Source organism: Catharus ustulatus, chromosome 4, assembly GCF_009819885.2.
Source record: "Catharus ustulatus isolate bCatUst1 chromosome 4, bCatUst1.pri.v2, whole genome shotgun sequence".
Lineage (NCBI taxonomy): Eukaryota > Metazoa > Chordata > Aves > Passeriformes > Turdidae > Catharus > Catharus ustulatus.
Window position 1 is genome coordinate 76066906 of NC_046224.1, and position 283316 is coordinate 76350221.

At 45.5% G+C, this 283316-nt stretch overlaps 12 protein-coding genes and 1 long non-coding RNA gene across 18 annotated transcripts in view; 8 read left to right on the top strand and 5 right to left on the bottom strand.

Annotated features, from left to right (window-relative positions):
- The window catches only part of PEX26 (peroxisomal biogenesis factor 26), a 4482-nt gene extending 2083 nt beyond the window's left edge, over positions 1-2399 (top strand). The window contains exons 4-5 of the mRNA XM_033058994.2: positions 57-203; positions 568-2399. Of these exons, the coding sequence (XP_032914885.1) occupies positions 57-203; positions 568-671 (251 nt within the window). The 3' untranslated portion in view covers positions 672-2399. The remainder of the gene's footprint in view (positions 1-56; positions 204-567) is intronic.
- A 5889-nt stretch (positions 2400-8288) lies between these two features.
- TUBA8 (tubulin alpha 8) lies at positions 8289-11802 on the top strand. Its single transcript, XM_033059176.1, has 4 exons — positions 8289-8529; positions 9171-9319; positions 9868-10548; positions 11232-11802. The coding sequence occupies exons 1-4, from the start codon at positions 8502-8504 to the stop codon at positions 11523-11525; spliced, it is 1152 nt and encodes a 383-aa protein (XP_032915067.1). The 5' UTR covers positions 8289-8501; the 3' UTR covers positions 11526-11802.
- A 2406-nt stretch (positions 11803-14208) lies between these two features.
- On the top strand, positions 14209-26485 carry USP18 (ubiquitin specific peptidase 18). Its single transcript, XM_033056811.2, has 11 exons — positions 14209-14540; positions 17333-17528; positions 18182-18278; positions 19886-20031; positions 21189-21268; positions 22060-22206; positions 22616-22711; positions 23197-23367; positions 24082-24213; positions 24304-24353; positions 24719-26485. Exons 2-11 carry the CDS (start codon positions 17360-17362, stop codon positions 24795-24797), a joined length of 1167 nt encoding a protein of 388 aa, XP_032912702.1. The 5' UTR covers positions 14209-14540; positions 17333-17359; the 3' UTR covers positions 24798-26485.
- Positions 26486-28191: 1706 nt separating this feature from the next.
- On the top strand, positions 28192-43177 carry LOC116995969 (aldo-keto reductase family 1 member B1-like). Of its 2 annotated transcripts, none has more exons than XM_033059111.2 (10): positions 28192-28263; positions 30379-30546; positions 31211-31327; positions 32146-32223; positions 33510-33632; positions 33850-33956; positions 34738-34819; positions 35241-35324; positions 35725-35807; positions 36563-43177. In XM_033059111.2, exons 1-10 carry the CDS (start codon positions 28192-28194, stop codon positions 36600-36602), a joined length of 954 nt encoding a protein of 317 aa, XP_032915002.1. In that variant the 3' UTR covers positions 36603-43177. The 2 variants fall into 2 exon arrangements, with proteins under 2 accessions (XP_032915002.1, XP_032915003.1); XM_033059112.2 differs by lacking the exon at positions 28192-28263 and adding an exon at positions 28289-28358.
- LOC116995970 (aldo-keto reductase family 1 member B1-like) lies at positions 42829-51411 on the bottom strand. The gene is made up of 10 exons (XM_033059113.2): positions 51280-51411; positions 50884-51051; positions 50315-50431; positions 48922-48999; positions 48429-48551; positions 45875-45981; positions 45649-45730; positions 45041-45124; positions 44146-44228; positions 42829-43419 (listed from the first exon to the last, which is right to left on the bottom strand). The coding sequence occupies exons 1-10, from the start codon at positions 51343-51345 to the stop codon at positions 43377-43379; spliced, it is 951 nt and encodes a 316-aa protein (XP_032915004.1). The 5' UTR covers positions 51346-51411; the 3' UTR covers positions 42829-43376.
- An 11-nt stretch (positions 51412-51422) lies between these two features.
- On the top strand, positions 51423-54949 carry LOC116995972. The gene is made up of 2 exons (XR_004417843.1): positions 51423-51515; positions 52205-54949. It is a non-coding gene; the product is annotated as an uncharacterized LOC116995972 (long non-coding RNA).
- Positions 54711-64433, bottom strand: LOC116995971 (aldo-keto reductase family 1 member B1-like). Its single transcript, XM_033059114.2, has 10 exons — positions 63115-64433; positions 61739-61906; positions 61302-61418; positions 59970-60047; positions 59307-59429; positions 58086-58192; positions 57880-57961; positions 57339-57422; positions 56301-56383; positions 54711-56035 (listed from the first exon to the last, which is right to left on the bottom strand). Exons 1-10 carry the CDS (start codon positions 63178-63180, stop codon positions 55993-55995), a joined length of 951 nt encoding a protein of 316 aa, XP_032915005.1. The 5' UTR covers positions 63181-64433; the 3' UTR covers positions 54711-55992.
- A 1071-nt stretch (positions 64434-65504) lies between these two features.
- LOC116995968 (aldo-keto reductase family 1 member B1-like) lies at positions 65505-71121 on the bottom strand. Its single transcript, XM_033059110.1, has 10 exons — positions 71013-71121; positions 70764-70931; positions 70368-70484; positions 69060-69137; positions 68708-68830; positions 68114-68214; positions 67869-67950; positions 67310-67393; positions 66829-66911; positions 65505-66126 (listed from the first exon to the last, which is right to left on the bottom strand). Exons 1-10 carry the CDS (start codon positions 71085-71087, stop codon positions 66084-66086), a joined length of 954 nt encoding a protein of 317 aa, XP_032915001.1. The 5' UTR covers positions 71088-71121; the 3' UTR covers positions 65505-66083.
- Positions 71122-75557: 4436 nt separating this feature from the next.
- Positions 75558-107210, bottom strand: BCL2L13 (BCL2 like 13). Of its 3 annotated transcripts, XM_033057993.1 has the most exons (8): positions 107113-107196; positions 103462-103549; positions 101990-102155; positions 95370-95480; positions 94320-94476; positions 92794-92863; positions 88411-88554; positions 75558-78283 (listed from the first exon to the last, which is right to left on the bottom strand). In XM_033057993.1, exons 3-8 carry the CDS (start codon positions 102111-102113, stop codon positions 77474-77476), a joined length of 1416 nt encoding a protein of 471 aa, XP_032913884.1. In that variant the 5' UTR covers positions 102114-102155; positions 103462-103549; positions 107113-107196; the 3' UTR covers positions 75558-77473. The 3 variants fall into 3 exon arrangements, with proteins under 3 accessions (XP_032913884.1, XP_032913883.1, XP_032913885.1); XM_033057992.1 differs by lacking the exon at positions 103462-103549 and having other exon boundaries at positions 107113-107210; XM_033057994.2 differs by lacking the exons at positions 101990-102155; positions 103462-103549; positions 107113-107196 and adding an exon at positions 99386-99482.
- A 925-nt stretch (positions 107211-108135) lies between these two features.
- On the top strand, positions 108136-118684 carry ATP6V1E1 (ATPase H+ transporting V1 subunit E1). Its single transcript, XM_033058588.1, has 9 exons — positions 108136-108300; positions 111303-111368; positions 112242-112351; positions 112822-112888; positions 114697-114786; positions 116056-116124; positions 116515-116609; positions 117414-117501; positions 118080-118684. Exons 1-9 carry the CDS (start codon positions 108268-108270, stop codon positions 118140-118142), a joined length of 681 nt encoding a protein of 226 aa, XP_032914479.1. The 5' UTR covers positions 108136-108267; the 3' UTR covers positions 118143-118684.
- A 9482-nt stretch (positions 118685-128166) lies between these two features.
- On the bottom strand, positions 128167-225193 carry LOC116995486 (cat eye syndrome critical region protein 2). Of its 3 annotated transcripts, XM_033058258.2 has the most exons (19): positions 225014-225193; positions 177607-177701; positions 157281-157464; positions 156478-156617; positions 155905-156009; positions 155256-155305; positions 152838-153007; positions 152020-152097; positions 147090-147246; positions 143236-143365; positions 142920-142957; positions 142743-142834; positions 142343-142469; positions 140877-141310; positions 139682-139810; positions 138784-139603; positions 136134-137529; positions 135168-135273; positions 128167-134947 (listed from the first exon to the last, which is right to left on the bottom strand). In XM_033058258.2, the coding sequence occupies exons 4-19, from the start codon at positions 156531-156533 to the stop codon at positions 134942-134944; spliced, it is 3894 nt and encodes a 1297-aa protein (XP_032914149.1). In that variant the 5' UTR covers positions 156534-156617; positions 157281-157464; positions 177607-177701; positions 225014-225193; the 3' UTR covers positions 128167-134941. The 3 variants fall into 3 exon arrangements, with proteins under 3 accessions (XP_032914149.1, XP_042635146.1, XP_042635147.1); XM_042779212.1 differs by lacking the exons at positions 157281-157464; positions 177607-177701; positions 225014-225193 and having other exon boundaries at positions 138784-139810; XM_042779213.1 differs by lacking the exons at positions 152020-152097; positions 157281-157464; positions 177607-177701; positions 225014-225193 and having other exon boundaries at positions 138784-139810.
- A 24916-nt stretch (positions 225194-250109) lies between these two features.
- On the top strand, positions 250110-269164 carry LOC116995477 (adenosine deaminase 2-like). Its single transcript, XM_033058228.1, is given in 11 exon segments — positions 250110-250247; positions 251291-251529; positions 253787-254009; positions 260425-260635; positions 264504-264631; positions 265645-265735; positions 266036-266144; positions 267098-267255; positions 267896-268098; positions 268753-268799; positions 268802-269164. Coding segments are annotated over 10 exon segments (1440 nt in total). The 5' UTR covers positions 250110-250247; positions 251291-251318; the 3' UTR covers positions 268861-269164.
- Positions 269165-274833: 5669 nt separating this feature from the next.
- HDHD5 (haloacid dehalogenase like hydrolase domain containing 5) lies at positions 274834-282448 on the top strand. The gene is made up of 8 exons (XM_033058497.1): positions 274834-274914; positions 274996-275196; positions 275352-275464; positions 276037-276130; positions 276598-276631; positions 276991-277165; positions 277456-277644; positions 278198-282448. Exons 1-8 carry the CDS (start codon positions 274834-274836, stop codon positions 278553-278555), a joined length of 1245 nt encoding a protein of 414 aa, XP_032914388.1. The 3' UTR covers positions 278556-282448.
- Positions 282449-283316: the final 868 nt, after the last annotated feature.

Sequence of the window (283316 nt, forward strand, 5' to 3'; positions counted from 1 at the left end):
TGATGGCTTTTTAAACCTTACTTTTCCCTAACAACCTTTTTATTCTTGTTTTCCAGGAGTGCTGTCCCAAAAGCTGCTGACCATGTTGACTTTGCTACGTAGAGCACTGAGGTCCATGTCAAACCACTTCTGTTTACTTCCTTACAAGAAGATGCTCTTGGCTACTTTTTTGCTGTACCTGGTGGTGGTGAGATTAGACCCAGGTATAGGATTAAGATATCCAATTTTTCAAATTCCATTATGGGTATGGAGAAATGAGTTTCTTGTAATAAATTTGGTGTCTGTGTAAATCTCAGGGACACACAACATCAGGGTGACTAGGAATTTAGTGTGTATAATGTTTCCAGTTGCAGTCCATGGTTTTTTGCAAACTCATTGCAGCAGACAAGGAACAGACTCTGAGAGGCAGGCAGAACTGTCCTAGTCTCAGCCTTTTCCTGGCTGAGGGAGAACTAGGTTTTCATTAACTCTGGTTGGGCGTAGTTCTTTCTTACTATATTTAGTGTATGTTAGTTTTACCTTGTTAGTTTTACCTGGTAAATTTTACCTTTTTGTTCTGCTTTGCAGCTTCTCCCACAGCACTGCCATTCATTTACAAACTGGTCCAGCTCTTCAGACAGGCTTGGGCAGCTGTGCTTTCTCCAATCCACAGGCCTCCAGTTCGAGACTAAGTATCTTCCTCCACTGAAAGTGTCACCTTGTTTTGGGAATGTTGAAATCTGCCATGATCACCTGTGGACTCCTGGAATTTCTTCAGACAGGGAATGGTGGTATTTTGAATATGAATTTTGAAGCCATATTCCTGACATTTTGCTTGGTCCTGTCCAACACTAGGGTAAAGCCACTCCTTCCATATCTGCAACTGAAAAAGAATCCTCCTTTTCAAACACTTTGCTTTGGATGTGTCTCTTGAGTGAGGGTTGTGTAGCCAGTTATGAACTGTGGAAGAAGTTCTCATCCTTGCAAATGCTGAGTAGTTCTCTGAACAATGCAACAGTGTTCCTGGAGCCATGACTGTAAGAGGCAACGGAGTACCAGTGGTTAGAGGAATATTCTGTTTTGCCTGAAGACATCTGAAAAGACCAGTTCCTGCATGATGGGATTTAGGACAAGCACGTAGAAGAAAAGCACTGGAGAAAGTAAAGCCTATTGCATTTTGAAAGCCATGGTTTCTCTTGTGACTGATGCCTCTTTGGACAGGCACACTGGATTTTAATCATATTTAAGCCAGAAAGATGCGGTGGTGGGGCACAAAGACTCTTGTGCTGTATCTGCTCTTCTTAAATGCACTTTACACTAAGTGCTTGCCTGATGCATAGTCATTCTTAGATGCACTTGGTAGGGGTGGTGGTGGTAAGGAAATAGACTTATTTTTAAAATTATATTCTATGTTACTGTCTTCAGTCGAGTAACTGAAATTGTCGCTTTGTTTTACTCTTTCCCTACCTCTTGCTTTATTTATGGAGATATCAAAAAGTCTCTCTGTATATCTAGAACTGCTCCCCAAGTCCCCAGTATCCAAAGTCCTGGGTTAGATGGGAGTCGTTTAGCAATGCTCTGTCGTTCAGAACAGAAGATTATTTTTTATAGAAAGAGATACTTCTCTGTCATCACAAGACCTCCCTCAGATCAGTGGCAAGAAAATTGTTCATCTGCAGATCTGTCACCAGACCAACTCCAATTCTGACCATTTGGGACAGAAATTGGAGATTTGGGGTAGAATATTAATTTCTCCTGCATCCATTCATCCATCTGTCATCAGTTGACAAAGGGTAAATTCCAAGGAGGGAGCACTGACCTAACAAAACAATTGCTTTCAAACTGCTGTGTGCTGGAGGGGACAAATTAATGGTGAGAGGGACAAACTGGCCTCTTGTCATGCCAGCACCTGTGCCAAAAGGGTGTAACTCACTGATGTCAGACGAAACTATAAAATGTTGTCAGAACAGCCTTTTTGGTGGGACCACACTAAAAGAGAGAAGTAGCTGGTGTAGATCCCAGTGGTGAATTTATATTGTTCTTAATTCATCATGAGGGAGGAAGAAGGCAGAAATAAGTTATCAAGGTTTTTTGCAATTAATACTAAAACTGCAGTATCTAATTTTTATAATAAAGTAACTACTGATTTACCTCTTTGTAGAGTTGCTTGTTTGTGCTGTGATTGATATATTACAAAAAAGGTGTTTATTGTATCGATACACTTATTACAAAGTGTATCAATGTTTTCCAGAATTGTTTGACATGTTTCATAGTTTCAGCATATTTAATAAGTAGAGCATGTCTTCTGTATGACTCTGATGAGATCTAATCTACTGATGATGTTGGTAGGCTGTAAGTCTGCATTTTGGGATGGTCAAGACCAATACTACCAAGAATAAAGTACCTGGTATTCGTCATTATTAGATGAATGTATTTTTAAATTAGAACTAACTACAGTTTTGACCTTATTAAGAATATTGGGGGGGAAACCTCTACAAATAAAAAGTAAAAATATGTAACACAGTTCTCAGGGATAATGCCCGAAAACCAGCAGTTCATCAATGTAGCCGTGTTATAAGGTACAGTAATTTCACGAATACAAGCCGCACCGTTTTGACCAAAATTTTGCTCCCATACTGGGAATGCGGCTAATATTCAGGTGCGGCCAATATGTGAGTAATTTTCTGACATTTTCAACCCTGGGAGTGCAAACCAAGTCAGTGCAAACTGCAAAGTCAAGCTCCTGCCAGTAAAACCCTGCATTTACACGGTTGTTACAAATTGGTTACTCTGTTGCGTGGCGGGTGGAGCTGCTCTGTGCAGGCAGCACAGGGGGTGGGGAAGGCAGGGCAGCTCCCTCCTGCTGGCCCCGCGGCTCGGGGGAAGGCGGGCAGCTCTCTCCTGCTGGCCACGCGGCTCGGGGAAAGCAGGGGCAGCTCCCTCCTGCTGGCCCCACGACTCGGGGGAAGGTGGGCAGCTCTCTCCTGCTGGCCCCACGGCTCGGAGGAGGCAGGGGCTCTCTCCTGCTGGCCCCACAGCTTGGGGGAAGGCGGGCAGCTCTCTCCTGTTGACCCCGTGGCTCGGGAGAAGGCAGGCAGCTCTCTCCTACTGGCCCCACAGCTTGGGGGAAGGCGGGCAGCTCTCTCCGCTTGGCCCCGCGGCTCGGGGGGCTCCCATCCCCACGTGCCGCTGCCGCAGGAGCAGGCAGGCTACATCCCCAGCTCCCATGGCCGCCACAGGTGCTGGCGGGCTCTGTGCCCCCCCCTGCCGCCGTGGGGCAGCACCGGGCCAGGGTGACCCAGCCCAGCAGTGGTGGCAGCCGGCCTCGAGCGGCCCCACTGAGTGGCAGCGCCGAGCTGGGCCACCCAGCCCTGTCGGCAGCCCCGAGCCCTCATGGCCCGAGCCGAGCCAGTAAACCCCGCCCTGCCGCGGTTCTGTTACTATTTGGCAACTTTGTTGCACGCAGGTCCTCGCTGCGAACACAGAGCTGCTTATACTCGGGTGCGGCTTATTTATGGACAAAAAACGAAATGTTTGCCAACATCCAGTGATGCGGCTTATACTCAGTGTGGCTTGTATTCATGAATTTACTGTACTTGGTTACGTACTTGGGAAGTTCAGAAATCCTGAAATGAGATGCTGCTCCAGCAGGTGGCAATAGACTAATAAGAAAAAGTTATACAGAGAACACAAGCAAAGTGTTTTTAAATCCTCATTCTCTGTCTGAGGAAAGTATTATAATGTGTGGGAAATGAAAAGGCTTACACTTCCCAAATTAAAAGAAAATTAGGATTTTGTGTGATCACCTCAGAACTTACTGAGAGTGCGCTGCTTTGTAAAATGGCACAACAATGTCCTAAAACAAGCCATGATTCTGACGCTGCTGGTGAGTCATTTAAGTAACCAACCTGTTCACTTACCTCCCATCAGGGAGCGAGTGATGTACATCCAGGAGTACAAAGCTGCTGCTTTCCAGGGGTGAACTAGTGCAGAAGGAGCAAAGTGGAGGTGGCTGCATTGATGGTGGGTGTACTGCAGGTGACGTCAAATCCTGAGGTGTGAGAAAGCACAATGTTACACCACCATGTTCCAAATTAACGAGTGCAGCCAAGCCTGGCTGCGCTGAGATGGAAGCCTGAGGTGTCTCTGAGTGGGTGGATTTGCACGGGAGGGTGTTGGAGCAGCAGGGTGACCTCTTCCCCCAGTGCTGTGACACTGAAGCACAGCAGCAGGTGCCACAGGGTGCCTGTAGCCCAGCACAGGCTCCAGCACAGACCAGGGATCCCAAAGCAGGGAAACACCTCTGGAGACACCATGGTAAGGGGGATTGGGAGGGCCAGGGGAGAGGGGAGGCAGCAGGGTCTGCTGTTGTTATCAGTAGGTTTTGCCATGGAACCCTGATCTCACACACCACTTACCATGCATGAAGCAGTGCAGAAAATCTCACTGAAGCATTGCAGCATTGTTCTCTTCTGAGTCCCTAATAAGTGGAATTATAAGATAAGTTAGATGTGGAGTCTTAGCTGTTTGGTACTTTCTGTTGTGACCACATTTTCTCAACACTAGTTCATTTTCATACGAGATAATGTTTTTTTAGAAATGAACAAAAAAAAAGTTATTAACCTTTGTGTCTGTTTTAAATTAATTTAGCCCCAATGGCTATACTGTCCATAGCTATACAGGGTATGGACATGTGTTTCTGGAGTCCATGAATCCTTTTATATATGTATGCATTTAATTAAGTGACAAAATGCCCTTTGTTTGTAAGCGTTGGGGGTTTATTATAAATTTGTAAAAATCTCTCAAAACCTCTAAGAATGTAAAAAAATCCATTTTGCCCCAGTATATCTCTAGCACTGAGTCTAATTTTGGTGCAGAGGAAGAACTTCCTGCCAGCCCACGTCACAGGCAAAATAATTCCACAGGCTTCCCAGACCTAGGGAAATGAGCTTGTTTGTGGAACAGCTGGAAGACTAAAGTCTGTCTTTTCCAGTTAATCCTAGAGCCAGGAATTAGTTCATTTTTTTAAGAGTCAAAGCTGTCCCAGGTTTAGTTTCACAAAGGATCTGGTCCTTTCTACTCTTTCTTTGTAAGACCAGTCCTGGTACATTAGGGGTGGGATGTGAAACATGAGTTTGGAAGAGACTCCAAAATAAAATATCACATAAAGATCAGTTTACTCTGACACTGAAGAAGGGCCACTCTCTTCCCTGCTAAAAGTCTGGCATCTATTTTAATGGTCAGAAACCTCTTTTTCACTGTTCTCTCTCTTTGGCAGAATATTTCCAAATTACTGCTGGGGTAGGAGAAGATCAAGTGGCTCAAAAAGCAGAATTTCAAACTAGAACAGCTGAAAACTCAGTCTGGAAAGTCTTCAACTACAGTCCTATATGAAGTTTTACAATATTAACTTCCTAAGGCAGCATTCACTTGTTCTACCTGTGAAAAAACAGACCCAATTCCTCTACAGAAAAAATGAGCAAAGCAGCTCTTTAGCTTTAAAATGTTTCTTGACTTGTAGTTCTGCTTTAAAAGTGTCCTGGATTGGAGGACAGGTGTCTGCTAAGAAAGGCAGGAGCTTCTCTTTGAAATGGAGAATGTAAACTCCCTCCCTCCAAATTATTATAATTTTGAAATTAAGGGGCTCTCCGGCAAAGATATGGGAATTAAGAATAATAGTTCTTTAGTAGGAAAATTAAAATAGAAATGCAGTACTACAAAGAAACAAACCCCAAGCCATGACAAAGTCAGAGTACAACCTGACACCCTGTCAGGCAGGGTGTTGGTAGCAGTCCCATTAAATGGTGGCTGCATCCTCCTGCAGTGACAGATGTGATTCAGTTGGAGCAGTGCTCCTGTACAAGGTGCAGTTTCCCTCCAAAGGTCCAGTGATGATGCAGAAGGGTCTGGTTCTCCTCTGAAATCGAGTGGGAAAAGAGCTACTTTGGTGTTTCAAATCTCAGATTTTATCTAGGTAGGAAATGTTTGGCTCTTCCCCCTGGCTGGAGCATCTCCCAATGGGATGATGTAATTCTATCAGTCATACAGTGGGACTCAATGGCCCATTAACAGCCAATATCTTCCTGGAGGAAGGATGGGTTATGGAAAAGATAAAGAGCTCTGCCCCAGCTGGTGTTAACAGCTGGCCCATTAGCAGAGAAAATCTTCCACACAGATGAGGATCACTGCCCCACCTGGTCTCAACAGATGGTGACAGAATACATACTTCTGGTCACATCCTGCATTGCAACCCAAGACAAAAAGATACTCTTTTTAAAAGCCAGCTGGCCTCATTGTTGTGTTGGAAAAGAAACCCTTATTTTTCTTGCTGCCTCACAGATTCACTCCGGGATCTGAAAGAAAAGGCAGGAGCTTGCCCTGTGGAAAGTCAGCATTAATTGAATTCTCTAAGCCCAAATATGCTTTCAGTGTCTCCTGAGTAATCCTCCAGATTGCAACACACTGACTTACGAAGCCCCATTGTCACTCAAATAACTCAGAGACTTTTGCACAACTCAGTTGAGAAAAACTGGGTTGTGCAAGCACACATGAGAGCACATGCATTTGCAACCAGCAGCTTAGTAATGAGTACTGATTAGAAATAATTTATTTCATTGCAAGAAAGATTTAAATAGAGCTTTCATGTTCATTTCAACTTCTGGGGATGAGTAGCTGGGGCAGTGATGACTTTTGAAATTCTAGTTGCTTCCAAAAAAAAAGTCTTCAGTTATATTTCTGAAACACAAATATATGTCAATTTGTGAAGAAAACACTGCTCCAGAGATGTTGCTGGTCACACATTGTGACTAAAAATTCAGTTTGTGGGGAGGATACATTTCATTCTCAGGTCACAGAATGATTTTGCTGGGTAAGCAGTTACAGAATGTAATTTTAAAAAAATTAACTGGTCAAATCTGATAGTGCCTTTGGTTATCTCTAAATGCAGTATTACAAAACAAGAATGAGTGAGGACTCTCCTCTGCCCTTAAAGCCAGGCCTCCTTCAGAGCAGGGTATCTCAGTTCTCCTTTCCTCTCCAAAGCCTGGCAGTGCTCAGTGAGCTGCTCACTGGAAACCATTCTTGGCTGGCTTTGGTGCCCAAGCATTGTCTGGAAAAGTATTAACTGGCCTGAGCCAAAACTGTGCCAGTTTTTTTGAATAATCAATCATGACAGGAGATCACAATCAAGTGTTCAGTACTATGACCTGACTTTTTTTTACTCCCTAGTATGGACAGGGCCTTGGGGATCACAAAACCAGAACTCAGGCAGCTTTAAATGCTCCAAAGAAGAAGCTAAATCTGAAAATATCCACAATATTTATTTTCAAAAAAATGCCTTTCACTACACCCAGTGTTGCAATTGTTGGGACTAACCCAGAAGTATTTACTTTATAATTCTGTTTGTGGACTTAGAAAATTCACCATTTCATGCTCCTGTACAGGGTTTTGTAGCAATTGACACCTGCCTATTTGAGCCTGGTGTTACACAGTTTTCCCTTCCTGGCTGCCACAGAAACAATGCTGGAAATCATGCAAATGCACTATACTGCAATGGCCCTGCCTGACAAGCAATGGACCTGTGATGTAAAATTAATGTCTGCTCAAGAGCTGGAAGGAACATTTGTTTTTACCAAGAAAATCTTAAATAATTTCCTTAGGTGAAAGCAGCTCTTCCAAATTTCCATGTGTGCTGATTTTGTATTAATTGGTACTTAAAAGAGGGCATTCACAGAATGTAGGAGTGGAAAGGAGGGGTGGTCTAAAAGCTTTATTCTAAATTAATTATTCTTCTATGTTGTTAATAAAAGTTTTCTTTACACCCTTTAAGTTTTAAACCTACCTTACTTTTACTCCTATCTCACAAAAAAAAAAAGTGTATTAAAATTAACGAATCTAAACCATTACACCACGCTAGGCTGCTATCAGAGGGTAGAAGGATCAAAAGACATCACCTGCCTTGGGTTACATAAGGGTGAAGGGTGCCACATGGCTGTGTCAGGTTCCAGCCAGGAGTAAAAATAAACTAAACTGGGATGTGCTCCCCAGCAGGGCCAATCCAGGAAGAAAGGTGGGGTCTGTGCAATTGAAATATTTTTCCTGACTGTTTTATAGTAGAGCACAGAGATCTCAATTTTTAAAAGAACTGTCTCAGTGTCTGGCATCTGCAGTCTCACTGTGGCGGTGGGGCTGAACAACCAAATGAACAGCTGACAGTGACAACTCACCAATTGTTTGGCAAAGCAATACACTGGGAAAATGCAACCACCAGGAATAAGGAGAGCTAAAGTACACTTTTTCCTGACCCTGCCTTTTCTCTCTCCTCTCAGCGTGAGTGCATCTCCGTGCACGTTGGCCAGGCTGGAGTGCAGATAGGAAATGCATGCTGGGAGCTCTTCTGCCTGGAGCATGGCATTCAGCCTGATGGCACCTTCAAGGACCTGCCAGATAAACTCAGCTCTGATGACTCTTTCACCACATTTTTCAATGAAACAGCCACTGGGAAGCACGTGCCACGGGCTGTCATGGTGGACTTGGAACCAACCGTGGTAGGTCAGTATAGAAATAAACCTGCAAAATGGAGATGGGATTGCTTTTCCTCATATCACCACAGTGTGCCACCAGTCTTCACTGGCACAAAGCAGCCCTTTGTACCTTGGGCTACCACTAGGTAGCATAAAATTAATTTTCCTGTGACACAGGATGCCACAGGTGTTACAAAAATAGGAACAGAAGGATTCCCAGCAGTTTAATAGCTGGTATATGTGGTGTACAACTTCTCTTTGCATCAATATTTAACTTTCAGGTTTGTTTATCATTATATTTTTGCCATTCAAATTCTGCTTTTCTTTGGTATGCATTCCAAGTGGGAGCCTGACCGCTTCCCTCCAATAATAGAAGAGTTCTAAAAACTGGGACACCTGAATTTCTTCACAGTTTTTTTTTTCCTGGGGACTTGCGGATGCAGGCTATACTTGTCATTGGCAAACTAATGAGAAGATAAGTGGCTGGATTGAAGATGGACCACAAATCAATCAAATGCAACAATGAAAAAATGCTCTGGAGACATTTCCCTTCTCCATCAGCAACTGTCTTTTGGCATCATGAGCTCCTGTGACTGAGAGCATGCATTGATGCCAACCAGAACTTGTTGGCACTGGAGCCGATTTGTACAATTTCTCTTTCTTCTTCAGATGAAGTACGGGCTGGCACCTTCAGGGAACTTTTCCATCCAGAACAGCTGATCACTGGGAAGGAAGATGCAGCCAATAACTATGCCCGTGGCCACTACACCATTGGCAAGGAAAGCATTGATATGGTGCTGGATCGTGTCCGTAAGCTGGTAAGTCCCAGTCGTTTTGAAACAGCAGTTTGGACTCTGCAGAAGAAAGAAGGGCAGAACTAACAGCTTGTTAATTGCAAATGCTACCAAAGTTTCAGGAAAGAGATTGCAAGACATACAGATGATATCTTGGACATGGTACAGAAGAGAGAAGCCCAGTAGTTCACTTCCCAGCTGCATGCCTCCAGGCATTTTTATAAAGTGGTTCTGAATATGTAATTTTTCATTATCAGCACAGCCCTACAGCACCAATACTGATACTGAAGGGTAGATTATGCAGTTGTACATTGCTGGTTTCAGCCACAATAACAGTGCAGTGTGAAGTTCAAAGAGAGTGAGGCTTAGACAGGTCCCTATGTTGTAAGCTGAGACAGTGAGGGAAGCAAAGGTTGGAATTATCACCAACCCTTTCCCAGGAAAACTTGACATTAAATCTATGCTGTATACTCCCTATGACTGCTCACTCCTTCAGCTCAGGATAAGCTCACGTAGCAGTCTTTCCCACCTTTTTCAGCCCCTGCTGTTTCACTTTTTCTTCTGCTTTCCAGACTGATGCCTGCTCTGGGCTGCAAGGATTCCTGATCTTCCACAGCTTTGGTGGCGGTACCGGCTCTGGATTTACCTCCTTGCTGATGGAACGCCTCTCTGTGGATTATGGAAAGAAGTCCAAACTGGAGTTTGCCATCTACCCAGCTCCTCAGGTCTCCACGGCTGTGGTGGAGCCTTACAATTCCATCCTGACCACGCACACCACACTGGAGCACTCGGACTGTGCCTTCATGGTGGACAACGAGGCCATCTACGACATCTGCCGCCGCAGCCTGGCCATCGAGCGCCCCAGCTACACCAACCTGAACCGCCTCATCAGCCAGATCGTGTCCTCCATCACGGCCTCACTGCGCTTTGACGGAGCCCTGAACGTGGATCTGACGGAGTTCCAGACCAACCTGGTGCCCTACCCGCGCATCCACTTCCCGCTGGTCACCTACGCCCCCATCATCTCCTCCGACAGAGCCCACCACGAGCAGCTCTCCGTGGCCGAGATCACCAACGCCTGCTTTGAGCCCAACAACCAGATGGTGAAGTGTGACCCAAGGCATGGCAAGTACATGGCCTGCTGCATGCTCTACCGCGGTGATGTTGTCCCCAAGGATGTCAACGTGGCCATTGCTGCCATCAAGACCAAGAGAAGCGTCCAGTTTGTGGACTGGTGTCCAACAGGCTTCAAGGTGAGAAAACTTGTAGAAAACTTGTTTATAAGAATAAGAATCATAAGAATTATGCATTTAAATAAAATGTGCCTTTTCTCCTCTGGACATCCCACTGACACAGGCTCTTACATATTTAAATAAGTGGGAATTCAAAGTGTGTGTGAGTTAAAATGTAAAGAAGTTTTAATTTCAGATCTGACCTTTGGAACAGCCACTGTGAGCATTACCACAATCTAAAATTCAGGAAATATCTAAACAGATAAAACTAATAAAGGAAATGCTGATATTAGGGAATCTCATAGTTAACCTAGAAATATTATACAGCCTTTATCCACTGGGTACACAGCAGTGCTGGAATACATATTTCCAACAATAACACAGACATTAACAGTGGAACAATATTTGTCATACAAACAGCTCCTTCAACAACGAAAACCTTCAACTGGGAACCAACTTTTTATTTTACTTTCTACAGAGCATCTTGATGAAACTATATTCAGTATTGAGTAGCTGTTAAGAAAGCTGCAAACTCATCAGTATGTATTAAACAGTAGAACAGTATAGACATTAAAGTGAGTGTGAGTGCTCTTGGACATTTGTAATGGGGTTTGCCATCTGGCATCACTCCACCCCAGCATCTGTAACTTCACTCACATTTCCTCATCTCTTTGCCTCCTTCTCCTGCTATTCCCTGCCTCCAGGTTGGGATCAACTACCAGCCTCCCACGGTGGTTCCTGGTGGAGACCTAGCCCAGGTGCAGCGGGCAGTCTGCATGCTGAGCAACACCACGGCCATTGCCGAGGCTTGGGCCAGGCTGGACCACAAGTTTGACCTGATGTACGCCAAGAGAGCTTTTGTGCACTGGTATGTGGGTGAAGGCATGGAGGAGGGAGAGTTTGCAGAGGCCCGAGAGGATCTGGCTGCCCTGGAAAAGGACTATGAAGAAGTGGGAACTGACTCATTTGAAGAAGAGAATGATGGGGAGGAATTTTAAAATACATTTTGCTCCTGGTGAGCACAGAATTGTCTCTGTATCACTGTATTGCATGTGTCAACAATTAGGTCAGCTTTTCTGTACACTGTACACATAAATTTAGGAGTGACATTTTTTAGTCTATAAATGACAGGCAAACTATCCTGTAAGATATCATCAGCTATAGTAACGCCCCACCACTCCCAGTAATGTAAAAAAGACTTACTCTCCCTTGCATACTTAATGTGAGCCTTTTAAAGCTCTAATGCACATGATAATGTACATGATAAAAGTTGCAGAATCCTGCTCCTGTAAGGGTTTCTCTCTCTTTTTCGGTCCCTGGTGGGTTTCAACGGGACCGGAGAGTGCTAACATGTAGCTATCTCTCAGAAACCCATATTTCATCAGCTGAGAAAGACCGGAGGCCACGCTTGATGATTTCCACACGAGTTTATTTCATGCGAAAGGGGGTCAGGCAGGATTCTCTCAGAACAAAGGGCAGACACCTATATTTATAGGTTCAAGAAGGATCCAACTACAACCAATAGAAGTTTATACAAAGAACAGAAACTGACCAATTGAACATCCTAATTTCTAACCAATTATCTTCCGAAGTGTTAGGAGAGTGACCAAATTCCTAAGGCATCTGGCTCAGCCTTGGTATCTAGGATATCTTATCTATTACAGCAAATTCCAAGGGCCAGAGGAAGATGGCTTTGGAGAAATTGTATCTTCCACACTCCTGCCAACAGGAACACCACAGACACCTGCCAAAGCTGGGATTCTATGGAATCCCCAGTCAGCTCTCCAGGATATTTGAAGTCATGGCCATCAGCTGAAGTCCCAGGGGACTGGAAAAAGGGAAATATTGTCTCCATTGTTAAAAAGGGTAGAAAGGAGGGTCCTGGTGGCTGACAACCTGTTGGTCTCACTTCTGTGCCTGGGAAGATCATGGAAGTGCTCCTAGAAGCTCTGCTAAGGCATAAGGAAGACAGATTTAATGGGATGCTCATGGATAAATTAACTGGGCACTTATGCATGAAATACCTAGGTACAGAACAGGTACAGAACAGTTACAGAAACCCCCCTGAAATCAGCCCTTAGCAGGGCCTGCCTCTCCACATCCTCACTGACCACCCCTGGAGTATCCTTTATCCTCCTCATCCTCACTGACCACACCTGGGTCTGTGATTTCCTAATTTCCCAAATGCCTCAGATCTCATCCTGAATATCAACGTTACGATTTATTTTATTTGCAAGGATACTCAGTAACCAGGAGCCCTGTTCTTGAAGCCGTCAATGCACTTTTTGGAGCTGTTTGGACATTAGAAGTGTCATGGCAATTAGCAGCAGCCAGCAGCTTTTGTCCAAGGGAGACAACACTGTGGTGCTCAGCAGGCAGTGTGTTTGGAGACCCAAACTCTGCACTTTTCAGTTTGAGCCACCCCTTCATCTGAGCCCATTTTCTGAGTTGATTTCTGCCTGCGACCTGCTTTGAAATTGAAAATTGAATTTGAAAATTGAATTTGAAAGTGACGTGTCATGACCAAGTTCCACAAGCAAAGTTTAAACTATTCTGAGGATGCAATACTCCTCCTAACTGAGCGCCCAGGCTCTCACAGGGGTCATTTCCAAAAGCTGTTTCAGCCTCACACTGCTCCACCTGGCATATCTAGTTCCTGTTTCACCTCCGGTGTCCTTTTGCACTTTGCTCAGGCGGTTTCATTCTCTCTAGGCAGTTTTATGACTTAGAGGTTCTTCTCTCTCCTGCTCTTCTATCAGGCAGTTGCCATACAAGCCAGTAACAGGAAGGGAATGTCAGGAAAATTAAGCCCCAAACTCCAGAGGTTTATGTCCAAAAATGGAGACAGAGGAGTCCTTTTTACTGTATTCAAATAAAGGGAGAGGCCATGGGGTCTCCAATTTTTGGAGGATGCAGCCTCCCTTTTTATCCCAATTTCCCTGTCACATTTCCCTCTCTCTTTCCCCATGGGCTGAGGTACTTGAGAGGTACAGACTTCCCAGAACACCCGATACCTGAGATTCCCCTCTAATGTATAACCCTCACTTTTAATTCTCATGGAATTCCTCATTTTCCCCCATTGTTTCTTTCATCTTTCAATATCCAATTTCATTCATCAGCAAACCTACTGTTTGCTTATAAAGGCAAATTCCTATTATTTTTCCATTCATCAATCAATGGAATCCATCCCATTATTTCTTTTACCTCTTGGTGCTAGTCTTATCTACCAGCAGACCCACAGCTTGTTAATAAAGACAAATCCATCATTCTTCTCAGGAACATCCCTAAATTTAACCTATAGCTGACATAGCCAAGAGGCTGAGTCATTTGTGCCCTTCTCTCAGAAGTCCCTACAGACACCCTCACCCCCACCGTGACGATTTAGGACAGTTTTCCCTGTCCCTTCTGCCTGGGCTGAAGACCTCGGACTGCTCAGAACTGAGCCAGGCAGTGTGAGAAGGTTCCCCATCCGAGGCTTTACAACTGGGATCTCTCCACAAGAAGTTGCAAACTGGGATCTCTTTCAGAGTTTCAGAGGGGGTGCCTGGAGCTCTGATGGGCTCTGAAAGCCTCCCGTGTGCTGTGTCCTTTCCAGGGCTCAACAAAGCTGTGTGGGAGCTGTACCTGCCCCAGGGATGCTGCTGTCCCCACCTGTGCGGACACTTCAGCATCATCCCGCTGTCCCCAGAAGGCACAAAGAGCCGGCAGTAAAACCCTCCCTGCTCTTTGTCCCAGCCCCCTCCGAGCCGCGATGAGGCGGCGCAAAGGCGGCTCCGAGTTTCACTTTCTGTCTCCGCTTTCTGCAGAGCGAGAAATGAAACCGGGGCGCTCCGCCTCGCTCTGCCCGCTCCGCCCGCCGCTCTCCCGGCTCCTGCCGCTCTCCTGCTGCCCTCGATGTGCTGCTCTCCCGCCTCTCCTGCCCTGCATCAGCTGCAGCTCCGGCCATCCGTGCTGTGCCCTCCCCTGCTCAGCCTGAGATCCAGCTCCAAGCCCCACCGCTCCTGCGGGAAATGGTGAGAAGGGATTCTGCTGGTTTGGGAGATTATCGGGTGCTGGAGGGTGTCAGGAAGGAAGGAAATAGGTGTTATAAGTGCATGTTGTTGTAAGTGCGTAACATATTGTTGGCTTTTTGTAACTATTGAGATAAATGCGATATGTATAATGTTAAAATAGCTTTTCTGTATTAATATAGGGGTTTTTTTCTAGTAGCAAAAGTTAAACATAAGTTTTTTAAAAATAGTGTGCTTAAACTACCTGCTTAGTTAAAATAACAGCCCGTAAAAGTGTAATAAAAACCCTGCAGCTAACACAACAGTTATCAACTCTCACCAAATGCAAAAAGCCAAAATCACCACCCAAATTAAAAAAATAATAAAAAAAATTAAAACCACAAGCCAAAAAACCACGCATATTCTAAAAAAGCGAAGCCAAAAAGTACCCATGCTAAGTAGTTCTCAAAAAAAGTTAAACTATGCATAAAAAACTATAAATATGTAACAAGTTAATGCATTGTAAAATATATTTTAAAAAGCGTTCCCGAAACAGCTGTGTGCTCTTAGCAGCTCACCAAGCACCCGGCCGTTTTAACCCTTTATGTGTATCTCCTATTGTCTTTTTATTAAACATTTTAAATGTTACCAAAACCGAAAAACGTGTTTTTCACATAGGGAAATGACAGCAGAGAGTGAGTGAGAAGTGCGCTTTCAGTTGCATCCCTGGAAGTGTGGAGGTGAAGCTCTCCCAGGTGCTTCCTTGCCTTCGAGGGTGGTTGTCACATTGAGTCTTCTGGAGCTTTCAAGGAGCACCTCAGGGGGACCCTAAAAGCGGAATAGTTAGGGTTGGAAGGCAGCTTGAAGATCATCTAGTTCCAACCTCCGTGGTGAGGACAGGGACACCTTCCACTGGAATTGCTCAGAGCCCCATCCAACCTGGCCTGCCCATCTGCAGCCCACGACCTGCCTCAGCATCCTCTGCACCTCAGCATTCCCATAAAGGAAAAGCAGCTGTGAGGGTAGATTATTGTGCGGTGGAGGGTGTGAGGAGGACATCACTGGTCCCTGTTCTCTGCCCAGTGCTGATGCAGTTGCTTGGCTTGGTACTTGAGGTACCTGAGGTACCAAGTCCTACCCCTGACCTGCAAAGAAAACCAAGAAGCAATGCTGCTCCTCCAGTGAGAGGGGAGAAATGGGGGGCAGGAGGAGAGCCTGTTGCTCAGTTACCTTCTATTTAGCTGGGTTTTGGTGGGTTTGGCTGGCTGATTCTACATTGGGCTCCCACTCCAGCTCAGCTTTCAGAAACCTGAATGTGTTGTTAAATCATCTCCAGGAGAACAGGTAGTCTGTGTGCAGGCTCTCTTCTCCAAGGGAGAAATGCAATGGAATTTATATTTTCCTGCATAGCTGTTCTAATCACCAGGTTTGGGTATAAAAGGTAATGTTCTCAAATCTATCTTTCAGAGTTTTATTTTTTCCCCAAAAAAACTTCTCAGCAAATTCAACAATATTTGGTGAATCTTAGCGTGTGACACTTAGAGATCAACAGCAATCTTAAAAGCAATCAAAAGTACAGTTGGAAATAAGTCTACTTAAGCTTAAAGGTAATAATCAGTGAAAAAATCCATTTATTTCTAGCTTCTCTGCCTGAATTCAGTAATTTTGATATTTGACACTATTTGGCATAGTTAATAGAAAAACATGCTTTTAAAGCAAATATCTTCTTTTTTCTTTTTTCTTTTATTTTTTTTAATTATTTGTTTAATAAAAGGCAAAACCAGGATTTTGCTTATTTCTCTTTCTTAGTAGCTTTTTTTCCATTCTTTCGGTGCTTGGCCTTAGGTTGATTTTATGCGCTGTTTAATATTTGTAGAATAATAATTTCTGAGCTTTTTTGGGGGGTCTCCTCCCTGCCTTTGCTGTGACTATCCCTTTTTTTTCTGATTCTGTCTCCATGCTGGCTTTTAGAAACTTTCCTTTTTGTGTAGTTACATTTGAACTTTTATCAGATTGTTTTGTTTGTGTACTTTTATTTTTCTGTAGTAGCTGAATCACAGGAGACTGACAGAGTAATGGTCTGTTGAGAAAGGTCTCTTATAATGGTCTCTTAAAAATCTAGGCATTATAATGGTTCTCTTTGCCTGTGATCTCTTGAAGGAACAGAAAAAGAAACTGTTGGTGCTTACATGTCTTTCAAAATTACAGTACAAAGTGCCACAGTAGTGCTGTGACTCAAGTGCTAAAAACCAATGCAGGGAGGCCAGTACTGAAACCAAACGTGCTTATCTGGTCAGGAGAAAAGGTGCAATTTGACCTTTTCAATTCTTGGGAGACTCTTTTTGATAAAAGATTGCTTTTTCTAAACAGAGGAATTTTGCAACACCTGCTTTTGGGCAATTTTAATCATCTTGCTTACCAGATCTTTCTGAACAGGAGTGTGGAGTTCCTTGGCTAGATGGAGCTGTTTCTGTGGAACTGAAGGCTCATTCTTTTTATTTAGCCACAAGAGGAGAATAGGATGAGAATTGCCATCAGACTCCACCTCTATTCTCTTAGCAATAGCCTGCACACCTGAACACCCATGTTAATTCAAATATCCCACATGCTGTAGCACTAATCTTACTGATTTTATTGATATTTCCAGGCTGGGCTGGATGGGGCCCTGAGCAACCTGATCCAGTGGGTGACATCCCTGCCTGTGGCAGGGGTTTGAACCTAGATAATCTTTAAGGTTCCTTTCCAACCCAAACTATTCAATGATTTTTTTTTTTTTTTTTAATTTCACCTTTTTCATAATGAAAACATCTCTGCAGTCCTTCCGTCCTTGAACAATATTCTTGATGGGACAAGTAAGTGGACGTCAAGAAAGAAGCAAGAAACCAGAGGTGGCACTAAGTGAGACCATGGAGGCAGAAATTGAAGTACAAAATAATAAAAAGGAAATCGAAGAGGTGAAGGCAAAAAACCCGAAGCTGACATCAGTCTTTGGTGTGGCAGACTTAAAAAATGGTAATAACATTTTGCCTATTCTTCACGGTCATATTTTCTGTTTCTCATGTCTGCTGTTCTGTTCTCTGTCTATAGGCTTAATTTTCTCCTATTCCTTACCTCTTCACTGAGGAATATACAGATGATTCTCATTTTGCCTTGCCAAGTAACCATTTCAAGTTTTTTTTAGAATGGAATTCATTAAGATCTCAGAGCTTTTCCGTGTTTAAGTCCTCAAATTGGCCATTGCAGCCAAAAATCCCAGTTGCTGGCTCTATCTCTTTCCAAACACAGCCAGCACTGCTGGATTTGCTAAACCATGGACTAGGCTCTGCTCATACTGGCAGTCTTTGCCTCCTCTTGTTCTATTTTATGTTCAGGTGTGTTATGAGAGGACTGAAAACAGAGGAACTGGGAGAAATCTGAGCATCATTAGCCAGGTTTTTTTCAGTCAGTTGCCAAACAAAACCCAATGTTATCTGCTTAAGCAACAGAAGAATAGATGGAACACTTTTTCAGTGACCAAGATGCTGATCACTGAATGACTGAATGACAAGAGGCTGATCAGTGAATGACTAAACCCATTCAAGAAGAGCTTGCTGCTTTCAGATAATTTTCACTTTCTTTTCCTGCACCTATCCCCACGCCTCATTTCCTCTTTTTCTCCCCTGCAGAAGCTGTTGGGCTGTACAACCTTGGACAGACCTGCTGTCTGAATTCCCTGCTCCAAGTGTTCTTCATGAATATCCGCTTCACAGGGATACTCCGAAGGTACCTGCTGGAATTTCCACTGTTGCCCTATTGTCTCCACTCCATTTTGGATATGGGCTGTGTATTTGGAGGCTTGGATCACCAAGGGGCTATTGGGATGCTTTTTGGTCCCTCAGCAAGGTGTCTGCCTTGCTGTGTCTGTCATACACTGACAGCTTCTGCAAAGGCAGAAGTTGCAGTGTTCAGACTTGTTAATCACCTCTGATTCATTTCCTGAACTGAGTCTTTATGGCTTGTACCTCTCTTTTCTCTAACAGGATATAATTTTATTCCAGGTTTACTCACAGGCCATTATAATAAAGGATGTGTCACTTGTATCCATACTACCTATTAATTTTGTCACTTGAAGTGTGTAAATATAAATATACCCTAATCCCTGACTGCCATGGCTAGCCCCTGATTGAGAAGAGTGTTGTTCAGCTCATAAATACATAGCATTACTTTATTTGGCTTGGCTGCTGTCCCTGTGTGAGGAGGATTTGGGCTTCTGTTTCCCTACTGACCACACAATCACTTAGTTTGATTTGTTTTCAGTTTACTCACTTCACTGCAGATTTAATCATCTAAGTGGATTGTTGCAGTCAGGTAGACAAATTATAAAAAGAAAGGCTTTGTAAAATCACACCTTACTCTCTACTAAATTAATAGCTAGCTTGTCACTTCTATGTGCAGCTAAGTAACTTGCAAATTCCCATGTGGAAACAAACTCAAGCATGAAAACAATTAACACAAGCTTTTCTGGTAAGAGAACCCTTTGCACCTTCACTAAACAAGAAATCTGTCTCATGAGAATCAGTGAACAAAATATGTAAATTAACCAAGAACAGAGAAATTTGATAGACAAGTAAAATACCTTTTACTAGCCAAAGGAGTAATTGGCAAGAAAACTATTAACCGGAGTTGCACACGAGGTCTGTAAAAACTGTATAAAACAAGTTGTGTGAATAAAGAATTGGCTTTTCCCACATGAAGAAAATGGAGTCTCAGCTAATTTTTTACAACAGTGGATCATTCCTATTCAGTCAGTCCTTTATTACGTTCTCACTGCTGAGCAGAGAAGAAAGACAAATTACAGGCATGCAGAAATGATAAGTGTCATAAATGGGAAAGACTAAATAATGTAGACTTAAATAATGTAGGTTACCATGCTTATTTGAAGAAAGAAAAACCTGTGGGCTACAGTAAATTTCAGGAGAATTAAGAGTTTTTGTTGGCATACAGCTGAAATACAAGCATTATGATATATGTGCCCATGAAATTTTGAGGGCATGTTGAGAGTGAGGACATGAATGGGTGAGAGGCAATAAAGATCTGAAATTTGCCATAACTAATGTTGTTTCTAGAGGCCAGAAAGCACTTGAGGTCCTGCTTGGCTTATCTCTTATTCAGGAACAAGCCAACTTAAAATACTGGCCTTTTACTTGAGAGCTGTCAGGCTGCATTGTGCGATGAGCTCTAGTGAAAGTGACTGCTTTGTCTCATTCCTTCTTTTGCTGAAAATGTACCCTTGCTGGATCCTCTTGAGCTGCTGTCTCTGCTACTGACCTGTGCTCCTTTCAGGTGTGATGTCTGATACTGCTCCATTGTAGCTCTGAATTGCCTTTCAGGATCACAGTGCCATCATCTGCTGCACAGAAGAGGAGCAATGTCCCCTACCAAATGCTCCTGCTGCTGGAGAAAATGCAGTGTGGCAAGTGCAAAGCTGTTTGTCCCAGAGACCTGGCTTACTGCCTTTCAGAGCACAGAGTGAAATGTAAGCAGCCCTACCTTGTGCCCACCTCTGTCTGCATTATCCAGCATTTACAAGCAGCACAGGTTCCAACACCTCCTTCAGGAATTCAGGAATGCCAGGAGTTAGGTGCACCAACACCTCCTTCAGGAATTCAGGAATGCCAGGAGTTAGGTGCACAATGACACAGTGCTCTTTGTAGCTGAGTGCAATGCTGTGTCTTATTTGTGAAGAGAGAAAGAAAAAACCCTGCTGGATATATTTGCTGATATCCAGAGCGTGGGAAGACTATCAGACTGCTAGAAGATTCAGCTGTGGATACTGGCCAGGAGAAAGGGCTGTGCAGGGCACAGAGGATAGCTCATTGTTTGATTTGTCTTGCTGCACTGGCATCATGATAGTGAAATAGCTGCTGTTACTTATTAGAAGAAAGGGATAGTGTGGAAAAGAGAATGAGTTCACACAGATCCCCCTCCTGCTCCTTCTTATAAGGGCAGGGAGAAGAATTTGCAGGCTGAATCTCCCAACTGGTCAAAGTTCTAAAAGAGAGAGGTTTTTAATGCATGAGTGACCAGTGACAATGGCATGCCAAGAGTCTGTGTATGTGTACAAACACACAGGGTATAACTAAATGCCCTTATCTTTGTCATATAAAAGCCCAAACAGGAGACCACTGAAAGGGGAGGAGCCCTGCCCTTTACGAAAGAGGAGCACAAGATAAACTCAGTATCCCTGTTTGCATAATTTTTCTCCTGACTCTGAGGGGCTTTGCAGTCAGCCATCTCTCTTGCAGTTTAAGAGAGATAGGAATCAAGGGGTTTATACTGTCTGGTGTGTGAGACATATGGATGGGCCCTCCTGTCATTTTAATCTCAGCTCTCAAGAGCATTTTCACCTTCATGGGGAATGAGAGGATGGGGAAACAGGTCTGTGGAGTAACAAAGGTGAAAAGGAGAACAGAATCTTCCCTGCATTGTTTCTAAGGAGGATTCAAAGGGGACTGCTCAGGCCACATGGAGAAATTGCAGCTGGTGTGAAGCCTAAGCTCTGTCTCTGCAGGGAGGACCAAAAAAACAGTCTGGTTCTAAGCAGAGACAGTAAATCTCCCTTTGCCATTTGCGGGAAATCTGTGCTCAGTGCTGTTCATGATGCTGACTGAGGTTGTGTTTCTGTTTGTGCAGTGTTTGTGCAGTATGATGCTGCTCAGCTCTTTCTGACTCTCTGGAACTTGTTGAAGAAGCAGATTAGAAAGCCAGAGCTGGTAAGGATGGTGACTGGAATGAACCTTTGCTCCTTATCATGTGTGGTTTCCTCTGCTCCTTGAAGGATCCCATTCACTGGCAATTGTCCTAAGTTAAATTTTTTAAATTATGTCCTCTTTCATTGCATCCTTCAGATGAGACAGAGAATCTTTGTTCCATAAGCTTTGACATTTGGAATCACAGTTAAGTTTTGCTCATCCTGCTTTCAGGGTATGCCAGTCTCCATTCTAATGGGAGAGCTGATTAACAACTAAAAGATTGGTTTTTTGCAACATTGTATTTAGTTATATTTAATGTATTTTTCCCTAAAAAAAATTCTGTAAGCTTTTATTTGTGTACTTTGACACAGCCTTTCCAATCATTGAAGTCAGCCACATGCATCTCATTATAATTAGTCACTGGTAGTACATGATGTATATAACAGTTCCTCCCATGGGACTGAGAAAAGTGACTCTTCCCTGACTGACTGTCACAGTTTTATTAATACAGGAGACAGGCTCCTGTTGCAGTTTCAAGCAAAACAGAAAAATTCTGCATCAAAGCAGATATTTAACTCTCTGATCTTTTAGGCTGTATCTTTCCCCTCTGTTAGGGAATGAAGGGAAGGAGTTGTTCTTTAAATTGTGAGAAATACCCTGTCCACATAAGGTATTGTCACATCTTGGTTTCAATCTTAAAGCAATAACCTTGCTTGAAATGTGTGGCCACACAGGCTCTCCCACCCACAGGGAAGCAGCTCAGCTGCCTTCTTCATAAACCTTGTTTTGGGCTCTTTTTTTCACCCCTCCAGGTGGAAGAGCTGAGCGATTTGTACACGATCTGCATACAGGAGCATCTTGCCTGTCAGAAATGCTCTTTTGAAATAAAGAGCAACAGCACCATGCTGACCCTTCCACTCCCAGTGCTGGATGCCAATTCTCACAGGCTGAGTACTCTGGTAAGTTTAGCAGCAGCACTGTTTCCTTAGCAGATGATTCCCCTCTGTTCACAGTGCATTTTACAACTGCCAGTGGACCACTGGACCTTGTTGAATCTCTGACCACTTTATACTATTTCAGCATAAAGGAACTGCTTTGAAAACCTCTATGGCTTTGAAGTAGGTATAAAAGATATTTATACATCAATTTCTTTTTGAAATATGTGTAGTCTTTTTTTTCCCCCAACTATTGCAATCACAGCAGCAGCTGGGAGAAATGAGGTGCCTTTTATTTCAGACTGCTAGGCAGTCTTTTGTGTTTTGAATAAAACATGTCTTCTGTAACTTTGCTGTTTGCTTGGACCCTCTGAAATAATGTAGAAATAAAAAAATTTAAAAATTGAGTTGAAAGAAGTTTCTGTCTTCTTAGGAGGACTGTCTGCAATACTTCTTCCTTCCAGAGGAGCTGACTGGGCAAAACATGTGTTTCTGTCAGCAGTGTGGGAAGAAAACAACTTTTCTGCAGGTAATTAGAGAATTATTTTGCCATGTCTCATACCCAGAACTCCCTTGAGGGCTGGAAAGGGTGGGGAAGGGACTCAACCATGTCAGTTTAAGAGGAGATCAGGACAGCAAGACACAAACCACAGGCATCGTTCCTCCTGTTGGGAAGGACATCCCTTGTCACAAGGAAGTTGATTTGCCCCTCCTCACCTTCCTATTGCTACCAACCAAGGGCTGGGAAAGCACATGAGAAGTGAAGCAGCTCTTGAGACACCCAAATCTGGGTGCTGGTGGCATTAAAGCTGAGAAACTTGGCTATGACAGCTCTGTTGTGTGGATGTGCCTTGTGTGCAGATGGGCTACAAAGGTTTGGCATCTGCTTGGCCTGTGGAATTGGCAAATACTCATTGGAGCACTGGCTGTTCGCTGGGTGACAATGGCTGTTTCCACCCTGCATCCCCAGGGTTTGCTCCCCAGTTTTTAATTGCATTATTTTTTGCTTTACAGAGCATGAGGCTCGTCCATCTGCCACAGACTCTGACCTTGCACCTAAAGCGCTTCTGCTTCGAAAGATCCTCTCGCACACACAAGCTGGGTCACTTCCTGCAGTTCCCACAAGAACTTAATTTCAGGGAAGTCTTGACAGAAGATCAGTGCCAAGCAGATGATAGTGAAAAGGTGAGATACTCCTGTTCAAAACCGGCAGATTTTCTTCTCTGTGCTCCATTCTCATAAAAATTTAAGAGGTCACACCAATACTTGTCTCAGTTAAAAGTGCCTGTCTTAAAAATATGTGTCTGAAACTTTACCTTTGCCTGGTGTTGTCTCACATCCCATAGTTTAACTGCTTCAGTCATTATTCAACATTCTGTGCTCAGATTAAATCACCAAAGGCACCATAACTGGAGCTTTCTGCCTTCAGGACAAAAGCCAGGCTTTGCAGATCTCACCTGTCCAACTCTATTCCTGGTATTTCCCACGCAGCATTATTGGTATTGTTTGCCACAGAATTTGGTACTGTTGGCCACAACAGCTTTGCCAGGTAGCTGAGGTGGATCTGCCCCACTGTGGACCTGTTTCTCTTTCTGGGAAATAACAAGGGGAAATGTGGCAACAGCAAAATCACCACTGCATTGTTGTCTGTGATGAAGCTCTTTGCTGCTCCTTTGTTGTCCTGCTGCCTATTTCACAATCCTCTGGGCTCCAGGGAGGCTGCCAGCCCATAGCTGACAGGCAAAACTCTAATGGTAAGACCTAAAAAAGCAGGACACTGAAGGCCACCCTTATCTTTCTTTCCTTACAAATTGCACATCCTTGCTGCCCTGGCTGCTGCCTCTCTGCAGTCTGTGGCAGATGAGAATTGCTGCACTGGAAATTTGTGTGTCTTTGCAGGCTACCTGGCAATATGAGCTTTTTGCTGTGGTTGCTCATTCAGGATCAACTGGCTTTGGTCATTACTGTGCCTACATCCGGAGCCTCACAGAGTGCAAATGGTATTGCTTCAATGATTCTGAGGTTTGCCAGGTGAGCACATCAAGCCATGTTTCTTTTGTGCCTTCCTGGGCACTCCTCCAGGTGTCATCCAGTCTTCTCTTGTGTGTTTTTCTTCTCCAGGTGTCCTGGGATGATGTTAAATGCACCTATGGACGTTCCAGCCTCAACTGGTATGCAAATGTATCCCTGGTTTCTCCTGATGCTGCTCTGGACTTTGGAATGAGGGGTAGCAAAGAGAGGGAAGATAAATGGTTTGGGCTGCATGTTGCCTGGGGTATAGTGGGCATGCAGGAGATTTGTCAGTCAGGATTTCTCCACGCTTTTTGTTTTGATGCATTGTAAGAAACTGAGCTCAGAGGAGGGAGAGAATCTCTCCTACAAACTATAGCACTGCCAGAGAATCTTGGGAACAGTGGAGAGGATGAGCTTAGTTGACCCAAAGCTCAGAAAGCTGAGCAGGAGCAATTCTGGGGTGTTACCTGCAACCTAGACCTTCAAACATACCTTGTGATCTGCTTTCTCTTTGCCTCCACAGGAGAGAAACAGCCTATCTCCTGTTTTACATGAAAAAGCACCCTCAGCAGCCCTGTCCAGGAGTATCAGAATGTCTCTGAAAGCTGTGCATTGTCCATGGGGCTCAGCACCTCTGTGCCAGTGTGGACATGTGCATATGTTTCACAAGGAAGACATTCTGCACTCACCAACCTCGGTCTTCACATTTATTTATGGAAAAAAAGTGCAGCAGACACTCAGCTAGAGAAAGGATCTAGGAACAGTTGCAACTAGAGACCATTTATTTAGTGGGGTTTTTTATATTCATGTGACTCTACATGTTCATTTCCTCTTTAAAAGATGGAAGTTAGTCCTTGTCTCTGCTGCCTTACCATTTTCCTTAATGCTGCTGCCTGGATTCCAGCCCAGGGGAAGTGTTTGGCTGAAAGCCTGTGTGATGTTCCAGGCAGGTGTGTGGTATTACTGGAGAGCTATGGGAGCCATACAGAGCCACAAAGAGCTTGAGATTTACTTTGTCCTTTTAGCACTGTGTTAGATGATGGCAGGCTGGGGAGGAGACCCCAAAAATCACCCTAGAAACCACGGGAGGAAGGATCTGAACCCTTATGACATCACACACTCCTTAAAACCTCCCTGAAAATTAATCACTGCAGGGGCTGAAATGTGTCAAGAGGTGCTTTAAATCAGGAGCTATTGGAGCAGTTCTGATTTACAAGATGAATTTGTATAAATTTGTGCAGGTGATTATTATTTCAGCAGGGCTATCAGGCTATTAGATGCATTTTCTTTCCTGTAGAAGGAAGTACTCAGAGCAGCAGAAATTCTGAGGCTGGTTAGTGATTTTGCACAATCCAGACCGTAAATGATGGTAAGGGAATGAATCCTTGATGTGCTTGAACTTTTGGGATTTTTGGATGTGGGGCTTTTAAAGCACTCATGGTGTTAACTCTTGCTGATCCTCTTGGATTGAGGATCCCAGCAGTTTGAGATCTGGAAGTACCTTCAACCTAACATACCCTATGACTCTATCTCTACAAAGGTGCTGTTTTTGTGGATAAAACAATTATTAAATTATATTAAGCCATTATTAAATTATATTAAAATTATATAAATTATATAAAACTATAGAACTAATGTAGATATACTGCCATCTGTGTATAACCTAATTTGTGTAACCTAATATGCATAACCTAATATGTATAACCTAATGATGATGAAGTTCACAAATCATGTCTATTTTCTGAAGGAAAACTGAGAAATCTTAGAGCACAGCTGTGAACTTACTCTTTCACTGTGTGGCAGATACTTTTCACTGTATTAGCAAGGTCCATTATTCTGTTCAGCTCTGTATTTGTGTTATTTATTCTGTGGTAAAAAAAATCCCAGCGTATTATTTGTCAGGATGAGAAATTTTCAGGCTGTTCGCCTTTAGGAAAGCATTGCACTATTTCTAAAGCATCTTGCAATGGGTGAAAACCAAGTTTCTGTTTGCTTTTCCAACACTGCCTCTGTGAAGGAGCTGAAAAAAGCTGCACTTTCAGGAACTGAGAAGTTCATGGGATAAGAGACTGACATTTCTAATTACCCGTAACTTGAAATTTAAAAACTTCTGCACATGAAAAATGCCTTAAATGTGTCATAACTTTCCAGGGATGATACCCATCAAGGAAACAATTGCAAAGATGTATTTAAGAATCTTTTCAGTGCAAAAAGCAACATTTAATTCCAATGAAAATTAATAAGTGGGTTTTTAAATAAAATGTTAAGGGATCCATTCCTTAGAAAATCATTCTTGTGGTTTATTCTTGATCTATTCTTCCTGAACACTGTGAATGCAGGTGAAGTGTGCAGGGTAGAGCTGCTGCTAATGTTTATCTCCAGGAGTCAAGGAAAAGCAGCTAAACCTGGACACTTCCCTCATGTGCTGGAGGCACAATGAGTTTGTTTCCAGGTTTGCTGTCATGTGAAAACTGAAATTGATTCCACAGACAGCTGGGAGAATGGGAGAGGGAGCAAACTGCACAGCGGTGCAAAAAAATCAGTGTTTGACCTTGGTGGTTTCATGTTGTTTTTGTGTGTACAGTAATTTCACGAATACAAGCCACACCATTTTGACTAAAATTTTGCTCCTACACCGGAAACGCGGCTTATACTCAGGAGCGGCTAATATGTGAATACTTTTCTGACATTTACAACCTCAGAAGTGCCAGCCAGGGTGCCGAGCCGAGCACCTGCCAGTAAAAGCCGGCATTTCGTGATTGTTACAAATTGTTACTCTGTTGCACCGCGGGTGGAGCCTGGCTCCCTGCAGGCAGCACGGGGGGCGGGGAGAGAGGCAGGAGAGCTCTCTCCTTCCCTCCTCTGCCGCAGCCCGGGGGAGAGAAGGGGGGCCCCGCGCCGCCATTGCCACGGCTCGGGGAGGAGGCGGGGGCTCCGTCCCCACCTGCCTCCGCTGCCGCGGGAGCGGCGGGGGGGCTCCGTCCCTGCCTGCCACCACGGGGCAGCGCCGGGCCAGGGCGAGCGAGCCTAGAGGCGGCGGCCAGCCCCGAGAGGCCCCGCCGAGTGGCAGCGCCAGGCTGGGCCACCCGGCTCCGTCGGCAGCCCCGAGCGGGCCGAGCCTGCACAACCCGAGCCAAGCCAGTAAACCCCGCCCTGCCACGGCTCTGTTACTATTTGGCAACTTTGTTGCACGCGGGTCCTCGCTGCGAACGACAGAGCGGCTTATACTCCGGTGCGGCTTATTTATGGACAAAAAACGAAATGTTTGCCAACACCCAGAGATGCAGCTTATAGTCCGTGCGGCTTGTATTCGTGAAATTACTGTATTATTTATTTTGTTTTTTTAGATTTAGGAGAGAGAATAAAGTGTTTGTAAGTTTTATTTTAGGTAGTGAAAGAGTTAATATTTTGTTTGGGTTTGGCTTCTGAATGGAGTGACCACTCATCATAGAGTGGCTGAGAGCAAAAGCTATGGGGAGCCTTGAGATCAAATATGTACATAATAATAGAAGAGAAATAAAGATAAAAACATAGGTGCCTGTGCTGTGGGGATGAAGCCATATTGGGAATTTTTAAAAAAATTATTCCTGCTGTGAAGAAGTTAATGCTTCTGCAGCTATCTAGCATTTCTGGTGCTGTGTTCAGGACAGGTGAGATGAGAAATGGTTTTGGGGCATGTGCCAACTCCCCAAATGCCACTTTTCTTGCAGAAAAGCGGAGACCATGAGGTATACAAAAATCTGTAGCTTCAACCAATGCAAAATCACCAAAATTGCCATGATGAGCTCGCTCGATAAATTAATGAGGAGCCTGCAATCAGTTTTTAAGTTCTTTAAAGGGTGAGATAAACCAAAATCCCTGCCTCCTCTTATTATAGCACTTCTGCCCATATTTTCCTTGTCTGCAGCCAGTCAGCAGGCAGGAGGGAGGGGCAAAACTGATTTTAAAGGTTTTGCAAGAGACCACAGCCTCTGCTTGCCTGGGGTGCTGGGAGAGATGGACATGGCCACGTATCTGGAGCTGCCCACTGGTGGGAGGATGCCTATCCTGGGCCTGGGGACCTGGCAGGTACCTGCAGCAGCTGGGGACTTCTGGTCAGGCAGGTGACACCAGCGGGTTGCTGAAAATCACAGTAGATTTTTTTTTCAGCAGAAATATCTCAGGTAATGCAGGCATTTATTTGTGTTTATTTATATTACCGGCCTTCAGGAAACCTTTGAAAGTAGTCAAGTAGGTACAAGATTTTTCTTAGTATGGGAAAAAAAAAATATACATTGCAAAGATGCTGTAAAAACTTCTGCCCAGCTAGGTGGTTTTTTTTTGTTTTTTTTTTTTTTTTGGTGTGTTCATTTATTTGTTTGTTTTTTCTTTTGGCACTGGGTATTAATATCCCAGCATATCATGTAGGTGTCATCTCTGAGTAGATACAGGAACTTATGGGACAATATGTCGATTTGGAAATGGGAATTCACAATAATTCCTTAGAGGCTGAGGATAACTTGTTTTTATTGGCAGCAGATGAGTATGCAGCATTTTGCCGGGATGTAGTTTGGGTGGTTCTTTACCTGCAAATGTTACCTAATAGACTTTCGGTAAGAGAGAGTCAACTTATGAATATACTGAATTATAAATGTAAAAGGAAACTGGAGACAAGCTGAAAATTTTAAGAAACTTATCTTAAGAAAGATAAAAAAGATTTTAAAAAGTAGATTTTCCCCTGGATCTCAAACTGGAAACAAAATATATCAAATCACAACTTCTCAGCTCCGTCAAGCACTTTTCCAGTCACCATAAAAATATCTTAAATTCTTGCCGTATTTTTGGGTCAGTCGATGTTAATCATAATTTAACTTTATGTGCACAAAGGGGGGGAGTGAGTTTGTTTAACCCTTCCAGTCTTTATTTTTCTGATGACAAAGGACCACTAAGAAGCCTAAAGTAGGCTTTAAAAACCAAAATGTGCCTTTTGGGGGGGTCTCTTCAGTCACAATGCTGTGATGGGGGAGCTCTCTGAATGAACTTAAATTGCTCATACTGGTTAGGACTAAGTAGAAGGAAAATTTTGGGCATACAATCCCTGCCACCACAAAATAATGTCATCTGTTGTGTAACCAAGACACGGCCCGAGCCCACGGTGATTATTTCACTAAAGTTATTTGATTTCAAGGTTCCCACAGCAGCCTCAGAGTTTTGGTGCAGTGATGGGGCCTCCCCTTCACCCAGCTGCTTTGACTCAAAGCCTTGTAAAATTAAACAATTGATTATTTTCTCTGGAAAACATCTCATGTGGCAGAATTTTGCGTAATCTCTTGTTGCCTTTTGCTCTCCACTGACTCCTCCCTGCTGCATGGCAGCTTTCCCACGCTGCAGCAGCACCCAGGGATGAGGGGCTCCAAAATGCCACTTTTGGCCACTGTTAGCCTGCTTCCACATGCCTGCTTCCCTGTGCTGCCCCAGGAGGCTCACATGTAGGAAGGGATGGGATGGGGAAAGGGACTGCAAAAAAGAAAGCCTGTAAAACCTTAAAAAAAAAGATATTGCAGCATTTGGTGTTAATTTAGGTGAACCAGGTAAACACCCTTTGACTGGAAAAACCCAGAGAAGTGATATAATTACAAAGCAAACAAACAAAACCAGGAGGTGGTCATGGTTTCAAATCACGTTTCCGTTTGGAGTGCCATTCTCTGGATTCAGTCATCAAACAGCTCTGTAGTCTCTCCAAGCCAAGAATCTGAAGTGATTTGTTTTTCTGCTAAGTACAAAGTGTGAATTTTACCCAGGAGGTGGCACTGTCTGTAGTGTTTTGAGTCCCCTCACCTCCCTATCCTGTGTCAACAAGAGCTGGATTGTTTTTGTGCAGGACCAGAGCTGGACTGTTTTTGAGAGATTGCTTTCCTCATGTCACCAGTATGTCACACTCAAGCTGCTTTTAATTTCTGGGGAAATTACAACTTATTTCAAGATAGCTTCATCTCTCAAAGTGAACTTCCAACCCTTAGCAAAGGGCAGATCAGCTCAGGCGATCACCAGTGACACCCTTTGCCATTTGATTTCACAAAGCTGATGAAAACCAGATCCAGCCTGGAACTCCTTATTCTGGGGGCTTAAAAACGCTGGCTTTGCAGAGCAGCAAACCTCTTAATCTGCTGTTTAGCAAATCAGGGGCTTCTATTGTGGTTCCAGTCTCTGCAGGGAGCAGCAAGGGACTCAGTGAGGTTTGCCATCGATGTTGGGTACCGCCACCTGGACTGTGCCTACATGTACCAGAACGAGAGCGACATTGGGGATGCCCTGCGGCAAAAAATCCAGGAAGGCGTCGTCAGGAGAGAAGAGCTCTTCATTGTCAGCAAGGTGTGCCCTTGGATAATATTTATCACATGGGGCCAAGCTCTAGGGAGGAAAGATAGAGCCCCAGCATGGAAAGTGCCATGGGATGAAGCTGGGAATTAACTCCTCTCTGTCAGAGCAAAGCAATTTGTGGATGGGGAGGGGTGAAGAAATAAGACAACCCTTGAGAAACAAAAGGCTTGGTTTGAGAGGGACTTTTTTGTAGTCCACACCCATTGTCAGCCATGGAGACAGGAACTGAGGCCGTGCTCTCTGGGATAGGAAGCAGGACTATTGTTTTCATGGTCACTCCTGCTGTGCCACCGGCCTCAGCCTGTCAACTCCTCTATGTTGTGCTTTGTTTTGTTTTTTCCCCCAACAATGGTAGGAAAAATACAGTAACTTCTATCTGCTGGAAGCTGGTGGGGTGATTTTCCCCAGGTTCACTTATTTTCTTTAATAGTTGCAATAATTGATGGAATTTCAGAGTATCCCATTGTCATTTTACTTACCTTACAATCAGCACAAATTAATTAAGGTGCCTCAAGCGGCCTTTCCTCAAGATGAGGAGATGTGCCACATCCTGAGCTGCCTCTGTGTTTGTGCCATGTGTTTCCCTGCCAGGGATGCTCTGCCTCAGGATTGTGAGGGCAGGAGAGCAGCTCCCAGGCTTTGTGTTCCCCCACAGCTGTGGTCCACCTTCCACGAGAGATCCCTGGTGAAGCAGGCGTGCCAGAAAACACTTGCTGCCCTCCAGCTGGATTATTTGGATCTCTACCTGATGCACTGTCCCATGGGATTCAAGGTATTGCAATTTTACGTCCTGGGATCCATCTGTCAACGTTTTGCCCCTTTTGCCTTTAGGACCAGACACGTCTTTAGTCCTCTCCAAAGAGGAGTGCTGGTAAACTTCAGTAGGACATGATGGTAAACCCCTGCAGGGGGAGTCCAGGAGGAAAGGTAAGGTCATGGCTGCTTAAACTAGGTCTTGTAGTACAAAAACCACTTTATTTTTCTCTGCTCAGCATTTTCAAGTCATGGGTCAAATTACCATCTGTGAAAGCACACACTTCTATTTAACTACACACCCATGATTCTAACTCCATCACTCAAATTTGGAAGCCTTCTCCAAAGCTTCAGGTCAAAAGCAGTGTTCTCCAGGGGGTCAGTGCCAGAAAGCACAGACAGCTCAAAAAACCCAGCTTTTGGGGATCCAACATCCATCCAGATTACATTCCTCTTAGAGTGTGGAGTTTGGCTGCCATTTCCTTATCAACAATCAAACATGTGAACTATTTAGTTATGTTTTTTCTCTTCTCTCTCTAAACCAGGTTAAATAAATCCAGATTTCCCCATTATGCCACCTCCCAACCTGAGGCACACAGAAGTGCCTGGTCTTCCTCTGCCTGCTGACAGTCTCTCAAGAGACAGATTTTCTTGAAGATTCCTCTGTTGGTACAAGCTACTTGTTTCAGCCATGTCTCACCACCCCATCACAAACATAAATTAGGATATCCAGCTTAGTGTCTCCAGCTCCACTCGCTTGCCCAAATTTCTAACTGGTTTCTTTAAGTACTTATAATTCAGCTGACTCTAATGTTGCTTTTTTCTTTGTGCTGAGAGGCAGGAGAGGAGTTATTTCCTGCAGATGGAAACGGCATGATCATTCCCAGCGATACAGATTTTCTGGATACGTGGGAGGTACATTCATTTACATGCCAAAAATATCTTGCCAGATTGAAATAACAGCCTGAAAACTCTAAGCTTTCCACTGTGGGAATTGTCCTGAGAGAATTTCTAACACAAAGTATCTGAGATTGTTGATTTGTCTGTGTCCTAGGGCTCCTTTTGTGTCACTGTGCCAAAATTTAGGTATTTTTATATCTACTGCTTACTAAACTGGCTGGGTTGGCATAACAAAAGGAAATCTTTGACTGTGTGTGCCCTGCAGTGGCTTCAGCTAACAAGTGCTGTCACTCTTGTTCCTACCCCACTCTCTGGGCCATTTTTGGTGGCTTTAGTTGTAGTCATGCTTGTCTCTAGTTGCACCTGAGCTGTCCAGACCCCAGGAAAGCCTGTGTCAAGGTACCAGAGCACCCAAATTTCTGTCTCTAGAAGGTAGTGGAAGTTGGCCAAAGTCCTTTGCTAAGCTCTGTGCTGCGTGGGAGGCCAGGCTTGGGCTTGGCCCTTAGTTTGGGCTTCCTGCCTCTTCCACCATGTGCTCAGTACAGCCAGGCCAGCAACAGGTAAGAAGCTCACTGGAGTCAGAAGAATTCACTGATGCTTTTTGCCTTCTGTTAGGTGAAGAGTAAGGCACATTTTTGTTGCTAATTTGAAGGGAAAAAGTGGACATTTCAGGCTGTTGCTTATGACAGCAACATCAAATGAAAATTATTTCTGCTTTGGAGCAAGGGTATCTTTGGCTCTAAAGGCTGGTAGTAGATTATTTTCCCCTGTTTCTTTGCTGCTGGATGTGACACTCTAATTATGGCTGTCTAGCTGTCTCATTTGCATGAAAGAAAATAGGCGATGGAGGGGAAACACAGTGCTGCTTATCCTATAATCCAACTGCTAAATGGTTTATCGCTCTTAGGAAATTAATCACTTTTGATCCCCAGTATCCATCCTGTTCGAGCTTGTAACAGCTCCTTGGTGAACTGCTCTGTTCCAAAGGTACTTTTTAGTAGGGGATGATTATTTGGTTAGCTGAATAATTACCCTAAAAGAATCTCTTTCATCTACGGGAAGGTCTGCCTGGGGATAATATTCCAAAGTTTCATATTTTACTGAAATAATAGTTTAAGAGTTGTGAATATTGCTGTTATTTTTCTGTATGGTGACACACAATGTGAGATTGATCAGAGCCCCACTGTTCTCACAGCACAGCACAAGAGGAAGATTTTTACCACTGAAGTTTTTGTGGGGGTGTTTTTTCCATACATAAGTGAAAGAACTGAATAGCAAGTGTGATTCTGTGGTGTTTCTAGGCTATGGAAGAGCTCGTGGATGTGGGAATGGTGAAGGCCATTGGAGTCTCCAACTTCAACTGCAAACAGATCCATCGGCTCCTGAGCAAACCAGGCTTGAGACACAAACCTGTAAATAATCAGGTAAACTGTCCTCCAGCTCCTCAATACTGACATCCCACCTGTGTGGGGTGTTGCACTGGTTGGAACAGCTCTTATAAGACCCTTAAAAACCCCACACCTTCAAAAAGAACCACCTTTTCAAAGCTGATGTGGCACTTGGGAGGTCACCACAGTGATGCTAAACCTGGAAATACCTTCTGCTTCAGAGAAGTAAAAGCTAATTTTTTTTTTTTTTAAGATTGAGAGCCATCCCTATCTTCCTCAGGAAGAGCTGATTAAATTTTGCCAATCCAAAGGGATCTCTGTCACTGCATATTGTCCCCTTGGAGCACCCAACTGGCCAAGGTAAGAATGTTTTATGAGATCTCTTTCTTACACGTAGATTGAAGTCGGTGCAGTGAAGCGGTTTTAGGAAGTGGATGAAACCTCAGAGTAAAACTGTAATTAGAAAAAGATCTATTAATTCATTAAAAATCACACCCATAGAAACCTCACACTTATTGTGATATTCTGTCCATTACAGTTTATATTTTGAAGAAAAAGGATCAATTGATGAAAGCAGAGAATTCTGAACTGAGCTTTGGTGAGCTTATTAAACATGTAGGAGAATTTCTGAACTGAAAAAAAAAACCCCACCCACAACAAACCAAACAAAAAACCAAAGTAGCAGATGCGTATGAAAACAATAACTCTGCAGTCCTGCTGGGACAAAGGGATCCAGTTTTTAAATGGCTAAGTTGCAGAAATGTTTTTTACTCCCATCTGCATGGCTTTCTCTGACCCAGGTCAAGGCATTTGCCAGAGCAGCTGTGCTTATAAAGGACAAGATGAAATTCTTGGGACCTGGATCAAAGAAATTCCCAGCCTGATTTCAGGCTGGACATAAGTGTGTTATAACGACCTGTTTTTACTAGAAACTACAGACATCTTCTCATGTGCTCATGAGAAAGAATGCTCCATTCATGGAAAGAATGAAGGCAGGAATTGAAGTAACAAGATGTTAAAGTGTGCAAGATTACGCTTTTTTCATAATTTAAATAATATTCTTATGGTACAAGGCTTGAGGGAGAAGACAATGAGTCATTTAACTACTGAAGCCTGTATTTTAATTTTTTTTTTTCCACAGGTCCAAGCCTGACCATATTTCCCTCTTTGATGATCCTCAAATTAAAGAAATTGCACTCAAGCACAACAAAACCCCAGCTCAGGTTAATACTGGTCCTTATTTTTATAAGGGAACTATTGACAGAGGTATTATGGAATAATAATATGGAGTTTTACATAGTTTAATGCTTTAGGAAAATATTCCCTCCACCTTAGTGATGGACAGAAGATGACCAGTGGCTTGGGCTTTAACTGGCACACAGGCTGCCTCTCCACAGAGCATCCCTACCAATCCCGAACTCTTGCTCAATGCACTCCCTAGTTGTCATCTCTGCCTCAGAGATAGAGAATCATTTAATAAGCTCATGTGATAATTAGGAAGGGTTTAGGTAGTGCTTCTCCTCTGTGAACTCTCTCTGATTACCACTAGAGCTGCTCTGTGTAACCATGCAGGCACCTTGGGTTTTCAGCTTTCTGCAGAAAGGCAGGGAATTTGCAGATGAGAAGTGCTATGTGCTCCTGCAGGTGCTGATCCGGCTCCAAATTCAAAGAAATGTGAGTGTAATTCCCAAATCTGTCACTCAACAGCGCATTGAAGAAAATTTTAAGGTAAGATGGTACCTTACAACCTCATTAATGCTGTTAAACTACATAGGGAAAAAAATCCCACTCTGCCAATGTGACAAATCACCCCCCTCAAAACCAGCAAAGCCTTTGTCAGATACCACATAGCTTATTACTTCTTCGTGAATGCACAAGGTCGCATTGAAAGTAAGGAGCTATGTCTTCATCAGAACACGCCAGGTAAGAGCCAAACCCTTCTACCTTGTGGCACAATTCTGAGGCAGGCAGATCCCACCAGCACTGTAACCTTTATTCACATATATTCATCACTCTCCCTGCTGCACACCTCCCAGTGCTTCAGCCTGCTTTTGGTATTCTTTCTGCAAATAAATGTCCTAGTCTCCCACAAACTGAAGTAACCCAGCTGTCTGGGGCATTCCTGCAGGTGTTTGACTTTGAACTGGCTCAGGAGGAGATGGAGACCCTCCTTGGTTTCAAGAAGCGCTATCGCATCTGCGCATTAAGCGAGTGAGTACCTCCTCCTCCTGGCTTCTGCAGGACTGGCTTACCTCTGCAGATCCTCGTAACAGACATTCTTTCATAACCACACTTAAAAGTAAAAAGAGGGAACCTTAGCTAGCATCTGCTGGAATCTCACACTTGGGTTTATTAGAGCATTGCCCATCCTGTGCAGGTTGGGAGCACTGGCACAACATTCTTAAGATATCCTGTACTGGGTGCATACCAAACTACTGTCTGAAAATCAAAATCAGCTGGACATTCCAAAATAAACAAACAGCTATTCCCCCCACCGTTCTCTTTGTCTCCTTTACATAAGGAACAGTCAGAGTAAATAAACTCCATTTTAAGAATGAGAGTTTTAAGTATTTTTGAAGGGAAGAGCTGTGCCTATGTACTCCTGCCAACATTATTGAGGCAGTGCCTAGATAACAGAATGGTTACAAACTCAAGATTTGCATTTTATTCAGTTTTCCCAGGTTACCCACTTGTCTAACAGCATCACAGGGGATTTGGGAGTTCCCAAGAGAGATTTTCCTCAGGGAACTTTGGCAATTTCAACAGAGCATAAGATCCATTATCTTTTGAGAAGGAGGTCACTGAGACCTGCAAAGCTCACAGAGAATTTGCTTCCCCTGTCCTGGGTACACTAAGCAGAGAAACATTTTTTAATGTATTTTAGTTTTAGTTCTTTTACTAGGGGAAAAAAGCTTTTCCTTTAAACTGTATCATTAAAATGTTTTAATCATGCTCTCTTTTTCTAGATGCAAAAATCACAAGGACTATCCTTTCACTGAAGACTGACATAGGCATCAGACTCACATCCTCCAGGGATCCAGACGATTTGTTGTTATTTCAAGCAACTTACAATACTTGGTGTATTAATTCATGATAGAAGGGAAATATGTATTAAAAAATGGGAGAAGGTAACTCACAGGAATTCTGAAGATTCATCTTTGAACATAGACACATTTGCTTCAGTTTTAATCAACCAGTTCTATCAATCCTTTCTCTGCTCCTGCAACATAATTTTCAGTCAAAGCAAAACATATATTCTCTATTAATTTTAGTAATGACAATGAAGTTCAATAAGCCCATATATTTGGATTAGGAAAAAGCTGTCAGAATTTATAGTTATGACAAAGACTAAGTTTACAGAAAATTGAAATTCTGTCTAGTTATGCTTTTGGACAAAAGGGTAATATATACTCTTTTAATTATCAGTACAAGAAAATCTATTTAACATCAGAAGAGCCTAATGACAGGAGACGCTAAGTTCAGTAATTTCAGTATAATAGACTGAAAGCTCTTTAGAGGACACTGCTGAACTATGATTCATGAGATCTTTTCTTAATAAGCTTTGCTATTTATGAACTGCTAAAAACTAATAAACTACTAGGAGACTTGTATGTTTGGTTTATTGTATCTGCACAAGTATATAAATACTGCCTTTATCAGTAGAATGGCTGCAGTTGAGACTGTGAATCTCTCCTAGAAAATCCACAGTCTGATAAAAGAATTATTTTGTTTGGCAACTGCCATATTCAGCAAGCAGAAAAGCTGGGCAGCTTCACAGAAGCCAACAGTAAATTTTCACTCTCCTGTACTGTTCCTAAGGTACTGTTTGCTTGTTTTGTGACTCAAAGGACATCTCTGGTTTAAAAAAAAAAAAAAAAGTCAGTGCTGCTGCAGCCCATGAGAGAAGGAGAATTGTGTAATTAAGTTTCAGGACTAGGACACACATTTTATCGATATCCTTTTCCAATTCATTTTTTTTGTAGCTGATAAAGGAAATGATGACATATCTCTGAACTGCATCAGACTTTTCCAAGATGTCCGAATAACAGATGCTCTAGAAACAACAGAGCAAATCCCCATCAAACTGGATTTCCTACAGCAACTCTTCCAAAGAAAGATCAGAAAAATGTATCAAGAATTGGCACTGAAGAGTTATAATGCAGTGATATGGACAGGAAGGTACCTGAAATGGGCAGTCTCTTTTTTCCTCCTCCTGAACATGCTACATGTAAAGGCCAGTGGCAGGATATCATCCTAGATGCAATTAGAAGGTGAACTCTGTGGAAGGTGCTATGCTCCCAGGTATTCAGCCTGTGGTCACTTGTCAATCTACAGCAGTAGCAGCAATACCCACTTAAGGCTGTAGCATACAGTCATCTTGAAATATTCTCTACTTCATAGGAATTTTCTAAACACAATTTAATCACAGCTATCAGACTTGAAGCTATTTACAGGATGTTTATAGACTGTGGTAGGCAGGAAGTCAGACTAGATGATCACAGTAGCCATATAATAGTAAAAAATTCAAAACAAGTTAGAAGCCAGAGATTGTGTGTTTGTTTCAGAGACAATAGATCTTTTTCAGCTGCAGAGACTCTAGCTAAGGTAAAAGGAGAAGAATTTGGGTGGTGTCAGTTACTGGGAAATAAAGCCCCCCTGTTCTGAGCAGAGCCACAGCCCTATTTACAGTGTGCCTTTCTAGAAAAGAGTTGCTGCCTCACAGCAAGCACAGCCCTGAGTCTGCTGCTAGGAGCTGCATGGAAAGGTTTTTAGTACCCCAAATTAATTTTCAGTTGCCATCAGCTGTGCAGCACTGCTCTCACACCAAAGCCACACATACATGGTTCCTAGTCAGCAGCAACATTATCTGTGCCAATAAGCCCAGTAAAATGAAAACACCTTAGCTGAGCATTTTGTCTTTGTATCACAGTGTGTTGTCCCATGACTTCAGCTTTTTATTGCTGAGTTCATCCATTCTGGTATAGTCAAGCCTCATGAAAAATTCCAAAGGGGCTGGGTGAAAAAAGTAAAGTGTTATGTCCATGTTTTGGAGGGAAAACTGGGTAACACAGGTAATGAACAACAGGCAAAAATCCAAAACTCTTTGCTGATCGTGGCTGCTCATGTTTTCCATCTACTATAATTTCAAGCTCTCTCATATAGAGGTCAAAATCATTCAAAAGCCAACTGAATGAGAAGCCAAAGACAGTCAGGTACAAACCTATTTCATTAACTTTTTGCAAGCAATCCTGCAGCAGAAGTACTGACCCTTGCTTCCTCTGAATCTTGAAAAAATACTTGAAGACTGATTAGGATAATCAATGGCCTAGGAATCATTTATACAAATGGCAACTGAGCAGACTAAAACTTTTCTTGACCTGACACCAGTACAAGGAGTTGTGCCAGATATTTATCAAATCTGGAGCAGCTTCCCAAAGTGTGACTGGAAATAGCCCATTTGTTATTCCCTCCACTGTAAAAACCCGTAGAACCCAATTAATTTATCAGCAAATCAGCCCAAAACAAACAGGAGGTGGAAATTCTTCACAAACTGTGTGTGGAGCATCATTCCCTTGGAACAGAACAGATTCACAAGATAGCTGAGCAAAGAGTGAACTGATGGCTGTTGAACTGAAAAACATCGTCAGAATATTTAAATAAAACTTTGCTGCAATGATGAACTTAGCTTCAGCAACTTAATTAACACAGCTGGAGATAAGATGCTGCAATATGCAAATACTTGCCCTGATTCTGTTCAGCTGCTCTTATGAGCTGACTTGTAAGCAGGCCTGTTTCAGTTTTAGAAAAGCTTGATTTTGCATTCAGCTTATTTTTTTTCCTTAAGAACTTGGAAAAAATACAGGGTTTTGCAGATGTTTGTACTAGTGGTCCTGTACCATGCACTTCAACAAGTTAAAATGCAAGGCCAGTGGGGCCTATTTAATAGTTTAAAGAGCTGTCTCACAGGTAAAATAAACAAGGTCCTGCCAGAATAAGACAGGGCTCTGTATTTTAAATACAGAAACCAAGGATAAGGCAGAGGAAGGGATGACAAATATTGACAGTTAGTACTCCCCTAGTGTGTCATCTACAAAGTGACTGAAATGAAAATAATTTGTTCCAACTTAACTCTTCTGTGCCCCAGTTAAGCAAAATACTCCAGATTTCTAATTGTATCTTCAACACTGAGTACACATGAAAATCCAAAGACAGAATTTTCTTTTCTCATTTTTAATACTGTAGTTTCCTGTGCCCCAGTTTTCTCACCTCTGAAACAAGTGCATTCCATAGCATTTGTGCAGCCTTGTGAGCTCAGCAAGAGAAGTCCTTGCTCCTTTTTCTCTGAGGGAAGCCAACACCAAGTTACAGAGCATCATATGAGAAGTGATTCCAGCCAGACAGGCCTGTGTATTTGTGCTCCAGTACCAGAAGTAAAGCTGTTTTCTCACAAAGAAACATCAAATGTGGCCTGAAACAACCACACTGTGCCTGCCAGACTTTGCTGTTCTACCTTCAACCAGCAAGATGCCAGTTACAAATACTTCCTGTATCCTCTACTACACTAAAGAAAACTTGCAAAAACACTATCTTGCCTTCTCTAATGAGATAATCGCTGTTTTCCCTGATAAATCAATTCACCATCATTCTTTGCTACCACAAATTGATCCATCCTGAGAGCCATTTTCTTTTAAACAAGAAATAAAGGCCTGCTAATCTGGTATCACTTGGACCAGTGAACACAGCTGGTAGTACAACAAATTTTGTGCAAGTACTGATTTTACCAGTTCCAAGGACAGTTTTTCTGTTAGCTGCTCTTGATCTTTTCCTGTAGGCTGGAAATCCTCTTCCCAGAGTGTTCTACAGTAGCACACTAGCTCAGCTGCTGCAGCATAGTCCCCAGAATGTCTAGGAAGAGGCTGACAAGGTGGAGCTGAAGTACAAGTTCTTAAATTAAGAACACAAAACAAAACAGAACCAGCTTTTCACTGGAAGAGCTACAAGACTGTATTTGTCCTTAAAAATGTCTTTGATCAGAAACCCAGAGATCTGTCAAATCACAACACAAAAAACAAATGCTGTGAACAGTTTCAGCAGGAAGAGCTCAGTTAGCAGGAATGCTGAGCTCCGGATATTGAGCTCTTTGATCTTTCCACTTTACCTTTTACGAGATGAAAGAAAATCTCTGCTCTTGTAGGCAGAGTATGGCACAAGCATGGGGGTACAATAGACTGTATTTTACTGTAACAATTCCTAGCCTGAAGGAAGACTGCCTCTTCCTCCATCTCAGCTTTAATTGTATCTACCCTTGGAGAAGCAATCCAAAACCATTAAGGGTGACAGGATTCTCTGTCACTCCCTTCCCATGCTTTCTGTTGAAGCTTGTGCATCATTACCCCTGTACTCAGGTGCTTTTCTGTTTACCCTCCATTCTCACTCTGATACATCACCAAGATCCAAGCCCTCTGCCGGCTGAGTGCTGCACTGTGTCCCAAAATGACCCTTTCCAAATTCCTTCCCACTAAGTCATCCAGGGAAATACAGAGAGAGCCTGTTACAATGCCACTCCACCCCAAGTGCTCGCTGCTCTCCCTTGTGCCCTGCAGCAGTCTGTCTTCCAAGCTGTCTCCAGTAAAATTCCTACTTCCAGAATGGAAAATTTCAGGCACAAACTTCCATAAAGTTAGAGTGAAATGAAAACAGAGGAAGCTAACAGAACTTGATGTACTATTTTGGAAACCCTGACCCTCGATGTAACTTCTTGCCAGAACACACTTGTCACAAAAATGCTTTTTGCAAGCAAGTCAACATTGCCCCAAACAGTTTTCTGTCACAGCTCAGACTAAGCAAACAACATCACCTCATCTCACTTTCTCAAATGCCTTAGGGCTTTTGTTTATCACATTAAAGACTCCAAAGAACTTACAGAGCTGAAGCTTTCCATTAGCACTTTTAAGGCCAGAATTTAGAGTGATTTATAATCAATTTATATGAGAAGAATCAGTATTAGAGGAGCATATTGCTTCAAGTCAAGACACTGATACTCACCTCCTCATATTTTAAGTTCACTCCACCTTGTCTGTTCAGCCTATTGTAAACTACTGTGACCAAGAAAGTGTTGCATGCTAATTCTGGTCTGAGCAATACTGGAAAAATTTTAAAAAATAATTTTAAGGTTTTCTGATAAATACTAACTACTACATTGAGAAAGCACATTTTTTTGGGAATTTCCAGTAGTATGACTCCTTAGATTCCTTATAACCAGAAACAGGAAAAAAAAATCACATATTTCACAAATACTTTGATATCAACTTGCCTTCATGTTAAATTTTAACCTGGCCAAATTCACTTTAAGGTTTGCTATGTAATTACGGAATCACAATCCTACATTTACCATTTAGATGGGTTTTGCCCTGGTGTCTCCCTTTTTCCATGTGTTCAGAGAGAAACCTGTTTCTCCCAGGCCTGCATAACCCCCTCAGAGGGACCACTCACATCCCAGAGCTACTCAGACATCCAAAAAAATATCTAACAGGAATATGCAAGAAAGCCACCCAACATCAGCCACTGTTTTTAATAGCACCCAAAGGCATTTTGGGAACAGTCTTGAGCAGCTCTCAGGAGCAACAGCTTGAAAACCACTACATGCAAGTATTGTGAAAACCACAAAGGGACAAACACTTGACAAAACAGTTCAGTATCAGCCTACTTACCTGTGCTCCCTGAACTAAGAATTAAGCTTCTGATCTGCTAGCTCAATGACAGACTTTTCTTGGAAACATATTTTTGGGTTTTGGTTTCTGTACAAGCAGAGAATTCCTTCCTGCATCATGTGATCCCTGCTGGAGAGGGCAAATTTTCTACTCCTTATTAAGGCAATTCCACAGGATGCTGTGTAGGCTTCAAGTCTTCAGTGGAATAAATTTTCTACTAGCAAAAGTACACTACCACCTCAGCAAAATAAAAACTGAATTAAAAATTACTGTATTGGTTGTCAGAACCAAAACAGTTCTATTTAAAGAGAGACACAAACAGAGTCATTAGCCCAAAGTTCAACCATTAGAACAGCAGGCAGCTCCCAGGACACACATAAGTCAACATCAACAGATTATTTTGTGGGGGATGGTAATTTTCCTTGCTTTTATATCATCTCTAAAGACAGCTGATAATATACAGCTGCTCCAGTATTACTACCATTAGAGCACTGCTGAAATAACCATCTCATTACACACACTAATCAAACTGTATTTTATTATAAGCAAAACAGCTTTTAAATCACAAAGAAACCAGGATCTATACCCTTTCCAAAGAGCTATCTGTGTAGAAAACACTTAGAGATCAACTTATACTTCCAATTAGAGGGAAAAAGGCATGGAGTGTTACAAAGAAACAGAACCAACCGCAAAAGTAACCAGAAAAAAAAAAACCCAGACCTCATTATATGGCATCTGCCAATATCACAGTATTCCAAAATCAAAGTGACTGCTTGATTCAACTTGCTCAATGCTTTCTGCTTACCACCAATTCCAGACTTGCTGTTTGGCAAAGAAAATCTACTAGGGCACACAATGTGCTCTTCAAAACCATTTCAGCATTTCCTTCTTCCAAAAAAGAAAACAGCATGGTCACAGAGTACATTTACTGCATCCTCGTGGGAGAAAAAAAAAAGGCAAAAAAATGGGGGAGTGGAGGGGTGTCTGATGCAGTGAAAAAGCTACACAGAACTCATAGGCAACAGCAGAAGCTTATCTGGGAAGCCTGGAGAAAGGCAGGAAACCATCTTCAGTATTCTGCATTGAAAGGGTAGCCCTTGTGAGTTTTGCACCTAAAGAAAACCAAAAAGCAAAGATGATCTCACCTCCCAAAGACATTATATACAGCTATAACCACTTAAAAGAACCACCAAGGGAAGATGTAAACTGTATAGAGGCAAAGTCTGTTCATCATTTCCTTGGTGACATGCATTTCCAAACAACAAGATTTTGAGTGCCTTCTGTTGTCTGGGTGATGGGACCTAGAGGTGCTTTGTAGACAACAAAGTCACAATTCTGCTGCTCTAAAAAAGGAAGACCTTTCTTGCAGCCTTCCAAAAAAACATTCCCTATCTGGATCTATGCCTCTAAGTTGCAAATCCTCACATTGTATTCTGAATGGTAATCAACAGCTCCTGAAGAACTCAGATTTTGTAGGTACTTAAGAGTGACGAAGAACAAAAGACAAAACACCACAAGCAAAGCTAATCAAGACTTTAGGTCTGCATCATGCTCATTCCTCCAATATGAACAAAAAAAAATAATTAATAAGAAGCCTCCTGTTGCAACTCCAGCAATCCTTGGTGACTCAACTGAAAATGAAGTTTCCTCAATGCTCATCATGTTTTGGTTCATAAAGTGAACATTTAAAAAACCTTACTCTGGAAAGTTATTTTGAAGATGACCCCTTTGAAAAGGGAATTCGCATATCCTAAACTTCAGTCAAGACTACTATCTGTAACTTCATTTACTCAACTATGTGATAATTTAATAGCATAAAAAAAGGAAGGGCCACTTACATGGTCATTTCACAGGCTCTCCAGTTTCTATTAAAGCTGAGAATAGTTGCTATCTCCTCTTTAGTCAATTCAAAGTCAAACACCTAACAGGAGAAAAAGATAGAAGTCACCCCTTTGAACAAATCAGTGCTTGTAAGAAAAAAAAAAATCAAAACCAAAAAAACCACACAAAAAAAGAACAAGTAGGGTGCTTGCTGGAAGTGACTGCTTCATGAAAGGAAAGGAAAAAGATGACTCTCTGGATTTCTGAGCCTCCTCTAGCTGGAGTGGGAGGTGAGCAGGGAGAGGCAGGAATAACACAATCTCAAGTGGCAGTTACACATGCCAGTTATATTAAGAAGTTTGGAGAGCACTGTGTGGCATAATGCCTCCATATTCCATTTGTGAAGGATGCATCTTTCTGTGCTATGCCCCAGTAGAGGTTGCAAGACCTCCATACTCCACCTAAAGTCACTGAGTGTTTGGAAGCAAAATCCTAATACTGGGTCCAGTCCAGGACCACTGAATCAAGAGCAGCAACACAGTTTATGGACATAAAGGACTATTTCCTTAAAAGTGCTTGCTCTACAGAAGTTTTTGGAGTGTGCTACTGCACTCAAGCCCCAAATAAGCTGTCAAATGACTCATTCACATGACACAGAACAGGAAGAATCACAATGTGACTGCTCATATCATCAGGATACAGTGCTTCCCAAAGCTTTGGTCACTCCTGCCCTCCCACTGTCATCTTAAACTCAGCACTCAGGAGACTGCAGGTAAACACATGGAGAAAAAGACCAGTCCTCTTGTCAGGAGAGCACATGGGAAGGGAGAGAAAGGATCACTGCTTGCTGTACAGGGAGAAGTCAAGCCATCCCTGGACATGCCACGCACCCAGCTCACTCCTGTGACTCACCCTGAAATTCTCCACAATGCGCTGTGGCGTGATGGATTTGGGAATCACAATCACATTTCTCTGAATGTGGAACCGAATGAGAACCTGAAAGAGGATCATCACTGCATCAGAGAGGGGACAGCTCTTGCTCCATGGCAAGCAGAGTCATGGTTTAGTAGTAACTTACTGTAAAAGGTACAATTCAGTAGAATTAACTCTTGGGAGCTGCTTTTCAAATTATAGCTAAATTCTACACAGCACTTCCTGAAGTGCATGTAGAAGAGTGGTGGAATGCCACAAGGCTTCCTTTCCTCTCTTCCCCTGCAATTTAGCGACACCCAATTCCTTTCCTTCTCACCCAGATTTTGAGTAGGCTATTCAAATGCTCCCTTCTTTTGGAATAGCACTTGAGATGGGAAGACAAACATGGTAGCATCCAAAGATGGGCCAAGAAAATATTTCTTGTGATGATCAGAGTACACTTGCAATGCCACACAAGGAACAAACCTGCATTGCTACCTAACACCACAGGTGACAGGGAATGAAGAGCCAGCCTGTCCTCCACATTGTCATTAGCTGGCCTTCATGTCTTGCTACAGGAAGGGGAACTTGGGCACCTATCCACCTACCTGTGCTGGGGTTTTGTTGTGCTTGGCTGCAATCTCCTTGATCTTGGGGTCATCCAGAAGGGAAGGATCCTCAGGCTTAGCCCTACACAGAAGAAAGATCAGTGGCAAGAAACCTCCAGAGGTCCAACCCAGCAAAGATCTGTATCTGATGAAAAATTAATGCTACACATGTAGTCTCAGTGCTTTCAGAATAATCCACACCAGCTCACTGGCAAAGTAATCTTACCATGGTCTGTCAGGAGAGCCAAGGGGGCTGTATGCTGTCACAGAAATCCCTTTGGATTGACAGTACTTGATCAGCTTCTCCTGGGTAAGGTATGGATGACACTCCACCTGCCAACATACAAGTATATAGACTGACAGTGACTTAACTGCATTAGTATTTTCCAGGAATTAGTTTTTAATCTGAAATTGATTTTTCAGTCATCTCTAAGCAATATTATTCAGTCCTTATTTTCACTAGGCTCCACCCCCTTTCTACTATTTCTAGTAGCTCTCCTTGCAGTGAAGGGTCCAAGGACTGGGACCAAACTCCTTAAACTTGGCTGATCCAGATCATGTCCAGTATATGGGTCACAAACTACACAATTGCCTCAATGGGACAGTAAAATGCACACCCAGTAAAGCTGTAAAATTGCAGCAACAGGATTGCAGATCAGCCAAGCAGAAAGTTCTGGTTTCACCCCTAATTAAACATGCCATAATCTTTTCTTGCAGCTACCATATTAACCCCAAGGTCAGTATTGTTTCATTAATCTTCATTTGTTTTGTGTCAATAGTCCACTCAACACCTCTTATCTGAAAATGTTGAGAATGGTTGCCTGCTACAGATGTTAGACCTTCAACCCGTTGCCCATTACAGACCTTTTACCAACACGTGCACTCAGCATGAACTTCCATAAAGATAGCTGTATAATGGAACACAGACTCCTTTACAGTGGATCTGCGTTCTGGCAGGGAAATGTACAGATAAGGAACAGGGAGCAGCAACTGTTCACGTGTCAGGAGGCAGTGAACGAGCATGAATATTTGATACTTTGCAAAGAGGGACTTGCAGGATAGCTGCACACCAGGAAGCACTACTTCTCTTTCAGCAGGCAACAGCAAGAACCATTTGAATTATGCTGTCATTTGAGCCTCCTGCAGCTGCACTCTGAGGGAAGGCCCTGGAAACTTGTGTGGCTGGCAGGTGGAGCAAAGGAGAGCAAAACATGGAATCAGTTTACAGCCTTGAGCGCTTTATTTGTGGTTCTAGCTGCCTGCTGTTATCAGAGGCCTGCATGCCTGTTTCCCCTCTGAGACATGGCGGAATATTAAACAGAACAGAGAGCTCCATTTTTAGGACATATTATAAATATTTATTTCTCTTCAGTAGTTGCAGAAAGTCAGCTATTTAAGAGTAATAGAGCATCTAGTTTTCTCAGCTATTCAACAGGTAGAACCTTGAAGGTGATGTGAAACCAGGGAACAACCAACCAACACACTCAAGGGCAGGACTGCCACTTCAGAGGGACCCACTCGGGCAGAAGCAACAGACAAAAACCTGAAGGAATTCAACAAGGCTGCACACAAAGCCATGCACCTGAGAAAGAAAAGCCTCTGGCAATAGCACAGGCTGGAACCTGACTACCTGTAAAGCAGCTGTGCTAGAAAGGGCTTGGGGGATCATAACAGACTGAGCTGGACATGACCCAGCAGTGAGCCTTGGCAGCAGGAACACACAGTAAATTGTGAGAAGTGATCATTTGCCTCCACTCATCCTTGCTAGACCACCTTCATAGTGCTGTGCTCAGTTTTCCTTTTCCCAACTCCCCTCAGTAGCAGAAATATTGACAGACTGCCATCAATTCAGCAGATAAACTCCAGGATGGGGAGGGGTTGGAGAACCTGCTGTACTGGCAAAGGCTGAGGGAGCTGGGCTTGCTGTGCCTGGGGAAGGGAAGGCTTCAGGCCTCCTAGGAGCAGTTTCCCAGGACCTAAAAGGAGTTTATTCAAAAGACAAGCTAAGCTCTTTAGTGGTGTTTGGAGGAAGGCAACAGATGCAAGCTGAAAACAAGTGCAGCTGAGACTGGATGTAGGAGAACTCAGTCTCCCTGCCCCCACTCAGGGGGGCAGGGAGCACTGATTTGGGTGCTGCCTGGGAAGGCTGTGCAGTCTCCATCCATTTTCAAGATGGATAAAGCCCTGGACAACTTGGTCTGATCTCAGGGCCGATGTTCCTCTGAGAAGATTGTCTCCCAAGGTCTCCTGCCACCTGAATTTTCCTAAGCTTTCATTCAAGTGCTGTCTATACAACTTGTACTCTACTGCCTACCCTGCAACCCCATTTCTTCCTAACCCTCATTAGGTCTTGAGTCCATAAGGCATGTTCCTGATCAATTGCCTCAGTCATCACCAACAGGAACTGGCTTCTCCACAGAAGTACTATGAAAAGCTGATCCAATTCTCTACATATACATACACCAAGTCCTACTCCACTCCAAGGAAGTTTTTAGAGCTCATCTGAGTTTCCCCTCCTTTCCTGCTACAAGAAAGGATTCTTGAGCTGCTCCTTGCCAGATTTCCAAGCAGTAGCACAGAGTTGATAAAAATCCAGCACCATGGTAGCCAGAGGGTGGCTGGAGGGTGAGACTAAAGAATATGTAGTGTATACTCCAGTCTCTTTCTATAACCTTACTTCAAAGTAAGATCTTTGTCACTTTCTTATAAAAGACCAACAACAAATGACCACACAAAAAAGAATAGCACCAAACATGCCCCTCTGCCACTTGGCAGCTTACCTGATTATTTGCAGGCTTGTACTTCAGTCCTGGCTTGTTCAAGATTCTTTCAATCTGCTCACGGTTGAAGTTGGAGATTCCAATGGCTTTCACCAGGCCAGCATCCACCAGCTCTTCCATGGCCTGGCAGAGAGAAGAACAAAGTCAGCATCTAAAATACAAAAGCAGGACCTGAAGAATACATGCTTCCTTCATAAGAAACCTAAAGTAAGTGTTTAGATTTTCAGAGTTCAAATTTCAGCAAAAAAAAAAAACAACTCACACTGGTGTATATGTATCATACCTCCCATGCTCAAAGGACTCATTCTTTGGGACTATGGAAATTTACAGCAAGTCAGAAGCAGAAAATGATGAATTGATACACAACAATTTGCTATTGTACCAATGAGTCCTTCCAAATAACTAACTACATGAGATTATCTTCTGTTCTTAGTCTGTGATGCTCTCATTACCTTCATCAGCCTCAACTTTCCCCTGCTGTGGCTGAACTCACCTCCCATGTTTCTAGAAGATCTGTGTTGCTGGGGATAGCCACGCCTTTCTCATCTACAGGGAACAGCTCCTCTCCTGCCTGTTAGTGAGAAAGAAATGGCTTGAAACACATGTTTTTGGGAGGTTGGGTTAACACCAGCTGAAGACCATGATTCTATAAACTCTAATTACAGGACGACCTAGTCCATGTTGTTGTACTAATTAGCTACACATGTATTAGACACTAACACTATCTATAGTCTTCAGCCTTTTCTTTTGTTTTCACATGGTATTATGACTTTTTTTTTTTTGGGGGCTACAGTAAGGACAGATACTTCTGATGGACACTGTCCTCTTGCTCATCCAAGCCCATATGGTGAAACTTAAAGTCTCCCCTTGGAACACAAAGCAGAACTATAGCCAGTTTACAAAAACACACAGTTGTTACCTGCTCATAATGAAGTGCTTTAGTGAAATGCATAATAAGGACCCACTTAGGACTTGGAATGTGTTTACCTTATACTGGACCAGATTTCCTGACAGGTCTTTCATGGGGAGTCACATTGTTTAAGTTGCTGACATAGGGAAGGTTAGAACACTCTGTGTCACAGTTAGGACTACCTGCCAGGTATTAACTTCCTTCAAAACCAATTCTTTTCTACTTATTCATTATTTACACCACAACACATTTGCACTTTTATACTTCTGTCCACGTGAAAGTATTTTTAAAAAGACAGATACCATAAAGAACAGTTCATCTTGGTAGCAAGAGGTAGAGAGAAAACTTTGATCAAGCTCTCGCTGAATGCCTAAGATTGGACGTATTCAAACTGAGACATCAGCTTCTTTGTATCCAGTCAGTAGAAGAGTTAGGAACTAAAAAATTTAACCCTAGAGCCTGTGGAATGCTAAAGCTCCTCTAGCTAAGGTCAGTTCAGGCTGGATTGTATGTAAGGATTCAGTGATTAAAGACAGAAATGAAAGACAAGAAATGTCTTATTTTATGGTTCTGTACCACGCAAAGGAAAGAACTTCTGTCAGACAGCAAAGTATAGCCCACTTCCCACAAAGGAACCACACTAAACATAACTGTGGACTTACAGAAGGCACCACAAGCAATAATCACAAGGAAAGAAATAAAACACCTGCTTCCAGCAGGATAATCCATCCCCATGGTTCAAGTTCTGTCACTTCATGACCAGAGGGCAGTAGATGCCATACAAGCAGGCATGTCAGAGGTAAAAAGCAGCAGCCTAGCTCACATGGCCACAGTACAGCTAAGTACCAGAGTAGCGCTGTTACACAATATGCAGAGGATGATTTGTGCAACTGAGGCAATCAGCATGCTATAAAGCCATACAGCTCTTCATAATTGCCCCTCACAGGCAAAGCCAAGGCTACTGCTGCTACTGTACCTTGAAACCAAGAGGCCAGTGGATGAGGTACAGATCCAGGTAATCCAGTTTCAGGGCAGCAAGAGTCTTCTGGCAGGCTCCCTTCACCAGAGGCTTGTCATGAAACGTGCACCACAGCTGGAGACAAAAAAGCCAAAGCACACTGTGACCTCTTGGGTTAAAGCTCTTGGAACTCCTCTGTACTGTTCAGCAGAGTGCCTGTCCCCTTGGGAAAGTGATGTGAAACCAGGTCATTCTACAGCTCTTCAAGTGGGGCTTGTTCTGTGAGCAGGACTAGCCTGTAACACTACGCAGTGTGTGCAGTGGCAGCACACATGACTGCACGGTGTCTTGGCAGACAGCAGAAATAGTCTAGTTTCACTTACTAAGACTTGAGCTGAAAGCATCACCCAAATTTGAGATATGGGCCCTGCATAACTCTCAATACAGGATGAAGTAAAGTAGGAATCTCAGAAATGGCTTAAGTGATGTTTTGAACTGCTCCACGCTGCACAACAGAGTAGAAATGGGGGGGTTACTTGGAAATAAAAACATATCCCCTGGTATATCCTCTGTCACCAGACCCATACCTTACTGACGACGAAGAGGTCTTCTCGTTTCACAACGCCTTCCTTAATTTTCTGCTGGATCCCTTCCCCAACTTCGTTCTCGTTCTGGTACACATAGGCACAGTCGAAGTGGCGGTACCCGGCATCGATGGCAGCCATCACCGCCGCTGTCACTTTCCCTGGCTCAGACTGAAATAAACCATGGCAAAAAAAGCTCCCATCAACACAGCATTGAAGACCTTTCTCATAAGCAAGATAAAGCTAAAAAAGCCACCACAACAAAAGCAAACCTCAATTAAATAAAACGAGGTGCCAGCAGCGGCCGGGCCGGGTGTGGGCAGTGCCGAGGCCGCGCTCCTTCCTTCCCCCGTCCCCACCGCCCTCCTGCTGCCAGCCCAAGGCAGCGCGTCCCTGTACCTTCCACGTGCCCAGCCCCAGGATGGGCATCTTAGCGCCGGTGTTAAGCTGCACGTAGTTCGCCATGGCTGCGCACCGTGGCGGCGGCTGAACCCCGCGGCTTTAATAGCGAGCGGGGCTGGGCCCGCCCCGCCCGGCGCGGGGCTGAGGGGGCGGGCCGAGCCCGGGCCGAGCCTGCGGAGCAGGCCTCGGGTCTGGCTTCGTGTGGGGGAATCGGATCGGCCCGCAGCCTTCAGGTCCGGCTCCGTGGGGGGGGATCGGGTCGGTCCGCAGCCCCCGCGTCCGGTTCCGTGTGGGGGATCGGATCGGCCGCAGCCCCCGGGTCCGGCTCCGTGTGGGGGATCGGATCGGCCCGCAGCCCCTGGGACCCTTCTGCAGCGCCTCGGTCCCCTGCAGCCTCATGCAGGGATGGGAGTGACAGAGGGGACAGTAGACAGCGCTGTCTCCCTGTACCCCAAGAGCTGTTGTTGCCTTGTGTGCCCCATGCACGGAAGCGCTGAGCCCGTGTCAGGGGTGCTGGCCCCGGCTCCCCTTGCCGGAGTTTTGTGGCCCTGTGTGCTGATAGAGCGACAGGACAGCAGAAACCTCGGCGTGCCTGTCCTCTGAGAGCCAGGAAAAGCTGTCCCCGCGCCAAGTGGGACAAACGCAGCTTCCACTGCGAGCTGTGGCTTAGGAGTAATTTAGGACAGAGTGAATCTAAAAACACCCCCAGCTTTATTTTGAATCGTAGAAGAGGTTTTTTGAAAGTGTCTTGGAAGTCTCAAAAGGGGAGCAGTGACGTTTTAATGAGTGACATAACGGTCATGTTGTCCCTGTGTCTTTAGGGAAGTGCTGAGGACACGGCAGAATAAAATGCACGATTGTAATCGTACGGGGTAGTGGCCAGCAGTCTCACAACTAGAATCTGCCTTTGATGCTTTTGCAGACAAGCATTCGCTGTTCTGCTGAAGACGTCACAGCGCAATGGAAAAACCCAGACTTGCCTGGGAGGCTTTGCTGCTGATTCATGTGTGGAGAGTTTCTTCAGGTGTGAGCTTTTGCTCTGAGTGCTTCTCTGCAGCTTCGCATTTGTTGCTCCATTTAGCTAAGGGTGGCGAGGTAATTGGTTTTCCTCTTTAATGTTCCTCCTGTTTTATGTCAGCACCAGCAGGCATCCCTGGCAGGATGTGATGTGCTTTCACTTGGATCACAAAACCTTTACATGACCTGGTGCTTCTCTCTTATCACTTGGGTTGAATTTTCCCTCATGGTTTCAAGTCAGAGAGATGCCTCCATCCTGTCGCAAGAGGCTTTAGGCAGAAGTTCTGTATTTTGTTTGTGCTGTTAGCTCTTTCCCCTCAGATCTGTAAGGCCAGTCAGCTTTCCACTGTCTGCCTCTCCCGAAGGTCTGGTTTGGGCCTTGGGGGAGGAGGAAGTACTGTACTGCACGCGTTCACCCTGTGACAGCAGCCTGCTAAATCTTGTGCCCTGTGTCCTTGATAGCATGGCCATGTCTTTACTGAGAGTGCTGATAATGAGGAACTGTAAGGGGGTAGAGGTTCATGCTTTCTTTTTTCCCCCTTGATCCACATGCACTGAAACAGGGCGTAATATCATGAGTTTTCAGTTTGTTTTGCTGACTTTGCATTTAGTAACTGTAATTTCACTACAGGTTGTGACTTTGGTGACCAGCAGTGATTGGAAGCTGAAAACAGGGCCCAAAATAATGGAAGTGGGTATATCCTTAACGACAGTGTTTACCAGAGACATCCAAAACATGAAGGGGAAGTAGGGAGGTGACAATGCTGCAAGGTGTGATCATCTCTACAACTAAAGGGAAGATCTGCAGGGATTCAGAGCTGCACAGACACAGGCATAGCTTAAGCCAGGGTTTGTAGGTGAGAGCGTGCAGGTTTCAAGCTTGAATGGCTGGGAAGCACTGCAGGAATTTCTGCTTCACTTGGAGGTAGATTTATCTTGCTCAGTGGGGGGTTTGAGTTCACCCCCTGGATGCCAGGAGGCAGATCTGAAGGGCTTGGCCTGCCCTGACTGTAGGAGACCTTGGCCTCTTCGTCACTCTGAGCTCATACCAGCCCAGGAGCATATCTTGGTGGATCTCCCATACTCTCAGAGCTGTTGATGTTTTTTATCCTCATGCTTTTGTCCTTTAATCACATCTGCTGAAATAACAAGCTCTGGGCACAGCCTGGAGGCTGGGGAAGGGGGAGAAAAGCATTTACTCATTTGTTCTTCTGTGTTCTTTTTTCTCTCCTCAGTTACCCGAGGCAAAGCCAAGTGGAGCAGCGAGAAGAACTCTGGAAGGAGCAATGATCCTGGCCTTGGGAATACACAGTAGTGGAAGTGGAGCAGCCAGTGCACATCCAGGAGGGAATACACACCAGTGTGCAATTGCCTGAAGAGAGGAGGCATCTGGGCAGACCAGTGTTGTGTAGGAAGATAATTCGGAATAGAGAAACAGATGCTTTCTGAAAGCTGATGGCAAAGTGAAAATAAAGCCTCTTTAGGCAGCCTGAGTTGCAAGGTTAGGTAGGCCTGTGGAGGTGGGGGTACTGCTCCCTAGAATGTGAGTGCTGTCTTGGCAGTCCTTTGCTCAGAATGAAATTGCAGAAACATTGAACCTTGCAGCAAATGTTCCTGCAGTGGCTGTGTCAGTAGCGGGAAACTGAAGCAAGTGGGATACAGATTTCTGCCTTGTAAGAGCAGAGTTCTAGGAAGTTTGGGCCCTCTGCTACTAGCAGGCACTGCCTTTCTCAAGGGAGGAAGGCTTTAGGACCCTCCACTGAAGGGCTGTGAAGAGAAATCAGCTGATCCTGCTGATCCCACAGATAAGACTCCCACACAGTTGTTTGGACCACTGGATTGTGTTTACAGGCAAGGGGGAAGAGACTGTGAAAACGCGGTGATCACTGACGCCGTGGCCTGTGGCCTGAAAGCTCCAAGGTCTGAGCACAGTTAGTGCTGGTATCATTTGATAAGCTGTTGGGACATCAAGGAGTAACTTACACGTGCTGTACTGTTTGGTGCACGCCAAAAGATGGGCAGATTAGTGGCACAAGCAAGGACAGCACTGGGAATTCAGCTTGGAAAACATTTTAGAAGTGGTTGGAAAATATGTTGACTGTTGCAGTGTTTGATCCTGATAATTTTGTCTGTGGGAGAAAGGGTGGGTTCGAGATGTGTCATATGTTCACACTGGTCTGCAAGGGCAAGGGGTGGGGTTTATAATGAATATGCAGTAAGATGATGATTGTTTTAAAGATGGAGTTTGAATAAGGGAGAGATAATTCTTAATATATATCTTTCAATGAAGTGCAGGGTGGAAGGTAAAGAAGATAAATTGCAGATGGTATCAAGGGATGGCAGTGGTGACCTGTGTGGAGACCACTGAAACAGATATAAACACCCTGTCCTATGCCAGAATTTAAGCTCACACTTCTGTGACTCAGGATTACTTCTGGAGACCAAGGAGATCCATCCTGAAAGAACTTTATGCCAAGGGGACTGCAGCTGGTGGATGAGTTTTGCTTGAACAATGAGACCTCTGAAGGCTGTATGGTGACTGGGTAACCTGTGCTGGAGAAAGTATTCACTAATAAGACAGTGCTCCAAACTTGTGCATCATAGTAACATTGTACCTTTGTTGTTCAATAAATCTGTGTGTTCGATCTCAGCAGAGCTAAGTCTCACCTCAGCCTGGGGATTACAGAAGGTTTTATGGTTGCTGCCTTTGGGAAGATGCAAAGCAAACATTCTTGGATTACATTTTCATGAATTGACAGTGGAAATTTTGGAAGTAAGTCCATAAGGTGCTCATTTTCTTGGAGAAAGGTTTTGTTCTTTTGCCTTGAAACACACTGTGCAACTTAATAATTGTTTTTGGTCACCTGCCCAGGCGCTGGGAGCGGAAAGGTGACACAGCCCCAAAAGCAAACAGCTGCTGATCTCCCCTGGGCTGTGGGGCCAAGGGCAGTGGGATGGGTGGCTGAGCTGAACAGGGAGGTGGATGGAGCTAGAGGGGCTGGAGAATTTGGCCCTGAGGCTGACAGGGCCAGAGGGGATGCCTGCACTTTGGGGGCTGAGCTCCCCGAGCCAGCAGTGTGACATCAGGGGGCTGTGTGACATCAGGGATGTCCCTGCATTGCCGGGTGGCTGAGGGATGGCCGCCCTCTGCTGCCCACAGGGAAATGAGGAATGGGCTGGCCCAGGGAAAATCCACACGTTCAGGAGCAAACCTGGCTGGAAATACTGCCGACCTGTGTGTTATCTGCTTATGGAGTTGGTTTGTTTTTTGGTTTTTTGCCCTAAGGCAAAGCTTTCTTTAAGTAAGAAAAACTCCTTTCTCAGTTACTTCTGGAATCATAAAACAGCTGGCCTGTAGCTCACATTTCTCAGATTTTTCTCCCATAACTGCCAGCTATCCTCCTGAGCCTGTTGCATTGACCAAGATAAATTAAAAATGTGACTGCATAGTTCAAAGTCTCTCCCTCACTAAATGTGGATTACTCAATCCACATTTTGACAGAAAATTATTACAGCCCCCATTTTATTCTTTTGGAACAATTTTACTGTATCTTTCAGAAAGAATAAACAAAAGATGAATACATATGCTGTGACTTCACTGGCTGCAAGAGGAGAAATGCAGTAAGAAAGTCAGTTAAATTGATAGGAAGAATATCAGACCAGGCTCTGAAGTGGGGCAGGATATGAACATCTTCAGTACTCTGCATCGAATGGGTAGTCCTTGTGAGTTTTGCCCCTGCAGTGAATAGAAGACTTTGTTTTAGTCATAATTTTCCTTAGTTTTGCTTAAAGAAACCACTAAAGTGGGATCTGAACTCTAATTGAAGGATGGACTCATTGCAGATTTGTTTTCCTCTATAGTATGTGTTTTTTGTACACTTTGAACATCCCAATTACTTCATCATTCGGGCTGTTGGCATTCTAGGTAGCATTTAGATGTAAAACTTCTGTATATATAGTATTTATGGGTTTGGAGAAAAATACTGAATGCTACCACTTACATCTTCATTGTATAGACTCTCCAGTTTCTGTTAAAGCTGAAAATAGTTGCCATCTCCTCTTTAGTCAATTTGAAGTCAAACACCTAAAAAGAGAAACAGCTGGTAACCACCCCTTTGAATAAACCAGAGGCTGTAAGCAAAATCCACAAAATTAAAGAACAAGTTTGCAAGGGAGGGTAGCTGGTTAGAAGACATGACTGAAAAAGGCACGTCTCTGTATCACCTAGAATGAACTGACAGAGGGAATAGAAAAATTCATCCAAAGTTGCAATTACACATGCCAGCTGTTGCAGGACACTTGGCAGGCTCCTGCATCTGCCACTTGTGAGAGATTAATCTTTCTGTCCTATTCCAAAGGCACATTTCCATAGATTTCCATAGATTTCCAAGATTTCCATATTTCACTTAATCTGTCTAGGCTTTTTGAAATCCCAATAACCAGTTGCAGTCAAAGATTACTGAATTAACGACAGAGCAGAATGATTTGTGAACACCACAATTGTTTTCTTAACACTGCTTGCTCTACATAAGCCTTTTGTGGTGTGCTGCTGCATTCAAGTGGCAGTGAAAAACCATGTGGCAATTCATCTCGGGTCTGCAGAATACCAGACACCATGTAAAGTGACTGCTAGAATTATCAGCATACTAAAAAAAGGACTTGGTTCCTTCCTGCTCTTCAACTGTAACATTAAGTTTAACCTTAAAAAGTTGGAAGTTAGAAAGTTACAAGAGCCTTTGTGTACAAATTATGAAAAGATGCCAAGCCTGAACTGTGTTTAGCAGCTGTTTGCTGCTGTCACCATGAGACAGTTTCATTTCTGTGGCTCTGTTAATATAAAGTTAAAATAAAGCATTAAAAAAAAGATGAGCATCTCAAAGAGTGTGAGCATCTCTAAGAGTGTGTGAACAGGCAAAAAGCTTGGTGTTCTTGCCAGAGCAGGAGCTGGGAAGAATGATAAAGGATCTTCTCCCTTGCTGTACAGGGAGAAGCCAAACCATCCCTGAGGGGCAGAGACCAGCTCACTCCTGATCCCTCACCTTGAAGTTCTCCACAATGCGCTGTGGGGAGGCAGATTTAGGAATCACAATCACATTTCTCTCAATCTGGAAGCGGAGGAGAACCTGCAAGAACAGACATTTGAATCATTCCTCTTGCTCTGGAAGAAGCAGAGCCTGTTCCAACAGCTGTTATCCCTCTTTCCAATCATCCTGGTTCTTGCAGCCCTGGTTGCCCTGCCTGAAGAGCAAAGAGGAACGTGGTGGAGTGAAGGCCTCCTTTCCCATCCAGTTTTGGGCCAGTTGAGTCTTCCAGCTCCCCCAGACCTCTCTCAAGATTTCATTCTCTGCAGGAGGACTTGAGATGAAGACTGAAACATTCCAGCATTTGAAGACAGATAAAAAAAATGTTTCATGATGACAGTCAGAGCACACTTGAGAGTGTGCATTGCAGGCCACACAGAAAAGAGAGCCTGCTGCCTCTCATCAGAGGTGACTGGGAACAGAGCCAGCCTGTTCTCTATGTTGTCATTAGCTGTTGTGTGTTATAGGAAGGGGTGCATACAGTCTGGCATCCATGTACCTGGGCGGTGGATTTGTTGTACTTGGCTGCAATCTCTTTGAGCTTGGGGTCATCCAGAAGGGAAGGATCCTCTGGCTTAGCCCTACACAGAGGAGAGATAATACCAGAAATCTGTTTTGAGATCAATGTCTAATAGTGCACTTACTGTCTCAGTGCTCCAAGCGTTATCCATGCCAGCTCCCTCACAAATTGCACAGCAGTCTTACCATGACCTGTCAGGGGAGCCAAGGGGGCTGTATGCTGTCACAGCAATCCCTTTGGACTGGCAGTAGTTCACCAACTTCTCCTGGGTAAGGTACGGATTGCATTCGATCTGCCAGCAGAAGAGTTGATAAGATACAGCTTGATAAGATACAGAGCTTGATAAGATACAGCTGGGACTTACTGCAGGGATTATCTCCCAATGCACTTAAAGGCTGCTATTTGGCCTCAGGTGCAAAGTATTATTCAGCTGTATTTTTCTACTTGCTTCCACAGTGAGATTTTTTTGTATTTCTGTGTCTGCTCTGGGGAAAGAGCATTTAATAAAGCTCACCTCTGGGTTCTTGGGCATGTTCTCAGGTCCTTGCCAGATTTCTAAGCAGTAGCTTAGCAAATACTGAAAACCCCAATGCCTTGTATATTCAGCAATAATATAGAGTGGGATGAAAAGGACGTGCTGCATCTGGTCTGTCCTCCCCCACTCTCTGTTCCAGATATAAAAGCTCCTTTTCTCATGAATTGGAGCCCCTTTCTCATGTGCTATAGTTTTGGACAAAGATGCATGTTTTTTGCCTTTCAGTGTGCTCTTTTTTTTGTAACTACACGCAGAGGAAGGACTGGCAGACTCTGGAGACTTGGTGCTCTTAGTGAGTATGCAAGGAGTACTGAATTCAGAAGTGTAAGACATGTCTGAGTCTGTCCAAGACCCCTTGAAGGGATAAACTGTAGCTCCTTGAAACAGAAGGGCAGTGGCTGCTGTATGCAGACAAAGACTAGGTGATTCTTTTATATACATATGTGTGTATAAAAACACTTTATTTTTTCTTTTTACATAAATCAGGGTAGATACCAGGAAGTCACTAGTGTATAAGTAAATGCTCTGCTTCTGTATAGAAATTAAAACTGACCTCCCTTTCCCAGTGGGTGACTGAATTGTGGATTCCTGCATGAGAAAAAACACATGTTGTGTGAACACTTATCTGTTATTAATAAGAAATTGATGCAATTGATAACAGAACAAGTATTTTAAGAAGTTCTTGTTGCAATTTGTGTACCACAACTTCATTCCCTATCAGGACACAGATGTACAACGTCTTTATGTGTACTCAAAAATAATCACAGCGTGTAATTGTGCTGTGTCTGTTTTGTTCTTCCTTTCTGCATCTCCTCATTCAACTGTAGTTGGATCTTTATAATCCCACAAAACCAGTCACTTTGCAGCGTACCTGATTATTTGCAGGTTTGTACTTCAGTCCTGGCTTGTTCAAGATTCTTTCAATCTGCTCATGGTTGAAGTTGGAGACACCAATGGCTTTTACCAGTCCACAGTCCACCAGCTCTTCCATGGCCTGGCAGAGAGAGGAGCACAGTCAGCACCAGTATAAAAGACAGGTCCTGAAGGAATTATTCCTTGTTGGCTTCATTTCCCTTCATGGGCAAGGAAAGACAACTGTTTGGAGCTGCAAAGATTGTCCCTTGGGGGAAAGTGCACACTGTGCATGTCTTCCATCTCACTCAAACACAAGGGCTCCTTTCTTGAGCTGGCAGAAATTCCGTCTCAGTTATTTTCACATGGGAAATAAGGATAATTAATGTTCTTGAGCCAGCACCAGAGAGTTGTAGTGCAGGCTATGGGTATGATCACAACCTAATTTATTTCAGCAGTTTAAGAACAGAGGTGAGGACAGTTCTGTTTTTGTTAAGGTCAAACAGTCTGGCTTGTAGCTTCACTACAGATTATCAGCTTGACTGAGAACATATGGTTTGAAAAGCCAAATAGTATATGGTGTAATAAATACATAAGAACTTTGGGGCTGCTGAAGGTAATGCAAGGATGGAAAAGATTTCCAGTAATAGCTAACATGATTTCCCACCATGGATGAACTCACCTCCCATGTATCTAGAAAATCTGTGTTGCTGGGTATAGCCATGCCTTTGTCATCTGCAGGAAACAGCTCCTCTCCTGCCTGTCAGTGAAAAAAAAAAAAAAAAAGATTGAAACTCTTTCTATTGGCAAGTTAATACTAAGACAACTGAAGACCATGTACAGAAAATACTAATATTTGTCTGCATTGTTCCTGGCAATTTTGCCAGGAACTATTCTTAGTAGGAATGATCAGGAATCATTCCTACTAGGAATGTCAGGTATCTCCTAGACCAAGTAAAGTGGTGACTCACTAAAACACATACAGATAAACAAGTCACACCACTTGTGGAACAGACAAGCCTCCTGTCCTCCTCTATTATTCCTTTAAGAGAGAACTGTGTTTGTTTGTTTGTTTTGTTTGTTTCGGTCTTTTTTTAAGGACCTTTTAAGTCAGAATTACGCTAAGCCACATCTGCTGAACAAGATACTATGTAAACACACAGGTGTCCTGTGAGGGGAGCCTCAGTTTAAGTTGGTGGCAAATCAGAACACCCCAGATGTACAAACTCAGAAACAGAACCCTGCATCCCCACGTTGCTCCACATCCAGTGTGCAGATGTCAAAGTATTATGCCATGACACTTTTACTCAAGCTCTTTGTTCACATAAAACTAACCATGACAGCTTTGCAAGTGTGACAAACAGCTACAAGCTCAAAAGCAACAGATAGGATAGAGGTCTTAACCTGTCCACAGCAGAAAGAAAAAGCCAAGATTAGACATAGACTGAGCCATCAGCTCCTTTGGAGTACACGAAGAATGAGATGTATTTCATGTACTTCTGACATGGATGTCAGAAAGTCTCACCTTTTGAAATCCAAGGTCTGTGGAACAACTTTAAGGCTCCTACAGCAAAGCTCAGCTCAATCTGTACTGTATTAAGGACTCAGTGATTACAGAAAGAAATGGAAGACAGAAACATTTTCTTGTTCTGTGATTCTGTAACACGCAGAGGAAAGAATTTCTGTCTAGGCAGCAGAGTACCACCTGCCTTCCCTCGAAGCAGGAAAGGATCATTCAGCCCAAAGTTAAGCAGCACAAGTCAATCTTGCAGCCAGAGGCCTGACCTTGGTGCTGGGTCTGGCTCCCCACTATCAAGAGGGCAGAGTTCGCTGTGCAGGCAGCAGTGTCGGGGCAGAGATCAGGGGAGGAGCAAGGTGGGATGGGCAGCTCCAGAGCAGTGCTGGCACAGCAGGCATGGGCTCTTCCTGGAGCAGCAGTGGTGCTGCAAATGCTCCTGGCACTTCTGAGGAGCCCTCCCAGGAGAGAAAAACAAGGGCACTGCTATTGCTGTACCTTGAACCCCATAGGCCAGTGCATGAGGTAGAGATCCAGGTAATCCAATTTCAGGTTGGCAAGAGTCTTCTTGCAGGCTCCCTTCACCAGAGACTTCTCGTGAAATGTGGACCACAGCTAGAGAAAAAACCAAGGCAGATGGTGAGCTCCTGGGTTAAAGCTCTTTCCTCAGGAAGGAAAAAAAAGTTAGCACACTCTCTGGGACCATTTCCACTTAACATGTATTTTGAACAGTCCCATGAAAATGGAGAATGTACAACACACCTTAAATAATGCTCTACAAAATACAAGGACAAAAAGAAGTCTCTACCAGTATGGTCTGAACTATTCTCCTAATTACTCCACACTATAGCACACAGTCTTTCCCCATGGCTCTCAAACTTCCCTCTATGCATATGTTGGCACACAGCTTTCCCCTGGACCTTAGGTCACCTTACCTTGCTTACAATGAAGAGGTCTTCTCTTTTCACAGCACCTTCCTTGATTTTCTGCTGGATGCCTTCCCCAATCTCATTCTCATTGTGATATGCATAGGCACAGTCAATGTGGCGGTACCCGGCATCGATGGCAGCCATCACCGCAGCTTTTGCCTGCCCAGCTTCAGACTGGAAAAAGAAGATTGAGATCCCAAATCAAAGCATACAGGCCATTTTCTAGTTATCCAGCAACTAAAGAAACACATACAATGGTGTTTTGAGTAGAGTTTTTCCATGCCATTTTCTTAAAGCTCTCTTCATCTTACAAGTGCAGGCTGCTGGGCTTGAAGCCAGCCTCCAGCCATTTATCTACAAGTCCCGGTCCCAAGCAGGCTCAGCCAACAGCCAGGTAGAGCAAAGCCCCCAGCAATGCCAGAGATGGACCAGGGGGAGCCGAGTTTTGTGCCAGGGAGCTCTGCAGTGCCTCTTGCTCAACACTCCTCACTTCCCAGTGCTGTGTCTAAGAGAAACAGTCCAATGGCCCAGCTGGGGGAGTTCTAGCTCCATGGGGAGGGCAGTGGTGTACACCTTTGGAGTGTTCTACTGTGATCTAAGCAAGCTTGTCCTGGAGCTGTAATTTGAACTTTATGTCAACTGCTTCCTTCAGAGACAGAGGAGGCATACAATCCTGTGTGTTCCTATACCCTGAAAGGGCTCTAAGAGCTGTGCTCAAAGAGATGTTGGAATATCTTGTTCACAAAAATCCAGCAGTTTTATAGACCACTGGTTTTGTAGTCATCGTAACAACAGGGCAAACCTCTTTGTCAGAACTTGCTCGAAACGCATGGATGGTTTTCTAAAGCCACACCTTGTTAGCAGATGATTCTCGCCTGGATTAGTGACTCAGCACGGAAGCAGCAGGGAAATGCTCAGTGCAGTGCAGTGGCACGGGAAAGGGCAGGGAAAGGGGACCGGGGAGCCTGGCGGATGGAGGGGAAGGAGGGGATGGAGGATGGATGGATCCGCGCATCCCTGGCGGCTACGGGAGGGACGGAGCCGCCCCTCTCACAGGCTGAGGACACCCACGGGTCACCTCTGCCCGGCCACAGGAGGGGCACGGCAGGGACGGAGGGCACAGCAGGGAACGCGGCTTCAAAAGCAGCGCTGGAGCTCCGCCTGCGGAGACCACCGCGGGGACAGAGCATCCTCGGCGGCATCCCGGGCGGGGATGGCGGGGGGGACGTGACACCCATGGCAGGGACGGCACGGGCAGGACGTGTCACCCAGCCCAGCCGTCCCTATTCCCTGCCCACCGCCGAGCGCTCCGGAGCCCTCCTGACGCGGACCCAGCCGCTCCGAGAGCGAGCGAGCGCTGTCCCCGTTCCCTCCCCCGTTACCTTCCATGTGCCCAGCCCCATGACGGGCATGCCTGCCCCGGTGTAGAGCTGCACGCAGGTGGCCATGGCTGCACCAGCAGTGTTGCCTGCTAGCACCGCCCGCACAGCCCTTTAAGGACGGCAGAGCCGTGCCCGCCCCGTCCCGGGACAGCCACAGCCCCGCCGGGAGCAGCGAGGGATTTGGCTTTGCTAACAAGCTGCTGGTAGGTAAAACCAGCACAGAGAGATAAGCAATGGGATGGATTCCACTGATTGGTGGATGGACAAAAGGATGTTTGCCTTTACAAATAAACTGTAGGTTTGCTGAGAAATGAAACTGGATATTGAAAGAAGAAATAAACAATGGGGAAAAACTATGCATTCTATAGGAATTAAAAATTGAAAGTGAGGGTTAAATATTAGAGGGGGATCTCAGGTATCAGGCGTGCCTGGAAGTCTGTACCTCTCAAGCCCATGGGGAAAGAGAGAGGGAAATGGGGCTGGGAAATTGGGATTAAAAGGAGGCTGCGTCCTCCAAAGTTTTGGGAGAGCCCAGAGGAATGCCCCATGGCCTCTCCCTTCATTTGAATAAAGCAAAAAGGACTCTCTGTCTCCTTTTTGGACATAAACCTCTGGTGTTTGTGGATTAATTTTCCTGACACTGGGGACACCAGGCTGGGCCGGGCTAGTGATGCTTCTCCCCGAGCCCCCGCAGCTGCAGCATGGGGTGTCTGGGCTCCCTCTGAAGGTGGGATGATGCTCGCGATAACACGAGAGGAAAACTGACTTCCTTTGTAGGGGTAAATCAGAAAGCAGTTATTTTAAAGGACAATGTTATTTTTAGTTTTGGAAGAGGGTTCTTTTAATGTTTTTTGAAAGCTGATGAAGAATAATAGATGTTATGCTGAAACTTTATTCAGGTGTGAGCACCAGCTGCCAATATAATAGTGCATTTTTATCTGTGTGCCTTTCCCACAGCAGATGCCCAGCTGCTTTGCCCTGAGGGCAGACAACAGTTTGCCTCTGTAAGCCTCCTGTTTTTGTCAGCACCATCAGCCATCCTCAGCAGGATGTGATGTTTTAGTTAACATCACAAAATAGTTATGTAACAGTGTTTGCCTTTTACTCTTTTTTTCCCCCTGGATTCCTTATCTGTAAATCTGCTCTGAGCATGCTCAGACTCCTGGGGTTTGGCTTGAGGGACAGTGAAATCAATGGAAAGATTGTGATATAAGGAGTACAGTATTAAAGCCAAACTGTTTGCATGACAGGCCTGCTGCCAACCTAATCTGGGGGTTTTTCCCTAACAGTTTCTTGACTGAGAGAAAGGATTTTGGGCAGGTTTGCATTTGCTGTAATGTATCGGAGGTCCATTGTCCTGTCTCTCATAACCTAAACACTCAAACCAAAAGCACAAGTTTTCTTCACACCTCATTTGAGAACAAAAGCTTGCTTTCTTTTTAATCACATACAAAGGTCAAGTTCTTTTTGCATCTGTCATGGGGTAAGGACACACCAGAAAACGTGATGTGCACTGAAGGAGTCTTGGTACACATGAGCTACACATGATAAAATGACAAGAGAATGATACCTGGAAATATTCACAATGTGTAACAGTGTGTGCCCTTCCAGTGAGTCAGTGTGGCCTCAGCTGGGGGACTCTGACCTGTGTCAGGCTCTGGGCAGTGGCTCAGGACTAACACATGCTCTTACACCTCATGTCCTCATAATTTTGGGTATCTGCATGGGTGTAGTAATTTTTCCCCCATTATCTGTTTTATTGTTTTATTTTATTGTAAAGCTAGATGGATGTCAGCACAGCCTGGCAGTCAGAGCAGTCCACACTTCCACCACAGAGCTTTCCAGCACTTCCAGTTACTGTTCTCCTGGCACTTTCACATCATATGCACCAAGACTCCTCCCACAATTCTTGTCTGCACAATTGGTCAGTCATGGTTCATTATATCCAGTTATTTTAACCCCTAATCATGGCAAGTTCCTGATGCTCCTGTGACATGCAGTCTCTCAGCCTTTCTGTCATCTGTCAAGCACCTTTCATCCACACACTCACACCTACAACCCAATGATGCACAATGCAAGCTTGTCTAAATGTATACACCCCCTGCATGGTGAGCATCAGCACTGAGTCAGTCAGCATTGGGCCCTAATACCCAATTAACCTTCACACTGTGGACCCATAGTCCATACTAAGGCTTGCTCAACTGTTCTTCCCAGCATTGCTATGTCAACGCTTGTTACACCAAATTATTCAAGTTTTGATCAAGACAAGATCTCAATGTTCTTGTGATATAATTTAAAATTGAATAGGGGTGATTATTTTCAATTACATTGTTAATGCAAGCTTCTTGGTTTGTTAATTTTGACATTAGAACAGAAACTTGCAAACCAGCAGCAATCCAAGTATTTTTATTTTGGTCAAGAATGAAATTAAACATCAATCTCTGTCCAGTTTCAGCCTGCAAAAAAAAGTGACTAAAATAAGGCCCAATATGAGTTGGCATTCATGTGTAGGTCTGGACAATTCTCCCATTTATGTTTCTTTCCCAGAAAGCTTTGGACTGTACTCTAGAAGTTAATTTTGTCTTTTACCTTCAGGCAGTGATTATTCAGAATGGGTTTTCCTCCTGCACTTACATATTCTTAACCCTTCAGCCTAAGTAGTGCTGATGCAAGACAGTAGATAAAATCAGTTGCTAGTTCCCTCTTCCCTCTCTTTTCTCCTTTGCTATTTCAGCCATGCAGAGACACTCATGGGATGAAAATCACAACAGCCCACATTTTGTTCTTCAGAACAACAGTACAGTTTCCTTCCACCAAAGAAGAAAACCCAAAGTCACTGAACACATGTCCTGTGCCTTGGCTGGCAAGAGGGACACAGTGTGTAAGCTACACAGCGCACAATTTGAGGCAATGGTAGAAACTCATTAGACCCCGGAGGTCTGAGAGAGGGCAGAAAAAAAAAAACATCTTCAGTATTCTGCATTGAAAGGGTACTCCCTGTGATTTTTGCACCTGGAGGAAATCAAAGAGGAAAGATTACTCAAGGCTTAAATAACTGCTATATATAACAACAGTGGGTGTACAGAGCAACCTTCAAAGGAGGTTCTGAACTGAGTAACTGCAGAGTGGACATAAAAGACTTGATAGCATAGAAACAGCCTACAGGACCAACAAGTTCTAGCCTTTTTCTATGATTCAGGCACTGAACAGTGGTGGTAACAAGTTACTTTCTAGATACAAGGTTAAAATTCACCCTGCTTACAGAGACAGCAGCAATTTGTGGCTTTGCAGCCAAGACTTGCAAGGTGCGTATCTTCAAGCAGCTGTGCTTTTTTACTGCACAACAGATAGTCATTCCCCACCCCAACCACCTGAAATCAATTTATAATACCTCACAGAAAAAAAAACTATCCTAAGTTTAAAACTGCCTAATGCTCATTTCTCCCATATAGACATAGCCAAAGTTATCAACTGAAACTCCTCTTTTGGAATTCCAGGCATACTAAGATTCCTAGAGAATGGATTTACAATGAATACACAGCAGGACTTATGCTCGCCATTCAATAAGTTAAAATGTAACAACAGATGCTTCATCCCCAAAATGATTTCCTATTTCAAAATATACCCAGTTTGAACAGCTATAACAGTTCCTGTAAGATCAGAATAAAGATCACAGAAAATGTAAGAGTTTGAAGGACACAAACTGTCACTTACGTGATCATTTCACAGATCCTCCAGTTTCTGTTTAAGCTAAGAAGGGTTGCCATCTCCTCTTTAGTCAGTTCAAAGTCAAACACCTAGCAAGAGAAAACCAGCTGGATTCAACTTCTTTGAACACATCAAATCAGAAGCAAGATTCACAAGATGAAAGAACAAGCTCATATGAGAAAGGATGCTGGTTACAAGTGATGGATTCATGAATCATGGAAAGGAAAAGAAATATCTTTGGATTTTCCGGACTCTACTGGCAGAGGGAAGAAACAGAAGAACATGAGACACCAAGTAAAGTGCCTGATAAGGTTATAACATACTGTTTCCAAGAGCTCTGTCTATTCTTCACTGCAGTTCTCACTGTAGCCCTGACTTTCAGACAGAGCCCAGTGCTCTTGCTGCAGGAGGTCATGGCAAGGGTGATAAAGGATCACTGCCAAGCCATCCCTGAGGGTCAGCAACCAGCTCACTCCTCATCCCTCACCTGGAAGTTCTCCACAATGCGCTGTGGGGTGACAGATTTGGGAATCGCAATCACATTTCTCTGGATCTGGAACCGAAGGAGAACCTGCAAGAACAGACAACTCAATCCTTCCTCCTGTTCCAACAGCTGTTTTCCTTATCTATACCCACTTCTGCAGAGCTGCATTTCAAATCAGCCCACTCCCTGCAGTCCAGGTTGCACTGCCTGGAAAGCAAAGAGGGAAGTGTTGGAAGCCCCCATGGAATCTTTCCATTCTGGTTTTGGGCCAGTCAATTCCTTTTCTTAGCACTCAGAAAGTTTGCACTATATACAAGGCTTTCATTTCTGCAAGAAGATTTGAGAAGGGAAGTGACAACTGAAGATGAGTCAGGAATATTTTCTTGACTGATGGCCAGTCAGTAATAGCACATCTTGCAGGCGACAGAATGGACAACCTGCATTGCTTGTTAACATGACAAAAAAGCATCACTCTTCACAGGTAACACCACAGAGGCTGCTCCCTCTCCTCAGACATAATTTCCTAAATTGCTGTGTTATCCATTGCCTGGCACCTACTCACCTGTGCTGGGGTTTTGTTGTGCTTGGCTGCAATCTCCTTGATCTTGGGGTCATCCAGAAGGGAAGGTGCCTCTGGCTTAGAACTAGACAAAGTGGGGGGAGAAAAGGGTGAAACAACAAAGAATCACTTCAGAAATATTCTATCTAATCCCATTAATAAAAAAACATATATATAAAAAAAATCCTGCACCATTACTCAGTCTGAATGCTTCAGACTTAAATCACACAAACCCACTTGGAAATTACCCATCAGGACGTCCAAGGGGACAGTATGCTGTCACAGTGATCCCTTTGGAATGGCAGTAGTCAATCAGCTTCTCCTGGGAAAGGTATGGGTGACACTCAATCTGCCAACACAGAAGCAGAGAGTGAGAGCTGTGAAACTACTGTAGTTTTCCCTTGCTCCAGAGGTTTTTTTGAATCCTAATTTCCTAATTACAGGTTGCCTTCAGCCATCCCTGCAGGTGGCCTATGCGACAATACAAGACTAATTTTAAAGGGCACCAACTTTTACATTGAGTCTTCAGCTGCTTTTTGGAATTTTTTTCTAAGAGGCTTTATAAGAGTCAATCATTATGTCAGAATGATTGCTCATATCTGGATTCTTAATGCCTCCAGAGAGAATGGTTCCTAGGAAAATACTCCAAAGTTAGTGGTTCAACAAGATGAGACAAAAAGGAAATACTGTGTTTCTGTTTGTACGAAGAAATATCCAGAGAGAGAGATTTAAAGTACATGCTGTGTCTACTTTGTTCTCTGTTTTTCCACCTCCTCATTTAACTGCAATCAGCACTTTAAAATCCTTGAGAAGTATTTCCCTGCAGTCACTTTGCAGTGTACCTGATTATTTGCAGGCTTGTGCTTCAGTCCTGGCTTGTTCAAGATTCTTTCAATCTGCTCACGGTTGAAGTTGGAGATTCCAATGGCTTTCACCAGGCCAGCATCCACCAGCTCTTCCATGGCCTGGCAGAGAGAGGAGCACAGTCAGCATGCAGTGGGGAAGACATGACTGAGCACATTCTTCCTGACATGCTCTGTTTTTCCTCATGGGCAGCACATTTTTAAAAGCTGCTGTGTACTTCTGTGAATGCTTTCCACCTAATTCTGCATACATGGATGAACATTCTACAACTGCTGAAGCCAACACCACTACTGAGGACAGATTTGACTCTTCCACTCGGGATGAACTCACCTCCCATGTCTGTAGAATATCTGTGTTGCTGGGGATAGCCATGCCTTTGTCATCTACAGGGAACAGCTCCTCTCCTGCCTGTCAGTGAGAAAGAAAACGCTTGAAAATCTCTTGACAAGTCAACTTGAGTGCTCACAACCACAGTATCTTAAACTTCTAGTGCAAGAGTGCTTATTCTTATCTACTTTCAGTCATTCCTTCGCAAAGTGGAAGGAATTTGAGGCATGTTTGCCAGTGACCATTCTCTGTAAGAACAGGTTTTACTGCTGGACCCCTGGCAGTGATGGCTCACCCAAAGAGCTACAGGGAACCAAACCAGTCAGAGCTACAGCCCCCAGTCTCACATGTGCTCCCTTCAGGTGCTGTTCTTTAGTTCTCACTTAGCAAGAACTGTTTTATTCTTTTTACAGGGGGTATCAACACTTGGCCTACACAACACCAGATCTACTGAAAAGAGGCATTGTGTGCACTGACAGTTCTTCCATGACAACACTCAGTGTAAAGCCACCAACATTAGGAAAGCTAGAAGAACATTTGTGTGTACAAATTATGAAAAGATGCCAAGACTGAACTGTGTTTAGCAGCTGTTTACTGCTGTCATCATGAGACAGTTTCATTTCCATGGCTCTGTTAATATAAAGTCAAAATAAAGCATGAAAAAAAGATGAGCATCTCAAAGGCAACAGGTGGAAAGGGGAAGGATCAGGCTGCAGGAAGATAGAAATGGTGCGACCAGAAATATTCAAACTGAGACATCAACTCCTTCACTGATCTTGGGGGGGCCCTAAACTCTCTCACAGTAGTTTCACCTTTTACATTCTTGTCTCAGTGGAACAACACTAAAGTTCCTACAAGCAAGGCCAGTTCAGTCAGTACTGCATTAAGGATTTGGTGATTAAAGAGAGAATCGGAAAACAGAAATGCTTTCTTTCGCTCTCTGATTCTGTAGCACACAAAGGAAAATTGCAGACAAGCAGCAAAAAACAACTCTCCTTCCCACAAGGGGGGATTTTGAGATGAACACACATTGGATTTGCAAGAGAAAAGGAAAGCAGCCTGCCTCATGCTTGGAGCTGGGAGAGCTGCCTCTAGTTTCTCTAGTTTTCAGGCCATCATTCCCAGGATCAGAGGGAAAGCAATTGCCTCTGGGGCAGAGACCAAGAGCCCGAGTCACATGGCCAGGGTCAAGCTGAGCACCAGAACAATGCTGGCACAGATAACAGTGTAATTATCTTGTCAGCCAGAGCAATTGTTGGGCTGTTAAGCCAGCCACAAGAAACAAAGTTATGGGCATGGCTGCTACTGTACCTTGAAGCCAAAAGGCCAGTGCATAAGATAGAGATCCAGGTAATCCAGCTTCAGGTCAGCAAGAGTCTTCTGGCAGGCTCCCTTCACCAGAGGCTTGTCATGGAAGGTGCACCACAGCTGGAAATAAAAGCAGGGTAGACTGTGAGCTCCTGGTTAAAGCTCAGGTCTTCTGCACAGCACAGGAATGCTCCCTACTCTTTGGAATGAGATGTGGAATGAGGTCGCAATGAGCTCTGGGCTGTGTGGCAGCAGAGGGAACGAGAAAATAGTATCAGGAATGAACTCATTTACATTACAGACTTTTCCAGTGCTCTAGTTAAATGTTAGATGGTCTTACTGTAAAATCACCACAGGTAAAACCAGTATGTCCATAATCCGTGACCACCCGATCCATACCTTGCTGACCACAAAGAGGTCCTCTCGCTTCACAGCACCTTCTTTGATTTTCTGCTGGATCCCTTCCCCGACTTCCTTCTCGTTCTGGTACACATAGGCACAGTCGAAGTGGCGGTACCCGGCATCGATGGCAGCCATCACCGCCGCTGTCACCTTTCCTGGGGGGGACTAAAGGGGAAAAGGGCAGGACAGGTGTGGCTGAGAGATTCTGAGGTGCTCCCCCGTCCCGCAGCTCGGTGTTCGCCTCACCTTCCATGTGCCCAGACCCATGAGGGGCGCGCTGGCGCCGGCCCCGAGCCGCACGTACGCAGCAACGGCCGCCATGTCTGCCCAGCACCCGCGGCCACTCAGCACCGCCCACCGCGCCAACCAATCAGCGGCCCCTACTCCACGCGAGCCCGCCGCGCCAACTAATCAGCGCCGCGGCCCCGCCTCGCCAACCAATCAGTGGCACCCCCTCCGCGCGAGCCCGCCACGCCAACCAATCAGCGCCGCGGCCCCGCGCGAGCCCGCCGCACCAACCAATTAGCGGCCCCCACTCTGCGCGAGCCCGCCCCGCCGACCAATCAGCTGCGGGGGCGGCAGCCAATGGAGCGCGGCGGACGGCCATGGCGGATGCAGCAGGGGCAGCTGCTGAGGGAGTGGGTCCGCGCGCGCTCCGAACGCTCCCGCAGAGAAGGGCCAAGTTCCCTAGCGAAAGGGCAGAGCGCCGCTGGAATCCCGGCAGGGATCGGCTCCTGCAACCCCTGTGCCACGGGCTGTCCGTGCATTTCTGCCTTACGTCTTGTCCCCGGGTGTTCTGACACCCCCTGGGTTCCCTGAGACACACACAAACGTAGGACAAGTAGTTTCACCTTGGGGTGAATTCGCGAGTGATTTCGGATATGATCAATCCAAACCACTTCATTCTAAATGCTGAGTGAAAGCGTGTTTTAGTGTGTTTTCAAGACTACTGAAGAACACTGCGTTTTCAGCGAATATCACAATGACGTTGTCCCTTTGCCTTCAGAAGGAAACAAGTGTATTTCAGAAGGAAACACCCAAGTGTAGACATAAATGGGTTAAGTTTACATTATAAACTGACTTTGCAACTTTGGAGAGGCAAAATATGCAGTACGGATGAGGTGTTGAAAGTGAAATGACAAATAGATTAATTTATTCCTTCAAGTGCTCCACAATACAGCCTGTTAGGGCTGCTTGGGATCCTTTGCTGTTTGTACCTGAAGAATTTATTCAATAGGTACAAACATAAAACTGAAATATGTACAGTGGTGTGTTTTTACCCAGGCATGCCATGAGGGACACCTTGGCCTTTGAAGAGAGGATTTTAGGCAGAAGGTATCGTGTTTTGCTTTGTGCCAATCAGTGGGTGGCTTTGCCCAGAACCGTGCCAACCCCCAGGAGGTGTCTCTTGGTTCTGGCCTGAAGGTGTGGCTGGGTTTGTCAGATGATGAGAAAAATAAGTGTATGGTGGAACAGAATGTTGATGTTGCTAAGTGGTGTGCATTGCTGCAAGTTCCAGATGCTTGTTAAGGCAGGAATAAAACAGGGGGTAGAGATTTAATCTGATTTTAAGACATTGGCCTCCTTCTTGCACTGAGTTCAGATCAAGCCGGAGCATCCTCTGAGGTCCCACCCATCTGTGTTTTCTCAAGTTTTTTTTTTTTTTGAAACTTTAACTTGTGATAATTCTTGTATTTGTCTATTAAAAACAAGGCTGTGAGGAGGGGACAATGTGGGTGCTGAGGGATGGCAGAGGAAAATCCTGAGTGTCCCAGGTAGGATCTGTGTCCCCACAGTGCAACCCGCCCCTTTGTGCACTTCTGGGTGGGAGTTTTGGGTTTTTCCTACAATAGACAGAAAACTTTCTGCCATTGAGATTTTTGCACTTTAAAGTTAATTTTATTTAAAATGCGTGACACCTCTGATGAAATTGTGGATCTGCTTCCTGCAGACTTTTCCCTTATCAAAAGATAAGGGTTGAGGTCAGGTTGTAAAAGAAAGTAACATAGGCTAATAAAGTGTCTTTGTACTAACTACCTGCTTAATTAAATAACACCCAGTAAAAACACCTACTACTAACATGCCAATTACCAACACCGAGCATCTATAAAAATTAAAAGCCACAGCCCAAATTAAAACTAAAAAAAAAAAAAAAAAAAACCTAAAAAAAAAAAAAAGCCACAGCCAAAACTGAAACATACTCTAAAAAAGCAAACTCAGAAAGTAGCCATGTAAAACAGTTCCTGAAATAGAAAAAATAATTTATAAAAAAGTTCAAAAATGTGCAATACATCTATGACTATACAATGGACTAATAAATTAAAAAAGTGTCTCCTAGCTGTTATAACCTTTTACTTTATTATCTTTTGTTAAACCTTTTAAAACCTACCAAAAAAATAAACCTTGTTATTCACACTTTTCACCCTCCCCAAAGGTGTTGGTATCCACTGAGGCACAAGGTAGAACAGGGAAGTTCACACAGTGCACGTGTGCCAAACATGAGAAGTCAAATTAACTCCCAGTTTTTCCCCAGTCTTAACAGAATCATCCCTCAAGTAAAACTGCAGAACTGCTTTTTTTTTGTTGTTTTTTCCCCACTTCTCCTTGTTTTATTATTGTGGGCAGCAGGCATATCTCTATGGCTTGTTTTTCAGCAGCCAGTGCAGTCATAAAGGACTTTCATAATGCAAAGACATGTGAGTGTGGAAGAGAAATGGTGTCCTGTAGCTTCATGGTCATTGTGGATGCCATAAATAATGCAAACAAAACCAGAGCAGCATGCAGGCTGGATGGATGTGTTTTTATGTTTGCACACACGGGGGCAGAGTTTCACTTGTGTGTGGCCACTGCTTTTGCATTTCTTCAGTTTTAACTCAGCAGACTGATTTGGATATTGTATTCCTTAGATTTTGTACTAATGAGAAGCTGGAAATCTCTCTGCCTCTTTTCCTAAAAAAGGATAAGAAGAAAAAAAAAATAAAGGTGGCTTACATTTGTGATGAATAGACTTGAAAATTTTCTGGTAGGGACCCAAAAGATACAAGCCTGGGTTTAAAGAGGAAATTAGCCAGTTATCACTAATATACCCATTTTCTGAATTGTCTGATCCTTAAATTAAAGACACAAAAAATATTTTTGGTTCTGGTAAAAACCCAGCCAATTGTGTTCTGAAGCTGGAGTAACTATTACTGTTACAAATAGAGGAGAGGTGAAAATCTGGAGAACATCAAGTTGAAACTACCCTGAAGAGAAGCATTTTAACTTAGCAGAACTGCAGGAAGCCACAGTTTTTGAGAACTACATCAAATGGGGTGGTGGTTTCATGATAAAGAGAAGTGTAACTTGCCAACAAGTAGGTACCTGAGGATAAACAGGACAAGAAGAAATAGTTAATAAACCTGTCAGGCAGTGGGGAGCAGACCCCTGCAGGCAGTGGAGGAGGTGTTGACAGCAGACAAGGGCAAAACAAGGCATGTTCATGATATTCCCTAAGAATAATATAGTCACATTTTCTTCTGAGTCTTGTCTACATGAAAATCTTGCACTGTTTCATTATGCTGATGCAAATGCCTTTTTTTGACACATATCAGTTGAAGTATGTTGTGTATTGATTTAGCTTAAATCCCTTCCTTACCACTTCAGTTGAAAGAGGAGAAACCACTCCAGCAAAACTTGTCCTGTGTAAGAGCACTCGGAACTGCAGCTTCCACCTGGCCCTTGAGCTGCAGCTGCCTGAGAGTGAAAAATGAAGCCCTCAGAAACAGCAAGGATGTCCTGTAGTACTGACCTGCCCCACAGCCTGGATCTCCTGAAGAAGCTCAAGGGGCTCAGGAGGCAGGAGCCCACCAGGCTCCACCCAGCAAACAAGAGCTGCAGCATGGGCTGGGACCTGGCTCTGCATCTCCACTTTGGGCTTTTGGGCAACAGAGGAATTCTGTCTGTGCTCTCAGCCTGTTGTTCCTGCAGTGCCAGCTGAACAAAGTCCTTACTCAGCTCCCAGCCACAATGCCCAACTAAGCATTGCTTAGAATTAAGCATAGCTGAATTTAAGTTGCATCTTACCTTGAAAGCCTTTCCCTTGACAGTTCCTTATTGAGCATAATGCCCACTGCACTTCCTTAAGTATTTCTCACTTTTTTTACAGATCCAGTCCTCTGCTGCTTTAGCATCTCAGCTTTAGGGTATGCTAAGGAGAAAGTGAAGACAGAGTGGGTCTAAGGTAGATATTTTGTTAAAGTACAGGCCACTTGAGGAAAGATATTGAGGCACTTCTGGGAAGGGGATGAGCAACACAAGTGAAAGTAGTTCTGTATATGCCCTTTTGCAAGTCTATAGCTCCTGCCTTCCCTCTGCCAGCTACAAGAGATCCATAAAGAGGTTGCATCACACCTTTCAGGGTAATCGGACCTTGCAGTTTAAGATTACTGTAATATACTAGAAGACAGGGGAAAGAAAACTTCCATTTTCTAATTCACACCTGTTAACAGAGCAGCCTCTGAGGTCTGTAGGAACACTGCCATCTGAGCTTATCCTCCCTTTGGTGATCCTAGCTCTGACCACAGGACTCCAAACTCTGCAAACTCAACCCACAGCTGACCTTTTTAACTACTGGAGTGTTCCCAGAGGAAAGAGACTCATACAGGAAATTTTCTGAACATGTGAAATTCAAGGCAGACACCAGAGTCTGTGGCATGAGGAGGTCCCAGTGACCCCTTCTGGGGACACAGCACAGCAACGAGTACCAGCAGGGAACCAGAAAATGGCGAAAAATAATAAAAAAAAGTCAATTCCATTTTGCAATGTGATAAAAAGATCTGGGTTTTTTTTTTTTTCTGATAAGGCCAACCTGCTATGTTTTGTACATGGAAGAAGAGCAATCAATGATCAACAGTACAGTTCAGAGCTCCCAAGTTCAGTCCACAGCAGCAGTATATACACAACCCTTCCTCTTAATATTCAACTTCACACACACACAGTTCAAAATCCAGTAAGTTTTCTAGAAAATCCATTTCACAAAAGCTTACACAAAAATAATTCCTCAGAATCTGACACATTCTGACTAACTTTCCAGCATCCTGGGATAGGAAAATGCAGCAAGAATATCCTAAAATAGAGAATATGCTAAGATCTCTTCATTCTGAGACCCCTTAAGAAACAGGCTCATCAGGAGATGTACTCTTGATATGGTTATTTAGAAATAAAAGTACCTTGTCTTTGTGCTTTACGAAGACTCCCATAAGCTCATGTTTCCTTTTCTACATCATCACGAGTTCCCTTTCACCTTCCTCTATCTGGTCTAAGCCACAGTGCCAGCACCAACCCTCAGAGATGCATCCACAGTTGTGCCTGGGAATCCCAAGGTGCTGCCTACAGAGTTGCAGTATGGGCAAGGACAGACACACAAATATGTGCTGAAAGAGGAACACTTGCAGCTGGATTCCACTAAGGACAGGGCAATACTTGAAAGGCTTCTCTCTACGCACACCTCCAGTGTTGTGACTGCAGGAAGGGGGATTTCCTTTTTTTGCCCAAGTAAATTTCTCATCATGTGTGAACCTGTCAGTTCAGCTAATTACAGATTCACAGTCACAAAAGAAATTGCACTGAACACCACTCTGGGCCAGGTCAGGAACAAGCAGATAGAGATGTTTAATGCTCTTTTGCTCAGTTACTAGAATCCATTGCTTTATATATCTGGGATTCTGTCACAGGCAAGACCAAGTTAGGACTAAATACACTCTGTGCTTAACTTGGGAAAGACAATGCAGACTGCAGCGTGACACAGGACAGCAGAGCGTTTAATGTCTCAATTGCACTTGAGGCACTGGCCTTGCTTCCACATGGTTTTGCTGTATTTTTGCTGAATGCACACCAGATATCAGAGCACTGATCCCAACGGCACCGTGTCCAGCATGAATTTCGTACCTCTGGTAACTGAAGGGTTTGCAGTAAAGTGGGCTGGGCAGGAGCAGAGCAAATGGATTCTCAAACCGGCAAAAAGCAGTGTCCCTCCGATCCTCCTGAGCAGCACCTCTGCCTCAGGAACACCAGGATGCTCAGAGATAATACAGCTAGAGAGAGGCAGCATCTTCACAGGATGGGGCTCCAGTAAACGTTAGGGGCCAAAACCACTGTGAGCCAAGAGGTAAGAATAAGCACTGTCCCATTGGGGCTTAGGAGGAACCTGTAAGGTTATGAGGAGCAGTGCTGTACCTGAGAGGAAGCTGAGATAAAAGGGACACCAGCCTCTCGCTACAGGACTCAGGTTGGCTAATGTTTGCTAGGAGGGGCTCAGGGGAACAACGGGAAGTGACAAGACAGCACAGCTGCAATAGCGGTCAATCTGAGAAGCCAGAATCTCCAGGGGTTGGCAGCAGCTGGCTCTCCCCTTCCCCTGGGGATTCTCTGTTCCAGTTCCTAGAATATGAGCACCCCTTTCTTCAGCACCTGCACTTTAAGTTCTTAAATTTGCAGATTTTTTTTTTTAAAAATACCCCCACACTTTAATCACCAAAAACCAATCCCCGCCCCAATTCTACTAAAAACATGATTGTCCGTAGCTGGAGGCTTATTGAACAACCTCACCTCATCAGCACTGAGTTACTCAAATGTCCAATTAAACAGCAGGCAGCTCAACCTTTAGGTAACACAACTACAAAAATTGGATGTGCTCTCTTCTCTCCCCCCTCCTCCTCAAGAGAGCTCTGTTACTTTTTCCTAAGCGCCAGCGCTACTCCGACTGCCACAGCCAATATAGCGACTGCAGCAGCCCCACCATACAGCAGTATAGATTTCCCTTCTGGCAATAGGATAGGCTTCTCCTCTGCAGCTGAGGATTTCTCTTCTATTTCTTCCAAATGGCCCTCTTTCCCCACTTTTTTTTCCCCTGGAAGCAGTATTTTCTCGACTTCTGGTGCAGCCTTTTCTTCCGATGGGGCTAGCTTTGGGACAGGTTTACTTAACACAGGGATTTCAGGTTCAACAAGCTCTTCAGCTGCTTTTCCCTTTTCCTCCTGTTTTGTACGCAGAAGTGTGGAGGGATGTGCTTTTTCAGCAGCAGCAATTTCAGGAGGTTTTATTTCTTGTAAAGAAGCAGAGGTTTCTGGAAATGCTGCCTGCGTGGTCTCTGCAGTGCCGGCCGGCACCACTGCTTCCTCAATCCCCTCGGGTATCTCTTCCTTCTCCACGTGAACAATGTCGGAGTTGGAAGAGTTGTTCTCACTCCTCTCTTCACCACCTCCGTTGCTGTCCAGGCTTTTGACCTCTTCAGGATCCATAGCCACCTGCTGCCAGGACTCAGGTCCCAGGGAGACTGGCAGGCTCTCCGTGTGCCAGCTCTGACTCGCTGACAGCGAGACGGGCAGGCTCTCCGATTGCCACGATGTGGTCACGGTGGGGGACTCTGGGGGGCTCACCTGCCCTGAGTTGTCACTGGTCAGGATGTAGATGTCATTGCTGTCCTCTGCTATGAGCCCAGGATACTCTTCCTCTTCGGATTCCAAAGTGAACACTGTTCCCTGTGGACAAAACCATAATACAATATGTGAGTGATGCCTTCAGCAGTCTCTCCCCTGCACAGGACAGAACAGAACACCTGGAAACTTGGTGAGCTGGAAGAAAGATGAGAGGGCCTCTGCGGGAGCAGTAGCTGCCTGACCTACATTTCAGTAGAGATTACAGAACCCAGCTGGTATGTCCAAAGAATGGAAACCCTTACATGAGCTTTGCTGGGAGCTCCTCCTTTCCTTGATGTTTTGATATCACCAAAACACATGATAAAAAAACCTACTAAACTACTAAAAAAACCCTTTAGTATCTTGTCAGGTTAAAAATGACCACATCATTATTAACCTGACAAGATACTAAAGTCTGAAACCAAACTGCAACAGAACAAAGAAAAAGAAAGCAAACACAAATACATGAGTCCAGCTGAATACTACTCCTTTCTGTGCAAGTGCTCTCTATGGCTTGTCCATTTTCATCTAACAGTGTTCGTTTTACATTAATTTGATCCCATTTCCACTGCATTTCTACTTTGTACCAACAAGCTGGAATCTACAGCAATTCTAGTATTTTACTGCAATTTTAGCAAATTCACTTATAAGGACTGTAATCATAACTTTGGCTACACAACTGAAGTTGAAACAAAAAACTAAGCACAGATACCCAGAGATGGTGAGAAGGTTTCCTTGCTTTTATTTAGCTAGGAAAATTCTGTAGACATCCTAAAAATCTGACAGTGGGTTTCAGCTGGAGAAACTGCAAGTGTAAAATACTGATTCCCTGTGATCAGCCCCAGTTCATGTACTGGGCTTGATGTTTCATGGTCTGGAATATATCTTTGATCAGTTTGGGTAAGCTGCCCTGGCCATGCTCCCTCCCAAGCCTCTTGTGCCTCTCCTCCCTGGCAGAGCATGAGACACTGATAAGTCCTTGATTTAGGGGTAGCACTGCTTAGGAACAACTAGAACATCAGTCTGTTATCAGTGTTACTCTCATTCTAAATCCAAAACACAGCTCTGTATCAGCCAGGAAGAAAACTAACCCTATTCCAGCTGAAACAATGACAAAGAGATGGGGGCAGAGAGGAACTCCAAAGTTTCCTACATCATAAAACAAAGTCTGTGAAATAATTAACAAAGATTCAGTAACTTTCCTGTTTGTAATAAGAATGATTTGAACATTCTATCAAGTACTGCAGTGCTGGGAGCCCCTTCTGTGCAAATTCCAAACTTTCCTCTGCAGTCCATCACAACAAAAAATTCCATTTATCCTCTTCCTCCCTGCTCTGTTCCACACACAACAGCTATCCCAAAGCACTCTGAGCAGTTGTCCCTTTTTTAAACTGTTCCCAACAGCTGTGAATTTGGGGTTTGATTCCTACCTAGTTTCCCATTCCAAGATAGCTCCTTGACTGTTTCACAACTTTTTATGGATCCACACAGTGACCTGTGTCAGGAACTCATCCCAGTTAAAAACAAATGCACATTTTATTTTGCGGAGATGTTTTTAACCCTTGGCCCATGGAATTTTCGAAGATATTTTGACATGGGCAAAGGAATATTACAGAAAACTTGGAAAGAAACTTTTCTTCATAAATGCCTTTAATTTGCTTGGATGCAGGAAACATCATCCAGCTTGGTAAGATGCTCAGGAACTAAAGTGAAATGGTGCAGAGAGTTCCTCAGGGAAAGGGTTAAAAGCAATTAAGCTCTTCACTATTTGAGGCTCACCACAAAGTCTTAATTCAGAATAAAAATGAGTAAGACTCTCACAGGAATATAAGCCACTAACAGACACCTACGATCAAAGTCAATTTTTTATTTCCACAGGTGACACAGACTCAGAAAAAAATGGCAATTAAACAACAAAATAACTAGGGGTAAAACCTGCAGTGTCACAAACCTTTGTACTATCCTCCTCTCTGTTCAGCTCTCCACTTCCACAGATCAGGATGAATTTATTTCCTGTCACATACTATTACAATACACTACACCTGTGGTGTGACATTAGAAGAAAGAACAAGGACACACACCATGGATAACAGCTCTGCTCTTAACGTTCCAATGGAAGTGCACACATGCTGATGTGACTCACTCAAAAAAAATATTCCAAAACCACACTATGCTGCTGAGGATTTGTAAGCTCTGGTGATTGTAGCAAAAAAAAAAATCACCAACAAGGGCTACACTGAGACAGCCTGAATTCCCCTGAAGTCACACACTGTGCACTGGTGAAAGCCAAGAGGCTTGAGCTGTGACTCAGCAGCCCACAGAGGGGAGGATGGAGCCACCTGTAGTCAGTGGGGAGACTGCCCTGAAATTAAAACCACCCTGTTAATTCTAAATACATACTTTCACTGGAGATGTGCTTCTCACAAAATACAGGTGAGGTCTGGGCACATCCAGAGAGTAACCTGCAGGATAAACTGCTTTGGAAAGGGTAAGGAAATGAAGGGATGGTTATACAAGGAACATGGGCCATCCTCATAATTTCAAATACCTCATTAATACCAACAGTGCACATGCAGCCTGCCTTCAGCAGGGGGGAGGAGGGCCAGAGGGGCTCGAGAGTTTTATTGTTCCTTTTCTCACGCCAACTGCACTGACCTCAAAAGCGCTATCAGCTGCTGGCTCCCTATAAATCAGAGCCTTGTGCAGCCTGGCTGATTCCTTTCTGTCTTTACAGACAATTTCTCTTCCGTGTCACTTCTCAGGGACTCAACTCCCCAGGCTTGGAGAGACAGATCATCCATGGCTGGGAAGGTGGGGCAGAGCTGACAAACTGGCACTGGGTAATTCTAGCACTTTTTCATTTAAAAGCTTATGAAGCTTTAACTGAAAATCTAGACAGTAATGGGCATTATTTAGGATACATCATTAATATTTCTTGAGCTGAATTAAGATTTAATACATAAAGTCAAGTGGATAAAGCTGGGATTTTGTGCTGGTTCAGTTGAGGTTTGCACTTTGCTGGGGTTTTTTTAGTTTTAAAGCAGCTGCGATAAAAACTGAATGACATTTAGGACAATGCCCTTGATTCATCTACAGATGTGACCCAGAAGCAAAGCTCCAACAGGCAGATTATTTCAGGACAGGATGGGACATGTGGAAGGATTTTTAATAACCTGAGGAGGCCTTATATAAGCCCTACATTTCAGATTTACTAGTAAGTAAGGAATGTATGTAAGCACTTCTTTATCTTTATCTGCTTTGTTTGTTGTAAACAGACAGTATACTGCTTCAAACCAGAAACATCAGAGTTGCTCCTTTTCATATTTGAAGTTGTAAACTTGCAAATTTGGGAATGCTTTTCCTCATCCAGCCTACCTAGAGAACCATGTGAGGTGTGGTAGAGAAGCTGGAGTCTCTTCCTGCCACTCCTGATCCCAACCCACTGCCACCTGAAGGAAGAGCTGGCACAACTTATGAGGAGACAAAGAACTGCACATTTCCCTGCTTGGCTAGAGCACTGCAAGAATGGCCACATCCCATGAGGCAGTCCTGGGGAAAAGATCCGCTACTGAAATCAATCACTGTCCTCAGTCTACAGAGTTTGACCCAGGGATGTTACACTATGCTTCTACAAGTGACAGGAAGCACTGCTAACAAATGTGGCACACTTGCCCTCTGGAGAGGCTACAGCCGGTATGTTACAATGGACAACAGCAAGATGGTAACAAAATGAAAAGAAAGTCTGAAAGCAATAAGATAGTACAGAACTATTACTTTAAAACACCTGTTAACTTTCAATTACAATTTAAAGACAGTAGACATAATAAAACCTCTCCTCTCACAGAAACGGACTCTTAAGTGGTCCATATTATGTCTACTATGTTTTCTATATCTTTCATAATTTTCCAATATGTCTATTATTAAGTGTATACAAACAAACAAACAGACTCATTACCTACAGTATATATTTGCTAAACAGCAAAATCCTTAACTACACATAAGGGAAAAAACATCTTTGTTTAACACAATAATAATTTCAGCATGATTTATGCAAAGCTGCTTCTGGTGCCAAGAGACATTCAAATCAAAATTCTGAATGTCTCAAAGATAAAAGCAACTCTTTTTCTCTACAAAAAACCAGTAGGAGTAGTAGCACACATTGCATCTATAATGGATGAGATTAGATTAGAACAGAAGAGATCCCCATTAAGGTGTTCAATACAGCATTTGCTGCATCTTAGAGCAGACTTTGAATGTTCTGCCCTGTAAACTCCAAAGACCAGGAAAATGCATTACTGCTGTGTCTAACTGCTGTTGAAGCTTCTTCCAGGGCTTGGTTTTAAGTGTTCTTAAAACCTCAACTGGTCTCTCTGATTGAGTTCTAAAAGTAGAAACAAGGAATATGTGGATAGGCAACTCGCACAAAACTCATTTTTGAAGGTACAAAAAAGCCCACCTGAAAAGTACACAGCCCAGCAAGCCACCTGTACACCCCAGATCCTGATTTTGTCTGATACAGGCAAAAATTCTGTACAGCACCAGGGGAAAAAAATCTTCATATTCCCTGAGCTTCAACCCCTCAGCACAGAACTACACAGAGTCACATAAAATCTCTGAGAAAAAGAGTACCCTGAGGTTCAAGAGGAAATGCTGGAAGAACACATTGTCCCAGGAGAGCAATCTTGGCCATAATAAAAATTTCCAACAATCAACTCAGCTAAAACGTTTCTTAGGTAAGGGCATTGACTATCTTGTAACATAGCCTATCCCAGAGAGAAATTAATTTCAAGAGGTGTTTTTGGACAATGCTCTCAGACACATGGTGTGGCTCAAGGCTTGGACCCAGGGATCCTTGTAGGTCCCTTCCAACTCAGGATATTCTATGCTTCTATGGCCACCTTCCCCACACCAACACTGTCACAGCAACAAGCACTAGGAACCTATCAAATGCATTTGTGCTTAAAATCCAGTGTCTGAAAAGCAAGAGGCAAGGAGTGACAAACTGCCAGGGATCCTAAGACATCTCCCACGGGGAAATAAGCAAATTTCCCACAACAACAAACTTCCCTAGAGCTGGGAATGTGCTGTTTGCATGATCTGTAGCTGTGGCAGAGGAGCAGCACACGGTGCCTGTGCCCAGGAATGGCTTCACTCCCACCGGAGCGTGCCCAGGCTGCAGCTCTGTGCCCAGCTCTGTTATACCAAACCTTTACAGACCCTTGTGGAAGTCAGACCAGACAGCATCATCCAGCTAACCCTTCAGAGAAACAGATTATAAACACTGCTGACAACACTCAGATCCAGAACAAAACATTTAAAATATAAAGAAGTCTGAACAAGCCCCCAGGCACTTACTGTATCTCTCTGTTCATCCCTTGAAACTGTCAAGATAGGTGGAGCCAAAAAAAAGAGAGCAGAATTCTTACAAATAGAACTGCACTCTTTATTAAGGAAAAAAAGGTCAAGTGAACCACATAAAAACACTCTGATATTGCAGCCACTGCTCTCATTCCCTTCAAGGAATACTTTGGCTGGAAGAGAAATGATCCTCTACTATCCCTGCTTCCAACATAACCTCAACAACCTGCAGAAGGTCAGCACCAAAGCAACACCCTTTAGGTTTCAGTCTTATGGGTTTAAAATGAGGCACATTCAGTTATTTCTAGACCACTTCTTCAGACTTGAAGTTGTTGGAAGGGAAAAGAGAAAGGAGATCTATTTACTCCTTCACTATTTAATGTTCTTCTTCAGCCACAGTGCCTAAAAATGAAGAAAATCTATTACTCTACCAAAGAAGTTCCATGTAAATAAAAGTGGACACTTCACTGCAGTATTCCACGATACAAGCATAAAGCACAATTATTTTGAGAGGAAAACTCCTTTCTAGGACTCCTCTAACTAGACTGCCCTTTCTTGCATCTCTGCCACATTAAACTTACTTCTCTCTCCTCCAGCAGAGCATGTCTCTCTATTTCTGCATTGTCATTCCCAGGGCAGGCAGACACCTGGACTGCTGCAGAAGGAGATTTCCACCTCTGGAAGTGCAAACTGACTAACTCACTTCCCTAGGATGACAATTGCCTCTCTACTCTCTTCTCCTCCAGGTTGTTAACACTCTCTAATATGTGTATTTTTCAACCACCAGCAGCAAAGAAAACAACTAAAGCAGCTGCAAAGCCCAAGACAAAACACTGGAGACACAGAGAAAACAGCTCCTCTAAGGCTGAGATAGGAAACTGTAAACACTATGTAGATTTCAAGCAAATTTACTTTTATTCCCTTCAACATGGGCAGTTAACTAGTTAAATGCAAACACAGGTCTGAACTCAATAAGACAAAACCCCTGGGAAAGCAGTGACAATTTCTGCTATGGGTCAAAATATAACTCCCAGGCTTGTGCTCAGAAGAAAGGTTATTAACTGCACTCTGATAAACAGGTTAAATCAAGGGGAAAGCAGATAGTCTGGTAACAGGAATGGGAACCTGAAAGAAATAAAAGGCAGCTAGCTTCCAATAAAACTTACGCTCTTTTCTCCCAATAGACATTCCCAGATATTTCTACAAAATTAAATCCAACCATGGAAAACAGGATCAGCAGAGCATGAGAAGAAATAAATTATTTGGGAAGGGGTGGGAAAGGATGAGGGAAAAAATCCTTACCAACTGACTGCTCTTACTGTGCACTTTTCCAGGAGACAAAGAATTGCTTCTGATGCAGCAGCATTCAGCCCTGGAGAAGTCAGAGAAAGCGAAAAGGCAGGGAAGGTAGGAGGAGAAACGGGAGGGGAGAGGAGGAGAAGGGGTGGGGAGAAGAGGAAAGGGGTGGGGAGAAGAGGAAAGGGGTGGGGAGAAGAGGAAAGGGGTGGGGAGAAGAGGAAAGGGGTGGGGAGAGCCTGTACACACTGCGTGTCTGCTTTCTGAGCCCCTAACGTTGGTTTTGGAAAGGAAAGAACAAAGTTGCTCGTAAATCCTGCTGGGTATTGTTTTGCCATGGCTGAAGATGATAAAGGAAGAAGGTCTTAGTAGGATCAGTGGACCCACTAGTCAGGAGGAAGAAATGTGTGCTGTCACATGTCTGTTTAGAGAACCTGGAATGCCCAGCATGCTTTTTGCTCCAAAAGAGAGGCCATACTAAAACTTAAACAGTCAAACAGGTAAATGCAAGAGTTGCGCCAAAGCTGTCAGAGCAATTGGTGAAAGAGGGAACATACAAATATGCCAGCCATTCCCTCGCCAACCAACCAACCCACCAGTACATCTCAGTCCCATAGTGCCATCAAAAGTTAGCTGAATTACAACTGTAGTGCCTGAAGGGAGAATGGGAGGGGAACACTCATTGTTTCAACACACCATCTCAGCACCAGATCTCTGTGGGACTGGCATGGAAAATCAAAAAGCAACTTCTCATCCTCCATCATATCAAATTTCTCATTTCCCACAAGCCATGCCAATTACAGTAACTTCAAGCCGCACCATTTTGACCAAAATTTTGCTCCCACTCCGGAAATGCGGCTTACACTCAGGAGCGGCTAATATGTGAATAATTTTCTGACATTTCCAACCCCCGAAGGGCAAACCGAGGTGCCGAGTTGAGCACCTGCCAGTAAACCCGGCATTTACACGATTGTTACAAATTGGTTACTGTGTTGCGCGGGGGGTGGAGCTGGCTCAGTGCCGGCAGCACAGAGCTGGAAATTTTGCTTCGCGTCAGCTGTCTACCAACCTCAGTCAGATGCTTTCCTGGACCCACAGGCCTCCTGAGCTCACAAGAGAAGCTCAAGTGCTGCACAGATGCAGAACTCTGGGAGCTCTCCCAGCCGCATCGTGGCTGCACAGGATGATGCAGCAAATGGATAGTCTGTGCAATTCTGACTCCACAGATCCACAGTGAGGCACAGCAGGGGCTCAGTTGACCCCTCACCTTTCACTGGCTACTCCCCTCCTGGCAAAGGTTGACTTCAATCCAAAAATTGAGGAAGATCCCAAATTACATGGTGCCAAGGGATGAGACAGCACCAGAGACACCACAGAGCTTTTCAGGTCTGCCCCTGAAAAACTGACTCCTGTGAAGCTCTCCTCTGCTCCAGATCCACAGAAAACCAGACAGGATATTCTTGCATGTCACTTTGAAGCAAGCTCTTAGCAGCTGCAGGAAAGACCTAACTTCATACATCTGAAGCTCTTACTGTCATAGCAACATGAGTCACTGGAGACTCCCAGGTTTACACACAACCCTCATGGCTCGAGCAAATTATTACTGACAATTTGATCCGGCACACAGAGCCCCTGTGGCAGATGCTTATCTTAAAAAAATGCAAACACTCCAACACTTCTCTGTGGCTACCAGCCTGCCAGGCTCTTCCTGGCCCTGCTGAGAAGACAACCTCTCCCATCCTGGCCCCATGCCCTGCTCCCAGCACTGCCATCCCATAGACTCGGAACAAACCCAGAAACAATCCATAGGGCAAAAATGAAGCTTTTCCTCACAGGGAGGAAAAAATACAGTATAACCATATATTCCTCTTCCTCCACAAAAAGTCCAGTGACTTCCCAAGCCCATCCCCAGAGCAACTCACAAAGGTTAGTGCAGCTACATTAATTCATCTGGAAAGGATTTTCATCACCTTGTCTCTTTCCTTGCCACTTGTGCTGTTTCAAAAATAGCTCTGGCTTGTTTGCTGCACTGCCTGTGTCAGTCTGATTTTCTGCCTGGCTGGATGTGCACAGACACACTGGGAGCCTGCTGGACACCAGCACCCAGATCTGTACATTCATGCACAGCCACCCAAACACAAAGCACAACCCCCTCCCTGGCAGGCTGTGCTTGTTTTCAGAAGCTTTGCACTCTATTAAGTGTGTTTACAGTAAGCCTCGAAAAGGGGCTGAAGAACACAGCACAGCCCTTCTGGAGGTCAAAAGACAAGGCAGAAAAGCAAAAAAGTACTCATATTGATCTGTCTAAAAGCTACAAGTAAGGGCCTGCCGTAGGATGAAAATACCTTGAGATATGAGTGCATTTATCAAATGACCTGAGGTCATTTGGCTGCATATTTTTAGTGCTTCTGTCCATTAAAGACAAACAACTCCTCCCAAAGGCCTTGAGAACTGCACTCCACAACTGCTGGGAAGGAAACAGGTACAGAAGGTGCAGATATCCAGAAATTCTGGAACATGCTATGCTTCAAAAAAACCCCTCAGGTAAATACAAGAAGCTTCTGAATGAGATTTTTTCCTACTAGTACTTTTTTACCACTGGCTTTTCCTGAACAGATTTTCTTTTTAGAATAAATCAGTTTGCTGGAGCCATTTCACAAATCCCAGATTAATTCCATTCAAATCTGACATTCTTCCCAGTAATTTTAGGCCCAGCCTTCAAGACCCATCTCATCAGCTGTGTGCTGCCTTTCTGAAGTATTTCTAAATGAAACTCTCTCAGCACGTCATGACTCAGGAACACTGGCTACCATGAATTAAAGATTTCTACAAGGAAAAATGCAGCACAAAGAAATCCTGATTGCTGATTCTATGTATGTTCCTATACAGCTACAAACTCTAATATGCATTAGCTATCTTACCACTTAAAATAAAAATAAATTAGTACCTACTGACATTTTTGTATGAAGTGCTCCCCAATTACTTATCTGCTAAGAAACTCTCTGAAATTTAACTGGAGGAAAAATCCCAAATACCTTTTCCAGCAGTCACCAGAGGATGAAGACACCATCAAAAAGGGAAGCCAAGAGGTATCACCACTTGTTATGGGTGTCTGCTTCCAATTGCAGTGCTCCATGTATATTGACAGGGAAGCACAAAGCTCACCATACTGCAATAAATTACCATCTTAACACACACTATATGAAAATTAATTGTTACGTGACAGCTAAGGACCTCTTGAATTTCAACAGCAATCCAACAAACCAGAGTGCAAAGAACTAAAACAGACTGCCTGGGGAAACTGTGGAGTCCAATCACATAGGTCTTGAATATCAACATCACAAATGAATGGGTGGAAGTCAGTTCTGCCTTGGGGCAGAGAAGAGAAATAGATGACTGCCCAAGATCCCTGTCTGATCCTGATTTTTTTTAAATTTCTTTATCTGAGTCATTCCTTCTTGCATCTGCTTACTTCCAGTAACCCCTCTTAGCTTTCACTCTTACTAGGATCACACTTAGAAATGAGGTCTTCTTACCCATCCTCCTTGTTGAATGATAAAATCTGCAGAATAATCTTCTAGATACGTCACCCCGAAGTTCACCAGGGCACTCAGGGGCTCCTGGCCCCGTCTGGTCAGCTCCATCAGAAACTGTTGTAACAGAACCAGGGGCACCAAGACCTTCAAAAAAAACCAAGAGTTGTGAATAAATACAGAAAGCATTATCAATACTACTGTGCAGCTAGAAGAGAATTCATGTGTCCACAGAAAAGGTCTGAATCTTCAAGTTCAAACATACCAGGGACTATATACTTCATTTCTGAGAAGACACAAGGCAAACACACAATAAAATCCACTAAAAAAGAAGTACTTAATCTGCTAAGCAAAACCCCACAGTCTAACTTGAGAAAACCATTGCAGTGAATTCTTAAGCCCCACCTTTTTCCCAACACAGGGTTCAGGTAGAGAAGCAGAACAGGTCCAGAACTTGCTACCCCAAGATGTAACATCATAAATAACTTGAGGGGATATACATCCAAATGCAAACAGCAAACTCATACACATTCTTGAATAGGAACACTGCACTAGACAGTCTCTTTAGAAGTTCACACTTGGCTTTGGGGCAGGACAGAAACAAACACCTCTACCCAGCAGCATAACATTACAAACATGTTTAAAATGACAAGCACAAAGCCCTTTCCATGTCAAACTCTCCCTCTGATGGCAAATTTAACAGAGACAGATCTTCCTCCCTTATTTCCTACTCCCATTTCTCTTTAGAAACCTTTGAACTGAATGCTCAGCCTTAACCTAAATTGCTCTGGAAAATGCAAGACTCTGTGAAACTTACCTCCTTCACATTATATGATGGTTCTAGAAACTTGTTTCTGAAATTTTGTTTTTGTTTACCTAAACAACATGTACTTTAAAACTCTAAATTTCATCTCCTAGCGCACACAAGTGGCCCCCTGGGCAATGTTTATATGCAGCAGCTCGCCAAGGTTAGAAAACTGGTATGGACTGAAGTCATTAGCACCTGAAAAAGCATTATGATGAGAAAAATATTTGTTTTACTGCATTTTAATTGAGGCACCTGCACTGCACATCTATTGTGCAGACTGGAATGCTGTTTCCCAGCTGCACAAGGGAGATGAAGGCTCATACTAAACTCCTTATGCCTCCTTCCTTTTCCAGTCTCTTCCCCCATCAGCCTGGTTTTCTTCTCTGTAAATATCCTGCATTACTATTACTAGAAATCACACCATAGGGTGCAAAGCTGGAAGAAGATGAATAGGCAAAGTAAGCTGAAACTGAGATTTGTATTAAATTCATGGTAGCATCACACTGAGATTGACTACTAAAACCAGACAGGTTTTAGTAAAAAATGTCATAATCGGATAAATTTAAGATGCTCCAGCTGATTAACAAAGGATTCCAAGACTGTGGCAGACAGGTTATAGGACTGTGGTTCTACGATGAACAGTTAATACTGATGACTGTTTGCACTCCACTAGGGATGTCATGGTGCCAGAAGTTTTTAAAAGTGTTTGAGTTTCTTGAAATCAGTCTCCACTCAGAGGCAGAAGAGGTGCAAGATCACAGTGCACAGATAAAAGGAGCAGGTCAACATGAGGTGTCAAGAGGAAGCTCTTTTGGATAAAAAACCCCAGCCTGTCAAGGCCAGGCATCTTTCAGAGGCTTTGGGCACACCCACATAACTCTACAGCAGTATGAACACTGAGATCTCAAAATATTTGACATTTACTGGAAGCTGAAGGCAAGAGAAACAAAGGCAAGGGAAGGTTGCTTGGGAAATGAAGGGAGCTCAAACACTGGCACAGTGAACATGATTGTTGCCTTCTTCCTTTGCCAACTTGTTGCCTAATCCACCCATTCCCCCCAAATTCAGGCCTCAGACTGAGGGACCAAACTCAAACACACAGCACCCAGCCTTCCCTTCCGGCTGAAATTACTGACACTCCTGCCTCTGAGACCAGTAGGAATAGGAGCAGGTTTGCATGACTGTCCCTGAATTCGTGAAAGAAATTACCTCACAGTACTTCCATCAAAATCAATAACACTTGTCTGAAGCAGCTGTGTGAATGGTGGTGAAATTTAACTAGAACAAAGTAAAAATACAGCCTTTGCAATTCAAAGCAACTGCAACTCCCTCCACCAGAATGCCTGGGAAGGAATGCTAGGGGCTATTTATGTTTTCACTGAAGAAAAACACACGAAGAAAATAGTTGGCAGGAGAAAATTTCTAGGGAATCATTATAAAACCAACTTTACTATCAGAAGACAGCTGATTGTAAAAATGAAACACCTTGTGTCCACTACACTATTGCAATCCCATTATACAGTATTACAAATTTAAATGTACACAAAAAAACTCTCAGAGGCTTTGAGGAAGCCATATCCAAAATTACTGCAGTTCTGTGTACCTTTTGACTATTCCAACTTAATCTAATTCTGTGAAGAATTTCTTATATTTCTGTTTCACTATTCTTTGCCCCCATTAATGAGTAAGAATGAGATTTAAGGTGACAGCTACCCTACTCACCAGTTCAACTGGCTCTCAATAACTTTTATCCTTTCATCCTTCCTGATGATGCACAACAGTGGGATTATGCATTTTATATATGTATATAATATTTAGTTTTAAGCAAAATCCGTCAAAACTCAGCAGCATTGGAATATTTCAAAATTTTTTATTATGTTCATTTTATTATAGAAATTTAATTTGCCTTGTCTGAGGTGGTTTGTAATTTGTTTTTTTTTTTAAATGAGAGCCTTATTTCAAATAAAAGATGAAGATCCTTTTCCTTTATAGAATTCAACATCAACATGTTTTTCTAACAGCTTCTTTAGAGTAAAAATTAAGCTGAGCTGAGATGGCAGCAAAGGTATCTAGATGTCTTCTAAAACACAATTTTGATCAAGATGATAAAGGAAATTAAAAGGAAATGAAACCACCACAAATGTATTCCACTTCCTCAAAACAAGGATTATTGAAGGAACTGCTGGGCATTCCTGGAGCTCCAAGCTACCAGAAAATCAACACAAACAGATTCTGTGTTGGGGTACAAAATTTCCACTCTGGTTTGCTTTTGGACTATATATTTTGTAGCAACAAATGTTATGAGCAAGCAGAGCTGATGACAAGGGTGTTCTGGATGATGCTCTCCACCACAAACTGATGGGGACCAAAATCCACGAGCCCCAGGAATGCAGCAGCAATGAAGGGTGGATCATAAACCCCCAAATTCATCCACCCAGGGCTGCATCCTGAGGAGGTGGGGAGTCAAAGCACATTGACCTGAGAAGCCCCATGCACCTCCTCCCTTGCCAGCTGAGCCACAATGACTTGGTTTTAGCTTTCACCAGCTGAAAAGTAAAATGTGCTAGCTTAAGCCACCTTCTTGATAATGAGATTTCATGGTTGTTTAAACCAAAATGCTGTGAATCACAAGATGACAAATTGAAAGAGCACACACATAAAGCAATGGTAATTGCTGGAGCCATGGGCAGTAACTTGTCATGCAATGTCTATTAAACTGCTTTACAAGTGCCCACACCCTTTGTAAGATGAACAGTTTCTGAAGTAAGCAGGGAAATCTAGTCAAGGAAAACTCTTCCTGAAAAAAAAATGTAATAGAACAAGAAATATTTTTTCCCTTCTTTTTTAATTTAAGTCTACATTTTAACACGCAAATTGTGATTGAATTTGCAAATAATTATTTCATTCTTTCTTTTTTTGATGTCCACTGAACCCATCAGAGAATGATTAAGGTGATGAATTTGAATGATTAATGAAAGATGAACCTGGGAAGAGTAATCCACTCATTCTACATTAAAAGTATTTAAAGATAATTCATTTACAGATTCGCATATTGTTTAAAAAAGAAGATTCCTATCATTTGAGGCAACTACTCTTGAAACTAGGTAGGAACACCATCTCCACATTTTATGAACAATTCAAATATCATGAAGATAATGTCAACTTTTATTTTCACCATGTTCTCTTTTTTACGTATATTTTAAACCTGACACCGGAGCAGGGGAAAGAGTAGAGAAGTATTATGAAGAAAACATCTCTGGTTTCATTCCAAAACTGCTGCAGGAATTAACCTCTCTAGGGAATTAAAAAAAATAAGTCAAGCAACGTGTCTCTCTTTTCATTTTACCAAACTAAAACAAGGCTGACCTAACACTTCCATTCAGTAACTTCTAGCTAAATTATTTATAAAACTACCCACTATGTCCACATCTACCATTCTGAGAGAGCAATTTATTTCATACTAAAACCAAGTTCTTTCTGTTTTTGGCCCCCTGTGAAGCACAGTAGTACCTAGTACAAACAATACAGACATGAAGGAGACATGAGATATATCCAAGTGCAAGTCCCTGATCTGGTACCTTGTTCCATCCACTGGCATGAGCAGCTGCCTCCTGCGTGCGCTCCCGATATTCCTGATATGTCACCGGCCTAAGGAAGTTAACCCAATATTCAAAGTTAGAAAAGAAAACCAAAGAACTGAATAAAAGAAAGTTCTCAGTTTCCAGAGAACGCAATCTTTTGCATGTATTACAGCAAATAATTTTCAAGAGCTAGCAAGTCTTGTGTTTCAGGTCACAAAACACCAGCACCAGACATGTGATGCCTTCCTGACCCTTTCTCCCACTTACACACTTTGATGTAACTGGTTAAGTGAATTTCCTAATAATTTGGTATTCTACAACTTAAAAGACATTAGAAAGATTAGGTTCTCTGATATGCTACAAAATTCTAAGCTCTTGCATGTCCTTTTTTTATAATCTAAGTCTTTAAAGCCAGAACATTGTAGTAAGAAATTAATACCTGAGCCAGAGGCCAATGGAGAGTAAAATTTTGTAAACAAAACAGATTATGGACTAACACACACTGTTTGAATGCATTAACATTATGTTAGAGTAACCTCTATTTGCAAGAAACAGCACTTTTGATCACAAAACCCATTCATACTTCAGTAGAAACCTCTATTCCAGATTTATCACATCCCTAGTTCTCCGGATTGGGTGATGAAATTCCTCTCTTCTAAGATCATTTGGCATCTCAGAGTCAGTAACAGCAAAGGCTTTCTGCCAAGTGACAGCAGAAGATGCACTACTTCAAAAGCAGCTGTCCTCAGCCAGAGCATTACAAAAGGCAAGTTCAGACTTCAGTTTAACAGAAACAGTGATAACTGGCATTGGACAGAAAACTGCTCATTGAACTCCAGAACCTGCCGTGATCTGACAGCCAACTGTACTGTAACGCTTGTTCATATGCATGTCAGAGGGCAGGAAAATATAAGTCAAATTAATAAGTATTGCATCTAATAGCACTAGTCTAGCAACAGGGCAAAAGAACAGAGTTAAAACACAATGAGGAAAACATAGTTTGGGTTTGTCATTTTCAGGGCACTCTCTTTACTTCCTTGGCACATTAATTCTCTGAAACCAAATCTAAATCAATCAGTGGGATGAGAAGAGCAGGAACAGCTGCAGGAAGGATATTATCAGGAGATTAAACAGTAACTCTAGTTTGCCTTAGAAAAAGGCAACACCGTTTCCACAGGCATTTCAAACTTCATGTACGAACACACATAAACAAAAAAAATTACTTGGAATGCAAATATTTTGCTATAAAAAACAAAGGAAGCCTGGAACATCAGGGTATCAACAAGCTAGAACCACTTAAATGCGTGGCTGCATTCCTGAAACTCTTCCTAAAGCAGCACCCTTCAGCTCCAGCTCTCTACCAACACATTTTGGAGGTCACTCAGAAAAGCCTAAGTAGTTCATGTGAATCCATTAAATTTCAGGCTGGTAATTGGAATAGAAGATGCAGTCCCAACTTCAGCACTTCAGCAATAGTCACGGTGCAAAAGGAAACACCTTTGAAAAAGCAAATGGAAACTCACTTGCTAAGCAAGCTCTGCAGTGCTTTGTGCAGATGTTCCTTCAGCTCCTGGGACAGTTTCTCCCCCAGATGAGCCAGGCAGTCTTCTATTGAGCTCTCTGGATTGGCAGGGCTGAACACTGGGGAAGTGTGGCAGTCAAACCCTGTAGTGGTAAATGCTGAGAGAAGAAGGTACACAAAATAAAACAGATTTACAGAAGAACATCAACAGTCTCAGATTTCTTATCCCAGCAGTTTACACAGTTTACATCAAGGATGAAAAAAACCACAGCTCTGTAGTCAAAGCAAGCAATGGACAAATCACAGTTAAAAAAGAAGTCAAAATACATCCACCAGTTCTTGTTTCACAATTGCATTATAACCAGCAAGTTTGCTGAATGTGCAGCCATTCTCCCATTTTAAGCTGATGCCAACCCAGCAGCAGAAGAGCCTCTTTTCATAGTACACTTGCCCACACATGGACATCTCTGCAGCAGTACTACAGTATTGGTATTTTCAATGTTATTTTATTCATATAACCTGTTCCTTCTCAGTCTAAAACTTCTAAGAAAGCTCCGTATGAATGAACTTAAACAGCTCAAGAGTACGTCTTTTTCCGATTTCTGATTTGCAACACACATGCACAGCAAAGATGGGTTTGAAATCATTCCTTGCTGAGTCCTATAAAAGCCACATCGACAGGTCAAAGCAAAAATCACAAAAATAAACATGGTGGAAGGGAGAAATCTGACAGCTTAAGTCCTCACTTATTGAAATATTAGCTCCTGAGGACTTCTGCCATCAAGTGCAGCTTAAAGGCTGCTTACTTTTCATTATTTACAGCAACCTATTAAATGTCATCCAGTTGTTTGCTTTGGTCAGGCTCCACCACTCCAAATGGTAACCTTTAACTATTTTACTCCATGTGACAATGTGTACAAATCTTGGGGGGGAGGAAGATAAAGAGATTCAACATATTCAAAAATCTCTTTAGCTAGAGTACCTGTTACAAATTAACCACCATTACAGTGCATAGAGACTATGGATTGAAACTGGAAAACCTGAAGAGCACCTTCCAAGATTTCTTCATCGAGACGTTTTAGCTCCTCCTCGATTTCTATTTTAATCTTCTCCAAAGCCTCTTTCTCCAGAGCAGGCTGTGCCATAAGCTGTTGTTGAGTCCCTGAAAGAAACAAGAGAAATAATTCAAATGTTTTAATTTCATGCTTTGAACAAGGTAGATAATGGAATGTGGTACTGAAATATTAGGTATAAGGGAATTTGAGATGAAAGTTTGATTTCAGACAGCAACAAGTATGATCTCTCCAGAGGTCTTATTACAAAGTTTTTTACATGAACCCAGAAACAAATAAATTTCCAGGCCTATTCAAGATAGAACGGTGTTTTAAATATTTTTTAAAACAAACAAACAAACAAAAAACCAAAAAAAACCACCCCAAAACAAAAGGCTACAAACAGAATACATATAAAAGCAACATCTTCAATTTAAGACCAAAATCAAACCAAGGGACATAAACAATCAGCCATTATACCTAATACACTTATTATCAAACTACACCAAAACAAAGCAGACTGGCATAAGCTTGATTGTTAGTAGCAAAATATAAAATTTATATCAACAAAAAAAGGATGTGATGTTGGTATCATCTGACTCAATTTCCTCCTCATCACTTTCATTTCACATCCAGATCTTCAGGTAAATCCTGTAACAGCAAGTGGAGCTTTCTGGCACGTCTTTTTTCACTCCTGTATTGAAGGTGCTAAATCATAATTTGATGCCTGTTTTCTTTGTTTTGTTTTTCTGCTGGAACTCACTTAAAGTGTTGTCTTGCCTTCCCTATTCTTCCACAACAGACACATATAATCACCAAATTTCATAAAAGTGTGTGTGAAAACCGTAAGATAACTTAACACACACAGATGTGCATTTTCTGTATTTAAAAAAACCACTAGACAATAAGCTTTCCAGATCTCCTACAATCGAAAAATACGTTAAAAATCCACAGTATTGACCCACTGAATGTGTGTTAATGCTTAAAAACTCAGCACAAGAATCCCTCTAAATCAATGTATGCTTAACATAACAGTATAAATTGTTCATGTATTTCTGTGACCAGTCTAAAAGAACAATGATAGTCAGTTAGATTCCATTTGACTTAACCACACATGTTCAGAATAACTTAGCTTCTTAAATCCCTTTCCAGGTAGCATCTCCTTGCCATTCTGATTAATAAATTCCAGAGAGGAGCAAACTGTTCCTCCTTTTGGTTAATGCCCTGTCAGTCCCTGTCAGCTGCTTCTTTGAAGAACTGAACCACTGCTCTGGAGTCAAGCGCAACAAGTGTGTGCAAGTGCCAATCCCTGTGTGAACCTGTGCTTTCTTTGTGTAGGGAAGGGACAGAGGAACAGACTCATTCTCACAGGACTAATGTGACGATGATCACCCGTGACAAGCTGTCATACTTGATAAGAAGTCACCCAGAAAATGGAAGGAAGAGAAATTCCACTGCTGCTGGTTAGTTATCTAAACAAAAGAGCTGTTTAGATAATCAGCACTGCAGTCAATGGTTTTCATCTCGTAACACCCACAACTTTGCAGCAGCTGCTGATTCTGAGAGCACCTGACTGTTCAGTCATGCCAAAACATCAAAACCCTGCCCCTCCCAGAGCAGTGACTTTGCACTGTTTATTCCCCTAATAAAGAATGGATTTCAGCTTTCTGCATCTCCTGGATGCTCACTGCTACCAACACTGCACACAGCACTGGAGGACATCAGCAGCAAAGGTCCTAAGTGAGGGGTATCTTTTTCTCAATTAGCCAGCTTCCAAGTCACAAACAGGTAAAATAAAGCTAGCTTATTTTAGATGAGAATATATTTTCATTATCAAAGATGCAAATGGTGACACCAGAAGTGGTGTTTCTAAGAGCCACAACTATTGAATGCTTTCCTGTGCTCAAGAAATGGGTCTGCCTCTTCTGGGCTTTTGATAAACCAACTCTGCACAGCCTCTTCCCAACCCAGAGGCACAATAAACCTCTGTTACAGGTTCTTGCAAAACCAAGTTAGTGCATTCCACTCTCTATTCATGGAATAAATGTTCACTTTGGCACAATTATGTTCCTGTTAAGATTTTGGGTTTCAGGTATTTGGAAGTAACCTAAAAAGCAGAGGAAAATGTGTTCTGAAAATCCATCAAGTACCACGTCATTGAGCATCAGACTACTAAATAAATGTAATACTTCAGCAAAACTCCAGAAGCTCAGCAACAATGTAAGACTAACCCGTTTGCCAGGTTTGATCCCAGGAGGAGGGATGGGAATTCATTCATCATAGCTACAGAGCCTGCACATCTCATTCTACAGTGCTTTAGCCAAAACTTCAGCTAACAAGGGACAACAGCAACTCCAAGGAGAGACTGAAAAGATGTTATGCCTTTTTAGTTCAAGGGAATGAAGGATGATTAGAAAAGAAATCTCCTGATGTCACAGATTGCTCCTGATTTATTTTCTCTCATGCCAGTAATTTTAATTTAGTAGTATCTTTGTTTTTGAGTTCTCCTAGGTCTCTATATTAACTTCTGCACAGTTGACTTAAATATTTACTCTCAGCATGAATGTAATATTTCTTTAACATCACAGACTTCTTAAAACATTAAGTAATACTAAAATTATTGTGAGCACTGAGAAGTGACAAAGATATACAGAATCTCTTTACAAAAGTATTTATCTGTTTCCTTTAATGAAAAGCACATCCATTACACCAGCTAACTCCAGACCAGGGACTGTCACACATAGATGGAGCTCTCAATTTCAGAAATGTTTACAAGAAGCTCTTTATAAAACATAAGAAGGCTCAGCTTAAAAGAAACTGAAAAAGTCTAAAATATTAAAAAGAGACAAGATACCGCCAACTAACTTTTTTTTTTTTTTTTGTGGGCCGAGAGAAGGCTTAATCAAGGGGGAATTCACACCCCAAAAAGCTCCTTTTCCTTGCCTCAGTTCAGGGAATAGCTCCCTTATTACCATGAACTGGACTGCTCTGACCTACCATGTGAATCTTTACAGCCTAAACAGGTATGTTTCCGCTAAGAGGAAGGTCTCTAACAAAGAAGTTCATCATCTAAAGTAAAACAACCTAAAAAACTCCATTTCCTACAAGCCAACAGTAGGTACCGTGTGTGGGAAACCAGTAAAGTGGCTCCATCACTAACCACATACAGCACTTCATATGGTAATTCCAAAAAGATAATAAACAGTCAAAAGGACACTGCACATGATAATTGAATAAAAGTACTGGACACCATGCACCTCGGGTATACTGTAAAACTGTCAAAACCTTGCACACCTCTTGACTAATCTATGTCACCATGCAGTATTAGCAGTAACTATAAATCTTTCAGATGCTCTGTAAATAAGGGATTATTTAACATTTTTCACTCTTCACCTCAAGGAAAACACAGAAAAACCACTTTTCTTCACAGTTTTTGTCATAGCCACAAGTTCATGGGATGATGTCAAGCAATGGGGGAGTAGATTTAAAAAGAGAAATACATTAAAAGTCACTCCTTGATAAAATACAAAGAAACATAATAGAAATACATTGAATCATAAAACCAAAGTACTTTCAAAAGTTAGTAATACTAACAACTGCAGCAAAGTAAAAGCTTCTGTAAAGAGAATGACTTCAGAAGAAAAGTGTAAAGATGTTTTCCAATACTTAATAATTATTTTCTGTGTCTGAACCAGTACTTATAGGTTGACAAGAGTTCTGAAAAAACACAAAGCATCACTCCACAATCTAATGAACAGACAACTGAGAGCTTCCACACATTTAAAATATAGGTACTCATCCACACGGACTTATATGGGTGATGCTACTCTATGTGTTTTAGCAATTTATCTGCTTTATTCACCTACCTGAAAACCTACCAAAACGCATCAGAATTTACTGCTAATGGATTTTGCATTAAATAAACTGCAGTGGCTGTTATGCAGAATCACTATCCTGGCAAAACTAATAGGAAAAATCTCTCAAAGCACTGGCCAGTTAAATTTGGTGAATTTACCTCTGGAGACACTCAAATCCATTACAGAACACTACAGAGCTATAATGTTAGAAGATTGGCATGTCCAGTAAAACTGTCTTTTCTTCAAGAGTCTGGAATACTGTAGATAGCTCTCTCTTCAGTCCCTGTGCTGAAAAGAAGATAGCAAAATAAAAATTTCCAAATGCTAATCAGGTGTTGATTCAGATCAACCTTATTTGCTTGAAGCCAGAAGTGATTTCAGTGCTTATAATTGAAGCCATTCTTCTTGCACCAAAACCAAGACCAACCAAGAGACCCAAAAGGAAACACAGCAATGAAATTTTCTACATAACTTGACTTGTATCTACATAATTATATCTACATAATCTGAATTTTCTATTCACTGAATAAAAACCCTCCAAAATCCATCAGTCTTGCAAAGCACATTAGGCCTGCAAAAATTGAGAAGTTCTAACTGGAAACCTGTCAACTTACCTTAAAGTTCTTTTCTTATCTCAGTTTTTGAAACTCAAAGATGCACACCAGAAAAAAGAATAGTACAAAATGCAGGAAAACAAAGGCAGATGATGGTAGGAGGGAAGGGCAGGGAACAAACAAAAGCATTCAATCTCTCCTACCAGTTCTGGTGGATAGAGATAAAATAATACCACTCCTGTTGGGAAGGATCCCTTTTTTTGGTTGGATGTTTTTGACCCACCAGATACCCTTTCTAGTTTAACGGGAGTGATGAAACTTCACTGAAATCTTGGAGACTGCTGTAGAAAGAGACTCAAGGGAAGAACAGAAATCCTAACAACACCCAGTGTACCTTTTTTCCTCACCTGCCATGTTCTGTACACGTGCAATGGGAATGCAGATGATCCTCCAGCAGGTGACACAAGGTGGCTGCAATTGGGATCCTGCACTGAACTGCCCTCTAGAGGAGTCCCTCACTCCCCCACTCAGACAAGAAAGTTAATTTAACTCCACCAGGTCAAGCTACAACTGGTCTTCCTGGATATTCCCATTATACTGAGTATGATTCAGAAAATAGACCAGGAGTACAGTCTTATTTGGATCTGAGAAAAATAAATAAAGGGAAAGCACTGCAAACCAGAGTCAAGGCCTCGTATGAATGAAACACAAAATACAGGGGTGTTCTGCAACTGGAAACAGGCAACAGGCAAAACTGCTGCTTCATTGCTTTCCATGGAAGGTGTCTGCACAATAAAAGCAAAATAAGATTAAGGACAGGTGTTTTTTATTGGAATCCTCTCAAATCACAAATCCATGGTATTCAGCCATAGAGTAGAAAGACTCCTGACCAGCATTTTGACGTGCCACAGACATCCACAATGGAAGGAATGTGGGATCACTCCAAGTGTTGTATCAACAGGTGATGGTGCTTGGAAAACACACTGCCAAGCAGGAAGCAATGCTGCGCTGCTGTTACCCCTGCTGTGTCTGTCACCAAACCCACAAGTCTCCCCTTCATTTCCATTTCCCAGCTTTCCTGTCTCTCTTGCCCTAAGGTTTCTCAGCTCAAGCACAGGACTGTAACACCCAGCTAAACCTCCCAGCAGTGCAGGAAATATCCATTATGGGCTGTGCCTCTCATCTCATGAGCCACAAAAGCAGTCCAAGTGGAAGCAGCAAACATACCTTAAATATACTAAGGTTAATTTTATCAATTAAATATACCAACATTAATTTAATGAATTATATATAATATAACCAGTACGTGCTATGTGCTTTAGTGCCACATTGAAAAGCAGTTCTGTCATAACTTTGATCTAATCTTTTCTTTTCAGGAATTTCTCACTTCATGACAGCTAAAACTGTCTCTGTTTGGTTTGGGACTTTTTTATCCTCCTTTCATCAGAATATGCTCCCAATCGCAGTAATGACTAAAACATCATTAAGAAGTGACAAGTCACCCAGGCAATCCTGACAAACAACATTGCTTAAGTGCTTGCCACCATAAAACACAGAACAGTTTTACTCCCTAGGTTTATGTGAACCACAATCTACCAAACTTCTTTTATTCTGCCTTCTATTTATTTATTTAACCTCTATTATCCATAAACCTGTCCTGGAAGAAACATCTGACTCCGTGCAGTCCTTGGCTTCTCATAAAGAAATAAATAAACAAACAAAAGTATCATAAGCCACATCTCTGTACCAGCACTGACTGACAACAACAGGAGCCTCAATGTAATAGGGCAAAACTATTCAGCACAGGAGATTGCCCAAGACAACACTCAGTTTATGCCAGTAAACACCACCTCACCCCTGCTTACTTCCACTTGTGCCCCAAAAAAACAGCAAGCATGGGCTGAAACTATCATGATGGCTCAACAAGTGTAATACATAACCATCCCCCTAGCCTCAAGACAGCAACTAAAACCACTGACTTGCTTCCTGAGCACCAGTCAGCCCTGGTACAGCTCAAATTAAAACAGTAATCTACATACAAACAGCTTTGTTTCCATCAGCATCTCTCATCTTTCAATTGAAATGGATCCATTTTTCACTGAATAAACCAAGAGATTTGTCTCACACTCTGCATCCCTACAGAAACACCAGAAGAACTAACTGCAAATACAGCTGCACATGCAAATGGCTAGAATATGCAAATATTACCTTGAGTTGGAGGAGGAGGAGGATGCTCCTGTGGCTTCTCCTGTGCTAAAAGGCCCACGTAGCTGAGCACTACGTATTTGGTTTCATAGTGAAATCCTACAGGCACGGCAGTAGTGGACGCCATTGGGTTGGCTGTGCTGGCGTGGGGCACGTCGCTCTGGCAAGGCTGTCAGGGAAAAGTCAAGTGTTTTGTTTGTTGGTTTATCAGGTCATGAACCCACAAGGAATTATGTAACAATCCTGAAGCAATATCCAGGTTTTTGCCCTGATATTCTATGCATTCTTATTTTAACAAGAACCACGCGGAGTAAACGCGACTGCGCCCCAGTGCAGCTCCCTGGCATTTCTCACTCCTGCCTGGCATGCTCACACTCCCATGGAAGCAAAACAAGCAATCCCTCACCACATGCCCTCTTCCCAACACCTCCCATCTCAACCACACAAAAAAACACACGTGCTCACGTTCTGACAGATTCTGAACATTCCCTTAACCACAGCTTGTGGTAAAAAGAGAAATTCCAAGGAGTCTCTCTTTCCCAAAGCCTCCCATGAATATTTTCTCTGCTTTCTCAGATTTGCTATTCAAAAACTATAACGCAGACAAAGTGACCACAACAGCCTCGAATTAATTTTACTGATCAGAAATAGAAAACATCTGGTCAACAGAGTCAATTCTACATTCATTGTAGGGATTGGAAGAACAGATGGTTGTTTGTCCTGGTTTCTCACCCAGACATTATTAAGTATAAACCAGAAATCCACACCTAACAGCAACATCTGGCTAAAGAACTCCTCCCTGTTTCACTCTAATTGTTTTGTTGCTTTTTTCAAATATCCAAATAAGACCTGCAGGAAAAACTAAGGTAGACAGAAACTAAAAACATGGTAAAAATTAAAATCTTAAACAGCAACATGGAAGTGGGGAAAGAGCCATGCAACAGATCAAATGAATGTTTGATATTAATCAACATGTTTTAGCTCTTCTTGTTGGGCAAAGTCTGGATAACTATTTCCAAAATGCTGTCAACTTGAGGGATAAATAATACTATCCAGGGGTTTCTAACAAACTCTTCAAGTTCCCTGGGACTTCAAAGAGTCATTCCCAAATAAGCAGTAGCTCATTCTCAGGCACCAGAATGGATGTCTAATGAAAGGCACACAAGAGAGTTTGTGCTGCAGAACAGCGACTGAACAGGCACTGGAAAAGCCAGATAATTTAGAGACTGCAGTTACATTAAGAATAAAAAATTTTATCAAGGTTAAAGTTTAAAGTAGTTAGAATGAGCAAAATGCTATATACAGGGAAGAGAAACTGGACCATGTCAAAGATGCCATGCCATGGATTGCAATGGAAATGCCTTGGGACTAAAAGAAAGAATCTCAGGTTCCAAAACCAAAGAACAATCTGCAAATGAAGCCTCAAGATTAAAAATATTAATCATAAACTGAGAAAGCAAAAGAAAAGTACTTGCCTGTGTAGCTATTCAAGATGTCTGGGCTAACTTCTAATCCCTCCTCCCAGAGAAGGAATTCAGATTAACAGCAGTTGTCCACTGGTTACTGTGGATAAACAGAACTTAACTGTGCTGTGGCATGGTTGCTGTGGGAGTAGGTAGCTTGGCAAAGAAAAATTTACCACCAACTAATAGCTGCAAAAGGAAAAGAACTGGTGTAAAACTGGCTGACTATTCTCTTTACAAACTCTAGTTTCTGAAACTCATTCAGTACTGAAAACAGAAAAGAGGCTCTCTCATGAAGACCATACTATGGCAGCCCTCCTGCCACTTGCTCCATGTATTTGAAAATGCCTAAAAGCCTTTACCATAAAGGTTCAGTTGTATCTTTGCTACAGCTTGAACCAAAGTAGTGATTATATACAAAGGAAACAATAAACTTGGGAGTCAACACTTCAGCTCTGCTGCCTCTTCCATTCCAAAGTGCTCAGAAACCTAAAAAATCACAGCAGAGAAGCACAGCTTTAGCACAATACATTTACCCTTAAGCCTCTTCCATAACTGAGGATCTGGAAAAAAATAACTGCTCTGAAGACTTTAGGATCCTTTAACAATAGATCTGCTCTTCAGGCAATCACCACGTTGCATGTTCACATCACCAGGTGTGAAAGGTACCATTCACCAAAGAGCAAAAGCTCCCCCAGCATGTTTCAGTTCTGGTTTGTTCAGTAGAGATCCACAGCCCGGAAATCAAAATGCTTCTCGCAATGCCGACACAGTGAATGGGAGCCCTTCCAGACAACCTGAACTGATCTCTCCCGAAAAAAATCAGCCTGACAGATGGTCCAGAGACATCCAGAAACTGTGATGTGGACCAAAGAACAAGTCTGGATATATAACACAGATTGTTCTTCAAAACATAATTCCAAATCAATGCAGAAAATGAAATAAAGTTGATCAAAACAAGCATGATATGCAAAGCACCACACTGCAACAGGGAGGCCTAATTCACAAAAATTAAAATGTGCTTGGCTCAGCACTTCTGAGGGGAGGAGGGGAAAAAAAAACAGAAGAGAGAATCAGACCACTACTTATTTAAATAGTGGCTAATGTTTCCCTGGAGAAAGAATGATTGAAAAAAAATTACCTTGTGGATATATTTTGAGAGGTAGTTTTATACTGAAATAGGAGAGAGACTTAAAAACTTGAATGGAAAAGATCTTCAAATTCACATAAAAGAATATCATGAGTGAAGTGCACTTCAGAAGCACTGGTCTTCCTTTGAGAGAAACTCACAGCACTGAACTGAACACAGTAACTGAATGCCTCGTTTTGGATTGCGAATGACTGGTTTTGTTTACAAAAAGAAACACAGAAATATTGACTCATATACTGTAAATATCTCAGAAAAGGCCATTTTTCAGGAATGAGTGGGATTGAAAAAGGACACACAGCTTGAGAGATCAGACCAGAGGAAAGAGAGCTCTCTGCTAAAAGAGCAAAATGGAAGACAGTCCAGAAAGTGTTTTTTTAAACAAGCTTGTACAGGAGATACAATGGAGAAGAAGAAATAAGGTGTTGCACAGACTCCCTAAGCCTCAAAGCCAGGACAAGAGGGCTGCTTCTGGTTTAACAGGTTCTCTGCAGGAACACTGTCCTTAAAAAGCTACAGAGATCAACCAATTACTCGCTACAAAAAAAAAAAAAAAAAAAAAAAAAAAAAAAAAAAAAAAAAAATCACCTTTCCCACCCTTGGGGGATAGAAGGCTATACCTGTTGAAGCTTACTGAGCTTGTCACTCCTCCGGCCCTGCTGTCACTTGTTTCATGTGGGCTGAGCTGCTCAAGCGACCTGAGAGCAGGAGTTGCAGCAGACTGACATTTCCCCATCTGTTACGTCCTAATCCATGGCAGAGTTATAAATTGGATAATGGGCAGCACAAGCCTGCCAATGAATACAGCGAATATAATCCCTGGGCTGTGTTTCAGCCCCTATCTGTAAAACCCTACTGTGCGTCAAGATGCATTCACAGTGCACCATCCAAATCCCAAAATGCAACATCACTGCTCCACTGCCCACAGCAGTCCAGCTGGTTTTTATAAATCAAACAGCAGCCAATGGCACCAATGGATTTCAGAAACACCAGATTTCCAAACAGCAGCACCTCAGCTCTCAGCTTCCACTCCAAAAAAGTCACTCCAGAGCTGGATGCGTTCCCCACCTAGAGCTGGAGTCACCAGGCCTCACTCAGCAGCCACAAACCCAATCGCCCCGCAAAGGTGGTGGCTCAGTTTTAAGCACAGAGGCAACATGACAGCAGCACTGCAGCTCAAATCATTTTTAGGGCCACCTAACACCGATATGCCCACGGTTTGGGTCGTCTTCCTGACATCAATCTCTGCAACAGGCAGCTGCTCTTAGCTCAGCTGCATCTACAGCTGCGGGTTTACACGGTGCTCTGGACCAAACCTACCGAATTTCAAGGAGTTGCAGGTCGACAAAACCACACCCTACATCAAGATGGAAAATATTCAGGCACTCTGCAGCCTTAGCAGAAGGTTTGTGTGTGGATTTCGGGTGAGACTTGCATGTGTGGACTAGTTTAACCTTGCAGCAGTTTGTGTCTGAAAACACTTCTCGTAAGAGGCAGGGCTATCCAAAACACCCAGTTGTGATCAGCTTGGGAGATAAATTATCCGGAGTACTTTTCCAACTGTGTATGAGGTTATGACTAAGAGTTTGTTTATAATAAACTGAGAACTGCTCAGCTCAAACATGTCAGGTTCTACTGGAAATGAATCAATACTGCAGCCACTACTGATCCTCTGGTGGTACTTAAGGGATAGAAATATTGGAAAACATAATTGTTCTTTATGTGGACAGCAGCTGTAGTTAACTTGGACAGAAATGCATTTAAGTGAGCATTCTAGGCAAACGGTGTGATATCTCTTCTAGGAAGAAAAACAAAAGCTGCATGCGTTATCCACTACAAATGTCCTCAGCCCTTCGCAGCTTCAAACCATCCTACCGCAACATTAAATTATGACAAAACACAGATTTGATTAACGAGCTCCCATTCACTTTCTGTCTCTACGTGCCTATTTGGGTTGGAGTACCCGAAAAAAGCCGTTCCAAGCTCCGGCAGCGCCAGAGCCGCCGGCGGGAGCGCAGCGTGAGCCCCTCAGTCACTTGGGCGATGAATGAGATATTTATACCCGGGCGGGCGGGCACAGCGCCGGGATGAGTCACCGGCGGGGCCGTCGGGGACTCGCAGCCTGTGCGCTGCCGCGGGCCCTGCAGCGGGGGAGCCGCCGCTTCTCCGCTGCCAACGGGGGCCTGGCACGGCCCCTTCGCCAGCGCGGCCCGCGGGGTGTCCCAGGGGTCACCGAGCGGAGCGGGGTCTGCACGGCCCAAGGGGCGGGAGCGGCTCCGGCCGCCAGGGGGCGCGCCTGCCCCCCGCCGCGACGCGCGTGCCCGATTCGCGCCCCCCCCTCCCGCCCGTCACGGACGGGGGTGCGCGCGCGGAGGGGGACGGGAGCGCGCGCGGGGCCGCCGCCGGTACCCTGTCCCCCGCCACCCTTAAATTCATAAGTAATAAATGCAGACAGTCAGGTTGGTAAAGAAATAAATAAGCAGCCAGCCCGCCCCGCTCCCACGTCCGTAGCTCACCTGCGGGCACCGCGGGGAGGAGCTGGAGGTGGAGGAGCGGCCGCAGCTCCCGGGTCGCTCCCACCGGGGGCGGTGTGGGGAGGGAGGAGGGGTGGGGGGGCAGGCGGGCGCGCGCGCGCGCTCGCGCGCTCGGCCGGTGCGCGGGCTCTGCCCTAGTTCGCCGCCGCCGCCATGATGGAGGGGGCGGGGCCAGGAGCGCGGGCGCGCGGCGCGTGCCTCGCGTCACGGCTCGCGCCGGGGGAAGGGGCGGGGTCCGACGGGGGCTCCGCCTGCGTGACGTCACTGACCCGGAGGGGCTCCCGGTGGTCGCAGGGACCCGGTGACCGGGATAAACCGGGCATGGGCTCCTGGCAGCCTGTCCCGTTTTCCTCATGGATTCGGAGGAAAATTGTAGTGAACTCTTGGCAGTTCAGTCTCCACGGCACATGGAAAAGAAACAGTCTGGATATAATTCTAACTCTATTTGCTATTTTACTCAGTAATATTTATTTTATTCTAGTAGACATCATGATAATTTACTATTATATATTATTTCTTGTTTATTAAAATTTGGTTTTAATACTATGCCTGAAGTAATAGTAAAGCATTTTCCAGACCCAACGTACACGCTGATTTCCAGCATTCTAACAATATTATGAAAACACAGCAAAGTTGCACACATGGTTTTATAATAAGCTTTTTCACACAGAAAAAAAAATGACAGAGAAAAAATTAAGGGAATGGAAATGAGGAAGAAGCACGGATGTGCTTCTTGGTTTTGTCCACCAAATATTCCTGCAGAATGGAAATGGAAGCTGCCAATTAGAACAAACCAACATTATTATAGATCCCGAAGCTGTGCCGTAAAGAATGGCGGCAGTAACAGAACTCTGTGAAGTAACTCAGTTTTGACAGCGACAATGACAGTGACGGCGACCGTGACAATGACGTAGCACCCACACCGCCATACATGGAGGAGTGACATCACACAATACGGGCGTTCCTATTGGTCCGGAGGCGTGGTGGGCGTGGCCCGCGCTGTCCCCGCCGGCCGTGACCCGAACCGGATCTGATTCCGCTCGCGGCCACCGACGGCACCGGGCGCGTCTCCTTGGGCCTGCCGCCGCCACCGCCGCTGTCCCCGCTGCTGCCACCGTCTGTGTTACCGCCACCGCCATGGCGCTCAGCGATGCGGACGTGCAGAAGCAGGTAGGGCCGAGCGGAGCCCGTGAGCAACGGGGCTGACAGCGCCGTGCGGCTCCGCTGCTCCGCCGGGGCCCTCCTCTGCTCAAGGAAGATCGGTAGAGGGGAAGGATCCTGGCTTGGAAAGAGGAATATTCGGACAAAGCGATTTTTTTGCCCTGGCAGGGTGGATGGGCCCCGCTGGGGGACTTCCATGAGGCGTTTTGGTGACATGTTACGGGAGATCGTAAGGAGAGGGTTCATGAGTAGGCTGTGTGTGCTGTGTGCAGTGTTTAGTTGCACCCCAAGGCAGGTAAGTGCACAGCCTTGGGCGAGCAATGTGTTTTTGCATGTAGCTGTGTAGAAGTGACACAGAAGTCTCTTCTTCCATAGCCAGAAAAAGTGGCCTTTAACTGAGACAGGGGAGATTTTGATCAGGTAAGAGACAAAAAGAATTCACTGTTAGGGTGGTCAGGCGTTGGAATAGGGTTCCCAGGGAGGTGGTGGAGTTACCATCCCTGGAGGTGATAGAAGGTGTCAGGATCTGAAGTGGTTTAGGGCTTTAAAAGTTACAGTGATGATTGGACTGGGTGATCCCGAAGGTCTCTTCCTGCCTTCGTGATTCTATGGTTCCCTAAGGATTTCCCATCTCTTTTTTTCTTGTAGCTGTGTTGCCTGCAGTTAGCTGTACCTCAGCATATGGGTGGGCTTCTCAGCGTTCCTGAATGCTCTTTTCAGGTCTACATCCTAAGCAGTGTGCTGCAGCCTGGGCTTGGCTCACAATGGAAACTTCCAGCCCTGAAGTCTTGCTGTGGACACTCCTCCAGAGGAGTCCCTGTTGACTGTAAACACTGCCCTCAGCTAAAAAAGCTGCTTTCAGCTGGGTTGGAGATGAGGTGTGGTGTTAAAGGCTGTGGGAATCCAGTCAGCACTGGTCTGGGTGGTTTCTTGCAGGAATTGAGCAGATAAGGCAAGTTCCCTTTGTCCTCTGCATCACAAGTACTTGTGTCTCACTTTCTCATTCAGTAAACATAGTCTCTTGGCAAGGAAGCATCACAATAAAAGTAAAATTAGTAGGTTGCCCTTCTCCAGAAGGAGAATTGGAATGTTGTGTTGTATTGTATTCCTTTCAAAGCTCGGGGTTTTTTTCCTGACACTTCCATAAAGATAATAAAAATAAAGCTGACATTAGGGTGGTCTTACTCAGCCAGAATGGAGCTGAACTTCAAAGGTTAGTTCAGGCTCTGGTGATGTATTAAACAGGTAATACTAACAACATTTCACATCTGCAGCATTCCTGTCAGTGCTTTACACTCCTGAGCCCAGGATTATCCTGCTAACTGCAGAGGAGAGTGCTAATGGCTGACAGTCCTGCATGTGGATGAATCTGGCATGAATTTGCCAGCTCATCCTCTTAACTCCTTGCCACCACACTTTCAGTGATTGTCACTTTGAAAATCATCTCTGATTGACACTTTTCCCCACTGACAGACTTGCTTGTTATTCTGTCAAGGTCTTTAATATATTGTTCCATCTGGTCAATTCTAAAGCCCATCTAACATTTAAGGACTTCCCTTGGAAAGGATAGTCACACCGCTCCTGATGGGAAAAACTTTTCTTCCTTTCTACAGGAAAAATTGCTTTAAAATTAGTCTGTCATTTCCAGATGCATTTTTCTCAGTGTTATTAAAACTAATCCTATTTATAGATATTAAAATCTGTCTTCATTTCTATAAAAAGCAAAAGGGGATTTCAATACAGCAACTTTTGAAGGAAGTAACACTGTTCAGTTTTACCAGTCTAGGAGAAGTGAATTCCATATTAGCTTGCTTCCATCTGATTCCTTTTCTTTACACAGAGGATGTTTCCTGAACACCCAGAACTGTTAAAAGTGCTTTTCCGAAATTCAGAAACCAGACTACACTGGAGGCAGTGACTCAGTAACATAAAGGTTGCTGCTGCTTGGTTCTCAGTCTTCTTCAACAATAGGCTATTCAGCAAAATAATATCCTTGTTTTAAATGCCTCTCTTGTCCTTTCTGAAATGCGGGGTAGAAAGCTGATGCTGTAGGTAGACAAGCACTTGAGAGTCTTTGCAGACATGAATTAAAATCTGCTGATTGGAATTTGAGGATGTAGATGTTATTGTTCACTTCTTCCACTGTGTTAACACATGTTTAAAATCTTCCATTTGTCTCTTCACTTCTGTTTTTTCATCTCTACAGCTTAGTGCTGTTCTGCACATTGGCTCAGTTTTCACCTTGGCACCATTGTAACCTCTTTAAAACTTTTAATTTTAACATGAGATTCTATGAATAGGGTCTTTTGTGCGAATTTATTCAGTCTGGATTTTCTACAAAACGTGTCTTATCACTAAGTGCAAGCAAAAAGTCAGTAGGTTCTTATGGTTTGCTCCATCTGGCCATGGAAATGTCTGTACCTCATCCCAGTTGCAGTTTGATTGGGAATGAGTCCTTCCAGTCTGCCCCAAATGGGAACCTGATCTGAGGTATGGTCACAGAAAGGCATGTGATGGATGAACAGAATTTGATCTGATTGCTTTCCTGGTCAGTAAGTTGCTGGACGTGGGCTCTGTAGTGCTTTGAGGTGGCTTCAGAAATGTTTTTCAAGTAGAACTTACTGGTTCATGTGGGGCTCTGAAGCAGCATGTGACATTCTTGGCATGGTCTGGGTCACAGCCTCACATTTATACAAGTTTACTTTTGAGTTGGTTGCTTTGTTTGGGTTTTTTTTATAGTTGCATACCTGAAGTGCATTCTTCTAATGGCAGTTAGTGAAAGAGCATTATATGGAGTTATTGGGGAAAATAGTTTTCTTGTAATATATGTCAAGATGAACCGACTCTTTGGTGTGTAGGCTCAATTAAATTTCCTTGCAAAACAACATTATTTGAGTTAGTAAATGGATACAGAGGATCTACAAATGATGATATATATATATGTATACCTACATCCTCTGGTCAGTGTCCTTTCCTACAGAAAATATTTTCTTTCCTCTCTCTTGTTACAGATCAAGCACATGATGGCTTTCATCGAGCAGGAAGCCAATGAAAAGGCTGAAGAAATAGATGCAAAGGTAAAAATGGAATTTCACTGTCAGTAACTACATCCCACATGCTACTTGGAAAGTTGCAGTCAGAGAGCACTAGAACACCTTTGTAAGCTACAGCTGATTTCTGTTTAGTTATTACACAGCAAAAAATATTATACCAAATGAAGTTAGCATTTCTTAGCTTTTGACAAGTGAAAATTACTCAGAGCTGGTTTTGGTCAATGTTTTGGTGGCTCTTGAATATAAATATATTCCTGTCAAAGTTCACCCCTTTTTTTACAGAATCAGGAGAGCTGAGTAGTAACGTGACTCAATTAGATTAAGAACACCTTCCCCCACTAAATTAGTATTTAAGGCATGAGTTGAATTGCTTGCAGAATGCTTCACTTAGGTTAAGCCAAAAGAGACTGGGTTTAATATTAACCTGGTGATAAGGGTATAGATGTTTTCTGAAGAAGGATTAATGGTGCCTTTCAGCCCCAACAATCTGCATTATATCACTACTGAAATAACTTGTTGGTGTTGGACTCAGCATATGTGTTGCTGATAATATTTAATCTTCCTTAAACATTTAGATTTACACAAGTATTTAATCAGTACCAAAGCAAGTATTCCTGAAGATCTACAAACAGAAGTTGAGATTGAATTCTGAGGTATAAGTAGGAGAATTATCCATATGTTTTTATATTCTGTCTGGTGAGGCTTTACAAAAAAAAGTAACAGCTGTGCTGTCACCGTCCTTGTGTAGGAATTACTTAAAGAGGTGAACGGTTTTTATGTAGAACCAGAACTTGTATCATCCTATCCTGTCTGTGAATGTGCTCTGTTACATTTTGGTTCTGTTTTTTTCAGCCCAAGGAATCAATTTCCACTTCAGTTATTTAATTTTTACTGTAGGCAGAAGAGGAATTCAACATTGAGAAGGGTCGCCTTGTTCAGACACAGAGGCTGAAAATCATGGAGTATTATGAAAAGAAGGAGAAGCAAATTGAACAGCAAAAGAAAATGTAAGTTGCTTGGGTTAGACAGCTGACTTCAGAGCCTGAGCTCACATTTTGTTGTTAATTTTATATAAAATTCTTCTTCCCTTGGAAACAGGCAAATTGTAGACAACATATTTAGTTCTAATTGCGAGTTTCTGTTTTTTTTTCTGGGGAGAAATTATCAAAGCTGAGCTACAATGTTAGAACTTAGTATGATGAAAGAATCCTTCACATTTCTTTATGTAGTTAATGTCTAGAGCTCTGCCCTGGGACAAATAATCATGTTGGGTTTAGTTTGGCTGGGTCTTCACCAAGAAAAGGATTCTGCAGTTTACTCTTTTGTGCAAGTCCAGAAACAGGTTCAAATAGGTGAACAGACTTTGTTTTTAAGTGCTGTAGAACTATTATCTTTAAATGCAAAGCGTGCAGTTAAATGTTACAGTTCTTCTGTCAAAGGCTGATGGATTGATTCAACTTTATCATGCAACTTGCAGTCAGATGTCCAACCTGATGAATCAAGCAAGGCTGAAGGTCCTCAAGGCAAGGGATGACCTTATTGCAGTGAGTATCTCTGAAGTAAACACACAGTTCCATGTGTTAGGAAATGGAACCGTTCTCTAAGGAAAATACGATTTTCGATTGAGTGACTTTTGCTCCAACATACAAAAATGGCTTTCCAAGCTGCTCTGAAAAGGCCTTGAGGATTAAGTCCAGCTTTGCTAATCTCCTTATTTTCATAGTTGTCATTACCTCCTGTTTTAGGAAGATGCATTGGTCTGCCAGGAACATTGCAGGCAGTGTTATATCTGTCATTTGCACAGTAGCTTGTTTCATTAAAGAGCAGCAACTGTCTCTTGCACAGTTGGTAGAGTTTTGAAATTCTGTTTGCCTAAAGCAATGTTTATGTGAAAAACCCAGGATGGCATAAGCAAGGAGGCTTAAAACACCACTAACTGGGATTCTTTGTGTCCTTCAATGGCCCATAGTACATGAAAAGTTTTGCTTCTTGTTCTGATAGGTGACCAGTGTGTGTTTTGACAGAGAGGGTGAGTAATCATTTATCAGAGCAGACTACATTCAGGCTTGTGTGGGTGTCCTGTGTTTATCTCTCACCCTGGCAGTGTGCCCCCATTCTGCTGACTGAGCAGTGACCAGATGTGCTGTGCTCTCCCACCCCATCTCAGAGATAGTTTGGGTGTTCCATGTTCTGCTAGATGGGGCTGTTGAGCTGTTGGAAAAGCTTGAGGCACCCGTGAAAGTCAAAAATAAAAGATGGGATAAATGTTCAGGTTGATGCTACCATGAAAAAGAGGAGAAGAAAATCACCAGTTTATTGACTCTTTAAAATGAGTTTCAAACTGTAGATTGTATTCCCAGAGAGGAGGAAGGTGGATTGCTCAAGGGCTAACTCTGTTGTGGTAGTCTCTGCTGGGTATCTCTTCCTCATTTATCTGCTGACTCAACCTCATGCTTCTGAGTAATTCTAAAAACTCTTCCTCATTTTAAGGCATTTAAAGTCACATGCTGCTCACTCTTTTTTCCCTTATCAGATCTTTGCTTTCTTTAATGAAGAGAGATGGGCAGTTCCAGAAATGCGGTGTTACTCTAGGGAGAATAGCGTAACTAGGTTTGACCATGACAGTAAATTGTGATAGTGTTATATCCTCATACTGATTATGTTACTGGGCTCTCTTTTTCTAAACACCGTGAGATAAAACAGGAGAGAAAGGTTTATACCAAATCACAGAATTTCTTCATCTGAAGCATTTCTGATGGTTCACTTTTACAAACTCTGAGTTGACTCATATTTCTTTAAAAGTTTCTTAAGAATTCAGTCCCATCCAATACTGATTTACTGAGTAAAGATAACCAAGACACCTACTTCAAATTAAAAATAAGCTTTCTCTTTTAAATTTTGACTTGCATTTCCTTACAATTAAAGAATACCTAACCTGAATATTATTTGCTGGAAAAATAGATTGGATTTCTTTGCTCAACCATAAAGCTGGAAAAAAAAATTATTTGGACAATTGTATTGTTTTATATTAAGCATTTACTACATATTTAGTTTACCTACATTAACGTTCTAAGTATCATCCTCTTTACTCCTGAGCTCTCCCTTTTTCACACAAAAGGAATTATTGTCAGGTTCTAATGAGGTCAGCCCAGGGCAGGAAGCAGGGAAGTGCTGGGCAGGGGTAGTGTGCCATGCACAGAGATGGAGGTCTAGCTTGGATGAACACCAGCTGGAGTGTACATTTACGTGTTGGCAGGGTGTGAGAGCTATAATGAAAGTACAGAAAGTTGGTAGGCATGAAACCAAATGCCAAACAGATGGGCTCTGCTGATCTGATTTCTTCTGAATGTAGGATTTGCTGAATGAGGCCAAGCAGAGACTTGCCAAGGTAGTGAAGGATACTGCCAGGTACCAGACACTGCTGGATGGACTCGTTCTACAGGTAAATATTTAAATTGTGAAAAACGGATCATTGCTGCCCTAGCCCCCTAAGTTTCTTTTGTCAGAAATAACCCTCTGAAAGTTACAGTTGTAATGTAGCCTGGATCAAATGCTGCTGAGTGATCCTTGAGTTTAAACATCACTTTAATATCTTTGAGTCTTGGATTCTGAACAGAAAAGGTTGCAGCTCATTTTGAGGTGTAGAACCTGGTACACCAGCAGCAGTTCCATTGTAAGAGTAATTGCAGATGTGCACACACACATTTTAGGGTGCACACATGAAGCTGCTGTAGTGATCAGCTGGATGAAATGCACCTTTGGCAGAGGCTGGTTCTCTAAACCCACAAGTCAGTGCATGCCTGCTTTGAAACTTTTTTGGCATTTGAGACTTAATAAGCTTTGACAAATTTAGCATGGAGTGTGCCTGTGACAGAGGCAGGCACAGAAACAGAAACCAGAGCTTTGCTTGCCTAGAAGAACATCCTCAAGCCCCAGAAATGAACGGCTGAAAGTCCAGTAAGTGTTGGCCAGGTCAGTCCTGTGAGCTCTGGTTCCTCCTTCTGGCACAGATTGGTCCTGTTACTGTGAACTCCCAGGAGCCACCCACGAGCTCTCCTGTCACACTTGGATGGCAGAGTTTTCTCAGTAGTGTCTCCTACAGCTGTGCCTCCAACTGGGTGTTGTTTCTTTTGTCATGCTCAGGTCTGGTGTTGCTGTACATCAAACAAACCTTTCTTGCTCTTGCAAATTGGCCACCCTTGTCTTGGCTCACTGTGTTAGTTCCAGTAAGGGATCTGTGCTCACAGCTGGACCAGTGATCATTGTAGGTCCCTTCATACTGGAACTAAACTTATTTTATTCTGTTCTAGCCTCAGGTATTACCACAGGAACTGCAAGGCAGGGGTTCTTAGAACAAGCTGAAACTGCTGCATGTCTTCTGGAGCTTGGTTGCATGCTCAGCAGTGATCCTTATGTGTGCATGAACATTAACTGGCCAACACAGTCCTGAGATTCCATATGTTTAGTTGCACTTGAGCTCCAAAAACATCATTCATATTTGGGTTCTTCCCCAAATAATGGTGCTAACCTCTCAATGTCTGCATGAGGTGAACTTGTGAGCAAAGATCTAAATGAATGAGGCTGAAATTGGGGTTTCGGTTTCAAATTGATCAGCTTCTTTCCTTTCTTGGGGTTAAATAGTTCTGACAAATTATTAATTATTGATAATAAAATGTTGACTTCCTGAAACTGAAATGGTTATTCCTTGCAGGGATTCTACCAGCTGCTTGAGCCCAGATTAGTTGTTCGGTGCAGGAAGCAGGATCTCCCCATGGTTAAGGTAAGACACCTGGAATATTTTGACAGTGCCCTACTCACAGAGGCTGACACCTGATTATAGATATTTGTTGCTCAGGGCCCCCTCTCTGTGTGATATGAAAAACTCTGCTGCTAGAACTTCTATTGCGGCTACAACGTGCTTTCAAAGTTGGGGATCGTTCCCTTGCTTGGATACTACCTTGGAGACTTCAGACATGGCTATAGTATTTAGAGTAATAACTGGGTTTGGCTGAACAGCCAAACTAAAATGCATTTGCTTAATTAAAAAAAAAAAATTTAAAAAAAGAGGCCTCAATCCCTTAATTTTATTAGTACAAGTGATTGAGTGATCAAACCTGAGTGCTGAAGTAGCATTTGTCAGTGCTAACTGGAGGTTTATCTTCTGTCCTAGACTGCTGTACAGAAGAGCATTCCCATCTACAAAAATGCCATAAAAAGGGATGTGGATGTTCATATTGACCAAGACAACTTCCTGCCAGAAGATATGTAAGGAAAATGGGATTGTTTTGTACAGGGCACAAACTTAATGCAACTTCTCAAGACACAGCTCACATTAGTGTTAGAAAATTAAGTATGGAATATCCTCAAGTGGCTGTTGCTGTTCTTTTGGAGCTGGCACTACAGACTCTGTAGTTTTATCCAGACAAGCACTGTCTCCATCACAAATGTGAGGAAAGGTTTTGTGCAGTGTCCAGGCTGATTCACGGTACTCGAGTCTGGAATAACTGTACATAGGAACTGAACCACTGTTCTTTTAAGGAGAGACAGTATGGATGTAGCCATGCTTTCTGTCTCAAGATGAAGCAAACTGAGTCTTAAGGTGCTGCAGGAAAGTCACTTGATGGGGTTTGTGTCTGTTGGTTCTGCAAGGTTCTATTTCCATATGGTATCATAGAGATACCATAGGCAAAGCTGTATATTCTGCCAACAAACAAAATTTTCCTCACCTTCCAAAATGTGACAGCTGTCTTAATAAAACAGAATCTGAAGCTGTTTTGAAGGGACAAATTGCATAGCTCCACTCACATTTAAAACATGCTAATGAGGATCCTTGCACATAGCTGTGGTCTCTGATAATTCCAGAGATGCTTTGCACTGCTGCTTCAATGCATCTCTTTGTGCTGATTCCTATTAAGACATGACCAACAAGGTTTTTTTTTAAAAAAGAGAAATCTTAGCCATGTATCTGATATTGCTATAAATGCTGATTTGGCGTTTATGTTTGCCACATTCTGATGCTGACTGTGGATTTCACTGAATTATTTCTTTTTTGTTGTTGTCCAACTTTAGTGCTGGAGGTGTTGAAATCTACAACAGTGATGGTAAAATTAAAGTTTCCAATACCCTGGAAAGTCGTCTGGACCTTGTAGCCCAGCAGGTGAGTTTCTCCAACAGGTAAACAAAACACAATTAACTAGTTTGTTCTTGTAATGAAATCCTTGTGTTTCCCAAGTGTCACAATAGTGCATGGCATCAGAATTCATTGGGAATGACAAGTAAGAAGTTGTTTTTGAATGGAAAGAAGCAAATTACCTGTTGTTTGTGCAGCAAAAAAAATGGCTTTCCCCAGAATGATTCCTTTTGGATTAAGCTTAAGCATAAAACTCTATAAATTATGATACTGAAAGCCTTGGTTCTGACTCCACTGCAGTCAAGATGCTGAAATGCTGAGGCTAATTTGAATTACTGAAGCTAGCTTGAGTACAAACCTTGGCTGAGACCTATTACACCCAAGTGAAAAAACCCTAGCTCTGGCATCTCTTATGCTGCAGTACAGGCAGTGCTTTCAGTCTGTAGAGTAGCAGGCAATGTGTGATCAGAGAAAGACTTCAGAAAGCTCAGATGAACTGACTTGTTAATTTTGAAGCCAACCTAACTATCCCACAGTGCCTGCAGGAAGAACACACAGCAGTTTTATTGCCCATTTCACATAACTGCTGTGCTCTTTCTCTACAGATGATGCCAGAAATCAGAGTGGCTCTCTTTGGTGCTAATGCCAACAGGAAGTTTTTGGACTAAACCTCTATGAGAGAAGGTGGGATCTGTTCCACTGCCATACTGAAGGGGATGCAAAAGCATCTGCTAATTTAAAATCTTGACATTTAACATTACTGTGTCATCCAGTATCTGTTCTTCAATAGAATAATTTTGCATACCTGCTGTGCTTAGCCTCTGTGGTTAGAATGCCTTGCTCAAAGGATGTGAAGACATACATATTCATCCAGGAGTGACACTAGAAAATGGAGGCACTTGGGCTCTTGGCTTTCCTTGCACTGTTGTGACTCTTATAAAGACAAGTGGTCCATTTAGGGTCACTCTCTTTGCTTTGGCCACGTCTCTCTCTCTCACTTGTCTGATCTGTGAAGTAAATTACCTTGCTGCTGATGGCAAATCCCCTTTCAGTTATGGTCTTCAGTGTTACAGAGGGCATGTATTCCTTCCCAGGTTCAATTCATGTTACTTGGTCAGGCATTTCCTGTTCTGTATATGTGATTAAAAAAAAAAAAAAAGCCTGAGCCTGTAAAACTCTATTTATTAAAATAAAAATGCGTGTGTATGGAGTTCCTTGTCACTTCTCTCTGGGGCATTGGCAGCAACCATTGAAATGTGATTGAAATAGGATTGTTTGTCTAAGGACTTCCTACCTGAGCTCTGTGTATGAGCTGTTCTGTGAAGATGGAATTCAAGTGTCAAGCTATTTGCAGGAATAACAAACATTGGATTGTAGGCAAGGCTTCTGAATAAGAGTCCAGGATTCTGGAGCATCATTCTCCCTGAAAATTGGGTCAATAGTTTTGCTCCCTCTGTCTTCTGTCACAGGAGAGAACTCCAGTAGCACAACTGTGCTACTTAAATAAAACAAACACGATCCATTTCCTATCACAAGTTTGTTGCTTCTGTGCAGGAGATCCAAACTGTACCCTGAATCTTCTTGATGCTCAATTCTGAGATTTCTTATGTGGAAAATAGAAGCTGATGAATTACTACTTAAATGTGTTTTGAAATCATCTTCTCTAAGTATTGCAGTGAATCAGGAGTGATAGGAATTTTACACTGTGCCATGGGGAGCATTTGCCAAGCTGCAGAAACACTGGCTTTATGCAGTGTTTTTAACCTGAGGCCCTAATGTGTGTGCCCTCATGTAAAGTAGAGTCTAAATGCTAGATAAGCCTTTTACTGCCTCATTCCTCTCAAATGGAGATTGACTGCTAGGAAGATCTGGATTCAAGCTTATTTCATCTGTGTCTGGAAGAAATGCTTAAGATTTGCTCTTAGGAAATAAGGTTATTTAGCAAGGTTGGATTTTTAGTACCCCCTATAGCTCCCCTCAAGCTGAGGCATTATTTGGAACATCCTGGTCCTTTATTCCAGGTAATAGTAACTGTTACCAAGTTGGGTTTTTTTTACCTTAGAGAAGCAGAAGAAAATGGAATATCCCATCCATGTGTACCTAGTGTAGTTATCAACTACACTAACTAAATAAATAACTGCAGCTTCTTCATCCTTCATCCTCGTCTTCTGCAACGTCTTCATCCAAACTTCCTTCAGTGTTTGTGCACAGATTTTTGCAAGTCAAATGTGAAACAAAAGCAGCATTTCAGGACAATTTCAGAGTTCTTCCTGGAGCATTGTTGCAGCACAGTTTTGTAAGTTGAACAGTACTGCTGAAAGTATCCTGATGACCTAGGACAGATCAATGAGAATATTGATCTTTTTTCATCTTTGTGTAAGCATGCATAATATTCCAGTTGGGAACAGTAAACAAGCCCTAAGCCAGATCATCACATTAAGAAACTGGACAAATACAGGGAACAAAAAAGGCAATAAATCAGGAAAAAATTCTCTGTGAAGTTGTGATGGGAGAGGCAAGCACTGCAGATTAACAGTGAGATGGTTCAATGTAATGGAAAAGGAGTCAGGGAAATAGATAATATTGCACTTACTCTGCAGAGCTGGCAGCGGAAAATTTAAGAGGGGGCTTGACACTAAGTGCTCACCAGAGGACTTGAAATGTTCCTGCACATCTGAATCACAACCCTGTTTTAGAAGGCAGTTTTCACACCTAGGGATATTAACATTAATCAGGGAGATCAGGCTGTATGAATGATCCCTGGAAGTGCATGCACATGTCAAGAAGAGAGAAAGCCTGGAAGAAAACACCCAGAAGCTGGCAGAGGGAGGGTACATTGCTTGTTGCATGCCCCTGTCGACCTGTTGATGTTAGCAAGCAGAATATGCATCTCCTGGAAAACAGAAAAGTGTAAGCTCATACCTTACACAGCCAAATAGCTCACACAGAACAGCTAGGCTGGGGCCACCTCTGTGGACACTGCCTGTGCCTGAAAGAGCTGGGGAGCTTAAAAAAAAATTACCCATTTATTCACTTGCAAAGAAAGTACAGCAAAATAAAAGTGAACCACCCCAGGAAAAAAACCAAAGTAAAAAATTTTCTTTGGTTAAGTGGACTCTGAGCTGTTACTCTGAGGAGCAAAAGCTTGATACTGCACTGAAGCAACTTGGCAAAAGGTGTTTAGCCTTAAGCAAGAGCCCTGACAGACTTGAGCGTGGTTTGGCTGGGTGTGCTGTTTGATACAGGCAGCTCAGAGAGGCAGGTGGGAGCCCCATCCTGCCTCCCAAACATGTTTGCAGGGAACAGGCCGTGACAAGAAGGCCCTTCCAGGGCTGGGAAGTTTCTGCTGCTCTCAGCCAAAGTAGAGCTGGCTGGGAAACCCCAAATCTGTCTTCCTAGGCATCTCATTCAGAGCATCCCATACTGTTTTTTTGGCTTTGCTTTTTAGAGAAAGCAAGAAAAACATCTGTACAGGAGCATTCTTGGGTTAAAGTCATACTGACAGTGTGCCAAAAATGTCATTTCCCAGCCCTTGTTACGTGCTGGAAACCAAAAGCTATGGAAATCAAGGCTACCACCTTATTTTAGGTAGTTCAAGGCTGATCTGTGGGGAGAGGCTGTAAAGAAACTATCAAGGATGATTCCCCCCAGCATTTCTAGAGGCTGTTTTTCCTTCCTGTTTCCCAGAGGGTTTACAGGAGATCAGCCCCTTTTCCCAGTCAGCCCCTGGCTCAGATAATGTCGTACCTGAACACCAAGTGACTGCACAGATTCTGTCCCAGTGCAAACCTTGGGGCTGTTCTGCACTCTGTGCCTGCAGAGTGCCAAATACAGAGACAGCACCTTGGCACGTGGCTAGGAGTGGACAGGAGAAGGGAACAGCTGGCTTAGCTGGAGACAAGAGCACAAATAAGTGAGGGAGGGACACATTGAATTATTCCTGGGATTGAGAGGGGCGGTTATATTTGCAAAGCTTCTTGCATCCACACGCGCACAGTTTACTTTGCTCCCCTAGGACCATTGCCTGCAGTGCCACTGTAACTCCTTTCTCCCAGCAAAGGCCATGTTCACTCATGTGGTCATAGACAAAACCTTTTTGGAACATCTGGAGAAAGTCTGGTGCTCCTCCTCAGAGGGCTGCACGAGAGAGGAGGCTCACTACCAGCAGCAATATGCCAGAAGTTAATCCCAAAGCAGCATAAGAAAATTAATAATGTCAAAAAAATTAAATTATGATTGTTTTTCCATCCCACCTCTGTGTGCCCAGAAGTGCTGCTGTGCTGTGGGGGGGAACCACTCTTGATGAAGAGCAATGAGCAGTTCATCACTCATGCTCTAAAATCCTGGCATTTGAAGTGTTCATGCCAGCATAACAGTGGCCACAGTTGCAATGCAGGCTGAAGGTGATAGCCTATTAAAAACCTTTAGAAGTGTTACTTCTGCAGCCCTGTCAATGCCATTCTGCAGACCATTCCTTGGTCTCCTCCACGTTATGTTGGCAGGCACGAGCTGTTTGCTTTCATCCAAGCTGAAGCATGTGCCTTTCAGTTTCACCAAGTGACCTCTTGTGAAGTCATCTGGAGTTGTAAAGTGAATTGGATCAACCATCTGGCTTTTTTTTTCCTGTTTCCCATTTAATATATTGCTACCATATCTCCCTGCATCTGAATGGTTTTATTGCTCTGTGCTGACCATTCCTTTTTCATCCTGTGTTTCCCTTTTTCGTGGAGCACCACTACATGTAGTGACTGGAATCTGGCTGTGTTGTGCTAGGGAGAAAAAGAGGAGAGAGGCGAACCCTTGGAGCTCACCAAAACTTGGCTGCTTTATCTCCATAAAGAGGTGTCTATGCTGTTGAGTGTGTTTCTGGCACACAGGCATCACCCTTTGCTTTGATTTCAGGCTTTTGGCTTGTAATTTAGGCTGGCCCTTTTGGTTGTGCACTCATATTGGTAAAAGTAAAAAACGTGCATTTGGGGCCATATGCCTCAAATAAATATGTTGATTTGTACATTATATGCAGGTACTTCTGTACTAATTGCATTACAAAGCACAACAAAACTATAAATTCAAAAAGGATTATATAAATATGAAATAAACATTATTCTTCTCCTACACCCCAAGAGCATTTTCTTCAGCATGCACCTCACTTTGGAGACCTCTGACCAAAAAGGCTTTCCATGCTACTCACCTCTGTGCTAGAGGTGTTGTATCACACCCAGTGCATCCACAGGGGTTTCAGGACTTCAGCAGAGGCTGAGAAACCCTCCCAGCACTACAGAGGGGAGAAGGGGGCTGCAGGAATTTGCAGCGGGCAAAGGCAGACATCCCCAGGGAGTTGCCTGGTCACTGGGGGAAGCTGTGACACCCCTCAAAGCACCCCCTGGGTGACAGGTCCCTGTGCCTCCCACCCAAGAAGCACCAAGTGCCAGAGACAGGGAAGCAGGGCAGAAAACCCACGAGGCATTCCCGGTTCATCCCCTGGCTCTGGATGTGGGAGCAAAGGGTGCCTTTCCCTGCGGGGAGTGCCAAAGAAGAAATGGGGATTTGGAAAGCAAACAAAGGAAGGGAAGGAGAATATCTTGGAGTGAAGATAGAGAGCATTACAAGTCTCGGAGAGAAGATAGAGAGCACGATGAGTCTCTTGGGAGGTGCAGGGGGGCGTGTGCACACAGAGGATGCAGGAGCAGCCACTTTGATCTCCCAGAACATCTGGTCCGTGGGCATCTGCCTATGGGGCAGCCCCACAGCCATGCGTGCCTGGGAGAGGGGGATGCACACACAAAGCCTGATGCTGTTTCCCATGCTCCACAGCCCCTCTCCTTTAAAGCAGGCAGGTAGCATCAGCCCTGCAGAAAAGGCTTGTGGCTCCAGCCCTGGTTCCTTGCTGTTCCCACGCCAGCAAAGCAAGTGCTTTGGTGTCTGGTTTAGCCCTCAAACCTCTCTGAGCTCTCATGGAGCTGTGGCCATGCCATGGAGGGGTGTCTGGGCTGCAGGGAGAGCAGCTAAAGGAGGGCCTGGGGGAAGGAAAGGAGAGTGGCCTTTCGGGTTTTAATTTCAGTGGGGCCTGGGAATGAGTGCTCTGTGCCCAGACAGCGTGACATGCCCCCTGAGATGGGCAGGGACACAGGATGACAAGGATTGTGCCTAAATGCCAACCAAGCATGCTGTACAAAGTCTCTGCACAACTGATCAAGGTGTGGGAGGATGTCAATGACATCAAACCCCAGTGCTACTGACTCGAGTGCACATAAACAAAGAGAGGTTTGGGTTTGGTGTGAGTGAGGCAGACAAAATAGAGATGATGCAGAAAGAAGTGGTATGGGCATTCAGGCACACAGGCTGTCAAGCACAGCACCAATTGACATGGGAGCAGAGGATCATTCCTGCAGAGAAGTCTGGTTTCCCTTCTCCAGACTTTCTGGGAGACTCATGTGCCTCCCAGCCCAAGGAGCTACCTCACACAGCCTAAGCTTTTCAGTCTCAGGGGTAAAAGGTCTTTCCCTTCTGCTCCCTGAGCTCAACACATCCTCATCAAACAAGGAAATAAGCAGCACATTTCTCCATATCATGCTCTGCTGTGCCTCAAAGTGAGCACACATCTGCTTCCTAGGAAAAAAAATACCCTGGTTGTCATCCAAGTGATTGGGCTGGCAAGGAAGGTCTGAGTGTTCCAGGGTGTTACAAATGGACAGGTGAAACATTGCAACCCTTCCTGCTGACCCCTAGGTGCTCTCCAAGGGGGATAACTGACAGAGGAACTTCCCAAGGGAATCTGTGTTTAACAGCCGGGAAGTCGGGTAGGATGCATTTCCCTAGGGAAGGGAGATCAGAGGGAGGGGCTGCAGGGGCAGGCAGCCAAGGGAAGCAGAGCAGACTGGTATGCACAGGCTGCATTTCCTCAGGGGAGATCTGTTTCATATGCAGGTATGTCTTCAAAGGGGACACCAGGGTGCAGGGGAGCACCAGGGATGCTCCAGGGATTAATTGCCTTCCCTCTGGGAATTTGAGTGGAGAGGCAGGTGTCTGTGGGAGCCAGCCATTTCCCAGGGGGGAGTTCTAGCTTGCCACTGATTTTCCTAACAAAACACAGTCCTATGGGACCTTCCAAAAACTCATACAGCCTGGAAAAGCCAGGGACCAGTAGGGGCTGGGATTTGGGAGGTGGTAAATCTACTGGCATCTCCTGTTTTGCCCAATTCCTGCTGGAATTAGGGTGCTGATGCAGCTGGCTGGTCTGCAGGACACAAGCTGTGCAGGATATCTTTCCCTACTCTACTGATGCAGCAAAGTGTAACCCAGTATCCCTCTAGGGAAAGGAAATGAAAGCAAAACTCAAATCTTCCTTGTGGCCACGCTGAAGTTTCTCTCAATGAATCTCATATTGGGAATTTTGAGTTTCCAGCTGAGCCAACAGCAGGGCACCCCCCCTTGCCTCCTCACCAAACCAAAGCCGTGTCCTTTTCCCCCCCTTGCTCCTCCTAAAGGCTCCCCCTTCTGTGCTCAGCCCTCTCCCCAGGCCAGGCCGGGCTTTGATGGATTGCAATCCTCCTCTGCCATGGTCAAAACAAAGGTCATGGCCCGAGGAAATTGCTAACAACTTTTGCCCACCGGCCCCGGAAGAACGGGAGCACTGGTGACAAGGGGGTGAACTTTTTATGATCCCTCCACCCAGGCAGTCTCTTTGGGAAAGGAATTTCAAAAAGTGGCCAGGGAACATGAGGCTTCCGGGAGCTGACAGAAGAGGAATAGAAAACTATTAGGACCCCAATAGTTGATTTGTGAGTGTATAAATATCCAGGCACCAACACTGCACCTCAGACCAAGCTCATGGATAGGAACAAGGGGTTCAGGTACATTCTTACCAGGCAGGAGAGTGAGCTGCCCTATCAGACCGATGGCTTTGCTTTGCCCTCCTGTGCCTCTGACTTCTCCACCAGGCAAAATCTGCAGCTTTGTGGGCTGGAGGAGATACAGCAGGGTCCCACCCTTCAAGAGATCCCTCTCTGCTTGGAGAAGCTGCATTTTACATCTCAATGTGGGGGGGAAAAAAACAATCAAAATTTTGAACTTACTTATTTTTCCTAATATTTATAAGTGAACATTTCTGCGATTAGAAAGCAATAGTTTTAGCCTAAAACTGAGTCTTCCTGAGCTATCCCAAATGTCCTAGTCCTGCCTTTCTGTGTGAGGTAGCTAGCCTCTCTCACACTAAAAAGTGGTGACTAATGGGAAAATTCAAGGTGGGAACTGTACCTATGTTTTTTTTTTTTAGAGAAATACACAAACCAACCAACCCCCTCCTGCCTTCCAACCCACCAAAACAAAACAAAACAAAAAACCAACAACAACAAACCAAACAAAACCCAAACAAAACCAAACAAAACAAACCACTGATTGTACCAAAGACACTCTGGTTCTTCCTTCACCATAGGTATTTCCAAAATTCTATATTTAGCTCCATTACAGCTGGATAATATGCTAGCTGTAGCAAAGCCTGCCTGGAATCAGAGCTTTCCTCAGGGTCCCGTCATGGGGGTAAGTGGCTGCCATTTATTTCCACACCCAAACTGGGCACTAAATTGTTCCCTGTTGAAATTGGTTGATAAAATCCATCCTCAACTCAAGCCTACATGTACAAGTAAGTTGCTTTGAAATGGCTCTTTTTGGGGAAAAAACTAGGTTTGGGAAGCATCTCCCTGTTCTCAGAGAGAAGGAGCTAGAGAGAGAGGGCTTAAACCTCAGCCTAAGAGCTCAGGAAAGCTTCCTTTGTACAAGGGGGTGGGAGTAGCTTTGCTAGCCCATGGAAAGAGGAGAAGGATCAAGAATTGTGGGTAGTAGAAAAAAAAGTAGAAAAAAATAAGGGGACACGTGGCTTGGTTTGACACTGCCTTTTACACTCGTGATAGCATCTTGTCAAGATCAGGACATGGCATTTCCTATAGCACAGATAAGCTTTGTCTTTGCCTTCAAGGCAGCTCTAAAAGGAGCAGTTCTGCATCCGCCCCTTCCCAGGACTGGTTCCAATTAGTGCCGACTCCACTCTCTGCCGGCTTAGGCCCAGGATTAAAAATCTCCCTGTGCCAAGCCCCTCTGACCCAAACACTTCCTGGGACTGACAGGGCAACCAAATTGCTCCCCTTCCTAAATTGGACAGCTTGCTCTTTTCACCCCAAACTCTGGCCCCTGTGGAGGGGTGAGGGGAAGAAGGGATACGTGACAGAGAGCAGCCCTTCATCCTCCCCAGGAGCAGGGAGCCACGGTCCTCGGGAGCCTCTGCCAGGGCCTGGAGCTGCAGCCATGCTGGGAAAAGCCCTGGCAGGATGTTTGACTTCATCTGCCTGCCCTGGACAGCAGGGGCAGCTCTGGCACTCAGCTGGTGGGTTTGGGGTACTCAAGATATCAGGATGCAGCAGATGACATCTCAGGTTCCTCCAAAACCCCAGGATGGGAAGTTACTTACACGTGCTCCTGTGAGCTTCTCTGGCCAGAAAGGATGCTGGCCCCCGGCATGGCCAGTGAGTAGAGTCCTGCACCATGGACAGATATCTCCTGGGCATCTCTGCAGAGGCAGCTCTGGTACTGAGAGCCAGGAGAGTGTGCTCAGCTTGGGAGCAGCCCCAGCCCCAGTGAGGATCCCACGGGAGGGGCAGATGGAGCCCATGGAGCAAGCAGGCAATGCTGCAGGGCTGTTTTGGCAGGAGATATGAGCATCTGTTACCAGCTCTGGAGGAAACAGAGGGAGATTTCACTGGGTAGAGCTGAGGAGAAGGAGGAAAGGGCTTGCAGCATACACCTGGGAGCCTTTGTGCCCTCAGCCTTCTGCTGTTCATCTCCACATGCCTCTGTTTGTTGGTACCAGCTTTTAAGGAAAATCACCTTAATTTTGTCCTGATGCAAAGCTGCTGAACCTGCAGAACTGAATAAGGTATTTATTGAGGGAGCAATGGCAAGCAATGGCCAAGTGCAAGCTGCTTCCATGCACCTTCCAGCATGAAACAGTATAGCCAGTTCCTGGCTTTGATGTTGAAACCCTGGTGGGAAAGAGCAAAGTTGTCTTTAAAGACCTCCCTGTTGGGAGGGCTGCAACCCCTGCCCCATCTCACGTGGGAGATTGAATAAACAGCAAACAGTAAGTGCCCTTTTGGGCCCAGTATTCCTTTGGACCACCACATATGGCTTTCCATTCCTCTTACAGCCCCTGAGGGCCATCATTAAAACCAGCACAAAGGGGAATCACAGAGGCTCCATCAGCTCCTCCTTCACAGCATCACTCCATGGGCCCCATCCAGGGCAGTCACCACTTTTACAGCAGAGAGGTTTCACATGGGTGTCCTGTGCCCCAAAAGCATGCTGTGTTTTGGGGTGAGAGGCAGGTTTCCCAGCATCCTGGGCTGCAGAAAAACCCACAGACTTTGGGAGTGAAAGCAGTGACACCATCTCATTTCCACAGCTGGGTTGTTCATAGGCAGACAGCTGTGCATCTGAACGGGAAATTATCCCCTTTAGCTTTCCAGGTGCTCTCTTGTAAATGGATTACAGGTGGTACAATGGTGCCTGACTGTAGTCCAGGGCTTTGTGTCTCTGAAAAAAAAGCCCTCTGTGTTATCCTCCCACCCCTATCCGCTTCCCCTTGCAAAGGAAGAGGGACATCATCCAGGAGACAACAAAACACACATACAGCAAGGGTGATTGCTATTTTAAGAATGTACTTTATACAAAATAACCAATTCATATGGAAATAAAATCTACAGACCTCCAAGGATCAAGATTTTAAAAAAGTTCTTTAAAAAAATTACCCAACACACAGTATTAAACTAACTATTGAGGTAACTGTCGCTCTTGGGGAACAAAGGTAATCAGCAGACCAAGACAAAATATACACAATATAAAAATAAATAGCATTCCCCTTTCCAGTATTGACCAGGAAAGTTCACACAACTTTGCAGCAGCAGGAGAGAGGAGGATCCCTGACACTGTGCTCTACAGGATGGGGAGGGAGGCAAGGGGCAGCAGGTGATGGAGAGGTGCAGCCCCTGAGGCCCTGCTGGGGATAGAAGTGCTGGGATGAACAGCTCCAGCATGAACTCCTTCTCGAGCTGATGAACTGCTCCCACCCAGCCTTTCCTAAACAGCATGGACAGCTGTTCAGCCCAGTTTCCAACTGAGCTGAGGTCAAGCAAGCCCAGTCCATATCCCAGCACCCAGCAAAACATGCCAGTGCAGAGCCCCACTGCAGAGGTCAGATTTTCCCACTGAGGGACACAGGCAGAGGTGTTTTCACAGCTTGGTGTAGGAGGTCTCTGCTGCAGCCTCAGCTCACCCTCCTGTCACCCTGGGACAGCTGCAAGCCATTGACAAGGGCCAGGCTTTTGCCTCCATGGCCACTAGACCTCTCCCTGCTCAACAACAAAAAGCACAGCAACATAAGAACAGCCTCACCCAAAAGAGAAAGGCCCCCATTTTCTCCTTGTGCCCCCGACAGACAGATTACATTCTTTACAAACTTACAATAATACAAAAACAACCTCAATGTTACCCAACTTCAGAAAAATTAATGGATGTAGTGGCATAGGCTCCCCCACTCCCTCCCCAGCAATGCCAAGTGAAGCAGCAGTGGGCCACTGTCCTCCCTCAGAGGCATTAAATCAGTGGTCCACCCACCCCTCTTCCATGTGCTCTGCTCTGTGGATGGATGGATGGATGGATGGATGGATGGATGGATGGATGGATGGATGGATAGGACTCAACTTTACCCAAGTGTTCCCTTCCCTCTCTGCCTTCCTAAACACAGAAGCAGCAACCAGCTCTCTCATGGCTACCTAAATCAACCCACCAGTCTCTGGGAAAGCAGGAATGTGACATGGTAAAATGTAGAGCCCCAGAGAGCACCTTGCTTCCCACTGAGACTGTGAAGATGCCCCCAAGTGTGTTCCATAGCCATCTTAGCCCTAAAACAGTACAGGAATGTCAAAGTTGCACTGCTGCACGCTATTATTGCTCAGAAAAAGATCAGGCAATAGTGTTCATTGATCCATTAAGGAGGAGAGACAAGAGTTTTCACAGTATATGCACAACCATTTTAAACCTAAACCCTCCTGGAGGTAGACATGCCAGGATCACATGTGGGAACCCTACACTGGGACCTGGAGCAAATCCTTGTACTGACAGATGGACAGACACCACTGTGCCTGGCTGGCTCTTGCTCTCTCCTGGATGCACTGTTCACTTTGATATCCATGTTTCAAAAAAAGGAAGACTTTTCCCAAAAGAAATCTAGGCCATGGCTGCAAATGAAGGAAGAAGGCCCTCAGTCAATGCAAGACCAGCTGTGTTAGGTCTACAAAATGCTCCATGGTCTCTCAAATCCTGCTTGTGAGCCATGGCGAGACAGTGACCAAAAAGGGAAGGGCACAACACAGTGATTTCAAAGGTACACTTGGATGTTACTATCTAGTTCCCAATTCATTAAACCCTGTCCTGAATTTCGCTGCCTAGGGGTGGATGAGCCTTGCCCTGTTTGTCCTCAGGAACTCTTATGGGGACACAGCTGGAAAGGGGTCCCTCCCCAGCTCTTTTTCAGAGTGGAAGGTGGGCAGAGTGTGCAGGTCATTGTGTGCTGGCTAAAAGAGGTCTCCTCTGCATCGTGCTCACCCCATCTATGTTCAACAGGTACAGATGGGGACAGGCTGTGAGGGCAACCTTTGAGATGCTTTCTCCCTTACAATAAGCACAGGCTCTTAAAGCTCACAGGGGCTGCAGCTGCAGCCCTCCTTGCACAGCCTATCTCCATCCAGGCCTTGCAGGAAGGACCTGGCACTCACACAATTGCTCTGCAACCACCAGCACTGGCCTTAAAGCGAAAGAGGAATTATGCAAGAGCAAACTCCTCCATTCCTCCACTGATGCACCACAATAAGCACTTTTTAAGGGGTTGCTCTGATTAAGTGCAGACCCAGTCGCATGGCTGCTCTGCAACAAGGGGAACCAGGACCAACCACACCATCACAGATTCCACTGTTGGTCTTCTCCAAGCCACCCTTTGGGCTGACACTTCCCTGTCACTCATTTCAGCACCTTCTCTGAAATTCCACAGAGCATACAGCACCACAGTCTTTTGAGAAAAGGAAAGCAGAACAAAGCCATCAAGAACAAAGAAACCACCCTGGTTGAACAGAGAGATGAACAAAAGTCAGACAGAGATCAGTGGAAAAAACAAAGAAAGGTTATTTTCTGATTATACTTTCATTTTAAATGGAGAAGTGTTGGTGTGAGAACCTGCAGGGGAGCTGCCTCAGTCAGCAGAATGAAAGACAGCCTCTGTGACTTGCTTTCAGATAAGACATCATAAAGCTGATAGCTCTCCAAGACCCTGAGAAACCACACTTACAAAAATATACACAGGCGATTTGCTTCAGAAACTCTGCATGGGAAAGGCATTTGGCAGACAACAAGGGATCAGAAGCTTCCAAGAAGTGTCTCCATCTACTTCAAAGTCACAAATCAAACCAGTTGGGCCTTGAAGCTTCAAATTTACTTTCCTCTTTTGTCCTCCTCATTGCAGGCTGGTGCCTTGGATTGCTACTGAGTGGTTTGGTGGGTCACATCATGGAATTTATAGACTGAAAACTTCTGAACACAGCTAAAAGTCATAGTGAAGCCTCAGTGACTGCCCCTTCCAGTTGAATTGCCAGGGCCTATACCACCTAAGATGCCCAAAGATTCAGGGGGGTTTTATACAATGGGCTATGCAAAGGCAACTTGACATCCTGGGAGCTTGGGAACACCATGCACCACTTAGAAAGGGGGAAGTGGTGGGGAGAGCAAGAGGCTAAAAAGATAGTAACATACAAAGCTCTTCTGAGAATATTGGAAATTTTTGTCATGCTTGAGCATGGCAAACTTCATAGTTATTCTGTGTATTATATAATCTCATTTAACATGAAATCCGTAATTATAGCAAAACACGTCCTCCAGACAGGAAAAGTAATAGCTACAGGAAATTTTGCAAAGTCACTAGTTTAGGATGCTTTTTGAAAAAGGACCACTTGGTAATACATTGTACTACAGCAATGGTGGGGGATGCCCTAGAGTTTCTCTGTATTGTGTTAAAAAAATTAGATAATGGCACCAAGTATGGCACTCAAAAGCCATGCTATTTTAAAATGCAGCTGCACTCGTCCTGCACTGCAAGCCAACCCATGGGCAACAAAAACACCACTCTACATAAAGAGCTGCAATGCCTCTCTTCTAAATTCCCCAAACCTCTCTTCAACAACATCTACAAAGCAGCATGGTTTGGAAATCATAAAATGCACATTATCTGCTCCTCCTTACATTTGCACAGGTATTCCAGCCCAGAAATCCTCTCCCAGGGCCATGTCCTCTCAGGTGGGTCAGTTTTCAGTGATTTGCTCAGATTGTACCTGGTGAGATTAAGCTCTGATTTTGAGGGGATCCCTAGATAATGTAAAAGGGAAAGAAAAACCCCCAACCCTCACTTACGAACAAAGCATTTGAAAGTCTGGAAACTCTAAGGCTCCACCAGCATCTCTCCACCTCAGTGTGTCCTGTCCTCACAAAAGCCCAGCCATAGCTCCCTCTATTCTTTATGAGTACTCTTCTAACAGAAACCATCTGTCCTCAAAACAGCAGCTTGTTAGCCACTTTAATAAAAAATTACTGACTACATCAAAAGCCATTTACCTAGAAACCCTCCCTGGAGGAGTCAGCTTCATTACTTTGTTTTGTCTGCCACCTGCAAGTCAAACCCTTCTCCCAGATTTGCCTCATGTCAGGTGAGGGTATCTATCACTGCCTAACACTCCACTACCCTCTCCAGGCAGACCACAAGCAATTCTTGCCCTGTTTAGTTGTCTCCTGTTTTGATTGAGGCTTGGTACTAATCCAGAGGCCATGACCACTAGAACCATGTTTTCAGTGCCAGTTCCAGCTGAAGTGTGCTTCAGCTTGCCTGGAGAGTTTTTATACCTTCTAAAAACCTCCTGTTCTGCAACATTCACAATGGGCTGAATAAAAGGCACTTCAAATATTCAGCTGCCTGTGATACAGAAGACAGGCTGAAGTATGGCAGGGCTTTGCAGAATCTACATTCACATTTCCAGACTCTTCAATGCTTTGCTACAAGTTATATTTTCCAGTTCCTCTGTTTTTTAATCTGCTACTTCCAATTATTTTTATATCTACAGTGAACTACAGACCGCTTTACAAGGAGAAACAACTGGTTTTGTCCCAGGTTTGTTGTCTTAGAGAAGAGTTATACTTGCACCATTTTTCAATAATATCTACTACTGCTTCTGTGGCACTGTTCAGGGAAGGATGTAAGCCTGCCTTTTGGAGCAGCTGGGGCAGCTCTGAAAACCACTGCCAGCTGATGAGCCAGATTTGGGACAAATTTGGAAGTGACATAACATCATGTTCTTGGCTGGGGAAAGCAGTTACCCATTTCTCAGTCAATGGTCAACCTCCAGGATCATCTCTTCCAGTTTCAATCAATCCACCAGTCACAATTGCTCCCTGACAGATGAATACAAGTGAGAAAAATTTTTTAAAAAGCCCCACACCAAAAACCTCACTTTCCCTTTCCTAATGTAACGGAATCTGTACATAGATATTGGAAGTCATTCACATTACATTGACAGATGTAACTGACAGGTAAAGATATGGGTGATGGCACCATCCAAGACAAGAAAGCAGACAGAAAAATTCTCCACAAACTGGAGACAATATCCCTCCTCTAGCTGGTAGCACAGATTAAAGACCATGCTGCTCTGTCCTCCTGCTGCCATCCTCTGCCTGACTCCTTGGCAGATCCTCTTTTTAACCACTGTCCTCTCCCAGTGCAAACAGCAGCCTGCTCACAAGAGCTACACTCACAGAGGCTCTTGCTGCCCAGTCTCATAATTTAACAACTCCCCAATTTTTCCCCAGTTTCCCCAAGAATAATCAACTGCTTGTTAGCTTTAAGATGTGAACAAATGCAGATGAAATTTCTGTGGAACTCATTTGAAGAGCAGTGGCACACAGGGTTTTTCCCAGTGCAGTAATGCCACTGTACTCAGGGAAGCTGCCACTGGCCTTGTAGGACCTGCTGCCTGACAAGAAAATTAAACCAACTCAACTCGAGCGTTGAGCCCTCTTGTCCCTCAGCTTCTGAGCCAATCAACCTCAACATCTAACTCTGAATGAGTGTTTGAGTGCTTTCCAATTCACCTGCAACTTGCAAATGCCAAATCCAACAAATGGCTCACACTGCAGTAATCCTACCATTCCCCCAGGACATCTTCTTGCTCTTCCTCCTCAGCAGGAGTGCAAGGAAGCCTGTGGCACTTTCTGCTTCATTGCTGCTAAAAAGTGAATATAGCCTAGGGTCAGAGAAAGAGGTGGGGACTTGGTTCCTCTTCTCAGGCAGCAGGGCAGTACAAATTTGCACAAAATTTGTTCTACTGGATAGTAGCTGCAGAGTGTAGCTGCAGCTGCACTGGTTTCACCAAAATAAGTTTTAAGCTGACCAGTTATGCCATTTTGTCTTTTCTAGACCACACATTTCTTCTATCAGAAACTATACTAGCAGAAGGGACAATGCCATGGGAGTCCTGCCCTGGTTTCCATTCCTGGTCCTGGTTTCCTTGTTCCCCCACAATGACAGGAGCTGGAAGTGCACTCAGGCCCTGGATCCAGAGGGGTGGAGGTGGGGGTGAGAGGGGAAGGAGGGAGAAGGCAAGAGGAAGAAGAGGACATGTTATGCTCCTGAACAATTCCCACTATGAAGTCAATCAACCATGGGGTTGTGTCTTGGTTGCAGAGGACAGGAAGGAGGACAGCAAGTCATCCATCACACATTTCCTCATCTCTCCCCAGTCCCCCCAAGCCCTCACCCTATCCTGAAAAATTTCAGTGTGATATGATTGTAAACAGTTAACGATTCCTCCAGTGCTAAGCCCACTACAATCTGGGCCCACCCCCTCCCCCATTATGTACAATACATTCACGAACAACAAAAATTTATTTAGAAAGGCAACAGGTTAAATTCTGTAAACTGGATCCAGCTCCAAAACACACACGTTAATACTACAAGTAAAATTCCATCATCGTCCTCTTCCACCCTGAAAAATATACCTGAGTTTAGCAGTCAATGAAAGTTTCCACCCCCACCCCTGCCCTCCCCACCCGAAAAATCCCTCAAACCCTGAATGAGACGCAGTCTGCAGTCACCAAAAGCCACTAGTTTGGTGTGCTCTGTGATGGTGAGCCAGCTGCTTGGCCGGCTGGAGCCCAGCACCGTTGAGGGTTTCCAACACAAAATCTGGCACGGCTCCGTGTTCCACAGACCCAGGAAGCTCCACGCTGCTCGGGTGAGGGGAGGGTGGGAGCAAGGCATGCCCCTCCTCTCTGTTGTCCAAATCATGTGTGGCTTTTGTCTTCATGAAGTCCGTCCTTTCTTGGACTAGCTCTGGAAGAGGAAGAAGAACAAGAGTTGGAGGTTTTAACTGGCAGTTTTAGAAAGGAATCATCTCATGATTGCATGCAACCAGTTTAAAGCCACCACTAGTGATCTGCCCAAGTTCACAGCTCCCTCCAGTTCTTCCCACCCCCATCAAACACCTCAATCCTTTAACCATTGAGAGGAGAAAAACTTGCATTTCAGCTCTGCTCTCTCTAGCAGCCCTTACTTGATCCAGAGGCAATGCTGATGGTTTTTGTGATGTCAGATCTTCCCGGGACATGGTTGCTATAGGCATCTTCGGGAAAGGAACTTGAGCCTGATGCATTTGCATTCTGGAGTCAGGTTGAATGGAGAGAGTTTTAGCACATGAATGTCAAGAGCAAATCCCCACTCTCGGTTAAAACTACTTCACTAAAGGCATACACACAACATCAGCATACAAGCGTTTGTCTTGTGCATTCTGTCTGGTTTCCCTCCAAAACACAGCCCTCAACCCATCCTATTCCCCCCATCTCCAATGGCTTAGCTTTAAGCCAAGTTCTCTGAATAGTAGGAGAAGGAAGGACTTGATGCTGTGATGATGACAAAACAGTAGCAGTTGAGGCACATTCATAAAAACTGAACAGGGGATTGTTGGAGTAGCAGTGTTTTCCACTTGGGAATAAAATATGATATGCAGTCTCAGTGAGAAGTAACTTTCTGTGATGGAAATTTGACACAGAGTGAAGGGGCAAAGCAAGAGGAGGGAAAAAGAGGGCAACATTAAGGATGTTCATAACAAGAGGCAAACTTCCGCTCTAGTCAGCGACTCTGCCCTCTACAAGCAAGATTAAATAAAACATTTGCACAGAAAATGGCAAGAATCCATGTGATTAAGAGATGTTTAACCCTGGATGACACATTAACAAAACACTGTCAGGGAAAACGCAGCACTGGTGTGGGGAATGGATGGGGCAGGCTAACAGGTTCTCCATGACAGCGAGTGCTCCTTGTTTTAAGGAGATACAGTGAGACTTTCTCTCCACCTTAGCACTCTTACTCCAAGAGTCCAAGAGCCACCTCTTAGCCTTTCAACTTGACTTGCCATCTCCTGTGACTTGAATCCATATCCCTTCAAGGGTATCCAACACTGATGTCCACCCAGGCATCACCCCCCTCTCACCTTGCCTTCTTGCAGAAAACATGATCTTACCCCGAGGGTCTATACAAGTCCTGGGGTGGTCCCCCCATGCCACCTCCAGTGCCTCTCTGCTCCATCAGCAAGGCCTGAAAGTGACCCACGTTCTCCTCTCGGCAGCGGTACAGGGGGCCCTCCTGAGAGAAGCCATTGGCCTGGCTGGAGGCTGGATGATGAGACAGGTGAGCATTCATGGGCGATCCATACGTCCTGGGCTGGAAGTGGCTGGCAGGATGCCGGGATCCGTAAGGAGAGCCAGTTTGTAGCATCACCCCATGGGGAGGGAAAGCCGAGGAGCCGAATCCCATCCCTGCACCCAGGTGTGGCGGGGGCGCTCCATAGATGAACTCCCCCGCTGCCACCGAGTTCTGCCTCTTGGTGGCTGCGTTGTGGTTGTCCAAATCAAGAAACTCTTTGGGACTCTCCGGTCTTTCCTGGGACTCCTCAGACTTCTCATCTTCAGGCCCCAGCTCCTGCCCGTCGCTTGGAGAAACCTCTTTGGCACTTGCTACGTCCATGCGGTTGGGAGAGGCCAGGGCAGCACTCAGTGCCTCGCAGCCCTGCAAGCCCCGCTCTGGGAAGGGGGGCCTGGCCAGGGGCGGGTGGGCGCTGGGGTGCCCACTGGGGCTGGCCTGCGAGTGGAGAGGTCTCTGCCAGTCCGAGTAGCCCTGTGGGCAGCCATAGTAGGGCGGTCGCTGGTAGTGGTGGTAGGAGGGCTGGGGCTGCGGCTGGTAAGGATATGGCATTCCCTGGGGAGGCCGATATCGGGGGAACACACTGGGGTGGGCGCCGCTTGGCTGGAAACCCCGTGGGGGAAAATGTTGAGTGTGGGAGGCAGGAGGAGGTGGTTTCCCCCCCATGACGGGGCTGAACCCCTGCAGGCCCGGGTTGATGTGGTACCGCCCAGCTGAATTCGGGTAGTCCAGACTGGACACGTAGAGAGGATGAAATTGGTTGGGGGTGGCCCCCATGGAGGTGGCATCCACAGCGGGGAGGCTGGTGCCCTGCCCCATGCAAGGCACGGTTGCTTCGGGCAGAGCCTTTCCCCCACTGCAGAGGGGCTTCTCCAGCAGGTTGCCAGCCAGCCCCTTGCCCTCTGGGCCAGCTGCTGGCCCCTCGCCCGCTGCCCCATTCTGAGGCAGGGGAGTCCCTCTTTCGGAGGTGGGCACCAAGTCCCTCACGCAGCCTGGGTCGCCGCCGTAGCCGCTCTCTGCCGACCACGCGCCCTTGCCCTGCCCTGCCTTCAGGTCACCCTTCACACCGGGGCCGTCCCCCTCCCCATCCGGGGGCAAGGCACGCCTCGGGCACTCCATGGGCAACGGGGGTTTGGGATGAGGTAGGAGTTTGGCGTAGGCCCCGTCGGGGATGCTGATGCACTGAGCCTTCTCGTCCATGCCTGCCGGTATCTCCACTGAAAGACAGGGAAGAAAGTCAAACTTATCTAATTTTTACAAATTTGGGCCATCTTTAATAGCTGCTTCTTTAAAAAGTGTCTTATCCCTTCTGGTCATAGAATTATAGAATAATTTGGGCTGGAAGGGACCTTAATGATCACATAGTTCCAAGCCTCCTGTCATGGAGAGACACCTTCTACTCAGATTGTTCAAAATCCCCTCCATCCTGATCTTGAACACCTCCTGGGATGGGCATCCACAGCTTCTCTGGGCAACCCGTGTCAGTGCCTCACCACCCTCAAAGTAAAGAATTTCTTCTTAATATCGAATTTAAGCCCACCCTCCCTTTTGCACCCAGCTTGGGCAGAAGCACCACCACACCTTGAGATACTGCAGAGCTCATCACAGCCATATTTTAACCAACTGTGCTTTGGAGATGCAACTGCTCTGTCCTGCAATCACTCAGCTTTCTCCCCTGTCTCTGTTCTATATCCAGCAAGCTAAATTATGATGATAACGTTTAAGCAATGCCACACAAGGAAAGAGTTTCCTCTTAGTGCAAGGCACACAAGGGACTGATAAAGGATACAAGGGTTTTGATCTCTAGTTTACCAGCTAGAATTAATGAAAAAAATCTTTTTGATCTCTGAATTTTTTTGATCTCTACATTAGGTTTTATTTTTAAGGGTTTTTTTTATTATTATCTGTAGTTTACCAGATCGAACAAATAAAATTCAACTAGAAAGAAACCAGTGAGGGCATGCATGACATGCTGCCATCCCACCTGAACTGACACAGTTGCTCAGGGCTTTTGGGCAGTCCTGGTACATGAAGATTTTAAGATGTTGAGAACTCATAAGGCAGATGTGCATTTCAGAGAAGCCGTACTGACACACACTCAAAGGAGTATATTTAAGGCATTTATTCACATAACATCTCCTCTCCTTACCTAATTCTCTGCAGATCCAATTTTTATATTAACTCCAGGTGAGCTCTAGCAGCATCACAGCCTATGCTTTGCATTTGCACCTCGTGGCACACTGATAGTTTGCAGGTAAAGTTGGGACAGACCGAACCTCTGGCAGGCTACAGTGAAACAAAACAGTCCTAGAAAAACCTAAGCAATGCCCTGAGTAGAAAATACATTCCCATTTAGATACTCTGGTCCCCCGCAAATATTTAATCAAGATTTGAATTATTTTCTGAGCGCTGGAGGCGACAGATGCAGGCAGGGAAGGTCAAGTGCTAGCAGTGGGCACTCAGAGCGTTACCTTGGTTGCTGTCCATGTCCATGGTGTGGTCGGCGGGATCCTGGGAGCTGCCATTGCCCATGACGGGTTTTGGGGGCTGGCCGCCGGCGGAGGCGGCATGAGCCAGCTGAGGAAAGGGCCCGGGGAGGTGCGGCGGGGGCGGCTGACGAGGGTGGTAAGGCACACCCGGAGGGCATACGCGGGAGGACAGCTGCTGCATGGCGATCATCTCCGGGCTGTCCAGCATGGAGTCCCCACCCTGGCACCCTCTTTGAACCTGAGGTGGTCCCCCAAACAGAGCAGCCGGTGGTTGCGGCATCCTCTGACCCGCAGCTTTCCCGGGTGGTCGGATGTACCCTGAGGGAGGCACCCCGTGAGGTAGGAAATTTGATTGCTCGCTCCACTGGTTGGGAGGCAGTGGTGGCCTCATGGCCCGGGGGTCCATCATATGACCCAGGACACGAGGCTGGAGCGAGGGCCCCGGCCCCATGGGCGCCTTCTCCTCTGGCCCCATGGCAGCCTGGCTAGCGGGGCCGTGGCTGCCGTTCCACACGGCTGGATGTGCACGGTTCAGGTACTTGTAGGGCCGGTACATGTGTCCTGGGGGGACCTCTGAGCCCTCCGGCGGCTTCACCGGGGGCCCGTTGTGCCGTGGCGGGAGGAAGCCCTGCTGGAACTGGACCGGCGGGTAGATGGCGTCGGGCGGGGGGCCGCCCACACGCCCCAGCTGCAGGGAGCCCAGCCGGGGGCCCAGGCCGGCCACGTGGGCCGGTGCCGTGCACACCTGCTTCTCCGGAGTGCCCAGCCGGTGCCCGCGGTGCTCGCTCAGTCCCACAGCCGGCTGCGGAGAGAGACAGGGGGGTCTCAGTGGGAGCCACGGCGCTGTGGGGCCGGGGGTGCTGCAGCCCTCGGGGCTTACCTGCATGGCAAAGTGCTGGTGCTGCTGGACTGGGTCTCCAGGATGGGGCTCGGGCACTCGCGGAGAGCCATACAGTTTTGTGGGATCGGAGCCACACAAAGGGCCAAACGTCCCGGGCACCGCTGGTCGCTGAGGGATGGGGAGGAAAAATAAAATTGTCAAGTACATAAAAACAGCAGAAATATTGCAAGGTTGGAGTAACCACACGAATAAGCAGCCAGACTGTTTTGGAGGTACAGAGGAAAACCTGTACACTCTATTCCAGGAGGTGACACAGCCTTATATAAACCACTCTGTCACACCTCAGCCACTCAGCCCTGAACTTAAGGCTGCCACCCAAACACTGGGGAGCAAGCAAGAAGACTGGGGGGGCAGTGGTTTGCTTCAAGAGCAATGGACCACATGAGTATGGAAGCAGGAAGACAGCAGCATATGTGTGTTGGATTTCCTTCAAAATACTCAATGCCTCCAGCTCTCCTACTGCCTGCCATTATCTGCAGCACAAGAATCACTCTAAAAATTTTGTTTGATCTCTAGCAAAATGGGCAAGGGATAGCCTGGATCTCAGAGGAATAGCAGATACATCACACCACAAGCCATCACTGGTTAAAATGGAAAAGGCAGTGAAGGATGGGTGAGGAACAGCTCAGAAGGAAGGCAGAACAGGTGGCATTCAGAGAAGAAATGTTGGGCTAAAGATAGGTCACGGCTGCAGTCCAGGGTGGCCTTTGATTTAGTTCACTGCTTTTATAAATACTCAACACACAAAATGCAGTAGTACACAGATGGCACGAAGTTACCAGGCATCTGCAAACAATTGAGACAAAAGAAGACCAGCTTTTTCAGCTTCATAAACTGGGGGGTAAGGGAAGCTATGTTACAGCTTTCCATGCACACTGGAGTTACTCTCCAAGAAGAGAAGAGAACTGGGGGAATCAGTTCATGCAAGCCTACACTGGGACATGCCAATCATGGAAAACATTAGGAGATTGCCCCCACCTAATGTGGCAAAGACTTAAATTGTGCCAGTTGAAATCTAAGGGCTGGAAAGTTTCACGTGAAGTAATCATAGCTCTGACACTTTATCTCTAGGAAAAGGTTCCTGACACACACTAAGGATTTGATGGTGGGCAGCATCATTGCCCTCTACCTCCCTCGTCCTGATGGGCAAAGGGCAGCGGGCACTGCTCCTTACCATCTGTCCAGGATGTGGTACAGGGCTGGGCATGCCACCGTACTGCAGGGAGCGGGGGAAGCCTCGCCCATTGGAAGGGCCCACTTCTCGAGCAGCCTGCGCTGGGTTGCCACTCGGGTCATCTACAGAGGATGAAGAGAAGGAGGAGGAAGAAGAGGAGGAGGAAGAAGCAGGAGCCCTGGAAGTAGCTCGATATGGTGGAGGCTTTCCTCCATTTTCCAGGCGTTGTTGTCTCTTGCCAGGCCCGTCTGGGTCTCGTGATCGAGTCCAGACATTGCCTGCGCCAGAGCGGCCGCTCCGCCGGCTCCTCTTCTCTCGCCTCCCATCCTCTCTGATCCAAAACTCCTCATCCGTGTCTCCATCTTCCCCAGGGAAGTGCTTCATCATTGCTCGGTGAAAACACCTCTCCAAGTTGTAAGCCATCTTTGTATATTCTGCAATCAAAAACCCCCAAGAATGTCAGATCCTCATAGAAAAAAGCAATTAAGCAATTATGCAACATCAGATAAATCATCTCCCCTCTGCCAAGTTTCTCCAAGGAAGACTTCTGTTCCTAACTAGTTGGCTTTGGTTCCTAAACTCTATAAGCAACACAGCATCAGTTCTGTTCAGTCACCCCACCGGAGGACAGGCACACAGGCATGACAAAGTACCACTGGCAGCAGGGCCTGCAGAGTCAGCATTAACTCAGTATTCCAGCCTAGTGCCAAGAATTACATTAGGAGGAGCACCACCTCTGCTCAAAGGGATGTGTGACCTGCATTTAGCCAGTCAGAGTGCTGAGGGAAGAAATGTGAACTTCCAGCAATGCTATTTGATTGCTTTCAGAGGCTTTTCTTGGACTCATTCAGATCTCTGCTGTGGGCCACAAGACAGAGGAAAATCAGCAAACACATTTATCTGTGTAGTTTCTAAAGCACTTGCTGACCCTGACGTGAAAGCTATTGCCAAAACCAGTGTTCCCACTGCATCATTTCCATGGGACAGCTCTGCTGAGATGAGCTCTTTTTGTTGAGTGGATAGGAAGGAAAAGACATGTGAGATGTGTTGGTGACAAGGCCCTGAAGCAAGTTACTTCCAAGTTGTTTCCACTAAACTAACTCTGAAGTTCCTTGAGGAAAAGAGCTCTCCCAGAGGCAGTGCAGGTATGCTTTCACTTGCAGCCAACAGCAACAAGCTGATTTGCTCCTAATGTTCTTCTTCCTCTGTATGTTCTGCCTTCACCATCTACCAATGTGGCAGTCCTTGGTATGCCATGCATGCCCTGATTGAGCATGACCAAACTGTGCTAAAAGCCTCACTAAAACCTAATGCAAGTCTCAGTAACTATTGCCTTTTCATCTGGTCTCCCAAAAATACTCTGAAAGAGAAGAAGCACAAATCAGGCACTGGTGAGGAGGAAGAGGGCACTGCTTGCTTTGGCTGAGCACTGCAAATAGACAAATTTAGAATCTTACTGCTCTTACCACTGCCTTCACCGTTGTACTTAAGACAGTTCCTGAACATGGTCTTCATATCACCCACAAATTCATCCTTGGTACAGTACTGACCTCCATTCAACTTCTTCTCCATGCTAGAGATATCCATGGGGGCCTGGAACAAAACCAAACTTCCCTTCAGTTACAGAAAGAATAGTGGGGCTTACAGAGCTAGAGCTCAGAGAGGGCATGGGTAGCAGAAGCTGCTCTCCGGAGAGGCAACAATCCATCTTTGGTTTTCTTGACTTGTAAGGCTAGAAGGGACTGCCAGAATCAAGGAGATCATCTGTGAGAGTAATACAGCACATAAAACTTCAAAACACTTCCAAAAAATTGCATCCCAGTCAACAAAGTGCATCAGTCAAGATGGTTGGGCCACTTTCCATACCTTAATGATCTGGTAGTAGTTGGGAGCATACGATTCATCAACGGGCTCCAAGAAGGGCCAAGAGTCCTTGTGAGCCTTCACCACATCCAGAACTGCCAGTAGCAAGAGAAAGGTGAATGGTTACACTCACACACACAGAGAAGTATTTCACGTGGAGAAAGCTGGGGTGGGACTAACCTTTGTACATGGCTGTGAACTCATCATCCAGTTCAAAGCTGTAATAAGAAGCAAGACAGTGAATATGCAGACTGAGGATAGGTAAGACATATTCTGTACTTCATCTTGTCTTCCACCCATGCAGTGCCATAATGCTGGCAAATAGGACTCATCACAAACACTCCTCTCATGTGGCCCAAACCCAGATGTTTCTCAGCTTCCCTGTTCTCCAGCCTCACTTCTCCCTCTGCATTCCTGTGGATGATCACACTCCTCTCCTCACCATACTTACTATTTCAGTACACTTGTGTGCTGCAATGCCCCATTGTGTACTCACATATCCTTGGTCCTTCGCTCTTCCCTGGCAGGGGAACTGGGATCCAAGTGGGAAAGCTCAGGGGGGAGCTCCTTCCCCTGTGCCAGCAGCCAGGCCCGCTCCTCACGAAGTTTCCTCCTCCTGGCTCGTTCTGCAGTGGGAAGAGATGAAAAACTATTTAGCAGTCCTTGCCCACATCTTGCAGGGAAACAGAAGGTACTCCTGCAGCTCTCAAGAACTCCAGGGAAATGGTCTTGTTCTTTCAGCAGAAGCAGCAACAGCACAGGAGCAGGTGAGGTGAGAATACAGTACACCATCAACACTCCTCATCATCCTCCCTTGGTTATAATCACCAATTTTGAAGCGCCACTGTGACACAGATGCTGCCTTAGGCAACTTCCAGAAGTACAGTGGCACAAAGAGCGAAGTTCAACACCCCGTCCTAGGCACAGCTCAGCACTATGGAAAGAGCTGGCTTGCTCTTATCATCCTTTAGGAGTTTCACCTCAGGCACAGGAACTTGAGGCAGCTGCCTTTGCACTGAATGGGATCAAGAGCAGTGCTGAGGGAAGTTCCACCAGCTGAGTGGCAATGAGTAACTGGGGTCATTATTATCCTCCATGGCTCGCTTTGGGAAGATTGCTCAGGTAGGTCTTCCTGGCCAGCAGCCAGAGGAGCAAGTTGCCACACACGAGGGCCACTGGGACAGCTTTCGTTTAAAGAAGTGAGCCGCGAGAAGAAGCAATGCTGGTAATATAACTTGTGGTTTGCAACCAGACAGCTGGCTAACAGATTGCTTCATAATAGAAAGTTTATGGTATTTTATAAACCTCATTTCCTTTTTCTTATAGGAAACCTGAATTCATTTGACTTGCAAAACACCTGTGGTTGGATCAACCTTCTGTAGGAGCAGAATTGTGCAAAAGTAAAGTTCAGGGAGAGATGTCACAGGAACAGGCCACATCAGGGAACACCCGGAGTGAAAGAGAGATGAGGGACTCTTGGCTAACACCCTCCAACAGAGGCTCTGCCTTTGGAAAATGCCAGCTATTCAAGAGGTACCAGCTCTGGTGGAAAAATAAGTACTAAAGTCCTACTCTGTCAGCTGAAAATAAATTTGAGATGGGGCTTGAGAGCACAAGAAAATAGGAATAGCTACAAGGTGAGCTTTTGTAGGGACATCGATTGGCAGATATGTCAAAAACTGGTAAAAGAAAGCCCAAATTTCCTGTTGGAAGACTCAGGATAGCACTGAAGTCAGGATTATAGGACTTACATCTGAAGTATCCTACAGAATATAAGAGAACTGCATGACCAAAAGCCCAACATCCAATTTCAGGTAATGGAGAAAATCTGAGTCTGTCCAAACACCGTTCAAAATTCATGCTTCGTCCATAAAATTAGCAATCCTTAAGTGGCATTGCAATGGATGCCTAAGTGCGAAAGCTGAGGAGAATATCAAGTGATTATTTGGGCAGCAAATGGAAAATCTTGTGACAACAGCAGCCAAGAGGTAAAGATCATGTAGATTTTAAAAATCCAGCGACATCTGCTAAGGATCTGACCTGGTAAACTGACAGGACCAAAGAGTACTACTGTGGTACTAGATCTCAGTCAGGATTAATACCAGGAGCCTCTACCACAGCTAGTGATTAGCACAGTGTGTTCAAGACCACTGGCAGAGCTCATCGTCATAATGTTGGCCTGGGCTGAGTCCTACCCAGCAGCTTTCAAAATCTAAATAATTCCCTAAAAAGTACCTCAACCAGCTAGAAAGTCATATATGTGAGAGATTATGTTGAAGCAGCATCTGGGAAGAGAACTGAGAAACTCTAACCTGCTGTTGTGGTAGAAATCTAGAAGGCTGCCTTAACTTAGAAATTCAGGAGAGTGCAGATGGGCCCAGCAGGAAACTTGCTACCTGGAGGTGAGTTGGAGTTGGGGGAAGTGTAAGCTCAGGCTGGAAACAGAAATGTGATATAAAAACAGGAATAGCATCCAAAACTAGAAGAAGGTAAAATTCATCACAGACAAGATAAAATTCATCACAGACAAGATATTTCACATCTCTCCTCTACAGAAGGCTATATAAAATTAATACTATATTCCAAACAGACTGAAAATTAGAAGAAAATCTTTGTTACTCTAAAATTTCTGCTGTTCGATGTCCAGTTTTAACAAGTCAGAACCAAGTAAAACAAATGACACAATTTTCAAATCACTTCCTCTCCATCATAAGAACTGTCATGACAGCAAATGCTAGTGATGGTGTGCTTGGCACTAAGAAAAAAATCATTAAGAAGGCAATTTTACCTGGGTAGCTGCTGGTTCTAGAGATAAAAAATATTGTAGCGATTTAACTGAACAAGTCAACATAACCTTTGCAAACAGTTTTTGCATCAGCTTAAAAAGAGACTTCTCCTGACTAAGCCTAAATGGACTAGGGGAGAGTTTAAACTAACTGAAAGAAACTGCACAAAACAAAATTAAAGCACCTCTGCCAATAAAAGCATGAATGTACACTAACTTGGCTTAAAAGAGGTTACCGCCCAATTTCATGCCAGTTTCTTTGCATGGCTCTGTTGCCTTTGAATCTGATGATGTAATTATTGCATTTACCCAGAAAAGGAAGTGGCTTATAAAAAAGCAAAACTATTTTACAGGAACATTTCTCTTTGCAGCCCTTGTGGAACTTCAAGACTAATTTTGTCTATAGAGATGAAGCATTAAACCACAGAGAATATGCAATTTGCCAAAGGAAACACGTATCTCTGGCAGATATGAAAACTGGATGAGCCTCAGTTTAAAGCACCTGATTAGCTAGGGCTAGCAACCAGGAATACACGAAAGCCAAGGAAGCAATTGGTTTTTCTAAAGGTTAGAAAGGCAAACAGGTAAAAGAAGCTATTCTTAGATAACATCTGGCCTTCTACCAAACATCTGGTAGCAAACTGTTTCATTTTGGAAAGTTTACAAGGTTTGCATAAACTTAATTTTTTCTTTTTCTGATTCTTTATCCACTTTGGGACTCATGATACTGATACTGCCCCACATTGCCAGAGTTTTCTGAGGATGTTCAGCCTTTCTGTAGAACTACAACAGCTCAACCAGTCACTGGCTAAAGCAGCCGCTAAAGAAATCCCCCAAAAGGGAGGCCAACAGAGAGAGGTAGTCAAAAATGAGCTTGCTCTTATACCCACGCCTATATGTACTGGCTGACTGCCTGCTACCTGTGCCTTGAACTGATGAATTAAATACAATATGGCTGCTTGTTCCAGAACAGCTTAACTCAACATTTAATTCATAACCACAGACATTTCAGACCAACACTTGAAATTGCCACTTTTGATGCTCTGTGTAGCCTGGTCCCTTCATCATTAGTTCTCCAATTGATAAGGCCAGTAGTAATATAAAAATACTACTCTTGTTATTCCCATGTTATCTCATTCCCTTTCTCTTCAAAGGGAATTCTTTTTTCATCATGCATTGGGTCAAAAGAACCAAATGCTATCCAGTGAGAGCAAAGCCAGTTAATCCTGCACACAGAAATCATGACAAGGCAAGTGGGGAGATAGAACAGAGAAACAACATGAATACCAAGAGAAAAAAATGGACAGCTGGGGCAAGGAAGAATATTAGCATGATTTGAAGAAGACAACACAGTCTAAAGATGCCTCAGAGAACAGCCATCAATACTGAGAGGACAGACAAAGGAAAAGAAACTACAGTCAGACCAATTTATCAGAGCTAAGTGCAAGAAAAGATTCTCATTAGCAAGTCTGGCAGGGGAGGAATGCAAATGGCAGACTTTAATGCAAGATCTCAGTCTTGATTTTGAAGGCTTCCACTCCTGCTCCACACTGGTCACACGTTACCTTCCACTGCTTTGACCTTCTCCTCCATCTCCCTCTTCCTCTCCTCCTTTAGCAGTTGCTCCTGCTCCCTCTTCTGCACTGCTATAAGGATCTGGCGCTCCTCCTCTTCCTCTCTGCGCCTCTGCTTCTCCATTGAGCTCAGCACATTCGGGGTTACCTGCAACAGAATGATGCACCAAAAGTTGTAATTCACTGGCTTATTGAAAGCCCAGCAGAGGCAGGTTTACTTTGAGGAAGTATTAAAGCACACCTACAATGAATGACTGTGAGGAAAAAAACAAGGAGGAAAAAAGAGGATTTGTATGTATGATTTCCTAGACGAAAAGCAACATGGAAAGGAAAGTTATTTGTCAAGCAATGAAATCCTACTGATACAAGGACAATGGAAGAAGAGTGATGGATTAGACAAGCTTCCATTCTGTCAGGGATGCACAGTGCACATTTCCCTTCTGGGCATAGGATTCAGGCTGTTGACACCCTTACACAACACCTCTACCTCTTCCAGCTAGCAGAGCTCTGACTGCAAGTGCGAGAAGAAAGAAGTACTTTGCCAAACCTGTCTCTGCTGCAAAACACAGAACACTTCAATAGAAAAAGCGTCTGGTACAGCCTTGCATCAAGGTATCATTAGGAATGTTTTCCTTTCCTGTTCAAAATTTCTGTGCGCTAATCTCCCCTGAGTTGGCTCTCGTTTGCTTGTTTGGACAGTTTTCCTGCTGGGTCCCAAAACCAGCTCTCTCATTCAAGGACACCTGGCTCTTTATTGCCCCACTTTCTCACCTCCCCACTGCCAGCAGGCTGCAAGGCTGTGTTTGATCCTACTTAAGACTGCAGGCTTCCCAGACGAGGGACTGCCTGCTCCTATTTCTTCAACAAAGTATGAGGTATATATATGAAGCGTGGAATTATCTTTTTTACCTTAATTTAATTATAAGACAAATGTATCAGTCATCCATCAGCCACTCCTACCCCTGTGACCAAGATACGTGTGTCTTATCAGCATGGAATATCAACCAGGAAAGAACAATGTACACACAGTTTGCTCCAACTTCATTTTCAGGGAATAACCAGCAACCACCACTTAGGCAGAAGGCATTTCCTGAGGATTAGCAATCAGCTGGGGTCCGTTGGCTGCTGCTCAGACCATCAACTTCTCCAGGCCCATTATTAATCCCCAGGGAAACAAAAATATTTTGGCACCACGATTACTATTTTGTCCTTGTTTCATTGCCCAGGAATGGAACTTAGGGGTGTTTTGATGAACATCTAGAAATGTTGTCTGGTTTCACTGTACATTCAATCTCCCTCCAACTCCCCTTCCCCTACACAGCCCTTTGCTGCCCTACAAACTTCCACTCCTGTAGTTTTCTGTAGATGAGGAGGACCATGCATCATCTCCAGCAGAAACAACACATTGAGAGAATTATGCTTCAATCACCATCAGTCACACAGAAGTGTCCAAGAGAAGGTCATGGAACTCTCAACAAAATTAGGACCATATCCTGCATTTAGGGACAGATTGGGCAATAAGAACCACCCATACTGTGCTGATCCCTTAAGGTGAAACCCAGAGCTTCATCTCACCACGAGGGAACCATTCTCTTCCATTTTATATCTGACAAAATGTTATTATTTCACTTTGTCTATCTCTTTCCTAGGGAAATCATTCTGTGAGTTCAGGTGCCTTGAGATTAGCCAGCTTCTCCTCACAATCAGTTTAAATTTTGTTTCTCAACCCTTCATTCCATCCAATTATTCCTAGTTATGCTCTTCTGGGTGAACATAAATTCCCCTTTTCTCCAGTCACATTGCAGCCTTTACCTTATGGGCTTCCTTGGACACTTCCACAACATTCTCACATTTCTACAGTTAGATTAAATGTTTTCTTACAAAGCAATCCTTTCAGTTCCCTGGAATGATTATTCCAGTTGTCTCTCAGACCTTTCCTCCCTGATCAATATCCAAACACCAGGATGCCCAGGATTGTACTATGACAAGGTCAAGTACCTAGAGAACTGGCTTCTACATTTCCACTTTTGATTCTTTTCTATAGCTCTTTCTCAAAAGCTCTGCCATCTGATTTGGTACTCATGTGCTGCAAACAACTTCGTTTCAGACCTGATCCTGACCACTGCCACACAGTTTTCCTCTGACTTTCTTGATAAATCTTTAAATTGCAATAGGAACCAAAAGAGTCAGGTTCTGCACTAAGAGGTGAGCAAGAACCAACCACTAAACTTGATATGCCAAGATAATTGAATGAGGATGTGACCATCAGTCTTTGCATTCTCAAACCAGTAAATGTAAGTCAGCCTGGCATTACAATTTCTTCGATTGTTGGTACACAAGGGAGACCTTCCCTTTCCCTGGATTAATACAACTTCCGCCATCATGTCCTGTGGAAACAGGAACACAACGTCCAAGCTGCAGCGCTCAAGCCAGGACCTCTCCAAGCCTGCAGGACACACTCAGCACTCTATGCTTTAATGGTATGACACAGGATCCACAGCATGCTCCAGACCAACCCACCACAAATATGGCATCAACAAAGCACTTTTAAACAAAGAAGAGGATGTCATCCTATTAGATCTAGAATGCAAAGAAAGGGGAAAAGCAGAAACCACAAACACGGTGTAGTGAGCCCCAAGGACAGCAGTAGACACCCATAATTGCATTTACTCCCTGCAGCACTTGCAGGGCAGCAACAGTTCTGCATGGGCTCATTGAGACACTTCAGACACAGAAACAAGTTGATATTCAGAGGGACTCTCTGCCTGGTGTCCCACCTAAGCCCGCTGGGGATGAGTGTGCTCAACTCAGGGTTAAAAAAAAATACACCAACACAAACTAATATACTCCTACTGGATGGCTGGACGCAGACGCTTATTGGAAAGACAAAAGCAAGAACCAAACATGAATTAAACTTCCTTCCTGACCACAGAGGTGGCAAAAGGACGCTTCTCCAGCTTCCTCCCCACTCAGAGGATAAAAGCCACTGTGACCAAGGCATCACTGCCTCCTTCCCTCCGGCAGAGAGCACTCCAGGACACAACATCACTTCTGTCCCCTGGCCCTGGGATGCTGAAAGAGCCAAACTCCTGCCTTTAGCTTTGCTCTCCAGATAGTGGGTATCAGAATTCAAGGGGCAGAAGGCCAGAAGGCGCAGATGCCCTGAGTGCCCTGGCCCCTCATCTCCCAAACCTTCTGCACTCAGGTTTCCGCAGCGCTCTCCTAATGAGGGTGCTGCTCAGGCAGCTCTTAATGAGGAGCTAATCCGAACCACCTGTTGAGAAATCCCCCTGCAAGATCAGGAGCCCATGGAGCTGTTCCATCTCCAACTCAAGCAGCAGCCAGGAGAAAGGGGTCACCTGCACAGGGCTGAGCTTTCCTCCTCCGGACTCGCCAGCTGCCCACCCTGGCTTGAGGAACAAGCCATCATCCGACGCACCGGCACCTTCTCTGGTTGCCCTATGGCACGATGGCTGTCATATCCTGCTGGGGAGTAGTGTGAGCATCACTGCTGTGGTGCTGGCTGGCTCCCTACGTCCCGGCACAACGGGTGCCAGGAGGGCCCCCTGCTCACTGGAAACGTTTCACTGGCCCACAGGCGGCAATTAACAGCCCTCTGCTACCACAGACCTGGAGCACCTGCGGTACTGATTAGCATCATTCAGGCTCCATGTGTTTCCCACTCCCCTCCTCCTCTGGGATTTCTGCTGCCTGTGAACAAACACGTGTCCCTGTGCTTCCTGCATGGCGGGCTTTGCAGAGACAAGTTCTGGCCCCACACTGACCATCGCTGGGGTCTCATTTTCCTCTTGGCAGGCTTTCATCTGCAACATGATGAGAGGTTCTTCCTTCCTTTTATTTATCTGTTCTAAGTAATTACATTTATTGCAGGGGGAACTGTACTTTCTCCTTTGTTTTGGGGAACCCCTGACTCTGGCTCACACAGCATATTCTCTGCAGCCTAATTTCCCAGGGTATGACAAAACACCAGGTTTGTCATACGTTTCCATTACATCTACAGTGAGACATTATGCCCCAACCTGATAGAATTGAGACAATTTTTCCTCCAGCGCTAATCCTCTGTTGTCTGACCGATTGCTCTGGGTAGCAGTTGCCAATTCAAAGACTCTCCATCTCTACAGCCCACGTCCCTGCCTGTGGTGGCGTGCCTGTTAGGGGCTGTGTGGTGAACTGGATCGGAAAACTGATCTATGTTAAAAATAACCCCGACCAAAGAAAAAGGTTATATTTAACTCCAGTCATTTTCCTGGGTCTGGTTCACTGCACAGACCCTCAAGCAGCAGCAGTGCTGTTGCACTGATGGGGTGGAGAGGAGATGAGGGTGAGGAGGCACGGAAAATGCTGTTTGAGCCCACAAGGCTGCAGTTTGATCAGCATTTCTTTAAGCAGCCTAAATTGTGACTTCCATTTCCAGCTGACCCCCTCCTAGCTCAGCTCCATACTGCATCAGTCATTCTCTCCCTCAGCGCTATCTACACCCTCATGTGTTTGCAGCCTCACGTTTTCCCCTTGGCTGAATTTCTGTCATTTCCCTTTGTAAGCCGGTTCTTCTAGCCCTCTCATCCTTCTTCAACTTTTCTTTGAACTGCCTCGAATGTGCCAGCACTTTCATTGAAGTGGAATTCCCCAGACTGAGTGCAGATTTCCATATGCAGCTGCAGCGGGCTCTGCGGTGAGGCCGGTTACCTCTGCGATCCAGAGGGCAGCACCTCCCTGCTCGCCATAGAAACCCCGGGTGTCAGCCTGCCTTTGACGGGCATTACCACCCATCTCTCTTTCAGCACAGCCACTTTCAAGCGACTCCTTCCCACTGAATAGCGATGCTGCGGTTTATTTTCTCCCCCAGGAGGCATCTGCTCTCACCTCCCTCCTTCGTCCTCCCCCTCACACCCCCCCTCACCTCCTGCTTGATTGGTTTGATGGGCTGATGGTCAGACATCCACCTGGGAGAAAACTCTGTCCGCTGCAGACGCTTCTCCTGAAACAGGGTTGAGAATTGAGGGAAGGAAAAAGAGAGTGGAGGAAATTAGGGCACATCGGTGACACTGGCAGGAGAAACTGAGGGCTAGAAGTGACCATGAAATCCCTATTAGCTTTACAAAGGTAGCAAACAAGCAAACTGAACTCAATCCAAGAACATCACGCTGACTGCAGAGCGCCTATTCTATAAAGCCATCTAGCTGAAGGATCCCTTTCCAGATCTGTCCCACCTGAAAACATTCAGCTGTTCAATCCTTTAGAGTTTTGGGGCTCTGACATACCAGCTCAAAGCAAATTTTGCTAGGACAGCTCAGCAGCCAGTGCCCCTTCAGCAGAGCCAGCAGAGAGACAGCAGTAAAAGTAGAATCACAGGTAGTTTGCATAGAAAAGCCAGGCTGTAAACCACAGCAGTTCAAAAGCACAGAGAACCCCTGCTAGCAGGAACGGCCCACAGAGCATGGCTGAAGACAGTAACCCCTTCAGCCATCCTACCTACACTGCTGTGCAACCACGAACCAGAACCTCAAGCATCAACTCCAGCACTGCCACAGCACAGGGGAAAGTCTTCCCCCCATCCACAAACTCAGCAGCCCCCAAATCCATGGCACTTGCAGGCTGTAGGTGCAGGAAGCAGAACAGGGTGACAGGCTGCTTGGATTTAGCTCTCCTTCACTCAGCAAGCATCCATGCTCTTGGAAGTGGCCAAAGAGAAGTAAACAGGATGTCACGTCTCCCCACCTTCTGTGCAATCATGTTGCAGATCTCCGGCAGGAAGTCTTCACTCAAGAGTTTGTAGAGCTGCCTCTCTCTAAGGGAAGTCCTCTCTCTGAAGCTCTCTGTGACCTGCCTCCACTCCTCTTCCGTCTGGCACAGCAACCACCATGTTCCACGGCCAGGCCCTTGGGACCCTTCAAAAACATGAGAGGATGTTATCTCCACAGCAGTTATGACTAACAGCTCCTCTCCATCCCTTCTCTCCTCAGGGCTCAGGAAAAGCAAAAGACACTGGCAATGGCCACTGGTACAGAAAACATTCCATTTACTATAGACCCAAAGCTCTCCTCATGCACCAGAAGCTCTGCTACCTCAGAGAATGATGTCAAGACAGAGAGGAAGTACACAGCTGAAGAAATAATGGTGGCACACGGCAACACACAGGTATAGTGTGACATCCTTGTAGCAAGCCCACATTCCAGTTATTGCAGAAAAAAGAATTTCATTTGTTTCTTGCAATGGCAGCTGTCAGCCAGAGCAGGACATAGGGAACTGCAAATGCCTGATTTAGTCTGGCAGCAGAATAAAGCCATCAAAAAATAATGCAATTTGAAATAAGCTTTTTTTTTTCTTCTCCTTAAAAACACTGCAAACCATTTCTGCAGTGAAAAAAGTCCTCCTGCTCCCTGCAAATGAAACGTTTTGTTTGCAGGCACTTGAAAGAGTAGAAGAGGAAGCAAAGAACAGGGTTCATCAGGCTGCCAGATGAGGGGGAAGTTCCAAAAGTTCACATCCCATCCCTGCTCAATCCAGAGTGGGATTGAAGCAGATCACCCACTGCTCTGAAGCATGTCCCAACCACCAAGACACTTTGAGAGCTGTTCCACCTTGTGTGAAACAATTGAATATTAATTGTGAAGGAAGGGCTCTCTTGCATTGTGATTGGAACACCCACCTGGAGATGGGGAATGTGGTTCCTGCTCCACAAATGTTTGCACAGAGCAGGGTTGCAACTTGTATGCTTTTGCCCCAGGATGCTCTCTAAGCAGAAAAAGGTTGTGGCCTTTTTTTTTTTTTTTTTTTTTTTTTTTTTGAGTGAGGAAAGTCTTGGATCAAACACCTTCAGGCTGAGCGGTTCTCAGCTCCCTCTAGACTTTTCTATGGCTAACCACTGGCTCCCAGAAAGAAAGCAATGGCCATCAGCATCAGTGGCAGACGTCATGCACCTTCTGACCACATTTTCAAGCAAACTAACAATGAAAAATATAAAGAAGTAAAAATCCTGAACCTAACTCTGGGCCCTTTGTGGATCTGAGCTGTGAGTGGCTTCAATATGCAAGCTGTCAGGTTGTCCTAGGAAGACTGGAAATCTGCAGGCTGTCTCCACCACCTGCCCTCTGTCAGGTGCCTGGGGTGCTGTGGCAGTGGCACAGAGTTTCAGCTCTGAACGCGCTGGGGACTGGTAACTGAGACAGCAAAGGTGCAGCCATGAGCTGGTTCTGCTGCTCTGGCTACACAAAGCCATCCCTTGCCCACCTGCAGCAGGGAGTTTACCTGCATCCTGCCCCCAAAGCCTGCATCCTTGCTTCTCATTCCCTTTGCCAGCTGCCCATGGACAACTCATTTCAATAGCAAACAGGACTAAGGCACTGCTTTGTGCCAGCAGAAGATTACTCTGCAGCTGAAGTGACACAATTTGCTGGAAGACAATGATCTGATAAAACCCCCAGTGCCTCACTCGCATCACTCTGGAGCAGCCGGAGTAGCCCCCAGGAAATCTGAAGACAAAGGGCAAAGGGAAGGAGGCATGGGAAAGACATTGCCACCCTTGCCTTTTATTGTGAGGCAACAGGCAGGCTGAGTCCCTGGGTTTTGTGGAAGCCAGTGGATACACTATATTACAAATGAGTCCCAGCTCCCTTGAACTCACTTTCACATCATGTTGCTAACTCGCTTTTTGCCTCATTAACCCTTAGCTGGGTACCCCCAACACATGGTTTACCACTCTCAGCCACCCAATGGCCATAAGGAAGGAAAAGTGAGAGGATCAAAAAGGTTCTTCCTTCCCTATCTTAGCATCACTGACTTCACTCTCTTCCCCATCTGAAAAAACACACCTGCTAACAGGAGGGGAATGCTTTTACCCCACCCCTGGAAGACTGAGGAAAATTCACAGCCAGCTTTTTTAGGTGAGCCCTTGAATTCTAGTGTATCCCAGTAGGTTAGGTTTCTTCATCCCAAACTCAGCCATGATAGGTACTCAGGCTCCCAGCTGCCAGGCAGTCTAACACAAACCCCTCCTTCCAAACTTGGCCCCAACCACCAGCAAAAAGATTCTCCTGAGAAAAGCTGGCTTGTCTCTTAGGAATCTCTCTGGTTTTCGATAATTGAAGAGCCTTATTAGATGGTGGTATCAACCCTGATACTGCAAAATCTCTTTACCATTTCTTATCTGAGTCTCGTGGATAAGCAAGTTTTCTTCTGCCTTCTCCCTACCAAAAAAGAAAGAGAAGGAGTGATACAATAAGTAGATAACTTCACATGACCAAAATGCAGCTGTTTTGGAGGAGAAGAATAGGGAACACCGCAATTATTCAGTGGAGAGCAAAACCATGACAAGAACACTGCAATATATATTGAAAAAATATATTTATCATAGCTTCGTAAAGTTTTTCTAAGTGAAGGGTGCAGGATGAAGTTTGGTAAGTACAGTATCTCAGTTCTTATGGGAAGCATCCCAAAATCTATATGGACTTAAGTGGCCAGGACTTTTGGCTTCAAGCCACACAATGAAAGTATTCTTTTTCAGGACCAAATTCCCTAGCACCGCATAGTGGAACTGCATTTAAAGTGAGGTGGTTGGAAAAGTGATGCCCACTGTTTCACTGAACTTCCAGCTCAGTCAGAATTTGCTTTGGAGAGCGATCAAAGCATCCACCAAGTCTGAGCTTGCTTCACTTCTGAGTTGCATTGAAATTATGGCTGCCTGGTATATACATAGTTATTGGGGGAACCCCAGAAATACATTACACTTCCCTCTGGGAATGTATGTATTTTACGTCTGTTGCAGCAAGAACCAACCCTTCCATACCTCAGCAAATTTTCCTCCAGTAGTTTTTTCCGCTTTGGAGGTCGCCCTCGTCTCTTGCCTGTTTTCCCTGGAACATTTGGGGTGTTTGTCTGCCCACCACATCCCCTGAAAAATAGCAAAACCACCATGAAATATCCACCGAAATATCCAGGAAACCGAGGCTAGCAGGATGGGGAGAAGGGCAGGGAAATCAGAACAGCTGCTAGGGACCCAACCAAAGGAGGGATTAAATCAGAGCAGCAACAGGACGGGGAGGGGAGAGGAGGGATTCCCACTGGCTGGGAGCCTGATCTGGGAGCCGCCGGCACGGCACGGTGCGGGGTAGACAGGCAGGAATGCGGTGGGGCAGGCAGCATCGCTCCCACAGCAGGCTCTGCCGGTGCCACAAAGGCTGCAGGCTGCCTGCGACACAATGCATGGCGCGGGGCAGCTCCCAGCCTGCTTGGCAACTCCGCTCCCGCCTGTGCTGCCCCTCTCCAGCCCCCACTCCCCCCGGTGCAACAGCAGTCAGGCGGAGCCCCCTCCAGCCAGGCTCCTCCAGACACGGGAGGGGGTGTGAGTGTGGGCTGTTACCTGTCTAGAGCCAGCTCTCCGTTGGTTTTGCCCTGCACCGGGTCCTCCTTGTACATCCTCGTGCCGTAGAAGTACCAGTACAGGGCACCGCTGCTGTCCTCGCCCAGCGGCTCCACGCGGAGGCTGTCGGCGTCCAAGCCCTGTGCCCACCGGGAGCCCCCCGCCAGACGGTGACAAGTTGAAGAGCGGCCACATTGTCACACAAAACATGATGACACCCCCTCTGTAAACACTTCCCTCCCTTCCCTTCCACCACGCCACAGCAGCAGTACAGCTGCTCCTCCCAGCCGAGCTGGGAAAATGTTACTCCAGGGGGAAGGCGACTGTTCACTCTCTGTCCAGGGAGGGATTTAGATTGGCATCTCTAATTTGAATGGCCTCTCTCGTTTTAACATTTCATCTCTGGTGCTCCTGACAGGGAAGGTCTAATTAGTGCTGGCGGCAGTCACGCACAGCCCTGAGAAGCTCCCTCCCCCCTCCCCCAGCTCACCTCATCCCCATCCTTTCATCTCACAGCATCCCTCAGCAAGGCAGCAGTCTCAGCTCTCACAGCCCTGCCATTACCATTAAAGCATCTCCAAACTCACTCTACAGAAAGAATAACCAATGAAGCCAATTTCCTTAGCAACTCCCATGTTATGAATACATCCACACAGGAACAAGTCCTGAGCAAGCCAGTGCAAGGCAGAGGAGGGCAAAAGGAGCTGCTGACCCACTGTGACCCCTTCTCATCCCAGGAAGATGCTGATCTGGCCCAGCTGCTGTGGCCACAGAGTTTCCCTCATGCCTGCCACCCAAAGCACCTTGAGGAGGTCGAAGACATCGTCGGCATCGAGGCGGTAATCGCAGAGGCGGTGCAGGATCTCCACCCGCGTGCGCAAGGGCAGCTCCTGGAAGCTGCACTCCCGCAAAGGGTTGGGCTTTCCTTCCTCCAGCTCCCAGCGGTAGTTGATGATGTCCTCCAGGTAGCTGTGAAACGTCTGCGATCTAACCGAGGAAGAAAAAGTCACACACACTTAATGTAGTTTGCTGTGTCCAGAAGCACTTGGTGCACCAACTGCAACAAACACAATGCAGGGACAGAGTGCAGCTGAAGGAAGGCTGTCAGCCATGGTTGGAGGCAGCTCCAAAATACAGCAATCTCATTGCAACACCATGGGATGTCATGTTATACACCAACAACTCTTAATATACAGACTTATTAGTATACGGTAACAGTATATAGACCATTATTTCTTTGTAAGCAGAATGAGCCAAACATGGTAGCCACTCATCCCCTTTCCATCCCAATGGGCATGCTAGCACCAACAGTCACCCTTTAGTAAATCAGGATGCAACTCAACTTATGAGTCTGCTCCCCTTCCAACTCTTCCCATCTGAGGTGGAGACCATTTTCTTCATAATTCCCTTTGCCCCTCACATCTGTCATTGCCAAGCCCTGCTCCTCTCTACTTCTAAAGAAGTTTTCCATGCCCTGGTTCAGTGGCTCGAGACTTTGCATAGCTGATCACTTCCTCCCCACTTTGCTGCTGTATGCTTCCCATATTCCTGTCATGGTCCCTGGCCTCCTCTCCCTCCACCCTCAAAGGTGCTGCCACTTTCTGCCTGTTCTTCCACTGGTGGCTCTGGCAGGACATCAGCACAGCCCACCTCACACATGAGGCTTGGGTGCTGCCACACAATAAGGGATGCCACTCATCCCCAACAGGAGTGCACCTCCCAAAAAGGAGTCAGTACAGAGGACTCCCTGCCTCAGTACTCTCCCAGATTATCGAGCTGAACATCTGCGCTCTTCATAAATATTACTATTAACATGATCTTTCTCATTTGCTAGCTGGGTCACATCACTACTTTCACTGCCAGCAGTTTCATCACAAAACCCAAGGAAGCAGATATTTCTTACCCTCATCTAGCATTGAGAGTGTATGCCCCCATCTGACAAGTATAAGACCACTGATGGAGCTTAAGGCTAAAAGAACTGTCTTTGTTTCACTGAGACTTAAGCCTATATTTTGAATGCTCAAAATTTCAGAGAAAGGAATGAATAGGGGCCATGTCCCTAAATATAAAACTTTCTGAAGATCTGCCCATATGACTTTCAGTCCTGAGAGTTGCCAGGCTTGCTCAGCCTGCTCGAGCTGTGTACCCTGAGCACAGCAAAATGGGACCCCCCATGCCCCAGCCATTCTTGCACACACGGGAAGTCCATATGCCAGCAAGAACACCACTGGGTACACATTCCCACCAGCTCTCAAAAAGGCAGCTCCACTTGATAGGTTTTTGGCACAAGCAGATTACTCTATATGATTAATGGAATGGCGCCAGCACTACAGAATTGCATTTCCCTGAGAAATTGCTAACTTCTACAAAAGCTATTATATTTTAACAAAGAGGTGGAGGAGTGTGATCCAGCTGAAGAAAGATCATTAAAAGTCAACAAGGAGTTAGCTATTAGACAGGGTTCTTCACACATTTGGTAAAGACTGAACTTCCTTGCAAGGACCATGACTGGACAGTGACTGCAAGAATGAAGGAACAGATGCCTCAAGCCATGTCCACCTGGCAGCTTTTCCCTTCCTCCTTGAGTAGAGAGAACTGCAGATCACTCCTCACCAGCCTGCTTCTTTCTGACGTCAAATGCAAGCTGACCTCCCCGAGACATCTCCTCTCACCCCAGGACTGTTACCAGCCCTCTGGTTGTACTTAACACCTAATGCTCGGGTGTACCTGGACCTAGTGCCCTCTGCAACCTGGAGTTTGCTCCATCTGCATGACACAAGCAAAGCATCAGAGTTCCCAAGTATCACTGTTTCACTAATATCAGCAATCAGACAAATATAACTTGAAACAGCCCCCCACGCTGACAAAGCTCAGTCAGAAAGGGAGGACATTTTATGAAATGCCCCAGAAGTACCTCAAGTAATAATTTTAGGGTGAAAACTACAGCAACCTTCCTTTCTTGAAGCGAGATGTTGAGTACACAGTACACCTAGCTGAAGTAGCTGTCCATTTCTGCATTGTCTTTCTCAAATACTCCAAGATCTAACTTCCAGCAAGGACTTCAATTTGGGAAAGGGGGCAATAATAGATTCCTTTTACAGACTTTTTAAGAGTGGTATTTGATCACATAGCTTAAATGTCAGATATTTATATAAGCCATTAGATTAAAACAAAAAAAAAAAAAAAAAAGAGAGAAAGGCAGCTTTGGTTTTCTTCCAGAACAGAAATAGTGATGAGAACTTCTTTTCTGAAAGCATCACTTGCATTTGGATGCTTAGTCCAGAAGCAGAAGGCAAATGATTGTAAGCTCTCAGAGATCATTCAAGTTTCATCCCCACAAGTTCAACTCTGCCAGAGCTCAAGGAAGAAAATTATTTCATCAAATCTGATAGAGAGATTCTTGCTATTTCCAATAAAATGAACTGAAAAAGCAGTTTCTCTAGGATCCTGAATAAGTAGTGAATGAAAAGGATAGCCGGGAAGAAACCGCAAAAGTAAAAGGGTTTTATCTACTCCTATTTTTTTTCTACCTAAAAAAACAAAGTGGGAAAGCATAGATCAGTCAGATAGTTTTACCACTTGCATGAGTTCACTTATCTTGCTCTATCATTTTGGCTGCTCTCAAAGAAAACTGATCCAGGAAGCCATTTAATTACAGAAGATAATTTGAAATCTTTGCCTATGTAACTCTCCTTCCCCCTAGGGATTGGCTGTGTTGATTTAACCAATTTGGTTTTAGTTTGACTTTCACATAAGTGGCTAACACTAGAAATTTCCGCCATCCACCCAGTGTTCAGTGCATTACAAGCTCTGTTCTTAAGATTACTTTCGAGTTCCTACCCCCATCAATTTTCAAAGACAGCTACTGTGCATTTGTCGCTTTGAATAAGGATAGAAATGAGAACCAGAGATGGGAAACAGATGTCTCAAGGCATTCCCAATCACTCTCAATCTTACCCAATTTATATTTTCCCTCTTAATGGGAACCGACCTCTTTTCTCCAAACAAATGCAGGGTGCTCATCTTCACCCTGTCTGCCACACCTACAGTTAGTTTCACTTATCCCATCTCTTGTATTTCTCTTTGAAAACATTTCTGAAACAGGTCTCTTGGTTTGGAGAAGAAAATCTGCAGGGAGGACAGCAATCTAAGAGTATCCTGCCTCTGGGGTTCTGTGCAAAGCAGAAATGCCCAGGAATAACTGTTTAGAATTACCTGTAAAATTCCAACCCAAGGATCAGAGACACTGGATCCAGGAATAGAATTACCTGGATATAGTCTGTTAAATACCCTTCTTTCAAGCTTAGCAGTAGGAGAGCAATACACCTGAAAGTCCTAGAGTCTCCGCTGCAGCTGAGAACCCCAAAAGTTCTTTTGTAAGTGGGAAGAAGGCAGGAAGGAAATCACTGAGCTGAGGAGACAGATCTATCTCTTCTCCAGAGGTTCTCAGCATCACTGAGACATGCAAAAACACTCAGCAAGTGGAGGCACTGTGAGATCAGTCATGTCCTTTCCTCTACAAACTGGAGCATTCCCAAAGAGGTTGAACTGGTACATGGGCACATTCTGTCTCAGGGCATGTCTTCAGAGGAAAACCATCCCTCTTCCAAAAGTATATTGGGAGTCTTAGAAACAATTTACAAGAAAAGTGTGAGACCACGAGCCACGACTCTCACCACATCTCAACCACTTTCTGATGTATAGCACAGGCAGCTTCCACACAGCTCACTAACCAAGGAAAACTACCACAGAAATCAGCTATAACATCAGAAAAGTTACTTCAAAGAACTCTACAACTCTGAAACTTCTCCCAGGCCAACTTGATTAGCACCATTAATACTTCATAAAACTGAGATAAGCTTTTCCTCACTTGTCAAAACATCCCTTGCTTTGCAGTTGCCCCCCGATGTGCAAAGCAATTTGGATAGCTGTAGTGGAGCAATGGTGGAACAGTACATGCATATCTATGTGGTACACCCCACATGGATGTAGATGATTTTTCAAGAGCCAAGTGCAATTCCTGGTCTTATCCCTGGCTACACTCTGAAATCACAGGGTTGCTGTCAGAGGTCCCTATATTTTTTTTTGCAAAGATTAGAAAGTAGGTCAAAGCTGAATTGCAACTGCGGCTGAAAGTTTTAATCGTATCTTGCATATACAAAGGGAAATCTGGGGCACAGGGAAGGACACGACCTGGCACATCTGTGTGAAAGGGGAGGAACAGCCTCAGACAATCCACAAGAGTACCACTGAGGCTGCAGCTCAAGTTGCCTGTGATCTTTAGTAGCAGCTGCAAAAAAATCAGGGCATAAAGAACACTGAGCAAGTTGAGGGAGGGGCTGCTCTCCATCACGGGTATCAGCGCCCAGAACAGCCAGAGAAATGATCCAGCCCTGACAGCTCAGCGCTGCAGCCTGGCCATCTGCTGCCCGGCTGCCTCCCAAACAGGGAGGTTTTCTGTGCTCCACACCAGAGGGGAGCTGAGGATCCTCCCCCTACCTGCCCATCCCAGTGTTTTCCCCTGCTCAAAGGAGAGGCAGTCTTCCAATCACCCTGGCTTTTAACGAGTGGGAGTCATGCTCTGCTGTCAGAAAAAAAGAAGCTTGGCCACTGTGCTCATCGCTGTGCCTAGCTTCCTAGAGGGCTCCTTTGGAAACCTCAGGAAGAGAGGGTGAGAATTTCACAGAGCTGACAGGATACATGGAAAAATTTGGTTGGAGCTTCTGGTGCGCACACCTGGCAGAGAACAGCTGTACCTAGAGACCCCAGGCCCACAGGGACCCTGGAGGAGCAAACTCCATGTGAAATTCCTTCTGAGCAAATTGGGGCTGGAATTATGTGTGCAGATACACATGCTTGTTTTTTCTATCCTCATGCCCAAAGGAAGCAGAGTCACTTGTGCTTTTAGCTTTAAAGACTCCAAAGTAAATCAAATCTTGGCTGGAAAACTGTAAACAAAATCAAGCCAAACAAACAAAAGCTAAACCAAACACTGATTCAGTAAGAGAGTCCCCGTGTCAATCTGCACTTCCTGCAGGCAGCATGCCATGGCCCAAGTGTGGAATTACTGTCACAGTACATTGCCCTATCTGGTCTACTGCTGCCAATTTTTTTACAAGCCCTCCTCCCACACACATCTCTAAAAAAAACTCCTAAAACCCACTGCTCACAAAATCTCTGGTCCTATGGGAGCAAATACTGGATTAAAGGAAATGTTAGGGTAAGGAGTTGAAACATTGGAGACAAGAATTTACCAACGATGTTTGGACACTGCTGGCACACACAAATAAGCCTTTGGAAAGTTTAGATGCCAAATAATTGCCCGGACCCACTAGCTAAAATTTTTATCACCTTGACAGTGTTTTAAGTCTCTTGTTTCATTTACAGTAATTTCACGAATACAAGCCGCACTGAGTATAAGCCGCATCGCCGGGTGTTGGCAAACATTTTGTTCTTTGTCCATAAATAAGCCGCACCCGAGTATAAGCCGCTCTGTCGTTCACAGTGAGGACCCACGTGCAACAAAGTTGCCAAATAGTAACAGAACCACGGCAGGGCGAGGTTTACTGGCTCAGCTCGGCCGTGCGGGCTCGGGGCTGCCAACAGGGCTGGGTGGCCCAGCTCGGCGCTGCCGCTCGGCGGGCCCGCTCGGGGCCGGCCGCCGCTGCTGCTAGACTCGCTCGCCCAGGCCCGGCGCTGCCCCACGGCAGCAGGGGGGGCACAGAGCCCGCCAGCACCTGCGGCGGCGGTGGGAGGCAGGGATGGAGCCACCCCGCTCCTGCGGCGGCGGCACGTGGGGACGGGAGCCCCCCAAGCCACGGGGCCAGCAGCACGGAGCCCCCTGCCTCCCCCTGGGCCGCGGGGCCAGCACGAGGGAGCTGCCCCGCCTTCCCCACCCCCTGTGCTGCCTGCACAGAGCAGCTCCACCCGCCGTGCAACAGAGTAACCAACTTGTAACAACCGTGTAAATGCAGGGTTTTACTGGCAGGTGCTCGACTTTGCAGTTTGCACTGACTCGGTTTGCACTCCCGGGGTTGAAAATGTCAGAAAATTATTCACATATTGGCCGCTCCTGAGTGTAAGCCGCATTTCTGGTGTGGGAGCAAAATTTTTATCAAAACGGTGCAGCTTGTAATCATGAAATTACTGTAGTTTACAAAATGCAATGGAAGAGTAAATACTGGCATGCTCTTGAGTTAAAACTGCTGGGAAAAAGGCAAGTCTGACCTGCAACTAATCTCAGACAGCATATTGTTCTTGAGATTAACACCAAGAACCCTGACAAAACCAGAGGATGACAGAGAGCAGGAACAACAACAGACCTCTTCAACTCCTGTCCAAGGGCTGTATGAGGGAGGAACATGGAGAACAAGACTAGGAGAGCTCAGCCTTTTTACCAAAGACCATTTAAACATAAATGTAGTTACTCTTGAAGTTCCTATTATAGAATTAGCCAGTAAGGGAAATAATAGAGGTGATACTTCTGTCCAGTAAAGGCTTTAAAAGCTGAAAGAGAACTCGGATACATTCAGTCACCCAGCACAAGTGTTGCTTTCAGGAGGTCCTCAGTACTAAATGAAAAAAGACTTCTTGGGCACCTAATTCACAACACACAAGAGAACTGGTTTTGCCTCTGTGATCTCTCTAGTTAAAAGAAACCACAACAAAAATCTAGGTCTTATCAGAACAGACGTTTTATAATGGAATTAATTTTATGGACTGAAGATATTCTACCTTATGGGCTGGCACCTTTTAAGTTCTGAATTGGCAAAAAGGCACCAGCTTGGTGTTGGGAGTCACTCAGGTGTTAATGAGAGCATTAACTGACAGATGGCATTCAAGATATTTCTCGCCTCTCCAGTGAAGACAGCTTCTTTGCTACAGCAGAGATCAGGAAAGCTTAATTCTTAACAAGCATACAATGCCTTAGCACAAAGGCAAGCCCTCTGGAAGGTAATGGGAAGGATTCAGGGTTTGCTGGGATGACCTCAGTCAAACATCATTAACAGGGTCAGGAGAAGCAAAGCCTATTTCAGAAGAAAAAAAATAATGTAAGGGCCCCCATGATCAATCTATTGTGGCTTGTCAGAAAGAGAAAGCTTAGGCTGACCTTAGAAGCAGTATGAGTTACTACTACCAGCCTGACCTTGAGCTATCATGTAACAATGGAGACCTTTTTTTTACTGTATTAATGAGCTTTCTTATCTGAGGTGGGGGAGGAAGCTTTATGGACCAGCTTGTACTTCACCTTCCATTTACCCTACTGAGAAACTAAGTCAAGTATGATGCAGGGGGAAAGAGACACTAACCCATCCTTCAGGGTGAAGAGGGTTGGAGAGGAATCCTTCCAAGCCCTGTGTGCAGAAGGCTCAGAAGGCGCGCAAACCAACAGGGAGCACATATTGCTCAGACCATGGGCCAGCTTGCCACCAGGGTGACCCAACTGCCCGAGGCCAAAGCACCCTGAAGGGTCTCTCCACACAACACCTCCCTGCAGCAGAGCAAAATGACCAAGAAGCAAAACGACCAGGAATCTTAGGCTTTAACAGCCACATTTAGCAGTGGCACTGATGGGGACAGATTTCAAAAATTCCAGTCAAGGACAGTTTAGAGGAAGCAGTAACTCCACACCACACTTGTGACAGACCTCAGCAAGGTCCAACCCTGACAGAGCTCTTGTGATGAAGGAAACAAACACTCAGACACATCCTGCTTTTCAGTGCCTGTTTTGAATCATGCCTGGAGAAAACCTGCTGGCTTACTAGTGGCTGAAAACAAGAGGAGTACAGCTGACATTAATGTGGACCCTGAATGAGATCACAAAGTAGGGGGGAAAGAAAATTCAAATTACCTTGGCCAGACCTCCAGAGCGAAGTTTCTCCTCCCAGAGTTGTAAAGACAGCAGATAGCTGGAGCAGAAGACCATCACAAGGCATGTACAGGTCTGCCTTTTGTTCTCTATGGCAAACTAGAACTAGTTTTTCCAATGCAGACATTGCCCAAACCCCAGTAATTCTGTGGCTTACCTGTGTGGCCATCAGGAAGAGAAAGACATCTGAAGAGTTAAGCAGGTAGATGGCACTGGGCTCTACACACAAGGACATTTGTCTTCACCATTGCTGAACATGGGAATACCATCTTTCCTCATTAGAACCATTGTTTTGTTTCAAAACAGAAGGACTAAAGATTATCTAGTCAGCAAATGCTAAGTAGCAGCAGCTCTCCCTAAAACAGTCCAGCCAAACTCCTGGATTTGGCAGTCCTAAACATGAGCAATTGGAGGCTTTCACATCCATGAAAGATACACCCCTGTCTCCCACAAAAGGAAAGGACAGCAGAGTAATTACTGCACCCTAGCAATTCCTGTTCCCTGCTCCTCATTTGTCCATCCCACTTCCAGAACTCAAATGTGGCAGAGACCAGAGACTACCTCTGAATATGCTGAAGCGATGTTTAGAGAAGACATCAGGGTTCTGGACCTTTCCTCCAACACAGTAACACTAAGCTAGGACAGGAGGTTCACCAACAGAAGGGTGGTACAATCCTGCTAAAGAAATCTAATTTACATGGTTGGATCTAATTTACGTGGTTGGGTTTATATGGTGGACTTCCCACCTAAACTCCAAAAGTGTTTGTTTTTTAGGAGAGGGGAAAAAAATCATCTATGAAAACCCATGGCTGTCAGCAGCTATAAGAACACTCCGGCTCCTTGTCTTCCTCCATCTCCCCCTGAGTGATCTTCCATGCAATCAAACCTGGGAAAGCTGGAAGGGGAGCTGGAAGGGGAGCTGGCAGACATGCTGCATCCCACAGAGAAGCAGAATAGGAGCAGCTCTGGAGCAAGGCAGTGTCTCTGGGGAGGCAGGGAGAATGGAGAGCTGATGTGGGCTGTCTGCTCTAATAAGGGTCACACCACAGGAGCATGTGCTGGCTTGACAGAAGCAAGTGCAGCCACTTAACCTGGGTATGACAGCTGAAGTGGGAGCGTTGCTTTTCTGCCCCCCAAAAAGGGGGGTATGAAGGAGGAGAGAGGAAGGCACGAGGTCACCACAGCTGCCCACCCTTCAGGAATATTCCAGGTTCTGTTTGTCCAGATTTCTCACCCCTGCCACAGCCTGAGCAACCGTGGAAGTTTCTGATTTGGGCTCCTAAGTATTGCCTAGACCATGCCCAGCAAATCTTAAACTAGATGGAGATGCCCTTTTACCTCTCCTGAGCTGGTATGTGCTGCCTCCCAGCCCTCTTCCCTCACACCAAGGACAGGAGGCAGCAAGTCCACACTGCTGAGGAGGAGCTGAAGCCATCTCACACAACAGTGTGGCAAAAGGGCACACTCTGATCTTCCCCAGCTGCCTGTGCAGCTCCCCATACTTCTCCAGCAATTTTGGCTCTTATCTAGCCACAACTCTACGAACAAGACAGCTCCTGGGGGTGCCTTGTTTGTTATTTTGCTGAGAAAAGGCAGAAAAGCAGCAGAGATATCAGCACAGATACACCACTGTCCTGCATTGGCCTCTTCTGGAAAGGCTCTTTGCTTAGGCTGGCAAATGCCAGGGACAGGCAGGAGTGCTGAGATAACGGTGTATTTGATTTTTTTTTTCCTGTTCACCCTGGATTTTTCACTGCTTTATGTTCACAAAACTCCAAGGCAGCTAATCAGTGCTCTGTGACCCCTCTTAATTGAGGTGTGTGAGAGAAAGGCAGCATTGGCAGGAGAAATCACACATACCTGTTACTTTGAACTGTCCTGACATATTCTGTCTCCCTGCTTGCAGGAGCTCCAAGCACCCTTCTGTGAGCCAGGGCTGCTCTGTTCTCATCACCATCCCCAGGATCAGCAGGAGGGGCCACAAGTGCTGCAGCCCTGCCTCTAACACCTCCAAGCACAGGGAGGTAACAAAGAGGCATATTGTTGTTTCTCCTTCAGTGTGAGAAGGTGAAAGTAATTTTAGGTGGAGAAAACACAACCTGAAGGCACTGATGGCCCTTCTTTCACCTATGCCCAGTTGCTCCTCACTGCCTTTTATGTGCCTTGCTGTTTTCTCCCTCACCCTCCCCACCAAATTACGAGGAAGGAGTGAGCAGATGCCCAGCATCCATCTCCCCATCCCAAGAGACCAGCAGCCTACGTGGCCAAGTGAGCCAGGGAAGAGAAAGTGATTGCTGTGAAAATGTGGAAGATTGGAGGAAAAAGGGGCTGGATTTGCCAAACCTGGTGGATTATGCAGTTCTTGGAGGATGAGGAAGACACTTATTAACTAGATGCATGCTGGGTGCAGGGGCCTGCATGTGTTTTTTTAGGTGGGAGCAAGTGCTGCTTTGTGTTTTTGTTGCTTGATTAGGGAAAGGAAGAAATAGAAATATGAGTAACAACAAAACCAGAGCAGCCAGAAACACCCCAAACAACACTTGAAGGTACATGGTACCACAGGAGGAGAAAATCCTGGGGGTCAAGGGGATGAGCAGGAGGGTACATACACTGCCCAGACAGATTCAGGGAATATTAATGGGACTAAAATAAAATTTATTTGTCTTTCAGTGCTAGATCAACCCCTCCTTCAGCTCAGTGAGTCTCTGCACAATCTCCATCAAGGGATGACTTGTGCTCTCACTACATGCAGGGTTTTGGACAGAGAAGCAGGAACCCCATCCCCCACTACTGATGCTGCAATTTGAGCGAAAACCAATAATGAAAAATCAATGAGTTGGATAACTGGATTAAAACAGGGGGAAAAGAATTCTGCTCAAAGATCCTGAAACATCACTAAGTTGAACAAACTATATTGCTATACATATATGTGAAAACATTAATTAATGTAGCGTTAGATGAACAGAAAGCCTTATTTACCTTGAATGCATAGAAAGAAGAGACAATTTGAGAAAGTTTTAAAAAACCATCTTGTCCCTTAATTACATCTGCATAAATACAATAAATTAAGAGTGATGATGCTATTTTCCATGGGCATTGTTGTTTTTGATTCAGGGTGACCATGTTCATACCAAACCTGTGTTTAAACACACCTGCCCAGCTTTGCTGACACACTAACCCCACAGATACTCTGTACTTCACAGCTCATTCAATTTTATCTTTAGTATACTACCCAAAACCATTACCCAAAGGGTGCAGTAACAAATCAGTTGCATTCAATGTGATATACAGCCCATGAAAGCAGCAAGGGTAGCTTTAAACTCCAAGAGGAAAACAGCTCTGTAATCAGTCACTGACATGCATTTTCAACCATCATGTTGAAACTTGCATTACAGCTCCAGCATGGAGGAAGGCTTGAAAAACAGAGCCCTCAGCTACTTGAGATGTAGCTGAAATTGTAAAATACTGTGCATCTGGAAATACATAGGAACTTCCAGGAAACTCCTGGTGAGAAGGTTGGTCAGCCATTCTGCCTGTCTGAATGGCAAGAAAGCTCCAATGTCTGTCAAGAAGTGAAAAGTTTCTGCTTCTTTAGTGGGGGTTGCACTGAACAATTCAGCAACCCAAGAGGAGACAAGTCGAGTGTCTCCAGAAGGGTCACCTCTTTTCCAGCCTTGAGAAATCTGTTGAGCCAAGAGAGCCCAAGAAAGAGGGAATATCAATAATAAAAGCTTTCCCCAGCAAGGGAAGCACAGCAGGCACTAGAACAGGGTGGTTCCAGTTCTGATGCTACCACATTTTAAGTCTGAGGTGCAAAGGACCAAGGGAAGCAGCTATCTCACACCATCACATCATGATAAATTAACAGTAGAACTGAAAATGCCTATTACACCTAAAAAGCTTTGCTGTCAAGCTGTGATTCTACAAGGACACACAAGGGAGATGTCTAAGTGTGGGCCATCTCCTGCCATGTGATGACATTGATCTTGGCTGGGGAAGACCAGGGAAAATGGATTTCATTAAGCAATTAATTTCCTGGCATGCTAGTGAATAGGTTTGGAGAGCTGAGGAGAGCTGGAGCCCAACACTTCCCTATCCAGATCGACCACTGCAGCTACACTGGGAATAAGAATTTTTCCCTCAGAGCATGTTCAGAACAAGAGACAAGAGTCTCCCAAGACCCTGAGGTACAGAGAAATGTTCTGTCGTGTTCAAGATCAGAAAGTGAGTGACAGAAACCAGTGGCCAAGGCAGAATGGCAGGAGGCAGAAGAGAGGTCCTGAGTCTCAGAGGCAGCACCAGGCTGTGTGCTAAAGGCACAGGACAAACTAAAGGATGGGAAGATAAAGGCGAAGAGGTGTTTTCATGATAGGTTCTGATGTCAATGGCACTGGTGCACAAGACAGAGGTGCAGAGTAAGACTGAAGGAACAATGCTCTGATCTGTGGAGCACAGCTGGTCTCCTGGTAAAGCTTAATATCACTAAGATAAGATTAAGCCATGCTGATGCCAAACTGGAGATTTCACAGGCACATCAGCAGGCTGGATGACACCAACAGACTTTACAGTATCAGTAAATTTTGCCACTTTTTGGATGCAACCCAAAAACAAAGAACTGGGTTCTCCACAGAGCAATACAGTGAATCCAAGACAGCAGTTCCTAGAGTTCAAAAAAATTCCTGGGCCTGAACACAAAACCATCTGACCTGGACATTTCTGCAAACAACTCAGCAAAGCAAAATACCTTTCTTTCTAACAGATAGATTGGAAGCCAGATTTTTGTCAGCCTTGTAAAGAAAGTCAAAGGCAGGAGGGTCCCCTGGGAGCTGAAATGCTGAATCTGAAAGGCTCTGGTCAGCAGGTGAACATCCTGAACACGTGGATGGATACCTCCCAGCACCCCTCAGGAATTCGGAATGCTGCATTCTTTTCTCTTCCCATTTCTTCCCCAAGGCTTATCAGACACTGAGGATGGGAATTGCTCATGGGCATAACGATCACACAGCCAGGACTGCTGCATTGCTCCTGTGTCAAGCACCTTTGGCTTTGAATAACAAAGGGCAATCCCTTGAAGGATCAAAATGGAAAACAAAAAGAACCAGTGTTAGAACCATTAACTAACCCAAGAACTAGTTACAGGTTGTTTGATAGGATAAGATTTAAAAAAAAAAAAAAAGAAAGAGGGAGATTTGAGTGCTCAAAAAGGAATGAACAAGTTCCTTTGGGGAAGGTGATTGGCTGGGATTTGGGTAACAGAGGTGGGGAGTGAGAGGCCTGGCCATAGTAGTTTCTGTCTCAGGAGGGATGAACACATTCCTCTGAATGGTCCAGAATAAATGAATGTACCTACAGCCCAAATTCCACCTTGTGACTGAACAGCAAGGTCTTTGGTTTTTCTGCAACGACAATTTGCTTCTCCCATCAATGACCTTCACCTGCATCTAGCCAGGCTTCAATATGCACTTTCCACTTTTAATCCTCATGCTTTTTTCTTTCTTTCTTTCTTTCTTTCTTTCTTTCTACTGCTGTTATTTGATTCTTTTTGAGGGGACACTCCTTGGGAGCTGGAGCTGATTAACTTACAAAAGACCCAAATACATCTCCTATATTCTGAAGGAGCAAATAGGAATGGGGCTTACAGCTTCACATTCAGACTGGAAGAGGATCATTACTTACTATTCATTCCTGGATCCTTGAAGAACAAGTGAAGCCAGCTTAATGCTGCATTATTCATTCCTAGTGCCCATCAACAGAAAGCATGCTCCCAATTCATTGCCACAAGGAAAGACAACAGTGTTGCTGGGCCATAAGCACTTCTGATTGTTTGGGGGCTGCAGAGAGGACCTTAGGGTATTACAGTGATGATGAGCACTGTGGGGAAGAATCTGGAGTTATTGTCTTGAAGATGATGGGGAAATAGGACACATGCCTGTGTTACAGCACAAATCCATATGAAACAAGCCCTTATGTGCCTTGCTGCTCATAGAAAAATACATTTAATGTCAGAGAAAAGAGTCCCCAGTGAGGCACAAAATACCTAGCGTGGGGTTGCCTTGAAGCAAATACACTCAGCAAATTAATTTCTTAGAACCAGCCCCACACATTATAAGTTTCTAGAGACCATGGATAAACCCAAGTTTTTACAGATAAATAAGTCTTAAAGAAGTCCCTTTTGGGATTTGTTTCAGAACAGGTATTTCATCTTCTTTTCTACTAAGTTTAAACCACTATATTGGTTGAGCCAGAAAGAAACTAAGGAAGGATCAAAAGTAAAATGGGAGAAAAAGTAAAAGCACAGATGACTTAGAACAGAGACCAACATGACACACCACATTATCACAGTGACCTACCAGCTGGCCAGCAGCTATTCCAGCTGTTCATCAAGCCCACTGAGACTAAAAGTCTCCAAAAAAATTATTTCAGATCTTCTCCAATATTCAACCTTGTGCTAAACATTGTTTTCTAAACTTGGATGAGGTGCCGGGAAGGGGTCTGGGAAACCAACTATGCTGGGGTAAAAATCCTGCACCAGGGTTTTGGAGCATCACTGCAAGCCTCAAAAGTGAGGGCAAAGGTTTCACACTGGGTGAACTTCCACACCCCATCTGTCTCCCTCCACAGTTCTTTGCCTTCTTCCTTGAAAGGAGAAGATATTTTGACTTGCCTTCTCAGTTTCTCTTTTCATCATTGCTTTTTTTTCTTCCTCCTCTCCAGAGTACTTGGTTTGCAACATCCAGAAGTTATAAATACAGCTGTCCCTTTCATATTTCATGCACTGACACTGGCACGATGACATCACTGCAGTCTCCAAGACCCTTTGCTGACTGTTCTCAGTTCCTCCTTTGAAGTTTAGCCACCTATTCCTCCCTGTCAATGTTTTGCATAACTCCCTCTCCCCAGCAATCCAATCTGTTTGTCTCTCATCCATCTGCCCTGACAATAACAGCACAGCTTTTCCTCTTTTTCTTCCACTGTTTCCAGTCCTTATTCTCCACCACATCTACGGAATAGCACTTCCAGAACATGCTACCAACTTTTCTTCAAATTCTTCTTTAAAGATTCATTTTATCCATCTGAGAATCAAAGACATTTACTTAGCTTTAGTTATATTTCAACTCTATAATTTTATTCCACTATGCTTCTCATTAATCTCTGAATGACCGTGTTATTTTACTGCTGTAATCTCATCCTTCCTTTGCCAACACCTGCCAGCTGCTTCATTTTAATGTTTTACCCTTTAAAAGGCTCACCTTGCATGGCTTGGCTATTACTATAATAAATATTAAAATTAGATGCAAGATGAGCAATGTAGCCACTTCATCTCCCTTGCTCCCTCACAGTATCTCCTGTGCTGACGATACCAGGCTGATTCCAGAGGCCATCCACCAATATACATGATGTATGCAAGGCAGCCCTCGTTAAAAGTCAGACTGTAAATAATGCTGATCTTGTTGATATTCACTTGGCATTCATTAATATGATTCTGAGTTAGTGAGGTGCCACGGAAGCAGCTCTTGTAACCAAGGTCACCAGCACAACTACAAGAGTTAGCTGTTAAAACTCTTCTCAGAAGTGGTGGGCACCAGGTCTGCTGTGACTGAGCTTAGGCTGGCTGCCCCAGAGGTTATGGCATGGGCTGAAGGGGTGAATTCGTTCAGTCTTAGTACCTTGGCTTAGCTCTTCTCACAGCCTAGCTCACACAGTATCCACAAGACTGAAATCTCAGCACTGGTTTGCCAGCTATTCCTGTGGAACTACCACTCTTATCCCCTAGACCAGACTGACAAACAGCAGCTCTGGAAGGACACAGCTCATGTAGGCATACATACAAGGGTGATTTCAAGTTGTTAAGCATTCTACTGAGATCTCTTTTATCAAAATATAAGAGCTGGGGTAACCCCCCAAAGTACCTGTAAGGACACACAGAATAAAGGACAAGGTTGGACAAAAGTGACAAAGCAGAAGGAAGAAGCAAAATATCCAGAGCTATTAAACACAGTCTTCAGAAAAAGGCATTGTTCCTCAGCAGGTAGAAGATTTCAGATTATCTCTCTCCTTTTGAGGAAAGCTCAAATAAGTGATTACAGAACAAGTGCTAAAAAATACACAGAATAGACACAGCGTTCTTGACTGGCAACTCAGCAAGTAGCAAATACAGCTCTTCAGATGCCATACTGGGAGTGTTTCTCAATGCCACTGCTAAGGATAGGAAAAAAATAATTTAAACAATTGTGGAGAAGATATGTTAAGGAATATCCTATTATCCCTATTAGAATAAACCTGTAGCTTTGCACCTTTGTAGGTGCAAACTACAAGCCAAAAACTCCAAGGATAGTTTAGGGATCCCAAAAGAGCTTAAGGTGGGTGCAAAACCAATGATCCCCTTGGGAAGAAAAAAAATTCCAATGCATTAGGGAAGAAATAACTAGAAAAACACAGTTGAGGTTCCTAAGGAAGCAAATCCCCTCTGGTGGCACAGAAGTCACTAAGAGGGTTTTCAGCTTTAGTGAGGGACCAATCCCCTGAGGTGTAAAAAAAGAAAAGAACCTCATGGGGCACAGGGAAAAAAAAAGAAAAAAAAGCAAGAGATATTGTTTTTCTCCCTCCTCACATTCTGGCTTTTGTGCATGTTAAAAAACCAAACATAAGAAAAAGCAGCAAAGATGTTTTTTTGAGAAAAAGTAGCAGCATACAAAATGCCTCCCAATAAGAAATATGATATAGTCACTGAAACTTTTTATGCCATCACATTAGAACAAACAGCAAAAGTGCAGTAACAGAACATTGAAGAATGAGTTTCACCCAAAGAAAAGCTGAGCAGTGGGAGCTTTTCTGGAATATTTTAGTTGAGTGTACACATCCATGTCACACCATCACTTCTTACTTAGAAACAGCTGCAGAAGGCTCCTGCTGTGGCCACTGCCGTTAGCTGAAGCTCTGATCTTCCTGTCTTCATACAAGTCATCAAGTCACATTTCCTGCTGGAATTAAAGTGGCAGCCCCTAGGGACTATGCAGCTACCCAATTTATATCAGAGAGAATCTGAAGCAAGCAGCAGGATTTTTCAAACTGCTTAGTTTTTATTTAGTTTTTTGCAACCCCCAAATTCTAATAAGAGTTTTTCTGGGCATTTGCCTTTCAAAGTAATTAAAAGGAAACATAGACACTTTAAGACCTGTACAAAAAAAGCTGGGAGCAGGAAAAAACCTGTGGGCAATCTCACTGACATCAAACCAAAGCATGCCTTAGGTACTTATTGCACCCTTAGTAGTTACTCACAGATGGTACAGATGGTATATGGATGCTATGAGGGGTATTTATAAAACAACAAAAGCCGCAGATCATGACACACAAGTATTTTGGCTCAGAGTAAAAATAGGAAAGCAGAGGAGAAACTGTCCTGGCCAAGTGCTCAAACTACCTGGTGCTAGGCAAGGACAGCTACAGGGTCATTGCTGAAGATGCAGAAATGCAGGCAACTGTTTTTTGTTCCAGTACTTCTACAGCACTTAACACAGTAAGAAGAAGGTCAGTGGAGTGTTCCTAACAATGATGATAGGTTATGAATAAGATTTTGGAGAAGATCACATAGCATCCCATTAAGTAGTCTCTGTAGTAAAACACAGATATCCTTAACTCAAAGAAAGTCATACATTCCAGACAATGCTCCTTAGCCACAAAGTAGGGTTAAAAGCAATCCCTCTTATATGACTCTTTTTTCGTTAAAAAAGTCTGTCACAAATAATATCTAAATCAAGGCAAAGTTGTTCTACTTCAAAACCAAGGATCATAGAAGCCTACAAAAGTATTAATATCTTTTTTTTTTCCCCAAAGAATGAGAAGCAAATCAAACTACAGCATGTTAAATTGAGTACTAGAACGGCTCTCAGCCACTTCCAAAATTACTTCAGAGCACATTATAATTAGCAAAGGCATGTGACAGTTTTATACCCCTGTATGATGCATGATTAAAGCCAGGCAGACCATGTCCTGCACACCGTCAAAACAGATGTGACAAGAACAGCAAGCTGCTCCCAGGCAGACTGTGAGAAAGCATAGCAGATAACATTTTGCCCATCAGAGACGTAAGACCCGATACAAAGCTAATGAAAGCTCAGAACCCCTCAGAGAGGTAGGCAAACTGAGGTTTTATGAAGCATCTCGTGCTCGAGCTGCCCCAGCCCAAGAATAAGCAGCAGAACAAGCTCCTGCCTTTCTCTCGGAGGTGCAACAGGGAGCAAAAGTTTACAGCCTTGATATGAACAGCTCACAGCCTCAGCACGAGGATGCAGGACTGGAGACATGCTGCAGTAACACCACCAAAATGATCTGTGGCATGGCTCATTTTTCCTCCCAAGACAGATACCTTTGATCTGTCTGCAGCAGAGAGTGCAGAGTCCTGGGCCACTGTGTAAAGCCAAGTCTAAACTTCACACAGATCCTGCCTCTTACATTTGCATGGCTTTGTCTGCTGGGCACTTAAAAAAAAAAACAGTGTGGCATCTCTTTTATTTATCAACAGATTTTCATATTTAGATTACATCTTAATGCTTCTTCCTTCAAGACATCCCTCTGCATACAGCATCTTTCCCTCTTGTTTCCAGGTAGCCTTCCCCATTGCTTCCTCCACAGTGCTTCAGAGCTCACCTCCCTAACATCCCAGCAGTTTCAGGCAGTTTTCCTGACATATCCCTTCAGCCATTCCCACTGCACTGCTTCTGTTGTGCTCTCTTCCCCATCTCCTCTGCAGAATTTTCTTTTCTCATTATCCATATGCCCACGAGGTAACCCCCTTCTACATGAGGCTGCAGAAATGATGCAGCTGGTTTCTCCTTCAGGCACCTCAGGCTTTCCCCAGCACGACTGTTTGGGTGTGTGTTTTGTTTGTTTGTGTATTAGGGTGACAGACAGACAACTTGCTAGAGTTCAAGGTCTCACCCATGATTCATCCCTGAATTTTCCTAGTCCAAAGAGCTGCAAATGGGGAGACAATTACACAGTGCAATCACTAAGTGGACACTTAGATCTGGAGAGTTTTGGAGAACCTGACAACGTGGAATTCATTAATTTTATCAAAGACAAATCTGCTGCTGCTGCTACAAGGGTAAGCTGTTCAGGTGGGCAAAACACTTTATCCACTACTTTCTGATGGCTTAGGTATGAAGAAATAAACTTGCTGCATGTTTACAAGCAGGTATATATTGTTCTGTGGCTATTTTGATGAAGATACACATGACTGCAGACCCTTCACAGTCAATCTTCTCACACTCAGATAGTAAATGCAGTGCATCTGCCTGGTTCAGGTCCTGATACCCACTCACGCTGAATATCTATGCAGCAATGACAGAAAACTTAATTAAGTGGCATGTGTATATATAAATAAACTGTATAAATTTTGTTGAACATAATCAGATAATAAGAAATAGAGCTTTCAATGCAAGCACCTGTGGTTATGCTTGTGTACCTAAGGCCTAAGCCTCTCCACAACAGGGAGATCTTAGGGAGCAGGATTGCTTCCAAGCAACTGCATGTGTTGCCAAGCTGTCTTTGTCCCCACAATTACACTTTGCTATTAACATGATGCACAAAAGAACAAATAAAACACACTGCAACAAGCCTTTGCTATCACTGGAAGCACATTTTGCTGTGCGGGTGGCAGTCCTCTAAAGAATGATGTTCTGCAGATGTCTCCATTTTGGAGGTTGCTTTAGTGGACACTAGCAAAGTGTCTCTGGATGTCAAAACTTCAAGAGAACATGTCAAATCACTTTCCAACATCCTGCAGCTGAAGTGATTACAATACTCCTTTTATTTCTAAGAAAATAATCATAATTTTCCCTGTGTAAAGCAATGGGATCTTTCATGCAAGTGAGGTGTGTGCAGAGCAGCAAGTCCCATGCTATGCGATACATACAAATGTGGAAAACATATGTGATGACTTAATATCACTAATTTGACCAAACAGAGCGCAGAGCATAACAGCAGATGTGAATGCTCACTGTGTCCTACAGCAGAGCATCAAACACGGTTTTGCACGGCATATGAACAAAGGAGTTTGCTTAACGGGTCTGTACAATTAAAAGCCTACAACTCAACCCAAGAGAACTGGAATTCCCTTCCACTCTGCGAAGCATCTGGCCTGATTGCTGGTGGCTGCTGATCAGGGCCATGTCATCACTCCAAAGCCGTGAAACATCCCTGCCACCGTGTTAATTAGCTCCCCTTGCAAAGTGCTTGAGCCACAGAGCCAGGTTACTCACGTGATGTCTCTGCGCTGGTAACAACCTTGAAGAAGGCAAGCGATCAGGTCGCTGATAAACTCCACATCATCCCCGTGAAGAGCAGCTTCCAGTTCCTAATGAGCAGAAAGGAGAGGGGGAAAAAGAAAATCCAACCATTAAACTAATTCCATAGGATTTCCTGCTAGCTCATCAGGACCAAAAAGACCCCAATAGCCTCACGTACGTGCACAGCAGCAGAACATACATGGGTAAACTGACCTTCCTCATCATTAAAAATACTGCTTATACCACCTCCTCATTGCAACAGTTTATGCGAAGACCTTGAAAGGCTTTTACTGAATGTCACTCCCCAGCCATAAGACTGATGCTTTTGTCTGCATGCAGAAAAAGAGGGTTCAGTGAGGTTGCGATGCACTACAGCCTAATAAGAAAGGCATTATTTCTCCCATGCTCACCTGATGGACAGGAATCAACAGTTTCCTCCTCCTGCTTTACCTCCACTCACTAAGGCTGGTGAGCTCAATTTAAAAGATGTGCTCAGAAAGCAGGGCCCTAAAAGCCACTTACAACTCAGAAGCAACAGTTTCAGATGGATTGCCAGAAATGGCTGAAAGCCAGCAAGAAAATGCCTAAAAGAAAAGCAGGCATTTTGATTATTTAACTTATTTCCCATTGGGTTCCTTTTTTCCCCAATTCCTGTAAGAGAGAAAGGATGGAGGGATGTCAGACTTGGTGACCCAAAATCTCAATCCTCACTGGAGAATATCACAGCTTATTCTAGCACAGTGGAGTTCACAAAGATGCAAGGCAGAAACTGATCCACAAAAAGGATAAGTCCCTGAAATTTAATTATTATAAATTTTGCACATATTGTGAGAAATTTTTTTTCAGCTAGAAGTTTCAAGCTTTGTTTTCCAAATATTACTTGGTTAATTACAGTTTCATTTGTATGCCAGAAAATAATTCACAGTAAGGAAAATCTACTTTCTATAAGACTTATCATCACTGGCATACAGCATTTAACAAGATTTAATATGGATAAACAATATAAGCATAAGAAGCTATTCTTTTTGGGTTTCAGAGTAAATAATGGATTGAATACAAATTCCTACTTGAATGTTACTCAACAGACTGTTACACAAATAGCTAAGCTAATGGCTACAGAATAAAGGTTAATGGCCAGAGAATAAAGGATAAACGTTTTGGCACTTACTCAATAAAGAAGAGAAAGTGCTTTTTTTATTAGACCGCAGTAACTGCAGTAATAAATTATTGATAACAGATTGCAGCTTAAATGCTGCTTGTAGGTTTTTATTGGAAATTTATTAATGGCATATTTTCATTACCAACACTGCTCTTATTTACCTCTTGTGCAACATGCAAAGTGCTTCAGGAGCAGAAGCCTGACACCTGCCCTGTGAAAAATGTACTAAACACATCTATTATATGTGGAAACTGGAGGTAAGGAAAAGGCAGGGTGCAGCCAAAGAGATAGGGAAAGTACCAGGAATCTCTGTTCTCTGCCTCTATATGAGCACCCTGCTTAATGACAACTTAATATAAACACTGCAGTTGCTGCTTGTCAGCCCTTTGGTATTATTGTTGTACAAATAGTAATCACACTATATAAATAGTAATTACTGAGTGAATTTGCTTATAATCATAGGATGTCCTGAGTTGGAAGGGACCCACAAGGACTGAGCCTAGCTCCTGGCCCTACTTACCACTTGGTAAGTGGCCAGTATTTTAGAGGTGTTGACTTACTTTATTTGTAAAATATTTTAGTGGACATATGCCTTCTATAAATATCCCTGGGGAGAAGGGAGCAGAGAGGACCTAAAGCATGTGAAATGTTAAACCATCCCAGGTGTGTTACCACATTACCACAATAAACTTGCAGCTTGTGAAAAATGACATGTTAGAACCCAGGATGATGGAAAGTAAGTCTCCAGGATGCCTCCCTGCATTCAGCCTCTCCCCCATCCACATCCACTTGTTCATTAAAGCTGTCAGTCAGCAGTCTGCCCCTGCTAGGATGTGACAGGCTTTTGTAAGAAGGAATATTTAAACTGCTTCCTGTGAGCCTTTTCAGCCTGCTTGACTAACACTCCTTGAGCAGTGGCCACCATTGCCTCAGACAGCCCCTATCTGCAGCCAACAATCTGCAGCCATTGTTTTCCAGGCCAGGAGAACAACCTTTACATTTTTGGAGTTGGCAGGTCACCCCAGGAGCAGGGGGACATTCCTAGGGCACTCGACAGGGTCTAAAACACCTGGATGGGCTGTCCTCCTTGCCCTTCTCCTGCTGCTTTCTCCCTCCCAGAAGGGTGGTGCTTGTCCTTGCCTCCATGGCAGGTGTAGCAGCAATTGTGGGGACTCAACCCAAACCCAAATGGACCCCACAGCCACTGGATAAAGGGGGCTGTGGGCATGCAGACCAGCGTGGGGCTGGGTTCAGGGGCTCTGGAACAAGCCAAGATGGATCAGCACACACAGAGCATGGGGCCAGTGAAGGTCCATCCCATGGGTGCTTCCTGGAGCCCGTCCTGATCCTCTGCTCCCTGCCAACACTCAGTGCCAGAACATTACGGCCAAGGCACAGTCCACAGATTACTGTGACGATTTGTCTTGGAAAAATGATACTGACATTGTCCTATGTTTTAAATACTGCTGCTTGTGACACAAGGGTAAGAGCAGTGAGAGGAACCTGATGAATGAACACGGGGCTTGAACCCAGGGCTAGGTCCACTTGCCCTGTTTTTCTGAATGTCACAGTTTCCTATCCCACTGGATTCTCCAGCTTCCTGTCCAAAAACACCCAAGAGAGTTGTGGGAACAACAAGACACACTAGGAGGATGTGATGCAAATCTTAACATCTCAGGGACAGGAACAAAGAGTTAGTATCCCTTCAGGTTTTCACCTAATGCTTCAGCCCACATTTTGCAGGAGGATGTTTCCAGCCCTCTCCTCCAACAAGGGATAGCAAAGCAGCACCCTGCTCAAGCAGAACATCTAAACAGAGATAGATGAAGGGATGCATGGGACTCTCAGGAGAAAGAAGCCACTAAAACCTCCCCGGTCCTAAGGGCAAACCCTGCCCAAGGCACCCATCCCCACACTCCTCCAGCCTGGCCAGGACAAGTGGCTCAGCTTCCTCCCCGCCACCATCCTCCCCACGCCTCCAATCCTTTTGTTTTTCCCCTTTTCTCTTTGAGCACTGAGCTGTGAGCACAGAAATCTGAACCTTGCCAAAACGCTTTGGGGACAGCACAGAAAGGAAACAGAAGAGGCAGCAAATCAGCAGAGGAAAAGGGGGGGACACATATCTCCTCCTCCTCTAGCTGAGGAGAGCAACAGACAGGAGAAAAGCAGGATTCTCCCCCTCTCCAGCTGGCGTCACACCTCATTAGGGAAAAGCCTGTTTAACGTCTTTCCCTCCCCCCAGCCCGCTACTAAATCCCCCCTGAGTCAGGCAAGGATTGTTGGGGAAGAGGCAACAGCCAGCGCAAGGCTGGAAGCCAGGGTGGTCACCTCTCCCAGGAGGAGTGCTGACCCAAAGCAGGGCTAGCAGGGCAGGCAAGGGGCACCAACCCATCCCACCCCACACCCTGGCAGGGAGGGCTGGGGCAGAAGGGCTGGCACCCCACTCCTGCTGCCCCACAGCCAGCAGCTGGGCAGGGATGGCTAACCCTACCGGCTGGGGGTCTGAAACAAACGGTGCTCGGGATGCCTTTTTGATATCTGCTCGCATTTTTGAGAGGGAGGACAGCCAGCCTTCCCGATGGAAGTAAACAAATGAGTCCACAACAGTGACGCCACTGTCACAAGCCAGCGTGGGGTGACCACGGGGCCGCTGCACGTGCTGCTTTTTGAGCTGTGGAAAGCAGCCAGCCAGCCTGCAGCTCCTGCTCCAGCAAGCTGGCTGGGCAGAGGGCAGCCTCACAAACCTGCACTTCGATAGACAGGCTCCTCCAGACAGAGCCCCATGTGAGCAGGCTGGGTGCTGAGGTACAAGTTCAAAGGTTTCTTCTGCGCTGGAGCTGAATCACCTATAACTGAATGTGATGGACATAATGAGTTTAAGCACAGCTAAGTCTTGTCCAAGTTAGCCATCAGTTTAAAAACCTCAATCCCTTCAGCTCTATTTCCATACCACTGCTGTTATCAGCTTTCCATTGCAATGCTCCAAAGTGACTCAACAGGCTTTTGCAGTGGCTTTAGGAGATCACCAAAAGCTACCAGCGGGACATGCTGAGCCAGCCCCAACCCACGTTCTGAAATTTCAATGCTGTCACTGAGTCAAGGCAGGATGTTCTTTTCCCCTCACAGATAATTCATGACAACAGGTATCTGGGCAAAAGTTGGGCAAACTCATGCCAATGGGTACTGGGATTGGGCAGGAAAATGCGAAGTCAACTGCAGGCCTGAAATGCTTTCAAGAAGCACCATTTATCCCTACTGGTTTGAAGTCAGTGTGCTCAGCCCCTTGCACCCTCTCAGAATGCCTGAGAGAACCAAGCCCACAATCAGCACACTGCCTATATCCCAGTGCCACCATCTCCCTGCTTGGGACTCCTGCCATCATATGGAAATAGTTTCCAAAATATGAAGCCTACTGAGAGTGCTCTGCATGACAAGCCAGGAGAGCACTGAAGGGCTTTAGGGGAGTTCCTAGGGCCATGGTAACCTACAAGGGCAAACAGCAGTGGATTTAGCTGGGTGCCAAAAATTCAGAAAGAAGTTACGGCTCCTGATCCTGAAGGAGTCTCCCAGACATGCCATCTTAATTTTAAGTGGCTGTTGGAAACACTATGAGCTTTCCAAGCCTGCAGCTGGATGCACCTCTTCCACCTCCCCCACAGTCCTGCAAGAGCCTGCATGCTGCCGTCTCTATGATTTTCCATAGCTTTAAGATTTCCTAAGCTAAAAGGATTCCCAATCTCTTCACTCTGCCTTTCCACAGCAAGGAAAATGGGTGCTAAATGCCCTCCCTGTGCTCCTGGCAGTGGGGATGAAATCAGCAGCTGCCTCACAGAAGCATCATCATCTTCACCTCACCCTCAGGCCCCCAAGCTCAGAGGGAGCCAAGCTGGCCTTCTACAGTAGGTTTGGGGAGTCAGGTGAAGAGATTAATGACACCCATCACCACAGTGGTCCCAGCTCCTCCCTGAGCTTCCCTTCTGGTGTGTGTGAGGTAAAGGGAAGAACCGCAAATACCTAAGGGAGGAAAAAAGCTGTCCTGTCAGGAGGGAACTATCATTTGGGGAGGAGGATAAAGAAAGAGCAGAAAAGGTATTCCCTTTTCCTGTTTCTTCAGGTTCCCCCTTAATGTCTGCCAGTGCATTCTGAAATGTCTACCTTCCTCGACTTTCTGAAAGCACACTTTGAAGGCTATTTGGAACACGTTGTAAAATGGGAGCATAATGTTACTCCAGAGCTAGGTAGAGGTGTGAGATGACAGCTTTGTATGAGGGAGATGGGCTATAAACAGAAAGCCAGGGAGAATTTGTCATTTTGCCTCCACATTATGGCTGTCTGCAAAGAACAAATCCCCCACACTCCCGCCAGTGCCACCAGCACAAGGGGTAACATCAGCCACCCTCTCCTCCAGCTATGAAAGGGGTGCAACAGGCACTGAATTCTGCTCAGCTCAGCCTCAGTAGGTTTGCAAATGCAAACTGTTTGCTGAGCCAGTGGACATTTTGGTCAGGCTGGAATTGTCCAGACTTGGTTTATAGGCAAACTTATATTTTGTCTTCCTTTAACCCCTCTATCAGGAAGCTTCCAACTCTGAGACCAACATGCTCTCTATGTAGCACCCATCCCACTTACCAGAACAGTTGGAGTTCTCCATCCACATTAACCTGCTGCCTGATCCCTCCCTTGGGACAGGGACCCTCCCCTATTTGCACAGCAGATGCTCTTTGCTCTCCAAGTGGAATTTTTCATTGCTGTGTAATACAAACAAGCAGCTCACACTGGGTGGCTAAACTGTACTGAAAAGAGATCTCAGACTGATCAGTCCAGTCTCCCTCATGCCCCATAGCCACGTACCAGTGCTAATAATGCTTTCTTCTCCTCCTAGCTTATCTTGCCTGCAGTGCAAGTGATTTCAGAACTACATTTGTTATGAATGCATGCAGTGTCATCACTTTAAAGATGTAAAACTGCTCCTCCCATTTCTTGCCCCTGGCAAAGAACCCTTTCAGGTGGACAGAGTGCATCTGAAGCTCTGAAGGAACAAGTGATTACTTTCTGTTTAGCAGTTAGGTACTAGTACCTTATGCCTCTAAAGCAGTTGCCATCCCAGTGCACCAAAACATTTCAAGAACATTCAGTAAAGCCTTGTAGCACCTGGCGGGGCACACACCCCCTTGCAGAGCAATTTCACAGACAGCCCAGCTGACACAAGCCCCAGCACCCACACCATAGGTATGCTTCACTCAGTGCTGGGGCTGACACTTGATGCCACTGCCATCATCTTCCTTTTTCTGCAGATTTATGAGCAGCCAAAGCCTTTGGAGATCGTGCTATTTCCCTGCAAAGGATAATTTCTCCCTTTCAGAATAATCCCCTCTTCCTTTAGTGCACATAATCTATGCCATTTACCATAAGCCAGTTATGCTGGCAGAGGGGCAAGCATCACGCTGGGCACTGAGCTGGCTGCACAGCATATTTCAGGCTCAGCAGAACCTCCAGCCTTTGGTTTGCAGACCTCTTGCAGACCCCATGGAAGACTTCCAAGAGGCCTCTGAAGGGCAAATAAGAAAAACAAGCCTATCACCAGTCTGCTTAAATTTCTAATCAGGTTCTATGCCTTTATGGGAAAAGTATTGGCACTGTGGTCTTAAAAAGGAAAAACAAAACAAAACAAAGCACTGCCCTCCTCCCACCCCATCCCAAAGTGACTGACTACTGTTGCCCAAGCCACAAGTTCATCTCCTCCAGCTGAAAATAGCCTCCAAACACAACAATGTGAGAGGAAACACAGTCTGTTTGAATTGCATCCTGTTTGCCTCACCCTCAGACAGAAAAGAAATAATTTATTATCTCCTAGAAAGGCCCTCTCCTAGTAGCTGTATGGAGTATCAGAAGTATTCCGACCATTAAACTACTCACAGACTGCAGTGGTTTAGGATTTTGGTTTTGGTTTCTTTTTTTGTTTTATTTTCTGGGAAGACAGGGTGAGGAAATTGGTGAGCAGACACCTAGAGACTGGAACCATTCTGAAACTAACCCAAAATATTGTACTGATTATATATCACTAAGCTCTTGCAGTCCCATGCCAGCAGTACCTCGCTGGTAAAACCCAACCAAAACAACACCAAACTCTTTCTCTCCACATATGCTGGATTACCATTCCCATTGATGGGCTAAGTACTACCAGAAGTTAAAGACTAAAAATTTTAGCATGTGTTTTACACAGCACTTTGGGTGAGCACAGCCCTGTTGGTGGGAAACAGCATTAGTTCTACCTGTTTTGACATTGTTTCTGGAAACAGCACCACTGGGTTAGCCATGGTCCCTCCCCAGACAATTCAGCTGCACGATAAATAAAGAACAGCTGATCCTGCCATGTCACCATCTCCTGTGGTAAGAGGCTTCCTGGGTACCTAGTGGGAGTTCTGCTAAGCTTTTAAGCCCATTGGAAACGTGGGGAACAGTCTGTAGCTCCAAAGCCAAGAGGCTCGAGGTAATAATCCGATTTCAAAGCTCCTCCTCCTCTCCAGCCAAAGGCAGCAAGGGAGGATGAGATCAGACTGTAGATGCTCTTCATTTTAGGTCTGGCCATTGCACTCATCTGCTCAGCATGAGCACTGGGAAGGGGAAGGATGAGTGCCAAAATCTGGAATGGATTGCTCGGCTGAAGTTTCTGCAAGGAATTCAAAATTTATTGGGAAAACAATTTTTTTTAATGGGAATTTTCACTGTTTTTGATACAGCTGGACTGGTCTATCTAAGCAACACCCACTGTTGTAGTTCATGCGCTACTCTTGGGGGATTTACTCCCTGCTATCAGGCACTCCTGAGGCATCAGGGCATTCAAGCTGTGCAGCTGGTTTGCACCCTCCCCACAAAACCTGTCCTGTACCAGCAACCAGTGCTGCTCCCCTCTCCAGGATGTTATTAGCTGCCAGGTGATATGCAAGCCCTGAAACAACTCATCTCCACGAGGAGACAGAAAGTCCAGATCATCCCTTAAGGAGTCAGGCGATTTTCCTTGCATCCCTTCTGCCCCTCAAACCACAACAACGACCTGGCTTTGGAATGGAGGAAGACAGGTGCTTGCTCACCACTGCCTGGAAAAGCAAGGTGAAACAGTCAAATACATTCAGGTATTAACAGTCTTTACTGTAAAGCCTTGCTTTTCCCCTTTAATCTGATCTCCACAGCCAGCCATTCTTCTTCCTCTCCTTGGATGCTGTGCAGAGTGCAGCCCACAGCACACACACCACAAACAAACCCTGCCTGGGCTCAGTGGGCAGAGTGGCCTGGAAGTGCTGCCAGCACTAAAAACCCTTCCTTGGTCCAGGTGGGACAAAAGGAGAGCCACCAAGGGAGAGGGAGCCAGCAGCCACACACAGGTATCCCACATTTCTGCCACTGCTGAGGTGAAAGGTGGGTGAGTTCCACCACAGTGCAATGGTGAAATCCAAGCTCCAGCACCTTTTTTTCCCTACTAATTTAGCAAAGGATTTGAAAAAGTATGAAATAGCTGCCTACTGCTATCAACCCTGATGGATCAGCCAGGCAGCTACTCGAATGTGTGAGCTGCCTCTTTGCAACAGGCTTAGTCTCAAGCCTAAGATTAAGTTTTAAAAACACACATCTGCTAGAACTAAAGCTAATAGATCTTTTCCATACTCTTACTTCAATGTCTGTTCTCCTCTGGATTCCAAAAGCATAATCTTGCTTATCTACCAGACTTTCTGAACTTATTCCAAGCTTATGCAGTCCAGACATACTTCAATGCAAAAATTAATGGCTTTTATGCAATTTTTAAAAGAATTAATTACAATAAAAACAGATGCTACTACCTTAATGAGATGTATATGTGCTAAGGGATAGGCTTGAAACAGGAAATGATTTTTCAAGCCAGTTGAATATTGTAATGCAAGTCACACATAGCTGGCTTCCTAAGGCACATCACTGCAGGATCCAATGTCAAAATAAACACAAGAAGTTATGTCTCCCAATTTACAATTTGTCTTCAGCCCTGTCCAAAAAGATCTGTATTTCATCAAATATGTGGTAAAGACCACCCTGCCATTGCTTTTAAAGACTGGTTGGGGTTCAGAGCCTCTACCCCAATGACTGCTACCTATTATACCTTCCCCACCTGGTGTCCTGTGCAACACACAGTTCTGCCCTAATCAAAGTCCAAACAGGACCCAACAGAGGTGCCTGGTGACCCAGACAAGACCCAGCTCTTGGGGCTAGGAGCAGCCAGAAGCCTCTGGGAATTCCCTTTCCCTTCCCCAGAGCTGGGGAAAAGCAGAGGGGAGAAGGAGGAGCTCAAAAAACCAAAGCAAAAAGCTGGCACTCCCAGGGTTTTGAGTCAGAGTAAAGAGCAAAAACTCAGGAGCTGCTTCTTGTAAGACACTGCAAGCACCTCAAAGTTCTCCCCATGGAACCACCATCCACTTGCACTCCCATCTGGAAGGAGCTTGGCTCACACGTGTTTTTACCAAGGGAAACAGCACAGAGCCCTTTGCGTGCTGAGGAGACATGCTCTGTGTTTCACTCCACATCTGGCAAGGCTGCTCCATAAAAAAGGTGATGGAGTGCTTGTGGCTCTCCTTTCAGAGCACGGGATAGAAATCTTCTTCAGCTCACATGCCATGGAGGAATTCTTCTCCAGCTTATTTAAAGCTGTCTTTATAGCCAATAAATTTGCAGATTGCTACAAACACTTGGCTATTTACACAATAATAGTTATATCTGCCAGAAACGGCAAATAATTATTATGTTCATAAATGTTAATGCTAACTGCACTCTTAAAACACGTATTATAAAAAGCATCGTAATTTGAGAGAAGGACAGTAAACTATTGCCCAGACACAGAGGAAAGCAGCTCTATGGCTATAATACTTCTACATACATTAGCTGGAATACCTTTTTCTTCTAAATTTTCCTGACATCCAGAATATGAAGGAAAAAAAAAAAAACAACAAACCCAGACTTTTTTCATCATACTTAAAAACAAACAGAAAACCAACTCAAAAGTCTGTTACATCTGATATAGTGTAACAGCCAGTTTTGTTTCTGCAATTCAGTGCAGAACTGATGACACTGGATTACCCAAAGATCTGCACAAAACACTCTGGTTGGATGATATAGCTGATCTGCCTGAAGTGGGGGTGAAAAGGCTCATGATAACAGATAATTATACAACCAGCTTGTAAAAGAGTTATTAGTAGGGCATGGGATCAGGAAAGGTCTGGCTTTTATTCTCACTTCATGCATTCACAGTGATGAGAGCTGAATCTCTGTCCATCTCTCCCTCCTCCCCCACCCAAATGTTGGACAATTTTTAGCCAACCCTGTAAAACGCTTGCAATCTTTGAGTAAAAGCAAGGTTGAGGTTAACGTACTGCTACTTCTCTAACATTTACATGCTGTGCTCCACCTTGATAACAGAAGAGAAAACTGGAAAAAAAAATTCCTCTGCTGTTCAGATACGGTAGCTTGAGGACTCAGGGGTAAACTCCAAAGTTCAACATTTTAGTTTGAAAGGACATTTCCAGTCATTGGCTACTGGAATTCAGATACTGAGATCCTGACTAAGTGATAAAATGCAGTAAAAAAAAAAAAAAAAAAAGACAGCTGTACCAGAAGGTCTCTCTTTTTTTTTTTTTTCCAAGGAAGGAATGGGAACATTAGACATTCTATACACTAAAATATATAGCAGAGCAAAAACCCTTGCATGGACCTTGTTCTCAGTTATCCACAGCTGGATGTCTCTGGAAATCTTTGCTCAGGAGTAAATTTTGCTCCTCCTTTCTCAGGAACAACAGAGCCGAACCCAACCAGGAGAAAAATTAAACTGGTGGCAACAAACCTTGAAGGTCTGACAGTGACCTGCAGCACCAAGGTCTCTGAAACTGCTTTCATTTGCCAGAACATAAATTAGATTCCTCACTAGGTATGGCATCGGGGTTAATGGGAGCTTTATAAAGCCTTCTTTGAACATACAGATTATCCTTTTAAAAAAAAAGTGGTTTAAAGTACAGTAGTGTGAGCCAGGAAACCTATTCCCAGCTCTGCCAGGCTGGGTGATTCAGACAACCCACTTGACTATTCTCTGCTCTTTCTCAATGTGCACAGCAGAGACAAATACCTAAATCTCCCATGAGGCTGAATATTTCTAAGAAAACGAGAATCAGCTTAACTCTTCACAGACCCCTCCAAGCAGATGATGTTTAACCATTCCACATGAGCAGGGCTGCTCAAACTTCTTCAAACAGAAGCTCCCACAGACGCCAGAAAATTATACCACTGGGCACCTCATATGGGCAAGAATCCTGAGTCACCTTTTTTTTCAGTGGTGAAGGAAATGTCTTATCCTATCCAGCATCACTGTCCAAAGGAGGTGCTCAAAAGGAGCAAAACTGAGAAATAAAGACAAAATCAAGTTTAGGAAAAGCCATGCTGCTGCCTAGACAACTCAACAAACAGCTTTCCTCCTCAGGATTTGATTTCACTGCAAGAATGTTAAAAACAACTTCAAAAGACAACAAAATAAATTCAATTAAAAGAATAATGAAGCGTTTCAAAAGTACAATACAAAGAAAATACCAAAAGTGCAAGATGACACAGAACATTCAATGCTGAGAGCAAGGATCACTACTTTCCTTCCTAACAAACTCATGCTAGGCATCTCCACTGTGAAAACCAATACTGGCTTAGAACCTCCTTTCAGAAGATGCCTGCCATCCCTCCCAAACTGTCAGTTACAATACTCTTCATATTTCAGTGTCCCTACAGAAGTCCCCTTCAAACTTTTAAATAAAATGTGCACAAAGCAGTTGAGCATAAAACAATGCTGTGATTTCCAAAGCTCCTTAAAAGAGAGTGTGGAGAGCCTTCCTTGTGCTCTGCACTGCAACATTTCAGACTTGCATCTCCCAAGACTGAGCACAGCTCTTTTCCGTACACCCCTCATCTTAGATCAATGCATTCACATGCTGCTCCTGTTTGAAAAATCTACTTGCCCATGAGTTCAGGTGACTCTGACCTGGTCACTCCCAAGCAACTCAGTCCCACTGTGTTGACGTCTGGCAACATTTCCTCTGACTCAGCTTTGCTAATATAATAAAGCTTCAGTAAGAGGAACTCCAAAGACTGTTTCCCAAGTCATTCCCTTCTAGCATGCAGAAATCTCAGGAAGTCGTTTGAACTCAATAACCTCCACACCATTTCCACATAGTCAAAACAGAACAAGAAATGGAAAAAAAAAATAAAAAATCACATCCTAGTCTGCAGCCTGCAAAATTTACTCATTCCAGGGTTTCCTGCACAGAAGACAGTCAAGCAGCCACAACAAAGAAACATCACTTCCTTTTCCTCCAAAATAAAATTTTAGTGTAGAAAAAGTCCACCTATTCATTTGCTGTGATCAGCTTCAGTCAACACAGGAGCACATCCACAGCCAGCAGTTAAGGAATAGATTCAGGACTAACTTGGTATTGATTTCCAGCTGGTGTCCAAAGTTAGGAATTTCCTTCCCCCCTCTTCCCCAGCTGTCCATTGATCCAAGAAAGAAAGAAAAAAATTCCAAAACTGTTCAGACTTACTTTTGTATAAACTGATATATCTTAATTATTTTTCAAACAAAACCAAATTATATTTTCCTAACAGCACTTGCAAAAGAGCTGGAGCAGTGTGATGCACTGCTATTCATTCCTTTGGACACAGATTCAATCCTTCAGTCACTCTGTGCTTATTGGCTTTCTGGAAGGTAGAGCAGCAAGGAGCACTAGAGGATTAATTCTCACAATAGTGGCAAGCAGGAGTCCTGGCTCTTGGTGGGGGTGAGTGGGGGGAGAAGGGAGAAAGATGAGTGTGTAGGCTGCATCCCTTGGACTTGCTTGCTGTAATTGCATCTTCTGCCTAAAGTTACCTTATAAAAGCGAGCTAGCAGGGAAATAGTGCCCCAGTGACTTAAAATGTAAAAAGCATTGCAGGAATTTTGCTTTAAACCTGCAAAGACCACGAGAAGGGGTTATATGTGAGATAACTCATGGTAGAGCTCAGCAGGGAAGAGAATAGCTAAGGCACAAACAGTTCATACTCTGTTTGTTGTGAGTCACAGAGCAGCTGAACAGATTTATGATTCAGATGTTTTAGTGTTGCTTATCAGCGATTAGCTCCAACTGTTAGAAAAACAGAGAGAAAGAGAAAGATTAAGCTTTTGTCTGCTCCAGCCCTCATCCTTCCTTTGCCTGGCAGCAGGGGTTACTGATTGTTTCTGTCCCTTTTTTAACATCAGAATGGCTCCCAGCCACACTGACTTCAGAAGCAGATCCCACTCCCAATATCGCCATCAACATCAGATTCAGGACTAACCACTGAAGTGTGACATCATTTGTTCAGGCACATATGCAAGTGTATTTGTGAAATTTGGTTATACAGCAACATCCAACTTTTCAAATGCTCAGAGCCCATCACAACTGGAAGAGGATCCACACTCCTAGGGCAGAGAGAGGGAATCAGGGTAATTTAATCCTCTGCAATGTTGATACAGCAACTGTGAGCTCTACTGCTATAAAAACAGAGTTCCCCTGCAATACCTTGGTCGTGGTTAAAGCTCACAGCAACATTAGAACTTGCATCTGATTGCTCTCTTACAGCCAGCACCGCTAATCCAAGACAGCTCTGGACAAATGCTTACGTGCTGACCCAGTGCTCAGCACAAGCAGCAAACATGATGCTCTTGGTGAGTCTCCAAGCTCACACGTGCATGTTCCCTGATCACCGAGTCTGTCTGTGTGCAGTCCAACATCTGGGAGACAAACAGGCAGCACATCTGCACATCAGTGCTATGGCGGGTCCAACACAGAAAACCAGCATCAGGCTCATTAGGCAGAAATACATGGATCATGTGAGTGATTTCGGTCCAAAAGTTCCCAGAGAGGAATAGAGGAGGCCCCAGACTTTCCTGGACTGCTTCTTAAAATCAGAGCTGCTTTCCTTGAGATGCTGTGCACGGTGCATGCAGATTAAGCTCCATTAGCATGAGACACTTTTGAACACCAGAAACTAAAACTAAACTTGGAATTAACTGGACTGGTGTAAAATTATACCTTAATGCCCACAGAAACCAGATTAGAAGACAGATGGTGAAGAGGAAAGAAGAAAAAAGAAGAGTGGATTGGATATACATATGTGGATTTACGTTCTGTGAGCTTGGCACATATCTTAGAGACATTTTTTATTTCCAGCATAATAGAAAGTTGCCCGACAGTGCTGGTAGACTAGATAAGGGGGGAAAAAAAAAGAGCAGATGCTTTTGAATGGCTTTGTAGTATGACTCTTTGACAGAAATTTAGAGATCAAGGTGGGTAGAAGCACTGGAGGAAAAAAAGCCCTTTCAGATACAGTGGGAGCATTAAAAGGCAGAAAAAATAAGAAAAGGAAAATTCAGGTGAAGCAAGAGTAACTGTCAGGGTCCAGATCACAAGGAAAAGTGCAAGAAGCAGAAATGCAGCTTGGGCAGCAGTGTGCAGAACCCTGAAAGTAGAAGCAATACAGTGGAAGCTATCAACAATGAAATAATAATAGTAGGCATATAATGCTGAGGAAAGGCACATAAAACATCAGTACATCTCTGTATGAATGCAGAGTGAATCTATACCAGAAGCACTGCACACAGTTCTGGACCCCAGATTTGGGGGAAAAGAAGACACAGGAGAACTGAAAAGCTGGAGGAGGACAACAGCTGTGATTAAATGTATGAAACAGCTTATGCAGGAAAAACAACTATGCAAAACAATAAAAAGCCAGAAATAGCATGGAGAATGAATGAGTGCTTGTAGCCCTTCCGAAAAAAAGAATGGACAGACAGCAAATTAAATTATCAGAACAGAAACAAGAAAAAGGAGACACTACCCTGCACAAGCAATAATTCTTCTGTCTCTTGGCCATGGAATATTATGGATGCTGTAAGGGTACATGGGCTCACAGAAGAAAGACAAGTTAACAGAAAGGGGTGGGGGGTGGGAAATCTATCAACAGCTGTTAAGTACAAAATGAAGTTTTTGAGCTGCAAATGAGCCAGAAACTGGTAGCACAGTCTGGGGAAGTATCATTGCTTGATTGCCCTGAACTGACACTCTTCCCTGGGTATCTGCTGTACAACAAGAGACAGGATGTTGGGCTAGGGGGACCTTTGATCTCACCCTGTACATCCATTTTTGTGTACAAGGCAGCAAAGGGTTTCTATTCCATGCTGAAGCAGGTTGGGGATACTAAAATCAGCAAAGAACGTGACTTAGATGCTAAATGCAGAAAATATTGGTTGCCTAGAGTTGAATGTCATAGAGGAAGGAAAATGTGAGGGTCCTAAAAAAAAACCCAATAAAATCTTGTTACAGCATTAAAACGGAGGACAGAGATTAAACTTTTGATGGCAAGTATGTGCACGAATACAGAAAACTGCATTTCAGACATAGAAGGGAATAGAGACTTGATTTCACATGACTTGAGATGCAAGAAGAGAAGCAAAAAAGAGGGGATGAAAGAACAGTATTGAAGAAGACTCCCAATGTGTAAAAACTCCACTCTCCTCCAGTGCCTCAAGCTATAAGGAGAGCCGAGAGAAAAGAAATGAAAAATGCAGTTTGACCTGCTGGTTCAACTTCAACAGATGAATTTGAGATGAAGCAGTGGAGATGATCAGGTAATCAAAGTACTGGACAGACACATGGAGATCAGAGTTCATCCCCCAGCTGCACCACAGACTTCCTTCATGATGGTGGGCATTTCACTTTGTTGCTCCACAAAACCGAGAAAATATTTTCTTAATGCATAGGAAAGCTATGAGGCTGAATTTTTTAAACATCCAGGATGCACTGTGGGGCCTGAAGAAGCACAGTTAGGACAGCAAATGTCCAGCACTCCCAGTGTGGGATGAAAACACAGGGACAGGGCAAAGGATTCCATCACAGGAAATCAGCTCAGGGAAATTAAACCCAAGAAGGTGTGAAGGGAACAGGTTTCAAAGCCAAAGTCAAAATATAAGATGCAGGAAGTGTGCTTAAGGAGCTGGCAAGTTCACAATGCCTCTGAAGGACAATGCTGCAAACTCTAGGAAGGAATCGGCCTGACACTAACAGGAGGGGAGATAAATGGGATAATTTGGTACAATATACAAAGTACTGCACTGTCTGTCTACATCCAAGATGCACTCGAGTACTCAGAAATAAAGAAACAATGCTTAGCTCTACAAGGACAGCAGCACAGGCTGTTTGGATCCTCTGCCTTACTCTTAAGTGCTTAAGATACACTAATACCTTTAAAACTTATATAACGGTAAATTTGAAATTACTCTAACCAGTAAGAGCTGAAGCTTTCCCTGACTTTCAATCCATCACTTAGATTATACTTAGAAACTCCCAAACCAAATATTTGCCAAGAGGCGTAAAACAACTCCCAGACTGAACTGGCAGAAAACACACAAGAGCCCAGAATAGACCTTACTGATAGGATAAATTGAGCCTTGACATGTGTGGAGCCCATCTGCGAGTGACGAGGAGTACGTGCTTCATTTCTGTTTATTCCCTTCACTCTGGATGAAATCAGGGATAACTTCACAGCGACACTGCCCAGCTCCTTCACCTGCATGACCCCTGTGCTTGCTCACAGCCCTGGGCACCACTGATGGCCAGGCTACAGGGAGGTTTTAGGGTTTTTAATCCTAAACCTGATTATCCGGCTGAGTTTTCTTTGCCGTGTTATTTTGCAGTGGACCAGCCTTTCTCTGCTCATCTCACAGTGCCCGTGGTGCTGCCAAGCACCTGCCCACAGCCTGATCACAGACCTGAGTGCTCAGGGGAGCGTGAGCTACTGAGATGGGCCATGGAGAGCCTAAAGAACCAGAACCAGAACCGCTGGCTAACTGCAGTAAATCAGGTTTAGGTGCTAAGCATCTTATTTAAGACAATGGAACACTAAACTTCACCATCAGACCAATTTTTTAAAAGTTGCAGTGCATATTTTAACTCAATTTTTTAACCAAAAGCACTTTTATACAGGTCAAGAGAAACAGTTCATTCTGCAAACAGGAAGAAACAATTATGATTTTGTAACTTAAAGCATTAAAACCAATTCAAGCAAATGTACATTAAAGCCATAAATTGCTCAGACATGTACAGAAGAAAATACTGACTTGAGTGTAAAGACTTAATTTGGCTATAAACCTCCAGATCGCAGCAAGATCCAGAAATAAACCAACTTTAACTAACATAAAAGGCAAAACCCACTAAAATCATACTCAAATGATGCTCTACTTGCTTGTTTGAATTAAAAAGTTAAAAACTCTAGTTTTAACAGAGCAGGTTAAGCTTCACACAAGTCTGAGGATAAAGGGGTTGTCAAGATACGTGGGAGAGCTTTTCAAAGAACATCTCCAGAGCAAGAGGTTGGGCTGGCTACACCAATCAGGTTGGTATAGAAGAGGTATAGAAGAGATATAGAAGAGATATAGGAAGGGAATAGAAGGCATGGAGAGCACACCTTGCAGGGGCCCTTGGCGGGTGCCGGTAACGAGCAGTTCAAGAGCAGGCGCTGTAAAAACCCAGGGCAGCCTGCCACTGACGCCTGGAGTCACATAAAATTAATTTAAATTGGAAACAAACTGGCCCAGGTAGCGCTCACCCGAGTTTCAAACGATGTTAAAAGCTGAGCAGCACATTAGGCATTTTGCTGGCAGCTTGGTCATTAAAATTAAATAGGAAGTGGCAAAGCTGCAGGACATGCGATACCATGGATTTGTGTATAAAAAGCAACAGTGAACTTGGGAATTACAGACACTTGTAAACCTTACTTTATTACCTGATAAAATGGCTCAACTGGGTAGTTATGAAAGTTAGATTAATGCCATACAGCAGGCCCAGATTAGCATGGTATTTCCATAAGAAAAATGGGCACATCCGGATTTGCTATATGGAGTGCCAGGACAGTGGTTCAAGAAAAATTGGTAGATACCATTAATTTGAATTTTCAAACAGCCTTTGGTAATATTAATCACCACAGTCTATTAGGGAAACTAGTCATGGGGTGAGAGGTAAACATAGGTCAATAGATTAAAGCTAATTTAGGAAAAACGAACAGGCATGAATAAATAGCCAGTTTTCAAGAAGGTTAATGGGGGAAGTCCCAAGGGTAGATACTATAATCAACATTTAATATATTAAATGATCTGGAAAGGGGCATATACAATGTGATATAGGGGAAAAAATTGTTGATGATGCTGCTCTATAAATTAAATAAAAGAACTAACAGCAAGAACTAATAGTTTGAATCTGAAGCATCCACCCAAGTTACAGCAAATAGATGTTACTGCACACAAGTGCAAGGTTATGCAAATTGGCAAGGAGAGTTTGAACTAATAGTAGACACGGATGGGTTTCACATTAATTGTAACCATTTGGAGAAAGATCTAAGTGGCCTTGTGGACAGCACAAGGAAAACATCTGCTTAGTTTCCAGTCATCGTCAAAACCACAAACCAGATGTGGAGCTTTGTATTAGAGCGAGATAAAGAATAACATGGAAAACAGAGTTTTTCTCTCCAACCTTGCCTTCAACCCATTTGCCTTTGCAACAAAACAAAACCTCAGAAACTCATAAGTCCAGAAGGAAGGAACATAAATTTACCGCCCCAGAAAGATGCTCTAAGAACTCAGTTACAAAACGCACACATTACAAAACTCAAGACTCACTGAACCATTGTTAGCATGACTTTGGATGGCCTACAGTGCATTAAAAAGTCTTCTGAATAGGAACTCTAATGATTTTCAAATTTCTGGGCTACGTTCAAGGGGCGGTAAGTAAGAGGTGAAACAACTCAAGCACATGATAACATAAAACAGGCAGAGAAAGCCATCTGGATGCACTTATTCTCCATTCCCAGCCTCTTTTTCTCCCAATAGGACAGGAGCAAGGAGTCGTTCAACTAAACAAAAGACAATAGATTTGCAAGTGATGAAAGAAAATATTGCTGCACCCACGCTTACAAAAGTAACCCACAGAACTCTTCTCTGTGAGGTATTTATTGAAGCACTAATACTAATAAGATTAAAAACCACAAAACATCAACAGTGTCAGCAATTGGAGTCGAGAATTCCGCAGTTTTCCCACTTGTAGAATTTTGATCTTTCTTCCAAGGTATCTAATGTTAGGCATGACTCAGGACTAGAAATAAGAACAAGCCCCATCCAGAACCTGCTCAGAGGGTTCACTCTGAGGAGGTGAATGGTTTGTACATGAAAGTAGCTCAAAATGAAAGAGGAAGGAAACCAGGAAGACGTGATTAACTTCATTGTGTGAGTAACATTCAAGGAAAAGATGCTTTAAGTCACCACAAGAACAGCAGGGAAAAAATGCTGAGAAACAGAGCTTTTCATCCTTTAAACATTCAGTCTTCTGTGAAAAGTGGTAGGAGCCAATATCAACTCTGTAGTTACTAACACCAACTCTTCCATCCATACCAAAGGAGAGACTTGTTTTGCACATCTTCCCAACACCCTCCTATCCATTCAGATTAGAGTGAGGACTGAAATCAGAATAGTTGCTGCTGAATTGCAGTCTGCACAGACCAAACCTGGAGTGGACGTGGCTGTGATGTTAAAGAGGAGGTCAGGTATCATGGCCCACTTCAGGCAAACAGAAAGGTGAGTGTGAGTTTACCAACCTGATGGCCATCCACTGGTGTAAAAAAAACAGTATTTAATGAGATGCCAACCTTTTCTCCCTGTTGTTGAGGAAAATCCAGTCTCTGAGCACAGCTGGCTGGTTTACGGAGCACTGATGTAGAACCATTGTACATGTACCATCTAATTCCTTCTCAGACTTTCCAATAAATCCCGAGGCACTTGTCCAGTACCTAGCCCAAATCTGCCAAAACAACACACATCTCAAGTGTCCCTATTCTCCTCCTTTTTCAAATAATCCTAGTATTGGCCCATGATACCAACTATCCCCTGCTTTCTAATCCACTTTATTGGGGTTAAAATTCAGAACTGCAAAAGGCATACAAAGTTCTGTTTCTAATCCAAGACTATTTGGAGGGTACTCTCTGCCAGACACAATGTATTTGTCTAGTTTAAGTGTTTCAAGAGCAGAATTTCCTGTTTAGGAACACGTCTTTGTGTTTAGAATTATTTTTGTTCTCCCTTTTCCTATTATTTCAATCATCCAATTGCCTTGTCTCTCTTGGTGTCTCTGTTCCATAGATGCAGGCAAGTACCCAGTATATCCATGCCTTTCACTATTTCTTTCCAATAGGATCATTCCCATGCTATTATTCTGGTTGATACTCTGTGACTTCCCCATCATTTTATAAATCTTTTTTGTACCACGACATCCAGAAACAAAGTTACTCAAAACGGCAGGGGTTACATTTAAGAACAAAAACATCAAACTTGTGCTCTTGTACTTTTGAGTGATACTCCTCCAGCATTTTTTTTACATCAATGAATTAATACACTGCCCACTTCTTTCTCTGAATTGTCAGGGAACTGAAGACAGAAACAACTGCTGGTGCCTGTGGCAATCTGATAAATATCCTCTCACAGCACAGGTTAGTTATAGGCTTGCCAAAGGGAGGGAGGACCTGAGGAGGTTTGATTATTGCTTTTATGCTTCTCACTATAAATTAAGAGGTATGATTGAGATAAATCAGGTGTTTTCTAATAACTAAGTTATAATCGTGTTATCTACGTCGAGTGACACCACTTAATACAACATCATATTAGCAGTCCTTAAATTTCTCAAGCAAAGCAGGAAGCCTAAAATTAAAGAAAAGGCTAAAAGTCAAGTGAACTTCCATCTGAAGAATTACTCCATGTATTTACATGCTGTTAATAAGCATGAGGTCTCATTTTAAGTCCATTTTCAAAGGCCCCGTGTTTTGGGCACACCAGAGGAAGCAGTTGGCTGATGAGGGCAGGTTACTGGAAGACAGGACTCACACAGACAAATTTTCTGGAAGCACATGAAGTGTCTAGAGCTCATCCACAAACACCACACCGTGAGAGCCCTGCAGCCCACGTCATGTGCCAGTAGGACAATGGTGGAGGAGCCTGCTTTCATTTCCTTCCCCACTGCCCCCCTCCCACCAGAATACCTGGTCTTGAATCTGCTTTCTGCTGGCAAAAAAAAAAAAGATACAGGAAAGGGACTCCAAAGGATCACTCACATTGCTACACGCTGTTAGCACTTCCTTAGCAAAACTGGGATGCCTCACATCTTGGCTAAAGCACAACAGATGGATATATCCAAGGTGCATAGAGCCCAATATCCCACCCCAGACAGGGGCTAGCAGCAAATGCTGGCTGGGTGTGCAAGAATGGTGCAAGCATACCATAAGGCTTCACCCCTACCAGCTTCCAGCAAGCTGTGGCTTAATACTTCCTGTGCCAGAGATTGTATCTTTGTGCTTAATTGCCCTCGATGAACTTAGCTTCCATGAATTTGTTTAATTGCTTTTTGAACCTATCTCAACTTCTGGCATCCACAACATCCTGTGGCAATGAATTCCAGTTTAATTATGTCTTGCATGAAAAGATGCTTCCCTTTTGTGAAGGAAATTACTTCCTTAAAAAAAAAAAAAAAAAACCCACCAAAAAACCTCCCCCAAAACCATCAACCAACAACTATCACTATGCAAGACTCCAAGTTCTGGTAGTTTTGTAAGGATTTAGAAGAAACCACTGCATTCAGTTTTCCCACTGGCCTTCTGCAAAGGTTACTGCCCAGAGTATTAGACAAGGGTGCTGGGGGAAAAGGTGGAGCTCTACATCATCATGGTCTAAACGAATTGGCAACTTGGCCCAAGTTGAAAACAACGTCTGCCTACTTTCCTGACTGCTGTATACACTTGCAAAAATCCAGTGTTTCAGGACAGGATTTGTTCCCTGCTAGACTGAGAGAAAAGGTCTTATATTCTAAGAAGTATTCTATGTTACACTTGCATAATTTTAGGTGCTGCAACCCAGTGCAAGTGATCATAAAGAACAATTTTTTCCTTGCTTTTATAATTATTTTCTGTGTGTTCAGTGGCAATTCTCACCATTTCAGGTCCACAAGAAATAAACCAAAGTACAGAAAAAGACTGTAGAGATAACATCCTAAGAAACCTCTCTCTACTCTCCCCTGCTTTCTCAACAATCCAAACAGCACAAAGACTCTTTCTATGCATTGGGTTTTTCTGACACAGGGCAACTTTGGCAAACTGCACGTGCTGCTTTGCAAAAGTGAAGTCCAGAGGGGTTACCAGGGCTCTGTGACAGACCAAAGCACTGCTGGCTTTTGCATTGCCAAGAGGGAAGCAATCCCCAGTTCCTCCTCACTGCCAGGTAAAGCATTAACAGGGCTGACTAATTCCCTATCTCCTCTCCACCTAATCTCTGCAGCTGTGCTTGAACCAGGGCACTCCACATTATAAATAGGGCTGCTTAACTGAGCTGAACAGCATCTCGCTTAACCCAAAATGAATGCCAGTGGCTACTCTGCAGTAACACGCTCCAGGTGCTGGATTCTGGCAGGGGCTGCTAAAACCAGCACTTCCAGGTGTTCCTCTCACAGCTTTCACACCGCAACTGGAGATGTTAAAAAATTCTTTTCTGACAAATCATGGGGTATTTGGTCATTTTCTGGAGACACGAGAGGAGGTCCTAGAGGGTTTAAGATTCAGGCATTTTAGCCTTTAGTGCACAGTCAGAGGGTCAGCAGCCTAAAGGAACACAACACTTCCACTGCAGGGAAGCCACCTTACCCTGTGCCAAGGCACTTGCTAAGCTCTTCAAAGACCTTAGGGCAGGAGCATAGAGGAGAAGGGGAAGGGCAATTCCCGGGGAGATCAAATTCTCCTGTGAAGACAGGAAGCTGACAGCTGGCAAGCACTGCCCTCCACATGTTCCACAACTCTCCTCCTCACGTTCTACCTATTTTTGTTATCATTATTGCTGAGGTGCCCCAAGAGTGAGGCTAGGGGCCAACTTCTCTAGATGGGTGACAGCTACCAAAACGACAAGAGCTCAGCATTCATTTCTCCTGAAGCCAGGCCCTTCCTCTTCATCAGCCCAACATAGAAGTGCACTCAAACCCCATTTCATTTATTTATACACATTGCTGCACTCTCTATTCCTGGCAACTGGTGCTCATGACATAGTGGCCTGGGACACGCTGGAACAGGGCTCTGGGTCACCTTGCAAGTGGTGGCAGCAGCTGCCTCCTGGATCAAGCTTCTATTAACCAGCAGCTTGGGAGGGCTCTAAATTAAGTTCTCTGCTCCATTCCCACAGAGGGGGAGGGAGAAAAATACACCACCACCAAACCCTTATTTTCTTCCAGCAGGACTCCCTGAAGTTCCCCCAGTGCTCCCTCCTGTACACTTGCCAGGATAAGCCATCCAGACCATGCAGGACCTCTCGATATCCCAGCTGCCACAGCTGTCCACAAAATACACAGCCTGGTTTTGGTGCTGTATTTTGGACACACCATTCCTCTGGCAGCATGGATCCAGCCCTTGGACCACCTCTTCCTGCAAGATGCCTGCACAATCCCTACAAACAGTCCCTATAAACCCTGTTGGCAGAGTTTTGGGTGCTCAGATCCAATACCAGTCATTTAAGAGGGGAAGACTGTATAAATAGCTGGTGTACACAAACTGGAGGAGCAGCGGGAAAGGAGAGAGGAAGGGACAGAGGGAGGGGGAATCTGAAGTGTTGGACCCCAGCTGTGAAATCCTCTTGTTTTTGTTTTAGGGTAATTAATGTTCCCTTGAATAGAGCCAGGGCATGGGCTCCTGTTTCTGGAGCTTTCAATGCTATCAGCAGCCTGGGCTGGGCTGGGAGCGGCGGGGGGAGGTTTGGATTTCCTGCCATCCCCAGTAAATGAGGTAATGTGAGCATGGGGGCTGGAGGCAGAGCACAGCCAGGGGGACTCACCCGAGCCCCCCAAACCCCAACAGCCCTTCAGAAACCTCTGCAGAGAGCCACCCACCCTTCCCACTCTGCCACACTTATTAATTTTGCTGCCAAGGCAGGGACCCCCACGCTCCCATCCCAGCGCTCCCCTCCTCTCATGCCTGAATTAGATACATTCCCCCTGCACTCCCAGACGTCTCCATCCCCTCGTCCCCTGACAGAGCAATCATTTATCAAGTTGTTTCACGCGTTGTCGGGGAGGGGGGCCCCGGGGGACGGGGGTTTGTTTCGTCCCTTTGTTGGAGCTCCACAGGACCGTCCAGCTTAGTCTCCAGCCAACTGCTGAGAGTTGCCGGAGTCCAGGAGCAAATGTTAAAGGGGCTGCCTTTCATCTGCAGGCTGATCCTGCTGCCTTTTCATTTTATTCTTCCAGCTTCTGGGATGTTACTTGCTTTCACGCCCCCACACCCACCTCACTATCATTCTGCATGAATATCTTTGAGGGAGCAGGAGCTTATTTTCCATGTGCTTGTCTCCTCTCCTTCCTTCAGCAGCTTCTCCTGTCACCAGTCTAGTCAGCCTCTGGGAATATTTTTTACCACTATTCATCCTAAAATATAAGACACCAAAAACCAAACTTGGTTAGGGGCAAGTCCTGGCTCGTGCAGCTCATCCCTTCCTTGCACATGCTTTGGTGTATGGCAAGCTTTTTATCCCCATGTGCCTGGGAGATGAGTAACTACCTAGAGCACACCACCATCAAAACCGAGCAGTTAAAATCAAAGGAAAAAAGAAGCAACCGCTTGGCAAAAGAACTAAGTAACGCTAAAGGAAAAAAAAAAAAAAGAAACATTTCGAGCACTCTTGTGCTTTAAGCGCTTTTTGTGTTCCCCACATGTAGGGCTGGAAGACAGAGGATCTGGTCTGTGTTGCAGACTGCCCACAGTCATGCAGCAGGCTTGTGGCACGTCACCTCACCCTTCTGCACCACACCTGTGAGACCAGGATCCCGCCTGGCTCCCATGGACCCTGCCTGGCTCCCAAGGATCCTGCCTGGCTCCCATGGACCCTGCCTGGCTCCCATGGACCCTGCCTGGCTCCCAAGGATCCTGCCTGGCTCCCATGGACCCTGCCTGGCTCCCATGGACCCTGCCTGGCTCCCAAGGACCCTGCCTGGCTCCCATGTACCCTGCCTGGCTCCCAAGGACCCTGCCTGGCTCCCAAGGACCCTGCCTGGCTCCCATGTACCCTGCCTGGCTCCCATGGACCCTGCCTGGCTCCCAAGGACCCTGCCTGGCTCCCAAGGACCCTGCCTGGCTCCCAAGGACCCTGCCTGGCTCCCAAGGATCCTACCTGTCACTAACCAGCCAGGGACGTTCTTAGGATTCCTGGGTGGAAGGAAATATGGAAACACAGTGCATTAGAGATGTCTACCTGCACACTAAAGTTCTTAGTTGCCAGTTTGGGAACAGCTGAATAACAGTAGAGCCCAAGGAGATGGTAATCCAAACACACCACTTCCTTAATTTACCCAAGCCCATACAAAGTGCTTGCAAATCTTATGGCTGCATATATAATTATAGTTAGTTACAGTGTGTTTTCTAGCAAGTTGCCAAGACTGTCCTCTGTGCTTATGTGTGACCATTTCCCAGCTTGTTGTAGTCCTTAGTTTAAAGGATGGACAGGGCTTTAGGGTAAAAACAAAGTAAAGAAAAATCCCACTTACTTAGCAGCTAAGTAACCATCGTAAATTCCACACATTTCACAGCACAGAGGGCAGAAGCTGCCCGAGATCTGATCTATTCCTCTCACCACCTTGCCTCCATAACTCTTGCTTGTGCAGGAGAGCTGGATTCATTTGCTTTCCAAGTCAATCAACAGAGTTCATGAGTCAGCCAAGGGAATGCTGAAAAGCAAGAGGGTACGCTCCTGCCCCCAGGAACTGATTACACTGCCTCTTAATTGTTCCCAGATTCCATTTTCCCTGAAGACACAGCAGCAGCACCAGCCAGCTTGTTGACAATATCCACCCCATACAGCCGACCTCATCAGACACACAGAAATTTGCATTTTTGCAATCATGAATCTGTTGAGACTACAATAGTTAGGTTATTAAAAAGAAAAAGTTAGGGTTTACAGATGTATATCAGAAAAATCGTCTGTCTCCTGAGCCAGAGATGCACATCCTACAGTTTTGAGTCTGCTAGTAATCACAGAGTCAGAAAGCCATCTGACACCAGGACACTTCAAACCAACAACCAGTGAGGCACTCTGTGTACTGCTGATCCAGGCAATTCCCTCCATTCTCAGCTCTTCAATTCCAGTAGCCTCTGTACTCATTTTTCCTCCCCTCTTCCCTCCTGTCCTCCCCCAAATGAGGACAAGGAAAGCTTTATTCCACTCTTCACTCACTGTTAAGTGGTGTATTTTGGGTTTTACATTGCTGCACTGCCTCACTTATTACTACTTCTTTCATGTATTCCATGCAGGCTGCTGACTCTCTGCAATGGTTCAGGTGACAGCATGTGAAGGGGGAAATGCTACATTCAGGACTATAAAACCAACCTGAGGTCTGTGCCGTTATCCAAACCCTTTACAATAGTAATAAAATGAGTAATCACATCTCCATTATGCTTCATTCAGTACGTGGGACTGTGAGACTAGGAAGTAAAGACAGCTGTTCAGCATTGATTTTTATCCTTCTTATTCTTTATGTATCCCTCAGCTGTTCAATATTGATTTTTATCCTTCTTATTCTTTTGGTATCCCTATGCCTAATTTGCTACATTGCTTCCGAGCCTGGCCACCAAATAAGCTATTAATCGCTTCACAGGACTTTTTCTGTGGTGGCCTCCACACAGCATCTCAATCCAATAAGCATTAACTCTTCTCAATCTATTTACAAGTTAATGATTTTTAATCTGATTTGACAAATGAGAAATTGTTGGGGAAAAATTGATCAGCACCAGTAAAATTCGTCTATTTAAGAGGTGCACCTCTATTTGAGACTGTCCCCCAAAAAGAATCCCACAAGCATTTTCATGGCAGCATTTAAAGCACAACAGAGACTTAATTATTATTTTTCCCAGGGCTGGGGAAAGGTGTATAGGCAGCAATGCAGCCCAGAGGCAGGGAGAGCAAGGAGGAGTGTGGTGCTTTCTGAGGCCACCCAGAGAACCTGTGACAGAGCCTGGCTCTTCCCTGCAGCACTGCTCCCAGTTCCAACTTCACCAACACTTTCTAAAGCTGAAGTTTGGCAATAAGATGCTTCAGGCTGAACCAGAAATGCCAGACTAGTGCTGACATAAACTGAACTCTGCTGTTTTTAACACATCTCCCTGTTTTGTCTCCCTGTACTGGCCAATGCCCACGGCTGCTCCTCAGCTGGCTAATTCAGCAAAAGAAAAACATGTCCTTGTCTGGATCATCTGGGTGACCAGCTGCTGGGAGTGGAGACACATGGAAGGAGCCAGGGCCCAAGCTGGAGCTCTGGAGCACAAATGGTGGGTGAAGGAGCCTTTGCTCTCTGTGTTTCAGCTGATGCAATAACTTATGCCAGTCTCCCTTGGCTTCACCAAAGCTCTTTCCCAGATCCCACAGTAGTTTGTGAAGCATTTTGTTTGCACAACCGAAGAGAGGCGCATCTCCTGAGCTGCTCTGGGGGAGAGCACCACAACCCCCAGGTGCCCCCGCTTCATTTACCCCCAGCCAGATAAATGAAGATTTCTTGTGAGAAATAAGGCATAAGCAACACATTCAGAGTCATAGCTCCACAAGAAATGAGTGCTGAGACTGAAAACACAACATCAGTACGTTTCAGCTGGAAAACCCATCCTCATTCCTCTATTCCTAATCCACTCATTTTAGGGCTTTATTGTAAGCCAGACAACCAAAGCAATGTCAATTGAAGAAAAGAAACAAACCAAAATCCCTCCAAAATTTAGCTTCTGAAACCTGGATTATTCTCTCTCCTCCCTGCACACCTACCCAACAGAGCAAGCCCATGGAAAAAGCATATGACCCTGTAATTAAAACCCATCATCATCTGCAGGTACAAGTCACTGAATTAAAGGTTGCACTGTTTCCTGTCAAGTAACTGAATTTGTAATAATTTAGCATCGGTTTCAACACAAAAAAAAAAAGCCCCAGTAATGTACAACAAATCCCTCACTATCATGTCACAGTGGTGATTTGAAGGAGGCACATTCTCTGCCATCACCACCACTTGAGATCAAATACAAATTACATTAGCAGGCAATATTGGTCTTGGAAGGCAGCACTGCAGGACAGAAACGCTGGAAAGTGTGAAGGAATACCACCATTTTCTGGGCAGTCTTACCCAAAGGTGAGGCAATGGGCAGTGGTTAAGCGTTTTTGTTTTTCCCCCAGAGCTAATATTTAGCTCTTCAACCACTTATATGGTTAGCAACTGGATTTTCATGGCATCACTATTGCTCACCACTGCCCTATGAGGAAGTTTGGGATTCTGCTTCCAGCTGGTGACATTTTCTGTATTTACAACAGCACTGAAGGTGAAACATTATGAACAATAATCAGGCATATCAATACTTTCATTATTAAAACATAAAAGTCAAAAAGTGAGGTTTGATGTCTTGTCAGAGCTGGTACACTCAGCTCCCCATCATCATCCATGGAGAAAAGAGGGGAACACCTTCAGAGTGATTCATGTCATTCTAAAATAGACTCCTCTCATCTCTCAAAGTTCAATTTCTTTCCACTGGCAGTGATAAATGCCTGCATGATCAGTCTGACATGACAGCCCACTTTGAACATTAAATTATTCTTGCCCCTTTGCTCATCCCCACCGCTTATCCAAACTCCATACCGTGGTATGGCTGGCACAACTATTTGCCAGGCCACTCTATAAGCCAGCTCATTAAACTAATCCAGGCAAAAAATAACTGGAGGGAATGGGAGTTGAGGTGTTTTAGGTTTTTTTTATCCACTGTCCAGATCAGCTGCCTGACCAGTTTCAATGCAGCCCCAGAGAGAGAGCTGCACTGGAACACCTGTGAAGGTGCTGATAGGGATTTAGAGACTTAGATAATCACACAGATTTCAGGCATGTAGGAGAGGATGAAAACAAGCCATGTATTAAAAGACCAGAGGCCAGAACTCTTGGCTATCTGTTCTCAACAATAAAACAAATAAAAATCTTCCTGTCCGGCCTAAGGCATTTCTCTCAAGGCAACAGCTGCTATTTTGTGTGGTGCTTACCCACAGGTCCCATTTGGAGTGCCTGCATAATGACTCCTGAAGTAAGGTATTCCTGCACAAGCAAAACCATCCCTCAAAGGCAGATTATTCCCTACAGAATGAAAAAAAGAACCGGTAGTTTCCAACCGGAATTTAAAAAAAAACCGCTAGCAAAAGGTATATCCCTGCTTCAGAACTAAAAGCTCCCCCTTTGCCCAAGCTGAATTTCAGCAATTTATAGGCCATGCATTGCTAAATAATCTCTTAACTCTTTTCACAGTTTTGCTCTCTTTTGGGGGAATGGGAAAAGGGAAAGGAACAGAGAAAAGCATTCAGAGAACAGAAAAGAACAGAGAAATGATGCACTCTTCAGACCATGGTTAATCTGACCTACTGTTGGTGACAGCCTGAATCCAACAAAGAGGTTGGATAAGAGACTTCCAGAAGTCCACTCTGACCGTACATTTTTGTGATTGTATTGGGGTTTCCTTTCAGTCTTTTCTGAAATCAAGTCTTGACTGACTTTCATAATGGTTCTTTATTGGTCATTTATTACCTTCAAGCTCTCAGCCTCCATCTAGCATCACCTCTCTGCTCAGCTGCCTTCTCTCACTCCATTTCCCATGACACAGAACAAAACCAGGTGCACAGCATGAACATTCAGGAAAAGCAGCAAGCAAAGCCATGGCACCAGGGAGGGACACCAAGATGGCAATACTCCATCCCCATGATCAAAGCAATGTCAGGAGCAGGCACTTGGGGATGGATTCATGCATCTCTATGTGTGCCAAGAGATCCACACAAAGTTATGGTTGAGTAACATTCAGCATTCCTTGGACCTTTGGATGGAAGAGTGAGGCATTAATGTACCCTGTCTGCAAGTTTCTGCAGGTGCTATTCCCCATCCCACTTCTTATTGCACCCGGGAAAAAAGTAGAAAAATAAATCAGGGATAACAGGATAGCTCCTCATTTCCCATCTATAGGAGAAAGTGCAGCTGTGGAGAGGATTTCTCCTCTGGCTGCAGAGGAACCAGCCACTCTTCTGCTCTGGATGTTGTCCCTGCTATAGGGGTAGGAATGGAGATACTCCCTTGTCCTCTCTCTGGGCAGAAATCCTGGACTACAAATAAGAGGTTCTATTTGGCAGCTGGGTGTTGGCCCTACAGGAGGATGCTGCCCTAAATAATATCAAGTGTCTGCCTCAAAAGCAGGAAACATCACAGAAAAAAAATCACCCAAGTAAGTATATTAGCTCCTCTGCTTCTAAGGAGCCCAGAAATATCACCACACCATTCAGCATTCCATCCCCTGCCAAGCCACTGTGGGCTCACAGGCAATGTGATAAGTTCTGTGCAGTACACCCAGCCAGCTCTGCAACATCCAGGCACATCCTCTCCGCTCAAGCGGGTAGAGAAAGCCCTGCTAATTTTTGTGAGTGGCATTGGGGAAATAAGCACTCAAAAAAAAAGGACAAGATGGGGGACTTGCAGAGCCCCTGCCATTTGCTTGGCTCAGACACAACTTCAAGGACTGCTGTAATTGTCTAGAAATCAAACAAGTGGCTGATAGCACCAATTAACACCTTCCAGTATAACAATACCTTCATCTCATCTCTCCCCATTCCCTCAACATCTTAACATAGTGGCACCCTGAACGACTCCTCTCCCAGACAGCAGACAAAGAGCAATGTGCAGAGGAGTGAGGAATGAAGGGGTGTGCACCGGGTCTTAGCACAAGTGAGGCAGCACAAAGTACTGGCAGTTATAAAATACATTAGAACAAAAGAAATCAGAACTTGACTTCAGGCACCTGAGAAGGTGAAACAAATCTAAATTTTTTATTTTTTTTTTTACATAGACTCGGATTTTTGTTAATAGCTACAAACTGAGAAGAAATTTTGTAGAGTCTTCCAACAAAGAATACAGTGCCATCTTTGCACATGGGAGAAAAGCCATATGAACAATTGAATCAAACTGGGGTAATGCTTCCAAAAGATCATCGTGTTTTCTTCAGAGTAAAGAAGCAATAAACACAAACAAGTTCTTATGCTTAAGCTACCTCCTCTTAAAGCTTCTTGTGTGAATGTAAGTTTGCAGGCTCAACCACGTGCAAGAGTCTTGCATTGCAGGAGCACCTAAGCCTGTTCCCATGCACTGAATTCTCAGCATATGGATTGGATGCTGCACGGAGCAGCAGCCAGCTCTGGTGAACCACCACAGAATAGCCCAAAGAGGAAATTTTGATTTTGGAAAAGACACTACCTTCTGCAATTAAAACATGAGTCTGGAGTGCATTGACTTGAACCCACTGCACTTGCCCTATATTTGCACTGGTGTCACTGAGCACAGCATTGTGCCTGACAGGGACAGGAAAGAGGCATAGGCTTCTCTTGTATTCAATACACTGTTCTACTAAAGTAACAGGACTCTGGATTCTGAGATCTACACGATTAAAGCAAAGCCAAGCTTGTGGACAGGCAACACTTATTAGAAAAAGTGAACAGTTTCTGGATTGAGAGTTCTTAGGGGGTTATTTTTTTTATTCCCCCAGAACTTGTGCTACCATTTAAAATAATAAAACAATTATCCTTGCCTGAAAAGGAGGCTAATTACCCTTCCCGGTGACACTGCCCATCTACCTTCAGACAGGCTGGAGGGGTAGCTGCAGCTTGCTGCAGTCCCAGCAGGGAGAAGCCTCGGGCGCAGCTCCTCACCGGAGCTGGGAAGGAAGGATGGATGCTGGGAAAGGAGCAGTAATCCCAAACCGGCTGGACCAGGCTGGTCCCACCACTGCCCAAGGGCTTTGCCTCCAACATTGAAATGCTAATCTGACTTTGTAAATCTATAAACAAAAACAAAGAGGAGAACACAAGAGGTAAAAAGCCTCCCAGAACTCCATCCCCAAACTCAATCTCCAGCATTCAGGCTCTGTCTGATTTTGCCCACAGGACTGAGTCCCACAAGCTCTGATATCAAAATTGCTCGAAGGGAGCATCTTTATGGTCAGATGCATTTAAATGGCCACTTCCACCACACACTGGAATATCCTTTGTTTCAGACATCCCTGAAAACAACTTTCTACTGCAGCAACAGGCCACACACAGATCTGTCAGCCTTACTTACTGCCCCTTTAGAACCATCAAATATTGACAAACAAATACCAACAACACTAAAGCCTAAATAAAACAACACTAAAGCTTCTGCATCTGGGCTCCAGCTCGACCTTGCATGCACTGTACCCACTTTCCCTGGCTCCCCCAAACCCACACTTTGAAGACCTATGCCTGTCCATGGCTCAAGAAATGGAGGCAAGCACCTTGCCAGAGACCCCAGCAGGTGGGAATCACAGACCTGGCTCTGACCCAGGAAGGCAGAGGGGAGCGCAGGAAGGATGGCAAAGGTTGGCTTGTGGGGAGAGCAGACCCAAAGGCTTGGAAGTGGAGATGCCAAGCCTCAGAGATCAGTAGGGACACATCCCAAGGCTCGCTGGCTGCTCTCTCTGCTCTTCCTTCAAACCCTGCCAGCATATCCACATCTGTAGAGAGTCAGCACGGGGGGTCATGTCTCACCATAGTGCTCCCTGCCAGAAGGAGCACTGAAACCATCTAATTACCCTGAAAGTTGCCCTTTTGTTTCCCATCCTCCCTGTTTTCTTCTGCCTCCTGACCTGTTCTCCAAAGCATTTTGGGCTGCCTGTCATGTGGAAGCCAGATTTTAAAGACAAAGCAGTGGCTGAAGATATTTATCCCTCTGCTGGCTCCAAGAACACTGCTGCTACAAACAGTCTTCAGGGAAAAAGAGGACAGAGTCAGCAACACGGACCACAGAGAAAGGGAAAGCTGTTCTGCATGCCACAGCAATTCCTTACTTGGGTAGCTGAAGCCAGCCGTGGTTAACTTAGGCCAGAAGGTCCAAGGGCTCTTCTCTGCCAAGTTTAGCTGTGGATGACAGTGAAATGTGCTTAATTTGACAGTTTCATTTTAACATGTATGGGCAAAGTCTAGAAGGAGACAGTGGCAGCAGCAAGGGAAGAGAGTTGGATTATTATAAGGTAGCTTTTCTGTTGCCTCAACCCAGTGCTTAACACTAAAAATGGATACAAAAAAATTATAGATGCTAAACTAACTCTTCACCCTAGCAATAAAATGATCAAACACAGAGTTGTCTTCAACACGGCAACAATTCTCTCACACATGATAAAAATCAGCCTTTCACTGTAAATTTCAAACTGCTACACCTCTAGCATTACAGAAGCTGAAAGGCTGGGTATAGCACTGGGGCTGGAAAATAAAAGGGAACTTTCTGTTTATTACTCTTTTCATTTTTTCTTTTTTATAAATGCAAAAAAAAAAAAGTTGTGGCACTGACATGACTTCTGCATCCTCCTCAAACTGTTGGAAATACACCTTTATGAGCATGTGCAAAGTGTAATTCCTGGAGTGGACACTGCAGGAGTAGAGACAAATAGGTGGTCATCAAGAAGTTTAATTGGTGGAATCCTGCCAAATGCAAGGAAAGAACCTGGCCTGTGCCTATGTGCCAGTGAGGACAAGGAAGAATAATGCTTCAAAAGCACAGGAGAACATCTTCTGGTCTCTGACTGTTTCTCCTCAACAACAGTCAAGTGCAGGTTTTCCTTCTCTCTGCTTTTTACCAGGTGATCCTAAGCCAAGGGCTGGGTTGCTGCACATGCCTTGGCATCAACTCTATGAGCCCAGGGCATTTATTTGGCTACTTGGAGACAGGATCTGTTGGTAACCCATTACCAGACACACTGATGACACATCAGGTGTGCCAAACTGAAAGGAAAGGGTATAAGAGTGAATAATGTTCCCCTGTCCAGGCTCCTGATAAGACCACTCTGGCAGTCCTGCAGTGGTACTTCATGACCATCACCCCCTTCTGATCCCAGTCCCCACATTGGGGAAGGTGCCCTCTCCATTTCACACAAGTGCATCCCAGGCATGCAGGGCAGTGAAGGGTTAATTTAATTAGTTCTGTGAGTGCTCAAAGAATTACAGGCAACTTCATTTAATTATTAAGTAGCCAATCAGGTAATCTCTGTATCTGATTAGCACGCTAATGAAATAATGTCTTCCAGTTCAAAGCTGTCATTCCAATCAGGAGACAGCCCTTCAGCTAGAAGGAAAAGCTGGCCAGGTTTCCATGGGCTCAAGGTTTTGGATTTTGAAGAGGGAAGCAGGGAGAAGGAACACTCCCCACCTTCCCTCTCCTTGTCTCTGCTCTGCACAGAACAGCAAGGCTCCCTGGTGCTCTGGGCAAGCATCCTGCATCACCACCACCTCACATCCCTTCTCTCCTGCTCCCAGATGCACAGGAAGGCTCCAGTCTACAGAGCATAGAGAGTGCCAGGCTGTTCAAGAATATTGCCAGCTGAGAGATCTGCTAAATATTTGGGGCATGGCTCTGCTATGGTCCGCAGGGGAGAAGAGGCACTCAGCAAAGCCATTATAGCACGAAGAGAAAGCCAGAAACCTTCCTCCCTCCCCCATGCCATGCTCTGCTCTTGTGTCATATGCAGTTATTTCCAGCCTGGGGAAAAGTGCAAGGCGGCAGCTGTCACACGAGGCAAGGACTTGCTCCTTTTAAACAGTGATTTCAGGACTAAATGACCTATTACAACCAACACAGCTGCAAGAACTGGGACACTTCCACACAGCCCAAAAGGGGCTTTGGGAGTGGGGGAGGAAAGCAGGAGGCAAGAGGAGGGTTAGGATCATCCTTCCAAGACCTGGCGTGGAATCTCCCAACCCTCCACCTTTGAAGTATTAGCTCAGCTGTCTTCTTCCAAGTGCCACTGTCCAGCCTAAGCACAGCAGGGTGGGATGTGCAGCCCAGCCCAAGACTCCCTCCTTTAGCCCCTTCCTGGCAAACCGCTCCTGCTCAGACCCAGCTCAAACTCCCTTTGCCCAACAGCAGCACCAGCTCCTCCACCACAGCACGGCTGCTTTTTGCACAGCTGCACACATCCTAACTTGTATTTAGCCAGTCCAGGTTTATCAGATGAGCTGCAGCAGGATGTGGTTCAGCACGACCAAACCATCCCAGCCTCTATCCAAGGAGCCTGGCAGATGTTTCTGCCCAAGCTCCAGCCTGCGCTGATGCCTCTGTACTTGTGCATGTCCCCAATGCCAGTTTAAACGTTAACTCATCTCCAAGTGTCACAGTTGCCAGCGTGTCTTAGCGTTTCTGAGCTCTAGATCATCTTCCTAGTGATGTTTCCTCCCAGGGAAAGGGTGGAGCCTCCAGGATGCTCACACCAAACAACACTAATTTTTAAGCCACCACTCCGAACACAAATGCCGAGAGACTCACAAGAGGAAGCAGGAAAATTGCGAGCAGTCCCCAGCAGCCAGCCAGCCAACTGGCTTTCTCTGAGAATGCTCAAGTGTTGACACTTTTTGTTGACCCTTCTTATCTTGAGTATATCCCATGAACAAAAAACAGCGCTGCTGAGCAGGAGGAGACATCTCCCTCTTCTTCTCTGCTGACTACAGACATTCCAACTGAAGGAAACTGGTTAGATCAAGAAAGTCAGGCTTGAAGAGCACAATGAAGCATCCACTAATAATCAATCCCTTCACAGCAGTCTTCCTGCCAACTGGCTAAGGACTAGGCAATGATTATAAACTGTAGTTGCTACTCCAAGGAAAAACAACACAACATCATATGGCGGCCCTTAAATTCTGAAACCAGTCCTGCTAAAAAATAAAGACGAGTCTTTCTAACTGCCTGTCCCAAAAAAACCTCAGCCCTGAAATCCAAAGCTGGGTTTCACTAGTCACAAAAAAACCCCAACCAACCAAAAGGCCTTAAAGCCTCCATCATTTCAAGTTAAAAGAAAATTCTGAAAGTGCTGGGAGGGTGAGTTTAACACATCCCAAGATACTATTGTCACCCCTCTCTTGCCGGCATTCCACTCACTACCTGGGGAGGTGTGCACAGGAGGACCTGGCAGGGCAGGGCTGCCCCAGCACTCATTAACCAGCACAGATGCAATTCCAGCCCGACTTCAGCACAAGCCACACAAGTGGCCACCTGGGGACCTGCATTCCTTGACAGCTCTGCTGCCCTGCACATTCCAGCCCCCTTGTCCCCCGGCCCTGAAACCGGGTCAGGGAGGCACAGCATGACCTGATCTCCACCTCTGATAGCACCAAGCCCTGTCCCATCCCCTCTTGCCACCTTTGCCAGAGTCAGGCCAGATGTGTTGCCTCTGCAAGGATAAAGATACCCATCCACGCATGTACAGGGACACCCTCTCCATGCCACAGCTACTTGCAGATCAACCATCGTCCAAAACCTCTCAAAATGACAAAGTGTGGGCATTTGGCAGGTCAGATGTTTACTACAGAGAGCAGTTTGTTCCACCGAGGGACTCGCAACACCCTCCCAAATTACACACTGCCCTTTACGGGATGCCACAGCAGCTGGAATCAGCTCACTCCTTCTGTTCCTGAGTAAGCACTTGCACTGGAGAGCAGGGTGGATGCAGGGCATCGGCTGTAGTTAGTCATGACTGAGAGCTGGGCTCCTTTTCCTCATGCTTCCAGTACTATCTGCCTAGATAATCTAAGAATATCCAGCACCACCCACCCCGCTGGGGCAGGGGGAGTCAAGAGCTCCCAGGCATTACAGGTCTCCCTGCTAGAGGAGACTTTCACTCCGCCTCCCCCAAGCAGCAGCCTTCAGTGGGGTCCCTCGATAGCTGGTTGAGATCCTACAGATCACGGAAAGATAATCCATTGCACTACTAATGCACTACTGCAGCTGTCCATGGAGAAAATCCCCCTTTCAACCAAAAAAAAAACCCCCTCAAGCCCTTTGATCCTCTCCAACTCACAATTATCTTAAGGGCAAAATAGTCTTCAGTGCCTCGGCACCTTGTATCAGGCTGAAAGACAGAAATTGAGACTGCTATTCCCTGTTTATTCTACATGGCTGCCCCGTCCGACAAGGCAAGCTGCTCCAGCCTCTTCACCACAGGCAAACAAATCCTGATGGATAGATATCTGCATTGCTGGGTGAGCAGAGCCACAGGGAAACCTTTTTCTTGGGAATTTTTGTTAGTTTGGTTTGTTTTTTTGAAGAAAGCCTGAATTTCTCAAAAACTGTTTTGCAGAAGACTCTCAGCTACCACAAAGTTTAACTGATTTCAGCTGCACATTCAGGACTGACTACGGAATGAACAATTTAAAGGCTCACCATCTACCTCCACACTAAAACTTTCCTAACCAGAATGTTCACTTGAAAAAATAAATGCAGCAAGACTTGATATAGCCCAAAACCCTTCTGGGGAGAGTCCTACTGATAAGGTTTCTTCCTCAGGTGCCCTCAGTGCTGCATGACCTCTTGTTACCTGTGCAGGCTCTCTCCACCTGCTGCCCAGGGCTGCAGTGTGATAAGAGTTTCTTTCAGCAGAAGTGTCAGCTATAAAAAGCCCTTCCCCTCCCTGCTGCCTGTTTCCATTCCTGTGCCACTGCTCCAGTCATGCTGGTACAACACTTTTGTGGGGCTGTGGAGGGAGCTGGGGGAACTGCTTCTGGTGAGGCACAGCTCCTTTTAAAGAAAAAAGTGTTTTTTTTAAAAAAAAAAAAAAAAAGTGTTGTGGTTTTTAATCTGGGTGAGCAGTTTTACTGCTGGCTGTGATGGTGGCAGGAGCTGCTGTGGGAAGGCAGCTTGAGAATTGATGTCCTCAGGTTCAACCAGCCACTGCTCATGAGTCCACACTAGCACCACAGAGAAAAATAGCCACTCGATGGCCAGCTCTCCACTGAAGAGCACAAAAATATGAAAGAAAAAAAAGTCCCTTCTCTAATGCTCTGAAATCTCATTCATTCCAGAGGTACTACGCTTTATATCATGCTTTTTAGAAAATTCACCTAAAATTCCCAACAAAGTACTAGCCCTTGTGCACATTTCTCCATCAATCAACCACTAATAAGTTCTGAATTCTGGAATGACTCAACCTAGAGCAACAGGAGTGCTGGAGCCTTGGACATGCTTTCCTAGAGGGAGTGCTCAGCATACTTGGCCACTCCAATCATCCCAGGCATGTTTACATGCCAATGCACACATGTGCCCTGGGAAATGCATGGGACACGACATCATCTTTGCCAGAGGAGGGTGCAGAATAGAGGAGAAGCAAAGGGAAGCACTGAGAAATGTCATATGCAGGGACATGCAGGGCTGCCATTTTCCAGGCTCAGATTTTGAACCCTTCTGAAACCAGCACTCACTTTTACTTACAAGTGCAACATATTTTGTATTTGAAAACGCATTTTACTTCCACAGAGGGTCATTAAGGTTGGCTATTTAGGGGACATGAAGAGACTTACGTGGTGGGCCAGTAAGTGTTAGGTCTAAGTGAGGTCACAAAATACCACAAGGTAGGGGAAGGGGTCTTTTTCCTCGCTCATTTTTCGGTATTTGAACCTTCCCAGAACACCAGAAGAGGGAGCCTTTGACTCCTCTCCCATGCTTATTATTTGTTTTATATTAGCAACAATGACAAGCTCTATTAAGAGTCAAGCTCTTTAAGTGAACTCTCACCCTTTGCCTCCTAAAACAAACAACAGAAAAAAAAAAAACAAGCAAGGAAAAAACCCTAAAAACCTCCAACCACAACCCTCTTTGCCATGTGTTATGGATCTATAAATATTTTTGCTGCCACACATCTCTCTACACACAGGGCTCACCAGAAAGGAGAATACTAGGTTTGCCTTCCAACTCTTTGACCACAGAGAGCTCAAGCGCCTTTACAGCAGGCTTAGCTGGAGAGAAAGGGCCAGAGAATTAATGGTTTTATCAAAGAGAAGGAAAAAGACCCTGCAGAGCTCCTTTTACATCACCAGCCCCAGCAACCAGAACTAAACTACAGCTAGAGTTTCAAGAGCCACAGTGGATTGACCCCAACCACCAAAAGCAGGAGGTCCTGCTCCCACCACAGAACTACAGCCCCTGCAAAAACCCAGCCAGCAGCTGGGATGGTGGCAGCAAAGGGGCAAACCACACAGCCAGAAGCGTGGCTGGAAGGAGGGCTTGAGAGGGAGTGAAATCTTCTTTCTGGCAGCCAAGATCTTTGTGGCAGCCAGCAGCACCCAAGAGCAGAAGAGCTTCGTGTTTCCCTGCCCCCTGAACATGTGCCCTCCTTCCCACCAGGCTCAATGTGTCTGCTTGACCACAATGGTGTAAAAACCAACAGAGACACCCCCCTCCCCTACTGAACCAACATAAGTTACTACAGGGAAGAGCTGAACCAGTATAAGTGCACTCAAGGGTGGAGAGCCTGCACTGTTTAAATCAGACCAGTCCAAAAACTACACTGAACTGGTGGCCTAACCCAGGGTAAAGGTCCCTGAAGACCATTACACCCCTCATGTTTCAAATAATTTGGTGTTAACTTTACATACTGCCTTCCCCAGCCAGCTCTCAGCAGTCCTACTCTGGATGAGACCAGTAGCCTCGCTTTTCCAGGGGAAAGCTGGTGTTTTAGCTAGGCATTTATAGTATATAACGAGTTTGTCAAGAAGTTGAGCCAGTGCTGAAAGGAGTTGCCACACTGGGCTGCAAGACCACGTCTGAGCAAAGCAAAGACCTTGACTGCCATTAGCACTTAGCACTCAGCCTCGAGTTATTCCCCCATCCCTTGTAAAGGCTGTCTGTTAAAGCCCCTCCAAAAAGCAGAAAAGTGAGTGTTCTGGCAGTAAGCAAACTGCACTCTCACCACTTTCCCCCATCAGCTGTTTTCTGTTCCTCACACAAAAGGCTGCAAACCCCTCCTAATTGCAGGAGCCTTCCACCTAACAGACCCTGCTCTCCAGACCCTCCTCCCCAGGAACTGGGGGAGAACTGGGGCACAATAGGAAGGAGACCGGCTAAAGGGAATAGATCTGTTAAATTAACGCATTTTCTGTCAACCAAATCAGCTGCCCCTAGTGCTATTGTTGGTGAAACAATGGAGACCCCAGGAATGGGCACCCATTAAAAGGAACAAGCCTGCTGAAAGGATACACTCTGAGGCACTGCCTTGTGTGTTTAACAGGATTCTCTACTGTAAGGAAGGAGGAATCACTAGGCTGCATTGTTCCCACCACCGCAGCAGATGCTGTTGCTTCTGGTAACGAGGAGGGGGGAAGTTTTGTTTTTTAAAAAAGAATTCATACATACCTACAATAATGTTTCCATGATAAACTTTTAATTCGGGAGTTTTAACTCCTTGGCTGTTGTAATTTCTACCCATAGCCCTTTTCTTGAGGAGATTTTTGCCTGAAAGAAGTCTATGAAAGCATCCATTGCCATTACAAAAGTTAATTCTTCACCCTTCATGCAGGCACTTAACAGATGCCAGGGGCAGAATGGCACAGCTCTGCCGGCATTATGCGCTGGGAGAGAAAGAACACAGTGAAGCAGGTCTACATACAAAGCTGCAACACTTGAAAGGTGTTACTTTTAACTGGTTTGGTTAGAGCAAATTCCACAAGGAAAAACTTCTGAGGGCCGATTTGGATGCGCTATGCAGAAGTTTAAATCGGGTGATTGAATTGGCACAGGTTGTTTGTAGCACTTGAGTCTTCTTAAACAAAGCAAACTGCAAAGTCATATTTAAGCTCCTACACAAACCATTTTTTTTCTATCGGGGAAGACCTGCACCTGATAATCTTAAATCGGTCTTAAAATAAACTCAGCTTAAACTGTTAAACTTGCGGGTACACAAACAATTCAGCTAACACCAGGCATGATTTTCAGCGTCAGCTGTGCCAACAGAATTCCCTATACTAACGCTACATAAAATCTGTAATATCAGGCTCGATGTGCTCTGAAATTCTTACTGTGCTCCTCCTTCCCTTCTGCCTTCGACTGCTACAGTCATTCCCCAACACCCCTGTCACCTAACTCAGATCCATTCAAAATGTTGCTGTCATAATAACCTTCCATACCCATTGTTCAGATGCCCTTTGGCTTCGTGCAGTCACTACTTGTTTCTTTTCACAGGCTTAAGATAAAGTTTTAACTCAAGTATTAGCCTCCTGAACTACCTATTCCTTTTTTGTTGTTGTTGATTTCTGCTCGTTTGTATTTTTTATCCAATTACACTAGGGTATCATTATATAAAATGTAAACACTTGTGTAGAAGTTTATATCTACAGTTGAGAAAGATGTGACTTGCATTTGAAATGGAAACTGCTTTCCAATTTGCAGACCACTTGAAACAACAGCTCTGAGAAGTATCTCTCTGCCTCCCCCCTCCATTAATCTCAATGAACTCTAGAGCCCAGCACTGACATGTAGTGTTAATGATTCTATTATGGACAGAATAACTCAGAGCAAAAGCAAAGAGCAGCAACAGTAAGAAGCGGTGCTGGAACAGATACGGGGAGAGGGAAGGGGCACTGCAGCAAATGAACCCAACAGCGCATGGGACAGGTAGAAGGAACAATAAAACCAATACTAGCCCTTGATTTTGTTGGGTTTTTGAAACAACAAACACCCAACTCACACCCTCTACTCTGATGAAGCTGATGCTGCCCAGGGGAAGCAGAGCCACCACAGAGTGACCATAGTATATAACCCAAGTTCACACAGTGGTCCATAAATGGGTCTCTCCACAACAGGACCAACACTGTCTTTTCAGTATATTTGAATTCCATAATCCTTTCCAACCCTGTGCTCTCTACAGCACCTGTGTACACCTCTCTGTACAGCACTGCCAGTCACTCTACCTTTCCTCAAACAATGTGTTTTCTCTAAAGCAAGGTGCTTCACATGAGAGGAAAGTTTTTTAGTCAGCAGATCTATTGCTTGCTGTTGCTTCAGTCACTGCCCACTCCCTTCCACTTTACTGTTGCCTACTGGGAACAGGCAAATGGCAAGAGGGATGGACATCCTAATGACTGAACTATTCTACCAAAAAGGCATTTAAACTCACAACTACCCTCGATGAACACAGCTGACCTGCATGAGCTGACAAACATTTTCATCAGCATGCAGTGCCTTCTTGCTGCATAGATCTTGCTTAGATTTTAAATTCTTCTGATCAGAAACTACCTGGCCATCACAGAACAGGATGAGGAACCAGTAGATCTTGTATATGGTACTGTAATACCAATTATAATGCAGCACCAGACCCAAATAGCTACAGAGGGATGAAGGCTGTACCTGGGTACCAAACCCTACTGTCTGTGTAATTAATCCCATACAAGCCATGACAGAACAGGAAGGTTGTGCCATTTTGGTGGCATGGATCACGTGGACACACCCAAATGGCACAGCGAAGGAATCCACAGAGAATTTTCAGCAGGACTTAATATGATACAACAGTGGAGCACATTTAGCCATCCTGTCCTCACTAAGAAAAATTATTTTCAAAGTATTAAAATTCTCACACTCTCTTTAACACATTATATTTTTTTTCTTTTAAAGCTGTATCTGGTTTGCACAGATAGAAGAAACCCTGTTCTCTGCTCTCTCCTTCTCCCTGTCTCCACACTCTTCCTCCTCCTCAGGACCCGGGGGAGCAGTAGCAGCTGCTGATTTCTAACAGCCACATAATATTCCTGACAGAAAGAGCCTGTTCAAGAACCAGCACGGAGATACCACACTAGAGAAAGAAAAAGGAAGGCAAGAGCAGCAGTGTCCTCCCTGCCTGTGGGTGGGAGGAATGCCTGAAGTGCTAGGAAGGGGTAAGAAGCAAGGAAAAGCATCTTAAAGCTGTAGTGAAGTTAACAGCAGAGGCAATTTGCCCAAAGGTGCTTTTAAAAACCACAGGAAAAGATTTATGTTTTCCCTGTGTAATGTGGCTTTTCCCCCTTTTCCAAATAAACTAAGTTAGCAACAATGTTTTGACTATTTTCAAGCACATTCTGCAAAGTCGCCTCCCCTCGACCTACCCAGGCAGAAGTTCCTAAATGTTTGAGTCTATGGCTCCTGAGAGCACATGCCAAAGAGCTGGGTGGCCACGCCACACTGGCTCCTGTCCAGAATTTTCAAGTTCTGCAGAAATATGGTTGAAAACATTAAATATTCTCCCAATATTTTCGATACAAACAGCCCCTACAGCTGCCAGGAGGATATTTCAGTTGCACAGGGGAAGGGCATACAGCCAGCAGATACTTTGACACAAGAGGTGTCCCACATTACAGTCCAGTCTTGAAGAGAGAAATAAATCACTCCCTATCATCACTTGTACTAACTTGACTGTGGAAAACATCCTTTCTGTCCATCAAAGCAATGACAACCAAAAAAAATTACACACCCCACACAGCCACACCTTCTCCTGCTGCAGTGCTGTTAGAATAGGGAAGGACAAACTCACTGATGCAGATTAGTGTGATGCAGGGAGGCTGGATCAGATGACCCAGTGTGGTCCCTTGCAACCTTAGCCGTTCTGTGATTCTGTGATTTTACCAACCACCAAGAAATATGCCACGACAACCAAGCCAACACAATCAAAAAACAGTTTTGAAGTGGCATAAAAGTTTTATACAGCAGATGGCTGACAAGGCAGTCATTTAAAAGGGGAGGAAGGGAAAAAAAAAAAAAAAAAAAAGCCAACCCACCCCAGAAGGCAGAAGTGCTCTCTGCCATCCTCAGATCCATGTAAAAACACGGCATGAAGCTGAACACATCCCGAAGCACCCGCTTCTGTCCCACTGAACTTTTGACCTGCTGGCAGTAGCTGAACCCCTCCTGAGTCCATTGGCGGGTGATGCTGCAGCAGAGATTTCAAAAAGAGGAACCCAGGCGCCTGCATCTGCCAGAGCCAGCATGAGGGCCAGCTGTGCCCACCCTCTTCCCAAACAATGCCCAGAGTCCAGCCTGATGGATGTGCCTCTTTCTTTTTGGACGCCCCTTCCCCTGCAATCTCTGGCAACGCACAGGTCCAGCAAAAAAGAAAATTAAAACATTTGCTTCCCAGGTTTCTGCCATCCAGCTGCTGATGGCAGCCCTGCATCTCGAAGCCTGGAAGCTTCACTTTCTTTTGGGCCAGTAAGTAGAGAGTAAAGGGTTTGCATTTAAAAAGGGAAAAGGAAGGAAAAAAAAAAAGAACTCCATTCTGCCTCTCTAGACTAGTAAAGGCTCCAAACTTCTCAAATACCCTCAGCAAATCTGCTCAGCACAGTAGGGATGGGTCCAGATGGCCTATCATTATAGAGCCTTCCAGCTACTATGGAGAGACCCACCAGAAGAAAAAAAATATCAGGGGAGGAAGGGGCGGGGGGGGGAAGAAAACCAAAAAATACCTAGAGCTTTGTAAAAAGGAACAACAGAACACTACAAATTGGAAGATCAGGTTTTGTCCGGTTTGAGGACTGCAGGGATGGTAGCAGTGAAACCCTAACCTGACCCACTGGCTGAATTTGCAGGGAGGGTGAGAGCAGAGGATATTTGTTTCAAGCAGAATTAAGGCTTGTTTAAAACTTCCGCCTTTTGTAACGATCTTGTAAGAGTTTAGCACCAAACTCCCCCCTGGAGATACACTGGTATCAGAAAAACAGCAAAAAAAGCGCCACCAACCAGAACTTAAGTTCAGAGGAGCTCACACCTCCTAGAAAGAATATCTGAGAAGAGACAGCTGCATCCAGTCCCTTAGAGATACTGAGCAGAGTTAGACAAGTATCAGCTGTGAAGCTCAAAGAGTTTGAGCATGAGCATCCTCCAGCTGAAATCCTCTGAGCCTGAGATCTCAATTTTTCCTTCCACAGATTCACTCAAAGCACCTGTTTTACTCTGCACCCACACAGACCGGGGCAATCACTCCTGATTACTCATGAGGGGCAGTAACTTTTAAGGGAAGTGGCGTACCCCAATCCATTGGTGTTCAGCCACAAGCACACCTCTCCATAATATCCAAAGCCAAAGCAAGAAAACACAATTCATAAAGGAGTACAGGTTCACTTTTTGATGGCTATCTACGGTTTATTTCCCCCAACGTGTGCTTTAAATCCAGCATGTCTACAAACCCCTAGAAGAATAGCCAGCTCCATTTTTTCAGACCCCCCTGAAACTCAAGCATGTCTCAGAGCTGGCAGTGAGACCAGCCAGAAGGGGCACTGGCATTATTAAAACCATGGAAGAAATCTTCTTTATGCAGTTAAATAAAGCACAAATTAAAAAACAAAAAAAAATCTAAAAGACACAGAGCAATACTGTTAAAAAAATCCCACTGCTGACCATTGGTTTCAAACTGTGAAATATTTGAGCAAGCTCTTTGTGCAAAGATCTGTCCCCAGATATCCCCAAAACCAGTGGTGAGACTAAAACAACTACACCAGGCAAGAGGTAACAAGATGGTGAGCTTCAAGGAACAGCAACTTTTGAAACTAGTTGTGCTCACACTCTGCCGGGAAAGGCGATCAACTCCACGTGCCTGAAGGAGCGGAGTTCTGACAGCCGCATCCGTCCTCTCACGGCATCCCGATTTTCACCGACCCTCGGACAAACGCCACGCTCCAAACCCCATTTCTGCCAAGGGCTGCAGGCCGTCCACGCGCACGGGATTTTTTGGCGATGTTTTCGTTGTGCTGCTTCTGCTCTGCAGCACCCGCAGCACCAACGCGCCCGCACTCCTCCTCCTCCCCGGGCATTCCCCCCCAAAAAAGCAAGTTAATTTGTTCCGAGTGATGATGTTAACTCCCCCAGCCTAAGCGTGCTTCGTGAACCAAAGGGGAGCCCACATTTACTTCATTTGTGAAGCAAGCCAGATGCTAATTGCCTCCAAAGGTGAAAGGCTAGTGCCTTGGCCCTTTTATCATTGTAAATTCAGGTTCCTTCAAGACTTTGCGCTGCTGGGCCCGGAGAGCCTCCCCCTTTAATGGTTTGGCATCAATAGGAGGGGGAGGGGAGTTCTCTTTCGCAAGAAGTTGCATCATTGAGAGACCTCATCCCCTTTCAAGATTTCGTACCGCATAAGGGATTCCCCCTCTTCAGAAATTCACATCCTGCTCGAGGAATTTCGCTCTTTAGGGCTTCGCGCATCCCATTGAACTTTTAAACATCTTTGGAATTCGCATTCACGGGGCAATTACTGTCTTTAAAAAACACACGCCACCACGTTATTCACCCGGTTTATTGCCAACGCGCTGGCAAGAATAGCTTTTCACAGCAAGCACAAAAGATTTCCTACCAGGACACACTTTGTTTGTAAAATTTGTAGCCGCCGCACAAAATATTTACGGGACATTAGCGGCGCACATGAAAATACGAACTAAACAAACACAACAAAAACCAAAAAAAACCCCAAACAAAACATACAACAAAGTTACACGGGAAAACGGGTAGGAAGGTACGGAAGCCAAGAGCGCACTCTTGGCGGGGGACAGAGGCGGCGGTGAAGGCACCGCGGGCTCCCCGGCGGAGCCGCACAATGAGCGGTGCCCCGCGGAGCCCCCCGGCCTCGCCGGGATGAGGGAGAAAAGCTCGGCAGGACCCTCCGAGCCCCACACCCCGCAGCGGCGGCGGCACCGGCCAGGTGCGGACCCCCGCCCGCAACAAAAGGAGCCGGCCTGGGCACAGCTGAGCGGGCTTGGAGGAAACCTCCCCAGCAGCAGCCGCTGGTACCCCACGGAAAGGTGTGGGGCTACCGGGCCGGGCTCACCTCTCGCCGCCACCATTTTGGGCACGGGGGACCCACCGCGGGCTCCGTGCCGCGTCCGTCCCCCCGCCACCTTTGTGTGCGGACACCGGCCCGGCGGAACAATGCCGCCCGGCCCCGCTCCGCCCGCGGCCGCCCCCGCCAGCCTCGCAGCCGGGGGACTCCCTCTCCTGCTCCACCGCCGCCCGGCACGGGCGCGCCGAAAGTTTTAGCGAGCGCGCCCGGGAGCGACGGGGAAGTTGCCGGGTCCGCCGCAAGCGGAGCGAACGCCCCGCGCTGCATCACGGCGGAACGGAACGGCTCGCCGGGGCTGAGAGGTGCCCCCAGCACAGCACGGGGCAGCGGGACAGAGAGGCGTGCGGGACCCGCCGGGCAGCGGGGAGCGCACACAGCCCGCGGGCGGCGCGGCGGGACGGGGCGCGCCGTGCGCGGGGTTCTCACCTCGATCTCGAAGTCGGGCAAGCGGAAGGCGGTGCGGAAGAGCGAGCAAAAGTGCGCGATGGCCGGGACTTCCCACCAGGAGCGGAGCTCGTCCAGCGCCACCGCAGCCGCCGCCTCGGGGCCACCGGTGCCGGCTACGCTGCCGCCGCCGCCGCCGCAACCGCCGTCCTCCTCCGGGCACATCTCCCGCGGCCGCCGTCCGCCCGCTCGGTCGCTGCCTCCTTCACTCCGCGGGCGGCTGCGTGTGCCGCCGCCACTCGGCGCTGCGGCCCCGCCCGCCCCCCGGCGCCACGCCGCTCAGCGGCCGCCCCCCGGCGGCCCCGCGCTGCCCCCTCGCTGCCGCCCGCGCACGGGGCGGCTCAGGGCCGGCGGGGGCGCTGCTGCTGCTGCCGCTGCCCTCCCTACCGCGGACGGCCGCCGCTGCGCGGACCCATCCCCATCACCCCGACCGCCCTCATCCTCCGCCTCCCCGCTGCCGCCCGCGCCCCGCGCACGAGCGGCCGCGCCGCCGGGAACAGATGGGCGCGGGGGGAGCCGCGCGGGGCGGGGAGGGGCGGCGCGAGGTCGTGCACGAGGAGGGGGCGGAGCCTGGCACGCATCACAACAACAGGACCCCGGCACCCGCCCGGCCACGCCCATCGGGGGCGGGGATTGAGTGGTGGGCGGGGCCGGCCTCGCACGCGGCGGCTCCGCTGCTCCCGGCGCCGGTGCCGGTCCCTTGGCTGGGTACAGGTAGCCGGGGATGGCTCCCGGTGCAGCGAAGCCCTGGGAATTTCCAGGGTTTCTGCTCCCTTTCGTGCCTCTGAGCGAGAAGCCCAAGTGGCGCGTCTCGTTTTCCGCATGCGGCTGCCACGAGGAGCCAGATGCGCTCCTGTGCCCTGGGACATATCTGGGTGTTACCCGCACTCCCAGATCCTCCCTTGCTCCTGGCTCGGAAATTCCTCCTGGCTGGCCCGTTTTGAATTGTGTTAAGGGGAAACATTCAGCGACGAATAGGTATTAATTACCTGCTTGCGGAACTGCCTTGATGGGACAGAGTTGCAGTGAAACACCAAGCAGCTGTGACTTCGCATGTTCTCACTGCATCGCCTGACAACCTCTCTGTAGCCACCAGAGCTTCGAAACAGTTACAGTGGATCACTGTGCCCAGCTGCCTCCGCTTAGGGTCCCCATCTCCAGTGAAACCACCGTGAAACTGGAGTTCAACCACAGTCACGGCACAGCGGACACGTGCAGAATTATGCTGTGGCTGAGGGCAATTCCTTCAGAACTGGACTAATCTCACATCCTGGTCTTAACTAGCACGGATGGGAGGAAGCAGTGAAATGCCTTAGTTGGAGTGGAAGGGGGACAGCCCCTTTCGGGAGCAGCCTGAAGATCCGAGGGGAAAACATATTGCAGATGCCCTGCTCTGTCTCTGACTTGGGGCCATCAGTCAGCACCCTCGTATTGCTGCTAACACCTGCTGATGTAAAGCAATCTGATTTCAGTCTCAAACTAGCATGCACTTTTCCTCTCCCTTTTCCCCTTCAAAATGAGAATAAAGTGAAGGTATAAGCTCTGTGCTGTGTCTCAGCCCACTGCCTAACAGCCTGACCAGAGAAAACCAGCTGAGGATGGGAACAGTTTATTTAGAGACGAAACAAATCAAGGAGCAGCAGTGTGGCTCAGCAAGAATGAACAAGCTCTAATTTCATTGCCTTTTTCCAATTGCGGGATCAAGGAATACCCAGCGAAATTGGAAGGAAGTGAATTTAAAATGGTGCAAGGAAATATTTGTACCATGTGTAATTAACACATGGCATTTGTTACCACGAGGTTTCATTGAGGGTGGTAGATTAGCAGGATTCAGAAAAGGATTAGACATGTATATGGATACCAAGAACATTCATGATCACATTAGACAGGATATAAATAAATTTTAGAAGGGATATAAACTTCAAGGCACAATATAACCACTAACTGATGGCAAGGGATTAGGGAAAAACTTCCCTTGTGGGTGAGTTATTCTATAATTGTCCACTATGGGCTTTCTTGCACCTTTCTTTGAAGTATCAGAGAGTAGCAACTGTTAAAGTGGGAAGACTGGATTAGGAGGGCAACCAGGCTCATCTGGTGTGGCAACTGCTGAGCTCTTTGGGGATTTGTGAGGGTCACTTGAGAAATAGCTTGGCAAAGAGGATAACACAAGAGGAGTCATCAGACCCCTGATTTTTCTTCAGACTCAGACCTTGCTTTCCTTCACTGTAAATTTCACACAGAAGATGGATTTTCTATGCCTTCCTCACCAAGTTTTTTGCCAAAATGTACTCTATTTTTAAAGTTTCTTAGTTATCTTTCTAAGTTCAGCCTTGGCATCTGTTTTCCCTAAAAACTTACGACTTGGTTCATTTATTGTTTGAAAGAGACCAACATGTTATACTGAAACCCTGACTGTGTTTCAAGGCACAATGACTGCAAGACTTGATCTTGAGCAAGACAGTATCTGATCTCTTGTGTATTGTGTCTGCCTGCACTGGATTGAGCCAGCTCCAGCTCCCTGCAGTAACTGAGAGAGGAGAGGGCAGGCAAACTCAGAGCAGCATGCAGGATCACTATAAAGTACCAACAGCTCTGTGTGAAAAATCTAGAGGTGACAGATCCTCAGGCACAATTTCCCTTGGGCCAGTTACAGAATTATACAGTACTAACTAATGCCCAGTTCTTCCCAAGAGCTAACTTTTGGTCCCCTGACCATGTAAAAGGAGATTATGTTGCAGTTCTGTCTTGCTCTAAGCTGATATTCCTCCCTGAATTCCTGTAATGTCCAGCTGTGGCTTATCTTACTGCTGCATCTTGGCTTGTTCTTGACACTGGGTCAAACAGCTTTGTAGTATCCCCACTCTCTATCCTGCTAAGAACGTAGTGAACTTTAAATGAAGACTCCTAACCTCTCTTTTTGTCGGAAGAGCTACAGTACCAATTTTGCCTAAAGTTTTTTTGAATTAATTTAGCTCCCTCTATCGTCCCTACTATTTATATTGGACTGGGTTTTCTTTTATATTGTTCTTTTTATTCCAGGATGCTAGGGGACGCCCACAATCACTTAAGGTTGTTTTCTTTTTCTAGATTCTTACACTGTTCTTAAAGGACTTGTTTAAATTTCTTATTCAAGCACAAAAAGCTCTGCTCTCCCACTGCTATTCCTCAGAGGGCAGAGACTTCGTGAACACACTGTGGCATTTCCTCTTCTTTGATCCATGTACTCCTCTTCCACACCACCTTTGGTTATGAGTTTGCTGTCCACAACAAAAAAAAAAAAAACCCAGAGCCTGCTCTGGCCAGTGTCCTTACCAAGTATACTATATTATTCCTCTGGATCATATTTTTTTTTCCTAGACTGTTGTTAATACTTCCCCTACCACTGATTTTTAGCACAATATGCAATCCTGGCTGTTCACTACCTTCCAATAATTACACTCCTCCCCTCTCTTCTGTGCTTTTTCTCATCCTTTCTTCACAAAATTGGCTGAAGGTTAAGTCCTTCCACCATGTAGAGCCACACTGAGGCTGATAGACCAAACCAAAGCCTCTTGCTTTTGTTGTTCCAGGTAATCTCTGGATTTGTGAGCTCACTTTCCTGAGGAATAAAACCACTAAATTCAAAGTGCCAAAAGCAAATTTTAAAAAAGGTTGTAGAATTGTAGGAACTGCATGTCCCCATTCCCGTAGGACAAATCATTTCATCTTGAAGCAAAAAGAAGGAAGGAATGTTTTCCACTTTTTTCCAGAAATACCTGTCATGTGTGCCCGATTTAAAGCTTAAATGTAATGTTTGGTTGATGACAAGTAGATCCCTTGTAGCCTGCCTCTGAAAGATAACAGATTACTGACAGGCACAGGTCAGTACCTCATCAGTTGAAGTAATATTATAATTAATAAAGATCTCTTTTAAAAACTCTTAACTTCTTCGTATTTCCACCCACCTGGCTTTAAGCTAAAGCACAGTGGACTGTGTTCTTATAAACTAGGTTCAGGAGGAGCTGCAATCTTCCCTTGTAAGGAGTCAAAGGCACTTCCAGAACGACCAACCAAACCTCAGATTCTGCTCTTGCTGGCACCACATTCTCAGAAGGATTTGGCATTGGGAAGTTCAAGTTTTCCTAATTCAGGGGAAATTATTTAACAATAGATAAAGCCTAACACTTCTGTTTCTTCAAAGCAGAACTTTTGCATTTCTGGCTGTGAAAAGCTTCATCCCCCTTTTCTAGCCTGAATTTTACTGCTTCCTTCTCTGTGCTGGCCTCCCTCAACAACCTAACACCAGTAAATCTCACTGCCTTTGCTTCTTTTTGCTGAGTTATGAAGTTGAAGACAGGTGTGATTTAGCCACCTACTTTCACCCCAAGCTACTTCGACCTTCCAGGATTCTTGATATTTTGATCCATCTTCAAGTTCCTTGTTCCCTTTTCAATGCCTCCTGAGCAAAGAGGTTTTGTGGTTTACATAGCACAGTTGAAAAGCCTTGCTGAACAGAGCAGAGGCTGCAATATTTAGCACCGGGAGGTCTGGCTTTGACTCCTGGATTTGCTTTTCCTACTCAGACAACAAATCAAGGAAATTGAGGCACATAAAGTGAAAACGAAGGCACAGATTCTTCTGGGTAGTGGCAGAGCTGAAGTCAATGGAAAAGCCAGAGGGATTGCAAAAGAGGTGTAGATGAGAAGTAGATGAGAAATTTTGCTTCTTTCAACTAAACCAGGAGAGTCAAGAGGAAAAAAAAAGCCATGTTGCATTTTGATAATTATTTCTTTGGAGTCACTAGTTATGATTTCATAAGAAGCAGAGAAAGCAGTGGCACACAAGGGGCTGACATAGGAGGCATGAAAGCCAACAGGACTGGTTGAAAGAGCAAAACAGATTCGAAATAGAGAACAGCATTATAGTCAAGAGACTGTGTAGGATGAGAGAGGCTCAAGAGAAGCAGGGGATGAGAGAAACTGGTAAACACATCTCCTTCCTAATTAGCAGGGAGTAAGGAAAAGTCTATAGTCACAAACACTCATGGAGTGGAAGAAGCTGGAATGCTGTGAGGAAGAGAGAGTGGGCAATGTCTGAGAGATGGCAAAGTCAGGGAGGGAGAAGCTGAATAAACAAAAAGATGCACAGTGAAGGCAAGGTCTGCTGATGAGTGGGATGCTGCAGGGCTGCATAAGCAGGTGACATAAGGAAAGTAGAAAATGTGCAGCCTCAACAGCCTAACAATGTGAAGTTCAAAATTATCAAGAGAAAAGATGAGGAAGTCAATAAAAAGGAAAGCCAGTTGTCAAGGCAGAGAAGAGAGATGGGTGGGTGCAGACAACAGCTGCAAGATGAAGGCATGGGAGAGAACAGGGACAGTGCTGGAAAGCATAAGACACAGGAATTGGAAACACAAGTAGGACAAGCGAAAACTGCCATTCCCAGTTTTTTTGGCTTTGTGATGCAGTGAACCAGCTTGCACAGGCCTGTTGCTGAAGTCAGATATGTGGCACCAATACAGCTACACTTATAACTCAGCTAACACAAACAGGGCTGCACACTTAGCTGGGACACAAACACTGCTCTCCAGCTTTGAGCCACCACAAAGTCCTCCATGATTCCTGCAGCCTGCACCCTGAGCAGTGTAGGTTTGAGGGTCATCTGTTGAAGAACCTGTTGCTTGACCAAAATGAACTCTGCAACTCTTCAGCTGTTGTGTCACGGACACTGCAATTGTCAAAGAGCTGTGCAGTATTTGTTTTGTATCCTGGATGTACACATTCTATTTGTCCAATGTGAAAGCAGTCACTCTGAGAACCTGACCTAGCATCTGAAAACCTGATGGACGCTCTTGGTAACATCCCAGGTATTTACTCCACATCACTATTTTCAGCTGAATGAACCACTAGAACAGAGAAGTAATTTCACATTACTGAAGAAAGCCACACTTTCCATGAAGCAAAGCAGCAGTTGCACACATCATCATTTATTTAGCCAGAAAATTAGCAACATTGGGCCTCTTTAGCTTGTATTGACTCTCTTCCTTGAAAAGCATCTCCCTACTGGGAATTTGGCTAACAGTGATGTGACAAAGCACCCTCCATCACAGCTCCTCTCCTGTGTGCTTTACTGAGCTACATATCAAACCAACAGATCTAAGCCTTAGGTCTCAACAGATTTTCTGCTCCAGACCCATTGGGGCTGAAAAACCACAGGTTGTAACTTGATGTTTTGTCCCCTAGAGAGCAATCAACAGGCAAATGACAATTTGTGGCAATGGATTTAAAGCCAGGGAATCTGGATCTTTCCAAGTCTTTCCCCAAAGAGCAGCAGGGAGCAGGGGGGTTTGTTTGTGGTCATCCATGCTCACAGCTGCTGCTGGGTACATCTGGCAGAGAGATGACTCAGACACAGGCTGGCTTGGGCAGCCACAAAATAAGATGAGGAGCCAGTGATCTGCCCTGGAAACCTCGCTGGGAAGCAGAGTGGAGACACACAAACCCATCTACTTCCATGCCTCTCCAGCTCTGTTATCTCTGCTGCTGCTGTCCACAGCTATTCCACAGGCAGGTAGCAGTATTTCGGCACAAACAAAGAAATGTTTAATTGTTTCCAGACCAGCAGTGGTGTTGATATGTGTGCTGTGTGCTCCAGGAGTGGTTCCTGGAGACAGAGGCTCACTGGATTCACCCCTGAGCCTGAGCTGGGGGCTCAGGTGCCATGTGCTGGGGAGTAAAACACTCCCAGCCAGAGAGAAGAGCCTCAGACAAAATGCAGGGGATGCTGCACAGCAGGGTAGTGCTCCATGCATAGAGGGTCCTCATCAGTCACTCCAGGAGAGATAGACTAGGTGCCTAGAGGGGAATTAAAACACCATTTTGCTTACAAGCCATGACAATTCAGTTCTCTGTTCAACACCACCTTAGATGGTGATTAGTGGTGTCTGAGCAGAGTGGCTGAAAGTTTCTTTGCTGTAACCAGCATTCTGTAGTCTGGACCTGAAGATGTGATGCGAGGGAAAGCTGTATTTCTCATCTTAAGCTGATCTCACACACTGTGAGAAGTGCTGAGCACCGACTGCACAGAGCAAGATGATTGCTATTCAGTGCTGGGGGCCGTGCTGTGCTCCCCACCGAGGCTCCTGGGCCAGATGCAGTGTTGGTGTAAGCCACTAAGCCCCTACAGATTAAAAATACTCTGGCTGTGTGCACACCAATTCCTGCAGCTGTGGCAGGGTTGGAAAGGCAAAACCTTGGCGGTTTCAGCCAACACAGCCTCTCCAAAGCTTCACTTGACACCCACCTGCCAGTTGCTTTTCCTGCTCTGCTGCTCCCCACTTCTGTGGAGAGTGCAGCTCTCCAGTGCTAACTTGCTGTGACTTCACCAGCTCCTGTTTCCAACATCACCAATACCTCTGTTCCTTGCTGCTGCATTTGGCCAGAGAGGTATTCAAATCGCATTCCTAACACAGCAGCCAGAAGAAATTGAAAGTGATTGATCTCTAAATCCTGCAAAGAATGGGATACCAGGTTGTGCTGATGCATGGATATAGAAACAAGGCAGAGTCTCACAGAGGGCTGAGCAGCCACCAGTCATTAGCAGGATTGAGTCATGGTTCTAGCTCTTTCACTGAATTGCTCTATGACTGTGAGTAAATCAATTCATATTTTTCTCATCTATAAAATGGGAACAGTCATATTAAGATACCTCAGGGAAGTCGCAAGGCTTAATTAGTTAATGCTAGTGCCTTGTCAATTCTCATTACCACAGTATCCCTATGTTTATTGCTCTGAAATTGTAAAATGCTGCTTACATGCTAAACATTATTATTCCAGATGAGGTGGAGCAACTTAATCCAATTCCTCTGTAAATACCAAGGGCAGGGAGTTGACATTCCTAGTATTGGGTTTAGTGTGAGGTCTGCCTTACGTGTAGAAAAACCTTCCTGACATACAACAGAAATTATTTATTTCCAGATTCCTAATGTAGTTGCTCTTGAAACAATTAAGCTGCACTTTTACTGGTTTACTTAAATCAGTTTGTGTAATTAAACTCACCTGGGATAAACATAATTTAAACTGGTTTAGACACAGTGTTGCTTCCAGTGTAAGGGAAGCAGAACAAGGTCCATGAAAAACTTGTAAAACCTGGCAACTCACTTGGAGAAAAGCAACTGTAGGCAGCTTGAAATGGGGGATGGCTGGCAGATTCATGGACTAAAGGAATTTTAGGTGCCCAGCCTAAAAAAAAAAAAAAAAAAAAACCCAAACCAAAAAACAACCCAAAAAAACCCCCAAACAAACAAACAAAAAAAACCCCTAGTGACTAATGCAGTGAGTCATCTCCAGACCTTCCCTAGGGTGTTTTGAGATACTCAGCTTTTTCTCTCATGGGTTAAGAGAGAGCCTAAACTCCCACAGAAGCCCAGCCTTGAGGTTAGGGGCTGCTAGAAAAGACATGAGATGCTCAAAGTGGGATGGGGGGCTGCCTGCCCCACTTCTCATCCTAGCCTCTCCAGCAACTGTGCCAGCTCAGGTGGGGGCCTGGAAAGCCAAGGTTCACTTTGAGCAGCTCTAACCAAACACCTGAGGCTCAGCTCCAGAGGTTCCCATGCTAGCAGGATATCAATACAAGCTGCTAGTGCTCCTTACAGTTAGGCAGGAAGGATGCTTCAGGCTCCTGAACAGAGATCTGATAAACAGATCACAGTCTTGGCCAGAAGAACATCTAGGTTCCTGTTGCCAGCTCCCCAAAGAGCTCTGCCAATGCACTTCTGCTTTCCCCAGAGTTCAAGATGAGCATCCTGCTGCAAACCACCTGCCTGTGGTGCAACGGTTGTGCCTGTGGAAGCACTGACTTGTTTTAAACCTGTGACCCAGTGAAAATACAAGTAAATAGGCAACAGAGAAAGGAGAAATTGGCAAGGAGAAGGGCCAGCTGATTTATTGCCTCTTCTGCACTTAGTAGCTTTCAAGGTCTGGGTTTCCCACACCCAGCCTTCCTGGTTCACCTTGATGTCTAAGGCTCATTTTCCTGCTGGGAAGAGAGGGATGCATGCCAGCAGCTCTGTCTCTATGCCCCAGTCCCTAAGATATTGTCTGCCCTGCTAGATGGTGGCACCAGAAAAATCAAACACTCTGAGTTAATTGCCCAGACCAACAATTTGCCAAACTCGCCAAGTTCCCAGCACCCAACCAGCCTGCCAGTTATCTCAGTGGCCATCTTCCCCTTGCCTGTTCCCAGGGGCCACTCCCAGCAGGGCAGACAAAATGGGGTGACTTTGCTGGCAGCTGGATGATCCCACTTTATCCTCTCGTGAGGCCACAATCTGCCCCCAAGCCCCAAAATGTGGCAGGAAGGCTTTGATTTATACATCCAGACAAAGCCCCATAGGGAATAGCCCAATGGAAATAAAACCAATTATGCCTTACAATTAGAGAGGGGAAAAACCTTAGGGTTAAAATATGAAGTGGCCAAGCTATTAACCTTCTCATTTGGAATGAATGGTCACTAAATTACAGGGCACATCTCCTCCCTCCTCCAAAGGATAGCCTCATGAGGCTGAGGGTGTTCAGCCTGGAGAAAAGGAGACTCAGTGGGGATCTTACCACTCTCTACAGCTACAGAAATGAAGTCATAGCAAGGTGAATGTTGGTCTCTTTTTCCAGGTAACAAATGATATAACAAGAGGAAATGGCCCCAAGTTGCACCTCAAGAGATTTAGATTGGATATTAGGAAAAATTTCTTCACCAAAAGGGTTGTCAAACACTGGAACAGGCTGCCCAGAGGAGCGGCTGTGCCACCAGCACTGAAGATATTTAAGACATGTAGATGCGGCACTAGGGACATGGCTTGGAATGCTGGGAAATGCTTGGGCTTGATAATCATAAAGGTCTTTTCCAAAGAAAATCATACTGGTCTGTTACATGAACAAGCAATAAAGCATCATCAATCCTGCTCTGAAAATATGAACAAATACTAGCAGTGAGCCACAGCTGAGCCTGAGGGGGCTAAGAAACTTAAATCAGGGAACCAGCATATGGGGCAAATAGCAAATCCTCCCACCACCTCCTGTCACCACAAACACCCAGCTAGTGTTTGTGTTCCTACCAGTGACACAACATGTGCAACTTTACCTAGACTCCACGGGGGAAAGTTCATTTCTCACAGGGCAAATATGTGTTTGGGGAGGGAAGGGAATGGTGTTTCCAGGGATCCTATCTTTTTCCTGTTTTTAGAAATGTTGTACACAGATTTTAGCCAGTCCTGGTGGTTAAAAACCTCCCTGGTAGTGGTTGGCACAGATGCTCCAGGATGTGTAACGTGGTAGAGAAGTGCTCTCTCACCCACCCTGAGTGGGAGATTCATGGTGCAGGATTTATCAGTTCTCTTTCTGATGCAGAGTCTCTGAACAAACATCACAACTCCACCCTCATCTTTCCAAAGCAAGTGCTTTGTTCAACTGATTTTTCTTTCCCATGAGAGAGGGCTACCATTTGTCTGAAGCAGCATCACAGAAATCAAGTTGAAAGCAAAACCAAGCAAAAATTCACATAGCAAAACATCCAGGTACTGTTAGAACAGTGCTATTAAATACAAACCAAACTGACAACCCAAATTCCCCTGCAGCCTTTCCCAACCTTGAAGACCATTCTGGGGAAGATGAACAAACAGAAAGAAAAGCAAAGATGATGTGAAATAAAAGAGAAACCAGCCAAACCAATTCCTTTCATGCAGCTGAGAAAAAAATACAGGCGGGAAAGAACTAGTAAGAAAAAAAAGTTGTTGTTTTTTTAGTGCTGTTAGTATCAGTGATCATTCTGCCTCAAGATGCCACTTCTGACAGGGGTGTCCTTCAAGCCAGGTTCCACCACTGGCCTTCTCTGCTCCCAATTTCCTCTCACCCGTGGGGTGGGGGACACAGGAAAGCAGAACTCCGCAGCCCCAATATTCAATCGCAATCAATAAGTATTTTAGGCACTTCCCATCCTTTTCCTGATGCTGGGTGCTCTGCCCTGTGCTATTTCTTTGTATCAGAGAGGTAGATTTTCTTTTCAGGACTTACTGCCACTCAGTGTTCTTCACCATCTCCTATCTCCAGGCAGAGCAGTTATTCCCATCCTTCTCTTGTCCTTTACTAAGTGAAGGCCATCTATGGTTTAGCACCATAGATGAAAATCTACAAAAATAATGAAGAACTTACAGTAATTTCACGAACATAAGGCACACCGGACTATAAGGCGCACTTTTTTTTGCAGCGAGGCTCCGCCTCCAGGTCACCCCGCACAGTTGCTGGCTGAGGCCCTGCCTCAACCCGGCAACCATTGGCCCCGGGCCTGCCTGTACCCGGCAGGGGTGATGCTGCGAGCCCCCCTGGACCTGGCAGCCATGGGTCCCCAGGACTGCCTGGACCTGGGAAGGGGGGAGTCTCAGGCCCCCTGGCCTGCCTTCACCCGGCAGCCATGGGCCCTCGGGACTGCCTGGACCCGGGAAGGCGAGTGCCGCGGGCCCCCTGGGCGGCATTCACCTGGCAGCCATGGGCCCCCAGGACTGCCTGGACCCGGGAACGGGGGTGCCGCGGGCCCCTTGGGCGGCATTCACCTGGCAGCCATGGGCCCCCGGGATTGCCTGGACCTGGGAAGGGGGGTGCTGCGGGCCCCCAGGCCCGCCTCCACCCGGCAGGGGCGGTGCCGTGGGCCACCGGGCCCACCCCCAGTCGGCTGCCATGGCACTACCGGCTCCCCCCACGGCTTACAGATCATACTTCCGGTTTGGCAAATTTCGCAACTTTGTACATCAGATAAGGCGCACTGGACTATAAGGCGCACTTCCGGGTTAGAGGGAAAATTTTAGTCAAAAGGGTGTGCCTTATACTCGTGAAATTACTGTAAATAATAAAGAACTAAAATAATAAAGAACTTAATTGAACAAGGAAGAGCCAAACCATTACTTCTACGTTAAAACTTACTCCACTGGCCCATTTTGGGTAAATCCAGCCTGTAAGAGCCTTTACTTAAAGGCTACAAACAGTCTGATTGATTTGTGTCACATGTATGTGTTTTACCCATCACCTTGGGCTCTACACTGGGGTTTGATGCACAACCACAGCTGAAAAAAGAACCAGCTGATCTGAGAAAAACCTTGATCTGGAAGGACAGAAATAGCTGTGTGGTAGCACAGGGAATAGTTTTGGCATTCATTTACCCCTCTTACACCATAACGTCAGAAAAAATATACAACAAATTTTTAAAATTAAGCTAGCAGCTGGATTTGCTTAGCTGTTTCTGAAATTATGGCTGTTAAACAGCAGCTGAGTGTCAAGCCAAACTCTGTCACTGCAGCCATTCCCACCATGCCAGAGCCTCCCTCTCTCCCCACAGAGATCTACCCTAGAACACACCACCAGCAAGGCGCTCACAGCACAAGGACAGCTAATATTGCAGCAAATTAAAAAATATTTGACCCTCCAAATCTGAGCTGACAGCACCTCCCCAGCAGACTGGGCTCTGCAGCAGAGCAGTGTCAGCACTGTCACCCTCCCTGCAGGACATCCCTGCCAGCACCACCACTGTCACCACCCAAAGGCACTCAGGGCCAGGCAGGCTGGCACAGGAAAAAAAAAAAAAGAGCATTTCCCCAGTTTATTCTGGAGCCATGTGGGGGTTAAGGCTCCCTTTCCCACTTGCAGAGTGACCCAGGTGGAGCTAATGAGTGCTTGCCTTGCTTGGCTAATTAGAGGCACTGAGAGCAGCAGGCTGCAGTTATGGGCTGGGGCACTTGCAGAGGAAATATAGAGAGTGTGGAGTTTATTCCTTGCTTTTTCCCCCCCTTATGGTCAAGTTAAAAACCTCTGGCAGGATAGCACAGCACAGATGGGACAGAGCAGAGGGAGAAACTCCAACAGTGCCCTTCTCACCCACCCTCTTCTAATCTACATTGTTCTGTGCTATGAGAAGGAGTTAGGAGTACAGGATAAGGCTGAACCATTTATTCCCATTCAAAGACAGATTTTCAATGTGTGATCTAAACCCTCCAAAGGCCAGCCTCAGCCTCCCCTGTTCCACACCTCACCCCTCTGAAGCTGCCCACGATCTCAGTGGAGGGTAGCAGTACACCCTGCCCAGGGGCATGTGGAGCTCACATTCTGTGGGACACTTATAGACCCCAAAGCCCGCTGCAGGGACTTCACACTCCCTCCCCATGCATCTTCCTCACCAGTGGGGCTGCCCAAGGAGAGCCTTCCCCTGTTGCAGTTAATATGTAGAGAGGGACACTGCTGGTATCACCACCAGGCCTTTAGTAGCAAACTGTCCTGGTTTGGAGGACAGGTGTTTGCTAAGAAGAGCAGGACCCTTTTTTGAAATGGGGAATGTAAACCCCCTCTCTCCAAATTACTATAATTTAGAAACTAAGGGACTTTCAGGCAAACACACAGGAAATAGGAATAACAGTTCTTTATTAGGAAAATTAAGAGAAATACAGTATTACAAAGAGCAGAACCAAAAGCACTCACAGAGTCAGAAAACAACCTGACACCCCATCAGTCAGGGTGTTGGTAGCAGTCCCCCTGGCTAGAGCATCTCCCAATGGATTGATGTAGCTTTATCAGTCCTGCAGTGGGACTCAACAGCTATTAACAGCCAATAGTTTCCTGGAGAAAGGATGGGTTGTGGAAAAGATAAAGATCACTACCCCACCTGGATTTTAGCAGATAGTGATAGAATACATACTTCAGGTCGCATGCTGCATTACAACCTAAGACACCAACTCTACACACCTTTTTCTCTTACCTGACTTTTTTCCTCTTAACTCTCACTCCTTCTTTCATAGGCTTCTCTCAGGTAACTCTGACTCCTTTTCTTAAAGGCAGCTCCTCACAGCATAGACTCCTCTCTTCCCTCCATGACTGGCTAAACCCAACCTATCCCTTACCCAGCCACCTAACCCTGTCTATCCCTCACATAACATCTCCTTACCTTGTGTGTCCCTTGCACAACCACCTATCCTTCATCTTCACAGCACAGCCAGCAGATTCCATCCCAAACGGCAGCACACTCTAAATCTCAAGCTCCAACTCAGACCATAAGTGTCCTGCTAACCCACTCTTTTATATCCCCCAAACTGATTGGGCAGGCACAGATGTTTCCACTCTTCAGTGATCAGTACAGCTGTAATTCATTGGGAAAGATTCCCTCCTGCACTATCCTTTCAGCCCAGTTACCCACATTCCCCAGCAGAAATATTGATAGAAACTGAGGAAGCCCAATTATGGCTGCAGGGCTGGGCAGTGTTGCCCTGGCCCCTCCAGTTTGCACATCCCTGAGGTTTTTCGCCATTGGGGCACAAGACTACAGACAGACAGATTGACATCATGCATTGCCTGCTCTTCCCACCCAGCAGCAGCAGGGCAGAAACTGGGAGTGGGTGGCAGCACTGGTGGGAGGTTCTGAGGATGGACCCTGCCTCCCAAAGCTGAAATCACCTCCTTGGGAAAGTTTGGGGTGCAGCAGCCCAGGTTAGGGGTGATGCCTGTCAGGGAGGGGATGGCCAGAGCTGCTCAGGCTGCTCCTAGCTGTCCCACGTGTGGCAGTGGGCTGGCCAGCACGACAACTCCAAGGGATCTGGGTTTTATTACATCACATCTATCATAACACACCCAAAGAAGCCTCTCAGCTGCTCTGTGCTTGCAGGCTTGACCTCAAAAAGTTGTGGTCTGAGCTCTCTTTTCCTTGCCTGCCCAGCCCTTTATGTACAAATTTCAGCTGCTGCTGGAAGGTGCTTCTTTTTTCACCTCACTCTTGCAAGCTGCATTTCCCTTGCTGCTTTCTAGCTGTTATTTAGTTCCCTTCATGTTGTTTTCCCCTGGCTTTTTCTTTGTTTCTTTCATAGGAAGCAGCACATCATTATGGCTGGTCTTTCTCTAGAGCTCTCCTAGCCGAGGTCATTACTTAGCTGGGGAGATCCAAGGAGGTGGCTGTTTGTGTGGCTGTGAGACCTGTGAAAAAGCAGCTAATCAATTCAGAAAATCATCTGGGTGGTAACCCCACTGTCAGCTTATTTTCTTCCCTTCCACTTAGACATCAAACTGGCTGAAGAGGACTCTGGGGAATGAGGCAGGCACTGAGAGCTCCTCCTCTGCAGACACATCTGTGTCTTTCATCAGCAGGGCTCAGGGAATACCACTAACTGGAGAGGGGAAAAATCTCTTTGGTGCTGTGAGGCTCTCAGTCTCCATCTCCTTGCTCTGAAGAGACCCTGCCCAATGGGGAAGCAATCATTTGAAAAGTGGCTGATGCACTGTTTGGCAGAAGCTGTCACCTAACAGGCAGAACTGGGGAAGGACAGAGACAAAACACAGCAAAGAGGCTGACTGGTTAAGCTGTGCTAGTGAGCAGACCCTGGTAGTCACAACAGCCTGCAGTGGCCAAGGGGATCAGCAATTGCAATAGGACATTCAAGTGACCTTCTGGTCAATGATCTTACTGACTGCTGCACTTTGCTTTCACTCAGTCTTCTTCTGGTTTCTGTCTTTGGGGACTGTATCAGAACAGGGAGCACTCAGAGCCATAAATCCTTTACCCTGGCCAGTTTTAGTCATTAGAAATAGAGGTGCACAGCACCTCGTACTCTGGGACTCTGTGGAGTCCTTCAGGAAACATAAGTCATATCAGAAGGGCATTATCTATCAGGGCAGCTAGTCCTCTGAAGGGGGAGAGTGCATGTGCTTGCACGTGTCATAGAGTCACAGAATGGTTTGAGCTGGGAGGGACCTTTAAAGGTTTTTAGCGCCAAATCTCTATTTAGCTCCAAATAGCATTGCACTGCCCTGCAGTGAGAAGGGAGACCTTCAGCTACATCATATTTAGAGCACATTGCTCTGAATGTTTGCAGAGATGGGGAATCCACAACTTCTATGTGCAACCTGTTCCAGTGTTTCACCACCCTTACCATAAAAAATTTGTCCTTATTATCTAGTCTAAATCTAGTCTCTCTTAGATTAAAACCAGCACTGCTTATCCTATCATAACATACCCCACTAAAAAATGTGTCCTGTCTTTAACTTTCTTATAAAAACCTATTTCAGCATTAAAAGGCTATAATAACTTCTTCCCAGAGCCTTCTCCAGGCTGAATAATCCCACTTCAGTCTTTCCTCAGAGGAGGGGAGTTCTGTCCTGCTGGTCATCTTAATCTCAGGGTATGGGACTCATTCCCCAAGTCTCACTGCCATCAATAGCCCCACTCTGGGAATGGCCAAAATTTCCATCCCAAGGCATTGCCAACCACAGCACCCATCAGCCACCCCCAGCCCCCCAAATATTTTCCATCCTAAGGGGGATTGGGGAGGGTGTTGGGGGCAGAGTGGGACAAATTCCATCCTGGGGGACCCCAATCAGAGGGCCAGAACCAGCACCCTCAGAGTCCTTAGCAGATGTCATAAGGTCCAATCCTCCATTGTGTATCCACAAGGATTTTGTCCCCACATCCTAAGAAAGGTGGGGAGGGAAGAATGGGATTTTATACTCCTTTGGACTGAAATAATTGTAATCAGGTTGTTGTTTTGTTTTACTTACATGCAAGATGTCATTTAAGCAAATGTCTTTTCCATAAAGCAAGGAACACTCACACATAGCCAGGCTTCCCCTATTTTCCATGCACAATACAGTGGTTCTGTACTTACTTAGCAACATTACTGAACCCTCTGCAAAGGTTTTGGTGAAAGTTCAGAATGGAAGGACAGCCTGAATTTGAGATGTCCTTCCTTTCTGCAAGGTTAAGTCACATCCTTAGGTCTCCTTTTAGAAAGCTAACAAAGCATGTTAGAAGAAAGAGAAAAATCTTTAATGGAGAAGCCTTGCACTCAAAAGAACACATAACATTGACCCAGGCCACAGTTCAGTTCTTGGGTTCATTTTCTGCAGTGACACAGACAAGACAACTGCACTTTTTTCCTGTTAGAAGCAAACTCTGGTGCTCTTCACAGCCAGACAACTTTGTCAAAGGATCTCAGAGATAAATGAAAGGCTTTAATGTTTGTGAAGAGTGAATTAGTGAAAATTTCTTGAAACCATTGAATTTAAAAAACCCACCTCAAATAGAGAGAAAAGGCAGGAAGTTCAACTACCTTTAAAGACAATGCCTTCCTACAGAGCAACTCTGTATAAAATCTAGATGTGTATTTGATTCCTTTGGTGTCTCCAGCACTTAAAATAAAATAAAGCTTTTATCCTATTATATTTTGAACCATGACTGACAGCAGAAAAACAGTTTCTTGCCTTATTTCCTCTATTTTACCAACATGAAATGTTCTACCCATGGATTTGGCCAGCAGTCTGGAAAATGTCAAGGTTAGGAAAGGCTGAGCTTCATTTGCTTTTCACAGATCTGAGTAATGAATTCTTCATTTCAAAGTATTGTTCTAACTTGAAAAGCAAGTCTGTAGTGCTGGCATCATAGGGTTCCACATCTGTCTCTCAGTTCCTCTGGACTATGTTTGCTCAATTTATTAAATGGGGAGGAGTTTTTTATGTTTTGCAGCCCTGCAAACTAAACAGGAGGCCTCAGGCTTTTCCTCTAGTGGGGTTTTCCTCTTCATATGCACTTATCAACCTGGCAGATTTTGCTTGCTACCACTTTAGATCAATCTCCTACATTGATGTTGCTATTGCAAGAAAACTGGGCAAACCCAAAGCGCAGGAAAGGTAAGAGCATCAAGAACTTACTTTTGACACTAGACAGAGTACTTGCTTATAATTCTGAATGCAAATAGGAAGCAGAACCCCACAGTAAAAACAAAAGCAGAATCCCCAGACAGAGTTCAGTAAAAGTCATTGTGGTTGCAGCTTGATAAAACTCTATGAAAGAATGAGCAGCTCAAAAAGATTCACTGGAAACTCATCTCTGTGTTCCATTGTGTGAAAACCAGAGATATTCAATTACATTAGAAATCATATGAGGGCAATTGGAGGCAATCCCTTTTCACACTGTGCACATTTACCTATGGAATGTGCTTCTGCCATGTGTGATGGAGCCCAGGGGTCTCAGCAGGATTCAGAAAAGATTTCAGCAGGTCTCAAACATTTTTATAGGCAATATTAAAAGCTATAATTAAAGTAACAAAGGCTGCTAGTGATGTAAGTCCTGCTTACCAAAGCTGAATTCAACCTTTCCTAGTGGAGTTTGGGAAGTGTTTCATCAGCAGGGATGTTCTGCTTGAACCTACTGAAGATTTTTGTGTTCCTGGGAGTTTTGAGCGTCCTGTGCTTTCTGGCACTGACCCGCAAAAGAACACTGCTTTTGACTTGAGGCCTTGGAGAAGGCTTCCAAATTTGGGTGATGGAGTTAGAGACACAGGTGTGCAGTTCAAATAGAAGTGTGTGATTTCATATGGTGAAGGATTTGGAATTTTAGGTTTTTAGTATATAGTAATAGGTATGGGACAATATGGAGGTTTTTGGGTGTTGTCCCTCTGTCTTCTTCCTTCTTCTTCACGATTTCAGGTAGTGATTTTTGGTTGGATGGTTAGTGCTGCACTGCAGGTCACAGGAGTTTGGTTATTGGGTCAAAAGGATAAATAATATAGGTGTTAATTCTCTGCTGGACTGTTTAGCTTTAAAACACCTTGTAAGTAGCAAAATTCAGCTCCATTTTGCTCGCTTTTAGATGGTAGCTAGAAGTGTTGCAGAACTCTCTGTGCTTTAGATAAGATCTAATAAACAACCAAGTCAGAACACGAGAAAATTCATCTTCTTCGTGTTTTTAATCCTGACTCTGAATGAAGACAGAAGAAAATGAAGACAAGCCACTAATTAGGTGGTACAGTTAACCCATTTACAACTGCACACAGCTCGAGTGGCTGCTGTGGGGCTGGAGCCTTGCAGAAGGCGGGTGCAGCATCCCTGGGGAGACTGTGCCTGGGATTTGCAGGGGGATGTGTTGGAGGTGGGGAGCAGGTGGCACAGTGCTGAGCTGCTCAGCTGTCGTATGGCTGGGTGAGGGAAGGGAAGAGCTCAAGGTCTGGCAGTCTTTCTGCTTTACAGGTCTGCAGCAGGCAAAGGAGCAGCAGAAAGCAATGCAGCTGGGATGCAGAGCCCTGTGAGGTTTTGATCCCGGGAGGGGTAGTGCCACGCAGCCCCCTGGAAGGTGAGATGTGTGCACACAGGGTCTGTGACAGCCTCACACTGCTTTGTGCTGGGGTGATACCCTGCTGGCACACAGCAGGGGCCTTGGCAGTGCTCTCTGGGGCATAGATTTATATCTGCTCATGCAAATAACCTGGAAGTGTCCCCCGGAGTGGGACAGCTGGTCCCCGGCAGCGCTTCTGGGAGCGTTCTTTATGTGCCCACGTAAGTACCCTGGCAATCTCTTTTGGGGCTCGCCAGCAGGGGCCCTGGCAGAGGCCAGGAGGCAGAGTCTCTGTGGCTGAAGCCATGCCAGCTGAAGCTTTCCAGCAGCACTTTCTTCTGCCCTGAACAAAGAACCAATGTGGCCAGCGTCATTGATTGGTTTCGTGACTCGCTGCTTTCAGCGTGGCAGGAAAAGACCAAGAGGAGTTTCAATTTGTCCAAATGGTTTTAGACAAGGTTAATAAAACTCATCAATAAATGGCGCTTTTCATTAAGTTTTAATTACAGTGTCACTTCAACAGGCTGGACGTGCATAGTGGTGGTGTTTGGTTTTTTAATTTAAGGTGCCTCCTCAGCAAAGCTTGTTTTTTTCATTTAAAGCGCACTTCCCTGAGTTCAGTGGTTAATCTCTTGGGGAGATGCAGCAATTTAGCCAAAGGTGAGATTGTACCTACCACTACCTGCAGGGCAGGGTTGGGAGGTGCCAGAGGACAAAGTGTGTTGGGCCGAAATGCCTCTGAGGAACAGGATGAACAAGTCTAGGCATGCCAGAAATGCCCTGAGCTTTGTCTGTGATGATCAAAAGTGGCTGGGCTCAGCTGCTCGGTGTGTACCCTGGGTAGGTGCCTGGTGCTGGGATGAGCACCCTTCACCTCGCTTTAAACCCTGTTGCTCAGGTGTTGCCAGAGCTGAGAGCAATACAAATCCCTGCAGAGCACAGCTCTGCCTAAGGAGCTTAGGGGAATGAGGTTTTGCTGGCAGGGCTGCTAGTGCTGACTGGCTTGAAGCCAGTGTCTGCATTTGCAGCATGGTATATGGAGGTACCTCTAAAGGGAACTGTGCAGAAGCCTTGTTTTGACATCTCAAGGCTTTAATAAAATTTGGAGGTTTGCCTAGGCAGGATGAAGCTTGGCTACAACACAGGCACTTTTGGCCAGTCATGTTTTAACCCAAATGCTCCTCACTACTGTTAATTTTTTTGGTATAAACCCATTCTAAATGCTGACTTGCTTGTCTCATGCACAGAAGGAAAAGAAGCCATACAGAGTGGAGTGACTTCTGAGCAGCTGAAGGTCAGGTGTATCTGCTGATGTGCTCCCCAGCCTTTGCTATCCTCTCTTCCAAAGCATTCCTGGAGCCTTAGAGTCCATAGCTCTGGGATGCAGTGTAGGATGTCTCTTCTGGTGAGACTTCCATGAGAAGCTGGGGTCAGAGGGAGAGAGAAACAGTGTCACTGCAAGGCCTCGTCATTTTTACTGTTTGGATTTGAGGTCTGTGTGATGGTGGAGCTGTGTGCACACAGAAATGGAGGGGCAGTGAGATGGGGAGATGGTTGACATGGAGACACAGGATGTCCTGGCAGAGGTCACAGCTGCAGAGTGACCACGGATGAACTTGGATCCTCTGTGTCAAGGTGTGATGGACCCCAGGGGCAGAGGTGGAAGGATTTGGACAGAGACATAGTTGGCTTTTGGTTCTGTTTGGGGAAATCAGGTGGGTGGAGTAGGAGGCTGGGAGTGGGGAGGATGTTTGTATGGAATACAGCTCCTAGGGACAGGAATTTTGCCTGCTTTCATGCTAGGACAAATCCCTCCAAAACCACACTAACCCCTGTGAGTCAGCACAGCCTAGGGATGGATAGACACCATAGGTCGTGCAGGAAACCCGTCATGACTAATGCAAAAAGCAAAACATGGTAGCACTGGGCTTCTACCCTCCCTAAAGCCATCCCCAGAGAGAGACAGTCAAGTACACTTGCTAATCCAGGATGTTTTGGTTGCCTAGTTTGCTCTCATTTTTGTCGCTGTGCATAGGAGAGGAAGAGAATACAAGAATACAAATAATAAACTTGAGGTTCTGGGAGTCTTTGCACAGAAGGCTTGGTGACAGCTTGGGACCTGCCCTGGATGGCACTGAGCCCCTTTCCCAAACACCCAAGGCTCTCAGCTCATGCCCCGGGAGCCCTTGGCAGGCTGCTGTTTGCTCCCAAAGCAATGGCGTGTTAATACCCACCGGCTCCCTTGGTTTTGTACTTCCCCCTCCCAGACCTCCAGGGTGAGGTGACAGCAGCAGGGAATTGGGGTGGGCACGGGTGAAGGATTGCCAGGGAGTGATGCAGTTTCACTTCTTTATTTGCATGTTAAGCTCCAGCAGCGGGGCAGTGACAGCTGGGTGTGTGTGCTGGCTGCTGAGACCCTCTTGTTAGAATGCTGATGGAGTTTGGCTCCTGGAGCTCCAAGCCCTGCTACTATGAGCAAGATTTGAACTTTTGCAGGTGTGCTGGGAATAGCCCAAAGCACCTTGTCTCGGTTGCTGGTCAGAGGAATTCATGGCTATTATATTTGGGAACCAGGCAATGATTACAAATCAATGACTCCACTCACAGAGTGATTCATCATTAACCTGGGAATTTAGCCCTTTCCCTGGCTCTCTCCATCAGCAGCTCCCCCTCCTGTAGCATCTCAAGTATCTTATTTATTTTAAATCCTTGGATAGTTATGGAGGTAGCTGAGGAGGAGTGGAAGGACAGAAGCACTGAGACATGGTCAGGCAGCTGAGGGAAGGGAGGGTTTTGGAGGGGCATGGGGCACCTTGAGGGTGAGCGGAGCTTGGCTGTAGTGTGGGGAGCTATGTTGCCAGCAAGACCCAGGGCACACCAATGTTCTCTCCGCTGCAGGGCTCCCACTGAAGTCCCTGTTGGGCTGGGAAATGGTCCATGTTTTTGCCTGGCTGGGAACAAAGTGGGATGGAAAGAAATAAAAATACCAACCTATGCCCAGCCAGACCAAAGCAGGGGCTATGTAGCGGTCCAGTGGGGAGTTTAATGGTCCCAAACATCCCAGAACAGTCTATTCTTAATAATAATTTATAGCACTTAGCGCTGTTACGTGTTCTTAGCATTTTGTAGGCATTAACCAGAGACTGGGACTGCTTCAGAGCAGGGACTGGCACTGTGGTCTCACCTGGGCCAAGTAGAGAGGCAGGGACTCACAGCCTGCCCTAACTCACCTGTGCACCTGCCCACCTCTGGCTGTTTTCTTGTCCCACCTCATGGTTTCCCTCTCCAAACTAGACTATATCTCTTATGCAGACTTGCTTTACAACAGCTGCTGGCCCAGGGACCATGACTATTGCACCAGCAAATACAGCAAATAACCATCACAGCTAGGCAGGGAATTGGTTCAATTTCACAAATGAGGCAGCTGGCACAGAAAGAATAGCTAACTGGTGAGCTAGGAACACATTTCCCAGTTCCAGTCTTCTCTTCCCAGCCTTACAGTGATATTTCCAGAGAACAGTTTGGATTATAACATGTTCAGAGAGGCTAGGAATCTAAAAGGCATCCCTACCCTCTGTGCTCTCAGAAATGCTCCTTGGTTTGAGTTTGGCTTACACAAAAAAGAAACAGAAAACACAGCCAGGTCTGCATCACCCCTAAGTCTTACCTCTGCTGGATTTATCACTGTAGCTTTTGCTGTCACCTACATAGGTTTTAACTGGGGCTGGGAGCTGCAGTGGCCCATGGCAAGCTGACCCTCCACACAGCAGGATGGGCTCTGCAGGATGCTGAGCTGAAACATGGAGTGAGAAACACCCATCTGCAAGCCTGCTGCTGCTGCCTGTGTGGTTCTTCCCCCTTCTTGCACCTCCAGAGCTGCCCACTGTGCAAGGACCAGGGTGCTGGGAACTGGCACAGCTGTGGCCACAGCGCGGGAGGTGCAGGAGAGAGAGGTGGGGAAACCTTCTGGGAACGGTATCCAGAAGGTCAAAAGGTTTGAAGGAAAGCAGTTCACATATGGAACTGAAACTGAAGCAGGGGGAACTCGCTGTGAGCACTCAGTACTGGTCACCAGCTATTTAAAGATTCAGATGAGTCTGAGGTGCAGCTGGGCACAGAGAAGTGGCACATCCAGGACAGGGGCTTTGGAACACTGCTGGGTACAGCTGCAGGGGCTAGGAACCACCCCAGAAAACAAGGAAAAGCTGGGCTGTTTGATGCAGGAGCAGGGCATGCCTGGTGCCCCTATCGCCTTTGGGACCAGAGCCAGGGAGATGAAGACTATTCCAGGGGCCACACAAGACTGGACAGGAACTGCAATCATGCTCCTGTGGACAGACACAGAGATATTGCAAAACCTCCAAACAGGCTGCTTGGTTCTCAAGAAGAATTCAAACAAGCTGGGAGATGTGTTGGTGTAGAAATGACAACTGTAACATTCCTTGTTAGTCCTTGAGACAGGGCAAGGCTTCCTACACCATGCCTCAGTTTCCAGGGAAGGCTGAAGCCCAGATGGGGCTCCTGGTTGTCCTCTTCTCCCCCTTTCCACCTTTCATATCCAGACAGATCCCACCTAAAAGCAGATGTGGTCCTATTTCACGGGGATTTTTTATTTTCAGAGCATGCACCACATTTTAATAGAGAGAAAAGCATCTCAAACACCTGCTTATTTCCTGGTCCAACCCTTGCAACATCTGTACAAAACTCCCCTGCCAATGTCTGCAATTGTTTATATGGAAAAGTCCCATCAAAGAAGTGTTTGAGCACTGGACTTTGGTTTTGTTTTTCAAATGTGATTTGAAAGGATGAACCACTACAAATCTCTGAGGCCCTCTGACAGGCATTTCCAAGACCCCTGCTTGGCTGTGAGCTATTTGAGATCCCTCAAACAGCATTTTAACCCCCTTCAGTGCTCCACAGTGGGAACCTGTCTCTAGCACCCAATTGCTCACTACAGAGCCAGTTTTCCAACTGCCTGGGCTGAATTTGGTTTTATGGAACTAATGCTAGGCTTTACTACTACAAGAAAATTAAAGCAATTCCCTTCCTTCACTGATATTGTTCCCTTGAAGGTATTTGGAGGCGGAATTCTTGTTCCTACTGAACCATCCTTTTTCACTCCATGCACTTCCCTCCTCACACCTCCCATTCTCATGTTGCTTTCATCAACCAAGAGCTGCTTCTGAGCATATTTGGGTCATCTTTGCACTTCACTTTTTGGGAGCAGGATCATCTAGAGACTCAAGGAATACTCATCCTGCTGAGGAGCAGGCAAGGGGACACAGAACATGCTGCCCTGGACAGGGGCTAAGGATATTTGGGATCCCTGACTGATCCCTGCATGGATGCTGGGACTGATCTTAGTGACAGCAGAGAGTGAAGGGACCAGGAGAGGAGGGAAAACTGGCAGATGTAGTGCCAGCTAATGAAATTTAACGTATTATTGATCAGACCTTATTGTCTCTGCCTCAAAAACAATCTTTGTGACTGCTGTGGGTTGTTTTCAACAGTTCTTAACTTACAATTTTTTTTTTTTTTTAGTATTTAAAGTGATTAAATTTTTGGACTTAATTTAAACCAAATGGACTTTGTTCTCCCCTGGAAGCTGTTTATGCAACATCTGTTTTAAGTAGCTTGAAACTCAGCCTGTTGAACCGTGTGAAATAAAATGCTGAAATTACTGCATTTATCATGATTTTTTTGTTTTGTTTTGTTTTTTAAATAAGTCCACCTCCCCTCCACCTGACTTGTTCCCAGGCTGGAGCTTAGCCCTGCGTGTCTCAGAGACGCCTGTGCAGGACCATCTCAAGGAGCTCGTACAAATTGCTGTTTTCTTTGTGAAAAGAGAAAAAAAGCTTCCCCACAACCTCCCCTGCCTCCTCCTCCTCCTTATATATTCATGAAGCTGTGCAGCTGGGGTGAAATAAAAGCTGGGCGAGCAGCACAGGAAGAGGAACTCCGTGTGCCTCGCTCTGCACTGCCGGACCCTGCTGTTTATCTTTATTTTTATCTCTGTCCGTGCTGGGACAGAGCTGGAGACAGAGGCGCTTCCCGCTCTCTCGGGCAGCAGCTGCGTGAGCTCTGGATGCCAGGAGGAGCAGAGTTAACAGTAAGTGAGTCAGTCTCCCCACAGATGAGATAACACTTTCTTTGGGATGTTTTCTAAGCTCAGAGCCAGGCCTGGTATGGAGCTGCATCCAACCCTGCTCTGTTTGCTCCCCCTGGGACCCACTAAAGGGACTGGGCAGCCTTCCTGGACCCACAGGTGGAGGAGAGGCTGGAAGCAGAAGTCTTTCTATGTAATTCACATTGGCTTATTTCAAAATATCGAGCCCTTCTCCAGCCTGTTCTGCTCTGGAGAGATTGGCACGGAGGGCTCACTAAGCCTGGTGTTGAAGGATTATATTGCAGTTGTGCTTTTTGGGGAGAGGGAGAGCTCTCGGAGTTCACATGTGCCTGTCTCCTGTGATACTCCCATGGTCTTACTTCCACCCCCTTTCTTCTGGGATTGCAAGGAAAGGACACACCTCTGTTAGTGCAGAGGAATCCTCGGGGTTTCCTGCCCATGAATTAACTCCAGATAGCTAAAAGGGTGCAACAAGATCTTCTCTCAACTGGAGAGAATCAGGATCTGCTTAGCTCAAGCCAAGCCCCTTACCTGGACATTATTAGCAGAGCCAGCACCTTGGCACCCCTTATTCAATGAGGGCTCCATCCCAGCTTGCAAGCAGCATCCTGATTCCACCAATCCCTCATTCCAGGGCTGGGTTTTGGCTACCTGCAGGCACTGGATGAACCCTCTGCCTTACTGTGTGGTGTGCTGCCAATCTGATCCAAGAAGCAATATCTCTTTGCCCTGCCCAGCCTTGCTGTGTGCAATCAGCAGCCATAGGGAGTGTGCTGATCCATTAGCCCCTAAATTTAGGCAATATCTGGTGCTGCTGCCAGTACTGAGCATCCCATTACCCCACTGCTCCTGCAGGGTGGGCCAACAACTTCACATCCCATTGCTGAGGTGCCACCTTCTGACCTCTGCTAATGCTTCAGCCTTTTCTCCCTGTCAAGGTGCAGCTCTGAGATGAAACCTCCATGTGGGCAAGGCTTAAGGCTGGCACACCTTCTCCTGAGTCTGGCTTCCCTCTGCCTTCCCAGCCCTCTCTGGAAGGACCGGGACTCCCTGATGCAGGAGGAGAAATCCCATCAGACAGGAGGCAACTTGGTGCTGAGCAGGCAGGAGCAGCAGCTCAGCACAAAGCTGGTAAACCTCAAGAAGAAGGAAGTGGAAAGAGCCATAACTACAGGACAGTTTCCTCCAAGCATGCATTTCTTCCGGGCAAAAAGCCTCATTGATCAGAGCGCGGTGTTCAGCATCTTAAAGCGCATGCCAAAAGGTAGGCTTGGCTTATGGAGTCTCATCTTACTCATCCTTTCTCATCTTTTGCTTTCTGAGCTGGGACAAAACACAGGATGTGGGAGACAAGCTTATGAGAGCTGAAAATTGTGCTCATTGGGTTCCAGGAAAAGCCCTGACTGAGCTCAGGGATGGGGCAGGGGAGAGAGGAAGAGGGGGATGGATTGGATGAATACACATTTCCAGCAATTGTGGCATTTGGTTTAACTTACAATATGGATCCTTAAGTCTTTCAAGACTGGAGAAGGGGCTAAAGGAAGCAAAGACAACAAGAAGTAACAGACCTCCCCATTTTCTCAGCATGCTCCAGCCAGGGCCTCTCTTTTTCCCACATACACATTCCAGAAACAGGCTACCAACCTTGTCTTACTCTGCATCTTAGCCAAAAGCATTGCATCCCCCAAAAAGTGTTTTTGCAGGTGGTTCAATAGCAGACCTGGAAATCTGCTGGAAAGTCTGGGGCACTAGAGGAGGAAGGGGATACCTCTAACACTGAGATCTTGTTTTTCTTTGTTTGTTATGTACAAGTCAAAGCCTGTGCATTTCCAGCACTTAAAGTGAGCGAGAGCAACTTTTTACACGGGTAGCTAGTGACAGGATCAGGGGGAACAGTATTGAATTAAAAGAGGAGAGATTTGGATTAGATATTAGTAAAAGTCTTTACTCAGAGGGTAGTGAGGCACTGGAACAGGTTTTCCAGAGAAGTTGTGGCTGCCCCATCCCTGGAAGTGTTCATGGCCAGATGGGATGTGGCCCTGAGCAATCTTCCCAACTTCTCCCCTCCCAATCTCCACTGTGGGATGTGGATCCCAGTCTTGCAGCATCCTAATCTGGTACCATAAACAATTAGTATGTCAGAAATGTCATTATCCTTTCATGGCTGAATTGAACAGTTAGGAATTTAAAAGTACTCCCCTCTTCACCTCCAGTATCATTAATACTGAGTGGGAGTCAAAACAAATAATTAACACTTTTCAATTCAGGCCATGTTTAAATGGGTTTTTGGAATCTTTGCAAGGGCTGTAAGCTTTTAGGGACAAGATCACATCCTTGTAGCTGTTTGAGTAGGACTTGATCAGAGCCCCTGGGAGTTCCTGTTGTTTCAAGCACTGTTGCAATGTCTCACATATGGAAGAAGGTGACATTGCCAGCCAGAGGAGGGTCAGACAGATGAAGCATGCCCACTCTGGTGCCCCAGCTCTGCTGAGAGCAGCAGCCACAGCTCCTCAGCATCTTTACAGCCAGACCCTCTGAAGTGGCAGATCATAGGCATTAAAGTCTGTATTAGGTTAGTCCATATAAATTGTAGTCTGGAACTTAATCTAATGTCAGAAACATGCCAGTCTTGTGTCTTGTTCTTGCTACTCATGTTCTCCCTTTACCCTTAATGGCATCAAAGCTACTTTGACTGAGAGGTCTCCCCTAGACTAATAAAATACATATCAAAGACTTCAGCTCTCACAGGATCTTCCCTTTACAAAGATGAGGCTTGATTCAAGTACCAATAACACCAGGAGTCTTTGGAAAACGAGAGATTTCAGCAGAATGAAATGATAAGGAAGGTGAGCATACAGAGGATGCTTCCTGTGCCAGAAAGACTGGCATTTGCCAACATACTGCACAATAACAGAGTGCCCCAGAGGCCCTTCGTGCTGGCCAGCAGCAGATGTACAGTGTAAGCAAGCATGCTTTTGATAAGGCGTAGAAGTAAATTGTACGTCTGCATCTGAGTGCAATTCCCCAGAGTAATGTGGTCTGGGATTTTGGTTCTACAGAGCTGAAAGAAGAGACATGGACTACACAAAAAAATTGAAGCTGGGATCCAAACAGCTTAGACACTGAGCTTTGCTTCAAGTGTGCTTCAGCTAGCATGCCTTGTAAACTGCTGCCTCCTGTGCAAGTTTCTCTTTAAATCAGTGGGGCCTGAGCCAGCTCACAGCAAAGTCTGTCTGAAAGACCTTTAATAACTCGGAGCATTTTCCATCCCAGTGGAGAAGCAGAGCTCCCTATTGATTTCCCTCCTCCCTGTGCTCCCAGGGAGCTGTCACGCTCTGCCTGCCCAGTGTCTGATGTGGAGGGGGCACATCCTCCAGCCTGGGGGAGGCAGAGTAGCTGGGAGAATTCACCCTCAGCCTTCTAGAAGCATTTCCAGACACCCTTGGACAGACAAACAAACTGTTATCACATTAAACCTCCTACCCAGCTGAGCTCATCAGGATGTCCTTATCCCCCACCAGGTGCTGTGCTCCACCTGCATGACTTTGCCATGCTGAGTGTAGGCTGGCTAGTATACAATGCCTCCTACTTGCCCGACTGCTACATCTGCTTCACCCACACGGGCTCCGTCCGCTTCCGCTTCTCCCGCCCGCGCCCTTCCCACCTGCCAGCCCAGTGCTCTCAGTGGGAGCTGCTGGAGACCTACCGGGGACGGCTGAGCGACGTGGCCGAGTTTGACAGAGGGTGAGTGAAGATATGAACCTGTTGGTGCTCCTGTTGGCAGTGTTGTGTAGCCAGCAGTGGCGTTTCTGGTGCAGCTTTCCAGTTTGCTCGCTGCTCTGGAAGTGAGGAGCTCCATTTAGGGCTGTAGAAAAGAAAATAGCAATATAAGTGCTTGAAGGCGGGTGCATTAAGTGTGCTAGAATGAGGGATCATAAAAATTGAATTTTCTGTGCAGACATGCTGAGGACAGTAGCTGAAGTAGTTTTATCAGACCTCTCCTCAGCACCCAGGCTGAATGGGCACTCCATGTGGGACAGGGCTGCATGGTGCCTCATCCAGTGAGGTATTCAAAAACTGGATGAGGAAGCCAGGTAGCTGATGAACAGGCTCTCCCCAACAGCAGAAAAGTCCTTTGTGAAGTCATCGTTTTGATTCAGAGCAAGAAGTTGGGCAAACTATTTATGTTAATTATTGAACTAGCAAAAACCCTTAAACTTCCCAAAATAAAACCTAACCAAACTCTCCAAACACCAAACTTGTTTTCTGAGGCCTGAACCTCCATAAGAGAGAGATGGTGGATGCCCTGGAGAGTCAGACCCCTCTACCTCATTGCTGGTTTTGGGGAGGGAAGACATGCCACGAATCTGGCATCCACCTGGAAGCATGAGCTGCTTGTTCCCAACAAGCCCCTCAGGCATCAGGAGTGTGGCTCACTGTTCTGGGCACTGGCTGAGCCAAGGAAGGCCACACCCAGAAGCCCTGCCTGATTTTGGGGCTCCTTCCCCTCAAACACCCTCCTGCTAGCAGAGCTTCTGTTCTTATAGGCAAGGCTCCTGCAGCTGTCCAGCTGCTCACAGCTGTCCAGCTGGCTCCCCAGGGCATCACACCCTCCTGCAGGAGCTTCCCTCCCTGCAGGCAACTCCTGCCTTTACTGCTGGCACCCTTCTATCAGGTCAGGGCTGCTCTGAACCACTTGGCATTTATTCACTTAGAGGTGGCTGGGAAGAGCCTGGCTCCCCCTCCAGCCAGTGGTGATGGCAAGACAGAATCCTATCTCCCCATCCAGGGGCCATTGATCCCGGGACAAAGCCCTGCTGAAAAGGCCAAGAGGAAGCATGCAGTTCTGCTGTGGTGTGTGGGGGGCTGGAGAGAGCACGCTAAATAATGCATGAAGTCAGACACTGAGCGATGAGGACAAAGGAAAATATTGAGTAGCCATCCATTCAGAGGGCACTGCTGTCCCTGGCGTTCCAGGGGCTGGGGTCTGCAGGAAAAAAAAGAGTGTGGGGTGTCATGTAATGACAGACAGTATTGCCATGCCAACACACAAGGAGAGGGATGGATTAAGGCAATGCTGATGACCCTAATTCCAGCATTTCCAAAGTGAAACTTGGTGGGTGTTAACTGCAGTGCTCGATAGTGAGGTTGTGTGCTCTTAAATAGAGACCTTTTAACTCTTAGTGAGCTGGTATCCCCTCCACGTGGAAGATGTCTGGGCTCTGTGCCCTGCAGATCTGGAAAGGAAGTCAGGTTGGGAAGCTGAGGAGCTCCCAGACTTGTGGCATGGCATTGCCTTCCCTCCCCAAAACCAGTAATGGGCAGAGGGGTCTGACTCTCCAGAGCATCCACCATCCCTCTCTTATGGAGAAGGGAAGGAGAAAGTGATGCCAGACCCTGGGTTCTTGACCTTTTATATTCTGAGGCTCAACTGCCCTGACAGGATGGATGAAATAAGATCCAGTGAGAAATCACTTATCTCTGCCTTCCAGAGAGAAAACTGGTTCCCCATTAGCCCCTTTCCATTTCTGCTGGGAGTGATGAGGAAGGAAAGATGACAGCACCACCCCTTTTCAACCACACCAGGACACCCACAAATAATGTGCAAGGGATTGGATTTTAAAACAGTTTCACTTCCTTAAAGACTAAGCAATTGCACTGGGCATTTAGAAGTGCCTCAGGAGCAACAAGCACTGGACTTGTTTTTAGTTGTGTTTCCAAGGCATGATGCCACTTTCTGGCAGAGGTTAAAGGGCAGGGCATTCTGTACACCCTGTACACCTGGGTTACTGGGGCTGTGCATTGTGTGGTTCCCTCTGTTCCTGTGTGGAAACACTTGTTTTCAGAGGCACTATTGCCACATTCCTCTTCTTTTGCGTTGGTCTGACAGTGTTTAGTGGCCACAAGTCAGAGCAGGACTTCAGAGTAGCAGGCACTGCACAGGGACACAATACAGAGTCTTGCTGCAAGGGTCTCCCCAAAAGTGGAGGGGAAACCGAGGCAGAGGCCACTGAAGTGATTTTCCTCAGCAAACACGTGCCTGAGCCAAGGACAAACTTGCATCTCTGGCATCCTGGGTGCTCACTTATCCATTTGAGTATGTTGTCCTTCATTTCTTGCCTTTCCATGCTCATCGCCACAAAATCACAGAGGAGTCGTTACGCATAATGTGCAAACACACCAACAACAGCCACATTGAGGCACTTCCCCTTCTATTTTCATCTAATCCCTGGGCACTAGTCTAGGGGTTAGGAATGTTTTTGGCCGTCTGGAAATAGGTCTCTAGCCAGAAATAGGCCCCAATCTGTTCTGCTTCTCAGTTTCTGGAAACTCTCCCAGTCTCTTGAACATGTGCATCCCAGGCTACCTCTCTCCTGCACTCCTCTTTGCCCTTGAGCACTGACAAGCTGAGAGAAAGCAGATGTCAGAGGAAAGAACGGATGGATAGTTGGGTGGTTTCAAGGAAGTGTCCAGGGATTATGGCAGCAAGGAAGGGCTCTCATGCAAGACAGGGTGGATCAGCAAATGTGAAGGAACAATGGAAATGTTTCTGACAAGCTGCACCTCTTTCACCATACAGCATTTCAAACCAGGAAGGTGTGAAAGAAAGGGGAATCTGCTTGATTTTTGTGGTTTGCATTTTCAGGCATATATACCTGTGTGTGTGTGTGTGTGTGCGCTCTTTGGAAGGGACTCCTTTTGTTTCCCTCAAGAGAAGGTCTAATCATTCCTATTCAAAACACACATCTCCTGAGCCAAGACCCCTGAGTATTGTGTTGCTGGTAAGCTTCCAAAAGGATGCTGTTGGGAGAGCCAGGAGACCATGGGCCAAGGGACAGTGAAAGGAAGGGAATTTTGCTTTCATACTTGAAAGGAAAAACAATCCTCGCTTATTTTCTTCACAATCAACTGTGATACAGGAGAATGTCGTTCTTTCCCTCATGGCTGCCATCTCCGAGGCAAGAGCATGCCCCCAGATATTTAGGGAAGGAGCATTGACATTCCAGATATTTGTAAAATACCACACACCCCCCCAGCAGCAGCCCAAGGATTGAGGCTGTGCCCAGCAGAGCTCTCTATCACCAGGATGAAGTCATTTGTGAGGGAGCTGACACCACGGCTGAGGCTTCAGGGACAACTCCCCTGGGTGCTGGCGGCTGCCCGGGCTGCCATCACCTTCCTCTCCCTGTCCTCTGACTGCCTTATCTCACAGAAAAATAGGGCAGCATGGGGGGGGGGAAAGGAATAAAAATCCACTACAGAAACAAAGCACTCTGCTCCCTCTACAAGTCTCCCCTTGGGGAGAAGAGGGGATGAGAGAGAGCGAGAGAAAGGGAATGAACCACATGTGACAGATGTTAGTCACACTATTTAATGCACCACTGGAAGACATTTAGATACTACAGTGAGCAGAGGGGCATAATTACCCATCAAGAACAGAAAAAGGAGCAGGAAAAAGAACCCCTTTAAAAACAAGGCAACAAAACCTTTCACTTCTATATTATATAGCACAGGGAAGGAAAATGGGGAAAAAACCTGGGGAAAGAGAAAGCAAACCCACAGTTGAAAATAAATAATCCTTGGCTGGTCATTTTAGCTGTGCCCCTTTGGGCATATGCATTGCAATAGCATTGTTCAGTGCATATATGACATGACATGGAAGGCTATTTGTAGTCTGCACCTGATCACTGGCCAAAGTCCATTCCAGAAAAGAAGCAAAAAAAAAAAGTATTTATGAATGTATTTGCTTCATCTGCATGAGCTACTGACAGCAAAAGCCTGAAACCCTTAGGAGATTATCTGGTTATCAAGCATGGATCACTATTATGCAATAAATCTTCAACAGTTGTAAGGATCAATAATCAGTCTCAAAGGGGAGGGGGATTATAAAGAGAAGTACAATTTGATTTATGTGCTTTTAGGAGCAGGGTGGTGTGGGGATTTATTGCCGTTCCTAGCACAAGAGCACAGGCTAAATAAACAACCATGAGTTTGCACAGCCAGATTTAAAGGCAGCGAGCAGAGCCCCGCGTGTGCGCTCATCGCCGGAGGAGCCGAGTTCTCACAGGGCAGGGGGAGAAAGTGCTGGGAGCCCGAATATCATCCATCCTTATCTGAACCAGAGTGGCGAGATGGGGCTTGCACAGCTTTTTTGATCCACGGGGAGGTTTTTCCCTGGGCGCTGGGAACAGCCGTGCTCGGCTCCCGGCTCCGGGCAGGTGCCGAGCTGGAGGGGAGCTGCCTTCGGCCACGAGAAAAGGGGGAAAGTCTCTTTTCCCCAGCTCTTCCCACATAAAACCTCCTTGCTGAGCAGCAGCACACTCCTTCTGCCGGCGGATCCTCCCTGGGGCAGGTGGATCAGCGCCTTCAGGATGCTCCAGACTCCTGCATCCCTGGTTCCGACATCCCTGGTGTCTCCCGCTGCTGCCTGTGGTCCAGCTCGGTCTCCTCTGCTAGCATGGACTCTGCTCGCATGGTTTGCTGAACAGTAGCTGGGGTTGCCCAGTGTCCTGTGATAATGGCACCAGGGCCCCTATTGTAATGCATGGGAGGGCAGAGCCCAAGTTGCTGTGGAAACCTTAACTCTGAATTTTCCTGGCTATTGAGCATTTAAAGTCTCATCCTTAACAGTAGTAGCATCTCTTTTACCCACAGGTTTGCTCCTAAAATTGTTCCTGGCAAAGAAATTACCAGAGCGAGGAAGAAATGAAACTGCAGCCCCTGGAAGAGAATCCTTAGAGAGTGAACCATCAGGCAAATCCCAGGGGAACAGGCTATGTTTCATGGGCAGGATGAAGGGATTCAAAAGGCATATCTGTCTGGGATGTCTTAGCTTATGAATTTGGACCAGATCACATTTTACATCTGTAGGGGTGCTGTGGGAGTTTAATTCCATCCACAGAAGTGTCCTGGATGAAGATAATAAGATCACAAATCAAAGCCACGCCTCCCATATAACAGAGCAGAGCACTGCATGAGGATGGGGACCAAAACATCAAACATTGCTAAAGATCAGTAGCTAGTTATTGAGGGGAAACAATATACTCAGATGAAAGCTGGAGCATAGCTGAAGGTATTTCTGTCTGAAACTACTTAGCCCCTGGCACAAGATGAGCACTGGGCCAGCACGGAAAGATCTGTAGGTTTTTGTGATTGCTTCCATTTGTCCACCCAGGAATAAAGTTACTCACCCTTGCATCCCCATTTAGACTTTGCCCACTGGTAGGAGAAATTTATTATGAACTACTCTTCAGGTGGAAGAAGGAGGGCTGTTTGCCAGAGCCAGGGTTTCAGGTGGGATGAAGGCTATCAGCTTGGCAGAGGATGGTGGTGTGGCACAGATGCTCACCCTGTCCTAAATGCAAGCTGTCACCCACAATTAGATAATCTTGCAATTTACTGGCTCCCTTAAACTCTGATAAAACTACCCACTGTCTCTCTGGATTTCTGAAAGAGGCTTACATGCCAGCTGAGTGTATGGAGGAAATAAATACATTTCCATCACACAAAGGAAAAGCCAGGACTTTTCATTTGTAGCAGATTCTTATCAGCTGTTTCTCTGAAGTAGATATCAGCAAGACAGGCAGGGCATTAGGTTTGTTCTCAATGGTGAGGAAAAATTATTTCTGAGTCAGAATTTTCTTCCCCTTGCATTTTTTTTTTAAGATGGCATATTTTGACAATACAAAGGCACCAGGAAAACTTAGAGGCTCAGCAAGGAGGTTGGTGGTGGCCAGTACATGGCATCTCAGAGACTCAGTCTGCTTTTTAAGTGCTGAACAGAGGGCCAAGTGTTGTGGCCCCTGATGTGTGCTGAAGATCCTTGGGAAAACATATTGTCTGCAGGAGTAATGTGCATGCCTACTTTCAGATTAGGAATACCCTGGGTAGCAGAGTACAATTGATATAAAAGCACCGTGCTTGCTTTCATGAATCTGCTCCTTGAAAAAGGGAGGGGCAGGTTTTAAGCACCTACTCCTACCCTTCTTACAAATGTATCACACAAAATCTGTGCCAGACATTAGAGAAGTAAATCCAGGTGGCAGAAAAATGACCTGAATGCTTCCTAGCTGCAGCAGTTGCTGTTATGCCTGTTGTACTGCAGTGCCAACAGGCTCTGTTTGCTCTCCTCATTCCTTCTCTTCTCCCTTTTCTATAGCTTGCTGAGAAACCTGACCCTGGTGACAGATGCCCCTGAGCTGGCCTACCCCTCTCAGACTTTCATTTGGAAAAGATTTGAAGAAATCTTTCTCACTGCCTCTGGACTTATCTGCTATGCACCTGTGTTCAAGGCCTATTTCTACCAGGGGCTGCTGGAGCTCTATGAAGATAACATACAGTATGTTGAGATAAGAGCTATCCTGCCTGCGGTACGTGGGGTTTGGCTTCTCTACTAGTCTTTTAAATCCTTATTTCTCCATTACTTTTCTCAAGCCCTATCTTGAATTTAGTTTTTGGGTGTGTGCATACCTGTCCTTCTAAGGATGCAGGAAAACCTTGATCATATTCAAATGTCTTTCTTGGAGATTTGCATAGGCAAGAGCTTGAAAGTGAAAGATTCTTTGTTCTTAATGGCCAAGGGAGATACCTGCTGTGACATAGGTACAAAACTACATTGTACAGTCAGACTGGGAGCTGTGTCAAAATCTTGCTCATTGGTAAGATGTAACTCAGTTTTGTCTGCAGCAGAATCACCTATTCTGTGTCAGCCACTCTGAACAAATTTCCTGTCTTGAATAGAGACTTATTCTGTAATAGTTATGTTCTCTTAAATCCTCAGCTTATTTCAGAATGATTACAGTAATTTCACGATTACAAGTCACACTGACTATAAGCTGCATCTCCGGGTGTCGGCAACATTTCTTTCTTTGTCCATAAATTAGCCGCACCTGATTATAAGCGGCTCTATGGTTCGCAGCAAGGACCCACGTGCAACAAAGTTGCCAAATAGTAACAGAATCACGGGATCGCGGGGTTTGCTGGCTCGGCTCGGGCCATGCGGGCTCGGCCCGCTCGGGGCTGCCAACGGGGCCGGATGGCCCAGCTCAGTGGGGCCGCTCGGCGGGGCCGCTTGGGGCCAGCCGCCGCTGCCGCTGGGCTTGCTCACCCCAGACCGGCGCTGCCCCGTGGTGGCAGGCAGGGACAGAGCTCGCTGGCACCTGTGACGGTGGCAGCAGGCGGGGATGGAGCCCGCCTGCTCCTGCCACGGTGGCGGTGGCAGGAGGGAAAGGTGCCCCCACTGCTCCCGCTCCCACGGCGGCAGGCAGGAGGGGAAGGAGACCCCCGCTCCCGCGGCAGCAGGCGGGGGTGGAGCCTGCCTGCTCCTGCAGCGGCAGGCGGGGGCGGGAGCCCTTGCTTCCCCCCTGGTCTGCAGTGATGGCAGCACAGAGCCCCTGCCTCTTTCCCCCCCGCGCTGCTGGCATGGAGCCCCTGGCCTTTGCCCCAGGCCACGGGGACGGCAGCACGGAGCCCCCCGCCTCCCTTCTCACCCCCGCGCTGCCAGCACGGAGCCGGCCCCACCCACCGCACAACACAGTAACCAATTTGTAACAATTGCATAATGCCGGGTTTTACTGGCAGGTGCTCGGCTGGGCACTTTGGCTGCACTTCTGGGGTTGGAAATTTCAGAAAATTTTTCACATATTAGCCGCTCCTGAGTGTAAGCCGCATTTCCGGAGTGGGAGCAAAATTTTAGTCAAAATGGTGTGGCTTATAATCGTGAAATGACTGTACTCCGAATAGGTGAATTGGCAAAACACAACTTTCCACAATTTGCAGACAACTTAAATTTTTGGCTGTGTGTATGAAGTATGAACTGCTCCTTTCGTTGCTACTTACACCAAAACCTGGTGTTAAAAGCCTTTCTCCCTGCATTCACCTAGAGCTGGTCAGATTGTCCTAGAAACCCACTTTGCCATAATTCCTCCCCAAGCATCAGCAGACCACACCACCCTATGTGTTCCCACTTTCCCAGAGACAATTTTGTCACTGCAGGTACACCTTTCCCATACAATTCTCCAGCCCAGCTCCATGCAGGATTCCGTGGGGGTGAGAGTTCTGTCAATCTATCGTGCCTGAGAGAAGGATGTATTGCAAAGGGGGGGAAAAAAAGGGATATGGAGAAGTCCACAAAGCTTACATGCATCTTACTTCCCTGGGGTTGCTCTGAATTCAGCCACCACTTGTTTCACAATTATAAGCCGCACCATTTTGACTAAAATTTTGCTCCCACACCGGAAATGCGGCTTACACTCAGGAGCGGCTAATATGTGAAAAATTTTCTGAAATTTCCAACCCCAGAAGTGCGGCCAAAGTGCCCAGCCGAGCACCTGCCAGCAAAACCCGGCATCACACAATTGTTACAAATTGGTTACTGTGTTGCATGGCAGGTGGGGCTGGTTCCGCGCCGGCAGCGCGGGGGTGGGGAGGGAGGCGGAGGGCTCCGTGCTGCCATCCCCATGGCTCGAGGGAGAGGTGGGGGCTCCATGCTTCCATCCCTGCGGCCCGGGGGGGAAGCGGGAGCTCCCGCCCCTGCCTGCCGCCGCAGGAGCAGGCGGGCTCCATCCCCACCTGCCGCCACCGCTGCGGGTGCCAGCGGCCTCCGTCCCCGCCTGCCACCACGGGGCAGCGCCGGTCCATGGCGAGTGAGCCTGGCAGCAGCGGCGGCCAGCCCCAAGCGGCCCCGCTGAGCGGGTCCACCCAGCCCCGTCGGCAGCCCCTAGTGGGCTGAGCCCACACAGCCCGAGCTGAGCAAGTAAACCCCACAATCCCGTGACTCTGTTACTATTTGGCAACTTTGTTGCATGCGGGTCCTCGCTGCGAACGACAGAGCGGCTTATAATCAGGTGCGGCTAATTTATGGACAAAGAAAGAAATGTTGCCGACACCCGGAGATGCAGCTTATAGTCAGTGTGACTTGTAATCGTGAAATTATTGTACTTAGAAAGAGAAGATAACAGCAATGTCAAAATGTCACTATGTCAAAAAAACCACACAGGGAATGCCAGGAGCTGCAGCTGTGCTGAGATGGAGGGCAGAGAAGGGACAGCCAGGCTGAAACTGGGGTAAGAAGGCAGGGAAATGCTTCATGGGGAAATTCAAGGGGAGCAGGGTGTGACAGGAATAGCAAGATGCTCGTGTGGCTGGAGATCCTCTACGGGGCTTGGACAGCAGAGCTGACACTGCAAAAGCTCTCCTTGCAGCAAAGCCTGCCAGAAGCAGCCCCTGAGGTAAAGTAAATGAAAACTGGGATTTAGTGTGAAACAGCAAATACTGTGGAAAAGCCCCTCTAAGCCCAGCTGTGTTTGCAGATTCAGCTGTGTAAAGTCTCACATTCCCATGGGCTGCAGCTGGGGAAAATTCCCTCTGAGCATCTGCAGCTACCCCACAGCTGCTGGTGACTGCAAGGGGGACACCACATTGTCATGGGGTATGGGGCTTTGTGAGGGGGGCATCCCTGCAAGGGACAGCACCAGAGAGGGAGTTAGGGGGTGAAGCGCAGCAGCTGAAGGCTGGAGGAGAAAGGTGACAGAGAAAAAAATGGTGAGAAGGGTGAGAGGAGAAGTGATACTGCTGTCTGTGAATGACTCCAGGCAGGGCCTTTGTGGGATAGTATCAATGGGGCATCCAGGGTCTCCACCCCTCCTGAAATCAGGGCAAAATCCCCAAGAACAGCCCCAGTAGTGACAAACCTCCAGAGCAAGTTGATGAGACAGAGCATGCCAAAAGGATTATTTTTCCCAGTTTGCAGCCAGGGACCTGGGAAAGCATGGCAGGACTAAATGACTGACTCAAGGTTATGAAGCAAACCGCTGGCAGAGGGTAGCTTGTGGAGCTCAGCCATTGCGTGCCTTGGGGCTGCCTCAGCTGACAGACTGCCACTGCAAGGCACAGAGCATGTGTAAGCCTCCAGACAGCTGGACAGAGCATTTCTGCATTGGATGCAGACAGGAGGAAGAGGTCATGGTCTCCTCTGGGTTTTCAAGGGCGTTTGCTTGCCATGCCTGAGCATGGACAAACTTGTATCACATAGGAAGCAGGAAACCCGCTCCTTGGTTCTTGTCAGCTGGTAAAGGCTTGAAGAAGAAAATATCCTGCATGGGTTTTACTGCTTTTTGTGTTCTTGCCCTGTTCTCACAGCCCTCTGCTTCTCCCAGGGTTTTTGTCACTTCATTTCTCCCACCTTCCAGTAAAACACCTCTTGTAACTACTGCTTCTCACGTGCTTTTCACGCTGCAGGTGTATGAACTGGATGGCACCCAGCACAATAAATCATGGTCTGTGGCAACCTACCGGGAAGTGACCAGGCAGTTCGTGAAGGAGCACCCAGACTTTGTTGGAGCCAAAATTATATTTGCAGCACACAGGTAGAGGCTGAGCAGGGCTAAGATCTGCTGTGCTGTGTTGGAGGCGGGCAGAGGGCTGGGAGAAGCAATGCCAAGGGCTGGGCTAGAGTGCCAAAGTTGGCTGGCAATGTCCACACGTGTTGCTAGAGCCGGGATGCTGACTCCTGAAACATTCCCTGGCACGTGTAAAAGGCTGAGGGTGAGAACTCGTCTATATAAATCTGCGTACGTGCGAAGCGAGCGCGGCGATGCATCCGTGAGCCTGGGAGAGGGAATGAGCCCGGGCAGGGCTGTCTGTGTGCATGCCCAAGCCGTGCCTGCTCTCCTCCTGAGCCTGGATGCATTCCCCCTCCCTGCAGAGACTGAAGCAGTGGCAGTGAGAATGGGCATTTGGTGTGGTCCCCAGCAGCCTGTGTACAGTATGTTCGTGCAGGTGGGCACAAGGCTGCTCTCCAAGTCAGCCAGATGCCATGAAGTCATGTGAGGTAATCCTCAGCAAGTAGAGCAAACCCCTCAGCAGCACTGATTTGGCACAATGCCCTCTCCAGTTCAGAGCTGGCTTGCCTCTCTGGCCAGTTTGAGTATGGACACAGCCTGCAAAATGCACTGAGAAGTTTAAGTTTGATAGGGCAGGAAGAAATCTAAATGTAAAACTCCCTTGAAATGAAGTTACTGCCTCATCTCCCAACAAAACAGCTGGGAAGAAAGAAAAAAATTAAACATTTTCTCTCCACACTGTTGTGTTCCCTTCCCTGCTCAGTAAATAGGAAAGCCAGTGAGTTAGACAAGCATGCCTCAACTCAAGTGACAGGAGGGTCTAGCCAGGCATTTCCTGGTCATTCATGGGTTTCCTTTCATAATATCAATTTTCTACTGCTGTTCCTCTAGAGACCTGAAGTTGGTTGACAGATTCAGGAGCAACTTGCATTTTGGAAATACCCCTGGGGGCCCCATTTCACAACTCAAACACCGAGAAGGCAGCCCCCATGGGAGTCAGCTTCTGCAGTGCTTCCTCTCTTCCTCTCTCTTTTTAGGATGCTGAATGTTTCCCAGATTAAAGAAGCCATCCTCACTGCCATGGCACTCAGAGCTCGCTTCCCAGACACCCTGGCAGGCTTTGACCTGGTAACTGTATTTCTTCTGAGGCTTCCTATTAACCTCTGGTGATACAACCACATCTATACCGCGGCATATGTTGTATACCAGAGCCAGAACCTCCGCTGCTGTACTGAAATCAGTGTTAATGAATTGCAAATCCTCCAGCTAAGGATTTTGTTCAGGGTAATTGACAAAATCCCCTGAAAGAATCAGCTCCCAACCCCACAGCATTGTAATTTCAGCACAGCTGGCACCTCATTTATAAAGAGCTCTAAGTCCCACCATCTTCCCAAGGGTGCTCAAAAACACCTCTCTGCTTTCCCCCAGGTTGGTGATGAGGATGAAGGTCATTCTTTATGGGACCTGAAGGATGCTCTGACCATCCCATATTCCATGGGGGTCAACTTGCCATACTTCTTCCATGCTGGGGAGACTGGTGAGGACTCAAGGCTTGTTACTGCTTACAGAGGCAAGACTGAAATTGTGCAAAGAGCAGAAGCAGAAAGCCTGGCTGGCTGGCTGGCTGGCTGGCTGGCTGTGTCAAGAGGATGTGTGTGCATGCATGTGCACATAACCAATTTCCCCAGTGCTTCTCCCCACACAGTTTGGAGCTGTGGCATTCTCACATGACTCCTCCCTTACCTGCTCCCTGTTTTTGACTGTAGGTGTCACATTGCTCAGCATCTTTGACCTGGTGTGACGAGGAGTGACATGTAGGAGTTATTGCTGGTAGCCATTTCCCCCTTGGAACAGCACTCACTTCCCATCCACAATAGCAGCAGAGTCCCCCAACCATCATTTTAAGTTTTAAGGTGAAAAATGTTTGAACCAGACTTGAGTTTCAACTGAACAGCCTCATCAAAGTAATGGATGTACCCTCCACTCCTGGGGCAATATATTATTATTGGCAATATATTATTCAGTCTGTACGGGTGTGATTTATCCTAACCATGAGAGTCCTGTGTAACTTGTGTGTTGCATGTTGACATCTCCAGAAGAAGTGTGGTTACCCTGTGGCTGAGTTCCCTTTACAGCCACAGGCAGGAACAAGCATTTCTAAGCCAGCACACATCTCATTCTAATGTACAGGATACTCCCCAATAATTGTTACTTCTCTCCATTGACAATTAATGGAGTCCAGCCTAATTAGCTCAGCTGCAAGAGCAATACTGTAAACATCTAAAGCCAGGTGAGATGAGTGGGTATCTCTATGCTGGGCAATATCCTGTGCAGATTTAGATCCCTGTTCCACTGAAAATGCAAGTGGAAACTCTGAGTACGAGCAAACCTCTCACCTCACAACTGGGACGTACTAACAAAATAACCCAGCAGTTTGAGAAGCTTTATTTCCTCACAGCACTGCAGTGACTCTTATCTGTCTCTGCTCAGACTGGCAGGGCACCTCTGTAGACAATAATGTGCTGGATGCATTGCTACTGAATACCAGCAGGATTGGCCATGGACTTGCTCTCACTAAACACCCAGTAGCCAAAAGTTTGTCTCTGAAGATGGATATTCCTGTGGAAGTCTGCCCCATCTCCAACCAGGTATGTTGTTATGTGGCAGGGTTACTGGAAGGGAGTTTGCCAGAGCTGTGAGGGTCAGCTGGGGGACAGTTTTGATGCACAAAGGCTGGTTTAGTTTCCTTTGTACTGCCTTATACTGCACTTTGCTACGTAGATGTACACTGTGAATATATATAAGGCTTGTAATGCCAATCAGAAAAAAAAAATTAAAAAAAAAAAATTAAATTCCTATCCAGAGTAACTTGGGAAGACAGTCCTCCCTTGTGGAGGTGAGGCCCAGGGCCACAGAGACAAAATTGAAAATACTTCAAAGGCCAGGAGGGCCAGAGGCTGAGAAACTGGGATTGTAACTGGAAGTCCTTGGTTTTGCAGAATTCATAACCAGTGGGAAAGACTTTTGCAGCACATTAGCATGGTGCCATTGTCCCCTGGGTGCAGCAGAAAGGATACTTTGGGGTGGAGATTTACTGGTGTGAACCTTAAGGGAGAGAACCATGATACCACCTCCAGATGCCTCAAGCTGAGCACCACAGCAAATGCGCAACCAAAAGACTGCTCCTGAATTGCTCACAGCCAAATTGTTCTAAATAAGAAACAAGTTATTCACCCCACTGTCCTTGATTAAGGTGGTTTATTGAAGAAATGAATCTTCCCCACCCAGGTCCTGCTGCTGGTAGCTGACCTGAGGAGTCACCCTGCAGCTGACCTCATGGCTGAGGGGCACCCCATTGTGATCAGCCCCGATGACCCCCCCATTTTTGGGGCAAAAGGAGTCTCCTATGACTTCTATGAGGTATTCATAGCCATTGGAGGGATGAATGCTGACCTGAGGACCCTAAAACAACTTGCACTCAACTCCATAAAGTAAGTTCACTATTACTATTCACTATCACTATTACTTGTCATAGTAATCATGAGGAGACTGTCAGCTTGCCCCTCTTGCTTGCATTTGGGTTTTGGCCCCACAGTCTCCTCTGCCACATGAGCTGAGCTTCTGTTAATCCAAAATCTCCTCTGTGTGTCTCCTTCAAAGGCAGGACACACAGGGAGCCCAGAGGCTCCTCTGCCTGTGTTCTCAAGTGACTTTCCCTGACTCTGTGCCTCAGTGTATTCTTCCTTTTCCATTCTTTGTGAACTTGCCTCCACCACCTGGTTCTAGGTTTGGGAGAAATCTGTGTATCACTTGTCTTTTTCTGCCAAAATTTGACTTGCTGCAGTATTTGCCATGACTCATCTGGGAAACACAGGAAAACAACTAGCATTTAGTTTGGGTGTGTTCAGCCTCTTTTTCTATTAACTGGACAGTCCTGAATGTCCAAAAATAGTTTGGATATGATGCCCAGAGTCTTCCTGCACATTCCTCAGCTCCTGCCTCTTTTACACCACATTACTCTGTGTGATTCAGGCATGTCCTGCAAGGGTTAATCTCTAGCTGCCTCCTGCCTTTTATTTCAGTGCTGCTCTTGAATAGCTGCCCCCTTGTCTCCTGCCTGATACTGACTTTCCTCCTCCTCACAGATACAGTGCCATGCTACCGGATGAGAAAGCCAAGGCCAAAGAGATCTGGCAAAAAAATGGGACCAATTTGTGGCTGACCTCTCTGATAGCTTTCTGAGGGAGCTGTAGAGACGACAAGGCTCATCTCAGAAGACATTTGGCAAGCTGGGGCAAGCCAGAGTGATTGCTAAGAGGGAGGCTGCTTCTTCCATGTGACCTGAGCAGATGAATGGATGTCAAAGTCTCACCTGGCAGTGGGTGATTCTGCTAAGCCAGGCTTAATGGGCTTAAAGCTAAGAAAGAACTGCACTATCTTGTGAAACTCATGGACTGTAGGTAAAAGGGAGCAGTGATCCTTTAGAGCAACCACAAGAAAGCACCCTGCTCAAAAGAGTCAAAACGATTAAAAACTGCCAATGACCAAATCCTGACATCCTTACTCAGGAAAAAACTTGCTTTTCAATTAGAGGCAGCAGAAGATTGCCAGCATGAGGATCTCTGAATTTTGCCTTATCATTATAAAATGCAGACCTGTCCAGAAACAGCTAAGACAAACATCCAACCATTTGGGCCACTGACCTTCAACAGAGCAAGGACTGAAAATGACTCTTGTTATGTTTAACCCTGGGCCTGCTGCCAAAATAGCACTGCTAGGTCAAAGAACCAGTCATAGGTCTGATGTCTGCTATTTCAGGACCTACCATGGCTGGAAACAAGCTGGTGGAACTTGCTCCCAGAACATTTAAACCTGGTTGCCCAATTGATCATCAAGCCAGAAGAGAGGTGCCTCAGTTGCCAGCAGTTTTTTTTACTACCAAGTCTTATCCTGACCTCTGGTCAAAAGGAAGACAAAACACATTTCAGGTTAAGTCAAAAACATCCTGGCTTCCCAGACCCAGCTTGATTAAAACTATCCCCCTGCACAAGGCTGTGTTAACACAGACATTTATAAGAAACAGTTTTTTGGTTTCAGGGAGTTTGTGCCAGCCTTTGTTGCTTAACTCATCGTGCAAATGTGGCTTTATTCAGCCTGTCAGAGAGATTTTCACCTTGGTAGAAACTTCAGTGGATATCCATAGTGGGCAAAAAAAATCTTAATCATGTTTTTAAATAAATTCAGAAAAATAAAAATCCTCCAGCACATATATGTGAAGCGTGCAGCCTGGATCAAAGAGCATCTTTCCCTGACTTCAGTACAATCATGCTGGATTGCATCAGTCAAGGAGAATTGACAAAAGTTCCTACTGAAAGATGTCTCCCTCCTCTGAACCACAGACTTACAAAGGCTGTTGTTTCCTAATCTGACCAGCCTGGGCCAATTGGCTCTCTTATGCTTTCTGTTAATTGTCTCAAGCTGCCTGCCACAGTGTTTATTTCCAGTGACCTTGGTTGGAACACCTTAGCAGGAGGCAAACACACTTATTACAGAAGTGGATCAAGCTGCACAGCCTGTGTGCCCTGCGTTAAATTGCCCACAGTTCACAGGCTGCAACTTCATCTCCGTTATCCCAGAGAAAATACAAAACAACCAAACCAAACACACTGCAGATCCATCACAGAACACAAATAAAATCACAACAAACTGCAGGGGTGTGCATTTGCAGAAGGCAGCAACACAAACCACAGAAATGAAAAAGTGAGAACCCAGTCACACCCTTGCTAACTAGGGGGGTTGAAGTGCCTCATACCCCCAGCCCTTTCCAGCTACAGCTATCTCTACTCCAGCTCTCTTTGCCAACATCTTCCCTCTGAAGCATCCTGATGCTTTTTTTGCAGACTGACCTCTCCTTGGCCTTGATGCAGATTTGGTCCTGGGAAGGAGTTTCCCACTGGAGGAGTAGCCAGAGCAGAGCCACTCTCCCTTCTCCTGCATGGATGTTGCACACAGAGCTTCAGACTAAAGTCCCCAGAGTGGGCTTTGGTCATGGCAAGGTTATAAATGCTGACTTGGGAAGTGCCTTACTTGTGATGCTGCTGAGCAGAACCACTGCAAACTGCTGACCAGCGACCCCAAAGCCCTCTCAGCAAACTGATCTTTCAGCTTTTGCTATATGTGGATGGATGGATGAAGATCTTTATTTGCCATGGGTTGATTCTCTCTTAAATAAGCCTCTTTGTTGCCAAGGTGAAGCTAATCATTACAGAGCCCTTGTGGAAGGACCTGAGCTCCTCAAAGCACAGGGCCCTTCCTTTTCTACCACAGCAGAAAGCTTTCAGCTCTTCCTGCACAGGTCCTGAATCACTTTTTGGTTACCTGTGGTCCTCCTTTCTCCTCATTTACCTACAGTAGTTGCAGGGCTAGATCTTCCCATTTGCCAAATGCTTGCTGGAACCCGTTTACCTGTTGTGTCCAATTTGTTCTTGGTGTCCTAGGAAAAGCCTGTTGTGCTCATGGCCGTTTACCTACTTCACAACTGGGTTAAATGTGAACCTGAACCACAATTTAGGCTGGACCACAGCAGTTATAAAAGATCAATTCATTCAGCTCCATTCAAGCTTTGGGTAAATTTGGCTGCAGGGCTTCATTGAGACTTGGCTTTTTAGCATCAATATTCCAAGGGTTTTGCTGCCAGTCTATTCCCTTTCTCTCCAGTACCTTGGCTCCCTGCTCACATTTTGTTGGCGAATGCATCACATATAACGCTCTCTTGCTTGTCTTTTCAGACATAGTGTATAATTAATTTTTAAACCTGTTTTAATCGTGGGGGTTATTTTTTCCTCCTCCTCCTTCTTCTATTTTTTTTGTCTCCTTGTTTAAAGAAAGGGGGGATACCTGGATTTGATGGGAGGTTTTATCTGGAACGTGCAGTGGAGGGGGATGTCTCACATTAGCCTGGAGTGATCAGGGAGTCTGAAATGTCTTCACAGCATGCTGCACAGGGCAACTTCATCTGTGGAGCTAACACAGCCCTGAGTCCTCCTGGCCAAGACACTCCACAGGTCCCCTGTTCCTCCTTGCCCAAGCCCCACAGAAGCTGCATCCAGCTCAGCGCTGTGTTTTGATACAGAGACCACCTGACAGATAGGATTTGCTCATGCTGCCTCTCCTCCCACCACAGTTTTTGTACCATCTCTGTGGTGGTTACAGCACAGGAAAGTAAAGGAATGACTGAAGGTCATTTAACCTCCCTCTCAGTATCATTTTTAGGAAGGGAATAGAGGGAAACAAGGAGAAGATTAAATAATCAGCCCATTCTTTTCAAAGAAAGTGAATTATTTTCAAAGAAAGCTAATTCTTTCCAAATAAAGTGAATTATTTTCAAAGAATTGCCTTGTGGAGCACCAGGTGGACTACAGGGCACAACGTGAGGCTCTTTGCCCAAAATACTGCTGGTGGGCACGGGAAGAGAGTGCAGCTTGAGAGAGCTTCAATATCTGAGATGAAAGAGGAGGAGGGCAGCCTCAAGGGTGGTGGAAGGCTGAGTAAGGCAGACAAGAGCCAAAAAGAACCTGCTTTAGTCTCCATCCAGACTCAGGAGCAAGGAAGGAGAGTAGAAATTTCCTGGAAGTTTCTGTTACAATTACTTCAAGCAGCCACAGCAATACCTAAAGCCTTATGCCTGTTATCTCCCCCATCTGTCACTCCCTCTTCAGCTTCAATTTGTCTAAATGGGAGGTGGATGGAGCTTTGTTTGCAGCACAAGTGTTTGCTGCAGAGCATCTTTTACTGCCTTTGGGGCAATTTAGAGGATGAAATGTTTGCCTCCTGGTCTCTCACTGCCAGGAAATGGCTGATCCAGCACTAGTGGTTGCTGTCGAAAATCATGCCAATAAAAACATAGGAGCAAAGTGAGTGGTTGAAAACAGACAGGCCCCAAGCAAGCAGCTGGATCTATCTGTTCTGTGAACCTCCATCACTTCAGCGGGACTATGCAGGTACCTGATTGCTAAGCAAAGCCCTCTGGGCCATAAAACACAGGGCTGCAGATGTGTTTTCCACCAGCTCCAAATGATCAGCCTGCTTCAGGTTTTCTTCCTATGTGAGTCTTTGAATTAGCCTCTTCACAGGTAACAGAAGGCCATTTCCTTGGTCAGAAACCTGTGGCTCTAATTGGCTGAGTCCTTAATTCCTTTCTTTCCAGGCTTGCAGTTGCAATCACAGCAGGTCTATCAAGTGTTTTCTGTGCACTGAGGGACAGGCAGGTGAAGGGGCTGGCTCTCAATTCTCCTGGCTTGTCATTTTTATCAGGTTGTGTCCTCCCCCTCGGTCATTACAGGATAAGAAAGGCATTTTACTGTATTTTCTCAACCTTTAGCTTGTCCATCATTCCATGAGCAGGCTGCAGCATGTGGAAGAGGAGAGATAAACTGTGGGGGGAGGGTTGGTTCGGGCCGTAAGGAAAGAGACGAAAGGTAGGGCTGCTTTCCAGGGGGATGAGAAGGTCAGGAAGAGGGGGGTGATGACAGGGCTGTGAGTCCAGGGAAAACAGAGCTGCAGGGTTTACACGGGACCCACGGGAGAAGGCTGTGGGCAAGTGCCTGTTCTGCTTGTCTTTATAGTGAGCTCCGCAAGGGGGTGGGAGACACATCCAAGCACGGTGTGGACAGGGGTAGAAGAGGGAATCTCCTGTGGGTGGTGTGAGAAGGGCACACAATGATTCCCAGAGGTATTTGGGGTACAGCTGTTGCAGAGGAATTCCCTTCCCTTCCCTTTTCTTCTCTACATTCCCCCTTCCCTTATCAGCCGGGGCCATGGAGCGGGAGCTCCTCCCGCAGGATGCGCCGGGGTAACAACCCGCATCAAGGATGGAGGGATAAAGCCCTCTCCTCCAAAACCCCCAGCCCCAAAACCCTCCCTCCCCAGAACCCTGGATATTTAATACACTTTTTTTTTTTTTTTAAACAATCAAATCGTCTCTGCAAAAGGGAACAGGCTGGATGTCTCTCCCAGCTCTTCTTCAAGCCTCAGGAATGGGAAGAAAGGGGCAAAAGACATCCCTATATTTAAAATAAAAGAGACTGACAAACCCCACAATGCAGTTCAGTGTAGAGGCACTGAAACCCGCAGCCAAAACAATCCAACCTGCAAGTGGCTGCACCATTAAAAGGCCATAAATCCACCCTAGCAAATACCCTAAGCAGAAATCACAGCAAATCAATCACATTTTCACTCTTCCAGCAGGGACCACCTTGGTGGACGGGTGAGAAGCTCGAGACAAGGCTCCTGTGTTTGTCGTTAGTTCCAGAAAGTGTTTGACTATTTTTGATCAACAGCCAGGGAAGGCGCGGGTTGGAGGGCTCTGGTTTGTTCATAGTTGAGAAGGCACACTCCAGAGCAGCTGTAGCTGGCTTCCTCGAGCTGGTGGAAGTAGGTTGAAGCCCTTCAGGGAGCTAAATATTTTAACTAATGTCTCCAAGGCCAGCATAAATTTTGCCAGAGCAGGATGAGCTGCAAACACTTCTGAGAAATTAAAGTGAAATCACAAAAAACAAAGAGCAGGTGATTCAGTTAAGGCAAAAGCACTTAAGGAGGAATAACCATATGTACAAATGTCTCTCTGAGTTGTGTATCTCTTAGTGCTTTAACAGCTCTGCAAATAGGTGTTAAAGTGGATCAAAAACAAATTAAGGTTGGTTTTCATGGAAATGGAAGCGTAAAAACGAACAATTACAGTGTGTAATTGACGCTAAAGTCATAGTTGCTAAACCTGCCCTGTTGAGAGACTCAGGAGATCCCAAGCGCAGTCAGAAAACAAACAAACATTGTTTTATCTCCACGGATGTGAAATAGACCTTTTACTTTCCCAAGGTATGGAAGGGCTTCCGCTGAATTCAGCATCAAGACTTCTATTCCATGGTGCAGGAAAGAGGCACTCAGTCTGTCAAAAGAGTAAAAAAAGGTGGCTATTTATTTGTAGGTAAAAAGGGTTTGCATAGAAACCAGCATGCCCGGGGTGTAAGGGGCAGATGGGAGTTGTAGTTCGGGAGCGGCGCTGTGCCCCCGATGACAGGGCGGATGGGAGTTGTAGTTCGGGAGCGGCGCTGTGCCCCCGATGACAAGGGCGGATGGGAGTTGTAGTTCGGGAGCGGCGCCGTGCCCGGTGACAAGGGCGGATGGGAGTTGTAGTTCGGGAGCGGCGCCGTGCCCGGTGACAAGGGCGGATGGCGCTGCGCGGCTCGCTGCGGGCCGGCCGGGCGCTGCTGCGCTGCCCGGGGCCGCCCTCCCGCGGGCTCTGCAGCCGGGTGCGTGCTCAGGGGTCGCGGGGCGGTGGCGGGGCGGGCGGGGAGGCTCCGGGCTGACCGTGCCCTCCGCTCGCCTTGCAGCCGCCGGCCTTCGGGTTCCTGTTCGATGTGGACGGCGTGCTGGTGCGGGGCAGCCAGCCCCTGCCCGCCGCCCGCCGCGCCTTCCAGAGGCTGGCGGACGGCGACGGGCGGCTGCGGGTGCCCGTCGTGTTCCTGACCAACGCCGGGAACTGCCTGCCCTCGGCCAAGGCCCGAGAGCTGTCGCAGGCGCTGGAGCTGCAGGTAATGGTGGCGGGGCAGCTGCTGTGGGAGCAGCGGCAGGAGGGACCCCGCGCCATCCCCGGGAGGGAAAAGCGCCAGGAGTGCGCGGCTCGGCCCCGGCCCTAGGCGCTGGATCCTCCCTGCGGGTCCCAGCCAGGCTCTCCTCCGTCCCGCAGGTGTCTCCGGAGCAGGTGATCCTGTCCCACAGCCCCCTGCAGCTTTTCAGCCAGTTCCACCAGAGGTGCATGTTGGTGGACGGGCAGGGACCCGTGGAGGAGAACGCCCGCAAGTATCCTTTGTGCCTCTGTGCATCCTCATCCCAGCTAAAGGCGGCTGCTCCTGCCCTGCCCCTCGCTTGCTCAGCTTCTGGAGCACGAGGAGACACAAAGATCATGGGGTTTACCTTATGGTCAGGCTCAGGTGCTGTTGATCTCCATGCTGGTCGCCTCCTGGTTCCCCTGTTCGTGTTTGGCCTCTCACGCTCATGACTTCCGTGATTGCTGTTCTGTTGGTGGGATGTGACCATGAGGACATGCTTTGGTGTCTTTCACTTTTGAGATGAAGTTGTGCTCCTCCTATTCTTCCATGGCAAAGCCCATTAGAGATCACTCCCATCTGTCCCATGGATGAGGTTTTCACCAGAATCTCACAGCAGTTGAAGGAATTCAAATATGATGGGGCTTTGAGCAGTCTGGTCTAGTGGAAGGTGTCCCTATCTGGCTGCCAGCATCGAGATTGTGCTCTAGGACTGGCATTCCTTAATCCTATAGATGCTTCTGCAAGTAACTTAAAAACTGTCACTTAAAAAAACAAAAACCAAATAAGCCAGTCTGCAGAACATTCCTTGATGGTCTGAACTAGCCTGGGGTTCAAGCATGTGGTCACCATAGAGGCCCTGAGGAAGGCGTATCCCCTGTTAGACATGGTGGACCTGAGCCGGAGGCCGAAAGAACTGGTAATTTCCTGAAGGGAATTAGAATCTGAAGGGGTGTTCTGGTGCAGAGGTGTTCACAGCACACAGCAAAGGGACAGGGCAACTGGCCACTGGCCCCTTAGCAAGAGCCTGGCACTGACACTGAGCAACCAGCACCTCTGCTCTTCCCAGTGTTGGCTCCTGCAGGAAAGGCAGTGACTCCCTTTTCCTTTCTCATGCCACACCTGCCTTCCATTGCTGTTCCTTGCAGTGAGGGGTAAGATGGTTTGGTTGACATCTCCAGCTCTGAAACAGGAGTGCAAGATCTGTGAAATCCCATCTGGAATGGGGGAGGGTGAAAAAAAAATATTCCTTCAGGATTCCAGGTGGCTTTGTCCTGCCTTGTTATGGAGCTGCCTTGGCAAGTTCAAGGGAGGCATTTTTAGTTTTGTTTTGGAGATGGCATTAGGTTTTGCATTACTAATCCAGCCTTCCTTTTTTTCTGTCAGCCTCCTCCAGCTACTGGCTTCCCCACTATAGAAGGTAAGCAGTGACCTGTGTTTACATATGAGCAGCAAGCCGAGCTAGGAGCAAGGCAGGCCAGCTGGGATGGGAGCTGATGGTGTGCTGTCAGCTCACTCCTATCTATGGGCAGCATATTCAGAGGGTACAGCCAGGAGGCAACCTCACTGCTGCAAAAAGCTGGATAAAAGCAGCTTTTCTCTGTGCCAATATCTGGGAGCAGTGATGCACATGGTGCAGTGATGTGCAGACTGGAGCCCAGGCACCAGCCATGTTCCACTGGTAGCTGTACTTGCCAGGGCAGCCCACAGAGGAGCGGTTTTGTTAGCAGGTGGCTTTTGCATGCTGTGAGTTTCCAAACAGCTCTCAAAATCTTGCAGGGGTGATTCTGTTTGGTGAGCCAGTGAGGTGGGAGACAAGCCTGCAACTCATTACTGATGTCCTCCTGAGCAATGGGAACCCTGGGGAAGAGCTGCAAGATGTACCATACCCTCATCTGCCTATCCTTGCCTGCAACATGGACCTCTTGTGGATGGCTGAAGCCAAGATGCCCAGGTGAAAAGCACATGTGCTATTTGGTTTAGCCTATGTCATACTCTTCTCGTGCAGGTGATCTTTTCCTACTGTTTTTGAATGTTTTAAGAGCTTGATTGTGTGGTGTAATTAGCAGCAGAGACATGAAAGCTGCAAGAGAAATAAAGACTAAAACTTGGGGAGGAGCGAAAGCCAGACCACTGCCTGTGGAGGTGTGTGTGGACACCGTATCCAAAACAGGCAATAACCAAGGAGTACTTGCTGCTTCAGTGGTGTTACTGGGGATGCTGATGACCTCCTTTCTGGGGCAGGCTTGGCCATGGCACTTTCCTTCTCTGCTTGGAGAGCATCTACAAGAAGGTGACAGGCAGGGAGCTGAAGTATGAGGCCTTGATTGGCAAACCCAGCCCAGTCACCTACCGCTATGCCCAGTACTTGATCCAACAGCAGGCAGAGAAGCAGGGCTGGAAGGCTCCCATCCGACACCTCTATGCAGTTGGGTAAGAGACTTTTTCCTGCTGGTTTCCTTAGGGAGTTGCATACTGACTGGTCTTTAGTGGGTTGTTTTTTTTTTGGAGTTTTTTTTTTACTTGCCTTTCCGTTTTTCCCCTCTGGGTATTTCTGAAGTTAATACCAAAATTCCCATGGTATTTCTGGAGTCTCACATCCTGGAACAGAGGCTTGCTTGCTTTTTGTACCCTGCACAGCTAAGCTGTGGACTCTAGGATGCAGAGTGCACATAGGGTGACTCAAAGACAAAATTAAGAGACCCAGATGCAGTACTGTTAGCTCAGTTTGGCCAAACACTTTGGGAATGTAGGGAATGTAATCCAGTAATGGCTGTAATTGCTGTGGGTGCTTGGGATGTGCACATGTCCTGAGGGACTCACTTGTGGGTGGACTCACTCGCCCACTGCAGCTGCTCCTCTTGATGTTAGCAACTATGTCACACCCCTTCCTCCTTCAGTGCTGTCTTAATCTCAGTGCCCCAGAGCCAGAGAGAGATGCATGGGCTTGTTTCTCATTTCTGTTTCACACTGTGACCTTATCCAGGGATAACCCCATGTCTGACATCTATGGGGCAAACCTCTACAACAACTACCTCAAGGCAGCTCAGCAGAACCAGGTCCAGGCTGGGCTGAAGAGGAGCCCACAGGCAGCCAGCCCCCAGGCTGAGGTTTCCCTGGAGCTGAGGCATGACTGCAACAATTCAGTGGAGTGCTGCCAGTCGATTCTGGTCTGCACTGGGGTCTACCGCCACAACAGTGATGTTCCCAAGAAGACAGCACAGACAGTGTTCCATGGACATCGAGACTTCTGCTTCGACCCCAGCCTGGTGGAGGCATCCTACGTGGTGCAGGATGTGGATCATGCTGTGCAACTTGCTTTTAAAAAAGAAAACTGGAGCTAGGGGTTAAGACAGGTGTGCCTAAAGAGCTGCTGTAAGGGGTTTTATGTACTGGAAAGGGAAGAGGGGAAAAATGGGGAGGGACCTGGGGTGATTTTCTAATCAAGCTAACGTTAAAGAAAACTCCCTGTTGCAGCACTAAAAGCCTCTTAATTTTACTGATACTCATCTGCCATCCTTACAGCTGACAGACTTTCAACTGTGACCATACATTGCTGCCAGCTGTAATTGAGCCATAATGGAAACAGGGTATAAGGAGTAGGCTTGTCCCAACAATCCCAGTTTTGTTCAGCTCTCACAGCTCATTCTTTTCCACACTTTGTGTGCAAAGATCAGGGGAGCCCACCCTCCTCTTTGTGAGGTGTTTGAGGGCAAAGCTCTTCCCCACACAAGGAGCCACCATCAGCCATTTGTACAATGTGCTGTTTGTCCAGGCTGTGACTGCAGCACACCAGAAGCTGGGCTGTGGTGGCACCGTTCCAAGAGGAGGCTTTTAAGTCTTAACATTCTCCTTGTGAAGAATAAGTGCCTACAGACTTTAACAAATTCTCTTTGCCTGGGCATTTGTCACTGCATCACTGTCAGTCTGAAACAAAGTTCTGTTTTGCAGTCATCTGGCAGCTGTAGAAAGGCAGGGCCCCTCAAAAGAAGCCAGAGCAACTTACTGCAGGGCTGAGGTGAAAGTTATATTGTTCCCTCCCCACTATTTAGCATTCTGTAAACACCCCTGCCTTTTCCCACCAGGGAGCCAGCAGCCTGCTCTCTGTAGCAGAGGAAACCACCACAGAGTTTGAATTGGCAGAGTTGTCTTTGCCCAGAACTCAGTGCTGCAGCAAGAGGCTCTTTTGGCACCCACTCTGATCCCAGCTATTGCAAGGAACATTCACCTGCTCCAGCTGGCGCAGCTTCCAAGAGGGGCCCATCTTTGTAACAAGGGCCAAACAAAAAGAGTCACAGTCCACCTTTGCTCCTTCCTGGCATACAAGGATTCAAAGAGAAGATCATCAGACTAGTATGGTACCAGAGCCCAGATCCCCAGGTCTGATTTTTTAGAATACAAATGTCTGTGTCTTCCAGTTCTTTTGTTCCTCTCATCCTTCATGTGGTTTACAGCTCAGGGATACCCCATACAGTCTGACCTCTGGTCCCTCCTCTTTCTTTAACATGCAGGTGGAATCCCCCTAACATGAGAACTAGCAACTGGGACTTGCCTGCCCAGGAATATTTCCCTAACAACATGCACCTTCTATTGCCTCTTCTAGCTCAGGCTATCCATAGAAAGACAAGACTTGTGTCTCTATGGACATTCCAAAGAAGATAAGCAAGTTTGCGTGAGAAATTAATGTGAAAGATTTGGCTTAGTGAGGAATGTCTTAATTCCAGAGGAGCACTATGATTTTAGAAGCACACATCTGCCTGTGTATATGATGAAAAGCCTTGGAGCCAGCACAACTGAATTGGTTTTCCTAATTACAGTCAGCTCACACCACACTGAAGTATCAGAATCAGGTCTGCTCTGCTTCTTCTTTCCTTTTTCCTGCTTTACTAGACAGCTTCATACACAGGGTGCAAACAGGATGTTCTGCACAGAAGTTTGAGTTCTTAATTCAAATCTCAGCATCTGTGTACACTGAAATTCTACTCCAGCAGCTCTCCATCCTCTCAAAAACTGATGTATCTTCCTAGGAAGGTCACTACAGTGTAGGCTCTGTTCTTAAGTTGTGCCAGGCTCTGCGTGAAGCAGACCAAGTTGCTCTTTCAGTTACCCAGGCAAGAGAGTTCCTTCTCTGTTTTTCTGTCCTTCATTAATAGGAGCAGAAAAATACCTCCTTGCACGTGTTTCCCTCCTGTGAAATCCACAGTGAGAAGCAGTTTCTTCCTCTCTTACGGCTGCCTGGGGTTCTTCTTTTTCTCATCCGGAGAAGAATTGCTTGGCTGCTTCTAAAAGCAACTGCAGTGGGAGGAACACAGATTTGAATCCTTTTCATTTCACTGGAGAGAGAAGGAAATTGCCATTTCATCTTGTTGCACAAGACAAAACCTTGTCTGCAGTTCCCAGAGGAGCAGGCACAGGGAAGGACTTGGGATATCAGACAGGGAAGGTCCTTTAGCTGCAGCACCTCTCCACAGTCACAGTTACGCTGCGCACTCAGCATGCAAAGCCTGAAACTGGAGCCCAAACAAACCCCATTTATTCACAGGGTAGCTCCAGTGTCCCTCAGCCTCACTTTTCAGGTGTGCCATCCACTGCAGAAAGAGGAACACTCCCATTGCTTGCAGTACTTGCTGACTTGGGTGGTAACTTCCACAGGATTCCTTGGAATGGTCCTCAAGGGTAGATCTCAGGGAGCTGCTTGCTGGCAGGAAAAAAGAGCTACAACTTCAGTGTGTGGGTGCTGACTGCAGAAATGCTGAGGTCTGTCCATCTGCAGCCAGCCTTTGGCAGAGCTCTGTTCTTGTTAAGTGTGGTGCCAGTTCCTCAGAGAAAAGGTGCTGCTGAACCACCGTGCCCTGAGGGCTGTGGCACCTCTTCCAGGGAAGGAAGAGGTTTGAATTTGCACAGGGAAGGAGCCAGGCATCTCCATCTTTGGAATAGCAGTGGAGGTGAGCTGACTGATGTGAATCTGCTTCAGATGCTAAATCTGCTTTTAGCTCTGGATTTTTTTTTTTCACCAGTGTTCTGTGAGTCTTAAAAATTCATAGGAGGAACTTCAGTGATAAGGAATTTAAAAAATGCTTTGCTTGCGAGTTAAAATTGAACAGAAGAGAAGAAGGAATCTAGAAGTATCTTGTACCCTTTCCCTGATTCATACCAAGTAAGGTTGCATAAAAATTTCTGCTTTGTTGATCTCTGCACTAATTAGCCAGATGGACTGCCCTTGGTCTGAGCAATGCAAAGACCTTTCTCCTCATTCCCTTCTCAGCTCCTTGAAACAGTGCACTTTGTCCAAGTCCCTGCCTGGGAATTGCATGGACCCACTGGATGGAGTAGGAAATCTGGCTCCTCCAGCTGCTGTTGGACACTGGCTTGATTCTGAAAGGTTTCTGTTAATGAAATTGCTTGGCAAGTGTCCTGTGTTCCCTGAGTTGTGCTAGAGTGCTGTACTGGCTTGTAGCTTATCTCCAGTTCATTTATGGACATGTGTTACTGCCAGAATTCAGTGAAATCCTTTTTCCTTGGAACTGTGGCTTCCTGGAATTAGTTTCCAGCATGGCTGGAACAAAACTCTTCCTTTGTCTCATGTATTGCTCTGAATTGGTGCCTCTGAAACAGTATTTCTGTCCTTTGGAGCAGTCATCCTTCTTTGCAGATTGTGGGACTAAGCAGGAGAGGGGACTTCACTGCTCATCCAATACCTTAATATTCACATGGTACACTGCCCTGTACAACGAACAGGACAAAGACCTGATCCTAACAACTCCATCTTCCAAAGATAAACAGGATTTAGTCAAGCCAGAAGGGAGTTTGCAAATGAGAAAAGCAGGAAAGAACCAAGGGATAGGCCTTGTTTTGGATCTGAAGTTAAGAGCTTTTATGGCATGCAATAACATGTTGGCCAAAAAAGTCAATTCTTTTATTCCACAGGACACATGCAACTACTAACCTGGCATTCAGGGCACCAGATAACACTGGTGTCCCCTCCCTTCCCATCCTAATCCTGCTATGTCTTTCCCCCTCCAGTAAATGGTAATGTTTCAGATTATGTCTTGTGCACTACAGAAGAGTGATTCTATATCAAACAGAGAAATGACAAACTGTGATTATTTTAGATTTCATATTAATTTCAATGCAGTTACAGAGTTGCTGCTTTGTTCAAGCACATATGTAAAATAATAACAAAAGTTCAAGCACATATGAAAATAATAAAAGGTGTTTTCTTTGAAATAAATTTTAACTTCCTGTGTGTACATTTAATGGGTATTATCTCACTCTCTTTCACATCTTTACCCTAAAAGATGATCAGGGCAAATTCTCTTTGCTTTTTCTTTTTTTTTCTGTTCTTCAAGCTGTTACCAGATTTTCTTGAGGGAACCATCCTGAAAGATAACCCTTCAGCAATTAACTAGCAAACTTTCAGACCAGAATCAAAATCTTCTGATTTCAACAGAAAATTAAAGATCCTGCTAGGAGAAACCACCATCTTTAATAATCTAGAAAGAGCCAATTCACTTGCATTGTTCTTACATTTTTTTAGAAAGTTTCCCATCTACAAAGTTCACAGCTCAGAGGAGACACATTAGACAGCAAAACAAGTGTGATGCAAAGTCCTGAGAATTAGGGTTAAGATGTCCCTTGTAGGAGAGTCTGAGCTGGAAGTTAGAGTCCCACAGTGATCCTTACCCAGCCTAAGGTACAGAGTTAAACACTGGCAGTTGTGAAACACTGAGGAACCAGCTTGAACAAAAGGACTGAGAGCCCTGGAAGAGTTTTGTCCCAGGGGAATGCTGTGAGATATGCCTGCCAGGGTAACCTTTGTGAAGTGCTTGGTCCCTGCTCCCCCTGGTAACTTTAGGGGCCTGCCCAAACCCTTCCATTGCCAGGCCTTCCTAACCCCAATTATAAAAGCACAAATCTTTATGTTCTTTTTTTTTTTACTGCCACAGTCAGTTTGATGAACACTTCATAGATCCAGTCTGCAGCAGTTTGAAACCCCACACCAGCAAGGCAGCTACATGTTCTCTAGGAACCAAACTGCCACCAAGAAAACACTTCTCTTAACTCACTGAAATAAACCTACTATTCGGTTATTTAAACAATGAAGA

Bases quoted from the DNA above. Each gene is read 5' to 3' on its own strand.
- LOC116995486 (XM_042779212.1), bottom strand. From the start codon at position 156,533: ATGTACAAGGAGGACCCGGTGCAGGGCAAAACCAACGGAGAGCTGGCT. The intron at 143,366-147,089 runs GTAACGTGTGAC...TTCCCACTGCAG, and splicing joins GAAGGTCAAAGCAGTGGAAG to AACGAGCCAGGAGGAGGAAA. The intron at 142,958-143,235 runs GTGAGTACACAA...TTCTTATTACAG, and splicing joins GAGCGAAGGACCAAGGATAT to CTTTGAACTGGATGATGAGT.
- ATP6V1E1 (XM_033058588.1), top strand. From the start codon at position 108,268: ATGGCGCTCAGCGATGCGGACGTGCAGAAGCAG. The intron at 111,369-112,241 runs GTAAAAATGGAA...TTTTTACTGTAG, and splicing joins CTGAAGAAATAGATGCAAAG to GCAGAAGAGGAATTCAACAT. The intron at 117,502-118,079 runs GTGAGTTTCTCC...CTTTCTCTACAG, and splicing joins TGGACCTTGTAGCCCAGCAG to ATGATGCCAGAAATCAGAGT.
- TUBA8 (XM_033059176.1), top strand. From the start codon at position 8,502: ATGGTGGACTTGGAACCAACCGTGGTAG. The intron at 8,530-9,170 runs GTCAGTATAGAA...TTTCTTCTTCAG, and splicing joins CTTGGAACCAACCGTGGTAG to ATGAAGTACGGGCTGGCACC. The intron at 9,320-9,867 runs GTAAGTCCCAGT...TCTGCTTTCCAG, and splicing joins TGGATCGTGTCCGTAAGCTG to ACTGATGCCTGCTCTGGGCT.
- LOC116995968 (XM_033059110.1), bottom strand. From the start codon at position 71,087: ATGGCGGCCGTTGCTGCGTACGTGCGGCTCGGGGCCGGCGCCAGCGCG. The intron at 70,932-71,012 runs GTGAGGCGAACA...TTTCCCCTTTAG, and splicing joins TGGGTCTGGGCACATGGAAG to TCCCCCCCAGGAAAGGTGAC. The intron at 67,951-68,113 runs GTAATTTCCAAG...CACTTTGTCTAG, and splicing joins CCCCTTGGACGTCCTGATGG to TTCTAAGCCAGAGGCACCTT.
- LOC116995971 (XM_033059114.2), bottom strand. From the start codon at position 63,180: ATGGCCACCTGCGTGCAGCTCTACACCGGGGCAGGCATGCCCGTCATG. The intron at 60,048-61,301 runs GTACAGCAATAG...TTTCACTGACAG, and splicing joins ACTGGCCTATGGGGTTCAAG to GCAGGAGAGGAGCTGTTTCC. The intron at 58,193-59,306 runs GTACGCTGCAAA...TTCTGCTGGCAG, and splicing joins ACAAACCTGCAAATAATCAG to ATCGAATGCAATCCGTACCT.
- HDHD5 (XM_033058497.1), top strand. From the start codon at position 274,834: ATGGCGCTGCGCGGCTCGCTGCGGGCCGGCCGGGCGCTGCTGCGCTGC. The intron at 276,131-276,597 runs GTAATTTCCTGA...TTTTTCTGTCAG, and splicing joins GCCGGAGGCCGAAAGAACTG to CCTCCTCCAGCTACTGGCTT. The intron at 277,166-277,455 runs GTGAAAAGCACA...TTTCTGGGGCAG, and splicing joins GCTGAAGCCAAGATGCCCAG to GCTTGGCCATGGCACTTTCC.
- USP18 (XM_033056811.2), top strand. From the start codon at position 17,360: ATGGGACAAGTAAGTGGACGTCAAGAAAGAAGCAAGAAACCAGAGGTG. The intron at 18,279-19,885 runs GTACCTGCTGGA...ATTGCCTTTCAG, and splicing joins TTCACAGGGATACTCCGAAG to GATCACAGTGCCATCATCTG. The intron at 22,712-23,196 runs GTAATTAGAGAA...TTTGCTTTACAG, and splicing joins AGAAAACAACTTTTCTGCAG to AGCATGAGGCTCGTCCATCT.
- BCL2L13 (XM_033057992.1), bottom strand. From the start codon at position 102,113: ATGGCGTCCACTACTGCCGTGCCTGTAGGATTTCACTATGAAACCAAA. The intron at 94,477-95,369 runs GTGCTCTTCAGG...TTCTTCTCTCAG, and splicing joins CGATGAAGAAATCTTGGAAG to CATTTACCACTACAGGGTTT. The intron at 88,555-92,793 runs GTACCAGATCAG...TTTTTTTTGAAG, and splicing joins ATGCCAGTGGATGGAACAAG to GTCTTGGTGCCCCTGGTTCT.
- LOC116995970 (XM_033059113.2), bottom strand. From the start codon at position 51,345: ATGGCGAACTACGTGCAGCTTAACACCGGCGCTAAGATGCCCATCCTG. The intron at 49,000-50,314 runs GTACAGTAGCAG...TCTCACTAACAG, and splicing joins ACTGGCCTCTTGGTTTCAAG to GCAGGAGAGGAGCTGTTCCC. The intron at 43,420-44,145 runs GTAAGTGGCCCT...GGTTTTCTTTAG, and splicing joins AGAGCCTGTGAAATGACCAT to GTGCAAAACTCACAAGGGCT.
- LOC116995969 (XM_033059111.2), top strand. From the start codon at position 28,192: ATGGACATGGCCACGTATCTGGAGCTGCCCACTGGTGGGAGGATGCCT. The intron at 31,328-32,145 runs GTATTGCAATTT...TTGTGCTGAGAG, and splicing joins ACTGTCCCATGGGATTCAAG to GCAGGAGAGGAGTTATTTCC. The intron at 34,820-35,240 runs GTTAATACTGGT...GTGCTCCTGCAG, and splicing joins ACAACAAAACCCCAGCTCAG to GTGCTGATCCGGCTCCAAAT.